This window comes from Vespula vulgaris, chromosome 7 (assembly GCF_905475345.1).
Source record: "Vespula vulgaris chromosome 7, iyVesVulg1.1, whole genome shotgun sequence".
Lineage (NCBI taxonomy): Eukaryota > Metazoa > Arthropoda > Insecta > Hymenoptera > Vespidae > Vespula > Vespula vulgaris.
Genome location: NC_066592.1, coordinates 176420 through 464777, shown reverse-complemented (window position 1 = coordinate 464777; position 288358 = coordinate 176420). Strand labels below are relative to the sequence as shown.

General features: G+C 41.4%; 1 protein-coding gene and 1 long non-coding RNA gene across 3 annotated transcripts; both read left to right on the top strand.

The window, feature by feature from the left end:
* Window positions 1-65716: 65716 nt before the first annotated feature.
* LOC127065330 (MOXD1 homolog 2) lies at window positions 65717-215683 on the top strand. 2 transcript variants are annotated; one of them, XM_050997514.1, is made up of 10 exons: window positions 65717-65871; window positions 66220-66716; window positions 145205-145513; window positions 178267-178416; window positions 202693-202887; window positions 206474-206560; window positions 207940-208119; window positions 208770-209234; window positions 209560-209753; window positions 210541-215683. In XM_050997514.1, exons 3-10 carry the CDS (start codon window positions 145265-145267, stop codon window positions 210971-210973), a joined length of 1953 nt encoding a protein of 650 aa, XP_050853471.1. In that variant the 5' UTR covers window positions 65717-65871; window positions 66220-66716; window positions 145205-145264; the 3' UTR covers window positions 210974-215683. The 2 variants fall into 2 exon arrangements, with proteins under 2 accessions (XP_050853471.1, XP_050853470.1); XM_050997513.1 differs by having other exon boundaries at window positions 66188-66716.
* An 11173-nt stretch (window positions 215684-226856) lies between these two features.
* LOC127065212 (uncharacterized) lies at window positions 226857-238247 on the top strand. Its single transcript, XR_007781969.1, has 3 exons — window positions 226857-226994; window positions 236985-237117; window positions 237463-238247. It is a non-coding gene; the product is annotated as an uncharacterized LOC127065212 (long non-coding RNA).
* The last annotated feature ends 50111 nt before the right edge of the window (window positions 238248-288358 follow it).

The following is a 288358-nucleotide window of genomic DNA, read 5'->3' as shown; positions in this document are numbered from 1 at the left end:
CTCATACAATCGTTATTTCCCGGAGTAACAAGAAGACGGGTTGCCTCTGCGACCACAGCGACGGCGGTAACGGCGGCAGCAATGGCGGCCGAGGCAACTAAAATTTTATTCATGCACAATAATTTGCATTCTCGCTCGTCGGGACAAGAGAAGCTACATTATTAGCAGGTAGAATGGGATTGGCATCGAATTTGGGTAGGGAAAGAAGGAGCTGCCGGCTGGAGTCGATAGCCCAGGACCGCGAGTAAGAAAGGAAGAAAGAAAGGAAAGAAGGAAGGAGAAGGAGGAGAAGAAGAAGGAGAAAAAAGAAGACGCGGCCAAAGAGGAGAAAGAAGAAGAAGAAGAAGAAGAAAGGGACCGTGCAGCCGCTTTGCCTCGGATGATTTCGTAATTAACTTTTTGTTGGCCGAGGCCCTTTCGTGCACTCTTTTCTTTCCTCTGAACGGCCGTTGTGCGTATATATGTCCACTGCAAGAGAGAGGGAGAGGGCGGAGAAATGGCCAAAGAAAGAGAGCGACCAGGTCTTATCGACTCTTTCTCCTCGTCTCTTTCCTCTTTCACGGGGAATTCGTCTTCAGAATTAAACTCCTGGCAACTCGAGTGAAAACTCTCATCGGCGTGTTCATTGGAGAATGGCTCTCGATGTCGACGGATGGTGGAAGACAGGGCCGTACTCTGGCGCAATATCTTTGATGGAGTTTCGAATCCTCCAACGTCCCCGTTGGAGAAGACTTTGGCGTTTATGGTGGATAACGGTTTCGTTTGGATAATTGAAATGATTTCGTTGATTCGCGTTTAACGCGTCGATGGTTGCTCCCTCGGTCGATCTAATCGTTTGTCCTTTGTCCACCCCTAGACTCCGCCCTCGACTCACCTTTCCACTTTGCAACGCGCGTCACGCTGCAAAGATCGCGGAACGACGTTTGCGAGAAGGCAAAGAGTATAGAGGTAGTGTACGCTCGATTTTCGAAGCGGCACGAAGCAAACGTCGTTATCGTTATCCACCGGTGAATTCGCCACGCTGGATGTTCGCGTTACGCCTCATCGTGCGAATCTCTTCTCCCGCTTGTGTCCCTTTATGACCTGTCCGCGTGCTTTTCATTCGTCGATGCTCGCGCGCGTCCCCGTGCGCGTCCTCGCGCGCCTCTCTCTCTCTCTCTCTCTCTCGTTGCGGCCGGAAACGAAATTACTGCTCCCGTTTGGGTCAGCGGAATTACGAGGAATCTAGTTTGCGACGACGTTCCCCCAAACGGTTTGATCCTAATGCTCGTCTCGTTTGTCCTTTTGGAACTTGCAAACTGGTACCTTGTCGAACAAATCATTTTCTACGTACGTACGTACGTGCTTTCTCTCCTCATTTTTAATCGCCAACAGCCGATTTGCGAAAGGCGATGGAACGATTCGATATAATAATAATACTCGGTCGAATTCTATTTTGATCTGTTTCTTTTTTTTTCTCTTTTTATTTTTTTATTTTTTTTTTTTTATAAAACACATCTCTGTCGAACAGTATAAAATATTTTCGAGCGGTTGTTTTCGAGCAGAGCGATCGAACGGGCTCGCTCTTTCGTATCGACTCGTGCGTAACCACGTAGGAAACGTACGCGATAAGAAAAATAAAGGGGAAAAAGTGGAAGAAATTGAATAGGGAAGGGTATGTCGTTATATCTTATCGGAAAGGGTAATTGCATGACGAGGCAGGTAGCTGCACGGGAAACGTGGTTTAGGAGCGGTGAGCATAACCACCGCACCATCGGATACCGCTTTATGGAGCAACATTGTAGGATGCTGTTTGGGAAACAATCGTGTTGTCGGTGCAAGGCCGACACTTCGACCGTCGCAAATACCGTTATCGTTATCGGACTAATTAACTACGCTGCCCGGTTTACCAAAGTGTTACACTCCATCGCTTTGCTCTCTTCTGTCCGTTTATAACTTGTCCGGTTTCCGCCTTTTCGAGCTGTTAGCTCGTAGAATTCGTTTCACGGCGACTCCGTCCTCGCCGCGTTCTTCCTTTCGCCTCTGGATCGACGTCAAATTCGTCTAAACTTATCCGTTAATTACTTCGCTCGTTTCTTTTTCTTGTAATTTTAATTACTTGTCACTCTTTGTATATATCGCGTCGTTCGTAACGGCGATGAAAAGCGTAAGCTTTGATTCATAACGAGTACCAACGTAAAATATTCTTCAAGGAAAATTTACATAAATTTCGTCATCAAATTTTAAGGAAAAATTTAATTGCAATGAGATGAAAACGTAAGGTCGCAAAGTGGTCTTGCTTCCCGCGTATTTGCCTTTCGCATTTTCTTCTCTGCAAATTTTTTATCAGTTCGTGAATATTCATTAGCAAAAAAGTAACGATAGGGGAGCGAAAATGCATATACATATTCATTCTGACGCACGATTTCTCGTTGATCGAATGTTAAAAAAACGTTCCATTTTAATTCTCATTTCTGGAGTCATTAATTTTGCGATGATCGTGATTATTTTTGAATCAATTGAATGAACGAACGAAACTCGTAAACGAAGTAAAATTTCTGTACTCGACCTCCGTATTCCCTACATTTCCGGTCCAATTTCTATGACGAATCCTATTTAAACTTTAGTCGTTGTGCACGGCTTAAAGAGGATGGAAAGCTTTGATTCGTTCGATACGAATTCGTATTTAAAGCTTACATTCGACATTCGCTAATTAGCAATTTTGTTACGAACTCGCAGAAATAATAATTATATATTAAAGCATGCCCGACGTAGCCGTACAACGATATCGATCGATAACATCACGCGGGACGGTGGACTTTTATCACTTTGTCCGCGCGTCTTTCACGTTCGTTTTCACGTTCGACTTGATCCATCCGTGAAACGGCTAAGTACGCTCGAACTCGGCTAAACGTCGATAGACGAAAGGATCGGAAATCGCCGGATCGTACATTATTTTTATACTTCGCTGGAAGCGGCTACTACTTCTTCGTTTTCTCTTTTCTTCGCTACTTGTTGGGACGAGTAGTACATTTATCGTAAAACGCTCGCCAATTCTGGTAATATAAATCCGAATTTATCGTTCCCTGCCGTGTCGTATCAAAGCGAAAGGGCGTTCCGAAAGACTCTTACGAGCTAGTGCTTTTGTCTGGGTAGTATCGTTAATTTCCATTACGCGGAGATTCGAAGAAAAAGGCCAACGGATAAAGTGGATACCGTTTTAGTATCGTCTTTACGTCACTTTTCGTTTCCGTATCGAAATCCAAATTGATTCTATGCTCCGTCGGAAGAAATTCTTCTGTGAAGAATTGGGTCGAGAACGAGGAATATTCCACGTATCTCGGCCGTTGAGAGAAATCAACAGTTTCGAAATATTCGCCGAATATACGCCGATTCGAGTCATGGAATTACAATAGTCTTAGATTTCTCGAATAATTCTGGTATTTATCGTACAAACAGGATTATCCTTTCCAGCAAGTGACCAGCGTGTTATGATAAAGAACTGCTGGCACGAATCCCGCGATAAATCAGAAGCTTTCGAGCTTTATCTGGCCTGCTTTTCTCTCCTTCAGCCGATGCCGGGCTTGCGCACACACGTTTCGTCTTAAAAGCTTCCTCATCGAGGCGAAGCAAGGAAATTATCTCAACTACTATACCGAGATAAACGAGATTATTAAAATTCGTTAATTTAGCTTACGATTGTAGCGACGATTACAGCGGTTAGGGTTACCGTAACCGAGTCCTTGGATAATAGGTACATTACAGGCCGCAGGCTCGCGGCATCCATAGAGCCAGGATGACTGCGCAAAGTTCATCGAAGCAACGGAAAAATCATTCGACTATGTATTAATAATAAGAGCGAGTGCGCATCACGGGGTTGGCTCTGCGGTTACATTCGGTCTCGCGCAACCCCTTTACCAGGGGTAACGTTCTGTTCTGCATGCTCAACGAGTTGGAAGATCCATATCTCACTGGAGGGGTTGCTCTTAGAGAACGCACCGTAGCTCTACGTACGCACCGGTCGCGTGGTATAACGCGTTCGTCTATGTTTGAGTCGCGTACACCATCTTGAAACTAGGGCCGTATACTCTTAACCTTAACAAGAGGCTCCAAGAACATATCGGTGTAGTATCATAAATTCGAAAAATCTATTATATATGGAGGACCTGATATATCACGGCCTCGCGAGGATATATTAAGTCGAACGTGAAATTTGTAGCGTATAGCCGTTCTTTGTCTTCTTCTTCCTCTTTCTTTTCCTCTTCCTCTTCTTCTTCTTCTTCTCCTTCTTCTTCTTCCTCTTTTCTTCGTTGGAATCGCGGAATTTATTCGTCCTTATAACGCCTTCTCGAGCGTTATGGGCTACGAGAGAGATACGCTTCGCGTATGAGATATATCTTGGAAAATTTTCTCGCTGTAGTTTTTAGTTGGCCGACGAAATTGATAGCTAGAGGATTCGTAGAATAAAACTTTTGTCCTTATTTTTCTTTTACGATTAAGAAACGGAAAGATGAAGTGAGCGAGGGGCATCCAGCGTTTCTAGATACGATACTGGCAAAGGTTTGCATGCAGATGCACGTGTAAGACACGCACGACGCAAGTCTGCAACGTGTGTGTCGTTTCTTGCTCGGTTCCTTTCCTTTCTCTTTCTCCCTCTCACACTTTCTCTTTTATGCCGTTCGAGTTCTATTCTCTCATCGTAGGTGGTACGGAGATTGCGCTATTTCTTTATAATGCACACATTCGCCGAAGCTATTGCAATCCCGTTCGGTTTCGTTCTCGAGCGTTATCGGCGAGGTAAAGTATTTTCACGACTCGTGAAACTCTTGGAAAACCGAGAAATGCTCGCAGAAATTTCCCAGCGCGAAAATCACGCGCTGTCGTAAATTCACCGTTACAACAGAATTGTTCCGGAAGCACGTTTTAGTTTCTCCTTTGTCAATGTCTCCGATCTTTTTGCCACTTTTCTTCGGATGCGCCAGATTCATCGACCAGGGTCGAGGCGTGAGGCCCTCCTTTAAGATCGTTCTTGTTCCACGTTAATTGACAATCGAATCGCATACTCGGTCACGCGAAATGTCTACTACTAATTGTAAGCGTTCGTAACCGAAGGTTAGGAGAATTTTTTTATCGAATCGTACTTCGCGTACTTCGCTTTGTTATGACCTAATTTTGGTTGAAGCACCGAGAACGAAGAGGATCGTTATCTCGAAAGGTTGCATGGCAATCGAGGTTCCGTTACATTCGCTCGAAAGATATTGTTAATCATACATGCGGCAAATAACACGAACAAGATCCAGGTGACCGCCGTTCGAGTCGCAGGTGCAGGGAGATGGATGGTACGAAGAGATAGAATCGAGACGACGATTTGACCACAGCCGCAAATTCGAGCGTCGAAACTCGTGGCTTGCACGCGATACACGTACATAAAGGATATCATTTTTCGAGGGAGAAGACAGGAGAGAGAGAGAGAGAGAGAGGGAGAGGGAGAGGGAGAGAACCGCCGCGAGCTACAACAGCCAGGATGTTAACGAAGCGTGAGACTTTTGGCGTTCTTCTGACGATCTCGAAAAACGAGATAGGAAAGCAGGAAGTATGGACCGTTGCGTCGTGAAACGGATCTTTGGGGGTTTATTTCGACTTAAAACGACGAGTACCTTAGGCGACATTATCGTTTCAAATCGCACGAAATAATTTTACTACGCGATTCGACCACTATACGAATAAGCCGATCGCGGAAAAGGAGGAAGACCGATCGATCGGACTTTACATCGTTAATCTTCATTAGCATTCGCGAAATAAAAAACTATTATTATTATGCTCGTACATGGACTTATCGAAGCACGCGAAATGCTTCGGGCAATCTCGCAGCTTCGTTTCGTCTTAACGTGCTGCTCGAATCGAGGTACGCATCGAAAGCAAAAGGGGCTTTTTATAATGCATGATGTTTGGATTTACGCAGCAACGACCAAGTTACGTTACGTTGGTTCGTATCGTCGCGTCGTCGATTCGGCTCGACGTGTTGCGTGTTCCCTCGCCACTTCGCTCGGAATCTCGACGTGTCGGTGAATGGAAATTGCAGCTAACGAGTCCCACGACTCGCAAGGCGAAATGTTAAACCTTGTCGAAGCGGCCTTAAAATTCATTACTCGATTACTTTTGCTCGGGGAATTTAATCGCTTCGTTTATTAACTTTCGTTCATCGATTTTTCGAGCAATCAATGAGATACCTCGTTCGATTCGTTAACTCGATATCGAATTTGCCTTTGGCGATGATAAAAAATCGACGTTTCTGTCGATCGCTTTTGAGTTTGCTGGATACGCTATGACGTAGAATTGATGAATATTTTGACGAATGACGCGTCGAATTGCAAATAAAAATGACAGAATTCTCACAAGAAACCTGCGACACGTGTTTGCATTTTAACGTTACCAAGGTTACAAATTTTCTTGCGGCATTGGCAAAAACGCGCGACAGCAGAAGCACGTTTTTAAGAACCACAAACGCATATTGCTCTCTTTGAGAGTACGATTCTCGTTGATTCTCACAAAGAAACACCGCTCTGAGAAAAAACCGTCGGAATGGCGAGAACCATGGGAGAGCGAGAGAGCGAGCGAGAGGAGACGACGGCGATCGCTTTTCGAGCCGAGCACCATCTTGAGGACACGTGTTCTCCGCTTTAATGATCCAAAGACCTGTCGGATGGAGCAGAAAAGCCGGAGGGCGAACGCACGCACCCTTCCGTACCGTAAGCGAATTCTTAAACGTCATCGGAACCTGGCCGGACTCGCCTTTTAATCGATGCCCTTCATTTTTTCATGCTTTTGTCTAGTTTCGAGATTTATGATCGACTGACAAGAACACCGGAGAGAATGAGAAGGAGATAGAGAAAAAGGAGGGATAGAAAAAAAGCCTTTCGGTCGGTCTCTTTGGATGCGATTCTCAGCAGGGGATCTTTCTAACGAAACCGTTTCTCCTGCCTACCACTACCGCCATTTCTCTTGATCGTTCCTTAAGTCGATCTCTTTTCGTTGTTGCGTTCTACGCAACGACTACATCTCTTATAATTTCGTGTTTCGACCGTCGTCGCAATCCCGTTATCGAAAGAATGCGGTCGCGTGTCGGTTATAAATGGAATACGGTACGGTCCTCTCTACCACCCACGAATTTGAGCTCTACGGGATACTTTGCCAAATTGGATGGAAACGAACGGGATGGTAGATCCTCGTCGTCGTCGAATACGTTCTACGTTGTCTTAATTAAAATCGATACGACGATAATTCCACGTCTTTCTGACGACGAGTAGAAAATAATTAACATATTTATTTATACGAAAATGAAAACATGAAATATTGGTACGAATGGATCGATCGTTAAGGATTAATCGACGTCGCGTTAATATCGGAAACGTCGATTAAGCGAGAAACCAGGAGAATTAAATATCGAATTTGAAAGGTCGAGATATTCTTAGGAAAATTTACCAAGGCGAATAAAAGTGTCTCGTTACCGACGAACTATGGTGGTACTATGTAACAAACAAGTAACAACGGGGCATGTTATAATAAGAAATCCGCCGGGTACACTCTCCGTTTTTCTCATTCTTTTGTGCCATTCTTCTGTGTCGGTATCGTTCTGCTCCAGCTCGTATCCGGTGGATACCCTTCCACCTCGGACTCGACTTTCCGTGTTCACGCTCGGTACGTGTACGTGCGAGAGAGTTCGCGCGAGAGCGATATAAAACGATGTTGCAGCGAAAAGAATGGCTACTCGCCACATCCGCCTAACAATCGAGAGAAAACTTTCAAACCGTACGATATTCCACCTTGCGAAACTTTTTCTTCGAGGCAGACATCGAAGCGGTATTAAATTGATATTGAGGATGCCTCTAAAAAGGCGCCATCATTTTTGAATTTACCTTTTCTTTATCTTTTTCCCCGACGTTCTTTCTTAAATCAGTAATCCATGGGAAAAGAAAAAAATGAAGAAATTCTCTCATCGTTCAAAAATTCTCCATACGGATCCGTTTTAAAAAGAAACATCCTTTCTTACGCCGAGGGAAGTTATGGCAAAAGTTTCTTTAATAGTTCTTTTCGCGGGATAAAAGAAAGATCATTCGCCGTGCGGCTACTTCGACGAAGATACGCGCTGACTTTAAACGCGTTCGACGAGATTTACGAGGGAACATTAAGTGCCGGTGTAAACTTGATGCAATTATGCGTGGAACGTCGAGTCAAGTTCGAAATGTATCTAACGAAACATGTGTCTGAGATAATTCCGAAATACCCGAAGGGCACGTGGCCTTCAACGATCCTAAGAACGCGCGGTCAAATTTATGTCGACGCCGTAAAACTTTTTCAAAGTGTTTCCGAGCGAACAATTTGGTTTCTTTCAAAGGACTCTCCGCGGAACTCGTTCCTGCGACAAGGACCATTGGCACCTTTTCCTATTTCTCCTATTCGTCGTCGTGATAACGACCTCGAAAGCTCTTAGTCGTTTTTAGTCGCGTTAAGATCGAACGAGACGCTGGACGATCTGATCTCGCAATGGACTTGTAACGTAAAACAACGGAATTACGTTGCAGCGTCACCGGCATCGAATATTACGTCACCGATGAAACTTCAATTTCTACTTAATTCGTCGAGGTTTTCGTACGCGAGACCCAATTTATCGTACGATATTCGATTTCTATCTTTGCCTTCGTTACGTTACTCGTGCACGCAATTATGCGTGTTCGCCGTTAGAAGAAAATCGTTTCGAACTTGCAAGACTCCGTTTCATTTGTTTTAAGTAGATTTACGAGACGATGATCGCTGCGATACGAAGCGATTAAACGTACGACCGTGAGCGAGTCGATGGTCTACTGTAAAAGTCAATCGAATTTACTAGCGAACGAAACGCGACATGACGAACGTCTAGATCGCACGATACCACGAGACCGAAGTGAATGTATTTCGAAAAAACCAATATCCTTTATCGTACGCTTTACTCCAGATGCTTCGCAATGTATTATAAGAACGTAAGGACATCGAAAGCTCGTTTATCCGACTTAGTTAATCGGCTTAGTCCAAGTTTCTTATCGTTAACGATTTAGGTCGTGCCCTAAGTGGGTGGTTTAGATCATCGAGGTTTGCTTATTCAAGAGTCTTCGCCAAAGATAATATCGTACGCTTAGTTTCGTTTATATGGAGCACGTTGGCATTAGACAAATTTATTCAACGTAGGTGGGCCCTTTTTCAAGGATCCAAACACTCGAAGATACAATTTCCACTCGAGCGATTCTTCGAGTACGTCTGCCCTGAGTGTCGTCTTCCCTCGGTCTCTAAATTTCATTCGTTTTAGAGTCGACTAGAAAATTCGCCGCGAACGACGAAAGAAGATAAAGGGAACGAATGAAATCGAAACAATTTGATTTAACGAATCGTGATCGTAAATGGCGAGTAAAAAGGATTGTATTTTTGTGTCACGGAAGGGATGCACGCGTGCACGTATCTTCGGAGGGAGGATTTTCGTCGTCGGCTGAAAGAGAGACGGACGCGGAGGGGGTCGCACGTCGAGAATCGTTCCCAAGGGTGCAACGTGGAAACGCTTGAATTATCTCTCTTTTGCGAGAAGCGAGCGTGCAACCTGCCGCAGTGCAGGCACCAACGACTAATCTATTAACCACGGGTCCTAGTCGAGTGCTGCCCTCGTCCAACAAAATTGTCCGATTGAATTTTGCCTGCGTGCGAGTACCATTCCGTTGTATCACCTAGATTATCTTTACAGGATTTCCTATTGATCATAGAGCGGAAATAGGGACGAAGTTTCTTTCTGGAAGAGAGAAGAAGAAAATGTTTCATTTCGTAAAAGGAGCGAACAAAAATGGTCCCATCTAAAAAGTTCCGTTTAATCATGGCGTTCCTCTTGCCTTCCTGCTTCTTTCCTATCTCGATCGTCTCCCGACTAAATATTTCTCGACCCCTGGCTCTTACGGACGACACGGGACGTTCGTCGTTGTTTGCGTGATTAGCTGCTTCATTGGCCTCGTCCCGTCTCTCGAGTTTTCTCGTGCAAGCCAATTTTGGAAGACAGGAGAAACGGCTTCGGTCGTTCGTTCCGACGGCAAATCGACGCTTCCCCTTCCTACCTTTGCCTTTTTACGGGCCACGAGAAGAAAAGAGAGACAGAAAGAGAGATAGAGAAAGGGGTTGGAAGTCTTCTAAGGGAAGGGAAAGACTAGTCGATGGCGAGTGCGAGAAATTAGGACGCTGAAAGTTTCCTTTCCGAGTTTCTTTTCCTCCTGGAACGCGGTACGCTCGCTCTCTACGGACTTTTTCGAGCGTAACGAGTTGTAGGTGCTTAGGTAAACAGTTTGGTCGATCGACCGAGCACGTAATCGGTTGGCTTTTCGATTGTTTATATGTTACCCTACGTGACGGTCCTCTCTTTCTTCGGGGTTTTACAATTTCTACGGTAAACAAAACTATATATCTGTATACCTGTATATTTATTATACCATATCTTTCTTCTTAGTGACATTGCGTTTTAACGTCGTAGTCGTTATTGCCTCTCAGCTTGGCAAAGATCCGATGTCTTCGATCGTCGATTTGTTCGGGCAACATCATTTTCTGTTTTTACGAAGGAACGTAACTCGCGAAGAGAGAGAGAGAGAGAGAGAGAGCAATCGATGGAACGAGTTCCTTCATTCGTTCGTCGTCGAGGAACGTTTTATCCCGTCAGGAAAAAGCTCGTAAAGGATTAACGATCGATGTTAGTCCATGCATTAATATTCCTTCTTACTACAGGTAACGTGTTTCGCGTTTGTCCGACACGAGAAGCGCATCGGAAACTCGCAACTTCCTTTAAACCGGACACGAATTTCGTCGGTTATCCATCACATTTAAGACACTCGCGCCTCGAACATCGATAGGACCATCGCTCTTCCTGTAGTTACACTAGTAACTCATACATATTCATACATGGAAAGTACTTACTTTCGTATTTATTCATGGCGTCCCCTGTTAAACGCTTAATCAGCATAAAGTAAGCTTTTTAACGATGGACGTAATTTCGAAAAAAAATGATAGTCTCCGCGTTGTCTACTCGCGTCCTTTATATTTTTCTCATAAAAATACGTAAATGAGATCCGCCGTGGTTTTAAATTATGTCTTAATTTCAAGCACGGTGCTCGTTCTTAGTCGAATCGCCGTCGTTGTGTCGTACTCGTCGTCGAGACTTTCTCTCAAAGGGTTTCTCTTTTTTCTTGTTTTCTTTCTCCTTTTTTTTTTCTTCGTCGTTCGGCATCGTCGACATTGATGCGACAAGTGTTCACGCCGCGTCGTATTTTATTACATATCATTTCGTTTCGGCGCATTAAAAGTCACCGCGGCGTGTGTCCTACTCCCGGAGAGTTAAAAAAAGAGGTCCTCTCGATGAGAGCGATACGAGTCGTTAAAAGCACACGTTTCACATCCACGCGTTACAGGACAGACTTTCTTTTCTTTTTAAACGTTGAAATTTCACCGTCGGTCCTCTTTCGAATTTCGTTAGCGTTCGTTCTCGTTATTTGCGTTTGAAAATTTTATCGGAAACCCTTGGCTGTTATTTTTAATAACATCGACGTTACGTGGTAGAATACGATCACAGACCGGCTTTATAAACGTTAGGTTTTGGCGTACCAGTCCGATCGCTCGGATAATGAATATTGCTCAAAGCTGGTTCGGAAAGTGAAATTAGTTTAAGAACGTAGTAAGACCGAAATGTAACTATATTAAAGATATAAGAGCTCGTAAAATTTAGATAACCTTTTTTAAGTAATTTAATAGGATCTAAGAAGGACGATGTCGTATCGTTTAATATTAATAATCCAAGTTTTGAATTATATCCGTCGAGTCTCGGGGATACTTTGGAGCGAGACATACGGCTTCTTAAATAAAGTAAGATATAGTAGGTATAAAAGTTGGAGAAGCCTCGCCCTTCTATATCGAAAGGGAAGAGAAAGTACGACGTTTCGGGAGACAGCGACGAGACGATTTGGGTACGACGGGTGTCGAATAATCGAAGATCATCATTTAATTAAACTTTCCGTGAAACTGAAATGCAATCCATTAATCCGTCGAGGAAATTGCGAGGGTTGACAGCCCCTCGAAGAAGCTTTCTTCTTGTTCTTCCACTCGCTCTTCTTCTTCTTCTTCGTCCGCTTCTATCTCCTTAAACCACTCCCTTCGTACATTGTTGCTCATAGTTCAAGGCCGAAATGAAGTTGTCGGAGGAAGTAATTTATGATAATCTCGGTGAAGCGAGGCCGAGCGCTCGCCCCCTCTTCGTTCGCGACTCATTTGAATAATTAATGCAAAATACCGTCTAAATAACGTGCAGAGACCGCCCGTTCTCCGCACCTGTAGGTACACGCCGCGTATATGGAAATGCATCTCCGGCAGCAACACCGAAAATGGCCACCGCGATTCACCCAATTTCGGCTTAGCTACAACCTTCGCATTTGGGGAAAAGTTTATTGAATTATCGCGGTACCGTGTTGCATTTCGTGTTTTGGTTTACACGTTGAAGAGAGCGAGAGAGAGAGAGAGAGAGAGAGAGAGGCGGAGGGAGAAAAAGCGAGGGTATACGCGTCTGCGTACTGATTCATGAATGCACAGCGCCAACACGTTTGGAACAGTTTCTAAACGAGAAATCCGAAATAAACCAACCAAAAATTGGCTTTGCATTATTAACTGTTGACGTTGGAATGCAATATAAAGTGTATTATGAGACGGATAAATATTTGTTTTGTAACTTTTTCCTTTCCAATTTACCGTATTCCGTATCCCGGCTGAATTTGATCCTTTCTACAGCGTTTTTATATTTCGTTCCTTTTTTAACGATCGCCGAGACCGGAGGACGATTTTTCTACTACTTTATCGGTAACTCTTTCCAAGATCCCTCTTTTTCTTTTGTCTTTTTCCAGTTCTCGTCAGAAAGTTAATAGACTCTGAGAGGCTTTTCTCTTGGCTCTTTGCCGAATGGATTCATTAACAGTTACGATTGAAAATACACAAGACGACGTGTACTTCGTCGTCATAAGTGGGAAGCAGTTTTTTATGATAACGTTAAAGGATGGTATCGGCCGAGTTGAAAGAGCAAAAGAAAGAGAGAGGCGTTAAAAGGCTCTTTCCTGTTCTTATTTCTTTCTTCGATGCTTCCCGAGTTATAATGGGCTTTTACTGCATGAATAGAAGAGCCAAGATGGATCCTTCACGGTGCAACTCGCTGTAGGTGTCTGAAGCGAAATTAGTCCGCATTTATATTCCTATTTGCATACAATGGAATCAGATAGCGTAATAATTGTTCTTTTAATTTAAAACTTCTATTAGCGAATTCACGAGAATTTCGGATAGGTATCGTTCAGCGGGTCGCGTTGAAATTATCGGCTTTAATTGCAGGCTCTGCAATTTAATCTCGTTAGCATTGATGGGCTTCTTCGTGCCATTAACGCATGATAAATTAAGATCTGCAGTAGGTAGGTGCGCTCTATAAAAAAAAAGAAAAAAGAAAAAAAAAGAAAGAAAGAAAATGAAACAAGAAATATAAAGGTAGATAGAGAGAAGGGACGGGGGGAGTGGTGGAGAGAGAGAAACGTTCCATCCTTCGCACGTTTTCCCAATTATGAGGATTTTCCGAAAACGTGGAAAAAAGGAAAAGGCAGCGTGGCTTCAGCTGGTAAATCTATCAAGTTCAAAATCCTGACGTGAGCTTAGGGATTCTGCACCCTTCCAGCACGGTGTTCCCTTATTTTCTCGCTCGAAATGTCGGATAAAAAACATCCAACACGTGTTCTTACGCGATACAATACTCGTAGCGCGCTTCGGAAGGAGGATTTCGAAGTCAAATTTTTTTTCGCACGTTCTCCCGTGATCATGGAACCTTGTCTAAAGTATGAAAAGGATGTAAGACGAGTCGAAAGAAATATCTCGATGGAAGCATTTTTGTATAGTCACGTCGAGCATGGATACGTCTGTGTGCATACGTATATTACGTGTATTTAGATATCATTATCGTTTAAATTGACGCGTAAAAGAGAGTCCGGTATCGTTGGCATACAAGCTGTCAATGTTAACATTGCAACAATCAACAAAGCTTTGTTGGCTTTCCTAACGACGAGTTTTAAAGGCCGTCTCAAAGTATTCGCATTCCGACTACCGACCGCAATAGAACGGTCAGACCGAGTACGGATCGAGATAGTGGTAGTAGCGATGGGAATGGGGTGGTGCTGCTTTCTGGATTTGCTTTGAGCACACCGAGTAGACGCTTTGCCCGTTTACCATTACCTCTCCATGCTAATAACTAATATATGGATACGACATGGTTGCGCTTGCATTCGGTTAAATGCGAGCTAGTCGATTTAGGAAAGTTCAACATCGAATTTGATTAATTCTCTGTGTGAATAATATTGAATTACATATGTTTAGAAACACCTACCTACTCGTACTCGTTCGAGTTATTCAGCTATATCGTTTTACGAGGAACGATCATTTTATTACACGTCTCGAACGAGATAAAGAACTTGCGTGAATTGCGTAGGCCCGCTCGTACGTCCGGAAGCGGAGGCCCTTCTTCTTATCTTCCGCACATTAATCACGTCCTCTCTCGGCGTGCCCACCTGCATTTCTTTTCGAGATAGGTGTGTAGCTGTCGGCGTGTCAGACCGTTGAGTGATGTAAAGGTGTATCTCCTTGATATGATGGGGAAGCATTTCCATGTAATTGGACAGCTCCGAAACAAATACGCTATCCTCCGAGAAGATTACCGTATTATGCAAATTGTTCCAAGTGAAACACAATTTTGATGTCGGCAGCCGGCACCACCTCGTGGATTTCCTACTTTTTTCTTTTTTTCTATTCCTCTTTTCTTTTGTTCTTCCTCTTTTCCTTTTAATAAGAACTCTCGCGTCTTTATAAAGTCTCGATGAAGATTTTAATCGTTTCGTATCAAAGAAGAAGAGGCAAAGAATCTCGAAGAAAAATTATTGGAATTATTTCCTTAAGAATTCTTAGCTACGATTAGCTGCTGAAATAGCGAAGTAGGATTCGCCTAATTAAACCGAGCTCTTAGCAAACTCGAACGATCGTGTAACGCCCGCGATTATGATTACATTATCACCCGGTAAACATCGATGGGAGTCGAAGGCTAAAACATTCGCCGCAGTCATTTGGATGTTCGAATTATGCTTGATACGTCTCAGTCTTTAGAAAACAGAGAGAGAGAGAGAGAGAGAGAGAGAGGGCGAGAGGAAGAGAGAGTGACGGCAATGTTCCTTCCGTCGCGCATGAATAGAGAACGATCCTGAAAGCGCCATTGAAATTACGGAGATAACTTCTAACTCAAATAGCTAAAGACTTTAACCAGTTACAATTAGCAGGGACTGCAGCGCACTGTTTGTCGTATAATGGAATTTGCTAATGATAATTCAATATCCACGACGAGCTCCTTTCGGCGGAAGGTAAAGGGTTGAAAGTGCATTTTCCAACCTTCCACAATTCCCTCCTTACGTTTCCTCTCATCTTTCTCTTTTACCTTCGCCAGCTCTCCTTCAAGCATCCAAAGTTTAATAAGGCATGCGTTTTCAAGCTCCTTCGCTCGATTTTCGAGGAAATATTCTATCGTCGTACTTTCGGTGGATAGTGGGCAGATATCTCTCCCTCTCCCTCTCTCTCTCTCTCTCTTTCTACATCTAGAATCGTTGGTACGAGAGGGATTCCGATGGTGGGGATGGTTGGTTGCTGGTTTCTGTTCGTCTCACTGGCGGGGATAATTAATTCAGCACGTGGGTGTTTGCCATCTGTGCTGCTCCAGTCCGAGAGAAAATGGAGATACGAAATCTATTTCGATCTCTCGCCGGACGGATAGATGGATAGGATACTTTGTTTTGGCACCGAACCGCAAAAAAGTCGGCCGCGTGGTGTTATTCCATCGACGGTTTTCGATCGGTGTGGATACGTTTTAGAATTCGTTATAAACTCGGTGTCGATCGAAAAAGAAGAAAAGATAAATAGAAAGTGAACAAGAGGAGGACCCGAGAGATTTAAATATTTTTCTTTTCTTCCCTTTTTTTTTCGTTTTTTTTTTCTTTTCTATAGTCTCGTGGGATGTCTCACACGGTCTCACATTTAAAATTACAAACAAAGCGAGAAGTGTATTTTCGCATTTCGATTTTATCGCAGAGTATGAACCGCGATTTAATTCTTAAATTTCGTAAATATTTAAGAAGAGCTTTTCGCATTCTATCCGGTTTTATCCTACTCAGAAAAAAAGAAGAATACCAGAAGTATCTTCGTAAAATTCTTGGAGGGAAGGAGTGGGTAGGGTAAGCGTGTGGTTCGTTCGATCTTCTCGCGAATCACGAGAAAAGCCCGGTGCTTTCGTAATCCTCTCTTATTTTCCTCCTTTTTCCCTTTTTCTGTAGTTTCTCGCTAGCGAGCATCGCCTCCAGGCATCGTCGTACACAAGCCGACTATGTAATTCCAGAAGACCTTCGTTACAACGTTCGTAGGTGGGAGGAAGACGGGAAGAAATGGAAGCTCGGGTTAAGAGTAAAAAGAAAGAAGAGAAATAGAGATAGAGGTCTTCGGGGAAAAGCGGGTTGAGAGAATCAATGGGTTTCTCTTAGTTAGCCGGCAAATGCTCGGCAAGGACGATTGTATACGCTTTAAGGCAAGGCATCCCTTGGTCGAGGAGTGAATGGAGAACGAGGCCGAGCATCTTCTTCGTGGCTCCGAGCGAGATCTCATCTTGAAAAGGAGAACTGGACTCGACGTGCCTTCTTGCATTACTGCTTCCTTCCTTCCTTCCTTCCTTCCTTCCTTCCTTCCATTCTTCCTTGCTTCCTTACTTTAGCTTCCTTAGTTTCGAGCGTTAGAACTCTTGAAGGTAGGTTGATGTCGAGCGTTAAAATGATATATGTTATTCCCTTAATTAAGCCCTTGTCGAGCGTCCGAGCTTAGTCAGGAAGCAAAGTTTGTTCGTGCTTGTTTCGAGAGTAAGAGAGAATGGAAACGTGAGAGAAAGAGAGAAAGAGAGAGAGAGAGAGAGAGGAGGGGGGAGGTCGTTTCTATGAGCACCGTGGAAGTTGCTAATATTATTTGCTCGTCTGTGGGCTTGCACCGAGCCAAGGTGGTGGCCTTTCAGAAAGCGAGCTTACATTCTCGCGAATGCCTCGCACGTACATATGTACGTACGTGCCAGTGACAGAGGACTGACACCAGCCTGGTCTTTGATTTAAATTTCCCGTCTAACAATCAGCCGCCGCTTGTTATGTCTTTTTTAACGGATGCCTTGCCGTGAATAGGAACATGGTATGAATAGAATTCCGCTGGTAAAACGAGACTGGTATTATATCTAGGAGCGAGCGTTCTTCATGATATTACTTTTCGAATTTAAAATAAACTTTGATAAATCCTTTAATCGTTTGTTTCTTAAAGGTAACATGGAAAAAAGTTCCTATCGCGATTTACTTACTGTTAATTAAGTATACACCGTGGAGGATGGGATAAAGAGGTCAGGAAGGTATCGAGTTGAACAAAGTACAAAACTGTAGCGGATCCTTTACGCGATTATGAGATAACCCCCATAGCGATATTCCTGTCATGTAAGGAACTCGAAGGTAGCAAGGAACGAAGGAGAGCAGTTAAGGTGAACGGCAGACGTTAACGCGATATATGTTATTCGCTTAATTAAGCGCTTGTTCCACCTGGAGGTCCATACGCCGTGCAGATAGCAAACTTTGCGTCGTAAAATCGTGAAAGTCTTGTCTCTTAGCGCGAACAGGTATACGAATGGGTCGCGTAAACGATCGAACTTACCTGCCTTTAGCTTCTGCGCTTTCATCGAGTTTTTTCTTCGATAGCGATCGGCAATGATATTTAAATTTAGAAAATTACCTTTAATATATGGACGAGGATATTTCTATTAGATAGTTGATTAGAACTTTTCGAGAGTAGCTACTTTTCGGATCTTGAGATAAGACCGTTGGAATAACGATCGGAAACTTGCCAAGTTTAGATAAGAGAATTCTAAGGTCGGAGAAAAAGAGAGACGATTTTCAGCGAAAGCAAAAATCACGAAAGAATAACTTTCCCGATAGTTTAAATTACGAGAGGTTTTCTAAAATTCACGCACGTTATAAACGCGGAAAAGTGGAGAGTGCCCGATGACTAAACTGTTCGTTGAAAGGAAAGAGCTAGATCTCTCGTTATCTCTCGCGAACTTGCAGCAATCTTGACTCGAATTTTCTTTCTTCTCTTCTCTCCCTTCTATTCCATTTTCTTCCTTTTTTTTCTTTTACCTCTCTTCGCTCCTATTCTCGTTTTTCTCCGCATCCTTTATTTTTCTTTAGCTCATTCGCGAAAGACAAGAAATTGCAGTTAGCGAGATAGGACGATATATGTTATGCGTTAATTAAGCTCTCAGCCGTTCTTAACGTGCCAAGATTAGCAGAACCGTAAAGTTTGCACGAAACGCGCGAGGACCATTTGCCTTGCACGCGAATGCACGGACGTGTCTCTCTCGTCTTTCTTGTCTTTACATCTCTTCGTGCAAATGCACGATCGGCCAACCTACCCTAAACCTTTACGGTCATTAATCAAAGTTGCAGTGGGATCGGGCAAAATCGACCTTCCGATGAACGATCGTCCGATTCTGTCGTTGCAAGGTGATGCTTCTATCGAAGGATTTATTTTAAACGAATACAACTGCGCTCTCCTTTTTTCCTCTTCAAATCGACACGTTTCTTTCGCGACAAAGATCGAAATACACCGGGAAAGGATCCAACAAAGTACGCGTTCATCGTCAAATTTTGAAACCTCCAATCGATATTACGTTTATAAATATTACATTTTTCCAAACGATTGTTTACTTTCTGCATCTTTCGTTCAACTTAGAATCAAATGCATTTCTCTAGAACGAATGTTCTATGCGAATTAGAAGAGACACATTTAATTACATCGGTTAATTAACTTAGCGTTCGTGGAATCCAAAGCAGTAGCTGAATTTCATTCGGTGTAAACGGGAAAGGGCTCTGAAACCTACACGTAAGTAGCTTTCTGAACGTAGTCACACAAGTCCGAATATGTGTTGAACATTAATACGGTTAGAGTTCCTTTGCGACTATTCACGTACGTAAAGATGGACTCAATCTCGTCGTATAGTCGAAGCTAAAACGAATTCGAGCGGAAAAATAGAAAAGAAGACTAACGGAGGAAAATGTTCAAACTTCAAAATGGCCAAGTCATAGAGTCGCGTCGATACTGTAGCGAATAATAGTGGAGCGTTGACATAATCGAACGAAAAAGGAATTGAATTCTCACGTTGGCATTTCATTACCCGTAGTAGTACCGTTTAAAAGTAAGAATTGTAAATAAAATATAAAATGTAAGCGTTGGTAAATAGAGTACAAATTCTTACCAGGTAGTTGCGTCTAGTCAAGATAGAATCCAGTCTGTCTCCCAACCGAGCTTTAAAACTGAACGGTATAAGAGCTAAGCCATCGATGAATGGAAGTTAATCATGGACATGCGAATCTCATCGTTCTTTCGAAAACGCCGCCGGCTCGGAAAGACATGGAATTACGAGTGCCGGAGAAAAGTAACGTGTTCTCTATCTTTTTTCTCTTTTTCTATTTCGTAATCCCCCAGTGAGAGAGCAGCAACCCTTAAAAAAAGGTGATGCGGATTTATTCTAAAGGGTCGCTTTTGTAAATGATGAGTGTTGTTGCTCGTGCCGGAAAGGCGAAGTGCTCTCGCGAGCGAGCAAACGTGAGACCGAGAGAGAGAGAGAGAGAGAGAGAGAAGGAAGGGCTGCCGTTACCTAGCGACCGGGTAGAGAAAAGCTTTTCTCTTTCCCCCTGAAATCCCTTTTTCGATTCTCACTAATTTCGCGAAGAGGGAGAGAAAATCCGTCATCGACTTTTCGAACGCTACGCGCGAATTTATTTTAAGCGTCTCGTCTCAATGTTTAAATATGTGAACTCTCTCGAAAAATTACATCGCTTTATTTTCTCTCAGTACTTTTCAAAAAATCCAGAATATTTTCCTTCCTCTTCGTTTCTTTTCCGCTAATTTATATTTTTACGTTTTTTCTTTATTTTTCATATTCTTTATGAGGAGTCTGATATCAGAGTGACAGATGAAGATTAGAACAAACGAACGAAGAAAGTCGTTTTCATTTCCATTTATCATGGAATTATTAGTTAAACTCGTTGTCAAAAACGTGACACGTTTCCATTAAGTTTCACGAATTCCAACATCGTATACGAAGGCATGAAATATTAAAAATATTGTTTGACATTAAAGTTTATATTTATAAGGGACGATCGTGAGGATAGTGACGAAACGGGAACGTTACTGTAAAATGGATGTATCGCGGAGTTATGTAGCGTGCACCGCGAGTAGGCGAGAATAAAAATATATCCGAGGCAGGGAATTGCGAATTCCGACGTAGCGGTGCTTCGAAGATCCCGCGTGGAGATTAATAAACTCTCCGGTCGTTGCTTCGATCGTTGAAATCAAAATGGAGGCGGATAATGACGGCGCGATTACAAAGTTGCCACGTAGTCCTCGTAATTATTATGGGCGCGGGGCAACGATCGAGAAGATCGATCTCATCTTCGAGATGGTGGATCTAATAGCTAGAGAAGATACGAAGCCGCGTCGGAGGAGACGCGGTGAACCAACGCGGAATACTAATGCTCTCTGATAACGGCGATTAAGTAGCGACCCGAGGTTAACTTACGGATCCCGAGAAAACGAAATACATTCCAGCGCGATACGTCATTCGATTTGAGTCAGCGGAATGGCGCGAGACATTTTCCAGGTATACTTCGCGTGCGAAAGATAAAAATGGTTTTGACCGATTACGCGCTCTATGAAATGGAAAGATAAGGATAAGCGTTGTAAGAAAATAAGTAACCAGCCCGAGGAGGAAGAACAACGAAAAGAAAATGAGATACGTTCGAAACGATACCACGCTATGACGAATACGGCAAAGTTTGTATATTTTAACTCAAAGGTCACTGTAAATCCGTCGAACGTGCCGGTTGACTTTTCCTCTCGTCATTAAGCTCAACGATCAGCTGTCTTTAAAACACTGCGAGGAAAAGCATGCGTCGTGCGTATAAATAACGCTCATTCTTCTCTATACGTCCATCGAACAGCTGCTGTCGCTTTTTTAAGGCTTTTTCAAAGGTGCCAACAAAATATACACGACACGTGGCACGAAATCCGATTCTAACGACGTCGACTCCTTTGACCTCCGTCAAAAGATTTATGAAAGGTGGCATAGGAAACAGTAAGACGATTTCTTCGCTTCTTTCTTTCTCCCAACTTTTCCTGTATAATGTGAAAATAAGAAGGAGTACTTCCGCTTTCATGGAACAGGAAAATCTCTTTACTTTCTCACGTTTCCAAAGCATATTCTCGCGAAAGATGTATCTCTACGAAGTAAATCTTGATTACGATTGTGATTTTATTTTATCGTAGTGAAGAATAGGAAAGAAAAAACGAAAGAGAGGCCGAAGCTTTTACAAATTAATTCGAATTATCTTGATTGAGTATTTTCGTGAACGAACGACGATAATTTGCTTCGAGTGTCAGTTGGCTGACTCGAAAAATTATCGAGTAATCACAACGTGTAACAGATTTAATGATCCAAAAGCGCTATAGCCTATAGCATTTGGATTCCATCGTTTAGAACGCGCTTCTAGCATATAATTTTATCCGAATATTCGGGACCTTAGAACCACGTAACAGTTCTTGGGATTGATATATGTATGTATAAGAATTCTCTCTTTCTCTCTCTCTCTCTCTCGTAACCTTTCATTTGGGACTGTCAGAAAAAGTATACGTGGCATACGGTTTTACACGACGGAGTAAAGAAATTAAATGAGCAACGGTAGTAAACTATACAATCATGCTGTTATAAAAAACACTATCTTTTACTTGTCTAATAATACGTTTTCGAATAACCGAATGGCTCGCGTAAAACGAAAACGAATATTTCGAAGGATCGTTTAACGTTCGATATTTTGTTTTGCGAACTCAAGAAAGAAGAACATCCCTATGGAAAGAAAGAACAAGTATCACTCGTATTTAAAATTACTAGTTCCCTAATATAGGCATAGATAGAGAATAAAGAATCCATCTCCGTCGATTAGGGACAATTTCGAAGAATCGTCGGACCGTATATAAACGGCCGCATCCAAATATTTTGAAACGACGTGATTCCTCGTTATAACGTGAACAGGAAGGGATCGATCTTTCTCGAGCACGGCAAACCTTAAGAGAGCCACAAAAGAGCAAACTCCAAAGCAGGACGATCTTAAGTGTCCAACGCGTCCCCGAATCGTTTCGAAATAGGACCTCCGTAGTGGGTATCGCATCGTTCCGTCTTTTTCTTCTTTTTCTTCTTCTTTCTCTTTCTTTCTTTTTTTTTGTTTACTTTGTCTTTTTCTTTCTACATCAGGTATACGACACTGGTGTATTGGCAAAGACGCGTTATTTGAACCGTGCCATTGTCGATTTGGTCGAGACAACAATGGGGACAGCTGACAGGAGAGGACCAAAACATTGAGACGTATCCCTTGTTGCTCCTGTCACCGGCGACCCCTCCCTTCCTCTTTACATTATTACAGAAATATTTGAAACTCCTTGTTATTCGCCGTAAGGATATATCCGAGGTAGTACGTATTGTTGGCTAGCGACTAAACCTCGCGTAACTATCGTGACGTTGCTCTTGTCGTTGCTCGTTTCAAGGAATAGGGACCGAAAGGAGCCGAGGATTTTCCAAGATATTTTCGAGGCGAAAGACTCGGTAAAATTTCGACTCACGCGGCAAATGCTTCTCGCCCTTTTCTCCACAAATATTTGGCACACCTGCAACGTTACGTGATACCCCGTGGTGAGATAGTAGCGTGCGCGGATAGAAAATTGAGAACGGACTGTGCTGAAAGAAAAGAGGAAGCTGATCCAAACGTTCCTTCGCGCGTGAACTTCCTAGAAAATTTTCAAGTCAATAAGAAATAATTTCTTCGCTCCTAGTTATATTTTATTTTTATAAATAAGATATCGTCGTTTATTCTTCAAATTCTGCAGAATCATTTCATCGCCGGTATATTTCATACATTTTCGTAACACGTGTTTTTCGAGACGGTCGAAAAATATTTAGCACATCTGGAGCATTACGTGATTCTATCTGGCAATTTCGTGTTGATCATCTAAGTAAATGGAATTATAAGAAAAGGGCAAGATTATATTTCCGTGCGATGCACTTCTACATTGAATTAGCGTTATTGGGTGTGTTCATATTAGTGGTACCACGAGCCAAGCATATAGATGATGCACGCGATGAAACAAATGAAATTTAAAACGATTAACGAGAATTATAATCAACGCGGACATAAATTGAAACGCGAATGAGACGTGCATCGCATCATAAACGTCATAGAATAATAAATATGTACAGGTTGGGTAATACTCGCTGTTTTAATCGACGAAATTATTTTATCGAGTTTACCGACGGATATCTTAAGCTCGAGAAAAATTTCATCGAGTTTTCTTCTTCCACGAATCATTCGCGATGTTTTTTCGTGCAAAAACGATAATGCATTACGATCGGAGGGAAGCGTAAGCGATAAACCAGCCTGCAGTTTCATGCATGCGTCATCAGGAAAAGGGTGCGCGGAGCTGTCGGCGGTAACCGCGTCGACTTCGACGTACGTCAACGTCGGTACGCGTCACCGAAATTCAGGAAAATTCTCTCCTCCGCGCTACGCATTCTATATCGATCCTTCGAGAGAGAGAGAGGAATTGGTGGGAGAAACGGTGGAAACAAAAAGCTCGCCAAGTAAACGACCTCTCTCGGCGTTCGAAGAGTGGAAAAATCGTCGGAAGTCGATCGAAATCGTTGACGCTTCTTTTCTTACGAAAAGTAGAAGAAGTAGAAAAAGGAGATGGAACGGTAAGCTGGAAAACGTATCAATTCTATTTCGAGACAGTCATAGAAATTCACGCTTCGCTTTTCTTCCCACTCGGTGGGGTGGCAAAGATGGCTTTTGTTGCGTTTGAGAAATGAAAAATGACCACGATGCGTAGTCATCGGCTTTTAATGCCCAACCAGTCGGAGTTCTTTCTCTTTTTGTCTACTTTTCTTTCTTCTCGAAGATACTTTTTAGATACACGTTAAATATCCACCACGGCGATAATCGTCAGAATTTCGAGGTCACGATGATTCGGTATTTACGCACAATACCGAAAGAAATTGGCGGAGCCTGTACCACACGTACGCTACTCCGATGCTCCCTAGGAGACCTCTTCCCGAAATTTTTTCAATTTTCCCGATTTTTCTTGGAATAGTCTCGTATCGCACGTAGACACTTACACGTTCTATCTCGTAGAAAATCGTAGCAGAATGTGGAAGGTCTATATCGTTGATAAAAGAGAAAGGAAGAAACGTGCTTTTCGTTTAGTCCTCGCAATTTCCCGTTTCCTTTCCTTTCGCGACCTTGACTAATCGGACGAAAAAAAACTACCTCACGTAGCTCTCGTCGGTATTCCTTTGATCGACGTAATCGTTACTCCATCGATCTCGTTATAACTTTTCTTTCAATTTGTGCGCGTTGACCGGTCTCGATAATTCTCCGTTATACTTCCTCTCCTTCTCTTATTTTTTCTTATCTTTTTCCGTCCGCTACGAAAGTGGTGATAAAATTTAGATGTGCCATTCGAATCTTTTTCTTCTCGTCCCTTTTTTCGTTTCTTCTTCAATTTACGAACGAGCGAGTAAACGAAAAAAAGGCCACATTATCTACGAAGCCAATAAAGGGACGAATTGTCTGGCTCTAATAGAATTCGGTTACATTCGCCGCCTCGTTCTTTATCGTGAAACAGAAGATATTAGTTTACCGAGCGAACACGCCCTATGATCGATATCAAGATCCATGCGGTACATTCGCTAAACGATACGTTGACAAAGTACTCGATATACATCGTCAAAAACGTACGAGACTCGTAAGTAGCTTGGATCGAAGTGAAAAATCTACGCGTTGGACGGGCCTATCGATCGAAGATTGAAAACTTCAAAAACAGCCTCGTAACGGTATATTTATGATCTCGAGGTGACGATCGGTCGATACGTTACGTCGTTCGTGGCTCGAATTTTTGAATTTTTATCGATGATCGGTGGCGCGCGATATCGCGTTGAAAAAAAAATCGAAAGGTAAGATAAATTTGCAAAAAAATAAACGAAATAAACGAGGAAGTCATCTATCGTGGATGACTATGTAAAACAACTTTCGTTCGCAACATTTATTTCTACCTTTGTGCTTATAACGATCGCAGAACCTACATTATTAGTCAATTTTAAGCAATAGTTAATATTCATTCTTCAAACGTTCTATATGTACATTACTTAAGATCCTTTTTGTTTCCGCTTAATTATTGTAATTACTATGCATTGCTTTATTTTCTACTGACAGAGTTTCGCTTCATAGTGCAATAAATATTCCTCCTTCTTCCTCCTTTCTCTTTCTTTCTCGCTGACTCGATTAGTAGGAGGAAGTACGTCGGGCTTGCAAACGATTAATTAAAGCCGCGTATCGCTCGACGTCTCTTGGGAGCCGTTGTACCAGCGATGCGTCGTAATGAAATTGTGCTTCGATGATAAAGCTAGTCGATAGTACTATTATCGTCTGGCTCGCTCGTATCATTCGCTATAGAAACGCTAGTTCGATTTCATCTATTTCTACACGCGAACCTTGTGTCTCGCGTACACACACGCTCGTAGAGATGATTTCGTCATCGTCGTCGTCGTCGTCGTCGTCAAAAAGAAAGCGAGAGCTTAGCTTCCCAGAAAAGCCGAGCTCGTAGGAGGGATTAGCGATGAAACAAGATAATAACGACGATCCCTTTGATCTTTCAATTTGGCAACGCTATATATATCTATATATCTCATCTGCCTTTCGTTATCAGTTATAAGATGAGCCAAATGAACGAGACCACCCTGGGATTACAGGATAGGGGGTCGGATGGAAGCCTTCGAGGCACGAGACTCGAATGCGGATTCCATTGGCGTCTGTTCCTTAAGATTTTGCGGAATTCACGTTGATGATTTATTTGTTAGCAATCTACAAACAACGTGCGATTTTAATTATATCTTTTTTTCTCTTTCAAATATCTATTTAAGATCTTGATACATTAAGAAGCTTTTATTTTTGATAAATCGATACTTTTGACAAAGAGTTATTTTTGATAAATAATTATTTTCGAGCGTATGCCCGTACAAGACACGCAATAAATACATTAAAGGTTTCCCGATAACGTTTCTAAATCGCTAAAAGTTTAATTTATTCATTCTTTAATTTAGATATTTAAATTTAAAGTAGATTTTCGAAACGAATCATTCTAGTCGAATCGTGGTTGGATTGATAGATCAAAGATATTTTGAGTTCTCGAAATCCTTTAGTACTTCAACTAGAATTCGTTATTCCGTTCGTCCTTTTCGGAACTTCGACGTTTTCGTGGAATTTCAGTCAAAGGAAAGCAAAAGCTTTGGCAGAAATAGCTGCTCCTATACTTACAGGCCCCTCGTTTCTGTGATACATATGCGTGGCAAAGAGAAGCTCGAATTATATATATACTTATACATATATACATATACATACATATATACACACACATATATATATATATATTTATAAGTACTCTTGCATGTGTACATGTCGAACGTATTTCTGGCGTAGTGTTTGCATAGGTACACGACGTACCCACATTCGTTCGGTCGAGATGGTGGCAATATTTGCGCGGTTCTGACAGGAAGACAATGAGACTCGACCCGTCGCGCGATATACAACCCTCTCGGAGCATCTCTTTCTCTCTCACACGGCCGCTCATCCTCCATCATTCTCGATCTACCCTTCAAGCGTGGCGCGTACTACACCAATCCGGACGTATCTCAGCCCTTCGTCATCGGAGAGAGGACGATAAGCGAGAGTGGAGCGATGAGAGAAGAGGTTGCACGAAATTTCGAGGGTAAAAGGGAGCTGAAGGAGTGCTCAGGGAAGTGTGTTACCGTCGAGAGAGAAAGAGAGAAAGAGAGAGAGAGAGAGAGAGAGAGAGAAAGAAAGAAAATCGCCTGGATATGTGGCGCTAGTAATCTCGAATTGTAAATTAATCCTCCCGACCTTTCGAGATTAATTTATACTTTGGGATTACACGAGCTCACCCATCGCTAGATGAAAAGAGAGGGAGAGGATATATAGGTGTATATATGTATGTACGTATGTATGTATATACGTATATTCTATATTTACTTTAGTTTAATCTTCCCTTTCATACAGATCACGCTCTAGCCTTGGGTAATCGCCGGTACAAGATTAGACGTCGGCGTTACTCCGCAATAAGTCTCTTTTCGTTTCGCAGGATACCACGTGCGTGAACACACGTGACAGAGTTCTCACGAAATTTGGTCGTGCGCTCTGGCATTAAACGAATACCGCATGCGATTCGTTGCTCGTTCCTTTGGTAGTACGTATTTTCTTATGCGTCCCTCGATCGCCTACACGTTCGACGATCCTCGCGAAAGGTTTCAGTGCATTTTGTCAAACGAGGCGTGCCAAGGGTTTTGCATTTAAACATGTATTCGTACGGAGTTATTTTCAATCTAGGAGATAACAACGAAGGGGTAGAAAATTACTCGGAACGGATAAGTCGCCCGTAACACCCTTGTTTACAGCACTGTACCTTTTACCTGACCGCTATCGTATATACGCGTCGATTGATACACGCTAAGAATATAACGATCGCTGCTCGTCGTTAAATTAATCAATTTTAATCGAGCGATTCCATGCACGTAACGCTGGAAAACACGGGACCGTTATATCGCCGGAAGTGTGTCATATAAATAACGGTGAACGTCGCGTTTGCATTTGCGCGACATAAATCTTCGACGCTCGTACGATATACGAGCATCGCGTTACTTACAATTCTCGTTTAATTCCAGATAAAAGGATTTTTTCGAAGATTAACATGTTCGAGTCTATTCGGAAGATAAATGTTAGCATATTCTCAATATCGTAAGATAGTAGAGTAGTAGAGAACCTTCCTTTGCGTACGATGAATGAAATGAAATATTTAAGAAAGGAAATATTCGTGGAGGTCGAATTTTTAATGTCTAGATCGAGAAGAAACCGAGCAAATTGTTAGAATCTCTCTTTCCTCGTTGAAGAAATGCTCCAGACGTTCGCTGTCTTGAAAAGGGAAAAACGGCAGGAACGCCGTAGAAAATTTCTCCGACAAGCAGTAGGTAACCACCGGGGAAAAGTAGCTGTCGCTTCCGGCGCATCTCTACGGCGTAGGACGTGCTAGGCGCGTATTGCTAGCCGAGTATAACGCACCCCTCGCCTCCCACCCTCCATGCCCAAAGAGAAAACCCACAGCTTTCACGGCTTTCGGACAAATTGTGAAAAGAATGATGTATTGACCCTGTAAACGGTGCGACGCAAAGGAAGAAGAAAACGTCTAGGACGATGGACCTCCCAGAGTTTCTCTCTCTCTCTCTCTCGCTCTCTCTCTTACCCTCGCACACTCGTTCTCGAAAACACCCCGGGAACGAGGCTCCTTATATCCGTTCGGGGACGATGCGACCGAAACGTCTGCCCGCAGCAACCGCCCATTACGTCCATTGTATTCTCGAGGAAACAGTCATTTCTAGAAGGAGACGCGGAAGCCACCCTGGAGTCATCTGTCCCTCCTTCCTCTCCTCCTTCTCCTTCTCCTTCTCCTTCTCCTCATTCCAGCAAGTCTTCTAACGTAGCTACAATTACGTTTTCACGTTCCACAGTTCAAACAAAAGCGGTTCTTCTCGTTGCTTTACATTTCTAGAGAGGGAAAAATTCGAAAACGGGAAAGGATAAAGAGATCTCTCACCGATCGTAAGCCCGATGGTTTTATCTTTCCGTAAATCTTACGGTCGCCGGACGGAAAATATTTTCTAACACGACGCCCGTTGGGTACGAATCGATGAAGTTTCTATTCTAGGCGGAACGACCCACGTATTCGGTTTCACTCTTTTATCTGATCGGACGTGCGTCAAGTTTGGATGATATAATTAGATGTTTGGGTTGGTCGAATGGTTTCCTCGAAAAATCTTCTCCTTTATCGCAAATGGCAAGACGCGTTCTCGAGGAAGTCGTGAGTAAGTGGATAATGCGTTACAGATAGGCGGCATCGGGGCACGAATGGCCCGCGTGTGATTTATATTTTATTGAACGGTATGAAATTTAAAGCAGCTGGAATCGACTGTATTCTCGAAATCGTGGAAAATTTCAACTTTTTATCTCCCACAAATAACCTATCGCTTTTTATCTTTTATCCGATTCCATCGCGTTTCGATCTGACGTAGGATTAATTTGGATGTTCGAACAAGAATTAATTTGGATATTCGATTCTTTCGCGATAACATCTTAGAATCTAAGAATCTTAGGGCTTTGACATTGATATGGGGACGAATACCAATCGAACGCCGTTGACACGCGCTCACGGATCGAATCCGGGAGATATTTTTCCTCGACACTTCGGTTTCACGCGATAATTTGAAGCAGTCGACAGTTCGGAATGTTTATACCCAGATGGATGCTCTACCTGTCCCCGACAAACTGTCGGCCTAAGCTCGTGATATATTTCAACCAGTCGACTAATCCCTCTTACCCTTGCGACCAAGGTGGCTGGAAACGGAACGTAACTGGAACTTTCGGTTTCTCTCTGAAATAAATTTTAGAATACCACGGTGATCATGAATGACCATTCGACGCTTCCACCATGCATATTCAAACGAAAATCACTTGGATCCTCGTAAAGCGTTACCCTTTGGGAGAGCTCATATTTGGGATGAGTTCATTTCGTTCAATAATTTCACCGTAACCTCGGTCCGCCTCGGAGTAATTTCTGGAATTAAATAGATAGAATCTTGAAGCGGAAAGAGGTCGAAGAAAAAGTTTATTTCTTTAACTTATTTTTGTCGTTACCTTTTTAACTTTGTCCTCTTTTTAATTAACCGCGATAGAATATTTCTTTGCTTTCATACTTTTCATGCTGATGACGGTCTCCACTTAAAAATAACATCTTGTCGTTACAAGAAACCGTATTACTGCGAATAAATGATAAAAGTTGGTCTTACTAAACGGTTGAAAAATGCTCAATTAACGTTGATATCAAGAATGAAACAATTAACATAAGTTACCCGTGCAAAGAGAGATATAACAAACATCTCGCTTTCCGCTAAATACATTTGAATATGCACTTTTCCTGACCTTGTTACGCTCTCGAGTGAAACAGAAATGGAGGGAGAGAGAGAACAAAATACAAAAAGGCGACCTTTGTCATTTGAGAGTTTGCGTGTTTAGCACCAAGTGTCGTTGTGTGGTATGCAGAAATACGAATCTGCGAGAGGACTTTTCTAGAGATTTAAGCTCATAGGTAATCTAATTGCGAGTAATCACGGCTTCTCCGTGCTTCAACGTCGGTTCGCTCGTTTCTACGAGTCCGTCAACATCCCAGAGTAAAGCCATTTTACTTACGAAGAAAAGAAGTTTTTTTAACGCTGTACCACTGAGGAAAGCAAATTTAACAAATTAATGAAATATAAGATCGCTGAATGTGTACGTCCGTCCATTAAAGCTTGAAGAAGCGCGTGTTAGAAAAGCTGAATAATTATAATAATAATTATTATTATCATTATTTATTATATAAAACGTTATAGTAAATGTTACCTTAATTCTATCCTCTTTTCATTTTGAATGCCTATTAGGTTCGGCAAAGACGAACGACAACAAGTCGCCAGGTATTTGGTCATGTTTTATAAAGCTATTATTGGACCCTAAGTGAATACATAAGCAGCGGCTATTCATCAAACCATCCTTTGAATTTTCTGTATCCCCTTTGGCCTTGTACGGCATGGCTACACGGTAACATGACTAATAAATAAGATGTACATAATCTTAACGATTTGGAGAGCCAACCATTTGCCGGCAGGTTTTAACATGACGCGTTACATGCTACGCGCATTTTCGTTACAAAACGAGACACTTTGCGAGTGGGGCATGGCATTTGTCGTCGTACGTAAAGTATAAAATCTGTTTGAATTACATGGACCGATCGGTATATTTGTCATTACCGAACGTTTCGCAAATAATTTTAATTTACACGGCTCGTAGTTTGATCAGTCTCGCGACGATTATCGAAATGATAAATATTCGTTATATGTGCCTTACGAAAAATCCATCGCAAGGATAACTCGTCAAAACGATTGTCAAGCGTGCCGAATGACGCGATTTTATTCATCGTCGACGATTTATTTTGGCAGCAGAATGTAATAATCCAATGACGACGTTCGATATACGCATGTTAATATCATCGGAAAGCGGTATTTTGAATTTCGATCGTAATTCCGTATAAACGCATTTAATTCTGTTTTAAAAGGATCAACGAAGCCCGTCAAATATATTTGCGGCAATTCATGGACAGAGAATAAAATCGTCGGAATGAACACGACGATGGTATCGAGGAAAACCGACGTTTAATGTTCCCGTCACACTATATTTGTCAAAGGACCGACTTTGAAATCGAATCGAAAAATGAACGATTAAACGTACGTAGGTATCTGCTTTGGCACATGTGCCGTCTGTATAGGTACGTAGCTATGGGAGTTCCTTATAACCGAGAGGAGAAGGATATCATCGTGAAAATAAGATCGAAAGGATAAAAATAGAGATAGAGGATACAGCCCGGATGCTGCGAGACGGAATCTCTTGCCTCGAGATTCTAGAGCTTAAATCCTGACACGTGCACTAAATCACAACTGCGTTACGGGATCGTCCCGACGGCGGAACACTGAGAAGATGCGAGAAGAGAAACCGGCAGAACGATCGAGAAAGGAAGAAGAAGAAGAAGAAGAAGAAGAGGTAGAAGAAGAACAACACAAGAAGAACGAGAAGAAGAAAAGAAAGAAAAAGAAGAAGTTAGTAGTAGTATCGGTGGATCTCTCCTGAGCGAGAGAGAATGGAGGCACAATAATTTGAACGCCGCTCGTATTTCACGAAGGCGGCCGTGAGTTATGGCAATCGTGGCCGACGCAAATGATTTAGGTTTAATAACGACGGGCCGTCTAACGTGGCGTCCGACGTGCCGTCCGACGGAGCCAGGTCAGCTGGGCATTGTCAGTGAAAGGAGAAGGAGGGAAGGTTCGTCTCTCCTTCCCTTTCTGCGTGTGTCTCTTTGTAAAGAACGACTTTGGGCCTAGCTTCGTGCCCCCTTTTCGAAAAGACACGGAAGGTAGGAGTCTGACGAGAACGAGGAACGGCTTCTTGGAATTCCATCCGTCCAAAGATTTCGATGCTGTAACGAAGTATCGAAGGATCCTTTCTTTTTTTTTCGCGACGTATTTTTACTTTTTCGTATTAGTCAGCAAGGAGAGATTAGATACCAGAAGATATAAACGTAACTCTTCAAAGGATAGAAGCGACGTTAAGGAGAAATCGCCTTTTTATTTCGAAGACGGAACGGTCGTTCTTTCGCAAGAACAAAGTAGTCGAGCTATTCGGAGATGTTTTATGAAAGGCAATGCACGGGCAAGAAGGCGGTTTATTCTTTTTCCTTTTCCGTGGTTTATGCGCCGAGGATAACTCGTTGGATCGCAGCGATGGAACGAACATTCGGTGTCACCCATTCCCACGCACGCGCATATACTTATGCTTATTTATCCGGGAAACAAACACGTACGTGCGAGGTCTATATTCCGATGTGCACACTAGACTAGGATGTTTATGGACACGCTGGAATTTCAGTTAGTCCTACACGGCCGAACAGATAACGTAATTTTCTGTGTCACGCGGTGATCGCACGAGTGCCCGGAGCTTATTCGAACCGCAGTCCCGCGACCCTCGCATAAATATATCGTTCCTAATGTTCGAACGCACTTTCCGACCACTTCCTTTTGCTCTCTATTGCCTCGACTTTGTTCTACACAAACGTGCCAGACGTTCCTTGCATAGGCTTGTCTTGTTAAACGAGTTCCTACTTCGTTTGTTTCTAGATTAGCCCTGCTCATGGCGAGATTAAAATTCATGCTGCCTGTTCGACGAACGTCGTAATTCAGATAGAAATGATCGTACGGTCACGCTACGGGATAAATGAACTTACACGAGACTTTCTACCCGCTCCGAGATATAATTTTTTGTCGAGTTATATCGCTTTGCATACATTTTTCCCTTTTTTTTCTTCCTTTTCTTTCTTTCTTTTTTTTCTTTTTTTTTTTTTACATGCAACCGTTTTGATCGTCGAAGTATTAATTTCCTTGGGAACTTAGCGTCGAACTTTTGAACAGATCTAAATTCGCTAAACTAAGGTATTGGCTTTCTAATGTTCGTAGAAGAGCACACGATCGTCTTTGTTCCTAGCTAGGCAGGAAGTGGCAACTTCCTACACGTTAATCGTTCTCTCACGACTCTTGCTCGAATTGTGAAACAATGCCCCTAAAGTTGGAGGTCTTCGACTAATCGGCGACGTTCAACTTCGACTACTGTGCAGCGCAATTTTGCGAAGATTAGCGAGCAATCAGCTCCTTTCACGATAGATCCTTGCCATTCGAGGCAGCCACCCTTGGAACTACCTTGGTACGAGGCTGTTTCCTTACTTTCTTCGACATTCGATTTAATTACCCTCCGCAACGCACCGCTCGATTCCAGAACTTCGTTTCATCGTAAAACTTTAAGGACGTCAAGTAAGAATTAGTCTTGATCTTTGTTTTTTTTTTTTTTTTTCTTTTTCCTTTAAAACTTGTTGTCTCACGTAATTTAACTTTATTGTCAATCGTTAATCATTCTTTATTCGTGACACGTAACAAATCATTTCGCTTTGAAGTTTCTATCTTTAAAACGTTCTTTCCTCTTCGCTTCTTCCTTTCTCTCTTCGCCTTCGTCTCCTTCGATACCAAGGGAATCGTTCGCATGCTTCTTCCGTCACGCGCGTGCTCGAAAAATCGCATATTCTCGCGGCATAAGGTAAGTGACGGGTAGCAAACTTAAGGATGTCGGTGGATCGACTTGCCTAAACTTTTAAATCCACGTAATTTCTTCGTGGCCGCAAAGTTATCCACCGTAAAGTAGTAAGTTCGGGAATGTTCAACTTTATAATTTGATCGCCGACAGCGGAAGAAGAAATTTGTAAAGAAGCACGCGTGAAAGTTTATCGTATTAATTTGAATTTATACCTATCTTGCCTCACGTCTACGCTTTTCCAACCTCTCCAATTCCCTCATTTCGCTCCTGTTACTCACGATAAAATCGCCGACCGTCCATCCTCTCTTCAATTTTCCACATTTTATATACTTTCCTCGTACATTGTTTTTACTTTTACGTTCTCGTATATCCGAGATGATTTATTACATCTTAGGATACTCGACAATAACAGTGGAGTTTCGACGATCAAAAGCTTCTTTCGCGATAAAGTCTCTATTACAATTATGCTCTCTGCCTGTCTGCTCTCCCTCCCTTCCTTTCTCTCTCCGTCTCTCCTTGTAATCTTTTCGTAAAAAGGAGCTGGGCCGAAATAAACGATTACCATCGCTCTTCCGCACGGAACTTTTCTGATTGTTGTGACTTTGAGGATTTATACTATGGAAATCCATTTCTATCTATACGACTCGGTTATATTCGTTCTTAATACCTCCGAATGATTCAAATTACGAACGATATACACACACAGACACACACGCATGTATATATCGCTGGAGAATTATATTCGTTCGGAGAATAAAGTACGCTCAATGAGTTTACCGTGTACTCTTGAAAAGTATTTCGGAAAAAAATTGAACGAAGTATATTTGGAAAATTTTTAGCATAAATATAATTTCCACGTCGGTGATTTTATTTGCTTTTCTCGTTTATTTGAGACAGTACGTAGTGGATATTTATGTTGAGAGCCTTTATGAATAATATGAATAACGTAATATGATATAATTACATGAAATTTTCGTTTTGCGTAAATTTTAATACATATGCAGTGCTGCGCGAATAAACTACGCCGAACGCAGAAAGCAGAGGTATCGATTTTGTAAAAATTGGAGTGGCAGGGTATCGCATTTGCGCTTAATCATTTCCTAGAAGCTTACTTTACTTTAAGAGTTATATAATCAGACTTATTCCCTTTTAGCGCGACATCTTCCAGAAATGGAAAAGAAACTAATAGAACCTTTACACTCCGCATGTCGGATTGAATCAAATTTTACTCGTTACGCTGTCGATGTTCCTTGCCTTTTCAAAGCGGGAAACCCTCAAAGAACCGACGACTTTTCTCGTAAAGATAATATATCTATAGAAATGGGGCGCGGTACGCTGGCCATGAGAAAGTGCATGTGTTGTTAATAAACGAGTACATCAACGACGATGCCGATAAGAGTCGCGTTCAATAAATTTCATTGCGGTGCGATTAATCGGCGAGCAAATTAAAAATTACGTGTTCCGAGTAATTTCTTTTTACCGATCAACGATCGTTATGAGACCTAATTAATTCTTATTAAGCAGAAAGAGACATGGAATTGCTTCCGACGACAGAAGACGGTTTATTAATCGGAAATTGTTAATTACCGTAACTGTTTCACCCTTAAAGTGCATCCTTCGTCACCAACTACTCTCTTTACTCTTTGAGCGCGCACCTTGGTTTCGCTCGACGTAGTTATTTCCACACCCGGTGTTTATTTCGCGAAGTCGTACATTTAAAGGATCCAACAAGCCATTTAATTTCAAGCATCGCATTAAAACCTTCTACGACGAAACCTCGAAACACGGATCTCGAGGTGGAATTATTTCTTTACGTATACACAGCGATCTTTCTGACGTTTTCAAAATCATCCTCTACGGCTACGGAGATCGGCTGCATCGTATTAATCCAAAAATTCGTAAAACACGATTCGAGACGCGATACGAATTGCCTCGAACTCGAGAAGACTTCGCATTTAACATATGTTTATTATAATATCGAAGAGCAGGGTCTAGCAATAAATTCAGGCGACGCGTGATAACCGTCAAAGAATTTTTTTCTTCAAATGGAATTTGCCGTCAGGAAAGATCCAACAAGTGTAATTTTAAAATAGAGAATATTACTTCCGACTCGCAGAGAAAGGCACGACCGGCATTAAGCTATGATAAATTTGGTCATAATCACGCACTTTACACAAAGCAGAGCACTTTAACGGCAGAGATATAATAAATAGTGCCTGTGAGCTAGACGAGCGACTGTAAAATCTCGACCGGAGGCAAGTTGAAAGGGCATTCGCGAGTTCGTGCTCTCTTTTTTGTTATCGTAATTAATTAATTAACGCACGGATCGCACGAATTCCTAATAAAATTTGTTAGAGTTTCGTCTTCCTTTTCTTTTTCATTCTTTCTTCTTTTATCTTTCCCGGTTCTTTCTCATTTTTTCATTCCACTCTAGTACCTAGCAAGAAATTATTCTTTCTAGCATGGTACGCGATTCTGCATACGAATTTTACATGGAGAGCGAGAGAGGGAGAAAGAAGGTAGTCGAGGAAAGGATAGAAAAGGGGAGAATATTACGTGTCTCGGATAAGCTTGAGAAACGATAAGCGAAATGCGCGAGGTATTTCGATCGGTGGTGACACTTTTATGCGAGCCGCATAAAAAGCTCAGGTAATCAAAAGCTCGTTAAGATGATTTATAATTTGCCACTGCATTAAGCCATCCAATCTCTACGTTTGTGGAACATTTTTTCCACATTCTCTCTCTCTCTCTCTCTCTCTCCCCGCCTCCCTTCTTCTATCTTAGTTTTTTGTTCCTCCACTTTCCTCTTCTTCTTACGTTAACACATACGATAGAGCGCGGTTTTATGCGAAAATGGAACGCTATAGGCAACAAAAGAGATTCGAATCTCTGGACAAATATCATAGCTATTTATTATTCCGTGATATTAGATTACGATAATACGCTAGGAGTGGATGGGAAGAGAGTTGAATCCGCGCGTTTACGCTTATGAAACATAATTTCCTCCGTAAATTAATCGGCTTTGATGCGACAGATTTCCTGTCGCCGCTACGATAATTGTGTAAATGTGAAAATTGATAATCATAGTTGAACAACGGAGAAATCATTCGTGAATATTAATCCCCGCGATGATGGCACCAAAACAGATTTCCTTGCGAAAAGGATGGGAGGAGTATTCTGATAATATTCAAAATTAGTCATTTATATTGATAATACGGCCAATGATAACGGTTCGATGAGTAGAGAAAGAGATTATCGGCTATCTACTCTACGTATTTTCCTTTTTTCTTGAATAATTCGTTAACATCGCTATTGGTGCAATTTCGAGAGTCAGCTTATAACGTTGAATTATTACGTTTATCTACGCTAATTAATGCGCACGAATGCTCGATAAGGGTTGCCCTAATGCAGGAAGTAACGATCAGGAGGCAATTGTGAACAATTCGAATGGATAACATGTGCGAATAAAATGGCAAGTACGGGTATGCTGATCCATTGTACTAAAATTGTCTTGTTGTTAACAAAAATTGTCTTTCCTCGGTAAGTCTTTCCCAAGTAAAAGTAAAGTCGCTGATCGGATCTAGTTCGGCGATATCGACGAATTATATATGGATGGTAAATAAATGGATAAAATTATACTTTGTTCGAATTAAAATTAATCGAAAGAACGAAAACGCTGCGAAGTTAACGTTTGGTGCTTTTGATTCTACGATCGAACGTACGAACGAAGATACAAACGAGGTTCAGGGTTTGCCGCAGCAGCCTTTGAACGGAAGCAAATTTACAATACGAATCGAAATGTTAATTATGCTCTAACGATTTACGGGTGATCTGGGAAAATAACGACTAGCCGGCTGAAATGTTTGTAAAGCGCAAAGTAAACTGTTTCCAATCAGCGTCAAATTAAAAGCAGCATTGGCTCTAAACACACGCGTGTTATTAGTATCAGCCCCTGCGAAATATAGAGACATCAGGCTCGCATAAACTTTTCGACGTACGTACATACGTACGTAGGTATCACCCAGTACGTGTGTCCGACGTTTCAAACGAGTTTAAGCTCGTAGATAAGACCGAAGCGCACTAGTGACAGAATCAATAACATCGGGTATTGATTTATAGAAGATTTCGATAAGAAACTACCTCCGAACCGAGAATACTTGTACCATATCCGTCCGATTCGAGTTCACTTTATCTTCCCTTCCCATCGCTTAATATATCTTTCCACGTGTTGTTTTTAATACCTTGGGGTATGAAAAGAAAGAGTCGCTGTAAAGGAGCACGAGCGGTCTTCGAAACTCGATCGGTACATCATACGGAGAGAAGTTTTGCTAAGAGCAAACATGTCTCGCGAGACAAGCCCTACGATCTTCCGAAAGGACCATCGAGATTTCGACGAGACGCGTACCTGAGGAGGGTAGCCGATTTCTCGATGGAGGAAGCGAGAGAGAAAGATATCGTACGATGGACAAGGACGATTTCATTCTGACGCATGAACGATAAAAAATGACTTTGCTTAAATTCATCGTCGACCCCAAGTGCCAATCCCCCTGTCCACCGCTTAAGAAGTTTTTGGCCGACCATCGCGGTAATAAATAATGTCCCATGCGCTTCGTTTTCACCCCACGAAGCGGAACCATTGCCATCAGCACTGCCACCGATACAACCATAACCACCACCATCGGTGGCGTTAGAGACACGATCGAGCGTGGTGATTCGAGGGAAAGTAATGAGAAGTTCGCAGCAGCAGTAATGGCAGCAGTTACGCCGCTGCTAGAACCACCCCTGCTGAGCCGGTTGCGTTCGTTTCTATCGAGGTGAGTTAATGTACACACCGTCCTGGGACCGTTACGATTATTATTTATCGCGCTTACATAAATTTAATGAGGTCTACGCGCACTTGGACGACGCTCGGTCGTCGCACGTCGCATGTCGCAGGTGTTCGCTGCGAACAACGACTATTGTCGATGACACTCTCGGTAACACGCACGGGGCTCGCACGTACCTATGTAGATTTATTCTTTATATATGTATATATGCACACACGTACGTACGCGCGAATCGAGTATATCGATTTTAGGGCGTCAATTTTTTAATGCTTTTATCGAGCCAACATTCGCTCATGATTTATCGACAGCCGAACCGATTTCGATCTCTTAATCGTTTTTTTCTCGAGACGTAAGGAGACTTTATGGACGGCTCGTAACGTGCTGTTTACGAGATTAATTTTCTTTTTCTTTTTCGGCAGTTGTCGCCAACAGAACTCCTTGAGTGGGAGTAGGAATTGGATACGTCGCGCCGTGTAGTAGGGACAAATTAGAGAAACCGACGTAGGTGAAGAAAGAATTCCGGTCGACCTAAGACAGGGCTTTCAGTTAATTAAGTCCGATAAGTGACTCGACGTGAGATCACCGCTCGTGAATCATCGCCGTACTACCCGGCGAGTCAACTTCACGACAAGAACATTCGAGCACGAACGATATTACCGCCGTAAAAAGTTTAGGCTTAGAACGACTTTTAATTCCCTTATCGATTTTTTGCGAGAATCTCGCCAAACTTTCGATAAACTGTCCACGGTTAATCCCGTCTGGTATATAGAGAACAAAAGGATGCGAAAAAATGCTTATCAGTTTGGCAAGGTTGAAGTTTGTTAGAAAATTGCCTTTATACGTGCTAATAAATTTTACGGGAGGAATAAAACTTTCGTTGCTAATATAATTTTTCTCTTCGCTGAGAAGCAGGGTCCTTTAATGGAATCAATTTAACAAGAATTTGCGAGGTACGATCGATAAAAACGTTGTCGTGGATTTTAAATCTTCCTGGACTTAAAAAATCATAAAATCAATTTAAGAAACTGGTCTCGTATCCTCTCTCTCTCTCTCCCTTTGCAGCTGGAAATATCGTTTCGAAGTTAGAGTTCTAGAAACCAAGGAGCAACGTGTTTCACCTTGATCGTCTTTTTACGAGCTAACCACCCTTTGTTACCGCCACCATTGGTGCCACGGTGGCACCCTTCCGAGAGTAAGAACAACTTCATTTTTCGGCCCTCGCTTTCGAACGCTTTTCCACGACACCGAGACCGAAGGCGTGCTGGGTTCGGTTTTTTACGACTTTGAACATTACCCTACAACCCAATCTCATCCCTTCGACCATCGTCGACGCCATTTTTGGCGCGTATTTCAAAATACCGTTCTAGTTTATCGAGTCCAAAGTTTTTTCTTTACTGCGTCTTCTTATAGTATAAAAGAATCAGCAAAAAAGGAAGATGGTATGCGAGGATCCATAATTCATACATCCTCCAGCGCCCTTAAATGTTATTCGCCCTCTGATTTCCAATGGTATCGCTCTATTATATACTCTTCGTTCTTTCTCTCTTTTTCTGTCTGTCCGTCCGTCTCTCTCTCTCTCCCTCCCTCACCCTCTCCCTCTCTTTCTTTTCTCCGTCCGTGTCCTCAATTCTCGAGCGTGTTGGTGGCGCCGTTTACGCTTGCGTTGCTACCAACGAAGGCGGCGATGCTTCTGCTTTGATATCTATTTTACTAGGACCGCTTGCGTTCCTCTCTCTCTCTCTCTCTCTCTCTCTCTCTCTCTCTCTGTCCGTCTTCCATTCTAACTATCTCGCTCTTCGTCGTGCAAGCAACCCTCTCTCATCCTTCATCTCTCGTTCTCTTTCTCGTAGCCAGCGCAGAGCAGCAAGACTTCCCGCCGAAAAACGGCCCACGGATTAAAGTCAATGCGTCAGCACTTTCCAACTGACAGCGATAATAAGTCGTAGCGATCCGGAACAATATGATTTCCGCGAGATTATATCAAGAACAATGATCGAAGAGAGAAAGGGAGATGTTGGCTAGGGGTTCGAGCGGTTGTTGCTTCTCTTTTGGAAAATTGCCTTGCGTGTTTACCCGCTCTGCCTGGTAAGCTGACGTGACTGTCGCTTTTTAAGGAAGAACGGGAATGGGAAAGGCCGTAGGAAAGACGGAGAAAGAACGTTCTGTTTTGTCGATTCGGCTTTCCCGTCGATGCGTCACAGTTTTTAGATCGTGAATTAGCTAGCTCTGGTAGAACAACCAAGCTTTCATACTCTATCGATTTTCGTAAAGGAAGAAGAACTTTTTTACGACGAAGCGAGAGTCGCTCGCGTTACCTATTAAAAGGTAATATTTCTCACGAGGGTCTATTATTACGAATCATCGTCGAATTATCTAGAGTTTATTTTCAGAGGACGAGGCCAGTTTGGCAAATTGCTTCGCTTTCTCCTTAGGCGGGGTTCTCATTAATCAACGTGACTGTTCGTCTTTCGGTGAAGAAGAAGAAGGAGAGAGAGAGAGAGAGAGAGAGAGAGAGAGAGAGAGAGAAGAAAGCCAACTCTGAAGGATAATTTGCACGATGGGAAAAAATTATTCACCGGTGAAGTCGCGACCGTCTTTACGTCACGATCGAATTTATTCTCGTTATTTGTCGTAGGTCTATAGAAATCGAACGAAAGTCGTACATGACGAGAGAAAATAGAGAAGAAGCGTGGAAATTTTACGGCACTTACGGTACGAGGACTGTACACGAGTCTTCTCCAGAGATTCTATCAGGAACAATGATTGGTTTGCTCCGGCATTTCGGTCTATGGACCAGCCAGTGACTGTTGCTTTTTCTAGGAAAGTGAGTGAACGATTTCTATCTCCTGCTTTCCCTCTTTCCTCCGGCCTTCTCTCTCCTTCTCTCTTCCATTCTTTTCGTTCTCTTTTCAACCATCTTGGCAGTTTGCCTCGAGACTCGGGTACGGCACAGTCAATATTTTCGGCAGGTCCGGTTCTCCGACCTTGTCGTAGGTATTACCGTATCCCTCTACCCTCGTTTGTGTTTCGACCTCTTCGCGGTGGCAGGTAGAAAATCGTAGAAACGCTCGATTGACTCCAGACCTACCCAAGGCTATGGTCCTCTCCCTTCCTTTTCTATTTTCGTCGTTTTCTCGTGCGCTTTCCCTTTCGCCTCTTTCTCTTTTTCTTTCTCTCGTAGATCTCCTCTTTAAAGGGATAATCGTATTTGTCACAAACATGCTAAAGATCTCTTATTATCCTACCGCAACGTAACCGAAACGACTTTACGATCTCGTTGCGATCGTTATCCATAAACTCGAGCAGTTATTTGCTTTAGGGTAAAATTTAATAAGTGATATTTTCTCTAGCGCGTTTATTATCGTTTATTCCGACAAATTTGATCAAACGAAGGACGGTCATTTGCTCGAAGCGAAAATAAAAAATAAATAGATTCCCTTCCAATTGCCTAGAGAAAACCATTTTCGTGATACTCGAGGCGAGAACAGAAACAACGTCGTCGTTGTTCTCTTCGCGTCACGAGAGCAGAAAGCAGCTGCCTTTAGAAAGTCCACGCCGGTACTCGTCCTCCGTGTTTGGATAATACACACGGATAGTCGAATAATTCGCTTGTCTCTCCGCGCCAAAAATGAAATTACGTTGACGGGAGAGCGACGATGATGGCGCTGGGCGATGCCAACTACATAAAAGCGAATCCACGTCGTGCTTTCCGAAAGAGACGAGAAAAAGGGCGGAGGTAAACATCGTGTGTGTATTATTTTATATTTCCCAGAGGGTCAGCCCTTCTACGAGGGGTTTACATCGTGGTAGACGCGTTTCGAACTCGCCCGTTGGAATTTTGCGACGATAAAATAAATATGAGGGCAAAGGAGAGAAGAGGAGGTCGGAAAGAGACGAAGACAGATAGATAGATCAATGGAATATTTCTTCGAGTCTTCGTTCGATGTTACGTAGGTGCACGAACCGTTAAGTTTTTCGTATTTTCTTCTAGTTTCGATTCTTGCCGAAAGAGAGGATGGTATTTGTATAGGGGGCGGACGAAGAATAAATTAGGTAGTCCACCGAAGGGCGGACAGGCTCTTTCGAAAAGGATAGTTTTAAGGAGAACGGACAACCCCCGGGGACATCCCACGAACAAAAATCCGCCTGCCGAAATCACGAGTCTCTCGTACAATAAAAAAGGGAAAAAAAAGGAAATGCGAAAGAACTCTCGCACACCCGTTCACCGATTCGAGCATAGGAGGAGATAATAAATCACTATCGTAGAAGATCTTGAGGGAAATTCTGTGAAATCTCATCCATTAGGATTAAAGAGACAATAGAGTGGAGCAACGACAATGGGAAAAGGGTTTCAAAATTATTCGCTCCACAGGACAGTCTTCTTTAGTCCCAAAATTTTAACCTTCTCTTTTCTCATCGTGACTTTTTATTTTATTTATCAAAAAATCTTTTACTTCGTTCATGGTCACGATACAAAGCGGTTACTTGCAAGCATTAGAGATTACTTCGAATCTATTCGGAAAACTTTTTCAACTGATGCGATACGCAAGTACTCGTGCATTCTAGATAACATTTACAAGTTAAAAGTGTACTTTGCGGAAAGTATATACGTCGTTTTCTTTTTGAGATCTTTCTTTTCCTCTTCGTCATGCGTTCGTTCGCTTGCATATCAGGAAAATGTTTCCAAAACGACGGACACTTTTAGAGAGAGAGAGAGAGAGAGAGAGAGGGAGGGAGAGAGAGAGTTGGTTATGGAAACAATGCTTTGTGGTGGTAGGACGGCCTCTGACAGAACGCGAAACGAATGGCCGAATATTTACTTCGACGGTTCGCGCAGAGTACATCTCGCCATTTTCCGGCGCGAGTACGATAATCCTGGATAGCGATGCGAAGAGCAACCCTCTCTGTTGCTTTCTCCCTCCGTCCTCCCTTTTCTCTCTCTCTCTTTCTCTCTCTTTCTGGTTCTCCACAGCCGCGAGGATAAATCGAGGTATCCACGAAGCCCGATTAAATGATATCCGCTCGCCAGCACTCGAAAACCCATGAAAATTGATAAGTCGTGCCGTGGGTGCACTGGAACGTCGTGAAATTCGCTTGCCGCCGACTGTAAATCGTGAAATTCAACTTCGAACAGAAATATCAGCCGTACGTATCCACGTGTATGTATCTATCTCTACGTATGTGGGTACGTAGGAACTCCCCTTGGTAGAGATATACCAACGCCGACGCATTCTTCTCGCCTAGCCGACCATATTTATTTACTCGGGCTTTGTTTCTCGGAGATTTTTCTCGGAGACTTTAATTTCAACTTTAATAATTTTTCTCGTTAATTAACGTGTATGATTTTCGACTAGGAATAGGTCGTTATATCCAACGGCTACACGCATAAACGTCACGAGTGTTCTATCGAGTATCAACCACATCAGATATAAAAGGACCGCAACACTTGTGCGAACGTACGCTCGTGGGCAACTATTATACGTTGTAAGTTGCAACGTGAGTATCGTATCGATAAATAACTCGTAGCTTCATGAAGCACGAGGTAAAAATACAAATAGGATTTGTATTTTTTTACGAAATGTGTATTGATTTAAAAGGAATCATTTATTTACAGAATTTTATCGTTTCTATCGCACTTTTCCATTTTTCATCGAGATTAATTTTCTTTCGTACTCGATATGCCTCGATCGAGAATTTCATAGTCGTTGTAATTCGCGTAGTATTTCGTATCTATGCTTTGACCATATTTCGAAATCTGTAATGCGTAATTTCGAAACTGTAGCGCGGGATATTCTAGAAATTTCCTGTATATTTCAATTACGCTCGTCGCCGTCGTACGTAAATCCAAATGAAAAAAGATAACTCCTCGCGTATTCACAGCGTATTTTAGCATTAAAACTCTCCTTCCTTTTCGACTAGTTATTCAAAAACAAAACGATCTGAATTGAAATTTTATTCGGCCATTATATTTTGATAATAAATTAAGCGTGCGAAGATAAACGCGAAATTTTTATCGTGAATAAATCACCGCGACGTTGCTCGTTCGACTTCTCTTCGCCATTACGAGTAAGGATCGAATAGGAAATAGGAACGTGATAAACAACGTGAAACAAAATAAAGACAAACAAAGACGGACGTATCGATAAACATCTCGAGGATTAGTATACACGTTGGATCACAACAATACTCTGTACGTCATTTTATCGCGATTCGAAGAAAGACGAAAAAAAAGAATAACAACGTCGATTATACGAATCTCGTATGTTGTTACGTATCGCATGTGTAGGTCGTTTCGAAAAACATTTTTATCCTAAAGGACCGAGAATCGTATGATGTCGATCGTAACACAACATTCAATTTTACAGCCGCGTCGCGTTTCGTATCCACGTAGGAAAGGACATCGAGATCGTCGCGAACGGACGAGCGAACGAACGAGCGAGCGAGCGAGCGAGCGAGCGAGCGGCGAGCGGCGAGCGGCGAGCACGTTAACTTGTTCGACTCTCTCCTGACGCTCGTATTTTCGACAAGATCCGGACACAACGCAACACCATCTACTCTCACTCTGTTAACCTCCGCGCATCGTCGATGATCGCCGCTTACAAGGGTAGTTGGCTGGTGTAAAAGAGAGATAGAGAGAGATAGCAAATAAACGCGCGCACGCACGCGCGCACGATATAACGCGTTAGAAAGAGAGACAGAGAGGTGCAGGTGTGGTCAGTTGCGATCGTGTTTACGCGATGCTTCGTCACCCTGGGCGGCGAGTTTCGAGTCGAGCCAGTGTTGAAATTTTGTTCGATGAACGAAGTACATGCCAGTTTAATTTGCAGTACGAGCGGGTACGCTAAGAGGAGCGAGAGAGATGGAGATAGAAAGAGAGAGACCCAGTTACTACTGGATGGCAGTGGCCATAGGAGGGTGGCAGCGGGACTATGGATGGGGTGGGTAGGTCGGTAGTCAAATTTATTGAAACGCTGCCTGCCATGCAATGCTCTCTCCGCCATCCCTATGGACCGAGAATCCTGTAGCGTACAACGGTTTACATGTTGGAGTCGAATTGCATCGGGCGATGAGGATACAAAGGAAGAGAGAGAGAGAGATGTGTTTTACTATCCAAAGAATATGCCAAGGCACAGTGTTTACGTACGACATAACCCTGGATTATATCATTTTTCATATTTGCTTTGGATAGCAATGAAAGGGGTGAGATGGATCCAGGAAAGAGCATCGCTTTGATTACCTTTGGAAAGATTAATCGTTACGAACGATCGTAGATAATCGATATTAAATTAATGAATATTACAAACGAAGGCATTGTGTGGAAAATACAATAGTTCGCACAGGGGACAAATTTCAACGTCGATTTGTTACACATCTAAAGCCATTTTGGTGGATGACCTTAAATTAAATTTATTAAAAGCTTTTATATTTTCCTCAGGGAAGGGATTGGTTTGGAACCATGAAACGCTGGACGTTCGCCGAGAGAATTTGTCATTTACGCTTCGTAGTATACCGTAAATATACAGATAGGAACCTAAATGCTTGCTAAAGTACATATTTGCTTTGGTTAAACGCATTGCATCGATTGCCACATTACCAGCAATACGCTCAAACAAATGGTGTTACATATTATAAAGAAAAGACACGCGTAAACGTAAAGTTTGATGGTAAAGTAGTAGTTACTCTTTATTAAAGTGTCTCTTTCCCCTTTGGTTCGGTTTATTACCGTAGAAGTTTCAATAACAAAGGAAAATCTCTTGCACGAGGAGAAGCTGAAATCTTTAGTGAAATCGAATCGTCCAAGTTTAGTATAGTAGACTTCGACTCATAGAAAGGATCCTCTTAGAAATAGAATCGCAAGGACAAAGGGGTGCTATAGATGCGATAAAGGAATCCGATGGACGGTGATATCTTTTGGCGTGACGCAGCCCGTGTCATTTGCGCTTGACCCAGATGCTGACTCAAACTGTGCACGAGATAAGGAAAGGTCGCTAAAGGATGTGCTGACGTCGCCAACCGTAAACGATATAGCTCCTTTGCGTTGTTTCACCAAAGCATAACATAAGGTATAATTAATTTGCGTCGCTTAAAATTATGTTTGTCTCTGGTTACATTTACTACGTTTCTTTTTCTTCTCTAAAGCACTCCAATATATAGATAAGAGATCTGAAAAAAGAAGGTAATAAAAGTAAGATCGATAAAATTGTATTCGTTATACATTTATCAGTCTACGATACGATCTTAGATTTTACCGTCATGCAAATACTTAAATCCGTGTACCTAGATATACGCGTTTCTCCTTTCCCAGGTAGAATCGTATTATCGATTCGAGAATGATCTCGATAAATTCTCGAACGTACGGAGAATCCTAGAAGGCTTACTTCGCAATAGGCGAAGTTTCTCGACTTCTCCGCTTTAAGGTCCCTCCTTCTTCCTTTTCTTCTAACTTTCCAAGTTCTTATCTATGCTATACTTAGTTAGGCCGATTTATTAGACGTCCTAGAATAAGAGAAGCGTCCTCATTGTCCGACTTCTTTGGCACCACGTGAAAATATTCAATTCCACGCTTTGGAACGGTTATTTCCTCCGTATCTTCGCATCTCTAAATTCACTTTTACGGTATTCGTCGGTCAGCGATAAACGCCAAAATATTATTAAAACTTATTTGACCGATCTCGTACAGATATGATTTCGCTACGTACCTTACTTATTTACGTAACATTTCTTGTGATCATCCGTGGCGACTCGTTTCTATTTTGGGTAGATATTTCACGATTATGAGGTCTATGCTCAACGAAGAGAAGATTGGTGAGCGTGAGGTTTATCGAAATGTACGCTATGCACTATTCCTCGGGGAAAGCTAGAGAGAGAGAGAGAGAGGAAGAGAGAAAGTGCGAGATTGAGAGCATCCTGTAGCGCACGTTTTACCAGACGGAGTCGAATTGCACCCGATGCTGAATAGGAAGGACTAGGGGAGATGTTAAAGGATGTGCGTCGTCGGCAGGAACGTAGATTTATTTCGAAGAACCCGACGCTAAGCGGAATTTCCTCACCAAAAAAAATTCTCATCTTCGCTCCTCATATTTCTTCCGTCGCTCATCAATGATCTCAATTAAATTTTATTTATCTAATAGTTTATTCGACGTACCTACCTGGAAACCTCATTTTCTTTCCTTCCTTCCTCGTCGTTTCAACGTTTCAATCTTCTCCTTGGGATTTATCGAAACGATTGGAACGCCAGTGTTCCACGCTATTCCCGAGAGACTGTTCCATATTATAAAACGATTTACCGAATAAAATAGGAAGGTACGTGTCGTTCGTCGTAATAGACCTTACTAAAAAGTCTAGTAATTTTTGTCGATACGATAGCAATTCTATTTATAGCAAAATTCTACCGAATTGCTGAAATCCGTGAAATCGCTCGTCGTTCTCTCTCTCTCTCTCTTTCTCAGAACATCGAGCGTTTCGATTTTACCTTTCAAGAATGGAATGCGTGTGAACGGATGATGGAAAGAAAGAAAAAGAAGAGTAAAAAAAAGAAAAGGGAAAACGTAGCGAACCGAGGGTGATTGTAGCGAGCGACGGCCCTGAGCGGAGGATTGAACAAAGAGTACGTTCGTAGCGAGTCGAGACAATCATAACAAGCGGTCTGCTGGAGCGAAAGGCAATGGCAACCGAACGAGAACGGGGATGGATGGAAGACTGCAGGGCTTAAGTTCACCCCCCTCGCGTCAATGAAAGAAAGCTACACGGGGGTTGAAGCCACCACCACCGTCGCTAGTACCATCGCCGTCACCATCCTATCCTACTATCCTCGTTGCTGCCAACGGAATTCGCTACGCCGAGAAAAATCGAGTCGTTGCGAGCCGAGCGGCACGAATCGGCTTCTATAAATTATCCTCGACTAAAACGACCGACAGGGATTTGCAATTATTTAAATGTACCGGATAACCATGCGCCGCAGTAGTACCGTTTTGCGTCTGGAAAAGGAAATGGAAATAAAAAAGAGAAAAAGAAATTTGATAGGGACGAGGGTAGCGATATTTCTTAGGGTGACGATATTTATTTCATGTGACATTTTTTAGAGGGTTGACGCGGGTTTCAAAATAATTCCTCTGTCGTAAGGTACAGGGTCTTTTATTATATATTCAGATTTAGAAAGAATCGAGTAGGTTTGCGACAAGTGTTATCCGGTGGTATATGATACCGATCAAGTTTTTGTAATCCGTTCGGACAGTAACTTCTCCAACGCACGCGGCACTAGCATATTATTTTTGTAAAGAAGGAAGCTCGTAAAACCGTGGAGGGAAGATAAAACACGCCAAGCGGTCGGTGTAAAACCACCGTATTTCACTTTTTCAATTCTGCAAAAAAGGGTTGTTATAAATGGATCGATAAAAAGCGTTACGTTTATATTCATTCCCCTGCAATTGTCCGAAACCATTTTTATTCTAATTAATTCTTCGTTATTTTCCAAGGATTTCACGTACCACCTAATCAATTAAACGACACAATCCGATAAATCTTGTGAAGTGATTCAGACATTCGTTCTACGAGTTAATGGAAAGTCGGGCACCGCTGAAAGGATATCAATACGATAGAACTCAGAATTAGGAGACTATGACTGCTGTTTCTGAAGTACATCTTAACTCTTTCGAGGGGATTTTCAGACTAACGGCTTTCCTGCGAGATACTTTTAGTTTTTCTCTCTCTTGTGTTCTCCTTCTTTGTCTTTTTAGCGGAAGGAGGTGGGGGGGGGGGGGAGAAAGAGAGAGAAGCGAGACATGCTGCCACGGTACACGACGACATTTATCTCGATTCAATTCCCCGGAATAAAAATTATAACAGTATTCGGCCACAGTCGGAGCTTGTGCGCTACTCGTTCGCTGCATTCTCGCGAGATAAGCTAAGAGATTACAGTGAAATTGAAATTTTCTTTTATAGTTTTGCGACGGGTTATTATCGTACTGTAACTTAGGAATAATAGAAATCCTGGATTTCATTCTCGTTCGGACTGACATCTCTACCACGCTTATTCATCGTTAGTGCCAGAGGTTCCTTCTTTTCTATTTTTATTTCTCCATTTGTCTTTTATTTTTTTAACGAGTCTACGAAATTACGCGGTGTTGTATTTTAACGATCCGCCGTAAAATAAGCGCTGAACTGTATTACGAACACTCGCGCTTAGAATCGATCGGTAGTTCGGAAATTTATTATCGTGTTCCTGTTGTTAGCGCGCGGACATTCGGAAACGAATGAAGTCGAAAGTCGCAACGGTGCCACCAATTCTCTTCGGGAAAAAAGCTTCATTAAGGTCCGGTTAATCGATCTCGCGGTGAGTTCAACGCTTTTCGACCTGTCAAATTCATTTATCCCAGCGATGAATCTATGTTGTTAAGTGTACGCATTGATCGATTAAAACCACCCAAAGCTGTAACGTAGCAGATGGGTATACGCTCTTTTATTTCGTGTACTCGTCTCCTGTCATATAATGAGGAATACTCGAAAGGGGCAAATTAACGGCCCGATCATCCATTTTATCGAAGAAGATCGCTCGATACTGAGACGTTTTATATGAAAAAGGAACAAAGATATTAATAACGAATTCTTTCAAGAGAATATAATTTCGGTAGTTTCGTAGATGTATAAACTGTATAAGAAGACGTATAACGCGTACGAAGCTTGGTGCGTGAGTTCGTTCCGTGCTTCGCTGTCACATATAGTTTCTCTTCCGTTTCTTTCATTTTTTCTTCATTAATCTATACGAAGATATGCAGGTAGTGTAGAAAAACACGCACGCGCAACGCTCGTATATTATGGAAATACGAAAGAGATAATGCGACACGCGCGTCAAATCGTGAGAAAGAGAAAGAAAGAAAAATGTCACGCGTATATTCTAATCATGAATTATTGAAAGCTCGCCAAACACCGTTTCCAGTCTATCTCCGAAACTACAGTTTTTACTCGGTCTCTACTTCTTGCTTTTCAAGTCGCTCGACTCGGAATCTCCTCCTCTAAATATTCAATGACCAACGTTACTCGCATTACCCTCGTACCGTCTACCAAAACCACCATCGCCATTATCGTCGTTCCGAGCCAACAGAGAGAGAGGAAGAGAGAGAGAGAGAGAGAGAGAGAGAGAACGAACGACGTTCCAACAGTATTTTTTCCATTCCAGGCTCACTGTCGCTTCGTGACACCTTGTGTCACGCATTTTCCGAGCATCTCTGCTCTTGGTCGGTGATAATTCACTGTCGGCTCGACATTATATCGCTTAAATTCGTGGCAATCGTAAACGCGCGTTATGAAGACACGTATGAGTTAAAGCTACGAAGGTTCCACGTGCTCTTGCGATCTTCTGCTCTGCACTCCGTTGTTTACGATAGAGTAAATTCTGTGAAATTGAAAGTACATCTAGTCGTAAGTCACATTTCTCTTAAGAAATTTTTACAGGGGATGATTCTTCGTATAAAAAAATTTTATGTACAGTAGAGTACGATGAAAAGGACGAGCGAAGAGACGAAAGAGAAATAGAGAGGGAGATGAAAAGTGGGAACGAATATAGCGACATACGTCATATAAGTGATCTTGTCATTCATTTCCTCGGCTTCCACTGATTCTGATTCATACGTTTCAACGTTTCGTATTACTCATGGAGAAAAAATAAATGGCGTTTATCGTTACACAAAGTCGAGACTCACCTGGATTTTACTACTTAAGAGTATACCGTTGCTCTTCGTTCTCACTATCTTATATCTTTTCTTCTAATACTTTAAAACTATTATATACTATTATATAGTATTCTCGAGTCACTTTTGACGCTTTGCCGTCGTCTAACGATTCAGTCCATCAAAATGGGAAAAGATAAACGAGGCTTCATAAAAAGATCGTACCAAGATAAATTGACGCGTGTAAAACGTTATCCGCTTGTTTTTTGCTTTCTTTTTATAATAAATAAGAACTATGTCGATAGTTCGTTGAGAATGTGTAATTCATACTTTGGCCGGATGGAGGGCATCGATAGTGGCGAGGCACGATGATAAATTTTTAATCGTCTCTCTAGTTCGAACAAAGGATGATCGTGGGCGATCGAGCGGTACCGCCTACCAACGGGAGGGGCAGTAACATTAAATATGCAGTAAATTTTCGTCAAAGTAAATAATTCAGAACATTTTGCAAATCCATGGAGTAGGAGGAAAAGCATCAGAGGGGGCGCGGGTAGGGTAGAATTGAGAGATAGTGAGAGAGAGAGAGAGAGAGAGAGAGAGAGAGAGAGAGAGAGAGAAAGGTACTAGAACCGCAATTTCCTGTCACTACATAAACGTCGAAAATTCTGCAAACGATGTTTTAATTAGAGACTTCTCCCGACTAAATACCAGTCGAGTGCCATCCGTCGCGACATCAATTATCATTTAAATGGCCGATGCTAAATCGTACCTACACCTGGACTTATACCGTTCGAGTGTCCACTAATGTATTTTTCTATGTAAATGCAAGTATATGTATGTAACGTATACATTCGTCCGTATATACGTATCTGTACGCGCGTTAATACTCGACCCTATTTTTCATAATTTAGAATTTTTAACGAATATTTATTCCCATGTTGTCGTCCTCGTGGAAAAGAGTAGCTAATTTACTCTCTTATTCATGAAAATTTGAGGGTTATGCACGACACGGAACATCGCCTATCGATAAAAATAGAACGCTCTACGTTCGTTGTTCAGTATGCATTTTTAAGATCGAGATTGAATCAGATACCAGAATAGATTGGCAGGTAGGTATTGGTTCTTTCATCGATTCGATAACCATGCTTTAAAGTTTTTCGAAACAAGAAAAATTTTCCCCTTTCTTGTTAACTAACAATAACTCAGCGAAGCGAAAAAGCAGCCGCAGGCAAATTTTGCGTTTTCGTCGGGATGTTGCTGCTCTTTCTCATCGAAAATTTCTTTGACCGCGTTCGCAGTCGAAAGTTTAATTCGAAAATGAGAAGCTTTCCCCGTACGTATGTACGTGTATGCGTACGTATGTACGTACATTACGTGTGTACACTAGTCTGAAATATATATAAAAGCAGAGTAAAGTTAAACGTCTTTGTTGTTCAAACAGTAACATAAGCTAGTAGAAATATTTAATAGAGCAAGCTGGGGCACGTGGATCGAGAACGGCAGCGAAAGCATCTGTTTTGTGTTTCGTATATACCTATGAAATATCTTATTTCAAAACCGATGCTTATTTATCGACGAAACGAAATTTCGATTAGAGAAAAAATATTTTTTCGTTCTCGTATATACTTTCGGTAGATAATACTTTCTCATAAATTCTTTCGATTTTTCCTTTTTCCTTCGCATCTTCTAATGTACTTCTAAGGTTCAATAAAACGTTAGGGATGCAATACTCTCTCTACGAGTCGGCTGTTACAAAATTTATATCTCGTCTATTTCATTAACATCGTGTTTCTATTCTGAATTGGCTTTGTAATGTTTGAATGTTCACTTCGTAGTCGAGAACTCTTGGTTATTCGTGTATTCTACCAAAGTTTACATAGACACGTACATGCCGGTGTGCTTATGCAGACTCGAAAATCATCGAATGAAGTTTCAGCATGAAGAAAAAGTAAGAGTACGACCTGTATCCACATATCCTCTAACATTAGGAATATTTATTATAACTGACGATTTCTTGATTCCGTTCAACTATATCGGTTATCAACTTCGAAGACCAAGTTGTCTTACAAGCAATTTCGATAACAGAGCGGCGGAATCCTCTCGCTCTGGAGAAATTACGTTTGGAATTCAAATTTAAATCCGTGCTCGAACAAATATGAACGCGATATTATTTATTACGTTTTGATATATTACATAAGCAAATAGGTTTCTGACGTCACACCTTACTTTTTCCCAATTAATTAAAGGATCGTAATAATTCTGAGAGATGATTCGTTCGCCAATGTTCGACAGCGAAGGCCGTAAATTCGATCCAGCTTAATCTACCTCGAGATTAAGTTCGATAGCTAGGAAGATCCTTAAGGAGGAGGATCTTTGCCGCTGGCAAAGGCTTTTCGTACTTCGTCACGGTGATTAATTTGCAAGGGTGGAGAAAGCTGCTGGATGGTAAGCAATTCTGAGGAACCCTATACCATTAATAAACTCCATTTGATTCGCGAGCATGCCAAATCGTAACGTATATCTGAATCATTTTGTACGCTTTGCGAGACTCGTGCAATTTTTCATTAATTATGACGACGATATCGACCGAGGAATTTTCCTTTGGTGATTAGATCGAGAACGAGAAAGGACAAAAAAATAGACAAAGAGAGGGATGAAGAGAGAAAGAGGAGGAGGAAGAAAGAAAAAGTTCGTCACGCTAGCAAAGGCAAAGAAATATGGCGTATCGAAATAATTCGCGATTGGTGGATGATCCGAGGCAACGAAGCATAAGATCGTACTCATTCCGGCGAAAATAAAAATCGATAGCGAGAATGGGAGGAGGGTCCAGCGATTAAAGAGAGCAGGGTAGACGACGACGACGACGACGACGACGGCGACGACGGCGACGACGGCGCTGGCGATGGTGGCAAAGTCCTTGGAAAGAGGCGAAGGGGGTCAGTTTTTGGAGAAAGCATAGCGTGAAAACGGGCGAGGCCACGGCGAATCGTCGTTCCGCGGATAGTCACGCCCAGACACTATATTCCCTTTTGTATTCGATCCCTCCGCGCGCGCCATGCCCTCGGCAATTTCGTTTACGTGGACCAATAGCTCACAATGGGGCTTTTCACAAAGGGACGACCGCTTTGTACAAGTGTGTGTGTGGCTCCGTGCGTGCCCTCAGCAACGCCAATAAAGCAGGGGTTACAGGGGAAATCAGACTCGTGCACTGGATTCTATCGTGAGGATGAGTAGGTCAACCGATAAATGGTACACACATCGATATTTTGGATCGGCCAAGGAGGGAAGTAAGGAGAGAGTTCCAGTCGAAGACTCGGACTTTTCTCCACAAATAAATGTCTATGTAGAAGTCAATAGATAAGCTCGCGCGATCGTCTTACACATACTTAGGTATATACGTATGTGCTCGATATGAGAGTCGTCCAAGAAAATTAATGGCCTCAGACTTCCGGATACTGCAAGTTCTTTGATAAATCAGCAGAGATATATGCAATCTTCTACCTTCCCCGCTAACGTTATGTGTGTGCGCGTGTGTGTGTACGTGTCTATGGGCTGAGCCTCCTGTTATGATATTCTTGGTTATTTCGGGGAGCGATACTTTTTCATTGTCGACTAAACTACGAGCCTGGGATTTATATGGATTTATTAGTAACGAGATATTGGCAATGTAATATCAACAATTTATTATATCTTTATCGTTGATACGATCTACATATTATCGAATACGAGAAAACGTGAAAAACTAATTAATTCGTAATGAAAAATATATTTTTATGAAATCAAAATAATACGTAGAAAATTCATGGGACCGCTGGTTGGCACGCGTCGAGAAGACAAAAAGCTGGTCCATTTGGAGCACGGATGTCCTTACGAATACAGTTAGTAGCAGGTGTCTTCTCAGGTTGCATAGTATTGTTTTTGCGCGTGGTGTCGATGGCGCAGAGAGGCGCAAGAGAGCAAGAGCAGGTTTCTTTTCGCGAATGAGAAGCAAAAGGAGCGATCAGATTACTATCTCTGAAGGTAAATGTTTCCATAACGAAGCGTCGCGTTGACTTGAAACGGGCCGCTTTGTAAAGAGACTCTCTCCTTCGAGATTCCCTTTGCTGCTCTTAAATTTTATCTTATACCTCCTGTCGGTCACTCCAAACATTGATCTTCCTCCTGTTAATCCGATCTTTCTATTTGACTTAATGTAATAGCGATCGTCCTATCCTATACCACGATTTTACTTACATTTGCATTAAAATAAATTTTATTTTTAAGTGTAATACAAACGATTTTATTTCAGTTTTTTTTTTTTTCGATAACATCGTCATATTTCTTTATTAACGTACGCGTTTCAGAGTATATTAATATTCATAGACCGTATTTATAGAACTTTTGTTGGTTCGCATTTCAAGTATGTATATGGTCCTCAATTTAAAAGTTGCAGTAACGAAGTCGTGAGTATGCTTTCTCGTTAATGTTCATAAAGTAGTATGTGAAAAAGAAGAAAAACGTAAAATACAGGATGAGAAAGTAGAAATTTCAAAATTGCGGTTTATATAACAAGATAATATAACGATTTTAAAGTATTTTAGGGAATATAGAGAACTAACTAACGAACGTGTTAAAAGATGGTAAGAGCAACATTGATAATGATATTTTAGCGGCGACGTAATTAGTTAGGAGATGAAACTTAAAGTCTGTTTCGGAAAGAGATAACTTTACAAATTAACAAAAGTATGGTTCAAGTAAATCGAAGATATTATCGCGAAGTCGTGTTAAGGTCCGCGAAGAATGTAGATAGCGAGCTCGCGATATGCCGTATACGGTCCAAATAATATTGTGTGTAGTACGAGTACATGATACACCTATTCGCGTAACACTTGACTAACGACGAGCTCAAGAATAAAACCTCAGACTCGTTACCATGACCTGCTTTCCTTGGGTTTGTTCAGTTTTTGGAGCATAGGTCAGATCGTTGCACTTCTTTTTCTTCCTCAATTTTAAGATAGCAGTCGTGAGAGAGAAAGAGAGAGAGAGAGAGAGAGAGAGAAATCTTTCTTTTCTTTTAGCATTCTTCAAGTTTTGGATTTCTTATCTAAATTTATTTCATTCGTTAAAGTAGAATATATTGGAAGAAAACAACATTTGCTTTTCATCGAGTTAATGAGAATCTTTTTGTAAACAAAACACGTATTCGAAAAACTAGAAATAGTAATAATAACTATAATATATATATATATAGAATATATAGCAACATAGAATGCAGCGAAAGCAAAGTTAATTAACTTCTCGGCCGGGTGAACGCGCTTTCTACAAATACTCTCTCCTCATCTCTTTTCATCGGCATTTCGAGCCAGCATTGTTAAATCGGTAAGAATGCTTCTTCCATCTTCGTGGGCAACAATACGATAAAATTTAATTACGTTCACCATTGTTTTTGGCTAGGTTTTAACTTTCGAAAGTCCTTATTCGAGGAGAGGTCTCGCGTACTTACGAGATTATATGGAAGGACGTTAAAACCATTTTCAGTAGTTTTAATAGGAACAAGGAACATGGCTTGTTCTATCTGCTTTTCTCTTTCTCTCTGTCTCTCTGTTTCTTTTTCCCTCTCTTTCACACTCTTCCAGTATTATCCTTAAAGGTCGTTCCTGCTAGTCCCTTAGATTTTCGAGGACACCCCTAGGGTACTTTTAGGGTTACTCTTGTCGCCTCGTACGAGGAACGAATTCGGCCCTTCGAAAGGACGGGACGTTGCCCCTTCGCCATTACGTGTTTTTACAATGAATCCCTATTTACCGGCCTGTCAATGTGATATTTATGTTGGCAGATATTGCGTTCTAGAGCGAGTAATTGAAATTTTCCTACACTATTATACCTTTCCTATATGATATTCTTTCTCTCTCTCTTTTTTTCTCTTTTTTCATACTTCCATTTATCGAGCTGAGTCAGCCGCGAGATCATTCATCCAATGGTACACGAGTTTTTTCTTCGGTTATCGAAGAAAGGAATTTTATGACGCGAATCGAATTCGTACGGCATAGAATTTAATTTCAAACAAGTTACGAAACGGACTAGCTACGCTAAAAGGGTGTGTTTTCTTTTTTTTATGACGCGACTACCAGTGGAAAATTTTAAACGCCGAATGGTAGGTAATCTCGAAAGGATCTATCCATTTTCTTCTTTTCATGATAAAAGTAACGAAGGCAAGAATATCGATGAAGATTGCTGCGAGTTATATGTATGTGTACGTGTGCTGCATGGAACTTTCCTCAGACAATTTTCGTCCGACGAAAAAGGAAGAGGAATCGTGTGAATGTGTACGTGTTCGCGCGCACGTGTTTGTGATAAGGCTTTATGCCAGATTCCAATCGATGTTTCCTACGATTACTTACTATTACTTCGCCGTGATTAAAGTGGGTAGATATCAGAATGCGTTGAAAGATTTTTGCGATTCGTGCATCGAATGTTTGCGCTTTTCCGGAGGATGAGAGATCGTGAATCGGAACGTTTGGTGAAGTTAAATCGATCGTAAGGGAACGTGCGTAATGTTCGCGATGCGACTAAACAGGGAACCGACTGTGGAATTTACCAAAATTATCTGTCGGATAGCGAAGTTTAACATACGTTCCTGTTTGTTTAACTTCCCTTCTTCTACTATTTTCAAAATGGGATTTCTTTTCTCGAAAGAATATATATTGCTAGGACGACGTTTAATACGTTTCGGTCTTGGCGTCCGTTCGTTTTAATTTTCACTATAATGGAGATATTTTTGGAAAAGAAACATAAATTTTCCGGCAACGTATTTATGAGTTTATTAATGTATTTATGAGCAAGTATCTTGACGAATAGATGAATTAAAATAATATTTCGATCGCAGTTCGAAGCCAAAGTATTTAATGGATCCATTAACATTTTTGTCGGCGAGAAGCCAAATCTTCGAGTATAATTCCATTAATTAAGAGACAGTGTCGTTTCACTGGATCGTGCCTCGTTGCGTCGATGTAAAGGTCGACGTTAATTATCGTAAACACGATTTGGACGCAGTCGTTGTTTTCATCGCGTAGGAATTTCGTATCTTTGAATCATATATATAATAGCAACATCCATTAATGCGTCAATTATGTTAATGAACTTCCCCATCTCTTTTCCTTTTCGAGTAATAGGATTCAATGGTGTGTCATTTCTTTTGCGATTTTATACGTCTATAAACAGATATACGAGCATAGTAGATACTTGTTCGATAGAAAAGTGAAAAATGATTTATATTTAAGATAGTTAAATCGTCAGAGTGTAATATTTTTTCGGGATAAAAGAGAAGTCGAGAAAAGAAAAATAGATGAAAAAGAAACGGAAAGGAGTGATAGGTAAGAGGAAAAATCGTAGGACATGGAATACCTACAATATTCTGGCTTTCGAGGGTGCGCTCGTTCAAGATCGTGTAATGCAATCTGAGTGTAAATCGCGGAAGTGTGCCGCGAAATACGAACGACTATTCGCCGGTGTAGTTCACGTATGTAGACTAAAGTGGCAGCATTCCAAATCTCACGACTCCGTGGGATAAACATTTTCGCTTGAGACAACCGTTTCTCTGCCGTTTTGGATCATCCCTCGAATCGCTTGTGATATTATCGCGTCAACGAGCGGGCGGTTATTGTAATCCCGAGATACAGTGATTTTACGATCAGTAAGATTGCAGTGGAATAATATAAATTTTGTTTTTATAACGTGACCGCTCTCGCGTAAAGTATTTGAAGTATTAATACCACTTTGTTGAGACGATTTCATTTCAAATCTCATTTTACGAACAAAACTTTAATCAGAATGTACGTACAACTCGACGTTTCCGCAAACATTTTACAAAGAGAAACGTGGAAATATTATCAGCAAGTAGGACGTCCAGTCGCCGCGAGCTAAATCTACCAGCGTCTACGATGTGTAATGGTTAATTTAACTTTATAAGACGCGATGTATATTCATTTCTCGATGTTCCTACCATGGAATTGTCATCGACGTTGTTCTTCATTTCATCTTTCGCTTTCTTTCTCTTTCTTTCTCTTTCTCTCTTTTTCTTTCGTTATCCGCGCTCTTCGAGAAAAGGTAAGAACATCTCCTCCTTCGGAAGAAAAGTTCACGAAGGACTAAGTACATCTAACTAAGAAGAAGAAACTCGAGGGTACCAAAAGCTTTTCATGATACTAATCGCGCAAAGTGGATGTAATCGGGAAAGTTTTTGAACGATTCTCGTTTTCCTCTATCTCGCTTTTTCTCTTTCTCTTTTTCGCTATCTCTATCTATCTGTCCTTTCCTCCTTCTCTCGCTCTCTCGCTCTCTCGCTCTCTCGCTCTCTCCTTTCTTTTCTATCCTACTCGACACATCCGCTTATCGAACGTGGGAACGCGAGCCGATGCGAGTAACTAATGGAATTATACGATGGGCTCGACGTTGAAGTACCGGTAGTAGACTTAGTAGTACGGATACAGTATCTACCAGTCGCCAAGTACGATCCGGTCAAAGTTTTCGACATGTCTGATGAAAATGCCGAATCCCTGTCGGATTCGACTCGTCCGTAGGATTTCGAAGCCGTTACATTACCCATGATGACGTTTTCGATAAGCGAACGATTCGATATCATCAAAAGAAAAGGGATGATAGGAAATTGCTCGAGAGAATTCGATCAATTTTAATAAGTCTCCGATATCGTTCGGAAAAATTTTCTAATTATTCCAATTTTCTCATCGGAACGTGCAGTTTTTTGCTCGGGCGTTAATTAAGCATATTGATTAATGCTCTAATAAATCGAACGTTAAAGAATTTGCTGAATGTTTATATGCTATAAAAAATCGTGCGCTCGCTCGCTCGCTCTCCATATGCTTAATCCCACGATTTATGGAATTAATTATGGTTAATTAATGGCAAGATTATTACCAGATATTAAAACGACAAAAGGAAGGATACAAATCGTCGGAGTTGATAAATTTCACGATTATCCGAGGGAAGCATAAATAACGCTACCGACGCTGGAAAGTTCCTTCGAGATATCCGAGTAACGTATCTCGCTATGCAGCGTAGCATCGATACGTTTTTAAGAAGAAGAAAAAGTATCCTAAGGCGGTCGTAATGGGCATCGGTGAGAGTCGAAAATAGAGGGAAACGATGGAAGAAGGTGTCTGCACGCGCGGTCGAGCTGTGGTAGGCCAACGAGACCAAGCACGGACCATCCCGTGTTTCTCACCCTCTCTCTTTCCATTTCTTTCCCTGTCTTTCCTTCTATTGCTTGCTCGAGGTCGAAACGGAGCGAGACGTTGATGAGAAGGACGGGATGAAGCGAGGGAAGGAAAGAAGAAGACGGAAAATACTCTCGAATGAAACGAAGAGAGCATTCGAGCGAGAGAGGGAGAGCGCGATAAGGGAAGGAAACGGAGCAGTCGTAGACAACGACGGACGTGTTCATCTTGCGTTGAGTTACTACCTGCCATAGTAATTACGCTTTCTCGTTTTGCACGAGAAAAGACTCACCCTATACGCTTTACGTTCGACGCTGAGAGATCTTACCAGTTTTAACGTCAACCTGGAATGAGAATGCTTAAAGGAAGAATAAAATTCTTCCGCTTGAGTTACCAACAGCTCCGCGTTAAATGTTAACGTCCAACGAGCCATGGAAGGAGAAAACGCTTTTTGGACTTTCTTTTTTCACTAACGCTCTTCATCCGTTTCTTTCGTCGATAATTTATAGGTATTTTCGAAGGACATTTCCAAACAATAATTACTAGCAATTACCGACCTAATAGTTCCAATGATTTGTGAAGGCGCGTTAGTTATGGTCGTTCACGAGGCTCGCCATTCTTAGGTACTCGAAAGGCAGGATATTTCGAAATGCTTTAGCACGCTTCGACACTCGAACTCGAAATAGGTATAGGTATATTACCTACGTATATATAAAGGACATAATAAGTCAAGGCAGTCTGGTGTATTTACGAATACTCATTGCCGATGATATATATCGTCAATAAAAGAATTCAATGGAATTTATCTTTTACGACGAGTTCAACACAATAGAGGCAAAGTACGGCGAGAAAAATCAGTTGGTGCTGGTGGCCCGTTCCGTCTCTTTCTTTCTCTCTTTCCGTCTTTATACTTGTCCTTGAATCCTACGCAGACGTAAAATCAGTGATCGAGCGATCGTAAAACTTGTACTTATTGCAATTCTCTACTTTCGCTTTTACGGCACGACAGTCGGATTACGGAGGTGCTCTTGGCCGCCGTAAAGCTGGTAATAATCGTAATTTACATCCGTTCCATAACCGATGATTTAGAGGACTTAACATTATCATAAGCCACGAATAAGTGTTACCGGTAAAGAAATAAGCGGACTGATCACAGGTGCCACCTGCTTTCGAGTCGCATCGGGAAAATTACGAATTCGACGTTACGCGTCTGCCTTTCAAATTCTTAAAATCCAATTTCAGCTCCGTCTCGTTCTCGCACGCGGTACAATTTTGGGCCGTGAGCTCTCGTGAAATAATTTCTCGCAGGAAAGGGTGCACGTTTTTATGGAGAGTCTTGATGCTCGATATATAAAAGCTTATATCCTTTCCGCTAAATATTTTGTCGGGCGGTTTTATCCTCTTCGGTGACTCGCTCAGTCACGTTATTAAATATTCTCCGAGATCTTCAGCTTTTTTTATGATCGTCACATTCTCGAACAACTACGTCGAGAGAGCAAAAGTAAAAATTCCACGTCTGATCGTCTCGATCTACCTACGAATATTTGCGTAGGGTGAAGTTTCGAACGTACGGCAGTCGAATGATACTTGATACTACGCGAATGACTGCGAAATTAAATGGAACTTTTTATTCGAGACGAATGGAAAGAGTTAATAACCAAGAACGGACGGAAGGTCGTAGAACGCGAAAATGGACTCACCTGGACGGAGTATTCTATCAATTTGTTACGTTAGTTCCGTCGAATCCCAGGAGTACTGTCACATACTCATCGATCATGCTTATCGATCGTGTCTCTTTGCGGGCGTATAAAAATTAAACAAGAGTCAAATAACTCCGACGCTGTTATCGTGAATATTATTCAGTCGAGGCAACGCGGATAACATCGAAACTTCAATTTTATATCTTCTTTATTTTCTATTCGTTTCCTTTTATCGTTTAACTATCTGACAAGAATTTCCAGGAAAAGAAGGCAGGATATTTACATCATGACAGGAATTAAGGAGTTTATAGAAAGTTCCAAACGCGTTTATGAGTTCTAGTACTTTTTATCTCGTCGTTGAGGTAAAGTTAGAAATGCATCTACTTGCAAACACGTTCGTCTACTCTCCCTTTTCCTACTTACATCTGGAAAAGCTTAGTTCAATTCGTTTCATTCGAGGAATGAAGGAAAAGGAAAGTTTAAATTTCCTTTTTACATTGCCATCGGTTCGAAGAATATAAAATCTTTCGTACAGATGTATACCTACGGAGACTTATCGATCTTTGATTCACAAGACAGTCGGTCGTGGTATGAGAATGAAATCGTTCGATGGTAGAAACAACGATTGGACTGGGATAAAGCCGAAGTCTAGATGGCAGTACAAAGTTCGAAGGTAATTTAGACTTTGTTAGCCAAATAAAGACGCCTATTCCGTACAACTTTGTCTTTAGCAGAAGCAAAATCGTAGTTTGTATTTGTTCGAAAGACTAGGTGAGAAACTCGGGAATCGATGCGTACAAGGATTCTCTGTGTATGGTTGTGTTTGTATCTCTCCCACTCCGTCTCTCTCGTTTCTTCTGTGATCGACCATGAGTCGACGCGAATGGAACGTTCGTTCTAGATTCGAAAACTCCCTTCGAAATAAGTGGATACGCACAGTGGCAGTGTGTCTCGAAGCAGCAAACGGTAGATTTGCATATTCAAGCCGGTTAATTGTCTGGAATCGCGCGATGCGGGTGTGTCACAGCGAAAATTATGGGAATCTCGCGAGAGCTAAGAGAAGGAAAGGAAAAGGGAAAGATAGGGGGAGAGGGAAAGGGGGAAGAGAGCGAGGGAGAGAGAGAGAGAGAGAGTAACTAAAACCGACTTGATTCGCGCATTAAGTTTATCCGTTTCTCCGCGTACGTGTTAGCAGAGAGCTTTCGGGCTTCTTTGAAATAACTACATCTAGATTGCAACATCTATCCAGCTTCGAAGTTCTCTGAAATTCGAGAGACTGTTAGGCAGGATACAGCAACCCTCTGCGAAGAAATATCTTATCCTCCGGGGTACGATATAAGAACTCGAATCGCAAATTCGTTCGTGTAAGATAAGAGCTCGAGCGGATAAACTCGTCTTCCTTATCGATGAATCCTTCTCTTAGATAAACAGATAGAAACGGATAGAAGAAAGAAAGAATCTCCCTTCGTTTAACGAGCATCGATTCAAAATTTATTTTTCCCGGATCCGTCGTGATTCAGAATTGTTCATTTTCGGGAACGGATCAGACAATATCTACGTCTATGCTCGAACGAATTTACCATCCATAATTTCCAACGATAATGATTTTCATAAAGTGTAAAGTACATTAACAAATTTCATTTAATTTTCTGCGACATATTCGCGACATATTCGCGAGAAATTCGCGAGAAATTCGCGAGAAATTTGCGACGCGAATAGCACGGTTGAAAAGGGTAGTCGATAACGGATTGATAGAGTTCGACGAGTATTCTCGTCTTTTAAAAGTCCGAACGCTGAAACGAATGATAAACGTGAGCGTACGGGCCGAATTACAATCAGTATTTATCGAGCAAATAACGAGCAGTAGCGAGCCAATGTAATTCTTGCGTTATAATTAATCTCTAGGAAGGTGGAAATATTTATCATTTCGCAACGCGCGTACGCAGAGAATGCCTCATTAAAGGGGAATATTACTCGCAAACTTTTACGATGATTTCAAACGGGCATCGTATGTATTCGTGGGTAAATACACTCCGATGTGAGACCGAACGCGGGCTAAAAATATACGCTCGGAGATAATACATGTAGAAAAGGTCGAACAGTAGTTACGGTACGTCGCTTTAAAGGGTCAACATGTATCAGCGCAAAAACTCGAGAAACTGGGTCTCACTTAAAGCGAGCAACCCTCGCTCTGTTCGACCGTATCACTGAAAGACCCTCTCTCACTCGTTTCCTCCGTCTCTCCGTGCCGTTTCTACCCTACGATTCAATGAACTCCGGGGATATAATGATAATAAAAAGGCACGTTTCTTCCTTTAATTTCATTTTTTATTCCTCCCTGTCACTCCAACGGATCTTGTATTTCCTTTTATAAATAAGGGTTGTTAGATAAAAGTACGAAAGACGGTGAAATAATTAATACCCGAGGAATATGGAGAAAGATTGAAAGGAAAACTCGTGCGGTAGGAAAAGGTATCGGGTTGGGAGGCAAAGGGTCGAGAAGCGCTTTGATCCAGTGTCGTATGATAAAAAGATTTTCCTTCTCTCTTCCTCTCTCTCTTTGTAACATCAACTTTTCAACGAATCTCACTTCTCAGCTGGAGAAAATCGTAAGAAAACGAAACGAGTCCCTGGATAGCGGTGGCGAATATGTGTGGCTGTGCCAAACGTAGGTGAAAACTCGCCGAGGAGGTGAGCGAGTTTCGGGGAGAGAAGAGAGAGAGAGAGGGGGGGGGGGAGAAGAGAGATCGTTTGAACGGGCATCGAAATATTTCTGAAAGAAGCGCGTGCGGATGGAGATGACGGTGGGTCGGCTGGGAGAGGAAGAAGATCGAGATCCGGAAAGTCCTTGCAAAACCGGGTGTCTCGTGGCATCTCGTGGAGAGGTGGGCACAAAGTTGGAAGAGGAAAGGGAAGATGGGTGTCGAAGAAGCTGGCCGGGTACGCGAAGGGTCGGTGTTAGGCGGTTGGGTACGTGCGGTGCTCTAGAAAAGGATGAAAGATCGTGAAACGGTGTGAGTTGGGAAAAGGGAGGGAGGGAGAGAGAGAGAGAGAAATAGAAATAGAAGGGGAAGGTAGGAAGTATGAAGGGGGATAGAAAAAGAGAGGAGGAAGGGAGTACGGAGTTGGGGGACGAAGTGGAAGGGAGAGGATAGGAGAATCAGTGGACGAGGGGTTGGAGCGCCTAGGGTCGCGCGCTCGCGCGCGCGTGGCGCGTTGGATGGTAGGTCGGAGAGGTGGGGGACCTAGGCAGAAATCAGTCGAGTCCCGGCCTCAGGTCGCGACGGGTGTTCAGTTCACAGGCGAGAGCCGTGGCGCGCGGTTCGCTCGTGTCGTAGTGTCGTCGTCGTCGTCGTCGTTGTTGTCGTCGTTATCCTTCTCGTCCTTGACGTTGTCGCGACGTCGTCTATCGTTGTGTATACTCTCTTTCTCTTTAACTACTTCGTATGATCGCACACGTTATTTTTCTCGGTTCAACGAGCTTCTCTTTTACGATCGTATCTAAAGTCGTATCTACGGGAACGACTCGGACCCTCTACGCGTTACGTCTCCTCCGCTCTTTCCTCATTCTCTCGTTAAATAAGAAAAGAAAAATTCTTTTCTTTCTTAGACGAGAGGAAAGAGAAAGAGAGAGGGAGAGAGAGGGAGGGAGTACGAAGAAGGACCAAAAAGTGATATTTTCCTTTTGAAAAGTTTCCACGTGTGTGATTATTAATCAAAGATTTTGATCAGTGTTTTCTTTTTTTTTTACGTCGGACATAAAGATCAGAGTGCACGGAAACGTGTTAATTTTGTTCGATTCGTGAAGGAGATCGAAAACGATCGAAGGATTGAAACTTCGAACCGAGATAAACGGAAGAGGTTCTCGAGAGAATCTGTGTGCGAAAAAAGTGGCAACTTTGACCGATATCCGTATTCGCGTGGACGCTCTTTCGAACGGGATACGTCCGTATATCGGTTTTCCTTTTGGTGCGTGTTTTTCTCTTTTTTTTTCGTTATTTTTCCTCCTCTCTTTCTCATTTCCTCTTTCGCGTGTGACAGTGACGATACAGTGTGTGCGGCGTAAAGTAGAGAAGCGATAAAAAAGGAAAAGGGAAGAGATCACGAGATAGATAGAACGTGATCGGAGAAACTTTTCAACGGTGGAATTATCCGAGGAAGAAGGCTACGTAAGGAGGAGAAAGAGGAGGGAGAAGGACGAAGGAAGAAGCCGACTGTTAAAAACCGAAAGCAAGAACGCGAAAGCACTTCTTACCAAGTGGTAAGCTGCTTCTTTTTCCTCTATCTCTCTTTCCTCATCCCTTTTTTCCCTCTTTCGAGCTTTATTCTCGCAGCCAAGTTAGTCCTTTTTATTCTTTCTTTACGAACGATCGAGAGCGGAGGGCACTTGCTCCGATCTGGGTCGAACTCTCGCGATCGACCTCTGAAAAGAAAGATAGAATTCACGATGGCGAAGAGTTCGAGAGGTCCGGTCTCGTAATCTCTTTGATAATATCGGACGTCGATCGCTCTCGTGTTCGCTTCTGTCCGATGGAAGCGGATGGTCAAAGAGCCAGGGAATAGGGCGAAGGGTGAAGACTCAGGAACGACGATTGCTCGAAAGAGATGATTGTAAGACTCCATGCTGCTTTACGTTTTATCGTTCGCTTCTTTGAAACTTCTCTCTGTCCTTTACTTTTCTCACGTTTCACCGTAGATCTCTCGATGGACGAATGCGTCTTAGGTGAATAGTTTAACGTGTTCGCTGTTACAGTCAAAGGAGAGTCGATGATAGAAAGAGAGGGCGAGAGAGAGAGAACGTGTTTGCTATCTAGATATCTCGACTCGAGAAATATCGATGTCGGATAGTTCTGTGAACGTTACGTATATACGTTCGCATATCGGCATAAACGGATTTAAGAGTAATCTTGATTTATTGTCAAATAAATTTATACAAAATCGATCGATATAGCTTAAATTACACGGATTATTACACGTAGATAATTGAAGCGAAATGAGAACGAAGAGACGAATGTACGAGATGATATTTGTCTAAGAGAATGATTGATTTTTAAACCAACATCGAAAGTATCGTTTCGAAGGTTTATCGCGTTCAGGATACTTGGTTAAAATAATTTTTCTTGTTAAAAGAGTACACACAGGCAACATTGATGGAACAAGAATCACCTTTCGTCGATCGGTCAAGGCAACTTTTGTACGTGAGTTCGTGCCATGGACCGTCGACGTCCAGTTCGTAAAAGGTAGAGAGAAGAATTTAAGAGCATTGTCGTGTCGTCTCCGCTCCAGCCGGAAATAAGAAAAGTTGAGAACGAAACTCTTTACGCGGCTCTCCGCGACGGCTCACCTTGGCCATTCGTTCCTTCTCTCTTCCTTTCTCTCTCTTTCTCGATGATATTCGAGAGGGTGAGAGTGCAAGGGAGTAAACCTCTGTAAATCTTGGGACGAATTCACGAGCGTATCTCCTTCGAAAGCGTCGCCGAGCGAGCCGCTAAAAAATGTGACGCGGAAATGATGCGCGATAAAGTGCTCGCCGAGATGAATCGTTCGAGGTGTAACTTTTACCACGGAGACGTCTCGCGGAAGCTATATATTCCCGTCTATGTGCGTAAATTTCTCTTATTCCCTCTACCTCATTGCGTGCGTCGGCGAGAGGGGGGACAAAGAAAGAGAGAGAGAGGGAAAGAGAGAAAGACGAAATCGGTTTCTCGCAGAGACAAGTATCCTTCCATCTTTATTGCTAGGAACGAATTCGAGCGTGCTTTTCGACTTTTGCCTGAGAATCGAAATGCATTTTGCTTTATTTTCACTCTCTCTCTCTCTTTTTATTTCTCCTTCTCCATTTCTCTCTTCTTCCTTTTTCTTTCCAAACTTCGAACGAGATATTTCTTCGTCACGCGCCGGAAATGAAACGCGCAGATGAGACTTCCGTGGTTTTCCTCTAGCATCCTCCAACATTTTTGTAAGTCGATGAATATGGTATTTCCCTTCTCAAGAATTTTCTTTTAAAGGATGGAAAGTAAAACGAATATTTTACCTGAAATGCGAAGCGCGCCCACACTATATTTGAAAGGAGATAATTACAATTCGCGTGTTCATGATACTGCGTGTGCGTGACAGTTCGTAATTAAACTTTTACAAATATCGACATTACGATTGACTTGTAGAAGAAGATCAAAGACTATTTTATTTTAATTATTGATTCTCATTCTTTCCCACGAAATCTTTCTATTTTATTCTTTACATTATTTTATCAATCTGTTTGTTTACGGATAGTCTAGACTTTCTCTTCTATCTTTTATTTTCTTCGTGCAATCGTTCTTATCGCTCGTAGTCTGGTCGAATGTTGTACTAAAATTTGCCTAATCATAAACACAAATACGTCCTGTATAAATACCGACGGTTTGTGTGGATGCGTTTGTGCACAGGTTACCGCAGGGACCACTTGCGCGTGCGCTCTCGCTCTCTCTCTCTCCCCCTCTCCCTCTCTCCTCCCATTTCTCTCCCTTTCTTTCCGTTGGGTCATCGAAGGCCAAAAACGTACAATGGCGATATTATCGAGAGCACGATGTAATTTTTACACCGCGTCTCGTTGATTTTAGTCCTACGAGCGATACGGAAAACGTGCTAATAATCAATCATACTACGACAGTAAAGCACTTTGAAACATTTCGCTTGACTTTTAAAACGAGCGGCAACGATCGATCTTCGACGGTATCGATTTTATCGATCGATCTATTTCATCATCGGTTATGTATGAAGTAAAGTAATTAATAACAGATTTTTTGCCTTTAATTACTTTCGTTTTCATAAAATGAACAAATCTCGAAGTTGCTTCTACTTGAAAACGTGTTTGTACGATTCGACGAATAAATTAGACGAAATGTGGAGTAAGAGGGGAGACACTTTCATCTATGAATTCAAGTTAGCGTTCGTAAAATTGGAAGCAAAGTTTGGGAATGTCCGAGTTTGACGAAATTCGAAGGAACGAAGAATTGACGTAGAATTCTCGTCGTTTCAAAGAGAAAAGGCGAAAAGAGAAAACGGCAGATATAAACGGATACAAGACGATCTTTTCGCGAGGCCGTGTATGTCGCATCGATTTCGAAAGTTTTTGACCCGGATGTACCGAATTTCCATAACTTGAGAAATGGTTTCTTTTGTAAAGCGAGAAAAGATCGTTGTCGAGAGGAAAAGAGAGAGAGGGAGATAGGAAGAGAACCAAGAGAGATGGCGAGCGAAGATAAAAAAACGAGGAGGCCAAGCTATACGTTACGCGCTTGTCCTACGGCAAAGATCTTTTACCGACTATCTCCTTTAAGCTTCTCGGAAGCTTTTCTTCTTCGTTTCAGCTTCGTCGTCTGGTCCAAGAAACACACCCTCTTCTTGGTCGCGTTTTCCCTCCACTTTTGTTTCTTTTTCTTTCTTTCACAAACACACCTATACACGCGCCTACACACATTTTCCTTCTCTTCCTCTTCTTCCTTTCTTTTCTTTTATTTTCTTTACATGGAAATCGTACGATGCTCGAACACTTCTCTCTCTCGCTCGCTCGCTCGCTCGCTCGCTCACTGTCTTTCTCTTTTCCAATCCCGGCCGTCTGTTTTCCGCACGAAAACAATCCGTCGACTTTTCCACCCCTTTCTTTTCTTCTCGACTCCTTTCAAATTTTCTAGTCCGACTATTTTATGGATATTTCGACACAACGGGAGCCATTTTCTCGCGCGAGACGTTCCTTTCCTTACCGGTAGTGTTACTCGTTGACGACATTTAGATATATATATATCTCTCTCGCACTCTCTTTCGGCACTGTCTTTTCCCTTCCACTCGTGCTTTTCCTGAATTCTAAACGAACCCCCCTTGAGTGAGTTTGTCTTCAGAATGGCGTGACTCGACTATAGACGAAAACGCGAGGCGCCCTTCGGAAGAAAAGTGTTGCTCGAGAAAAAGTAAGAATGATATACGAGCGAACTTGGCTTCGTTCTTTCGACCGATAACAACTCGACTTTTTACACTAATTTCTCGCGTCAAAAAGTGCTTGTTAATTAAGATAAGTTAACGTACAAGTCAATCGTATTTAAATTAAGACGCGAGCATCGTAGAAATACGTAATTTCTGCTCTCTTCATTTCTTTAATTTTTTGGTAAATTCGATTAAATCAAACTCGATAAAAAAATGTAAGATTTATTCGCGTATACTTTGATCGGAAATTACTGCGTTTTCGATCACGCTGACAGGATTACATAATGGCGATTTTCAAAGGGGCAACGAACAGAGAGCAAGGTCTAAATAATCCAATAGATAAGGCTACAATAAAGGTCGATATCCAATAGCTACACGACCTCTCACGTCGGCGAAGAGTCTACCCACGTGAATACTAGCCGACTTCGCGAGCCACGCGATACCAATCTCTTCGGTATATTCCTCAACGAGCAAAACGCTTGTGCTTTTACGTATGAGAAAAGTCGCACGTACACGTACATAGACAAGGAGACATATCGATCTGATTTATTCGATAGTTTCACGACTTCTCTTCCCGTTCACGTTTTTCGGACCGACGCAAATTCATAATTTATTGCCAACTTTCTTACGGTTCGATCGCATGTCTCGCACGATAAATTCTACGAGTTTCATTCATACACGCTCGTTAGAAGATGAGGTTTTGCCTAATTGCTTGTCAGTGAAAACGTACTTAGCTGCTCGTCACGAAAATTATGCGCTTCGATAGTGATACCGATTCCAAACGCTAGACTTTTCTTGCTCTTCTTTACGAATACGAAATTCGTAAGGAATATTACGGATTTAGCGTTTTTACTTTATAATTAACTCGCTAACGTATCTCTTCTTTTAACACACTTATCATGATTCGTATTTTAGTATTTTATTCCATCTCGTGCTCTCTACGAGAAGCGAAGCATATACCAACGTTGACCGTACGCTTAGAAAGTGTAAACGTCGTGCGCATCTCGATGCACTCCTACCACAAACGAATCACGTATTTCTTAGCGTTTCCGCCCACGATGCCGGTTATATTCGCGAAAGTTTTTCACCTCTGCGGGTATTCGACCCCAATGCGATACGTGCCAAGTACGGAATTCCAGTCAAAATAACGAATGCCCTCGTTCCTTCGTGTTAGAAGTACCAAAAACGGATTACGTAATGAATATACGATAAAACTTGAAAGTTCGATAAACTTTGTTCTAACATTTGATTTTCTCTTCGACCTGTCATCCAGTTGGATTATATTTTTATCTTCGTTTCTCAATATTTTTGTAGGACGATCTTTAAATTTTCTTTTCTTTACGATCTTAACGAGTAACGAAAGAATAAGAGAGACAAAGATGCATGTAACGGGGAAAAAGGATTCTAGATACAAATCCGGATGAAAATGTTTTCACCGCAACAACGACGACCACGAGCTGACCGATGCGTAAATTAATATAATTAGTCAGCTAAAGCCTCGATAATACCAATTAGCAAAATCTAGATCGTTGGTAGAATTAACGGGCCGCTGGGTGTGACAATCCCTCCCTCTCTCTGTCTGTCTCTCTCTCTGCCCCCCCTCTCTCTCTCTCTCTCTCGTTCTAGCTCGTTCCCAAAGCCCAATTATCCTAATCCGGAATAAACTCTGAAACACTTGTTCGCACCCTCGTCGAGACTGTTTAACAGGTTATATACAAATTTTGTTCAAGTATTGTAACTTGGTGGATCTTCTTCTTCGTCTTCGTTTAATATTTTATCCTTATTACGCGAAATATTAATTAGATCAAATGCGGACCAAGGTAATTATCGTGCTTGAATTTGTCGTTTCTCGATCGATCCGTAAAATCGATACGTTATGTATATTTGATTTATTCGAAATAAGAGCAAAGTGATTCGTACGATCGATTTCTCTAATTAACAGGATACAGGAGGCTTACATTTTCGAGTAGATCAAAGGCCTCAGGTTTACTAGAGGTCCTAACAATGATCGTTCGCCGAAAGAGACGCTTGATTAGATGGGCGTTAATACATGTCGATCGTTTGCTACGATTAATTCCTTGTGATTCGGCGAACGGACAATATCGTTAATTATTAAGTGGTTGTGCGCGTTGTTTTAGCCTGTCGGCAACTATCGATATCTAACCCATAACTGCGTGTAAAGGACTCGATTTGTACATATTTGCGATTCAGGAGATTATGGAGAATAATCGGAATATCCTTGGTTTGAAAGCAATCGTTTGAACGATCTTATATCTTTTAATCGATTTTTTTTTTGACTTTGATTTACTGCGTACGTATTAAAAACAAACTTTGAAAGAGGTCAGATTTCGAGTTTAATCCGATTTCGAAAGGACAGATCGTGTGTCGTTTTACGACGTTTTCAACACCTACGGCGAACGTTGATTTTGTCGACGCACTGTGAGAAAAAGGAACGAAAATACCGAACGAATGGAGAAAGAGTGTGTGTGTGTGAGAGAGAGAGAGAGAAAGGGAGAAGAGTACGACGAGAAGTCACGCCCACAGGCCTATGGACTTATCAAGAGACAGCAGAGTCTCGTGACGTTTGTTAATTGCCATCGGATGGCTGAGAATGCCATTCGACTTTTCGTTCTTCGTATAGGAGGGGAGACACCGGTAATGATCATCGAAAAGAATGCTAATCGATAGAGAAAACGTTGCTCGTACAGGCCTCGTGTTCGAAACGATCTATAATTTCGACTCGTAAAAGACCGAGAGAGAGAGAGAGAGGGCGATATATAAATGAGCGAATGATCACTATGGATAAAAAGAGACAAGGAGTACGAATACGTCGTTCTGGGAAGTAGGATGGACAAAGGGTGATTCGTGACGTGTAATAGAAAGGGAAAGAGAGAAAGTGAGATGGAAGAGAGGCGTACTTACAAATTACGACGGGGCAGAGTCGCGAGCAGGCTGGTGGACAAGCCGGCAATTTGGGGAGGACGACGAGATTAAGCTGCTCCCCAAAAACCATCATTTCGACGCGACGTAGGTACGCATTATCCGCGAGAAACGGCGGGAAGAGAGAAAGAGAGAGAGGGAGAGAGAAAGAGAGAGAGAACGTATCCCTCTCTTTGACTTGCTAATTCCGAATTGGCCCCCATGCTGGATGATTCGCTCTGCTCCTTGATGTTTGCTGCCCCTGCTCTCTAAGATTATTATCGACGCCCTCTCGTGCAAATTCCTATCGTTTCTTTCCCTAGTTCTTCTTCTTATCTTCTACTCCGTTTCCGTATAAATTTCAAAACGACTAGAGCTGTGGAACTTAATTTTACTTTTCCGATTGCTTGACCTCTTTTCTCAGTGTTTCTTTTTTGTTTCGCGCGAAGAAAGACGATATTAAAATGTTTATGATAATTTATTCATTTGATATATTATTAGTCAGACCGTAATCGAGTCTTTAATTTGCCTCGCGGTTCCGAAAAGTATACGCGTGTATGTAGATGACGTAGGTATATCGCGACGCTTTTACGGAAAAGAACGAAAATAATTCCCGAGTGTACAGCATTATACCTGTTGTCCGAGGGACGAGCAGAACCGACAAACGACGAAAAAGCATCCTCTTTGACTTGCTAATTTTGAATTGGTCCCGTGGCGGGTCGAATCATCCTCTTTCACACGTACCCACACACACAATCTCACGTACGATTATTATCGATGTGGTTTACGCACGAGGTGAACCAGTGTCGCGTTTCGACTTTCCCGTAGTCTCATAGAAAGAGAAAGAGATAAAAGAGGTAAAGAGGGAGAGACAGGGGGAGAGAAAAAGCGGGCGCGTGGCTTTTGTTGAGAGAAATTTTCGTCGCTGGTAAACGTATTGTGTTCTGCTTCGTTCCATCACGCCTCGCCAGTATCCATCGATTCGAGCTTTTGTCGCATGCTAAAACCCCGCGATATGAATCGAAATGATTAATTGAATATCGGTATCCTACGCCGGGTTGCGAACGAGAGCAATCGATCTCGACATTGATGTAGCTTTTCTGTTAGCTCAGGTGGACGGAATGTAACGTAAAATAAAAATACAAAAAAAGAATACAAAAAAAAAGAAAGAAAGGGTCAGACAAAAAATACATGCTCGTAAATGACTCACCGAAGTACGAAGAAGCAGAGGTTAAAGATAGCGTTGGAAGTAAGGATGCGGAGTGTGAGAGGTCGGTCGGGGGAGAGGGGTAAAAGTTTATGTAATGTTCGTTATTGCATCGCACCCCCGTTCGGAAGCACGTCGAGCCGTCTTGGAATTATAAAGTACCATTAAGGACGAGTTTATCCTTAAATGCGGTGCAAAAGGGCAACACTTCCGCGATTTTACCTCGAAGTTTCCTCGTTAAGTCGCTCTCGATGCTTCGCCGTTGGAACCAACGAAGGAAGCATGGAAGGAAGCAACGAAGCAACGAAGCAACGAAGGAAGGAAGGAAGGAAGGAAGGAAGGAAGGAAGGAAGTTTCGGACTCGAGGAGACGAAGGAAAAACGAAGAAGATCGATTCAACGTCTTTCAGCCATCCTCCGACTTACAATCTCGAGTTAGACGAGTTAGAAGTAAAAGGGAACAAAAAGAACGGATTACTCGAGCAAACTAAAAGAGATCGAAATACGATAAAAGTGTTCCTTTAATTTTTAAAACGACCGAACGAGTAAAATTCTCTTTCTCAAATCTTTCGGCATTGATTTTCATGATCGTTTATAGAACGATCAAATATGTTTCTCATTGGAATAAACGATAAGAGGTTTGCATCGATTTTATTATCGAACAAATTTTTAGTATAACATAGAAAAATTTCTTATTACGATATAATCGTCGTAACATCGTTTAACTGCAATGGAATTAAAGAATACTTTTGAATCAAATTGTACGCGTCGGTAGGCAGCAAAGTTTGCTTTCTGCGAGGTAGGGCTTTAAGAGCCCTACGTAAGCACCTACGAGTGGCCTCGACAATCCGTGAATCAACGTGCATCAGCCACGACAATGGCTGTTCGAGGCCTCCAAGAAGTCGTCGTTGATCGATGTAAATGCACTTTCAGCTACGAACAACGACTAGAGAGTGGTCGGAGCCTCCTCTCTCCCTCTCTCTCTCTCCCTCTCTCTCTCTCTCTCTTTCTCTCTTTCACTCTTTCTCCATCCTAAGTAATTGTGCGACCACGTCGATCCATCGGTATAACGAATCGTACAAACGATTCTTTGTGCCCTGCGAAACGGTCATTTAATGCTCGTAACTTTTCGACCTCTCTCTTCTTCTTTTTTCTCTTTTATTTTATTCTCAAAAGAGAGTCGTTGAGAGTTGACGTCGTGACAGGTGAGATAAGGTCTCTATACATGGACTCGAGATTTAATGAAAGGTCTCTCGTGAATCGATGCAGTCGAGGACCGATTTTGTTTAAAACTCAAAGGCATGTTAAAATATGAATGTAGGCACGTACGCGAGAACGTACAAAATTTTCCCTTAATTTAACGAAAGATAAGTGTCGCTCTTCCTCGATCCTTCGAAAACGTATCTATTTTCCGTTATCTTCCAACATTATATTCAACATCGACTGTAAGGAAGATTGAAAGCGAAAGAAAGAGAAGCAGGATGGATTGATGGAGTGACAAGGCATATCTCCCTGGTTTACGCGTTCACACAAGCCGACCATATCTGTATCTATAAATACGAGCACGAAGGAGAATAATATAATTATCTCCGTGATGTATGGAGGCACTCATCCATTTCTTAGCCGTAACATTCGTCATGCGACGCAGATGACGCCGACCTATTCGTTCGGTCCTCCTCCTCCTCCTATTACTCTTCCTCCGCCGCTTCCTCCTCCGAGTTATTTCGTCTCTCCGACGTCGCCCTTTTCTTTGGCGGCGACTTTCCAAGTACTCTGGAGTTAATAAAAAAATTATTTTTAAAATAGACACCCCCGCAACGGTGGAAGTGACACTCATATCCTCTTAAATTTCCTTTCACTCTTTCGTTTAGTTTAGTCAGAACATCGAACGACATTTTGTTATTTAATTTCGAAAGGTACGAATTGAATGCAATTATTGAAAATTCATTTATATACGTTATTCATTGTATTTATATTACTTTATAATTGTATAGAAATTGGAAACGACTATCGACGCGTGTACGGACATTTTCTATGCAGAGAATACGCACTCGTCCCTGTGTAGTCCCTGCCATTATTTTCTAAACTTGTATCTACGACGATTTAACGAGCGCGCGAACGTGCTTAATCCTTATTTGTCATTTATTGCTTTATCACCTTTGATTGGCGATAAATTTTTGTCAAACGTTTTTTTAAATTTTCATCACATTCGCGCGATAACGTAGTCGTAACAAGTCTTGTTAATTTTTGTCGAAACAATATCAACCGGAAGACTGTCGTTTACCTTTCAGCCTGCAAAATAATAACGCTGTTTACAAAAGTACGAATGTATCGTTGTTGCGAGTATCGGTGATGAAAAACAGTGCCGAGCATGTCCGCGAATCAAAATTTGAGATTTTACTTTGTCATTCGGTATGCTATCAGCAACGACTGGTAAAATGGTAAAAAGCAATGTTTTTCAGATAGTTTTTTTTACAGGCTAAACCATCCGATACAACCGAACGAGTAACGTGTTATTTTTTCTTTTCGACTGTAACGTATATAATTCTAAAATGTATTTTCCCCCTTTAAAATATATATTTATTTTCATTATCGGGAGATTATTTTTCTAATTGTTCAATTCGTTTCGTCTAAAATATCATATCAGTACGACGGGTTTAAACCATAAACACATCTTTTAACAAGTGTATTATCGAATTCGAAGATAAAGTCAAGACTAGGCATGCACAGAAGATGGAAGGGGAGGAAGGATACAGGCCATGGGTCTCTTAAAGAGCAACGCCTTCTCGTACGACATTATACGCTGGAAAAACATTAGGGTCGCATCAAGAGCCTAATGGTAGAGGAAGCATATATCTTTGACGCCTTGTCCCAATATCAAATACGTATATTCGTTCTCTCCTACGATTCGTCGTCTCGATAACTTCTCTCTTTCTCCGTCTTGCTCCTCTCAATTTCCCTTCCTCTCTCTCTACATACGGCAAAAGTTTCAACACCGCACGAGTGACGAATATTAGTGCCAAGAGACGAAGGTAACGTCGTCTAATGAGTAGACCGCGCGAGGGAGGCGTCATCAAGAAGCGTGTATGGAGTTCTCAAGAACGGTGAGAAAGACGAAACGACAAGGAGCTTGGATGGAGATCGTGTACGCGCGCGCGTGGATGTGTGTGTTGTGTGAGAGAGAAAGAGAGAGAGAGAGAGAGACGAGAAGCGCGAAAAGGGGTTTCAGCTTTGCAGCTTGTTAGTCGAAATCGTTCTTCTACCGACAGTCGTTTCCGTGAATGTCGAGTTAACGTCTATTTGCCGGATCAGAATGAAACGGTGTAGGTGGTGGAAGACGACGAGAGGATAGCACTCTAACACCTTTTACCTCTCTTTCCCCCCCGTCCTTCTCTCTCTCTCTCTCTCACTTTCCTTTCTTTTCCTTTTCTCTTCGCTTTCTCCGTTCATCTCTTAGGAACGTTCGAGAGTCGGTAAAATCGGCGTGCAGCCGCTGGAGAATTTATCGTTTGCCTAGGCAAGAGGACGACAATTAGCTCGAAGCACCCTTGGCAGAAACGCTAAGAGATAGAATGAGAGAAAGAAAGAGAGAGAGAGAGAGAGAGAGAGAAGAAAAAGCGTCCTTTTAACCTCGGAGACGTAGCCGTTTACGAGTTCAGAGTTTGGTTCGCTCCGGTTTCATGCTACTCGAAGGAACTAATTAGATAAAGGTTGCTCGTTCTGGTCGTCCTTCCTCCTTTTTCTTTTCCGTTCCCACCTTTCGAAATGTTCTCTTTTTCTTTCCTCTACTCTGTCGTTTCTTGTCTTTATTCTATACTATCTACCATATTGAAATAAAATTTTTACTTTCTAATTCTTGTCTATTCTCGCTTTATCTTGTATCTATATCTGAATCTAGATACAACGTATACCAACCATTTTAATCTAATTTTTCCATTCCGAGTTCTTTGAATTTAATCGAAAGTAATAAAACATGTCCGACCACGCGCATTAACACGTACACAAATCTATAGAGTGAGTCATAACATTCTGAAGGACGAATGACGTATTCGTAGCAGTGGTAGTAATCGTTAGGTAAAGCAAGCTTCTTTGGCCCTATGCTTTTAACTTGTACATTCGCCCTTAAGTACCTTTCGTCGTCGATATAGGATAAGCGTGTAAAAAATAAAAGTAGGAAGAGAGTTGCACTCTCGACAGGGGTGTAAACGCAGGAAAAAAAGAAAGGAATCGAAGGACTATGTTCGAACAGAAGACGTATCTTTAGTTAGACCGGCTTAACGTTTTATACGTTCGACGTCGTAGAAACGTATTTATGGTCATACGTTATTGATCTTAACGAGTCAACGTAGAAAACTGACATCTCTCTCTGTTACGGTCGTATCGCGCTAGTAGATTTGTGACAGGATCACGAAATAGTGTAAATTTTTCAACGAACGACTCACCGACATCGTAATACCATAATTTTTCTTGACATTTTCGTTACCAATTTCATTTTACTTCAATGATATCAGATGTTTTCACATTTTCAGATAGATACGCACTACTTAAATTTATCAATAAACGACGTAAAAAGCGGATGGTTATCTCGAAAATATTTCGTCTCGGAAGCTAATGGCTCGTCGAGAAGCGCGTTACGCGCGTTATATAGCGAATTCGAAAAGCAGATTTAGCTTCGGGCCATAGCTCGCACCAATATGAAAGGAGCCGTGTTAAGCCGCTGTCTTTCAAGCATCAGCTTCGTGTCCAACTTGGTTGCTGTAATATCCCTATCCTGTTGCGATTATGGTACCACTTAACTGCTCGCTTTAACGAGGGCACTGATCTCTTTCTTTCTCTTTCCTATCTCTCTCTCCCTCTCTTTCCCTCTCTCCCTCTCTTCATCTCTCCCTCTTTCGTCCGTTAACATTGACCGGTACCGAAAGCGAATTTATAGAATGGTTTTCGTCTCGTTGCCTTTCGCTTTGCTCTCGCAGGCCAGGTTCGCACGTTCCTCCCACTTTCCTTTTTCCTTTCTCACTTTTTATAAAGCTACCGATCTTTTCTTTATCGGCCGTAAGAACGATCGGAATTTCGTATCTCAAAACATCGCCTTTATATACATAATTCAAACGTCTTAAAAGCGATTTAATTCGAGAGCCTGAGAGAACAAAGTCAATTAAAAAGACGAGTATTTCTATTACTTGAGAACTATTCATTAAAATAGAAAGGATTCGAGCGGAGAATTATTCGATCTATCCATATTTCGACATAATTGCGACATAATCGTGTTCGTTACTTTACTAATGACCAAATCATAAAAATAAAAAAAAAGTATTTCGTAGAAATTTTACGAAATCCATAATCTACTTGAAGAAGAATCGAACGAACGATCGATCGATAGATAGATCGTTTCATTTCGAATGTAGGTCGCCATTTCCTTTCTCTCTCTTGTAATTCGAATCCGATGACATTGAATCAGAGGAGCCAGAGAAATGCTTTTCATCGACTCCATTCGCTTTCTGCTCGCGTGCAACTCGCACCTTCGATCTCGCCTCATTTCCTCTTTCCCTCCTCTCTCTCTCTCTCTCTCTCTCTCTCTCTCTCTCTCTCCGTATTTCTCTCTCAGTCCTTTCGATGGTTGGTCGCTGATACCGAGGCTCGCTACTGGATAGACTAGCAAAGCTCGAATCTCACCGAACGAGGTAGGAACTCTCGATGTTCGATGAGTTTCGTGCTCTCGTCGCAAAAGCAGACGATTCGTCTCACCTACTCCCAGCATCGAACCCACCTCTCTGGCTAACGCGATTTCTCTCCATTCCAGACGCAAACCGCCGTAAGGGTCGTGCTAAGGCTCGTAAGTGCTTCGCCTCGAGCTTACCGTTCGTTCGATCTCGTGAGATGTACGGCGCGAACATTCTCTCTCTCTCTCTCTCTCTCTCTTTCATCTCGTCTCATCTCATCTCCTTCAGGAGAATTAGGTTCTTCGGTATATTACGCGTACGAACGTGCATAAGTCGCAGCGAGTGATAACTCATCGACACTCGTGCTCCTCCTATCTCTTTATTACCCGAAAGGATAAGTCGAGCCTTTTACTTTGATTTACCGAGAACGACGCGTGGAATTTTCGACATGTTTGTCTATGTCATTTAATTACACGATTTTTATTTCTTCGAGAAATATTCTTCGTCGATTACTTTTTTTTCTCGTACTTTAGTTTCATGTAACTATGGAACTTATCTGATTATTACTATTATGAAGAATGAATGAAGAGAGAGAGAGAGAGAGAAGAATCTCCATGCGATAAGCAATTGCAAACGAGCAAGATCTTGAGAAACAAGCTTCGAGATAGGTGCAATCTCTGAATTCGAATTCCAAACGATCGCGGCGGTGGCGATGATGACGGTCGGTGGTTATGAGGCCACACGCGTTTCCTATCCGATCTCGTGTCTTGTCCAATGCGGGCAGAAGCCGCGGAAGAAAATGGAGGACATGTATAGGGGAACACGAGGGAGGGAGTGAAGAGGCAGAGAGACAAAGAGGATATATGTAGACACGCTGCTCCAGCAAGCTGGTCGACTCCATCTTGTGTTAACGTTTCTTCTTCCTTTTCTTTCGATTCATTTTCTTTCTTTTCTACATCGTCGTACGTTGTCGCTCTTTGCGTCGGCATTTCTTCGCCCACGCATACGAGAATCCAGTCAGCTGGGAAGAGAGCAGCCTCCTCTTCTTTCTCTTTTCTTCGCTCCTCTACTTGGAGAATAACACGTGCAGGATATATCGCGTGCCAGTCTTGTCCAGCCTACGTATTTATGGTATCCGTGCGTAGCGAGAACGGAGGCACTCACTTTTCTCATCCTCTCGTATACACATAAATTATTATTATTGTTATCATTATAAAAAGCTACTTCATTTTCTTCCTCCTTACTTTTTATTTCTCGCTCGGTGAAATAGAATTCCGTGTAGTTTTAAGTATAGACTGGGGGCCAAGTATTTACATACGTCGACGATAGGAATAATCTTCGATCTTACGCAGGTATTTGCCGGCGTAACAAAGAAAACAATTAGTTTCTCACGAGAGCGCGGGCTCTCGTGACCTTCGCGACGATAGTGTCGCTGTAATTAGGGAAATTCATTCGTCGGTGCGTGCCGCGTTCCTTTTGATCGAACGATAATTAAAAGGCCGGACTGCCGCGGAAGGAAGAGTTTCTAACAAGAGGTGATCGATCTGGTGAAAAGACGTTAATGAACGAGTAGTCGGTCTCATAGTACGAGGAGGAAGTCGTTAACTCGTCGTGCATCTTTTCGTTTGCGTGAAATTCGCTTCGGAAATCAGTCCGACTTTACATCCAACTTTTCTCCTTTTCGTATTTTTTCATCGTTAAAAGACACTTTTTCTAAGCTGTCTTAGAAAATCGATGAGAGACGAAAATGGAAAAGGATTTTTCTTCGAGAGCCAGATGGAACTTGTCTAGCGTTTGCGAAAATTCGTATTTATGTTGGTAAGGAAAGAAAGCTTCTTCGCCCACGTTTCTTGTTTCAGTCCTCCTCCTTCTCGGATTTTCAGCGATGCGTTTGACGCGTCAAGGATGACGCGAAGTCGATGGTAGTTCGTGCTCTTCTTCGAAAATACGTGAACTACGTTTCAGTCGTTCTCCCTCCCTTTCACACTCTTTCTCTTCATCGAACGGAAAGAAAGAGGAAAGAAGAAAAAACAGAGTTACTACAGCTGTCTGAGTATCCTTCTTCCTTGTGCATTCCCTTCGATGGCGCCTTGGAAATTCGAGTTTACACTGCAAACTCGACAACGCCTCGTCTCACGTAGGCCGATTCCACGTATAAACCGGGAGCCGATATTTGACCGTTTCCCTTTCCTTGTGAATGTGGCACGGTTCTCTCGCTTGATCGATGCCGTGTTTTCTAATCTCCGTTACTGCTATTTATAATGTTGACAAAGAAGGAGCGAGTTCATCGATGCAGCTGTCGCGAAGCTATTAGTACTGTCGGCCGACCAAGAAATAAATTACTTTGTTCTATCTACAAAAATAAATCTCTCTCTAAAGTTCTGATAAGCAAACTCGTTGGTTATCTAAATAGAAAAAGACGCGGATAGTTTCTTTTTCGAGATCATTTCGCATAGAGTTCCACGAGTTTACTTGAGTGTTCATTGAACGTAAGTCTTCTTTAATTTTCGTCTTTTTTTTTGCATTTTCTTTTGTTTACACAAAAGGCAGCTAGATTTTTCAGGCAGGACGTATCCTTACAAGCGTCCTCTTGAAAGGGAGAAAGAGCGAGAAACCATAGAACCGTCGAGTTTCGCGACGGAACGCGGAAATTCGAACGCTTATACTTCTCTGCCGAAGGAGCACTATGACGGGGAATGCACGATGGCCGACCACTCTCTGTCGCATACATGGCTTTTCAACATCCACCAGCGTGAGAACGAACGCTATAGCGATTTAGTTGCCACAGTATATCGCGTCGACAGGATTGCGAAAAAAAAACTGCGTCTCTATCGCTAATGAATGCCGCACTTTTTTTTCTTACTTCCTTTTCCTCCCTCTCTTTCTCTCTTTCTTCTCCTTTCATCTTTCTTTTTCCCCTTTATCGTTTCGTCGTTTTTTAATTAGATGACTTGCAACTCGATACCGCCAAGACGAAGAATGCAAGTACTAACAATAAGCAAACAAATAAGCGGAGAGAAGGATAGAGATATACGCGTAAAGTATCCGATCAGACACGTACGCGTTTAATAACGCGCGTGTAATATATATATATACGCGTATGTTCCCGTCAGTGGTAAATAAAAGGTAAAGATGAATGTTCGAAGAACGAATATTTTACCGGCAGATAAGTTGATAACTCGTAATTATCGATCGTTATTGTTTAATTTAAATAACAAAGAAGAGACTTTACGAACGTTCTCGACTTTACGCGTTTTATGTATCATCTTATTCCGTCGTCGTTACCCGAGATAAAAGTTAATACTCGATCTTTCCACTTCACACGACATTTTCGAGCATTCCTCGTTCTTCTCGAACGATATCAATCAAGTTCTCGTTATTCCAAATTAATTTCTCATTATTCCCGTTCGGATCGAACGAGCGAACGATCTTATGGAGGAACTTTTACCCGTCCTAGCGGTTTTCCTTGACCATCTGATCATTTCCTGTATTCAATTTTACGATCGTCCTGCCCCTTTTCGATCTCTTTGAAATCACCTTTTACGTCGTCGATCTAATGCCAGTCTCGCGTTACGAACAATATACGGCGTTGCTCCTTTACTCGCAACCGGTCGTTACATAATTATCGTCATTAGGTAGTTTACTTCCCTAACACGCAGCCGATACACTTTTAATTAACGACTATGTGAATTTGAGGCGACGCCTTATGCTTCCTTCGAGTCCGTTCGCCCGTACGTACGTACGTACATACCTACCTAAAGAATCCAATCTAATCGCTGAAGTAGGTCAGATCGTAAAGAAAATGACAGCCAAGCGGATTTACAAATTAGCGAGGCGCTCTCTGTTGGTGAATATAAGGAAGGAAGGAAGGAAGAAAAGAAAGAATCGTTACTCCGTTGCGATTAAGCAACCTTCCGTACGTACGTTAATAAATACCAAATTCCACCAATTATTTCTCATATACAATGACACTAATGAGAAGATAAATCGAATCAGAAAATTATCGCGATATAATTTTCGAGGAAATTCTAATAGAATTTCGATAGGATAAGCACGAAGGATTTCATCGTCCCAATGCGATTGAAATTAATTCGGAAGATGGAGAAAAGGACGTTCCTTTCGGTCGGGCACAATCGAATGACCCGATTCGATATAATAAAGTGATTTGGCCGGAGAAAGAAGGACGATGAAATTGATTTACAAATTAGGTATGACGGCTCATGTGTAATCGATAAAAGGAAAAATCGTGGTAAGTGGAGCAGAAGGCTGGGTTCTCTCTACTACGCTAGCGTAGTATCGAGCGATTTGCGGTAGGAAGAAGGAAGGATCGCGCGACGGTGGGCTGGTGGAGGGACGAGGAGGAAGGTTAAGGAGGGAGTGCTGGGAGGAGGATGTGGGAGAAGGAGTTACGGTAAATTGATGGTCGTGTCACGGTGTTTAATACGCTCGAACGGTTTATATGCGCTGTGCGTGCAATTTTCCATAGGAAAAAGCACTTGGGGCGACCTCATCCTTTTAATCGATCACGTCGTCGATCACGATGACGAAAGAAAACGAAGATAGAGTTCATATGCCGATTTATAAGCTGATATATAGTAACGATTCGTTAAGTATCATCGCACTACATATTAGGTAGGTACACGTTGAATATTTATGAGAAGACGTACCGTATATAAATTTTTTTATAATAAACATTTGCCCATACGCAGCGACGTATGTACTACGTGCAAACAGAAATTTCACTGTTTCGTTGACTTATAGTATACGTTGTTAAATGGGACTGGGAGAGAAGCGAGCAAAAAAATTTACTTTTGAGCTAACAACGAACGGAAAGCAAAGTAATCATATCTGCTCGGTGAAAGTTGGTTAGAGAATTACACGGCGGACGATTTGGTCTAAGAAGGGAACGACGAACGAGGAGAGAAAGAGACGAAGAGAGGGAGATATAGAGAGGAGAGAGAGAGAGAGAGAGAGGAAGGAGACGAGCTTTCTTCGTAGTAAAGCAGCGAGAAGGCGACACAATTCGGACAACCGGTTCGTTGAAACAGCATCGTGGTTTGAGAGATTTCTTAAGAACCTTTCTTTTTCCCCTTTCCTCCCTTCTGTCCTCTCCTCCTTTTTTCTCTAATCTTTTTAGCATCTAGCATGCCATCGTGCATGTACTTCCGCTTTCCTCTTTTCGAGTCGTTTAAATCGTAAGCTCGCTTTCTTTTTCGCGAATAATCTTTCCGTAATGATTCATACGCACAAAAGTCGCAACCTTTGCATTATACAAATTTTATGTCCTTTCTTTCTTTTCATCGTACGAATTTAACTTTCGTCTAGTTACATTTGAAACTTATTTTTCTCATTCTCGTCCAGACTCTTTTCTTCGAAAGGATTATAGTATTTATTGTTTTTAAATTCGACGATCGTTAAACGGCGTCTCTTCGATCGAGTTTCGAGAATATTGCCATTATGTTATTAACGCTTCCACATTTATTACTCGCATAGGAAGAAAACTTGTCGCGTACTAGCATAAATAAATGCATTCGCGCGTACTCAAGTTCCGTCTATTTGCCCGGTTGTTACGAGTCGTGCCCGTAATACATGCACCTTCCTCGTTTTCAGTTCTTACTCCAGTTACTAATGTTGTTATACTTCCATTTGTTCGGTTCTCTTAAGGGATCTCCGTTCTCTATTCCCTTCCTCTTTCTCTCTCTCTCTCCCTCTGCCATCCTCTCTCTCTTGTCCTCGTTCTCGTACTCAGTTGCAGCGACGAGCAAAAGGCTCGTTTCGCTTCTCCCTCGACGATACATCCCTTTCTCTCTTTCTCTCACCCTCTTTTTCTCTTCCCTTTTGCCAACGTGTAATTTTAATAGTCTCGGCATCGTCGCCGACGCCACCATTCAACGTCAAAAAATAAATATTACATCTAGACGTACGTATGTCTGTATAGCAAATAATATCCATTAAAAGACGTAGAACGGAGAACGAAGGATCGAGTAATTAAATGCAACGCTTTGATCTTTCGGCGAAGATGAGAATACGATACTTGACTGAAAAAACGTCGCTTCTTGTTATCTATCTCTCTAATGCACGATTTGCTTAACACATCTGCTAGCATTGTAACGTTAGAATTCCAAATTATAATTCAATTCCGTAGAAAAAAATTTTCATTCAGAAACATCGTATTTATATTTAAAATTCGTTGATTAATTTTTCAATCTTGGGTTACGAAAATGGCGCGTTTCATTTTGAGAGGCTCGCTTCTTTCAGATCGTAAATTCTTTCTCTCCTCGTGCTCGTGACTCCTACCGTCTCTTTGCCGAGCATCCGTTTTTCTTTTCTCTCTCTCTCTCTCTCTTCGCTTTCCCCCTTGATCCTGCGAGCGCGGAAAAGAGGAGGAGGACGACGAGGATGACGACGAGGTCGACGACGAGAACGCCGTTGAGAAGGGGAAAAAACGACGGTTAACCGCGCGCGGTCGTCCGACGTTGACGCCGAGCGTCGTTAAAACGTTCCACCCTCGACAACCGACGTCCTTCCCTCTTTCTCTTTCCTACTCGTTCTATTCGTAGTCGCGTGGACCGTGTGCTTTAAATTGAAATAATCCCGATGGAACGCTCTCAAAACGTTGTCCTTTTTCCCCAAAATTATATATATATTTTTTTATTTTTCTTTTCTTTTTTTCTTTTTTTATTTTTCATCAAACTTTGTGCGATCTCGACTAATACGATTATCGCTTATTTATTATTCCATTTGCGGGAGTGTCCCGAAAAATTAGTCGCAGATGGATTTCAATTCTTTCCTTTCGATTTTATATCAAAAAGAATTTTAAATAACACCGTTCCATTTTGGCGCATGTGTATCGTTTTAAAGTAGGATCTCCCTGTGAAATTAAATGATACTAATATCACTGAACATTAGCATGACTTTAGCGGGAAAAGCATCAACGTAATTTTCAAGTTCTATTCGCGAAAATCTTCCGTTTCACCTTTCTCGACGCGTTTCTACTTATTTCCACTTTGCGCTTGCCTGTCTCTCTCCCTCTCTCTCTCTCTCTATTCCTTCCCTTTGGTGCACCCGAGGAAAGCGAGTCGTGTTTTCATTCGTCGTCTTTCTCCATCTTAAAATAAAGCTATATTCCGCACAGTCGCGTTGTTAATAAACACAGTAAACGCGCGACTTATCATCTCGCTTTCTCACCTTCGCACTCATTTTCCTTATTGCATTCTTTTTTCCATCGCTAAAGGTAAAGAAGGAAGGAGAAAAAGAAAGCGATAGTTAACCACAAACCGTCGTAGGGTGACTCTCGTTGCATCGTTAGAGCATTCATTCTACAGTAGATTCGGTTTCAAAAGTGAAAAAGCAAGATAGAGAAAGAGAGAGAGAGAGAGAAGGAGAGAGAAGAGAACACGATTTAAATTTAAATAAGCGCGACGAAGCTGCAATAAAATATAATTAAGTTCACCCCACGGAGCCGGCGGACGGGGCACTGAAGTGGCGCGGAAAGGACACGCCGAGTGGGAGAGTAAAAGTGCTCGGAAAACAGACAGACAGAGAGAGAGAGAGAGAGAGAGAGAGAGAGAGAAAAGAGCGCGAGAGTCGAGAGAGGCCGAGGCCAGAGATTCTGAAAGTGGAAGAACGAGACGAGAAGCTCTCTTCTGGTCCTTACTCCTTCTTTCTTTTCTTACCTCATACACGGGGTGTCCGTCGACGTTTTCGTTTCGCCGAGCATCACGAGAGTATTACTCTCCTGGGATAATTAATCGTCGTTTCTTGTCTCGCCTAGAGAAAGAAAGAAACGAGTAGACTTTACGAGAAATACACGTATCGAATAAAAGAATTCGATACGTACTATGATAGAGGCAACGTCGAACGACGTGTTGTTAATCGATTCGTTCAACGATATTTACTCGATCGGATTTAATTCCATTGCAAATCGAAGAGAGATTTAGTTTTTGCATTAGCACGATCGATCGTTCCTCGTGTCATTTTCTCATTACTATTGGACAAATATTACTATGTACGCTTAAATGCCAAATACTTTCGCGCGTGATATCCAGTCGACGCGTCCGCGTCGATACGCGCTCGAACGACGTCCAGTCGACGTGAATCGTTGCGTTTGGGCCAGCTTATAATGTAATTTGTCGACGCGGTACGGTCGATATGCTTCGACGTCATTTTGCGGCGCGTTTTCCTCCTTTTTGGAGGATGCCTATTTTATCGAAAAAAAGAATCGGACAATCGAGTTTCGAGTCCCGCACGATTCGAAAACGAATTCGCTAGATATCGTGAAATTTTTGCTTTTTTTCTTTTTTGTTTCTCCCTTTTTCTGTTTTCAGCGAATAAAAAAAAAATGAAAAATCGCGGGACGTTGTAATAGTTAGACATCGAAAAGGATTCGTTTCACAAGAGAAATAGAGGCAGAGATTCCATTTGAGCCAGTGGTGTTCCGTATTTTATGCGAAAATATTCGAAGCCACGCGGAAGCTAACTGCTCGCGGTAGTGGTAATAGAGGCTAAAAAAGACGCGATATTTTGGAGGCACCCCGTATATTCACCGCGTATATCAGTGTAAAGAGCAGGGGTCCAGGGTATCACGTCGCTACTTAACTTGACGGACTTAATGGCCGGGCGTAATGGGCGTAGCCGCGAGAAAAAAAAGACGTAATTAAGAGTAGAAGGGAGATTCCGGGGTTGCGAGCTCGAGATTTATGTTGCGCTGTAATTTTTACAAAATCCGGCCAACGCCACCACCATCGCCAACATCCAGCAGCGGCACCACCATCACGCTCGTTCCGTTGCCGATGGGGTGTGACGAGAGGAAAAGCGTCGAGAGAAAGAGAGAGACGAGGAATTTCCATAAAAACGGCTGGTGAAAAGGGCGAGGAAAAATAAAGTACCGAGCGCTTATTTCTTTTAAAGCGTTAATGAGGCGATGCCGATATCGGCTCACGCTCGTTCGAGCAAGCAAGTTGTTTGCTCGAAGCGAAAGAAATTGAAAACACCCGGATGAGAGGTGCCGGCATCACCTCTTCGATATTTTTTCTTCTTATCCTACGACGCGATCGTTAAGAACGATTAAAAAACGATACGCTTTCGTAACGAATTATACCCGATATCTCGTTAGAATGAATTTTTGGAATTTTCTATCGGCTTTGTAACCGCGGTGCAAGGAACCACTCTTTGAAAGTAATTCTTCCTTCTTTTCAAACATATTTACCCGCGTACCACCGTATATATTTTCAACGTTTCTCAACCGACATTTTAATCCATCGAGTCTTGAGGAAAACGAATATTCGATGAAAGTTTTTCGTATCGACGTCGACTCGTAGAGAAGCTTTATAGATACCCGTGATAAGCGAGAAAAGGGGCACCGGGTACGTTTGTCGAAAGTCCGCGAGTTTTCTTTGTCCGACATCTAGCGTTTCGTTCCGATTTTTCCACGTTTACGCGCAGAGTACACTGACCGCTGGACGGATCCGTGATTTATCGTTCTTGATGTGGGTGAAATTGTAAAACCATTCCGAGGATATAAAGATTTACAGACATCGCACTAACCCCTGTTTTACGCTTTATATCGCCTCTCTCTCTCTCTCTCTCTCTCCCTCTTTCGCGACGATCCATCTCTTTTAGCGCGTCGACTACATATTTTGCCAAGACAACGATAATAACCTGTACGTGATTTAAACAAAATCTTTCGTAAACTTATCTTGAATTGAATATTTTTGGACTCTATCTTCGCTCGAGATTAAAACTGTTCGTAACTCAAAGTACTATTTTACGATGTTCGCGTAAATTCGATAACGAAGTAATGAAAAAAGTTTTGTTCAAAGGACATTCGATCGTTCGCAGCGAGAAATTTATTCGATTTGAATCTTGAAAAGTGTAATCGTACAACGATAAGATTTCGCGCGTAAGTAGGATGATCGATCGGAATTTGGCATTAAACTCGATAACTTTGGATGCCTGGCTAAAGAGCAACCTGGCTCAAAACCGGTCGCGTTCGAGTAATCGTGTTTCAATATCGGTCCCCCTGCGGCGCCTAAAATCTACCTCGCCTATCTCTTCCAGAAACTAATTACCTGCACGAAGAAATTCCACTCCGTTTATCGGCCTCGTCCACGCGTCTCGTTAAGCGAAGTAGAGAAGAAGAAGAAAGTCCCTACACACTTCTGTTTCGTCACTCCTTTTGTATTTTCTACCTTTTGTATTTTGATTCGAGTCGAGACAGCAGACATCGACGGTAACTTTGGCCGATACTTCGCTAGGCACGTTATAATAGCTCCGACTTTCCTACCAACTTCCTTCTCCCAACGATACTTCTTTGATCTTCGCGAAGAAAGGCAAACTTTAGTCGAGAAAATGTTTTTATGGACGTGGAGAACATCGACGAGCCTTCGAGTTCTTTCTTAAAAGTAACGAGAGAATAAGAGATAGGTAAAAACAAGCACCGAACTCTCTATCTTCGTTATTGCAAATGTCTACCCGAACAGACTCGCCAACGTTTGGTCGACGTTTCAATGCTCTTGATAAAGTTCAAAGAACGTTGAGTCTTTTTTGCGCTTCGATACTTATGAAAATCGAAACTTTCGAATTTGATACGATATGGGACAAACTTTCTTCCTACTTGTCAGGGACTCGAATTAATTATTTCCGAGTCTCGAAGAATCGTTAAAGTTTAAAGACAAAAGTCTGTCGCGTAGGTTGACAGGAAAAGGACGATGATAGATTCGTTTCGATTCGTTAAGCCATCAAATTATCGTTTTAATCCATTCGCCGTCCAAGGATTAAGTATCATAATAGAAGAGTTCCTTTCGAGACTGGCTCAATTCCATCGACGTTTACATACACCGCACGTTCACGCATTTACACGTTTACACGGGGTACGTTCGTTCCTATCACGATCGTTTGCATTTCCGTAAAGGGCCCAGAGGATATTTCTATGGCGTTACGTCGAATGGGCCCATTAGCATCGGACGTTCTATTACATTCTGTCGTAAGTGAAACCGTACCGTGCAACTCGTTTTCTTCTTTTATTAATCGTACCGCCGAGAGTTTGCGTGAGAGCATCGTGTTTGAATAAGTACGAGTGTAGTACTGATTGGATAATTTCAGTTTGAAAAATGGGAAGATCGAGAAAGAAACAGAGAGAGAGAGAGAGAGAGAGAGAGAGAGAAAGAGGTACGTTGTTCGTCGTATCATTTTTCATCCTCTGTTTTTCTTACTTAGTGTTTACACGGAATACACTGTTTTAACTTAACTTCATCTCGTCGTAAATGTAACGTCGATATTGCGATGTAATTTAAAAGCAGTTTCTACTTCTATGGATCTTACAGAAACGATCTTTAATTTTTTCGACGAAAACATAAACTGGCGTTACTAAAACACTCGTTACGTTCTGGTCGAGGATAAAGGTATTTCAAATCAGTTCGCTCTTCTTCGAATTCCCGCATCCTTCAAAATATTTATAAAATCATCGTGACGAACGCGGTAAAGCGTCTACCTAAATTTGAGAGCGAGACGTTTGAAAAGCCCTACGTTGGCCGTGCCGACGAATTATTCGACGGTACACACGTAAGTACGTACGTACTAAGCTCACATAGAAATAGATTCGAACATAGACATGTACGCGCACATAGAACGGGAATGCAGACACATGGACGCAGCAAGCGAGCAAAGTAAAGGAAAGCGAATACGCGAACTCGGGCGCGTTTACCTCGGGAAATGCCCCAGTTACCCCGTCATATAGTACATCGTAAAAGTTGTCTGCAACGTGGAACGTCACGAAGTTTAGTTCTTTTTTTCTTCTTCTGCTCGGCTCTGTTGTCTCTTCCGTCCTCTTTCTCTTTCTCCATTCCGGTTTTTCCTCATTCGTGCTTCCGTACGAAAAGTAAAAATGGTGGTACACCGACGGCCATTAATAGGAGTAGGTTATTATCACACCTATCTTATATTTTCTCCTCAATATTTTCGAGTCCCTCGTTTTTCGATATTTTACTCTACAAATTATTTGATTGAACAAATATTTCTACCTATCCAATTTAATACGTACGGAGAAATTTTACATTTTAAACCTTCTTTATTTTAAACAAGTAAAGTTTAATTTACCCTCTTAGTTTTATTGCGATAAATTGTCTAATTGCGTGGAAAATGTTCGGAAAAGTTCGTCGAATATGTTTATATACTTATGTCTACAACGTATCGGTGATATCGATTTTATTATATCGATAGTATCAAAGGTTATAGTTAAAAAGAGAGCATTTTTTCCTTTAAAACGACGTTTGTTTCAATCTTCTACGACTTTTATTTCCAAAGATATCGCCTTCGAAATATTGCCATTCATAATTCTTCGATAGTATATATGATCGTAGTAGCAAAAAAGTATTTACGTCGATCAGCTGAGAGGCTCGCGTAAATTCTTGGAATTTATCTAGGTTATGTAGGTTATGTATTTCTTTAATGAATTTATATGGGTCAGTGTGTCCACAAAAAGATCTGTTCTTTATATTAAAGTATCTCCGGAACTAAAAATCGTAGAGATTTGAAATAAAAATAATATTAAAGCGTTTATTTACCTCTATTCTTTTATCATATCGTTAATAACAATTCACGATTTGTTATAAATAATTTGTTACAAAAAGATTTCATAATCGATTTTTTATCGACCAACGCTAGATAATACATGGATATATACGTTTAACAATTTTTTACAAATAATTTGTTATATAAATAATTTTTATAAATAACTTTTCTTAAAGTAATACTACCGTATCTGCGCTTTATCACGCAAAAGAAAAAGCACAGATAGACATTTGAAACGTGATAACAAATTGAAAAAATTAATAAAAATTTCATTTCGAAGCGTATTCACGTATTCCCGTAAAATATTGAATGATATAGCGTAATGTACGAAGCGATATATAAACATTTTTCACCGAGTTTAATTATTTTCTTTGAATTATTACTATCGTGTACATCGATTATAAATACACGACGAAGATTTAAAGGTAAGCAAGTCGAGTATGCATTTATCGCGAATCTTCATCTCGAGCATATGTAAATTATCGTATCGAAGAAGCTGTGTCCTCTTCGACATCATTATAAATTCCACCTATGGACTCCACCCTCTTTTTCTCTTCCTTTCTCTGAATTTTTTTCTCTCCGTTGTTTTTTACTCGCCTCTTCTTCATCCTGGTAATTTTACACCATCGGCCGATAGAGTCTTCTGCGACTCGAAGAGTAATTACGAGCGATGCACCTAAACACCACCCACGATCGCCCACGTTCCGCTTCTCTCTTTCTCTCTCATGTTTTCTTTACCCTGAGAACGCCTTACGTGCGAAAGCAGAAAAGGAAAAAGGAAAATAAAAAAAAAGAAGAGAAAGAAGAAGAAGAAGGAGTCTGAGAGCGTGTCCTCTTAGACGTGTATGCGTACATGTGACACGCGTGAGCAGCCCGCCTACGCTTCGTACCTCGATCATCCATGTATACACTTAGGAACAAAAGTTTCGAGACTATTTCGAGAAAGGATGTAGCATGTAAATTTTATGTCGATGGTAGAAAGGTTAGGAGCGAACATTGAAAGGAAATTTGATCCGTTTCTCGATAGCTCTACGACAAATTTTGTCCTTATTTTTTTCATTCATTAATGCGTCTATAAAATCTCTACGATAAAAACATCAAGGTCTAATGCGATTTATTTTTATTCAAATATATATATATATATATTTTTCTTTGCATAAATTATGTCTATATATACATCAAAGGTTTTCGATGGAAATATGGATCTATGCGAAATGAAATAATAACAGTAGACGAAACGTACCTGCTCGGGAATTTCAGCATCGGTAATCATTGTAAATTCAAATATTAATCAATGTAGCATTCATCATTCTGTAAATGTGCGATCAACAAATTCAATATATATATATATATATATATATATATATATATATATATATAAACAAATCGAATATTTACTTATACATCCACGAGATGATATCCTAACTTTTGCCTAGCAATGTACCATGTCCATGCCTATTTGCGCATACGCACACATACATAACGTGTACAACACGCAGGCGTATTTTGCATATTTACACATACCGGATATACCGTAGCCTCGTAAAGACAGAACTTCGTGCGTATTTTACGCTCGCACGCAGATTCGCTCGATGCTGCAAACTTTCGAGAGGGTAGAAATTTTACGCCCGTCTCGATGAAACGCCTCGCATAATGCTCGGCACTCGCGAGCACGACAGAATTATCGTGCGGCTAAAGATTTATCTCTTATTATAAATATACGTTGTGTATGTGCACATACACAAAATATAAAAAGACGAAAGAGAGAGAGAGAGAGAGAGAAGGAATGCAGAAAGTTATGCGAAGCATCGAGGCGTCGAGTAATTCAAGGATTCAAGATTTTCAGGTAACCACGGTGACGAACGTGTATCGTTTTTTTTCTATGCTTGCATACTGTCGAAGAGAAAAGAGGAAAGGTACACTCAACGTTTACGATCGCTCATAAAGATGACACTGCGAAGTATGCTTTTATACGACGATCTTTTATCGACCAAGATGTGATCTCGTATCCGTATTTTAGTAATTAATCGAATATTTGAATTCAAAGAAGACAAAAGAAGTTTTGTCAAAATTGAGAAAAAAGAAATAGAGACAAGAGAAAGAGAGAGAGAGAGACGATCAACTTTGAACGTCAGAAAGTTTCCGAGTTTCGTTGAGAATTTCCAAGGGCCGATTCCGTTCGTAGTACGGTGGCGAAGAAGGCGAAGATGAGGATGATAAAAAAAAATCTCACGTCGTCGATGGGTCCAGCGTTAAGCCTCTTAAGTCGCTTTCTTTTTCTATCCTTCTTTTTACACGCGTTCTTCTCGGACTTCTCGTCATCCTCGAAAGGGGATTTGATCAAGCACCGGTTCTTGAGCACGTCGAAAGATTATATATCGGAGTGACGCGCTTCCTCGTACGCGCGATCCGAATGCATCTTAATAAGAATCATAAGAATTATAGAGAAGAGAAAATTTCTCTATGTAATCGTGACACGTAAAATAACGAAAAACGAAAGAAGAGAGCGAAGGAAAATGAAATTCCGTTGTATCCTATTGACGAAAGAAGTACACTCGTACTTTTATTTATTTTTTCTTTTCATAATTTATACGTTCACTAATTCCCTTTGATTTCATGAATTATTTTCTTTGATAATTAACGTCTTTGCGCGTTAAATTCGAGAACTCTTTCTCTTTTCGGGGCGATCCCATTAAAATTACCTGAAAATTCATTTTCTTTGACTCGTATACTTGTCAAAATTCGGAGAGTAAAAAGTTATTTCAGTCACATCGAAGAATATCCAAGGGACGAAGTTTCAAACGTGGGTGTATCTTTGAACGAGAGCTTTCCATTTAGAACGAATGAATGCGTAATAGTAACGATCAAGAATCACCGATTAGAAGCCATTACCATACGAATGGGAAATAATTTTTTATTCTTCGAAATCAGATACGTTACGACGTCATTGAAATGTTAATGTAATATCTTCGCCGCTAACCCCATAATATTCTAATACATAATTAACTCGATAGTAATAGAAAGGTATACAGAGAAGAGAAGAAAGCATGAATAAGAATGAAGAAAATAAAGAAACGGGAGTATTAAAGGAACGGCAAGCGTGGCGTATCGCTCGGCATCTTTGCGAGATTTATACGTTACTCCGCTACTCGGCTGCCATCATAAACGTCCGCACAAAGGAATTATCTTGCATGTTAACGTAATGCTCTTAATTAAGAATCTCGATGGTGGTTACCAGGACTGCCGTAGAAAAACTTAACCAGTGATGTTACCTTCATCCCTGCGGGAGTGAGAGAAAAGAGGAAAGTAAGATCCTCGTGTAATTATAATTAACTATAATAAAGTTCTTCGAGACTCTTCTTTTCTTTCTTTCTCTCTCTCTCTCTCTCTCTCTCTCTCTCTCTCTCTCTCTCTCTCTCTCTCTCTCTCTCTATCTCTCTCTCTCCTTTCGTATTCTCGCGTTTACGAGTATCTCATAAATAGGTTTGTAAACGCGAGGAAATATTTTTTAGAATAGTCATCGTAAAACTTTTTTCATATCGCTAATTTATCCCACGACTGAGTATAAATTACACTGTCGTTGGTGTTTTCAAGTGTTCAGAAAACATAGAGTTATGTTTTCGTATGCCGTATAGCGTATAAATATGGCTCTACTTCCTTTCGTCGAACGTTTCGTTATTTTACTAGTTCGTTCGGGGAAATCAAAAGCAAAATGTTCGAGAATAAATTCAAAGTGGTCGCGATTGCATAATAGAAACTAAACGGACATCGGAGAAACGTCGTTTAACGTGTTATAGAGGAAAGACGGTTCTAGAGAGGGAATGAGGAGGAAAAGAAGAGAACCATAGTAAATGGCACATTTCTCCATTTTCCTGGATTATTTGGGCTTTCGACTCTTCTTCGGTGTTTCAATTTGTTTGTCGTCTGAATTACACCCCCGTCGATATTACGAACCCGACGAAAGTCTTTTCACTCCGAATGGAAGCTCTGACCGTCTTAGCTCGTTGAATGCCATCGAATCGGTTTTGCGACGTTCATCAAAAACGTTCGCAAACACTCGACGGTGAAGCGAGGGTCGATTTTCTTCCCGCTACTTTCTTTTCACAGAGTACTTTATCCCGATGCTCTTGAACTAATAATTAACGCTGCCTATCGGTACACTTTGTAAAATAATCATCTTGAAAAATGAGTTTCATCCTCGTCGTTATCGAGAACGAGTCACGAGGAAAAAATAAATTAACGAATAATACGGAAGGACGGGAAAAGAGAAACGAGGAGACGAGAGTAACGACGAAAGAACGTATACGTTTATTTTTTGTATACGTTTAACGATACAGATCAATGATATTATAGATAGAGGTTGCTTCGAGTATAAGTAACCCATTGAACCGTTCGATCTATTCACCGTAATTCCCAAGCACGGCTTGCCTCTCATAATACCATTCAGTGCGCACCACATAACAGCATTATCCACTCGCGCCATGGACCCGATAATGTGCATCGGATTTGAGTTATACGAAGCTCGGCGAGTTATCGCAACGATAAGTGGGAGGAGAGAAGATACAAGAAGAAAAGCCGAAGGAAAATCTTTCGTCGGGAGTCACGAGAAAGGATACTCCGTGTCTCGGCAGATTCAGAGACGCCATTGTTGTGGTTATGCTTTACGACGTTGACCTCGCACATGACTCTATCCCTCCACCTATTCTTCTTCCTCTTATTCTTTCCGCTCTCTCTCTCCTTCTCTTTTTCTCTTTTCCTCTTGTATGCCGCTCGGTAAGTAATTTGCCGGAGGCCCATTACTCCAAGGTTTTGTTCCTACGATTATAGACAAAGTCTAATAACGACAATTATGTCATTTCTCGGGAATTCGAACGCTCGCGGGCGAAATAGGACAATGCCTTCGTTATCCGTGAAAGTGAGAGAGAAGGGTGAGAAAACGAGATGGAGAGATAGAAAGAGAGAGAGGGAGAGAGAGAGAGAAAACGCGACCTCGTTCCTATCAGATTTCCCGAGAATTCGACGCTGCTGGACCATCAGCATCCCTGTCTCCTCGTCTTCTCCTCCCTCCTTCTCTTCCTTCCTCCTCCACGTTCTTCTTCCGGTTAACGGAAAATCTGGAACGAGAGCGCGTGGTTCGATGAATATCTTCGTCTGCTTTTATTTTATACCTCGAATCGGGGACATAGGTTCGTTTCGTTTATTCATTTCTCACTTGGTCGTTAAGACGATTTCAAAAGGAACGCATTTTTGGCTGACGACGAGGATCCGTCGGAGATTGAAATAACGTAATTAACGTGCGAAAATACGTGGCTAACAAGCCGTTATTCGTAATTAATCCTTTCGATTCCCACGTCGACAATTTTTTTTTCTCTTTTCCCTTTCTTTATTATCGTCATTGAACATCTTGTATAAAAACGCATCTTTCTCGGTAATTTAAATGAATTGAATAACGAGGCTGAAGAATTAAAGGGTTAACTTAAAATTGTTATAATCCATGGTATTCGCGATCGTTCTTCTTGACATTTAAAATATTGATATTTAATTACCACGTGTGAACAGAACACTTCATCACTGGTAGACAAAAATAAATGAGTTTTCCTTCTCGAAATAAAGAGCAGAATATTTTCGAACGATATTCGAACGGGGTAATAACGTTATTCGACATCTGCATGCACGAATAGCGATTTAAAAGCATTTATTTCGTGCGATGGCTTCCAACAAGTATCGTTCTATATAAAAAAGAAGAAAAAAAAGATCGTGGATGGAAGAGAAAATAGGATAAGTCAGAATCGTGCATTCGAATTTGATTTCATTAGAATAATTTCAGTGCTATCGATTTCGCAATTAATTTCTCGTCGGCGAAACGCAAGCGAACGACGAATCGGATTCTCGTATAGTCCTTTCCTATTATATTTTATCTCAAATGAGACTCAAATTTTTTATCTTACGAGAACAGTCTAGCGACTTATTCATTTTTGATCGTCTCTCGAATCTCGAATTGATTGCAACGTTGATATCTAGTAAGCTCTCTCCTCCTCTCTTTCAAATGACAGATTTATATGCGCTTCGAGGATGCCCGTAAATCGATTAAAAAGCGAAGCGGAATAACGAAATATAAAGTTGGAAAATCGCGGTGGCGATGGAAGAAGGATTTTTATGATATCGCACGGTCGAACATGGCGATGTGCGAGCGTTAAATATTGCGCGCTATATATTATATATATGCATATATATACATATATATGCGTGTATATGTATATCAATATATGTATATACACGCACACATATGTATATACATCAAAGAGGAGTCATAGTTCAGGATTTATCGTCGCGTGCGACGCGACGATCCAAACAGAGACAATCGAACGAGCCATGCGTCACGTCGACGACGAGCCGACATTGACAAATCCGGCTATTCGAAAAATCGTGCTACGGATAGACGAAGCGATGGAGTCTTCAAGTACGGAGTATCGGGAGAAGAGAGGAGGTAAGAGATAAGGCCGTTATATGCGACTAAATAAAAACTTTTTCCTATTCCCATTTCCTTTTTCCTTCTTCCGATTCGTCCGAGAACAAATTTTTTCGACTCTGCTCTCTCGTTACTTCGTATCGATTCACGATTCTAATTAAAGGAATCAAATGTGATAGCTTCGTCGCACTTAATAAATTCGTATTTCTGCTGAGCAATTATCGCGGATTAATCGGTTCGAATTTAAAGACTCGAGGGTGACGTTTGATGCCCGATAGGAGACGAGGAAACCGGAGGAAAGCAGTTATTTACGAAGTAACATCAGCATCCGCCTTTTCTCTCGTCTCCTTCGCTCCTACTCCCGACCTCAGACTTTTCCTTTTTCCGTCCTACTCTCTCGTAAAGTTTTTTCTGTTTAACTTGACAACGGCGCGTCGGGAGCCTGCAATCGGCCCGGGTATGTACGGTTGGCCACATCAAACAGACGAGTGCTCTTTGAAGATGAAAAGCTCACCGTTGCACAACAATTTAATCTTCACGGTAATAGCGAGCGGACCGGGTCGTAGTTTACGAGGAAGGCCTCTGGAGGTTCCTTCTCTTTCTCTCTCCCCTCTCCTTCCTGTGAAAAAAGATAGAAGATGTTTGGACGTGTGGATAGTCGAGAAAGGCAGATGGAAAAGGAAGAAAAACCCAGAAAAAGAGAGAGAAAGAGGGAGAGAAGTCCATTCGACGTAGGACGCTAGAAGCAACGAGCCAGAGGACAAACGAGCAAACGAACACATCGTATCACATAATTAGGCACGCTCACTGCCGTTATAACGAAGTTCGACGAGCGACAACGTACTTCCTCCTCGTTTACTCTCCCGATATATACTCTTAACTTTATTTCGCTTTCTAGAAACAAGAGAGAGAGAGATATATAAAGTTTTTGAATTCCTTTCTTTCATGGAGTTATTTTCCTTTCATCGACTTTCAGAGTATTCAATTAATCAGAAAACGTTGCTTTAATTTCATATATTTTCGTGGTAACACAATATACCTATGTTAAAATTATTAAAGCGACCCATCTCATTTTCTGATATCGCGGTAACTTCGTTAAGATCTCATTAGGGAAACACGGTATCCTTTACACGAGTTTATAGCATGCCTACTACTATTCTTTTCCCTTTACGCTCAAAAATATTCGTCCGAATATCGAAGAAGATAGTATTCTATTCCGTAGTTAATTGGTGAAACGTATAGTTTTACGTTCGACTCCAAGGAGGGAGATAACGAATGTGGTAATGACTTTCTTTTTTCTCTTTCTCGCTTTCTCTCTATCTCACATACGCGCTAACCACAGACACATATACTCTTACCCATTGGCTTTGAATCCTGAAACGTCCTATCGTGGTATCCGCAGCGTACACTTAAGCACGAACGATCGATGGCGGTCGCCCGTCTCGAAATGGAGAGACACATCCGCAGGAACGTATCATTCGTGACCCGATCGTCCTCGTCCTCAGCCTCGTCGTTGTCGCTTTGCCGAAGGACCCAGAACGACTGCGAGAGCGTGGCTTGGCTCGTCGCCTACGGTCTTTCTATCTGCCTTTGGAGATCTACGATCTTCTTTTTTTCTTTCCTTCTAACGTCTCTCGGAAATGTTATTTCACTCGCAACGAAAAAAATCGTCCTGCATTTTACGTCAGTTCATCGAAATTTTCATCAAAACGTTCGTCGAAACGAACGACGAAGTAGTTTGTACTTGCTTCTTCGATTCGAACGGACGTGTATTTTAAAACTTTTTCATCGCTCGATCGATCAGATCTTCGTTTCTTCGTTACCTTACTTCATTATCTTACATTTTTATATTTCCGATAGATGTTCCAACGGTAATCATATTTCTTTTCGATTTTATTTCCGACAAATAGCCGTTAAGGATAATCGTCGTCCAATAACGTTCCATATAATGCAGCGCCGTTGATCGTACCAAAAGTTAGGAAATTGTACGCTTGTGATTTCGAATTGGAGGAAGAAGACGTCGAGAACAAAGACGACGTCTATGGGGATTGCGTCTCATTGTCAGCGAACGTTCATCTCAACGGACAGCAGTCATCGGACACTACAAAGGAAAGCTCGAAATGTGAGAAAGAGACAGAAGCTTCGTTGCATACATGCGCTCTTGTTGACTAATTAAACCTCTTAGCGTCGTCGTTAGCTACGCGTCAGGCACGATGCGTTCCGCGTCAACGCGCGCGCACGTTCATACAGAGAGAGAGAGAGAGAGAGAGAGAGAGAGAGAGAGAGATAAATTCAAGAGGACTCCGCTCGTGATGCTACGGATTAATTTGAGGAAATCTCTGCTTTTCATCGCCTTTTCCATTTTTCTCCCTTTCGTTTTATTCGTTTCTTTTCTCTCTTTGCTAATGCAAGCAGCTTTCAGCAAACTATCAAGAATAAGAATTCAAAAAGAAAAGAAAAATGGATGGAGAAGACAACAGCGTCTATTCTTCTTCTTTTATTTCTTTTCCATTTTCCGAAGAATAATGACAACGGCGTCGATTTATTTTCGAAATCTGTATGTTTTCTCGGATAAACCTTGTGTTCAACCACAACGATGAACGAAGTAACGAAGGGAGAGGGAGAGGGAGAGGGTGAGAGGGAGGGAAGGGGTGCAAATAGTGGAAAAGAAAAAGGAAAGGGTTGATGATCGCTCGCTTTGATCGCCGATGAAAATTGGCCGCCAGTGGGAGGAAGATTCCCTTCGTGGATCGTGGCGTGGTCGTAAATTCTTCGACCTCGTTTGATATATATCTACGTGGGTTGAAGTCTGAAAGGAATTTTTGTAAAGGAGCGCTCGGCTTAGGTATTTCGACTTTCAAGTTCTTATTGGGTAATCGAAATAAAAAGAACCGTTTCGATACTATGGAAAAACTTAGGTTCCAGCGAGATCAGGAGTCTTGCCGTTTTATAGAAATTGATTAACATTTAGCGTCTATCGAGAGAATTTATGAGAATGAAATTATTTACTACCTGGGAGTCGATATAATTTATTTCGTCTTTAAAAATAGTCGCTTTTTTCGCATTTGCGATACGCGATCGATTAATTTTTGAAACAAGTCACATCTCGTACCGAACATCGACGACATATTTTAAAGGTACAAGTCCGAGGCAAAAAAAAGAAGCGTTTATTCTCTACGAGAATGTAGCTCATTAGATCCATTTTTTAATCTCTTTTCTCATTTTTCAGGCGGTTTAAAATGATTCAAATAGAGGACGTTCACATCGTAGGTATAAAATTAACGATGCGTTTCGTGGTTCACACCGTGAAAATCGTTTACGACGGTCTACGAAAATATGTTTAGAAAAATATTCGGGCGGAAGATTTGAGTATTCTGATATCCGGATTAGAGGAGAAAGGAAAAAGGATCGATTGTAGGAATTTAGCTTTGTACGAATCGGAAAAGTGTCCGTTCGAGTGGATATACTCTCGAGTATACCTCTTTAAACTGAAAGAGAAAAGAAATAAGGAAAAGAAGGAAAAGAAGCCAAAGAAAAGAGGAGAAGATTGGGAGAAATACGTTCGGAGTAAAGGAAACAAAGTGTATCGCTTCCGCACGCTCGCTTAGCTTCGCGATTTAAAGTCATCCGTTTAAAGCCGATGACCTAAGAGAGGCACGTTGCTTCTACTCTTCTGCGAAAAGCCGAGACACGAACATATTATTTGGCAAATTTCAAAGGAATTCGTTAACTTTAATGAAAATATCGATTGTACATGAGTTTCGTATCGTAAGCTTGTTTCGAATTTGACGTCATCGAGGGAAGTCTTAACAATAATCCATGTGTGAAGTCGGCTTAACGTTCTAGCTCGTGACGGCCGGTTTTCACGAGTCAAACGAGCCTCCGTTTTACAGTACAGTTATTACCTTCTCCTGCTTCGCCTCTCTTCTCCGCTTCGTGTCGTCGACGCGGTCGTCGTACCCGTACTCGTCGTTGATCTCTGCCATTAGCGGAAGCCGTACCAAGTGCCGAAGGGAAAGAGGAACGAGTGGAAGAAGGAAAAAAAGAAGAGGAGGAGGAGGACTACAGCGGATCCAAGCGTGAACAGGACGATTCTCGAAGCGACAGCGAACATGGCACTGCTCGCATTCTCTTTCTCTTCTCTTTCTTCTTCGACTCCTTCGCAGCGTCTTAATGACACTCCGCCATTTACGGACATCCTTCTACCAGCTCGATCTCTCTCTTCCTTTTCCTCTTGTAGCTTCTTTAGGAGGCTTTTGAAATTCTCGCCTACTGGTAATTCGCCTTGACAGAAGCACTCCTTCGCGCGTCCTTTTCGTTTCTAATTTTCCCTTTTTCTTATCTGCTTTCTCTCTCTCTCTCTCTCTCTCTCTCTCTCTTTCATTTTCTTTTATCTACTTAGCAACATAGCTACATTTCTAGATTCTCCTTCTCTCTTCTCCATTTTTCTCCACGGCTCTTTCGAGTAGGAGGCAGCTTATTCTCGAAGTGCTGCGTTTACGATCGGCACAAAAGGCTTTTCTCTCTCTTTCTTTTCCAAGAGTTTTACGGTCATGTGAAATTCACATCGTATGTGTAATTAGAAACGAACTATGCTCATTCGGTAAACGCATTATTATTCTTAAAAGTATCGGGAAAGAGCAAAATCATCGGCGAAATGGAATGTCGTTTTCCAAAGAGAGAGAAAGAGATGGAAAGCCGACTACGTTTTATTATCGTCGAATTGTTCACCTCGAAGATTGCGCTTGATTTTCCATCTTTTTCAGGACATTTCGATCGCACAAACGTGTCGTGCGTGTATGGAACTAGAGCGTATATTACACATATGGTAATTTCACTCTTTAAAATTACTTTTTGACGGAAATAAAGAGGAAAAACGTTTGCGACATTTTCGTTTCTTTCGTTCGGTTCGGAGATTCGATGTCTCGCGAACACCGTTTATTAATTCTCGGACGATTCGTTATCGACCGATTCGTAAAAAGAATTTATTAATGCCGATAAATCGATGACACGTTTCATCAGAAAAATATATCCACGATAATGCATCTAATCTCCTAAACGTTCTAAACTCTATCTATGAAGATCGAGCAAATAAGAAAAGTTTCAAATAGAAAGCTCGAAAGATAAAGTTCGGACTATCAGGAATGATTGAGCGTAACACTGCTTGAAACTGGTAACGATGGTAGTCGTTTGCATAAAAGAGAAAGAGAACGTGTCGTTCGTGCTGACAAGATCGAGCAAGATACGCGAACATATTGGCAATGAATTAGAATCACACATTGACTCGTTTCTGGAGATTGAATATTGATAGAATCGTAAATAGCACTTTTTTGTAAATTGACGCTTATACGAGACGAACGTGCGCGCACGTTACCGACGACTCTCTCTCTCTCTCTCGTTCTCTTTATCTATCTATCCATCTTTCTCTCTCTCTATCTCTATATGTCTATTCATCTCTCTCGGCTTATTGCGTGCTTCATCGCATACGGTACTCCGTGCGAAGAGGTCACGTGTGCGGACACGGAGGTCGGCAATACTGATTCTGCTTCTCGACACTATTCCCTTATGAACGTCGACTCGTCCTTCATGTTCTCTTCCTCCTCTTCCTCTTGCTCAATTCCAACCTCCAGCAACCTTCTCGTCGTTCCTGGTTGTCCGTCGTTTCTAGCGTTCCACGGGGCGACGAACGGACAAAGTGCGTTTACGATGCAATTAAAATTCTTCCTCGCTTCGACGTAATAGACCGAAATATACGTCTAGCGTTTATTACTTTGTAATTGATATATGAACTTCCTAGTTCGAAAGGAGGAAAAAGATAAGTAATAATTAATTCGATCAACTAAATCGATCAAAAGACCTTTCGCTTTTCTCGAGGATTCTTTGACTTCTTTTTTTTTTTCTTTTTCATCGTTCTTCGCTTCCTTAAGCGCGACACGTTTCGATGTAATAACTCACGAAACGATTTCGCCATTATAAAAATGAATCCCTTGGGATCGTGAGGCGCACGGCATACGAATTTCATGTAGGAAGGACACGTTCCGAAGGACCGTCGAATATCGATAGGATCGGCCGCGCGTGTACCTCGCTGGAATGATCGAATAATGATAGGGTGATACAGGGTAATATTTTTCGTTTATACGATGGAAGGTACGATCGTTCGACTTTTCTTGATATTTTATCGTTATCGTATATGGAATCGCAATGAAAATTGATTTGTATAAATTAAAACGCTATGATCTTATCGTAAAATCGAAGAGAACCCAAGAGAGTGCATAGCCTCCGGAATGTATTTAATTCGTAATTATCAAAAAGATTAAAGAATTTAAATTGAATTTTTCCAAGAAGCATTCGTTTACCACGCGTCATCGTAAAACAAAAAAAAACGGAGAAAAAATTACACGAAAAAAGAGCGAGGCGAGACCTGGGTGACCTCGAAGAAAATTCCACGAGGGCATAGCGAGGCGTTCTGTCTGTCTTCCGTTCACAGGATCGCGAAAGACCGACGTGACGATTTGAAAAGTTGAGCGTTAAAATACACGCGAAGGAAGGTGTGCGCGAATAGATGGAGGAAGCTGAGCCGAAGGAGGATGAGGTGACCGAGGAAGCGTACTGGTCGCGAGGTCTCGTCTCCGTCGAGGTCGCGCATTTACACAGGCAGGGTCATCCATGGTCTCCGTAGTACCGTTACGGTGCATGGAACATACATATTCTTGGAGCGGCTATCCCACAGGTCTTTTCTCCTTCTCACTCATTGCATATTTTCGTGCATCTCTCGTGTGTGCACACGCGTATGTACGTGCAAGCAACACGTGTAAATACGAAGGGCCCAGGATATCGTCGGTCACGTACGCTTCTTCGCATGCCCGTTGGCTCTTGGGGAAAGCATGAATAAGTCAAGAATGCTCCGTGCACTCCTCTTCCTCCTCCTCTCTCTCTCTCTCTCTCTCTCTCTTCCTCTCTGTCTCTTCTTCGTGCCGCTGCCGGTACCTCCGTTTGCTTCTGTTTCTGATAATTCGACTTCCCTGCTAGCGGTCCGTTTATTTCGTTTCTGCACCAGGTGGTTATCTTTGTGTATGTATGATCTATACATATTTGTAATGCGTTAGCGAACCAGTTTGCGGACGTATTCCTTCTCGTCTTTGGAGAAAATTTTCTGACGTTCCGTTCGGTTGTTATTTGGTTAAATTTCGACTCTCCGATATTACATTCGTTCCGATATATAACAAGGATATTGTGATACGAACAGGATCGAAGAATCGTATTCGAATCCTAGTTTACGAGATGATAAAATGTCTCAGGTGTTGTTCCATTATCCTTGTTCACATTATTCTTGTTTTTCACAAAGTTGAGAATAGTAGAGGACGACGAGCCTTTCCGAGGAGAGGCACTCACGAAATCGATCATATCCGTCGTCTTCGAAGCAATTTACTTCGTTTCGGCTCGCGAAGCATCCGTTCTTTACGAGTTCCAAGAGAACAACTCGCGTTCCACGTAAAATTATTGACGATTATTGTCGGACCAATTTTATCCTCTTTTTTTTTTTTTAAATCGCCATTGCCAAAATGGGATTTCGATTGAAATTCCTCATGATTAGATTTTTTATTATTTCTTTTTTCTCTTTGATGACGTAAAATCGTAAAATCGACGATGTCGATATAAATTAAGCAATAATATTTGAACAAATATTGAATGTTGCTAAAATTCAAGGGGGTCACGATAAAATGCATTCGCTTCCCGATATGCTCAATAAAAGTATTCGAAAAAATCAACGATATTCTATAAAAAGCATTTTATTCTCGTTCGATTTTTTTCATCGTATTTCAACGTAAATGTTAAAAAATATCGGAAATATTTTCGAAAAGTTTTGTCGCATTCGCGGTTCCGAGAATCGATATGGAAGCAAATACTTTCGAAATTTCAATCGACTTTTAATATTGTGAATTTTACGATATAAATATATATCTCTGTGTGTGTATCGTTCGACCGCGGTTTGCCGCGAATCAAGAGCGATTTTTCGACATTAACTTGGTTGCTTGTTAAATTCGACTAAAAGAGCTGTTGATAAATATTGAGTTATAGCCGATTTTCGGCCGAGTCGACTTATTAGTAGAAGTTAAACCAAATCGAGAATAATACAAAGAGAGAAAGGAAGACAGAGAGAAAACAATGGTTGGGTATACGCAAACGAGAAGATTATTACTACAACACCGGCAGTCGGCTTAAGGTTTAATCGTCTGTCTCGATCGCGTGCTTCTAATTTCACGCTCGCGATCTTCCTAACGCCAAGTAATTGTATCTTTCGCAACCGAGTAATCATCGTTGAAGGATCTTGAATCCTCCTCTTAACTTCCTCCGACATACTGACCTAAATTCGATTATCCCGCATTATCCTCGAATCGATAATGAATCCTATTCTACTTTAACGAATATTTCGTCGCTGCGTTTGAAAAATATTTAACGTATCTCGACAAGTTCGTCATATGTAAAGGAAAATTTGTTTATACATTTATCGCTTTATAGTTATGTACGTATAAACTTTGTACAAATATATCCGTACTTTTCTTCGAAATTTCATTAGTTTCAAACGAACATGTAAGACACGTCTGTTGTGGAGCATTTTCTTGGCGCATAACACGAGCAGATAAATTATTAGAAAAAAAATCATATCATTCAAGGCACAACGGAGCTTTAACATTAATCAAATATCGTCAGAAATTCGAATCACTGTCGCGTGCTCTTCGAATGCGCCGATCCACGTTCTTTTTCTCTCCCTTTTTAATTGTTTACATGATCTTCTCTCTCTCTCTCTCTCTCTCTCATTTTCCTTTGACGAGAATATATTGCCATAGCATATTTATGTCGTTTGTTCTAGCACTCGAGTGCATATAGCGGTTGGAAAATTAGGGACAAATTTACGGCTTGTAAGCAACAACAGCTACAGCAACGGCCCTGTCGACGCTATTCGGACGAGAAATACGAGTACGTTGCTCGACGATTCATCCATCTTCTCTCTGGCGCGCGTGTCCTCACGAAGAATTACTGATAACGATGCGCGAAAATCGATCCTCTTCCCTCTCTCCTCTTTCTTCGTCTCGCTCACTCGCTCACTCGCTCATTCTTCCCTTTCTTTCTCGTTTCGATCTTACATGCTTACATTTTATATCGCTTATGTATTGAAGCACAAGTCGCAAGAAAGGACGATGCGAAGTAAAAGAGAAAGAGAGTAAGTGGAAGTCGGAAAGCAAGAGAGAAAAAGAGAGAGATGGAATGGCAACTGATCGATTCTCGAGACAGGAAGAGAAGAGATATTACGAGCACGTAGATATTACGCCGTCCGATCTATTGTGAATGATCGAATGGCTCTTGAGACGGTGGAACCACATGTACATAAAACGCTCCGTTTCGTTTCGTATCAACCGTGGACACTACACTTTGACCTCTCGCGAAAACAGTGTCACCTTTCATCGAGATGTTCCGTATACTTTTTCCTCCCTTCTCTCTCTCTCTCTCTCTCTCTCTCTCGCGCGCGCACGCGCGCGTCTGTTTCTCTTGTTCTTTCATGAAAATAAAGGGAAGAGAGCGGAGTGAATAAAAAGGAGTGAATTTTCCAATCATTGTAACGAGTACCAGGAGCAGTAAATCTACTTATAAGTTTTCCTTTATTCGTTATGCTTTTCTCGCTAGGCTCCCTATTTATCTTTCCCTGTTTTTCCCGTTTTTTCTATGAATAAATAAATATTTACTCGTTGCAATGACGACAGATATTCCAATGGCGTAGTTGGCAAAGAATATTTTACATTCTCTCACACGTTTGCTCTGTCGATCTGTACAAATATATTCTAATCTAATCGGATTTACATATGTGAGCGTTTGTATATAAAAAATAGTTTCTGCAATATTTTACTTTTTCCCATCGGCGTCGTCCATGGCAAAAATTTCAGTCTGTTTCAGAGTCATAAATTCCTTTCGTCGAGCGTTTTGCAACGTACAAGGAAAACGGGTCGTAGAAAAATTGCCTTCTTTTGCGTTTGAATGAGAAGTCCCACTCTTCTTTTGTTCTCTCTTTTCCCCCAAGAACACTTTTCTTCTAGAATTCTACTGCCGAACTGCGAACTACTGCGTAAAACACAAACCCTTACCCTTTTCTCTTTCTTCTCTCTCTCTCTCTCTCTGTTTTCTGTCTCTGTCTGTTTCTGTCCTCTCTCCTTGTGTAGGCAGCTTGTGTGTTATATTCAAGAAACTAGGTTCCCATGTGGCGCGATTTTCTTCTCGCATGAAGGATACATTGTATTCGTAACCGGGGAATTCCATTGTCTTCTTTCATTCTGAAATAATATCCCGCGCTATCGTGTTCGCTTCTTTTACCTCGTGTATTGTTAAAATTCCCGCTGTCCCTTCTGCGACCATCCTCGACCATTGGTATGACAAAGAGAGAGAAAGAGATATATACACGCGACCAGAAAGTCCCTTTTTAACCGTACTTATTTCGCTCGTCAGCCTGAAATTTACATCGTCGTGAAGAAGTAATCGCTCCTCGTTCTTTCTAATTGATCGATTACGATTGAAGAACAGCGTACTGCGTTTGTGCTTTTTCCTCCTTGGCTAATTCGAAATTCATTTTACACATTATGCATTAGGTACGTAATTGTAACGTTTCATTCAAATAATACAATAACGTCAAAATAATACAACGCCGTCAAAATAATACAATATCGCAATTTATAATTAACATTTTGCTTAACCAACGCATTATCGATTAGGAGGATCCATTAGTAGGTTCATTAATTTTTCACTAAAATTGAATTTCATTTTACCTTGTAATTGTTTCAAACGAGAACCTTATTAAAATAATATTTCATGAATGTTTGAAAGTAAGCCGATCGAGAGTTAGCATCTTTTAGATTCCATTAATAAATAATTTTTCTACGCAGAGCGAAAATGGGAAGCGTTAATTTTAAATTTGACGACCCTACCGATCTCGTTCAAATAAGCGTTCCGGTTAAACAACCCGATTCTTTCCTTGGAAAGGCTCTCCGATCTTCGGTACGGCGAGAAAGGGTCGTCCAAGCCTTTTTACCTTTTAAAGCGCAGTCAGCTTTTGTGTTTCGGTCCCGATCGGCAATGGTACGTAGAGTAGTTATGACCAATTATGGAAAGCCGTTCTCGGTAGTTTTGCAAGTCGTTCCATATTACCCTATTATGTTTCTTCCACAAGTCCTGCGAGGAAGCAGATGCCTCGCACGTAAGATAATTTCATGAAATGCCACTTATTGTCTCCTCCGAGTTTACCTTGCCTGTTTCTCTCCCATCCTTTTCTTTATCGCATGCATTTACACGATTACTTGATTTAACAAAGAAATATTAACATCTATCTTCGTGTCAAACTCTTCTATCCACAAAGTAGTCGTAATATCTTTAATCACATGGGAAGAATTTAAAAGTAGAAATGGAATAATTGTAGAAAATTTTGTAGAGCAATTCCTTTGGTAATTTCGCTAGCAACGAGTCACGAAAAAAGAAATAACCGTAGGATTTAATTCGAGTAGAGTTTGAACAGATGCCTCTCGGCATAAAATCTGGAGATTTGAACCAACTGAATTTCTGCGATACTGCACGGTAACTTAGTCTACGTTCGCGGATCGTAACGGGGATGTATACGTTCATTGTCGCGAAAGTGAAAACCCAAGCGTGGGAAACACAGGCGAGTTTCTCGCTTGGATATTAACTTTGTCCAATCATGCAGTCGAGTAGTTTCGCTGCTTCGAAATTATCACGTATCGTTGCGAAATTCAAACGGTTCTTCGATATCGCCAACTACTTCATCGCGATCTCGATGATTCGTTAATCGAAAAACAAAATAAAATGAAATAAAGATACTTGTAGATTTTACGTTGCAACGATACCAAGGGAAGTCTACGCAAAAGTGGCATCTTTTTATTCGATCGTAATCATGATACGCTTCTGTAATGGAATCGATAAAATCGACCTACCGACAATTTATTTTATCGAGGCAGCACAAGCGAAAAGTCGCATAACTTTATCGGTGCTGTTCCATCATAAAACTACATATTTGCATCGACGAAAGCTGCCTTTTTTCAAGCACGGACCAACTCTTTGTATTCTCTTTCTCTCTTCTATCTGTCTTTTGTACGAAGTAAACTCATTTCCGCGAATATTCTGGTAAATACGGCAGAGAAAATTCAAGACGATTGTGACTTTTCGTTGGAGAAGAAAGAAGGATAAAAGGGAAGAGTATGAAACGTCGAATCATTTTTCTGAAGTTCTTTTTTCTCGTTCCGACGAGTAAACAAATCATTAACGTTACTTTCAAAATTTTTTCAAACTTCATAAAAAAATTGGCGAGCAGCATTTCACTGTATTATCATGCATGCGCAATACAATATGCGATTTTATTCGTTCGTTAAAATGTATTTTTTTTGTGTGTTACAGGTAAGCTTCGAGATAATATCCTCCTACCGTATTAAGGAGTATTTACTACACAGTATGTAAGTTTGTTCCGAATTATTTATACGCGTAAAGATACGTCTGGAAAGATCGAATGAAGCAAATGAAAAACTTCTTACCTTTCGAACGATTATACTTATCTCGTTATCAATGGCAATTCTCAAGAGTATTCTCCTTCCTAAGATAGAATTTAAGATCTTTTACTAGTTTTGCTATTAAAAGTTCGAGTTGATAGAAAACCAGTGATCATTGACATTCGGTACGTCAGAGACAGGAGTCTGGCATTCGTTCAACTTTAAGGACAAGAAATAAGGGTAAGCGAAGGGATAAGAAGAACGACCACAAATTCCCGAGAGTTAAGCAGTTTCATTCTCGGAGATCTAATTTCCTTCCATCAAGATGCGTCGTACCAAGGATACGTTTCTCTCTATATATTCCCTATACGTATATTCCTTTCTCTTTAGAATACGGCTCGTTTCGCTGTTGTAAACTCGTCAACCGAAATTGCGTCCCCACTGTAAATCTCTTTGCATTCTTGCGCACTCGCACATGCTAGTCTTCCCTTTTCCCATCTCGTAAGCACATGCACCACGCCCGAACAATTTAGAGCTCGGTTACTCGACTCGACTTCGTGGTCGTGAAAACGAACTGCTAATATTTCAATCCGCTACACGCAGATGATTTCGAATCTGCCGAGATGAAAGGTACCTATCCAAAATTACATTCATTTTTATTTTCTTCGAGTAAGTTTCTCTTTCTTCTTTTTTTTTTGGTACTATTATTTTAATTTAATCGTTGAAAATGATTTTTTGTTCATTAATAAAGGATTGGTTAAATTTGTTACTCAAATCGACCTGTCCGTTCGTAACGATAATATTTATGAATACGACTCATCAAAAATAAACGATTAAACGATACCGAAGATAATGAGCAGGTAATTTAAGCAAAAATAAAGAAATAAGTGAAACGGGGCGTAATTGAAGTCGGTACATATAATGCTTAATTGATACATAGTTATCCAGAAAAGTAAAGAGAACATTTCTGTATACGTAGTTGAACTGTATGTACTTACATATGTATGTACATAAGTTGGTATTGAAAACGCACGTATAATATTATAGTTATTTCCACGCTCTGTATTTCGCTGAGGCGGATATATGCATGTATACGCGCGCGCACACACACACAGAGTAATTTCAGGTTTCGACCGCATGGAATATCCTACTGAAGCTGCACGCTATCTGCTTTCGTTGTGCTTTCAAACGAGCTAATAAAAATGATAACTCAAGGAAATCGTATATTCCGTAAGATCGGAGACTCGGTTAAAAACAAAACGATTAGATGCATGGAAAAGTTCCGCAAGGAAAAAAAGGAAAGTATAGAGGGAAAAAACCTTTGTTTAATAAATTATAAAAATAAGTAGAATAGGATAAGTAGAATAGAATATAGGAATACAAAAATAAGACACTTAATGAGATAGTTAAGAATTATTACTTATATAATTACAGGAACATATATATATATATATATATATATATATATATATATTAGGTTATATATACAAGAAAGAGAACTCGTTTAGAAAACACTTTATAGTCATTGAACTTTACATCAGCTAAGAGAAAAGAAGAAGGATTTCGGAAATAAATTCTTCGCGAGGACGAGGACTCTAAATCTCTCTCTCTTTCCTTCTCCTTTTCTCCTTCTCTCCTTCTCTTTGTCAGTGTAATCGCTGAGCCCCAATTATGCGAATTCTACGTTATTTTACTCGGCGTCTTGCAGGTACCACAGCTCGAGAACGATGGCCGTGACATTAATGTGCCTTTAATAGAGGGATATTTTCGTGTGAATTATACTCACGTATCTCTTATCTCTTCGTGGCTTCGAGATACGCAGTACGGATTTTCTCTTCTTTATTTCAAAGAAACGCGTTTCCAGCTCGGCGTCTTTTACGAAAGGTCTTCTTCTTCTTTTTCTCTTTCTTTTCTTATAGCCCTTGTTTACGCAATTCTTTCTCATCTACTTTTCTTGTAGGTTCCTCCTCGCGAGAAAACTAGTTACGTTCATTACTAATTGTCTTAACGAGTCTCCTCTTACCAAGCACCATCGAAAGACTTTCCTTCCTATTTCCAGTTAGACCAAAGCGATATGATTTTTCGTCGTTTCTTAACGTCGTTTTATCCTCTAGACGTGAATTACACGGATAGAGAAGATTTCTTCGAGGCTTTTCTTCCCTCCCTCTTCCCTCTCTCTCTCTCTCTCTCTTACCTCACTTTTCTTCGTTTTCTCTTTCCAAAAGGAACGCTTGAAAAATAATCGCGACGAGATTCGCATGAAATACAATTTCCGGTAGAGATCAAACGGACAGAATGAGAAAAAGAGCGTGGGAGTGCAAGGACGTTTCAAAGATAATTCGGCGTGTCTTCGTGAGGCCAAACGCGAAAAGATTTGCCGTGAGAATAAATGAAGAACCGTTTTTCAATTTTCATCGCACTTCCTGCTCTTCTTTCCTGTCTTTTGCATCCTGCATCGTCTCACAAGTACACGTATATCCACACACAAAAACACGTAAGAAGCAGAACCATCGAATCGAGGTTACGCTATTATAGCAAACGTAATCTCTTGGAAGCTGGGCCATAGGGCTTCTCCTTCGTTTTACGTATTCCTTCTCTCTTTTTTATATATTTTTTTTCTTCTTCTTCTCATTCATAGGCCCGTTCAAAATCTTTTTCTCGGCGACAACGTTCTGGCGTTTCCACTTTTGGTTTCGCAGGGGAAGAAGGGGATTAACACTCCGTCCGTAGTGTCGAAGTTAAGCCTCTCTCCTTCCTCTGTATTTTTCTTTCTCTTTTTTTTCCATTTCAATCTCTTTCTCTCTTTCTTTCGGTGGTCATGATACCGGATTATATGCACGCTTGAAATATCGCTCCAGCTCCGAGACTTTATCCGTTCGTTCATCCGTCTACGTCCATTCGTCGCTCACTTTCCAAAGGGCTTTTCTATTTCCCGCCGCAGTTTTTTCCACGGCCAAATAAAACCTTCGTATCTTCGTAGATCATTGTTTCAGTCTGTACTCAATGATATATATATATATATATGTATGTATGTATATATAATCATTGATTGCACACACACATATATATATATAATATCTATCCAAATTTTTTTATGAGAAGAAAATGTTTTCTTTGACAATGATCGTAACACGTTCGTAAGTAAATTCGAGGATACATTGAGAGCTCTTTATAAGTTGAAAACGCGATACCATTGATATAGTATCGAAGCATCACGATGTCCAGTATCATATTGTGATCACGATACTACGGTATAACAGTTACTACAACATGATACCTATTAGTGCAAGTATCGTAGTATCGTGTCGTACCTACTAGTTGAACAACGAATGGGGGGAACTATGCGAGAGAGGGTGAGAGAAGGGTAGATACAACAAACGGTTATATAAGCCGACGTATTGGTACTACAGCGAGGAAAGTGGAATCAGATTACCTGTCTTGGAACGACTGAATCGGATCCGTTTTGATAGGAGTGTTGCTAAAATATCGGACGATATCTTTCTATACTTTTCTGTTTGTTTGTCAAACTTTTATCGCTGATATGCGAAATACATTTTTTTTTCAACGAGCCATTTCAAGTACTTAATTTTTAATCGTTAAAAACATTCCTTTAATTTCTATCCAGAGGATAGGAAAAATTCTCAATTTTTTTTTCTATCCAACGGATGATAGATTTTTTGTTTAAAAAGAAAATTGATTAAAAAAGATTAGAAAAAATCGATAATGATCAATAATCTTTGATCGTTCGATCGACCGGAAGCATTAGTTGGAGTTACGAAAGAAAGATAAAAGTTACACTTACCCTCGATTTCTGGTCGTTGCATTTCCAGTTTCCGAGTAGTCGCGTGCGTTTAATATCAACACCTTATTGTGCGAACGCATCTCGTTGCTCGAATACCGGGTATCTCTTCTCTCTCTCTCTCTCTCGCTCTCTCTCTTTGGAATGGGCGAGAAGAACCCCTGGTTGGATACTAGTCCCCACAAAGGCATCGTCTATCCAGACAGCATCGGCATTGTATTGTATATACAGGATGTCTTTGCCGGCTTATACTTATGTAACGCGAGCCCACCGACACACCGAAAGGAACGTCATACTTATCCGTGGTACCAGCATCAGCATCGTTGTGGCATCGTCGAACCCCATTCTCATAGTCTGAGCTTTAAAGCAACGATGGATGCGAGGGAGATGAAGGTGAGGGACGTGTATGGAGAAAGACACCAGCTGGCATTCAACGAGCCAGGGATGATAGAGAGAAATGAGTATGTGTCTGTATATATGAGAAAGAGAAAGAGAAAGAAAGAGAGAGGGGAAGAAACGCGTGCAAGGTTTCTCAGGACCCTGCCTGACATAATCCAACGTTCGACGAATAGCATGGACATCGTGGTGTCGTCTTCGTTTCAAATTGTCAGTCTTTTGATCCAAAAGAATGTTCAGTATTTTCTCTGCCTTTTCTTCTTCTTCTTCCTCCTCTTCTTTCTCTTTTTGTACCTTCTGTAACAGTAATATTCAATACGATTCGAATAGCGGTGCTTCGTTGGAAAGTACGTTCAGAGAATTTAGCATCTACGGAAGCGTTTGCTATATTCCGATCAAAAATTTCTCTTTTTCAAACTTGTGTTCGACGTAATTAAATTATATATTTCGTTTTCATATGATATAATCGTGATTGACGTTTCCAAGGTATAGGACCGACAGCGATCAATTTCTAATTAATTTATTAATTTTTGACTATTTTTAACTAACTAGATATTAAGGTGAATTTGGGGTCAACGCGTAACGACCTTTCTATCCTCGGACCGGGGTAATGTAGCTCGCGCGATGAATAACAAAATAAGGTAGAGAGCGCGCCCGTGGACGAAATTAACTCTTTCTCTTTGCGTTTAAATCAAGCGAGCTCGTAGTTAATTTTACGTACGTTTCTCTTCTTCTCGTGTACCGACGTGTGTCACTATGAGGAAGAAAGAGATAGAACGAGAGTGTACGAGCGTTTGTTAAAGAGACTCCGACGTAATTGCGACGGCAAGAATAAATAAAAGCGTAGACTCGAATTTCGTGTTTTGTCGTTGACTCGTCGTTGCGAATGTTCTTTCTCCTGCAGAATTATTTTTTGGTATCCTTAATGCGATCCGCGATATACAAACGAAATTTCAAAAGAAATGCTATCTCTGGTCTATGGTTATCGTAGTTTCGAGAATACGCATTGTTTTCTATCCAAGAACCCGTTTGTAAAGTTGCTAACGACTGAAAATTCTCGAATTAAGGACTTAAGTGGTTCTCTAAGCCCAAAATGAGTTTATGTTAATACGTTAGAGAGAAAGTTCGCTAGCGTACAAAAACTTGGCGCATTTCCTTTTAAACTCGGCGTGAAAGCGAATTTAAGTATTTATGGCGAAAGCTTCGCGAGAGGAGCTCACGAGCTTAAACGCTAGCCGCAAGCACCGTGAGAAGGAGGAAACGAGAGAAAGAGGAAGGGCCATATAAACATCGAGAGTGAGATCCACATAAAGAGAAATAGAAAGAGAAATAGAAAGAGAGAGAGAGAGAGAGAGAACTGTCGAGATATGAGTTGGAATAAAAAGCGTTAATGCTTCTCGGAAATTGTCCATGGCTTTTTCGTTTCCTTTTTCTTTTCTTCCGAGTTGCAAATAGGAAAGCTTTTTTTAACGATTTTCCACTCGATTCTCCAACCTCCAACGTTCTGGAAAATGATTAGAAGCGATCGACGACCTCGATACGCTTTTGAGTCTCTGTTTCGGAAGGGAAAACCCTTTGAATCTTAACCGAACGTATCCGTGCTCGTGTTAAATAAAAAAAGAAAAAAAAAGCAAAGAACCGGAAACAACGATCGTTACAAAATTTCTATTCGTCGTCAATTATTATTTGTGTGTGTGTGTGTGCGCGCGCGCTCGCAGATATGCGCGTGTTACATCTTTTTATTTCTTATCTCAATAGTTAAATCGATTTGTCATTTTATTCTCGCCAGTTCCCTATTTATGCTTAACAATGAAACACAAGCGACGCAACTAAAACATGGAATGCATTTGGAATTCCTTCGTATGCAAACATGCGCCGCTACAAAATTAGCCGTTTACATAGAACCTAATTAATTATCTCCGACAACGCGCGCATAGCTTTCGTAGCCAATATATGTATAGCGAACAAATATCGATCAATTTTGAAAATATAAAAATTCATTGTGCTTATATAAGCTCGAGATCATTCCTTCTTTCGAACGTATCTAATATCCTTCGATAATTTCGTTGAAATATTTCAAAAGAATACGTATGGTAATACTCATTTCGATATTTATATTCGCTGGATAAAATCGGGAATTAAAAGGATCTATTAAATTCTCCAATAATTTTTTCCTTACGCGTAAAGCGCGATATCTTATCGGAATAATCGCTAGTGCATTAAATGCCACTGTCCGTTCTCATTAACTCGAACTAATTCGAAATAACAATTTACTTATCGTGGCTTCGTTTCGTTAGTCCTCTCCTCCTCCACTCGTTATACCATGCATTTACGTTTCTTCTCATTTTCTCTTCTTCGTCGAGCACCACCCTCGCAGCTCAACCCCTCGTGCGCTCAACCCTTGCCGTTCTTTAACTATTCGACTTTGCGTCGCAACCGGTAATTTGCTTTTTATCGCGAGTCTACCATCGAGGAGAAGGTAGAGAGGAAAAGTTTTCGTCGCTCGCAGGCTCGTGTTCATGAATTTTATTAAGATCGCCGATAAAAAAAGCCACCGGTATCTACTTCCTTCTCTTTCTTCTCATCTCCGAACAGATACTATCACGAGTCTACGAGCTGACGTGTCTTTGAAATTCTTGACACATTTCTTACATTTTATTCGAATCGAGGAACATGAAATAAAGAGGACAGGCAGAAAGAGAAAGAAAGAGAGAAGGGAAGAGAGAGATTTAATGAATAAAATTTTAATCAATTTCATCTGATTACAATTTCGCATTATCGAGAATAAATGACACGTGGGAATATAACGATGCGTTTCGAGAAAAAAAATTTAACAGACGTATATGAATAAAAGGAACTAGGATTTACGAAAACTATATCCAGGACGATAAACATCGTCGAATGAAAAAGGTTTTAAGAGGAGATTGCTAAAGGACGTAAGCATGCTAAGTACAGAGCCATATATAAAACTCAAATTACACATCGTAAAAATCACATGCTTCGTGACTCTAACGATCGTCATACTTCTTCAAGCATTCATTAGCTCATTAAGTGTACTTTTACTCAACGGAAGACGATGTTTTCTGGCCATCTTTCTTTCTCACACTTTTACCAAGACTGAAATCTCTTTCCCATTCTATTTCTTACGGAAATTTAGCATACCATTGGTCATAAAATGTTATGGAGAAGGACGAAGGAAGTGGAAGAGAGGGAAGGAAGGAAGGAAGGAAGGAAGGTAGATAGGAAGAAACGATTAATATTACATAGCCGGTGTATATGAAAGCGTTCTTGCACTAGTTCAAATTCCGAAGCTTGCTTCGAAGCAAGGCGCGTGTCTTTGAACAAGAGACTCGAACGATTTTCTCTCTCCCTCTCTTCTCTCCCCTCGCTCTCTCTCTCTCTCTCTCTCTCTCTCTCTCTCTCTCTCTCGCTCGTGCAAAGGCGTTACGAAGAGGACGCAAGCGCGTATCTGCAGATTTATAACCAGGCGACCGAGCAAAAGGTGTCGCCTGGGAATGAGTAATGATATATTTGCCCGCATGCGAGGCGTTTCGAGATCGTCGGATACGTTTCGAACGTTCTTACCGGAGAGAGAAAGAGAGAGAGAGAGAGAGAGAGAGAGGGAGAGAGAAGCTAAATACGTGTGGGCGAGGAAGGAGCACTGTAGTGTTGTATGAAAACGACGTTGCACACGGATACCGAGTCAAGTACCTTCCTATCTTCGATCGTCATCCCTCCTTCCGCGCTACCAACCCTGTTTCTCTCTTTCTCTACCGCACGTCGTTATTACCGGAATTCGTCTAGCTTCCGAGCTCTTTTGCGATAAAGACTGCCACCGAGCAAACAGATCTCACAATCAGTCGAGGGAGTGAACATTTTCGGAGATACTTTTAATAGGCTCGTTAACACCTTCCGCTTAATTATGTGCTTAGTTTTGACAAATTTATTATACGAGTCACAATAATATGTTCATTTTTCTATACACGAGTTAAATTCCTTCGCAGTCATTCAAAATCTTTTTAAACCTTACTTCAATCTACAACGTAGATAATTTCAAAACAAGTGCCATTTGCAAAATATGTTCGAAAAAGTTCATCGCCGAACCCATTTACTCTTATCTCTCATTTTTTTCAGAGAGATTTCGCTAAATTTTCAGATTAAATGTTTTGCAAGGTAAAAAAAAAAAGACAAGTTCGGATTCTCTCGCGTTGCTACCTCACGAAAACAGGTATCACCGTTACTTGTATTCGCGTTGTACCAGCGGAATGAGTAATGATAATGTTCCTCTGAATATGAGATGTCTTAAGATCAAGAATCATGCTTCTTCCACCTCTGAGATTCTCGAGGCTACGCTGCACCTTGCTTTTATGACATTTTTCTATGAAAACAAATGCGTCTTCTATCTACCTTCCTTTTCTTGTGCGTGCGAATATTCATGGTACTCACCTACTCTTCTTTCCCTCTCTCTCTCTCTTTTCCTCTCATTCAAATCGTCATCCCTTTGAGCATGTAAAAAGAGGAAGAGCATAGAGGAAGAAAAAGAGAAACGCGTCTTTTACAGAATATTAATGCCGGCTCTTTTCCATCTACCCGAGTACAGACGACCTTCCACCTGGTGCTCCAGTTTAAGAATCGTGACCAGTGCGAAGAAAAAGAAGAGAACTCGAGCAAGAGCGCGATATATCCGCGGGCGAAAGTATAGAAAGGGTCTCCCTGCGTACTGCTTTCTTTCCAATCAAGCTGAACCTTTTTCTATCCTTTTCTCTCTTTGTCTCTCTCTCTCTCTCTCTCTCTCTCTCTCTCTCTCTCTGTCCCTCTACCTTTCTAATTTTAAATAAAAGAGAAAAAGAGCCTCGACGTGCTTCATTTTACTAACAAAAATGGTCCTTCGAGACTACGACGAGAACTTTTCCTCTCGCGCGAAATGCACTCTTCTTCGTGAGTAGATACTCGAAATAAGTTTTTCTCCGAGCACGGTCTTCATTTTGAACTCTCCGATTTTCCTGGCAACGAGGAGTTACACAAGATTAATTCAATTTTTAGATTTTTCTTTTTTTATCTTCGGATTTGAAATTTATCCAGAAATCTTATACTCGATGTTAATTCGAGGCAAGAAGCTAGGCATTATCTGCCATGTTGAAACCTTAAGTAAAACTAGGTCGACTTCTTATCGCACGAAATAACAAAAGCCAGGCCCTCCGGTAATTAATTTTCCTCGACTTTCCGAGCCTTCTCCGGCGTCATCGAATCTTTACCGCGTTCCTCTCTTTTCCTTTCTTTCGCACGCTAACAGTATTTCGTCTTAGGAAGGAAGAAAAGAAAGGATAAGGAAAAAGAAGAGAAAGAATCGAGGCGGACGAATGCTACCCTCGAAGAGCAGATGTCCGACGATTTTTTCCGTAAAAGAGAGACCGACAAAACTCTTGCTCCGCTCGTGAATCTCGAAAAACGAAGTAAACACGTGTTTACTCGCGCAGAAAAATTCTAAAAGGGGACGAACGAGCCTCGATGGTAGAGCGTCCAGCGTGAAAGGAGCTCGGAGTAAATACGTGCGATTGTTCCCTCGTCAAACCACATGAATAAATAATAAACTTGGTACAATCGCTTCGAGGGATGTATCGTTCATCCCCTCTTACTCTCTCTCTCTCTCTCCCTCTCCCACTCTTTGTTGCACGAACGAGGAAAGGAGAGGAAGAAAAGGACAGAGACTCGAGTCTCTTTCCGTTGTGCATCGCCAAGGAAAATATAAATATTTCTATATTAAATCCTCCTTAAAACGATCCCTTACAGTCGGTTCGGAGTACGGTCTCCCTACGCTTTTCAATGGGCCGAGGGTCAATAACGAGTGAGAGAAAAAGAGAGTACACAGACTGTACCTGCACTTCTCTTCTTCCGACATTATTCATAGAGATTCATCGGATGATGTTAGGACGGAAGAAAGGCTTTAGGTTGGTACCTTTAAACGGCGACACTCTATGCTAACCTTTTCCCTAAGAAAGATGCTGAAAGGTAAAGGAGGTGGATCGTAGAAAGTGGAATATCGCGACGACGACGACGACGACGACGATCAAGAGAGAACATTGAGAAAGGGTTGACCCTAGTAAGTAGTCTTGATTGGCGGAAGAGAGGAGGAGGAAGAAGGCGAGACGTGCCGGGCACAATAAACGCCTCGTCGAGCAGGCTCACCTATTACCAGCTCGATGGATGAACCCCTCTCGTTTAATGCACTTTCGTCGAGCGTGGAATCTCCTTTGGACGTTGCCTTCGATATTTTAAGATAAATTGCGGTTTCAGGATGGTCGATCGTAGACTCGAAGTCGACAAGTTATATCGACTGATATTGCTCTTTCTATCTTCTTTCCGAGGATATATGTGTTTCGGAACTTCACAATATATTTTTATTAAATTTTTATTGACAAAGGATCTTCGAATATAAGCCGAATCGTTTCTATAGCTTTATTTTGTTTACGCAGGTACACCAGTATGACCCTGAAATTCTCGATGGTCATAGGAGAGAAACGACATGCGAAATAATACAAAACAGCTTCATCCATCTCTTTCAAATAATCTAGATTTAATGTACTTCCGCCGACAGTGGGATCTCTCTACTCGGCTATTTGTATGCAGCCGATTTTCTGATCCACCTCTTCTATAGCCAAACCTTCGTTCAACCCTTCGAACGCTCTCTTTGACAGAAACGATTTCTCCTTTCGATTTCTTCCTTCTTCTTCTCTTCTTCTTCTTCTTCTTCTTCTTTTTCTTCCACCTCGATCTTTCGTACTCGTTTTCTCCTCACTTCTTTTCTGCGTATCTCGGCTCGTTCCTCCCTCCTGTACGGCCTCTTTGAGAATCTTTCGCGTCTTTTGCCATCCCATAAGAGAGTTTATATTTCAAGGGTCCTCCTTTCGCTGAAAAATCGCTTTTTAAAGTCGTCGACCAGGCCGATCTACGTTATTCACCTCGGAGATGCTCGCCACGTGCCTTCGATCCTCACTCCGACGCCGCTTCCTATCCTTCGATTATCGATTTGGATTATCTTCTTCTCGAAGGCACATCTCATTCGCCTTTTATTGCGTTACTTTGCTGATCGTCGCGAAATTCGAAGCCAGCTAGATGACGTTGACTGATAATCCTCGTATCGCGATCTAACGTTTATAAAGAAAAAATCTCTAAATTTAAGTAAAATTCGTAGCGTATATCTCATTCGCTACTCAATTTTTTTTAATTATACTCGACTTTTCTTTCAACTTTCTCTCTATCCGGAGGAATATTTCGAATTTTTTTTTTCTCATCGTTACATGGGTAAATATGTTATCGTATCACGTTTGTCGGTAGGAAGAAATTTTTCTTTTTGTACAACCATATCGTACGTTTGACATACATATGTGAAACGTCTACTCTGTATAAAACGACGGAGAGATCGCATCTTTAAACTTACACACATGCTTTTCTTTGAAGAAAGACCTGATGCATCATAATGCGATACCTATACGTATCCGTATATACCATATTTCTAAATTTGTATGCTTCATATTTTACAGAGAAATATCGGAATCGGTTCTTTGCTACCTGTTCTCGTCCTATATGTCAGAAATCATCGTTCCTCTTTAAAAAAAAGTAGAAAATGTTCTTCTATCTTTTGCGATATCAAGGAAAATTTTTTATACGACTTTCGTCGTTCCAAAAATTTAACTAAGTCCATAAAGATAGGAATGGCCCGCCAAAGAAATATTTCCCCGTCTTCCGAGAGTTAATCAATATAGCGGTTTACGCCGATCATTTATCATTTCTACAACGGTTCCACTTTTATTCCGTCAGTTTCATATCCTAGGTTCGAACGACGTCGTACGTCACAGTCTTGAATTTTCACGAGAGCTCGTTGGATCCCTTCTCGTCGTTTAAAAAAAAGAGCCTTCGTTTCTACGAGTACAAACTCGATCTATCCCATTCGATCTTCCTACCTCATTCTAATCCAAACTCGTCGAATAGATAGAACGGCCTATTTGTTACGCTAGAAAAATAATTTTTAAGTTGATCGAAAAGTACAAAAAATATATCCCGTATCTATTACTCGTCATTTATTTTTATTACATTTATTATCGTCGCGTTACATCACGAACGAGGTAAGTTTCAGAGAAACAAGAAACGATTCCAGAAACTGATGGCACATCCTCCGACAATGGCTCTCGATCTTCAAACTCACCCTTCTTAGAACCATCCCCCGTCACAAAGACCCCTTTAACCAGGGAAGCGCAAGACTCGACCTTTTTCCCAACCTCCTTCCATCCTTCTCTCTTTCTCTCCAACACATCCATCTCTAGCGAAGCCCGTTTTACAGGTCAGCTACTTTCGGTTCTAGGGCCGAACAGCAACTCGCTCTTTCTCTATCTTTTTCTATACACTCGCAGCCCTTCTTCCAGGTTTTCTCGATCCGTGTGATCGATCTGACCGAGAAGAAGAAGATATATAGACGGACGGAGAAAGAAAGCAACGGAATCGCACGCTTCAATTATCAGGATATCTAACGATAGTACGGTCGAAGTTATAGTCGGAAGATTAACGCGAGTAACGTTAGTACACCAGCTAGCTCTCTTTTCTATTTCTTCTAGAGCCTCTTGCATACACTCTCTCTCTCCCTCCGTTTACCGAGCTCACGCGCACTCGGCTTCGGGCGAGCGTAGAATTTCTCATCGGCGTCCTCCTTCTCTTTTTCTTCCTAGTTGGCCCCCAGGGCGTGCGTAAAGAGTCGCGGCTACGTTTGAACGATAGGGTTGCTTGTCTATTGGTGAGTCACGTGAAACGCGGTTACACGCTCGAAATCTGATTTCTCTAGTGACTTCGAATGAAAATATTACGTCCGACCAATCGAGTAAACATTCTCGTCGTTCGCTCGAAAGATTCGAGTAGCAAGAAAGAAAGATGTGAAAATAACTTTTCCAAAAGTTACGTCAAGTCGGAGTTGACGTTGTTATATCTTGACGAATTAATACGACTTTAGTTGTATCGAAGCGAGGAGGGAAACGTTTACCCGATTCGCTCTGTATTCGAGGAAATGGTAGATGCACGCGCATATAGGTAAAAGCGCATGCGAGAAATTACACGAACGCGAAGTACACATTCACGTAGGTGCACGCGATGGAATCCCTGTGGCAGGGTATCTCTCTCGTTCGATGTCTGTGCCTTTAAAATAATATTTTACCGGGATTATTGTCGATGGGAAATGGTAAAACAGCTTACGCTTTGCGCTCGAACGGGCAGAGGCATTATGCAAAACAGTTCACCCCTCGTCGTCTCGCTCCACCCCTCCCACTATTTTCTTCGCTTCTCATTCTCTCTCATTTCTCGCTCATCCCTCGAATCACCAACGCAATCGTGCTCGCGTTACCGCCCTTGCTCTACCTTCGTACCACCCTCTACCACCCTCCCTGGGACTCTTCGCACCCTATCTCAACCTTCCATCTATCCCTTCCACCGAGAGACACGAAGCTCGCAGTAGATCCTTCCGTTCGCATCCTTCGAGCTATCTCGTCATTGGTTTCCTCATTAGGGGAAGAAGCCAAGCGTCGTGGAAGAGCGTTCTCTCTCCTATCCTTCTATACTTCTTTTATATACATTCCACGGACGCGATAGGCATCCCTTTTATTCCGTGCCTTTCTTTTACCTTAGAGGCTTAAACTTGCAAATTATTTTAACGCGTCGCCGAACGAATATTAGGACGGGGAAATTATTTTTCTACGAGATCGTTGGATCTCTTGGTCGGAAGAGAGAACCGAAGACGGCGAGCCAAATTCTTATTTAGTAGAGAGATACGATCGATTTTTCTGCGATAATTAAATCTCGCTCATCCTCCGGACGCGGATTGTCATTCCCTTTACTTCTTTTACGACTGTACGTCCAAGTTCGTCCTTTACATTTTTCCCGTTTTCTTTGATGAAATACGACGAATGTCCTCTTCGTCGAGTCGAAAGAACTTTCCCGGTATTTCCGGGAGCAACTTCCCCAAATGCTCGAATCGCTTTTGTTCTCCTTTAAATCATCGGCGTTTCCAGAGGTGCGCTCTCGCATCGCCCGCCGGCTTTTTCCTTCCGATTTTCCCGAGCCACCTTCGCAAATAAATTCTACGTTTTCTCGCCCTTCGGGACTACTGGGAGTTACGAAGCAGCGAAGGCGACGAGTTTCCTCGTTAGGAAAAGACGCTAACCGTCGTCTCGTGGCATTTGCCGAGGACGAATCGCCGTTGTCATGGTTACCCGTGCCCTTTGGCCTCGGTGGCAGGTGCTTCTCCAACTTATGATTCGACGTGTTACCACGCGATATATGTACCTATACGGACGAACTCGCGCGACCGTGTGATCCCGTACGTGTGTAATACGCGTCTACATACCATACTCTCGTCTAAAAAGGTCTTACATATACGCGTACATCGGCGACTCAACGACGATTCCGTCGCAGATGTCACCTCGTAAAATGAATTATGCGTCCCAGTTTTCCACGAGAAATCGTGCAACGTTGGTTTGTATCTCGTCGCAAGATTAATTCTCTTGGGACGTCCTTAGCTCAATGCAGAAGCAATCCGCAAGATCCATCTTCTTCTCGGTCGTTTCTTCCTGGCTCATTTTTCTTTTTCTTCCTCCTTCGCAAGCTGATCACGCGTAAACAGAACGATTATCTCGTTCCACTCGGAACGATATCGATGGAACTTTCGATCGGAATAACAGAAGCGAAGGAAGCGACGACGAAGACGTTTCGTCGCGACGAGACCGGCGCCCGATCACGGTACTAAATATCAGAGCTACATAATTGAAATTGTCAAGAATGCGGGAAAGCGCGTTATTCGCATAGTCACGGAAAATCGCGCGGAGCGGGAGCTTTTCTCTCTTTGTCCGAGTATCGTACCGACCGTCGAATTCCGTCGGCGAAATCTTTCCTTTCGTTTCCTTCGTTCTCCCGGATATTTAACATATTTATTAATTTGCTCGAAACTCATTCCCCGAGAATTTTGATTAATGGTTCGGTCAATCTCTTACGTGGAAAATACTTCAATGTTCGCTCGTAAGCAAAAGAAGAGAAAAGCATCGCAAAGGTAGAAAAATAATCTTTTCGATAACGCGATTATCATTGCAGATAAACTCGAAGCCGCATAAATATTTAGATACATACCCGCATACCTATTATCAAAACAGTAGCACGATAAACACGCAGCGAACAGTCTGCGAAACGACAACAGTTTCGTAAAAGATCTAAGAGGTCTCGGCATTCGTATTAAAATTTATTGCGCTCGAGCTCGATCGAATCTCCGAAGAAATTCTTTCTCTCTTCCTTTCGTTCTCGCTTTCTTTTCTCTTCAAATAGAAGAAGACACACGTGAGAATTCTCGACTCTTACCTCGCTTGCTTTTAAGCCTCGCCAACTACTCGGCGTCGTCCATATTTACATAATTCCGCTCAAATATTGATTTTTCCTTTCGAATGGTACAATGATTTGTCGCCTTGCGTGTACGGCACGTTCTCTTTGGACCAAACGAGATTCACGATTCACAAGACGAACCGAACGTTTCAAGGTTTCGGTCAAAAGCTTCTCGCCGCGTGACATCGTATGTAAAGGTCTTTGTACATTTTAACCTTCGTGCTAGACCACCCTGAGTCCTCTCTTCTTTTTCTCTCAGTGTTTGCTCGAACCGACCGCAGAAACTTTCCGTGTATTTTGTAAAGAAATATCGTCGAGCGGAAACGTATAGGAAGGTTCGTCCTAACGTTCCACGTTTTTCTTTCCCTTCCCTCTCTCTCTCGCTCGACAAACGAAAAGATCGCAAGAGAAGGTTCCGTCTCTATACCGCAAAAGCATGTTTCCGAGTCTCTCGCGTCTTTAATTTTGCCTAAATCTTATTTTACGCGACCCTTCGATGAATTTTCCTTACAAAGGAAAGAAAGGAGGGACGGTCGATCTTTTCGTTGTCACTTACAAATCGACTTTTCACTTAGGTATATCTATTTACATTTGTAGCGTGTTATTTAAGCAGCATTAAGAAATGTTTTTCTTCGATCCCTATTCTCTCTTTGTTATTCGTTTCTTTCTTCTTTCGCCTCTACGTTCGTCAAGGATCAAGACAAGAGTTTCTCGGAGCCCGCGATTTGCATAGGAAAGTTTTCGTGCTAGATATCGTAACGTCGTTGGTAAACGTAATAAAAAACCACGCACGCGGTCTTCTTCTTCGAACGAAAGAAAGAAAGGAGAGATGAAAAGAAAGACAGAGTTTTTATTGCGACGATTTTTCATGAAAACGTTATGGTTTCCCCCAATGGACGGACAATTTTTTCAAATTTACTATTTCCTAGAGCAGCTAGAAATGAATTTTAAGCTGGTAATATTTCAATATCGGGTCACGCGAAAAGCGTTGTTTCGTGCAAAGCGCCGAGCTGTTCTTTCCGAGCGAACAGCTCGGCCACGAAAATTTCCGTGAGAACTTCTCTGTGCCGGAGTTGGCCCGCAAAACAGATTACCATTTATCACTGTCGTTGTTCTCTACAAACACATAGTTTTGAGATCGGTGAAAAGGGGAGAGAGAGAGAGAGAGAGAGAGAGAGAGAGAGGTGTACCATTTTCTAGAGTCCGTCTATCGTCTCGCCTTGTTTCGTCTTCGAATGCTAAATATTTCGACTTGAACGATCGGTTTCGCAGATCTCCCTTTTCGTTCGCGTGTCGTTCGCATGCTGCGCGTTTTGTCTACCCTTCAAAACGGTAAGAAACCTTTATGACGCACCGAGTAGAATCGAATATTTTCCTAGCGAATAGTTCATTTACTTTTTTCGAACGATAGCTATAGCCGAACGACATCAAAGATGTATGGAAAGATTTCAACGTTCTTAAACGGTAAACACCCGAAGGAAGAATAATACATGGGCTAGTATTGCAACAGTCTCCGAATGTCAATCTTCTCCTCGGTTCTTGACGTTAAATGGAAACTCGGTTAAGCCTGGGAGCGAGGCTTACACCTTGTCACTAAAATTTCCAGGAGTTTCCTCGTGAAAGCGAGCAAACGGAGAAGTAGGAGTAGCAGTGACGATCCCAATGACGTCAGGTAACACTATCAAAACCTTTGTTGGTGTTGGTAGTAGGTAACGATCGTGTACACGCGTAGAAGGTTATATCAACTACGTACTCTAGCAATATCTCGTCTAATTAAATGTGACTATACAAAAGCGAGGGAATACGAGATATAGACGGAGAAACGAAAGAGAGGGGGGAGAAAGAGAAGTAGTAGCACGGCTCGGAGCAAAACACGAGTATCAGAAGCAGAATCGAGAAGTGCCACGACGTTGAGTGCTATCTCGAAGGAGAAATTCCAAGCAGTTTGCGTATTACGTTCATCGAGTTCCTCAGTGGGTCAAGCACCCAATGCCGACCAATCATCTTTGGACTCGAACTTTGACCTAAAGGATCCTTTTAAGTGGCTTTCCATCTGTTCGGAATTTCCATCTAACATATACGATTCATTAAACACCTTCATAAGTATGCGAACGTCATACTCAAAAGAGATGAAGCTTTACAGTTCTGTAAAAACAATTTTTTCATCGTTCTTTCGCGATAATGTACGCATTCGTTATATTATTTCCATGACAGTACCACGTTTATTCATATTCGTTTAATTAAATTCATAAAGGATTTTAAAGGTAGTTTCGAATCGGCGTTATCCATCGTTTCGTGGTATGTTTCGACGAAATTAAAATACAAAAAAGGAATAGCTAGAATACTCCGGTAAAACAACAGGATATCTACAAATGTTTTGCCTCGAAAGTATATTTTAATCGCCCCTTCATTGTACCTTTATCCTCTTTTACGCGACTAGTTAACGGAAAACTGTCCGTTTCAATGGAGTGGCGCGAATTTTTAATGCGTGTTCGGGCGCGCACACACCCTTAAATTCATAGGACGAAGCGGATAACTTCTGTTCGATACACATTCGATAGTTCGTTCCCTCTACACATCGATATTTTATTATTTAAAATAAAAATTCCCAGAGTACGCTTTTCCCTCCATTTAATCATATTTTTAAACGAAATATGAAAAACATGTAATTCCCACTCGTTGATTTCAAATCGAATTTATGGTATTCGTGAAATACTATAGATAGAATTTGTTTATGAAATGTAATCACAAGCATGCATCAGCATCCAAATAGAATCAATAGCTAAATCAATGTTTAACAAACGTTTTTGCATCGATCATTTTCTACGTCGGTCGTACCGACGCATCAAATTTAACAACTCAATGTAACTGCAATTATCATTTCGTCATCGTCCTGTATAATTTATTTTCGATATGCCATGTACGTAATCTTCTGGAATATAATTATCGCGCGAATCTAGACAAATTTTGAATTAAAACGGATACGTCACGAAAACTATAAATCGATTCGTAACTGCAAGGCGTTCGTACTCGTTTCGTTTTCATCTAGAAAATTAAATACTACTCTCTTTCTTTCCTAGTAGCGCCAAATTTCGCACAAGCTACTCGATATTTTACGTGGACGGTGATAATGGCTGGTAGACAGTAAGGGGAGAGATCGGAACGTATGAAATTGCCATCGTTGCCTCGAGCTATACCATCGTTTTTTCCCCTCTTTCATCTCCCTTCTCTCTCCTTCCATCCTCTCCCTTTTCTCTCTCTCTCTCTCTCTCTCTCTCTATCGATCGATCGATCTATCATCTATCTCTCCATCTTTCTCATTTGAGTTTCATTCTTTTTTCTAGGATATGCCAAATAGGAAATATCGTAAACCGGTAGTTCGCGAATTTTCGTGACGTAGGGTAAACGCGGCTCCAGGGATTAACGGCGTTAGACGATCCTCGCTTTTTCGAATACTCAAGCTACCATCGCCCAGTGAGAAATTCCGTTTTGCAATCTTTAAATTCATCTCTCGTTTCACGATCTTCTTTCCTTTTTACTTGCTTCAAAAATCGCTCTACATTTTATACGTTTCACTGTACGCTTTTAAACTCACTGGAGGAAAGACTATTGTGTGCCTCTGGATGGAATGGTAAAGAGAGAAGAGAGAAGGGAGAAAAAAGCTAGAACATAGACAAAGAGAAGAAAAAAGGACAAGCAAAGCCCAGTTTGATTATGCTCACGCGGTATACTTTTTCATGCAGCGTGACCTTGTACGTAAGTATCCACTTAGACGTGCGTATACGTATGTACGTATGTACTCGGTGGTGGAAAACTTTAATTTTCACGACCTCGATAGGCAGGGTCGAGTTTTTCGCGCAATAAAGCGGCACTTGTTTCTACTTGTCGAACATCTTTCATTTGCGAATACTCGTTAGCACGCATTCACTTCGTACTTGCGTACCAACGCGTTCGTGTTTTTCCTTCTTCTTTTCCTTCGCTCTACTCTCTCTCTCTCTCTCTCTCTCTCTCTATGTATCTCACCCCTTGAATTCGAAAAGAACGAGACGCGAGGTACAAGAAGCAGAAATAAATTTACTCGGCCATAAAATGTCGCTGGAAATTTCAACCTTCCGTTCCAGAAAATGCTTTAGTTCTCCGTTTTCGAGTGAAAAAGAGAAAGAAAGACCGAGAGGAAGGGAAAGAAGCACAAAGCTTTACTACTTTAAGAGGTTGCAGGAAAATCGTCTATAAATTTATAAATATTAGAAACGACGATTTCTTTTCGCGTTTTATTTCAACAAAATTACCGTCCACGAAAAGCCATAAAGCTTCTTGCGCGTACGCGGACTTTTGCTAACCGAGCGAGTGAATCTAATTTGCCACTCGTTACCGAGCTACCTGATGAAAAATTCATCGAAGACGACACACCTTCGCTTAAAGTCGTTAGAGGAAGAAAGGAAAGAGAGAGAGAGAGAGAGAGAGAGAGCGGGTGGATTATTTTCCTAGGTCATCTTTTTTCCCTCTTGACTGTCTCTTGTAAAACTAAACGTCGGGGTTCTTTGCAAATACAGCCTACTCTTTCCATTTTTTAAACAATTACCTTGCACCCATCTATTTGTAATTTACATATACAATAAACAATGTTGCATTCGTTGGTTTTAATCAAACGATTTTAATCGGATGATTTTAATAAAATTCCATCGATTTTTTCTTTTTGAGTTTTTAAGAGAAAACGTTATTAAGAGTTTTTTCTGTATTGCGTTTATTAGCTAGATTATAATTCATCGTTAAAATTATGATCGTTTTTCTAGAAATATACTGCAATTCTCAGAAACGAGGAAACGGAACAAGGGAAGGTAGAGAATTCATCCGAAGGAGGATGAATACATATGCAGATCTGTTTGTCACACTCTCTGTGATTTACACAATTATGCGGAATAGTGTTTGCGAACATCACGTATAAACCGGCTCTGTCGAGTTTGCTTGCTCGAAGAGAACCAGAGAGTAAGAGAGCGTGAGGAAGGGTGAGAGAGAGAAGAGCAAGCATGGTCGCGTAGGTGGAAACGATGTTGCTTGTGTTAGACGAAGGGAACGGAAGTAAGAGAGAGGAAGAGAAAGAGAGAAGGTGTAGTTCGAGCTCGTCATTCCTCCCTTGTTTTGTCGGCTGACCAAATTTCTACGCGATATCGTGCCATCCTATTGTAGCTGGACGAACGCTAGCAGCAACAGTAACGTTTCCTACGCAGCAATTAAATTAATGTCGCCTTTGGCGGCTACTGGTTACTCCACTTCTCTGTGTCTCTTTATTCCCATTGTGTCCTTTTTACATCTCCCTCGCTCTCTTTCACCCTTTCCGTTCTCTTTTAGACTTTCTCAAATAACGTGTGTTTATTGCAAACGGCGACGGCGAGTCTGCGGCAAAGTTTCAATATCATCTATTTGAAATAATTACGGTAGCTTTAGCCGCGGGTGTTGCACTAATTGTAACTCTTTCTTGGACGATCTACTTCCCTTATTCTCGTTCTTTGGCCCTTAAGGGGATTCGTGTCGTTACTTTACACGAGGGTATTTGTACATACATTTTCAGTCTCCTGCGATCGCCCGAAGCGAGGCAAACGATTTTAAAATCGATTTTCGTATTAGACCGACGAGAAGTGTTCCACTTTTAATTTAGATATACTTGATAATCGATTTTTTCGTCGTTTCTATACGCTCTTTTTCATTTATTTAAGAATTTTTTACCTGCTTCTTCAAAAGTTGAATAATAAAATAGATTGTCGTCTAACGATTCCATCGTTCACCGAAAGACTCGTATAATTGGTAATTCTCGATTGTTTGAAATGTCGTTATTAGAATTTGGTTTATTAAAGAACGTTCGAGATTTCAAGTAGTTCCATATTTCTTTTTCTATCTTTCTATCTTGTCCACAACACGCTCGTTTTTTTTTTAATCAAAGTCGCAGATCGATCGATTAATTTAAATTTATTATAGGTACACGTATACAGATTCCAATTAGTATCTCTATAACGTCGACGCGTTTCTTCTTTTATCTTTAATAAGGAAAAAAAGCCTCGAGCTTAAAGAAATTCAAACTCGTTCTTGAATGGTTCATAAGGTAGAGAGAGAATATTCTCGGGATAATCATCGTAGCGTCCATGTTTCACTCGGAATGTATGAAACGAAGAGAAAAAAAGAGAAGGAGTTGCGACTACGTCCATGAGATTTTTATTCTCGTAAGGTAGTAGAAGTAAAATGATACGGAATCGTTCTTTCGTTAATCCGCGTCGTGGTAAAGAGTGTCTGTGGTTTGTCCCTCATTACGTATGATTCGTTTGTAAAACGGAAAATTCTTATTTTATTGGATCTTTCTCTCTCTCTCTCTCTCTCTCTCTCTCTCTCTCTCTCTCTCTCTCCTTCTCTTTTCGCTTTCTTTAGCCCTCGAGATCGTCAAGCTCGCTTTCAACTGCCCCTGATGCTGCTGTAGCATCTATTCATCGATTTACAATTCATCTCGAAGAACGCGATATAACAAACCTTGCAATAAAAGAATATAATAGCTGCGAGTTGACGATTATTGGCCAGCTCTCTGTGCGTTTATACAGAGTGTTTATACTATTTTGTTAGTAATGTTCTGAAGATTTAGGAAAGACGAATATTTTTCGTAAGACCATCGAAGGTTTGTTTTTTTAATGGACAAACTCTTAGAAAAGAGAAAAAAATAATTCTAAAAAAGTATAGAGAACGTAAAGAAACTGAAGTTGAATTCGAAATAGTAAAGCAATCGAAATATTTCTTGCTGTTAGAATCGAGTTTACCATTCGAGTTTACCAGATACGGACGGACACATGCAGTAATAACTGTGTTATCTCTGTATTCTATGATATTATCGCTTTACCATATTGAATATACCGGAACACCATGAATATCGTGCGAATGCGAATCCCTCTCGTCGCGCAAATCGCGTTAAATCGTTTCGAAATCGCATTATAGAGAGTTTGTAGAAGGGAAAGCATAGGAGTTGTGCAATGATTAAACGATAAGGAACGATGGCGATAGGTATTTATCGGCTTGAGAAACTGGTTTGATAACGAGTCGAGTAGAAAAAAATGAGGGGATAAAAGGAAAAGCAGGAGGAAGAAAGAAACGAAAAGGGAAGGTGTGAGAGAGAGAGAGAGAGAGGGTTTTTCAAAATCCTCGTCGTTCTCACTAGCGGTTTCTCCCTCGGTGATACATTGCCTTAATGAAATTATCGACTAGACACCGAAGACCGATTACGAAGCCGCATTTAACGATTCAACGATCGTCCGATTGGAAGCCGATGATGAGAATCCAGGATGTTAGAAGGAGAAAGGGGAGTTGAAAAGCAGAGGGTAGAAGAAGTCCGCAAAACGAATCGCTACAATTAAGCGCGCGATTATCCGCCACAAAATCGTCCTCTTTCTTTTCACCCTTCTCCGTACCCTTCAGCTATTTCTCCTTAATTTAATTTTCCCCACGGTGTCGGTCGAAAGAAGGAAAAGAAAGTACGGCTCTCTAGGAGATTCATTCTTAAAAGTATATCTTCGTCTTCGAATTCGACGAATGTGTTCCGTGAAACGGCGGAAAGAATAAAGGTTTTTTCAATGACTTTTACCACTCTACATTTATTTACATTCATTTTGCGAGACTCATTGTTCGATCTGCATATCGTTAATCAACATATGTACTCGCTCGTATCAGAATACACAAGATAACGAGTGCTCCTCGTTACGGATGGTAAAAAGGTACACTCACGAGATACAGGATCTCCGGCGTTTGAACTTTGCGAGACCGTCGGAAAGAGGAGAATCGGACTCGAAGTCGACCGACAAAAGAATAGCATATTTCTTGTCCATTGTCTCGGAGAAGTCGTCCTACCAGGCGGCCTCTCTTTCTCTCACAGTTTTAACGTCCTACGTACGAGTCTATCGGCGACACATCGCGAGCGATAAATCGTATGCGATATGTTCTCCCTCTTCTTTCTCCCCCCCCTCTCTCTCTCTCTCTCTCCTGTTTCTCTCCTGCACTCGTTCTTGGCAAAGTCGCAAGGGAGAGCTCGTTGTCAACGGTAGGGACTCGTGTGACTTTACGAAAGAACTTCCGTTCTCGCAGGTGCAGGAAAGACGCACCGTTGCTCGTATAAAAAAGAAAAGTAAGAACGAGGTAGAGAGAAAGAGAAAGAGAGAGAGATCATTGCTACGTTCGGTAGACAAAGGATCGAGCATGAAACACGTAAGACGTTACGCACGATGCTCGAGTCGTTCGACCAATCGAGAGACCTCTACCATGCCATCCATTTCTTTCAAACTCGATAAAGTGAGAGAAAGGGCGTGGTTCTTGCAAATTATTTCATCGAGGCGTAACCGAACCGGGTAATATCACTGGGAACGAACGAAGAAACGCGTTTAAAAGAGCGAAGCCACTTTTTCATCGTAAAGTAAATTATTAGATAATTTGTATTTCAGAATCGACATATATTATATTTGAGCATACTCCCGGGTTATTCGAGATCGATAGGCGAGTACGTAAAGTCGAGAGAAATCTCGAGGATGCATTGAAACGGGTCGCGTCGTCGTCAGCATCGTCACCCACTCGTCTTACACTAGCATGTAACTATCCGTCCTCAGCATCCGAGCGTTCGCCTTAAGGGGATAACGCGTTCGGAGACTTATCTCATAATATATTTACGGTTACGTTACGACGGTCATATATTATCCCCAGACATACGGCGAACCTTCTTATCCTGCCACCGGTTTCTTCTCCACCCCCTTATACACACTGCCTCACCCCCGAATGTATTATGCATTCCATACGCGCTATATTCTTGCATGCTCACACGTTATGTGCCTCATATATTTTTGACCTCGATCTATCGGCTTCATTTCGTAGCTGTTCCAGCTCTTACGTATTATTTCTCCCATTTTTTTCTCAAACTTTTCTCTTCTCATACGAGTGAATACAAGAAAGGAATGGACAAGAGCAAAATGCTATTGCGAACGACGATATCTCTTTTCTTTCTTTCTTCGAGTCCTTCCCATAAGTGCTCCTTTTCGAATCGCGTCGACTGGCAGATCTTCGATTATTACTTCCTCATTTGTGCACCGGGTTCATAGAAATATAATTAAATTTCCAAGCGTACGCGACGCGAGAGAGTACTACGGTACTGTGGTAGACGATTATGGGAATTGAAAAGGCGTGGAGGAGGGTAGAAAAGCTTTTGAAAAGCGGCGTTAATTAGAGCCAGTCAGGATCGATGGCCCTATCACTTTCTTCCTTCTCGCGCTTTTTTCTTTCTCTTCGACTAATTGGGCAAGTGCTGCAATTAAGGAAAAGAAAGGGTGAGAAGTTGCGTGCCACGTGTATCTTTGAGGGATAAGGTTCGAAGGGAGCTTTCATGGATTTGAGAAAATAATGCGGAGGGTTCGAGCGGAAATTTGCTACTGCAAAGTTCTATCGGGGATCGATCGTCCGAATTAGCTGGATGCATTCTCTTTTCTCTTTCTCCCCGATTTCTTAGTTCGGTGGCAATGCTTCGAGCATTGCATCGATTCGTAAGAAAAGTCATTTAATATCGACTTTTAAAATTCATTTTTATCGACGCTTGATAGCATCCTCGGAATTACGCAACGCGATACACGCTATTTAACATCAACTCAAGGCGATATTTTATCCTCGAAGGATCCTAGGGCAATGTAAGTTTTTCGTTCCTTTCTTTTTCCTCTCGCCCCATCTCGCTCTTGTTCTCCACCCACGAGCAACAATCTTCCGCTCCGCCTAAGCTACTTTTAACTTCGGAAGTTTGTCCGTTCGCGCGAGAAACAGTGGCACTTGTCTCTCTTCTTCCCCTTCCTCCTTGTTCTTCTAGCATCTTTTGTCGGCAACTTTACACTCACTGCATTATGAATACCAGGATTCTGCGAAGAACTTATTCGGCTCGGTCATTTTTAAAATGGAAAACCACAGAAGCAAAGTGGGTCATACGCTTAGGTTCGCTGCTTCGTAACGCTTCGCTCGTTGCTTGTTAATCATCTTATCGGCTTCTTCCTCCATCGTCTACTCTTCTTCTTCTTCTCTTCTTCTTCTTCTCCTTCTTCTTCTCTTTCTTCTTCTTCTTCTTCTTTTTCTTGTCTTCTTTGCACTTCATTCTAGAAAATACTAATGCTTTCTCGCTCAAAGGGTGCCACTCCACGCTTCTTTTCTCGTCGACCACGTAAACGAAGTTGCATCTCCGTTAAGCTCTTGAATGTTAAATTGAGAAAAGATTGAAGTGAAACAAATTTTTAGTTAGCTTCAGATATAACCTCATCAATTAATTACCATCGTTATTAAAGAAAAGAAAGGAAAGTTTAATAAAACGTTCTGTGGAACGTTGCATTTTCTTCGCGTTTCATTGTATTATTCTCTTTCTGCCGTCGTTTTTGCTATTTACTTCTCTTTCATAGAATTTTTTTCTCACAGATATACGTACGCTATTATTCTATCAAGATCGAGCAAACACATAATAGCACCTATGAATAATATCAGCATTTAATCCAGATAGTATTTCTTTCCCGATTAAGTCGTCGCTCGTTAGCTCGGACTCGTGACGTTAACAACAAATACAGGAGAGAGAGAGAGAGAGGGAGAGATTCACAGAAAGAGGAAAAAATGAAAATAATATATTCATAGAGAGGGTATCGTGAAAGGCACGGGTCATAGCCCCAGTTCTCGTTTGATAGTGAGTGCCGTGTGCCATAGCAATTAGCTTCCCTGTAGTGTACTAAATTGTCGTGACAATCGTAGCGGTATTATCTCTCTTATTTGTAGTTTCTACTAGTGCTATTATTACTACTACCAACGCACTGGTCTAACGATCACTGAAACACCTTTGCGTTTAACTCTTTTTGTCTATCTCCGCATGATACGTATTTAAGAACACGATGTCAATTATTATTAAAATGTATGAATTATATCATGCATTATAGGAGAATTATTTAAGACATCTTATCGCGTCGAAACGATCATAATTTGCTGTGGTTGAAACGACGTAACTATGTTCGCAAAGAATAACGATGTTCCGTGTATAAAAAATAATTGATTAGTTTTACTGTAACGCTCGTGATGTAATCGAATAATCCATGAAAATTTCAACTAGATCGCGAATATTTTACTGGGATTTTTTGACGTGATTTTCACGAGTACCTTCGTCCAAAAAAGAAAAAAAAAACAGATAAAATCGGAGAAGAAACGGAAGAATGTAAATCACGCTCGATTTACGGAACGCATGGGTGATCTTTTTTATGTTTTATTCAATAGGCGAACGGGAGCATTAATTGCGAACCGTGCCATATTTCTTCCTCTATTTTTTTATCTTTTCTTTCTTTTTTCCCGCATTTTAACTCTTCGAACGAATCGTCGTAAACACCGATATGGCTCGTTCGCAAATTTTTGGTTTCGATTTTTCAGTTGGAAGTTGATGTAACGTCCAATACCAGGAAGTTTAAAGAGACTGGAATAGCACAAATCGCTCTCTCCAACTCCGATGCAGGAGACACGTATTTACAGATATGTACGTAGGTACGACCGAACCTTCTCGTTCGTTTGTTCGTTGCTTTCCTCGTATTTCGTATTTGAACGTACTGCGCGGCTCGGTGTATAATTTATTGTACTAACGACGTTGGTCGTTCTAATTCGAAACTCGTAACGATATGCAGCACGAGAGAGAAAGAACGAGAGAGTAGGAGCTAAGTCCAAGAACGTAAGACGATTTTGCGAACGTTCGACGAGATAGCAATTTATCTCTCTTTAAATATATGCTTCCGTTTTTTTTTTCATAGATTCCTACGAAGATAGAAATTTCCGATTAATGTAGGGAAAGAATCGACGTTCTCTCGACGTAATTCACGATATCACGAAGCTTTCGAATTATATGAGAATAAAAAGTCAACAAGCACGAGAAACGAACGAAATTCGTTCGTTCATTCGATGGAAATAATTATAATCTTAGTCAAAAGCGAATGGGTCGCGTATGTCAAGCCTTTAAAACTATTAATTTTCCCTAGGATCATAGGTTTCGTTTACCTTAACAACGTTGACACGCCTCGAAACGTTTAGAAGCTTGACTCTCGGTGGGATAGTAACCTAATTTCGGTGGAGTTTCGAATCGTTCTCGCACGATATTCGACGATTTTACGGAACGCTAATTGATGTGGCCGAGGACGAGGCCACGGATTATCCTCGTTGCAGATTACCTCCTTTATTTTTTTTTCTCTTTCTCCCTTTTGCGTCGTTTTTCTCTTTGCTGTTTTCTTTGACGAAGTAAGAAGACCTTCGTCGGGTGTCACGATGATGGATGAACCAGGTAGGAGAACCTCGATAAGTGTCCTCGTAATATTATAGTTCGTTGAACCGTTCTTTCGATACTTTCGAACAAACCGATGTAGTTTAACTTTATCGATTTTTATCTCGTTACGGTAAAACGATATACGATATTATATGCAACATGATATTCGCATTCATACAACGATATTTCCTTTCAAACGTTTCATTGATTAATAATCGTGAAACGTTATAATTGACTTGCATTAAAGAAACGAATTAAATATCAGAATTTAAAAGTTACGGGGCCTTGCTTTGTAATGGCCGACGTTATCTCCGATGTCATCCACAGAGATTACATTTCAACCTTATCCCTTTTTTCCTCCTTCAGCACTCTTTTGTTCCCTCTTTTTCTCTTCTTTTTCAAGGGAGCCGCGCGCGCGTTGAGATCCGTCGAAAGCTACGTGTTAGACACGGCTCTTCGTCTCCTACACATCGGTGACACATAAGCTTCGCGTGCTTAATTAGTTAACCGTTTCAACGAGATCGCAATCGCGATACATACAAAGCCGAGAGATCGTCGTCGGTGTAATCGTGGCAGGAATACGATTTTAATTACGGAAGCCTCCAGTAAGAATCGAAGTTGAGTTAATTGGAAATCTTTCTGGTCATTGGAGATTTAGCGGAAGAGGGACGGATGATTGAAAATATGTATATTTTTAATAATAATGCTCGATCGTTCGCTATGATCTCGTGAATCTAATTATAATTAGAACCTGAAGGAGAAACGTTTTTAATTGAATTTGAACTCCCTATGAAATTAATGAATTAATGGATATGCAGTTGAAAAATTAAAAATCATCCGCGTATCTCTAATCGAGAAACGCTGAGAAATTGTAGCAAAGACAAGCTGAACAAATATAATGAGAGTAAGAGCGAAAGCAGAAAAGATTTTTCCGCACTTTTCCGTTGGAATTTTGATGGGCGAAAAAACGACAACGGTCGGAAGTAGAGGAAGGAAATCAAAAGGGGGCGAGGGAGGATCCACGAGTATGGAAATTTATGTGAAATTCCCATGGTCGGGTTGACTCGCAACCGTACATACGGTATCGCATCATGCGCGGGCGAATCCAAATTTTGCTTTTGACATTCGTCGCTGCTTTCGCAACCGTGCTGTTTATTTAGTTTACGTTTTTAATTACTTTTAACGTCGACGTTTCCACGTCCTCGAAAGGTATAAGAAAAAAATTAATTCTCTAAACGAAGACGCAACGTCGGACAATCGGGACTCTCGCGCGAGTCGTATCGAACAATTCGGAGGGTAAAATGAATTTCGCTTTTCAACGTGGGAGGCTGGTTTACGATAACGTTCGAATTACTATTTAGAGGACGTTTATAACCGCATTGCGTCTATATCGCGCATGGAACGCAACGCAAACGATCTAATCGCTCGTCGCGAATGCATTCCAGGGCGGCTAACAAATATCAAATGCCATAGAAATACCAAATGGGCGCGATAAGTTACGCGTACGCGATAGTGCCAATGACAGCGTCTCGGAAGAGCAGGTAGTTCTCGCTGGGATTATGCCGACTAATCGTTCGATAGTCGGCGCGTAAAAACTCATCTCTGACGGCCATCTAAGCGAGCGTTTCATAAAAGTGTATTTTTCGAAATTGTTAAACGATAGTATCATCAAAAGTTCGTTTCTTCGGTAATCTATATTTGAAAATGTCCGATAGGTAGCCGTCGGAAGCATTCGTAGCGGAGAATATGAAATGAGAGAAGGGAAAAAAAAGTAAAGAAAGAGAGGAAAGAAATGATCGATCGTAACTCGTCGAGTAAACGAATTTGCGCTCGAGTTGCCAAAATATCTATGCATCGGATACAAAAGGAAAGTGCTCGAACAACTCGACTAATCACCGTTCACCTCTCACTCCGTGTACGGAAAGCTCCGTTGCAGCGAACGTCGCCTCCCCCTTCGAACAGCAGGCGAGCGTGAAACTACGAAAACGCATATACCATTTCGAATTCGGACGTTTTACCGAACGCTCGTCGATTTATTTAACCCGGCAAGCACTAGAGGCTTTGTACGAGCGAGAGCGAGATGAGCGAGAACGAGTGGAAAGAGGAGAAACGGAGGGAAGGGCGATTGTGGAAAAGCGAGAGGACAGGTGAGGCGTCGGGTTTGGTACAAAAGGGACCGGAAAATCGAGAGAACGAGAGAGACAGATTGACGGCGATAGAACGAGGCTATGCGATAGGCGTAAAGGGAAAGAGAGAAAAAAAATGGGGAGGGAGTCTCTAACCGCTCGCGCAGAGTGTCTACGTGAGTGTCGCGAGAGGGTTGACGAGGGATGGAGCTTGGGTGGGAGTTTTGGCGGCGAGGGGGCATCGAGGGGGTTGTTGGACGTTTCGGGTTGATGCCACACCGGTACTGGACGCAATTTGAGAGCAATCGACTGAACGACACGCCGCAAATCAAAGCCGCTGCTGCAGCTTCGAAGCTCCGCCACCTCCGTAACCACCTTCGCCATCTACTTTCTCTTTCTCCTTTCCATCCATCTCGCCTAACTACTCCGTCTGCGCTGTATCCTCTCAATTTCAGTCGACGCTTCCACCCTACGCACGAGCGGTTTTGAGTCGAGTTGCCGCGACAGCTGCTACTGTCGATGCATCGCCATTTCCTAGCAGAAATAACAATGGCACCGGCATCCGGGGGCACATTACACCCCCGGTTACCGTTAATCGAATCGATCCCCTTCGGACGGACGTTAGCCGCGCGGAAAGTGTGTCCACGGATCGACCGAAATCCTACCGCGTGTCGCACGAGAGTGAGTCCAGCGACGAATCGTAGAGATATTGTTTCGCTCAAATATTTCTTTTGCAGCTATCAAAATACCACGCGTTGGTCCGAAATTGCGTTTACCACGTTTGCTTCTCTGCATCGATCAAAAGACAAATATAATAATTGAATCGCGGATACGAATGATACTTCCCACGATAGAGCTGTCCAAACGATTCGAAACGAATGCCTTAAACGACGAAATTGCTCGAAAAATCGACGTATCCGCGTTCACCGAGGGTGGCTTATTTCTCGTTCGTCCGTCCATACCCTCTCGCGATCTCGATCGAAACATCCGCGAGAATAGGTATAATTACTCGATTTCAATCGGACCCAGCTAGGCAAAAGTTAATCGCGTACCGATCGATAGCGGCTTCGAATTGATCTGTTTACGATAACAGCGACTATACTCTGGAATAGATTTGACTAGGCAACCCAGCGCCCATACGAAATTCTCCAAACTTGTAGCTACTCGTGATTTTGAAGAGGGTCCTCCCTTTCGGACGAGCGAACGCGCGAGAGAGCGCGTTTGGACTTCGTGCAAACGCTTTTAACGCGCGTCCAACACTTCTCCACTCCCCGATATACTCTCAATTTGTACTCGATTCGACTCGTTAAACGTTTATAACGCTTCGTGTCGCCATAGTCCGGCCAAAAAGCTAAGATTTAATCTATTTTATTTGTTAAATCATTTCTTTTTGTTTCTTTCGTGTTTTTATCGAGAGAAAAAAAAGAAAACAAAAAAAAAGGGAGAGAAAAAAGTAAAAAGAGGCAAGCTGTGGAAGGGTTGAAAAAGCGTAGCAATTTAGCGAATACCAAGAGAGGTAGCGTGTTTGCTTATCAAAGCGCGAGGTATTCGAAAAAAATATAATCGAATTATAAGAATAAAATACGAGAGGGCGCTGTTGGGCTGCACTACCGCTGTCATCCACAAAACGTTGACACAGCCAATTTTCCCCTCAGAAAAAGTGATCAGCGTTGAGCGATCGATCGCTACACAATTTTTTTTCCTCTCCATAAAAGTCATACTATATCTTTTGTTTAACTCTCTAAGCTATTTTCTCGCTTTTTTTTCTCTCTTCCTTTTTTTTATATAAAATGAAAATTGTAAAAAAAATTGTTATTTTTCGTAAACCTTTTTTATTCCTTTTTGTCTTCGTCCGTTTCTTTTGTTGCTTTCAAGAAAGGGAACAGGTTAACTGGAACGCATTTAATGACTTCGTTTAAGTCTGGCTAAACGCTTGTTGACCCTGTTTAACGATACTCTCTGCCGTCATCTCGACCGATTGGTGAAAATGCAAATTACACGTTTTATCGTCGCCTGGCAACGCTCCTTATTCTGTCTCCTTCTTTTATTCCTTTATTATAAAATTACAACCTTTCTTCACAGGTCTCGCGCAATGCACGTCGACGAAGAAGCAAACCTTTTCCTTTTGAACATCCAGTCGGTTGGAAACTCCATTTTCTACAGTTTTCCGTCGAACCGATTCTTTGCGTACCTCCCTTTCTTCCTCCTCTTTTATCATTTTCCTCCCTAACTTCTATCCTTTTTATTTTCATCCTTTGTTCCCACTTACACCTCCACGTAACTTTATAATTCTCGACGGAAACAAAGTCAACGTTTCTCTCTCCCTCTCTCTCTCTCTCTCTTTCTCATTTCATTTAATCTTCACAATAAACGGAGAAAAAGGTCAATATGACTTCATAAAGAAATGAGGAGAATGACTGGATAAATAACGCTACGTATGTACGTATATATGTAAGTACATACATACGCGCAGCAAATCTATTATCAAGCAGCTTTTTCACTCGGATCGTAAGTGTAATTTTTTTTTTACAACGACGAGTAGTAGTAGACGTTCACAAGACACAAGTGCACCTTTATGAAAAATATTTGTACATTTGGCTATCTTTAGTTCGATCGGATGGTCGGTGAATTGATTTAAAGTGATTCGTTTCTTCGTGCGCCTTTTGTACGTACGTATCTGGATCGAGGGATATTCGCGGAGACGATGAAATGCATAGCAAGAGCTGAAATATTAAAAGAAAATGTTGTTCTCTTTGCGCGATCGTGTTAAAAAGTTTTAAGTAGCATGAACCGGGGTTACCGGTAGAGTGACTCTCGAATATCGTTTTAAACTGTAACACGATATGTCATACCCGAAAGTAAATATCCGGGGATAGTTCCAAAACAAAAGTTTTATCTTCTACTAACGTGAAACTGTTATTGTTACGTATAATAAAAATTTCAATTCTTGATACGTAGTACCTATACATGGAAATGATTTTGTATTCGTACGAGTAGAAATTTTCGGCGATAATATAAATCGTTGCTCGACCGAGATCTAACTGCTACGAGCAAAAGAATATCAATAACGGTGAAAGTTTGGCGAATGCGGCAAACACGACGAAGACGGGCGTGAAGCTGCGACATCTCATCATCTCGCCTAAAAACACGCCGGTCGTTTTTCTTATTGGGTGGAGATGCGATCGAAACAACGTGCGTGTCCGTGCGAATCGGCAAATACAAAACGAGTCCCGAGATGGGTAGTTTCTAAGGTGTTAAGTCTTGAACCGCGATATAAGGATACGGAGGATAGCAATGTCCTTTCGTAAGACTATTTTCGAGCATCTTTTAATTAATTTCAATTCGACGTTCTAAAGGGTACATTATCTCTTTTTACAGATGCACTGAAGCAGATCGTCGTTTCGTAAAAGAGAGAGAGGAAAAAAAGAAGAAGAAACAATGAAATTTTTGGCGTTATCGTTCCTTCTTTTCCTCCTTAACAACGTTTTCTGCGTCGAGTGGAAACACAGCGCGATCTTGGACAATAATTTTCTCGTTCTCTGGACGCCAGGCGACAAGGAAGTAACTTTTGAGATTCAAGTGAAGACACTCGGTTATGTCGGGCTCGGTTTCAAGAAGGAGGACGGTCGAGAGGGAGCCGACATGGTCATCGGTTGGGTGGACAACAACGGTCAGGTTCATCTGCAGGTAAGTGCTTTCGATCAATTTTCAGTAGTAAAATACCTAAACGTTGATTTCGTTTATAGAAATTTAATTCAATAGTTTGTTTTTCATCGACGATCGTATTTCACGTTGGAGCCGGGATTAAATCGATTGATATCGTCGGTACGATAGGCCAGATCGGAGCAATTATTCTCGACTAGATAGAAAATGTTCATAGGTATCTATTTTCCGAACGCTAATGTCGCTAACGATACGCTACAATTTTGCCTCCTTCGTTCCGACAAATAAAACAGCAAACGATCGAAACTCGGACGATTATTACCATCCGAGATTACGCATCCTCGCTCGATTACCGCCGTCGTGCCGAGAATATAATCGTATAATTATTTCCAAGCTACCGATCCGATACGTACCAACATCCGCAGACACGTCTGATCGCACGCACGCCTTTACGTCGTAATACGATTGTACGCGTAGTCAAGTCTTTGCGGAATATCAATTACGCGGGGGCGAAAGAGAAAGAGAGAACGGTAATAGAGACTCGGATAATCATGGTCGTTCCATAGTTAAGTAACGGTTCTCTCTCGTTCGATCGGATCTCGTATCGATAATTATGGATCTCGGCAACGAAAGCGGCGAGCCTTTATTAAATCTCGATTCCTCCTCAATTTCGATCCTATTCGCGGCGACATACCTTCTCGATGCCTTCTCGATACTTTCTCGAAGGAGCGCGTAGGAGCTTCGCGAAAAGTTATTGTCGATAATCGGTCATCGTTTTCGCACCGAGGCCTGTTCCTCCTTCGAATCGAGTACTCATGAATTATTCAAACTCTTCTCTCTTTCTCCCCGTCTTTATCTTTCTACGACCGTGCTCGTTATCGCAACGCAAGAATAAAATTTCAAAGCACTCGCTGTCCTCGATGAATATCGATTGTCTCGATCGTTCGATCATTAGCCGTGAAATCATGCTAATTCCTTTTGGAGAATCAATGTTCGATATATTAGGCTTTATCTCGATAGAATACCACTTTTATCTCGAATCTCCGAAGCTTCGTTAACGTGCGAGTTATTCGACCGAAAGAAGGCCGATATCAAAGAGAAATAGAAAACTTCCTCTAAAAAGCTCTTGAAAACGATTAAGCGTTCCGCGATTCATCCCTGTGTCGTGTTTCACGTCCACTATATGACTCGTCCTATGTTAAATCATTGACAGAGAAAACAGGAGGGAGAGATGGGTTCTCGGCCTCCGACGAAAGAAAAAAGTAACGGAGTTTAGTCTCTCCATTTTTTTGTCTTTTTTCTTTCCTTTTTTTTCCAACTCGCACGATGCCACCTAAGCCAGCTTCTTCTTCGAGATCGTGCCAAGTATACGAGACACGTGATATGTTTTCTCTTCTTCTCCCCCTTCTTCTTTTTCTTCTCGGACATCTCATAGTTCCATTAATGGGAACCCGTAAAAGTTTAGCTGTCAGCCACACCATACAGCCGAATATATTTTTTAACCCCAGCCGCGCGAGAAGTTCCTTCTATTCTTCGAGCAAGCGTTTTTTCTTCTTTGGATCGTTCGCCGCACAATTTTTTGCTACACTTCGTTCTTGCCAGCTTTTACGAGTCCCGTGAGCCTTTCTCATCTTCGGCTTTCACGAACGCTCGAGAATAGCCCGCGCGATTGCGAATAAAAAACGAAAACGGAAACATCAATCTAGGTACTCGTTATATTTTATCATTTAATGGCGTTGTTCTTTGCTGGAAATCAAGCAATGCGAATTCTTCGCGATCTTAATATTTTCTACGTGATCGGAGGACGTAACTCATTAATCGAGCTTTTTCTTTCGCGGTACTTTTCTAGATCGCAAGAAACTCGGGATCGGATTCGTAACATCCACGAAACAAGTAAAAAACACCCACGCAAACCTTACAGCTCCCTCAATGATACGTCTCCACCGAACTGTCAAATCGCACGACACGACTACTTATTCCTACGGTTGGGATTGGTTCAGAAAACTGCAACGAACGTCTTCGTATTTCTTCTTTCCTCGTTCCTCCTCCTTGCGTACCCATACGCTTCTTTTTCTAATTTCTTATAAAATGGAAAACAGTCATTCGAGTGCCGACGAAAGAGAAAAGGAGATAGATAGGACTCGATGCGATATAGGAAAGCAATCTTCTCGTCTGGCGACTCCTTCCTAGAGGGTTGACCAAGAAGAGAGCAAACTGCTTCCATGTATCTATCTATCTATCTATCTATATATACTTATATACACGCACACACATACGTACGTGTGTTCACGTATCCCCGTAGAACGCGTGTCTCTTTCTCTCTCTCTATCTATCTGTCTCTCTCCATTACCTTCGAGATCTCCTAGGTAGGTAGATATCGCGCGGTGGTAAGGTAGGTAGATAGGTGGATAGCTAGCTAGTCAAGCTGCAGATCGCGTCCGTCTCGCGTGTCCGCAATTTTTCCGCTAGAATCGTTGCCGCTCGTTCCATAATGCATGCCGTACCGCGCAATGCTGTATGCGATGCAGCCATTGCCGGACGTTCTCATACACATAGAAAGAGAAAGAAGCTGGAGCTAAGAGAGAGGGAGAGAGAAGAAGCAGGAATGGGAGCGAGAAGCTTTTTCGTTATGATCGTAATCTTAGAACCAGACCAGCCGCGGGCATTCAGACTGGCCAGGCGACCAAGCCCCTGATACTTCTAGCTCTCGTTTTCTTGTCCTCCGTCTTCTTCCTTCTCCTCCTTCTCCTCCTCCTTCTCTTTCTCCTCCTTTTTCTTTTCCTTCGAACTTGTACTAGAAACGAAGACGTGCCTTTACGCTGTCCTTCCTGTTTTCGGACAAAGTGACGCGACTCCTCCTTTTCCTTCTTAGACTCGTCGATTCGTTTACTCGCATTTTTCTGCCTCGCTTGCCACCTAGTCGTTCGAATGCTCCAAATTGTTCTGGATATCGTCCAAGATGGAGCCGACAATCTAAAGCCTTTCGTCATTCTCCAGTGTTCGCGACTAGCCGATGCTGATTATAATGATTGGTTCAAGGGTTCGATTAAAGGGACGATAATACGCGGCGACGAGAGGACGGGGAATAAGAATGTGTTTTCGATCGCTATACGTAAAACAAGTAGATACGCTAATTACAACGAATTCTCGCACGTTTCGCTTACTCCTACGATTAGCATGCATTTATCCGCATCTAATCGAGACCTCGTTATCCGCTCGAAAAATGGTTCCACCATAATCACGCTAATTCTATTATACGTCGTATAATGGCGAACGCGTAGGAGATAGATAGGATAAGTACATAGGTATACATATTTTGCGTATCCTCGCAAACAAATTTACTCGTTATCAAATCCGATGATCGAAATCCGAGCACGATTATTCTCGACTTTAAATACCGATTATTAGCCATCAATTTAACGAGAACGCCAACGATTGAAATTATTCCCATCGCTATTCGTTGCTATCCGTAGCTCTCCGCTCGCGTCCGTTCGTTCTTCATTCTATAAATTCTCATCGTTAAAGTCACTTTATGACGTTTCTCGGATCGATTCGAACGATCGCGACCATTGGGCCATCGTATATGCGACTATTAGAAGTATCCTCTTCTTTCTCGACTTGCCACATGGAAAAGAGTTGGGCGGGTCGAGTAAATCTCTTCCAAGAAAAAGGATAAAATGTTTAGTGCGACTTATTTCCTAGAATCAAGACGTGTTATTATGGAATTATAGAGTACGAGTGCTATCGCCGATCTAGGCGGTAGATCGTATTTACTGTCTTTAGACTTTCCTACATGCCGGTCTTTACACTGTCTCTTATCGAACGAAGAGAGAGAGAGAGAGAGAGAGAGAGAGAGAGAGGGAGCGAGAAAGGAGAATTGGTAACGCCGAAGAGAAGGATAGAGAGGTCTAGGGAGATGAGAGAAAAGAGCAGGAAGGTAATACCTCGCGCAGAATGAAATTCTTATTCCGCATTCTGCGTCGGCAGTTTGCCACTGCAGTCGAGTAAAGTGGTGGAAAAGTGTGGTACGGATAAAAATGTGGAGGTTGCCGGTATGCTTCGTTTCTTTCCCTTTCTCTCTTTTTGAGCCTGAAATTCAAATCCGTCGAACGAGATAAAAAGCGCGAGAGAAAGTCGAAAACTTTTTTCTTTCTTTGTCTCGATCCCTCTTTTGCTTTTGCTTTGTTCCCGTTTTCTATAAATTCTGTTATTGATGTTTTATTGTAAAATAACGCAATGGATTATTTAATACGATTAAGTTCCATGATATTCTTTCTTCTTTTTCCTTCCTACGCTTTACTCTCGTTCTGCAAATTTGCGTATGCGAAGCAAGCAGGATATAGGAAATATGAAATATAATCAAGTAATCATTGAATTAACGAAGAATTATGAAAGACCAGGGAGATTAACTCATTGTCAGGAAATAAAACGCGCGGTACACTTATCACGTCGGAAAGCTATCTTTCGGATTTTCGATTTTTATCCCGTACTTTTTTCCTTGTTTTCTTTTTTGTTCTCTTCCTATCGAGAGGTAGATATCCATATTCCAGCAGTCGTTTCGTTCATTCAATTAAAATTTACCGTATCGTGAAATTAATCGAAATTAATCACCGTCTATGAGCATAAATATCATCACGGGCGAACATTCAGAAAATCCTCCGCTCGCGCATTAAATTCTCGTCTCGACGCGCGTATCGTATTTATTAATCAACCGTGTCGAGAATTTAATTTCAATCGCGCTCACGTATCTCTTACCGCGAGGAATAAATTCTACTCGGTTGTTTTCACGAAAAACATATCCACCTACTAACGCGTCCACGTTTAGGTTACAATGCGGTCCATTTTGCAAGAATTCGAGAATTAGACCTTTGATCCTTTCGACGAAATATATCATTACATTCTGTTCTTGCGATACGCTCCAATTCCAGGTCGAGCTTCGCTCTTTATCCAATATCATCCCCCCTTTATCAAGATCAAAACATTCTCGTTTCGCGCAAAAGGCTCTGTATTACTAGCAGTTTGCGATTAAATCATCGATAAGCTTTGAAATCGAAATCTGAAAAGGGGGGCACGGACAAAGAGGAAAGGGAACCGTCCGAAATGAAAGAAAAAAGAACTTTTCGATGGTAGGAAGGAGAAAAAAGAAGAGAGAGAGAGAAACAATAGAGTTTAATAAAAATGCGTCTACCGTGCTAGCTTCGCAGTCGTGCACACGTCCCAGCGTGTGCGACTAGCTTTCGAAAAGGGTAGCCATAGAGAGAAAGGGAGTGAGGAGTTTAAGCTCGACCCAAAGCCTAGGAAGAGGGGAGAGAATAACCGTGCAGAGGCTATTCCCAAGGTACTCCTGCCATGGGATCCCTCCAATGCGATTTTACCCGGCGTAAATAGGATTCAGCGTAAATGCAGTTACGTGCGCGTACATACTCGTACTTATATACGTCTATCCATCCCTGTGCCCTACTTACCGTATGCGTGTGCGTTAGTGAGACAGTGCAAATACGTACGCACGACAGATTTGCGTTTAATGTAGCACGAGGAAAATCATTTCTCTTTCTCTCTCTCTTCCTTACGCGCGTAGCGTATGTTTTATCTTTATCTCTTTCATTGTTTCTTTCTGCTTTAGCATAAGTTACGTACATGTTCTTTCGTTCTCGTTGCAATTCCGATAGAATTTCGCAGCAATTTCGACAGAAATTTGTAATAAAGTTGGTCTAACAAGGATGCTATCTATTCTTTTTCCTTTTCTTTCTCGTTTTCAGCTTAGGAGAAGTAACGTTAATTCCAGCCATACCTATTTTCACGTTGTTGAATCGAGTCGGAACGAGAAGTCCTGGTATGGCATTCAAAATGAACTCTACCCATCTCTCTCTTTCTATCGTTTTCTCTTTCGGCGGTCTTGATAGGGGCGCGAAGTGGTCGCACGAGTGCTTGATGCGAGTAGCTGAGAAGATTTCAACCTCGCATGCTGATTCCACCTTTGAGAGCGTCTTCGGTTTTCTGCCGTTCCTTTTTTTCCTAGAGTCTGTTTCGGTTGCTTGGAGAATCTCTTGAAAGGCTCGCTCAAGTGCCCAAAGACGACTTTGATCCTTGAGCGTTGAGTTTCGCGAAGAGACTAGATTTTCTTCTTCCTTTTCTTTTTCCACATTTTCTTCGTCTTCCTCCTCCTTTACATAAATACGTATTTGATATTCCAAAAATTCTTCTCGTGGTCGACATCGCAAAAGACTTTTGCCAAATTATAAATTTTTACTTCATGTATTATCTCTTAAACGCGTTTTAACTTTCAAGGCGTTACACGTCGGAAAACGTAAGAGAGATAACGATGTTTAATGTAGAATCGAAGCACGGTTACCTAATCGGATAGCGCATTGCGATATCGCTTTGGCATAGAGGCATTACGTGTTATTTGCGAACGTAATACCAACGGCAATACACTTTTCTCTTATGATTTAACTGTCTCTTTCCCTCTCTTTCTCTTCTTTCGTACGAATAGATTTACTTTATAGCTTTTACCGGGTTAGTTTTGTTATACGTCGGCTAAACGTTCGCGCCATATAAACTACATTTACGTGATCGTTAAGAGCTTATTTAAAAGGAACGAAGGAGAATTTCCTGCATTCTCTTTTCCTCCTCGTATCGCATCTTCTTCTTATTTCCACGTATGCGATATCGTTTCTCCTCCTTTTACTTGCCTCTCCTCCTCTTCTACTTCTTTCCTATGCCCTCTTTTCCTCCGCCTTAGGAATGACTTTTATATCCTCCCGTAAAGCCTCGCGCCGATACATTTTTCTTTCCTCGTTGCACACGATGTATCGTAACATACATATGCGTGCGCACATAACCTACGTAAATACGTTTGTGATACACATAGCCCAAGGATATTCGTGCTTAGGTACATATGTACATATACTATCCACTCGGATATTTTTCCTTTTCCCGCACGAAACAATAGCGAACCGTATAAGCGGTCAGAAAATATTCGTGCTTATCGATAGCTCCTTACAATTCTTTTTCTTTTCCTTCCTTCTCTTTTTTCTTCTTCTTTTTTCTTTCCTTCTTTTTTCTTTTTTCTTTTATCGAGATCACCGGTAAGAACCGGAGAGAGGAGCACAGCACTTGGACCCTCTTTGATATTCTTACGGAATTCGTACTCCTCTCTTATCGGGAAAGTAGAAAAGAAATAATATATGTCTACGCATGTAGTAGAAAACAAAAGGAAGTTTGAATCCTAAATATCAGAACGTATGGAAGCGGAGTAGACATGTCTTTGAAATTAGGTAAAAAGGCTTTTACCCTCTCCCTCCCTCTCTATCTATCACGAGTGAAACAATAAGAGCGAAGGAAAAGGAAAGGACAGAAATAAAGGAAACAAAGCGTTTCACTTGCATCCGTCTTGGAATGATGGATCGTAGCTCGTTTGGTGAATATAGATCGGCATTATAATGCATCGGTACGCTTCGAGTTCTTCTCTCTCAAATCGGGCCACTCGCTTCGACGAAGCACCGCTACTTTCTCGATAGGGAGTCGCGATCGCTCGAGTCGATACTGTCAAAACTCTCGTACATGGGGCGTGAACGAGTACTCTGCCGGGACCACCGGAATTATTATCTTTTGATTTCCCTCGTGTGCATCGGGTGGTCAAGAATTTTCAACGAGACCCATTTCTTTCGCTTTCTCTTTTTCTCTTTTTTCTCTTCGCCTATTTCTCTCTCTCTCTCTCTCTCTCTCTCTCTCTCTCTCTCTCTGTCACTTTTTTAACTTCAAAACTCTCGTCGGTTATCGTAGTACCGCGATCCACCGATACTCCATATCGGTTTATCAATCGTGCGAGGAATTATAATGGAGTGCGACGCGTAAACTCGTGCTAGGATCTGTCGTTAATTTCAATTGATATTTTTCAAAAGTCGTTTCTTATCGATCGTATTAAAAAGAGAGAGAGAGAGAGAGAGAGGAACAGGGTAATCGTCAGTCGAGACAAGAACATCACTTTCATTTCTCGCGCGTGCATTAATCGAGCGATTAAGCGATTAAGCGATTAAGCGATTAAGCGATTAAGCGATTGATGTTCCCCGGGTAGATGAAATGAAAAATCGAAGTTCGAAAAAGCTGTCGCAACGATGTGACGATCGAAAAATAAAACGGTAGACGATATAAAATAACAATTATACGCGTCGGGGAAACGATTAAAGAGATACATTTTTCCGGTCAGCAAGCGAATGATCGCAACTGTCACGAATTCTACTGTTCTCTCCCTCTCTCTCACTCTCATAAATATGCTCAGCTCTCTGTTATCAGAAACTGATATGTCTCTGACAACTGATCTGATACGAATGCAAATTCGTAGGCACGTAGACACATAGTTATTGAGCCGTGAAATACGATCTGTCAATAAATAATGGTAATCCGAGGCTAGAGATCGTATGGGAATTCTGATTTCACCGTTTTGGAGATACTAGCCGAGATGTAAATCGTAATTGATGCTTATTTTTCACTTGCCCGTCCCATCCTTGTTACCATAAATCCTTCCTTCTTTCGCTGCACTCACGATCTTCCGACAGATAACTACGACAGTACGTTCGGCCCTTCGAATCGAATCTAAAATGCATGTATATACGGAGAAAACAATTCCGTTTGTTTTAATGAAGCTCGCAAGAATATAAATCGATTTTATCGTCCAACCAATATACCATCTCCCTTTCTCCCTGTCACATTCGTTTTCGATAACAAACGTTTCTCTTTGTAATAACTTCGTCGCATTTTCTCTTTTCTCTTTGTACTACGCGTCTTAAACGTCTTACGGAAAAAGATACAATCTTTTCTATCGTCTTATTAAAAAGTTTCTTTATTATAAAGTTATGTGTCCTAACTTTAATGAATGTCAAACAGTTCGAATCTCCTCTCCCGAGAAATACCCTCGACGAACCCCGAAGGAATCCCACCTCCCTCCTCGACGTTTTAATTATTTCATTAGGCAACATTGACTCTCATCGGTATCTAATTACGCGGAATTAGATGTTCTCTCCGTGTAATAAGTTGAAACAAAACGAAAGTAAAAGGGGATTTCGAACGACGAAGGTAGAGCCAAAGCGTAACATGCCCGGGAAGAAAGTTAGAAGCGTCCTGTTAAATTGGGTTCAACTTCTATTGGCTTTCTGGGACGATGGTATACAATTCATCGATCGTGTTGGAGGCTAAGCCAATTACCGATACAGGCTTTGTCTTTTTGTTTCCGTAAGGTACTCCGTTTCTTTCTTTCTTTCTCTCAACCTTTCGCTTTCGCTTTCGCTCTAATAGCCGATTCTTTTACGACGAGAGAGGTTTACGAGCGTCGTTCGTGACTAACGTTCTTCTCGTTCCAAATATTTACAAAGGATTTCTAACAATTGTAATTTTTGTCAAGGATCGACGTGCGACGTGCGACGCGGGACAGTGAAAAATCGATCGTTGACGTTAAACGTTACATTATACATTGCGATCATCGAAGATAATACGTATTTCAGAAAATATACTTACACGTCGTACGTAACGCAAGGCAATTTCCGATAAAGTTCATTCTTTCTCTCTCAGCCTCGACGCTTTTCGTTTCAACTTCCGACGTTGGAAGTTCGTGTCGCGTACGGCTTAATACAACTACCGACGTTCTAGCGCATTCAATTTCAAAGCTTACATCGAAAAGGCATAACGGAAGAAATGGAAGTTTCTTTAACAGAAAAATCCATACGACAACGATACACCGCCGCCGTGCCTTTCGATTTCCAACTTCCCTCGCCACAAGTGGAGAACCAACGTTTCGCTTTTTTACTCTTTATATTTCCGCGATATTTACAGCTGCTCTGGATATTTGATTTCCTTTTTCGTGCGGTAGAAAGGAGGTATACCTCCTTCATTCCCATCGACGCGTTACGTATCTATAGATGTACGCGCTAACCTACCTATCTACTCTCGTGCGCGTATACGCCAACACTTTGATTTTTGATCTCGATTTTCGTCATTTCAAAATACGTCACGGTCTGCCGTTTCACGTACACAGATATTGCCATCGATCGATCCAATTTATCCACGAGGAAGGAAAAGATGAATCGAACTTTTCCCGATTGACAAAAAAGTCTCTGATCTTGTTTGCGATAGGTAGAATATCAAAGAAAAAAAGTGGAGAAGTTTGACGATATTTTATATCCATTTCAAGTGGACATTTGTCCGTATCCTTTTGGAATGGACGAGCACGGAGGAAGAATCGCTTTAAATACCGGTGGCTGTCCGACGAATTGTCGCTCGAACGAACGGACGCTATCGTATCCGAGCAGTGGCAGAGGATAAGAGAAAAAAAAAGGGAAGGCGTTATAAGCGTCGACATGACTGTGAAACGAAAGAAAAAGAAAGAGAGAGGGACAGAGAGGAAGAGTGTGTGTGTGTGTGTGTGTGTGTAAATGTTCAGAAGCGACGTTTATCGAGAAGCCACTGTCACGATCCTATCGTTACGGACCCTTACTCTTATTTTGACAAGTTATTCCGGTGCACGCGTTCGCCCTAATATCACCGAGGCCCACTTTGCATCGTGCCGGTTGAACGATCATCGATGGAACGGAGAATGGATTGACTCGATCCGCATGTCGACCGACATTTTTTGAGATAAGCGAACGGGGGGTGATTGGAATGTCTTTCGAAGGATCTCGATCGCAACATTTACTTTGAAGGATTAGTCTTCGCTTTCGCGTTTCTTATTATCACCATTGACGCGAATCGTTGATAATTTGAAACGATTGCAATTATCGAACGACGATAAATCGTGCTCCTTACGAATCGATCCAATAATTAATCGAATCCACGTTGGATTTTAATATTCATATAATATTCATAAGTATTCCGAGTGAAAAATGAAGGGTTCGCCGAAATATTCGTAATATTGCGAATCGCCATTTCGATTACAAAAGATTCGCATCTGTCTCGTGCGAGGATATAACCGGACGACCGACCATCCTTTTCATAATCGACTTTTATCGATTATCCACTCACCGACCGGAATAAACGCGCGGTTATGCGGGAGAAGAGAATTTTTCCATCGATTACTCCTTACACGCCTCTGCCTTTCTTCCGTGCAAGTAATTTCTTCTTTGACGACGATTTCCATCTCCTTTTTTCGTATAAGAATTACCACCTCGGATGTACCAACCACCGAACGAACGCGACCTTTCGAGACAAAATTCATAAAAAGATGCTGAAAGAGAAATAAATGGACGAAGGGAGAGACCATCGAAACGAATAGAAACCCATTGACTTAAATGGATAAGTACCAAACCGAATAACTGGATAGAAAAAAGAGCTCAAAGTTTTCTCGCATCGAAATAAAAAGCAATTCCAAAAACTTTACCGACACGACGAGATACAACTTCCTGTTCCTCTAAGTCGCACGTTTGTAAGAAGTAATTAAACAAAAAGGCTCTCATCTCTCTTTCTCCCGTCTTTTTATCACTTTTTACCACTATTCCATCTCTCCTATCAAGACGATCCATAATATCTGGCGGGCTTAATCCACCGACAAAGAAAGTCTACCGTACACCAAGACACTTATTTATTACCCTCCGTTTGCGAACGACTACGCGAAACCAGCCCTTTTTCCGAGCCAAAACGAAACGAAGCTAGGATAACGATACGGATGAAAACGCTCGTTGCGACATTGGAACGAGAAACTACACCGTGAAAGTGGAAAGAAAAAGACGGAAAATGGAAAATCCTTAATAATTGTTTCCGTTATTTTCGTTTTCCGTAAAAACCTCGAGAAAGTCTAAAAGCTCGAAAAGAGAAGTCGACTTTTTCAGTCCAACCAATACCCTCTCGTCCTTTCTCCTTTTACACGCGTAAAGCAGGATACCGAGGGACGGTTTAGGTGGCAGAACGATACAAAGGATCAAATCTGGCAGCTCTTAACGACCACGGCTTAGAATAGAATCCTCGGGACAAAACTGGCTTACACGAGGTACCTCGACGTGTCTCGTGGAAGAAGAGAAGGGTTGTTCGTTCGGTGAAGATCGGAGGGTGATTTCGAAACGGGTCATTTTCGGTGGTGATTGTAGCGGACGTCGGATCGCGCTTGGAAACAGATAGAAACTTAGTTTTAGTCGACAGATAGTGGAGAATTATCCTCGAACGTCGCAACCACCTTTCCTTCCTCCTTTTTTTCTCCGTTCTTCGTCCTTTTTCGTTCCTCCCCATGGTGTGCCTCTACGGGGCCTGTAACAAGCGCGACGGTGTAAGGTCGACTTTGCCGAGTCAGCCTCTCCGACTCGTACAACGCTTCCATCCTCCTGCCCATTCCTTCGCTATCGTTCTCTTTCTCCACGCTATCCTTCTTCCTCCTTTCTCGTATCGAAATTCCCGAGAGCTTTTCTCCTCGAGACGAAACAAAAATGCTCGTGTCTCCTCAAAGACATCGCCAACGAGGGTAGTTCGCCTCTTCTTTTTCTCCGTCTTCTTCTCGTTGCGAGGGATATAGGAGGAAATTGAGACGCTGCGAAAGCAAAAGCAAAAATTTGCGAAAGCACGCGAAAGGATTATATTAACGTCTGTTCTTAACTTCCTTGACTTAGAATGCCAGGGGATTCTTTAAGACTTTAAATATCGGATGTATGCTAATTGATGAATTGGAAATAATTTCCTTTATTGCCAACAAAAAGAGGTTCATTATCCTACATCGTTCTTTGGCTTTCATTAGACATTCTTTCGACCGTTTGATGAATTCAATTTTATCTCGTAGAAGAAATGGAATTACTAATTATAAATGCGCTCACGTAAGATGCACGTTGTTAAATTCCCAAGACTTGGGCGTACATAATGGAATTAATTTTTCGCAGCGCGTTCTCACGATCGAATTAGAGATGAATTTTTTTCGTTCGTTACACGGTTGAAAACCAAGTAATCTCGTTTTCCCGTTCAAGAAGATAAGCAAGCAGCTGCAACAGTCACGTGTAATACATTATCTCATCTTGGAATAATTACTTGAACGGATTAGAAAGGCCTTGCCGAAAACGGCGTATCTCGAACGTAATCGTACCGCTCGATGGACAGGTTTTAACAATAAAGGGATATCTTCACGTCATCTTAACATTTTTGTTTTCGGTATGTAGACGCGACGCGCTTGTAACGAAGGACGAGGAGGAGCTGGAAAGGATGCCGGTAAGCGGGCATCAAGATTTCAAAAACCGGCTACCGCTTTTCACTCCGCCTCTTCCTTCTCTTCGCGTGGGAGATACCAACGCGATATTGCAGGAAGCACGTGCGTGACACGCTTTTATAAGGCTTATTATGATCGGAGTAACAGCGAGGTCTCTCATTTCTTAAGATTCAGGTTGACGCTCGAGCGTATTCACGTGATCGTCGTGAATTCAATGAACTTTGAAACGATCGTCGAGTGATAAAGCGGTAGAAAGAACGCGGATGTGGAAGAGAGAGAGAGAAAGAGACAAGAATTCATAGATGTCGTAGATTTCGATTTAAAAATTATTTTCTTAGTATGTCGCGCGCGTATCGAAAATCATCGTCAAAGTTATCGCCCTTCAATTACCGTCTTTTGTTTTCTCTTCTACTTTTTCCTGCTTCATTTTCTTTTCTTTTTCCTCTCATCCTCGCGATACTCTTTATGATTTCAATCTTCCAGGCTTTGTCTCTTGGCTTTATGAGATCAACGGGCAAGAGATACCGACCTTCCAGACCGATTTTTACTAGCTCGTAGAAAGAGAAAGAGAAAAAGAGAAAGAGATACTGGTTGCAGCCTCTTAGGAATCGCCGAGATCCGACTTGATTACTTTGCAGCGATAAGGTCTTAGGTCGAGGACGAGTATGATGGGAGATGAGATCGCCGTGGGTAAATTAATTTCACTCTAGATCGTCTCTTTAAAACCGTCTCTCAACGTAATTGTTATAACGATTTCGACGGCAACGAGTAGAAATTCATTGCTCATGACTCAAAGAATAATTCGAAGTAATTAAGAACTTGTCCGATGCCAATTCGTTTTCATTTGGCGAAACGTGAAATTTTATCGAAGATTTAATGCCTTGGTATGCGTCTTTCTCGCACGGTCAAATCGATATTACCATAAATTTTCGACAAATTTCAACACGCGACTTTGACGGAAGATTACACGTGCGCCCACACGCTCGCGCGCGTACTTGAAAGATCGTACTCTGATAGGACGCTATCTCGCGGAACGAAGATTCGTCGTCCATTTCTCTCTCTCTCTCTCTTTCTTACACGCACGCGCGCGCACACACTTCTGTCTCGTCTTATAAAGCGGACGTCCATATCTCTGGGTCCAGCTGCCGCCGCTGCTGTAGTTACTCCCGGAGAGCAAAGATTTCTTCCTTTTCTTTCTCTCTTCCTCCGACCTCTTCGTCCTCGAACGAAAGACTCTCTGAACTCCTTCGTATGTGAATGTGTATCAGGAATGATGCATAGAGGCCGAAGGATGAGAGAGAATGAAAGAAAGAGAGAGAAAAAGAGAAGAAAAAGGATAGAGAAAGAGGAGGACGGAGATAGGCCTAAGGAAAGACCGAGGACTAAGAGGTGGAACTAGTTATGGTAATGAGGAGATGCAATGATAGCCTCTCGTCCGCTCCAGCTTCTCTCTCTCTCTCTCTCTCTCTCTCTTGACTTCTTTAGCCTCATCCCGTTCTCGTATGGCAATGATCTTCTTGGACCGCTTACACCTTTTATTCCTTATTGTCCGGTACGGCTGTTATCCGTGTGAGCCGTAATCTGTAGTATCTTCTATCCTCGTCGTACTCCTTTCTACAATCGTATACGCGCGAGCGAGCACGCTCCAAAGGTAGATATAACCTACGTACGCCTTCTTCTTCCTCCTTTGTGTGCGTGGCCAACGTCGTATAATGGGACGGCTGCTCACTTTAAACACGGTAAATAACTCGCAGTGGCGCCGCATTATCTGGAACGCGGACGAGCGCCTTCGTGATTCTTTTTCGTATTCTTCGTATCCTCTATCTCTTTTTTGTCTTCCTTTCTTTCTCTTTCTCGTCTACGTCCTCAATGATGCTTTTCCTCCTCCTTTCCTTCGATTTATCTTTGCTCTTGCCCTTTTCATTTTTGCTCTTTTTTCCCTTTCCTTTCTCTCCTCCCCCCCCCCCCCCCTCTCTCTCTTATCCTCTCTCCGAACGCTTCGTTCTCCCAATTGCGATAACTTTCCGCGAGTATCGCGAACCGACTACGCGAACTTAATTTCCGCTCGTCGTTTGCTTTTAATCCTCGATATTTATAAGCTTTCCTAACTCTCGTGCACGATACTCGTCGATTGTTCGGCAGGTATTCATCGACGAACGATGGAAAGTTCTCGTTGTTTTGTAATTTTAGAGTTACTCTACCAATCTACGCGCGTGTCCATATATAATGTATATGTATAAGGGGAACGATTATGGCGACGTGGGAGGAAACTAAGAGACGCGATATTGCGCGACACACAGGACGATTACTCGAAGTAACCACGAGGATCGTCGTTCTCCGAACGACGAGTAAAGTATACCCTACACGTCTCCGTATAATTCGTATCATAACGCGTACCTGTATCATTCTCAGGACACACCTTGTACGTGTCGCACGTTGGAAATTGCGGTAAGAGAGAGCAGGGATTATGTAGATATATGTAGAATTATGTAGATTCGAACACTTACAACGATGTAATCTATTTGTTGACCGTGAGATAGAGAGCAAAGCAAACAGAGAGAAAGAGAGAAGTATCATAGTTACGTGGGAAGAAAACACGCGCGCAAGAAGTTTTCGTCGCGTTGGTGGAAGGTAGTACAGGCAAAAGGAAACTTCGTTTCGGATGTAGTCGCTTTTGCTCCGCGAGAAAGCACGTCGAAGTTAAAACTTTTCGGTTGGGAGCCTTTGAACCAACGAGGACGAGGACGAGGACGAGAACGACGAGGAGCGTCTAAATTTATTTCGCAACGTGAAAGAACTCTCCTTCTTCTCTTCGTCGTTATGAACCCACCTCCTGGAGTAACAAGTTACAAGAGAATTTTCTTCTTGGCCAACGGGAACGGCTCGGCGTGCAAAGTGCACGAGATAATTGATTATCTTTCGCGCGCGAAGAGAGCGAAGCGAGCGAAGATATAAAAAGAGAAAGAGATGGAGAGAGAGAGTCTCTTGTGTGCGCCGAGTTTCGAGGTAGATTAAAGAGAGAGATTAAAAAATTAAGAAGGATGCGAGATTGGATCTCTGTACTTCGCGATCGCCAATTTATTTCTTAATTAAATCCCACTCCTCTCAGGCGTAGATAATTAAATTAAATCATGCGCGTTCGTCCTCGTGCGTAACTTTTAATTTCCCTTTAGGATATTTTAACGTATCGAACTGTAACATAAATCATTCGACTTTTTATCCGGATTTAATTGAGATCTCCTCGTACGATCGAGGATCGAAGATAATATTCTTTTTCTTTCTCCCTACGTTCCTTGGACGATAGCGTAAACACGCTTCGGTCTTTCTCCTTTTCGTCGAGTCCGAGTCAGGTATGGAGAGAAATCGATTAAAAAGAAAAAAAAAGAAGACGACGAATCGGTGTGTGGCAAGCGATAAGATCCGAGGAATTTTTGAAATTCCTTTCGCCAGCGGCGCGATGCGAAACGGAATTATCTGTAAATTCGACAAATTATCGAACGTGTATCGTTCGTCGTACGCATAGGTACGTAAGGTCGCCACGGAAAAAGGAGAAGATACTCGCGCCTTGTTAAGATCATCGAGTCGAGAAACGGCACGGCCCACTGCTCTTCGTCGTCGTCGTCGTCGTCGGAAGATAAATTCGAGCTATTTGGCTACTTAACTCGCATTAGAGCTAATTGGTATAACGGGGTGTATCCCGTTTAATGATTCCCCACTTTAAAGTCCGACGCGGTTAATTTTCGAATTCGAGCTGTTCTTCGTACGCAGTACTTACGTACGCTCTCCTTCTATCCTTCACTCCTCTCTACGCGACTAACACGTAGCTGTAATTAGTATCGACACCGACGGAACAAGATATCGACGTCGATCGATCCAACATTAACCAACTTCTCGTACCAATTAGCGTTCTTGTCGACTAGTCCGACTTATTTTTCCCGTTTTATTGGAAAACGTCGATATCGAGGTAACGTAAAAAAATGAATTTTAGTACCAACGGTTCCGGTATATCAAAGTCAATATTTCCAACGTTATCTGCATTTGATCCGACGAAAAACCGAGCGATATCTCACCGAAAGAATTAAAGTTTTAGGGAGTTGATCGTTGGAAGACGATTTACGATATATCATTAGAATTCCGTTATTGAAAAATCGATCTATTCGCGATATATCGGAATATCGAATGCTCGATTGAAATAGTTTACAACGATTTTACTCGATTACATACTGTCTGCGTAGATAAACGCATAGAATCGGCGATACGCCACGAATCGTTTCTATAAACGATTTCGATCGAGCGAGAGAGCCGGCTCGCGATCGGGATCATTTCGTTCTGTCCCTCGTTGCAAGCGGATAATGTATCGCGGCCACGACGTGGTTGCGGTCAACCGAGACGCGCGGCTCGTTCGACCGGAATACCAACGGAGGAGACGGCCATGGTAAAGGGAGATGACGAGGGGGATGGGAAGTAAGGAGGCTCTCTTTCGAAAGGCAAAAGAGAGAATCCTTCGATCGTACGTACGCACGTAGGTTCTTACGTTTCGCGTATTGTAACGAGCGGCAATAAGATGGCCGAAAAAAAACTTCTTTCGCGAAGAAAGAAAAGACGAGTGGAGTATTTTACCGAGTTAAGAGCAAAAGACTAAACAAGAAACCGACGAAAAGAGACGTCGAACTCCTGACGTGAGAGGAAGCATAGCGTGATACCGGAGTACTCGCTCATATATCATTCTCTCTCTCTTTCTCGCGCGCGCGCACACACGCGCGCAGCTTCTCTTCTATATCTCTTTTTATTTGTAGAAAAAGGAAAGACAAAGACGGAGATGCTTTATTTTCGTCCGAAGAAAATGGCAATGTTTTTCTTTCGTGTTACTGACAGTTGCTACCCTCCGCGCTTGCGTTCGAATAATCCTCTCTCTTTTTCTCTCTCACGAGTCGAAAAGGGGAAGACATTGACGTGCCGTCTTTGATATCCACTTTCGAGCAAATGAAAGGTACGGAGAGCGTGGAAATGGTCGAGCTCGTTCGACGAGCTCCGACTGGCCTTTTGTGCAACGAGAACCTTGCACGCTGTGGCCCCTTTATGTCCTGTGCCTTGCGTTTCAAAAGTCTGCCTGCGTGCATCGCAACCCGGCCGATGTGATTGAACCGGCCCGATGATGGGGGTGTTAAATACGTTGCTTTCGAGCGTCGATTTTTGTTTCGCTGCTATGGAAAATTCTTTACCATTTCGCTCCAGTAGGCGTGCTGATGCGTAAGTAATTAGACGCGTAATATCCTAGAGATCCTACTCGAGATCATAAAACGTTACGTATATCTAACGGGAATTGATAAATGATAGAACGGAACGAGCTTAAATTCATTTTGTATATTATATTCGAGGGTAAGGGAAGTTTTATGTCGGGGTGTAGAACGGCCTCGAAAGTGGAAGCATTTCCCAGGAGAGAGATGAGAAAGAAACTAGCGGTGGAAAGAAAGACGGATAAATTAATGTCAGCCGCACACTCGTTGTCTGGAAAAAGCAGGTAAATAAGTTATCAAGGAATCTGCCGCAGCGTCTTTTCCACCCTTCCCTCTCCGCTCCTCCTCCTCCTATCCTTTCCTTCTTCGTATTCTTCCTCTCGTTCATCATCCCTCGCTCATCTTTCAAGACATTCGACGAGAAATTAACGAAACGCCGTGCGATTTATCCTACAGCTGATATTTCATCCCCGAAATGATCTCAGCATATACACTCGCACGATTGCTTGTCAAGTAAAATGGTTTTTCGCACAAAGTCGTTACCCAAGGTAAACGAAACAAGACGGACCAAATTACGATCTTCTTCGTTCTTTTCGCCTCTCTTGGCTTACTTTTATTTGTTTCGTTTTATTACTAAAAACGACGTAACTGTCCTTATTTAACAGCAACTCGTTTCGTTAACCGACTGGCAAAGAAGATTTTATTCCGGCGCTTTGGTGGGTCCACTTGCAAATTTTACCCCGTGAAACGCGTATGAGATGAAACAGCGAATTAAAAAGGGTACGCAAAACCGCCCACTTTTTTCACGAAGGAAAATAAGAGAGAGAGAGAGAGAAAATAAAAATATGTCAAATCGTTTTAGGGAATGAGCCTTAATGGAATCGTCCTGGAACGTAGAACGAAATCCACGTTACGACATATAGCCATGGAATTCGCTCGCTCTTATCACGGTAATTTCACAAAGGACGAAGGATTTTCGGCTGCTTGGCATTCCCCACATCCTGTGTACGTCCTCTCGAAGCCGTAGATGGTTGCCTCCATGGCTGACGGTTTCGCCTTCCGACAGAAATGCCGAGCGTTCGTTCGTCTATGATCTCTCTGTCGTCAATGAGAAAGAGAGAGAGAGGGCGAGAGAGAGAGAGAGAGAAGAGTACTCTACACTAGAGCCACGGAGATAGAGAGAAGCTGCAAATATTCTATTTGATCGCGAACACTTTCAAAGCTTAGTAGAATTAGAGCTTTTAGCAGAACGTAGCGGGGCGATAGTTCGATCGATTAGATTTTCAGCGAGGCGTAATGAAAGAGTACGGTGCAACAGGATCGGAGATATAAGTCACGTGATATCGCGTTTTTAACGATACACGCGATTCCTTCTTTATGACAAATTAAATATGTACGAGTCTCGTTTTCTGGCTTGACAGATATTAAACATGGAAAATAATAGTCGGTCGAATCGATTAATCTCTCGAAATAGAAGCGTTTTATTGGCCATCGCTCAAACCATTACGATCAATGACAGCGTTTCGTTTACTTTTAATCAATATCAATTAATGTTTATTATCAACCATTAGAACGGAGTCTTCTATCGCTTTCTTCCTGTCTCTCGCTTTTTGCCCCGATTCATCTCTTCTCTCTCGTCCTACAAAGCACTGTACAATGCTTTCTCCACCACCGTATTCGATCTAAAATATGATAGTCCCCGATAAAAGATGTCAATTCCAGGCCAACTGGACGTTCGTTAAGAACGCTTTATACCGGGTGTTTTCATTCGGCTTTCTGCTAAAATGACAAACGATGGCGTACTCGTGCAACCGTGTATACGAATTTTCGAGAGCTTCCCCTGTAAAAAAAGAAGTTATATTCGATACGAAAGATATCTAATCTCATTACTTTGTCTCCGCATGCAATCTCGAGTAGATAGCTTTCATAATTAATCAGTTGTTCTTTCGTCTGATCGTTATATTATTTAAGTTAAACGCAATTAACGAATCGAAAACGGAATATCTATCGATCGAAGATCGAAGATAACAATTTCAGAATAATCGACTTACGTTCCTTATAATTTTGTCTACGATTTAGTCCGATTCGTTTCGAAACCCCAAATGCGAAAGAATATGCATATACACTCGTCTGGATCGGTGAAAACGAAAAATGTTAGGGAGCGAGAGAGGGAAAGGAGGAGAGAGAGGGGGAGAGAGAGAAAGTGAGAAAAATGGGTACGGAAGGAAGGAGGGGAAACTCACGGAACGTAGGTATAGAAACGTATAGTGGAATCACGGAATATTCTGCGGCTTGGCAAATCGTTTTTCAATAATTGCTCGGCATCGCGTACCACCGGCTACGAATCGCGTCGCAGGAGGCGATGGAGATGGGAAAAACGATCGGTGGTACGTAACGCGACTGAGAGAAAAGAGAATTTTCTCTCGAACCCGCTCGGTTTCTTCCACTCTTTTCCATCGTTCCAAACTCGCGCACTTTCGTGAATACCCCGAATGCCGGAGAAGATTCAAACAAACTAATTGTGGGGCGAAACGCTCTTTGATTTTCGCTTTCGTACGATTTTCTTCTTAACTTAGTGGAAATTCTAGGTCACTTTATACACGACCACCTCCACTAATGGCGATTATCCTTATTCTTTTTCTGCTAAAAAACCGACCTCAAAATCAATCGAACGATTGTTAATCACGTACATTCCGGTTCATTTTTTTATTTGGGAAGGATTAAGAAAAACAGATACTTTCTCTCCTTCTTTGAAATAAGAGACGATTCATCATAGGATAGCGAAGATTACCATAATGTTTTGTTGCGGAGAAACCTCGAATTTACAGTGAGCATCGCCTCGAAAGACACTTTGTAGGTTCCTCGTGGGAATGAAGGCTTGTTTGCCATGGCAAAGGGTATCGAGTTTCATGAAAACAACGTCGTGTTGCGTATACCTGAGTCGATGGGTAGCCATTCCAAAGGTCTTCCCCTTTCTCTCCCTCTCTCTCTCTCTCTCCCTCCCTTTCGCTTTCTGTTACTCCATTTCTCTCCCGAGAATTTGTATGGGCCATCGTAATAATCAATATTCTCGCGTAAACTTTGATTCAAATTTATTAATATCATTTTATTTATCTTAGTCCATTTGTTTATTACGCAACAAGACACGATATACGATGGAAATAGAACAATGTTGTCAACGTTGAAAATAAAATTGATTAAGATCTGAATTACTCGCAAATGACTAATTAACGAAAGAAAATGATTTATATTCGGAGAGATGATACGAGTTCGTTTGACAAACAGCGCGATATCGTTAAGAGCACTTTGTTGTTAGCATCGCATTAAATCGTGGATGTCGCATGAAAATTCAATAAATCTCACCGACAAAGGATTCTCAGCGAGACGTCGGCAATGAGAACGGACTCTCGACATCGAGACGGATTTTTTACGTTTCGCATCATTAGCGACTCGCTCGAGCGTTTTATCGCTTTTTCACGCGCGCCGACTCGTTGACATGCCAGACTTTGCGCGAACGTATTCGCGTTACGTTTAATGAGCTTAATGAGCTGTATCTTTCCTATCGAAATAATTGTGCTTTCGGAGAAATTTTGAATTTCCAAGTCGATGGATATAAAACGATGCGATGCGTTGTTAACGACTAGAACGTTGATTGAAATTAACAAGTTCTTTCATCGACGTCGTCTTTTATTTTCGAAAAGAGAAAACGTTCGAAAGAATCTTGCGGAAAAATATCAGAATGCGCGAGTAAGAAGAAAGAAAGAAAGAAAGGAAAAGAGAAGATAGAAAATGAAGAAACTCGGAATGCGGTTCGATATCTTTTTTCAACGCGAGCCTACCAATCGGACTGACAACGAGAAAGAACAATGTCGCTATTTTTCCATCTGGAATATCCTCGAAACAATTTCGTTCGAGAGAGAACAATGGAAGAAATGTAAAATAATCGTACGACATCGTTGTCCCATTAACTTTCTTACGTTGTTCGACATTGAAAATCGAAGGAAGCATCAAGTCAGCAGAGAAAAGGAACAGTCTGTTTATCGATATATATATATATAGACGAAAGAAAGAAAAGTACGAGGCAAACCGCGAGGAAGGATACCTTTCGCTAATAACGTTTTATCGTTTTTTCATTGAATCTTTCCGAACCCGTGACCTAGGATTACTTTGTTAATTCTAGAGAAAAAAATAAAAATAAAATTATATCCTCTTCTTTATCGAAGCATCGAGATTAAAGAGAAACGTAAATTTCATGAAGAAGGGAAAGAAAGAAAGAACAGAAAATTTCCGGTTAGCAGTAACAACCCCCAATTTGTAATTACAAACTCTAGTTTTATGATGAAAGCTAAGTTTTCTAGGATGAAAGAGAGGTAGCCGAGTCGTCGCGTCGTCTTTTTTCCTCGGAATGAAAAGATCGACCTCGGTGGGTCGACTTTCAAAGCTATCTTCTTCGTGCTTCCGATGGAAGCTCATTGTCGAATCGTCAGTGAAGAATCACCGAGCGTCTTGATGGATGACGAACGATCTCTAATAGTCACCGAAGCGAGCGATAGGCATCGCTGGAAGGATAGAAAGCTTGTCAACCCTCGCGTCATCCCTTTTATCTCTCAACCCTTTTTGCTTCTTAGTATCGAATCTCGTAGGACGAGAAACTTCTCGTGCGCGAGTAATTAGAAATTGTTTCCTCTTTCCGGTCACGTCAACGATCGCATTTCTTCCTTCTTCTCTCTTCCGTCTCTGTGAAGAATACGCGCGCTATTCCAAAGAGATTCGCTCGCTTTTTTACATCGATTTTTCTCCGTTTCCCTTTTTTTTCGGTTTGTCGAATTATTCGTTTCAGGACGCGTCGATGATACGCCGTGTCGCTTTGAATTCGATTATTCGGCGAGGCGAGGTGAACGATGGTCGGAGTGCATTTCTAGCTTCCTGTTTGATGTTTCCTGCGGTCGGCGTTATTTCTGATCGAATAAATTTCGGGAATGGCGATAGAAAGGTGGAACGAGTCAAAAATTATTTGTAATTAATTTTATGATATTTCATGATGTCGACGATCCTTCTTCCTTCGTCAACATCGTTTATTAAATTTACTTCATAATATAACATTTATTTTATTTTCCTATATTTCTAGATATCTCTTCGTTACTCTCATTACGTAGGGATTACCGTAAAGATAACTAAAAAGATATCTACGCATGTTTCGATCGATCGTGTATTTCTTCTAATCCGTTTCTGATCGCGACAACGTTTCATCGTTTACGAACTATGTACAAGACCGAAACAGAACGAATCTTGACGGTAAAGGAGAAGCTTCGAAAATATTTTAAGTTGGTTCCTCGTCTCGTTTATTTCAAGTTTTACAGCCACAGAGAGGATGGTAAGCTTGCTCGATGGTAGAAAATGTCGAAAGTTTTACATCGTACAAGTTGGAACGTTACAAAGACGACAGATGCTCGTAAATACCTTTCTAGGCGTCGCGTCAACTGCTACGAAAGAAAGAAAATGATGGAAGAACCTTAACCCGATAAAAATATGTCATTTGCGGTGGGTAAGAAAAAAAAATCGTGTCTCGATATAACAAAAGGAGGATAAGAGCATTAGTACTCCTTCGGGAACTGTCAGAGCAAAAAATCTTTGGCTTCGATCGAACGACACTACTTTCGATATTAAATTGCAAAAGTAGCGACGCGTCCTTATCGAAATTGGTCTAGACCAGCCGAAAATAGAAAGGATTCCAAGCTCCTCGACAGAACTACAAAGTTAGACGAGCCAATAACAAAGTTCTTTTACGTTTCGTTTTATCGTAAGATTCGACCTGTTTCGATTCTATTGCGGCTTCAATATGGACTGCTATCAATTTCTCGACATAGAGTATATATTTTTGGGTGCGGCATTTTATTATTTACCACCTTCCAGGTACTTCGAAATGAGATTTCAGAGATTTAGAATACTTCTTTAAATATTTATATTTACCAAGAGAAATACTCGCGGATATTAATTCTTAAGGAGAATTAAATTTCCAATTGACAAAAATGATCCAAATAACAAAATGGAGGAGAACGCATCTTTAGATGCGAATTTATTTCAACGTCATGGCCGTCTCGAGAACGATCTGAACGCACGCTCTACGAAAACAGCATATTCGAGACTCGAAATGAAAGTAGCGCGAAGAAGGGGAGAGAGAGAGGCAGTGTCCAGCGCGTCAACCTTTCCTTTCCAATCGTCGCCTCGTTCCATCATTTTCCTTCCTCTCGATGGTCCCTCCGTAAGAATCTCGAATGCGTGCGACTACTCTTCTCCATACCAACCTCAACCCCACCTCGCTCCTCCTCCTCGTCCCTTCGTATAGTTTCACGAGCGACTGAACAGAATCTCGTGAAACCTGCTACTAATATTTATCCTCAAAGTGACACCGAAGACTGCGCGTCCTTCGACGGGAAGGAAAGCGGAGGAGTGGAAGGACGAGATGAAAAGAAAAAAGTCTATTCGATATCTACGATGCTCGTCCGCGAAAAAAGACCAGACCTTTTAACTCGTCGTCGTGAAACACGTGTTAAGTATATTATATGGAAAAGTACATCTTCCATGCTTCTAAAATAATTAACGAGATGAGATCTCGAAGGAACCGTTCGTACTCGAGAAACGACCCGATAAATTTCCCCGTTCTCTCTTTCTCGATGCTCGACGATAAGAGGATCGATGTCGTGTGAAAATTAACCGAATAGCGAGAAACGAACTTATTTTCCCTTTCTCAAAGATTTATACCGTTGTCACCGATCGAGGAGATAGGACGGAATCTCGTCTCCCAGAAAGTCCAGCGATTTAATTCACTCAAGGGAGGATGGACCGTGGAAGAAAAAGAGGGAGGAGTAAAGAAAGATAGATGAAAAGTAAGGGCAGATGTTCAGGTGCGAAATGTTTCAATTTGATTTGCCGCTCGGTCGTTTTCGTGCGTATACAAGGACTTTGCTATCGCGAAGTTCGATCTTTCCCGGAGTAGACTCGTAATCCTTTGGAAGCTTCTCAGATTACTCTTTCTCCATCTTTTTCTCTTATTTACGAGTGCCGTACTCTTTTGACACCCTCCTCGTTTCGCGAGCCCCAAAGGGCTCTCTCCGTTCTCGATGCGTGTCGTACCTGCTTGAAAGAAGACGTTATTGACGTCTCGAAGGTGTTAGAGATCGAGCCAAGTGTTTCTCTATTTCTTCTCACTTTTTTCTTCTTTCCTCTCTCGAAACGAAAGAAACGCGCCGACTCGACCATTTTACAAGTCCACGCCAAAGATCAAAGTAACAGGAAACGACGTGGGCTCTTTGAATTCTCCTTACTGGAGAGTTTCTAGTGAAATTGGAGGCGCGATAAAACGATCTTTCCACGATCTTGAATGTCGTCTTTTCCTTTTTATTACTTGTCTCGTTCCAAGTGATCAAGGCATTCAATCAATTTCAATACTTTTTTCTTAGATCCTTTTACTTACGATTGGTTTGACTTTTGTTATTAGTTTCGGTTTAAAAGAATTTCGCTCATCTGCAAATAAATGCCACGAGAATTACGATAAAGTGAGACGGAAGAAACTTGTGCGACGTCGCGGTAACACACATCTCTCGTTCTTTTTTTTCCCCTATTTCTCGTCCTTTCTAACTTTTTCGAAGACGGCGTATACCTACGTACGTCTCTCGTCACGATAGGATCGCGTTTTATTCCGACACGATTAACGTCGTTGACGTTCTCCAAGCACGCTCGGAGAGGACCCTTTACCGAGCCCTTTCGAATCCTTCGAACGATTTAAGAAGCCCGTGTCGACGGAGTACGAAGTAGACAATCGGAGAATGGGATCGCGAGTCGAGTTTGGTCTTACAAAACGATCGCGAGATGGGACGACGGATTTAACGGGCTCTTGGTCGAGCTGCCTGGGAAAAGGTCCAAAGAGAGTCGAAGAAGGGAGAAAGAGAGAGAGACAGAGACAGAAAGAAATAAAAAAGGCAGAGTCTGAAAGGCTAGAAAATTATATTTCATCTCGTAATTTATATGGCCCTTCGTGATTACATATATATATAAGAAATAGTTCGGTTGTTAAAAATTGAAGGAATAAAGAACTTCTTTCTCTTTCTCTCTCTCTTTCTCTCTAACGATTCGATAGACGTGAAGATAAGAAAGAAAGAAAAAGAGAGATGAGTAGAAGGTTGGTTCAGTGAGAAAGCAAGAACGAAAAGGACCCGTTATGGAGATGGGTTCCAACAACGGACAATGGGTTTGTCGAGGGTCTGAATTCATAATCTTCCGACCTAACGGAGGCCGCACGAATCCCGAGCCACGATGATCCAAATATGTTTTCTGTATAACAAAACGCTTTTATAAATGTTTATCATCAATTTAAATATTATCTGATGCGGGTGGCATTCAAGGGGTTAGGGAGTCGTCGTCGAACGCCGCGGTAGCCTCGGTATTAGTGGTCCAGAATCTTTCTTCCTTTCTATCGAGTTGAAAAAAGAAAGACGAGAAAGAGAATGAAAGAGTGAGGGGAGAGAGAGAGAGAGAGAGAAGATGAAGAATGGCTCAGAGATTTTTCACTGCCTACCGCAGAGCGTCTTTACGTCTTTCGGCCTTCCTTTCTTCGTCGGCAAGTCTCATTCTTTCACACACACGCACGCTTCTTCTTTTTCTATCTCTCTTTTCGTCTTTTATGCTCCTCGGATGTAGAAGTTACGAATGAATTAGACCAAGGAAGAGCAAACTCTGCGAGCTCTCGTCTCTTTTCCCTTTCGTCGTCGTCGTCGTCGTTCGGCTTGCTCGATGAACGGTGACTTTTTTACCACGGCTATATCCGAACGTCAATTTTCTTTTGTAAGAACTCTCTCTCTCTCTCTCTCTCTCTCTCTCCCCTCTCTCTCGTATTAATCTTCGCCATTTCTTCCACCAGACTTTGGCGGCACGATCAAGAGTCCTCCGTGGATCTACCGATCGTTCTTTTGACTTCTTTTTTTCAAGCGATGGAGAAAGAAAGTAAAAATGGAGGATGGTTGTTAACTATCGATTATTGCTTCGTTAACTACAAGTGTGTACGAAATCTCGTGAAAGTAAATCAAGCCCACGTTTTTTCGTAAGAATTATTTCGTTTCGTTCGTTGAACACGACTGTGTTCTAAAAAATGACTAAAGCGTGACGTAGCTTTTCCTAAAATTTATTTCGCACATTCTACGAATACAAATCAACGCGAATTGCAAGTAGATTGTTCTTTCTTACGAGAAACGATACCGCGTACGAAGTCACACGGTGAAGAGATAAAACGAAATTTATCCTACGATTCGCTCGGAAGTTGTAACTCCGTCATTTACGAGCTAATGGTTTATTACGAGATCGGTAATCGAGAAAACGCAACATCGTTCATTTTACAATCGAACGAATGCCTTTTTTCTTTGCGTAATGTTTTTTTTTTTTTTTTTTTTTGGTACGACGGCGACGTTTACATTTCTATTCATTTATTTATCTCTTACTTCAAAATGAAATAAGAGAAAATGGAAGAAAAGGGTCAGAGTAGCGCGCTTCCAAGCGCGCGAGTCAGCATCGAGCGATATTAAATACGACGAGGATGATTTACGAGCGCGATGAATCGCTTTCTGGAATCTTTCTCCTTTTAGAAGCAAGATACGTATCCAGGGACGAAGCAACGAGAACATACGGACGCTAGTATTTAGATTTTTCGAATATAGAGAGGAGATAGAGGATGAGTGAAATAAATGGAGACTGGTAACAAAGTGGAATAATAGATAATCTCATGAAATTTTATCGCATATATAGCACCCTTTAACTATAAATTATTATTAATTCGGAATCGCTAGCATCGCTACGAAATGAGAAGGCAAACTTTCTTATTGCGATTCGATGTAACGATAACTTTATGTAATTTATCGAACGACGTAAAAGACGTAAAACGTTTTTAGTAGGTACCACGATTAACGTCAAGATGAATCGTGTCTCGAATAATTCTAACCGAGCGTAGTTTTTTACGTGCAAGCTCCTTTCTTTTTTTTTTTATCTCCGTTTATTACGGTCACCCTACATTCCCTTTATCTGTAGCGCTTCCTTTACGTACTTTTTCTCGTTGTCCGCCAAAGAGGCGAGCGAAAGAAAAAGCGAAACGGCGACGGCATCCGTAAAAAGCGGTGATTTTGTAAAATCCAGCCTTTCGATTATCTCGAACCGTCGTGGTCTGAATCGAAACGAGGCTGCGAGAGAATAGGGGAAGAGAAACGCCATTCCACCACGTGCATGGATGACACTCGACCACGTTCCATATGATCCATTAACCTTTAACGTCCGGACCGCTGTACCATACCAATTAGCGATCTCGACTTATTACTCGCGGTTCTCTAATCCCCTGAATAGGCATACCATCCTTCGTAAAATCTATTTTCTTTCTCGAAAGTATACGTAATGATACTTCGTACGAAGACCTTCGTAAAAGATATCGTCGTCGGTATTCTCGATGCTGGTCAGTCGTACGCGGTTCAGGCGAGTCCATCGAGCGTGACGTTTCTAAACAAGTAACCGGAGTATCGATTTAATCGTTCTCGAGCGCGTAACAACGCCCTTCTCTGAAAAGGATATAAAAAAGACTGTCCATACATTTCCTAGAGCGCAATTTCTTCACAGCGAATTGGCAGATTCTCCTAATTCCACGAATAAATGTAAAACGTCCTTTCACGCTCGATCGCAACTTCTCGTTAAACAATTAACACCATTCGCATATCGTTTCATCGGCAGAGGGTTGAGTGACCTTAGTTATAACAATTTCGTGGGATATCGGAAGATTAAAAAATGACATTTCCCCGTTCCCGTGTATCCGCTCGCACGCTCGCTCGCGTGCATCTACCACTACTATTGTTCGTTTTAAAGCGCATATAACGAGAAAGTAAAGCCGTACTCGCTCTTATCGGATTCGCCAGATCTAGGAAACGAACGCTGTGTAGGAATGGTTATCTCGTAGCGACGATTTCCATGCTCCGTGTTGCCTTCATGCAATTTTTTTCGATCGCGTGTCGATACAAACAATAGCTTTCTCTCTCTCTCTCTCTCTCTCTCTCTCTTTCTCTCTCTTTCTTTCTTTCGCTCTTTTCCGCTCTTCTCGTGTACCATGCTTCTCGTTGCTCGACGCGTTATCAATTTCATTATTTCAGTAGAATGCGTTGGGATAGCCGTCGTGCGTTTCACGCTCGAGAAAAGTGAGTAAACGTGCTCTTCCTACCAGATATACACACGCAACACTCATGCGAATTCTCTTACTTGTTTGTTTTCTTTTGCGTGTGTATATCTCTCTCTCTCTCTCTCTCTCTTTCTCTCTCTTTGTCTCTGTTTTTGTTTCTGTGTCTGCTCCGTCTCTCTCCCTCCCTACCTCTCTCCCTCTTTCGACGTTTTTCAACCTTCACGGATGTAATCAAGGATGAAAAACGCGACGATTACGCGAAGAGCGGCAGACCTTTCTCGTCCTTGTCGAAGAATCAAGATGAGAGGGACAGAGTAAATATCATTCTCGTTCGTTGGATCGTCAACGAGGCGAGTTTTACTGCTTTGGAGTAAATTGTCGTTTGTGCCTGACGAGATAATATCGCTAAATATCTTTGACGTTTCCCCGCGAGCTTGCATGCTTTCGAGAGCTCTCCCGGTCGACAAAGATCTCGATTTTACGCTTTCCCGGGTGCTTTCAATATGATCACGTCTTTTATCGTACGAAAAGATGATTGAAACACGAAGGAGAGTTCTCGAAAAGAATTTCTTTCTTTCACGAGAGTTCTTTCGTGCTTCGCTGACTTTTATTTTTCTTATCGATTTCACGAGTTTTCCTCGTGTTCGAAAAACACTAGAAGCTTTATCTCGGACGATCGACGGCTTCGCGCTGTTGTATGATTTACATGAACTAGACTAATATACGATTGGACGACTTTATAAAATAGCGCATACGTCCGTACTATTTACTCTTAACTGCAACGAGAGTCGAGACACTCGTAAAGTTCCATAAAGGATCAAGGGTATCGTACGAGTACGTTTATTTACCGAATTTTATACAGTGGAAAATCGCGAGAGTATCGATCGATCGTAACGTCGAATGAAATCGTCCAGAGTTCGTGTCAGTTATTCCTCGATTTGGACTCATTCGGCTTAGCGTCGCATCGTGCCGAATCGACCTTTTACGTTCCTTTGCTGTAAACCCCCCTTCACGGGGTCGAACGCTCATAAAATTAATCGTCGTCAATTGATTCGTCATTAGCCTTGTTCCTTACAATTCCCAATTGTAATTCTCTCTAATAACAGCGTTACAATAATCGTTTGAAAGACGTCTTCCGTCTTCGAGGAAATCGAAAATTTTTCTACAAATGCCTTGTTAACGAACAGTTCCGCCGGACGAAAATGAACAGGTTGATAGTAATTGGTACGACTGCTTGGACCGTGAAATCGGTTCGGTATGGAATCTACTCGAATGCGTACCCCGTCCACGGAAACACGATTTTCCACGTGTGTACCTATATATTTAATGGACGTATGTACATACGCGCTCACATACACGTCATACGGATACGATGAACTCACGTGCGCTAGCGGCAAATGCATGGCGATAAACGTGACGTACGGCGAACAATCGGACGAAAAGAGAATTATACTTCTATGCGTACGCGTACGAAGCTCGCGACCGTCCACCTTTCATCGTTTATAACTTTATATCGTTGCTTTATAAAGCCGGTCTTTTCTCTTCGGGCCCGCAAACGTTGTAAATCGCGCATTGAAAGTCGAAGAGAATAGAAGAATATTTTTACCATAAAAGTGTAAATTAAACGATTAACTTCAATAAACGATGATTATTGGAGCATGTCATCGTTATCGAATGGGTACGAGGTATCTGTTAAATAAAAGTATGTAACGAAAGAACACATCCTCGAATACTCGCAAAAGCGAGCGACGCATTTCTGTACGCATAGCATTGAACGTCCCGTAATATTCTCGTACTTAATCGTACCCCATCGACGTCGACGAGCACGTGCTTTGATCTCGTCTAGATACGGGCAATTAAACCGCGGCCATTGGCCGGTTATAGCCTGGACCGAAGCGTCGGCCGGACCAGAGCCGACAACGGCACGAGCTGAGCGCTCCTATACCGTCGCGCCCCGTCTATGACAACGCACGAGCTGACGGAGTATTGTGCGAGCGGTGAATTGGTCCGACATAATTGCTATAATTGCTCGTTATGTTGAATCCCCTAGCGTCGCGACGTGCCTCCGCATACCTCCTGGTTTTGCTGGCTCTTTTCTGATGGAACATGAAAAGAGTCAAGGAATAGAGAGTATGCCGACAAAAAAGAATCTTTTTTATTCTTTCTTTTCAATTTTCATCCAAAATGTATTCCTTTTTCATTAAACTTGAACAAAAAAAGAAGGATTTGCTTCGAAAGTTTTCGACGAACTAATCACCGTGCGACAAAGTTAGCGAAGAATGGAAAGGAAAAAGGAAAAATAACGGAGAACGAGAGAACAAAAAAGGGAGTGAAATTGCCATATAAAAGCGAGCGAACCGAGTCGTTCTACGATAACGCGCGTGACTTCGACGACGCACGGGATCGGCCTTTGCGGCTAAATTCAATTTTAATAAAGCCTGTTCTGGAAAGTGGATAGGGTAAAAGAAGGTGGAAGGTCTGATAGAGAGAGAACGAAAGAGAGAAAGTCGACGTAGAAGTTAAAAAGAGAAAGAGGAAACCATCTGGCGGAGAAAAGAAAAGGGATCCTTTACGAGCGAACAATGGCATCGAATCGTTTCGAAAGGCGTCGTCCTATCGTCTACCTCGTGTCGGTCCTTTTCGAAGCGTGCAAGCAGAAGCCGAAGAGCCGCGGCACCTCCGCCACGAGATAATTATATCGAGGCGGCAGTGCGGAATCCGCCAGAAAAACTTGTCCTCGAACCTATCGGAGAAGGTTTCGAGCTCGCTCGACGGCTAACTAACTTCGTCTCGTTCGTCCGATCACTTCGACGCTTCTCTTTAACCATGAGTGTCTTTCATGACTCTCTCTCTCTCTCTCTCTCTCTTTCTCTACTCCATTGTTCTCCTCTTCTTTCTCTATTTCTTAGCCTCGGACGTCCCTCGTGTCCTCGTCGATGACCGAAGCAAGACATTTTTGAAATTATTTATCTTTGATTTTTTATGTCATCGCGTTTTAATATTTAATTCGATTTTTGCGTTGAAATTCGCTGTGAAATTTTCTAGGAATTTTACATTTCTCCAATTTCGGTTTTCTACGTTTTTGTGTAACGCTTCGACGGAACTAAATTGCGGTTTCGAACGGTGTAATTGGCAGAGAAACTCACCATTGTGGTACCCTCGTTTGTTACAGGATCGACATATGAAGGATGTGAGCAAGGATCCAGAGGTGGATTCGAGCCAAGATTATCGTCTCCTATTGGGTTACGAGAACAAGACGCACACCGTGTTACGTTTCAGCAGAAGATACGACACATGCGACTCCAGGGATCTCAAGATCACGGTAAGTGAAATGATTTGCGAGCGATGCTGAAGCTGACAAACCCTTGGCCGGTGATACGACGCGTTCAGGACTTGTCATTCCAGCGAATTTCAGTTATTATTATTTCGATAATTGTCACTTTCCAGTAATTAATCAATTTTATGCCACAATTATTTCGTACACGGTACCCGTCGAAAATTTAATCGATAATTCGTTGTAGAGATAACTGACGAAGCATTCTGCCACGATTTAGGGACGAAGGAATAGATTTACGTCGAGCACAAAGCGTAAATTACTACTCGATCAAATTAGGATGAGATTATACATAGGAACGATCCTCGAGCGGAGTCGAAAAGTATCTAAAGTCGAAAAGTCGTGTTATCGCAACTTTTCTTACCTCGGGATTCTACTTTGATAACAGAGTAGGATGCCCTACTTCTTTATTTCACCGGTAATTAACTCAGAAATAGATTGCACGATAGAGCCACCCACTCGCCGTTGGTGTTCGGTTCAGGCTTTACTCGAAGAAAAGAGATTACGAGCGTGTTACGATTTGCTTTAAGCCGTACAGCCTGGAATTTATGGCGGGCCACGATAGGACACGAGAATTCTCAAGGCTGCTGTGCTTCGATAATGCTCGGATCGATGCACATCCCGATTCGCTTCGTTTCCTCTTTCTCTCTCTCTCTTTTTTTTTTTTCGATTAGCCGATTTTTCATCGAATCGAAAGTTTAGACGAGAAGAAAGAAGAATTTATATCGGACGGATAGAAAAAGAAAAAGAGGAAACGATAGTTAAAGAGAGTGGAAAAAGCGTTAAGTATTGGACAAGATCGTAATTAGCGAGGTAACATCCGGTGTCACCATGGCAAAAGTCTTTCCGACGTTCCAGCCGAAGGTTATCGTTCTGCCTCGGAGTTTCTCCTCGATGCTAATCACCGCTCGTACCGACCTAATGATCCGCTAATACGCGCTTATTACTTCGGCAGCAAGCCGAAGACGTGGCTCGAAACTGCGTTGTTAACATTTTCCGCGTCTACGCGGCAGGAAGTCGCGCGGAACACGTTCTCGACGTAATAGTTTCTCTTCGCATCTCTATATCCAAATATAAAGTCCCTACATAATACGTATTTATGTATACGTATACAATATATACACGTAAAGGAAGTCTCGTCAAATTTCCGAGAACCTTATCTTTTATTTATTTATTTTTTGTTATTAACGAAACGCGTTCGTTTACATGTTATGAAACCAAAATATCTGCATGACCGAATCGAGTTACCCTGTACACGCGCGAATGCCTCGTAGGCGATACGCTTTACGTAAATATTCGGTATACATATGCCGAGGCTCAAATATTGGCAGCTGATTACGAAAGCCATCGATGCTGACGCTGTCAATTTTCTCGTTTCGACGTAGATCGTCTTCTTACATGGAAAAGAAAAATCGTCGTCAAAATTTTTACGAATCATCTCTCTTTTCTTAACGATAAGCTCGTATGCTTTGTCGAGGTAGAAGATAAAGGAAGAAGAAAAAAAGAAATATCTAATCGCGAAACAAAACGTGACGTCGATCCCGATAGAGAATCCGTGACAAAGAAACTGCATGCCGTGCATGTACCATGATTTCTCTCTCTCTCTCTCTCTCCCTCTCTCTCTCTCCTTTCGTCCATTTTGCTACAGGAATGTCCATCTAACCGTTGAGTCATCGAAATACTTTCCAGCAAAAATAGAACGAGTCGGAGGATATTCTATTGAGAGAGGACAAACGAACGAGTCAGCCCTGTTCCTTTTCTTTCTCTCTTTTTCTTGCTTCGAGTTTTTTCTTTACCCGTTTCTTTTTTCTCCCCTTCTAACGTACCAGTCTCGTTGATGTATCGTTGTGCTACGTGTACGTCATATTTTCGCGTGTCGTATCTTCTTCGTGTTCCTCGAGAAGGATCTGAGATTGGTTCGAAAGATTGAGAGCCGTCTTCTCTTACCTCTCTTTTCTTTCGAATGTTAATTAATATCTCATAATTTTCAACGATCGACTCGTTTTCAAACGAAAATACTCCATATATATCTCATGAACAGTCATAATTTTTTTATCCAAAACAAAGCTCGAGAACAAAGTTCGAGAAAGTTTCTCAAACGCTCTTGTCGCAAATTCGCGAATTCATTGGAATATCTGTTGGTAGACAGAACGTGCGCGTTGGGAATCGACGACGCTTACACTATCATACGTTCCTCGAATCCATTGTTATTCGTACCGTCGGTCGTGGTGAATTAATTGAATGAACATCAAATTAAGCAACGTTCTGTCGTAACCGGCTTACGTTAGTGTTGAGGGGAGGTAGCGCGGTGAAGGTGAATGGGGGTGCAACGTTTCGATCGGGTATTAATATTACTCGGCTTCCTCCGGCCTGTCTCTTTGTTTTAGTATGCAGACAGTTTCATCAGTGTGACGTGAAATTAAGCTTAGCTGTGCCGTAGATGACACGAGTGCTACGTCGTCTTGCGAAACGTTGGTATTTCTCCAACTGTTTCCGTCTCTCTTTCTGTCTCTTTCTACACACATACACGCGTAATACTCCTTCGCTCCTTACCACAACTGACGTTCTCTTTTTCTTTCCGCGTATTTCCTTCGTCTCTGAGATGTTAATTGGTGCGATAACCGCGTCAAAGTCGAAGCGCATAAAGGCAATCGTCTTAAGATTTTCCAAAGAACAAGCTATTTTCTTGTCACTTTGTACGAAACGGAAGATTCGGATGTGTTTTCTATCGGGAAATTAAAATCGATAAAAATTGGGAGAACGATTTAAAAGTATCCCAGCGAGAGATTATGAACGCCTCACGTTGGAATATCAAATGAAGATTGGAAAGGGAAAAACACGGAGGGAAAAAAGTCGTACGTAAAAAAGGGGGAAAACGCAGGTGGATCGTGTCGGTGGCACGCTCATCACGTGTGCAGTTTCTCACCGAGGGAAAAAAGTTGCGGGATACTCGGAAACGATGGTAAAATACTTCCGCTCGTGCGAATCAAAAGATATCCAGTGTCTTTTAGGTCGATCGATAGATCCTACGAATAATTAATTATAATTAAATGAAAACGTTCGATCTGTTCTCGTTGAAATATCGAAAATCTGAATAAAGAGGAATTGCGAGAGAGGAAGGAACGATCCAACGGTTCGTCGACACCGATGAAAAATCCCGATGAAATTCTGTCAAGGATCCGATGTAGAACGAGAACGAGAACGAGGTAATGCGAACGGAACGGACTACCGATTCTTATAGAAGTCAGAAAAGTTCCAAGGGGACACGTTGCGTTTGATGGATTTCCCTTGCGAGATACTAGCGTTTCTCGGCAACTGGACACGAACGAAAAATTTTTCGGTAAGGATATAACCAGCCTTTCCTTCTCCCACCCTTTTCGCCCACTCGTAGAATCTTCCAAAGAATGTCCATTTCGAAAGATTCTCGAGAATAGCCGTTTATTACCAGGTGCCCGTTGGAGTTCCTCTTTCGCTCTGAATCCTCTTGAGTGCAGTGTCGATGAGGCAGGTGAGGAAGAGGCGGTAGGAGCTTGGTTGAGAGGATCGTAAGCTTCCATGCATCGAAGAGGACGATGTCTCTGGAAAAAGGGACGGCTCCAATGGAAGTGGGACTGAAAGCGGCTCTGTGAAAGGAGCGAAAGAGAGGGATAGAGGGAAAGAGAAAGAGGATGAGGGCAATATATAGGAAGGTTCTGCTAGGTAGATCGCTTCTACCTTGCGAACGGAATTGGCTAGCTGACCCGCTTCCGCGCTTCTATTCCACCTTCTATTCGCGGCCGTATCTAGTTTACCACTTTGGACAGTCGGAAGGTCTCTCTTTCTCCCCCCCCTCTCTCTCTCCCTCTCTTTTTAACCTTCTCTCTATTCCGGATAGCGGAACCGATCACTATTCCAAATAGACGCTTGGATGTAAAAGGAAAATCGAATTTGACCGATGCTGGTCGGAAGAGAGAAAGAGAAAAGTACCGTGTATGTGAGAGAAAAACGAGAGAGAGAGAGAGAGAGAGAAAGGGCGATGGCCAGCAGGTGCAGCGTTCGATCGTGAACGCTCAAACACGTATATGACTTTAGAGAGGTGGAGTAGGGTGAAGGGTGAACTTGGAGGAAGCTATCGAACGCGACGGGAAATCGAATCAAGGAGAAAGAAGATTTTCGTGCGAGACCTCTGCTTGGGATGACGAACGTTTGAAGAGAATTATACCGCTGATTGAATCTCCGATCGTTTCGGATCTATTCGATTAGTTAATGGATCAGGATGGAAGGTAGGAGAAGAGAAAATTCGGCGATTGATTTGGTTCTTACCGTTGACGGATGGAAAAGCAAAGTTTGCAGACCTAATGATTTCTCGACACAACAGTTGTTCGATTCTATCAGAAAGATTTTAATATTTATATCCGCTAGAGTAATTTATGTGTAAGGAAATACGATGTACCTATCGGATAAAACGATCGAGGCGATGAAAACTATTATAAATTCTTCGAGTTAATTTACGCGTTTTTTCGTTCGGAGACCCGATTCATCTCGAGAATATGTGTCCCTGGATAAAATATAACTCGGTTGTGTATCTTTCGAGCGAAATAAAAATAAAAATAAAAAAAAAAGAAATAAAAAAGGAGAGAAGAAAAGACTAAACACGAGTAGGACGGAGTTGCTACGCGTTCCCCGGAGACGACCTTTCTTCCTTCGCGATCAGTCCCGGAGGCGAAAAAGACGTGGAAGAAGAATGTGATCTCGGATCGTAGGCGCCAGTTGCGTCCATTTATTGAATTTCTATCTCCCACGTGAACTCGTTAAAGAATGAAGAAATCGTAAAAGAGAGTGATCCTTTCCCAACAACATTTTCCAAGAAATATTCTCGGCGGTCTTTTTAAAACATAACTATCTTCCTCTCAGTATCCAAATTCCGTCGCCGAATATCCAGAGTAAAGAGTAACTTATTATCAAACTAATTAAAGCTACCTTTTAATTTAATAACCTCCGTCCTCGTTTTATTTAATTTCAAGGCAAAACTTTCGCGAAGCGATTCCGCGAATTTCCTCTTCTCTCAGAATTATAATAAACTTATTAACTTGTCATTTAACAATGCGTCTACAGTGTATGAAGAAGTTATACCGAAAGCGCCTGACGTTATATACACGATATACTTACATAGGTATATACATAATTACGAGTAAAGTGTTCGTTTGCTAGAATTTCCACAAAGGAATAAAAGAGACAACTAAGTTAAACCACCACGTGTGTTCTTCCGTTTGGTAGATATTTTTTTTGCCTTCTTCGAAACAATCTACTTTCTTACATCTTTCTCTCTTGTTTCTTTAATATGTTTGTTATAAAGAGTAAGAAGGAGAAGATGGATCGAAATCGATTGCTTAGCGACTAGTCGATACTACCGACACGAACGCTCTTCGGTAACTAATGACAGTTCGCAAAACTTTTACGACCTTTTCTAAGTTTTCCAATCGGCCAAAAACTCACAGACTGACATTTACCTAAGAGAATTTACTCTGCGATATAACGTTATCTCTCTTTTCGCTTTTGCTCTCTTTCTCTCTCTCTCTCTCTCTCTCTCTTCCTACCTCCCTCTCCCTCCCACTCTTTCATCCTTCCCCTGTCTTTCCATTGAAATCTTTGCTTTCAATGGAACACTTCGCCTTTCCAATCATCATCGATGTCTCTCGATTCTCATTCTCTTCTTGTTTCTTATCTGATGGCTCGTTCGAAACTCGCTGTGAGCGAAATTGACAAGGGGAGAAAAGAAGAAGAGGGGGAGGAAGAAGAAGAAGAAGAAGAAGAAGAAGCTGAAAGTTCCGGAGAAACGATCGGAAGAGAAGTAATCAAAAAACAATCGAGGGTAATCGAGCAGACCGTTTCGCCGACGGCGTAAATAACTCTTCCTTAAAGACATCTCGAAAATATTTCGAGACTCGTTTTATAAGCTTTGATACTTGCGAAAAGCTTAGACGAAAAAACTAAATTACGATTATGAGCTCGTAACGCTAAATTTATATCTTCAACGTTTCTCTCGAGCAACCGTGCGTCACGTTCCATTTGATTCGTAATTATACACGAAACTGGGCATTAAATCCGTGCGTCGGATTACGTTTAATTCCTTGTTGGAAACCTAATACCGGGAACCTGAAGAAGGTAAGGATTAGTTAAAGATTAAGCTTTGTTAGAGTAAGTGTTAGATGGATATTTGTGACTCGGTAGTAGTGCCTCGTTTAATAGTCAAATTCTATTGTGACTCGCAAATGAATATTTTCTATTCATTTTTTCAATGTCGTTATTTCTCATGATTTTCCAATTTTAACGAAAGTTTGTTTTGGAAAAAGGTCTCGCATAAGTTACGTACTCGAATTCGATGCGGTATAGGAAATCCTTAATAATGTCTGTAAAATTCAGCTACGCCAAATCGCAAATGTATAGGCTAGGAAAGCGAGCAGGGAGCTTAACTGCTTACACCGAAGCTTAAATTAAGGGTGGCGCTCGCTCGCAAGCTTGGAACAGCGTTAACCAATTTTATCGTGACCGTTGGACATGTAAATTAGCTGCATACAAAATAAGCTAATGTAAAGCGGAAGCTATCGTATTTATAGGCTCCACTATGGCTGGACAGAACGTTCGACGCGAGTAGAGCTTTAAAGGGTACCGGAGAACGATCATGCAATTTTAATCTGCATTCTGACTTAACGGCTCTTGTTTCCTCGCCGTTGTCGTCGTTAGAAAATATGTCCTTGCTCGCCGAAAACATCATTTTCATGCCATCTCGAATAATTATTATTACGACTTTTACGGTGTAAATTTGATGTCGACGTTAAATCGTTTGTGACATCTATCGAGGCGTAATATTCCATTAAAATTATTTTATCTAACGAAGACCGTACCGTTTCTAAGAAAGGTTACGTCGAATCGATAAAAGTATTCTTCGCGAATCGAAACATTGGATTTACCACTCCGTATACTTTTCTTCCCGCGATGGAATTTTAACGATTGCATAGGCCGCCAAGGCGAAACGATCTGCATGCTGATTAATCTCCGCTATAAATGCAAAATGTAATGGCGAGGCGGAGATAAAAATGCGAGGAGAGAAATCTACAAACGTCACGCGATCGAGCGTAGACATTAATCTTTTCGAAGGCGACAAGGTCGTTATGATCTCGGACTAATCGCGATTAGAAAGGATTAGAAATTTCATTAAACAAATATCGTTATTAGCTACGCCCGTTGTGTTAAGGGAAGGCGAATGAACGTGCTCGTACGTTCTCGTAAAATTAATCGTACGAGTTTCTTCTTTCTTTCTTCTCTTTTTTTTAAATAAAGACACTATCGTTAGGATCAATCTAAGAACAATTACGAACCGGTTAAAGTTATTTCGAGAATGTAAGAAAGAATAGAACAAGATTATGCGCGTAATTTATTAAAACCAGATGTTCGTCACGCTCGTATCGGTTCGACTACAGAATGGCGTGCTCCTTTTTTCCACCGGAAAGAAAAAAGAATGTCTGCCACGAGAAGCGTAGCGAAAACGAGAAGGAACGCTTTTAGGAACGTCCAAGACCACCCACACTTTCGCTCAGCCTCCGCCACTCTCCAGCAATTCATCCTCTTTCCCTCTCTCTCTCTCTCTCTCTCTCTCTGTCTATCTCGCTTGTACTCTATTTAATCCACTAAAACGAGCACATTAATTAGATTGTAATATTCATGGTTAACTTCATTAATGTCCATAGCCGAGAGAGACGATATAAATCGAAAGGATATAGAATGCTTTTTACGCGAACTTTTTGTTGGAGCAATTATTATCGTAGTGATTTCGTTTAATGTACAATTTTTAAAGCAATTATTTTCCTTCCTTTGATCCAAAACATTTTTAAGTCATCGAGCTTGATTTAACTCTTTTTCGATAGACTCGTCCGAAAAGAAACTTTGTTAGATATAATTGATTAGCAACGAGTATTAAAGAGGTATAAGTAACGAAGCAGGGAATTTGCTTTTCGAGAAGGGAGGCTTCTAAGGCATTAATAACTTTCGGATAGGAATCGATTGAGTGCTAAGCGAAGCGTTTAAACTGCCCGATCATGTCTTAAATGCCAGATAGGAAATACCCTCTGGCAGCGATAATGCAACTATTATGTCTGCGGTTATCCTTTAAATCGAAACTGGCGCAGTTAATAGCTGTGAGAAACCGTTGAGTTGATTTTGTATTCTCTACATGGATACGTAACCTGCGTTTACAGACGTTCGATAGAAAAGAGGCTATGCAACGTTGAACGTATTAGAATTTTCATGATTAAATCGTTGCAATTAATAACGCTTTGGAATCAACGAGATCATTTTTTAATATAAGTAACGAATTACCTCCTTTGAGTTTTACTCTTCGCTATTTCGTCGCTTGGAGTATTATTAATATTGCAATATTCTCAATAGGTTTTATTTAGTTAAAATTACGAATAAAAATTGGTGGCTAAGTAAATCGAGTATTGGTTGAATGAAGTTTGATACAAATAATGGTTACCTCATTTTTCTCAGCATTTTTCCATTAAAGTTATCATAACCGGCACATGCGGCGGTACCAGCGAGTAGAAAGCGGCCAGCTCGGAGGAAAAAAATCGGTTTAAAGGTTCTGTTAGGAAGGCTAGATCCATTCCAAGACTTTTATACTTTTTAATGAAACCGCGTTCGTTATCATCGGCGAGAGCAATGACTATTGTTTGAGTTTTACCGAGTATACTCCCGGGGATTTTATCGCAACAGAAGGTACCTCGGTAATTTCGTAGCTTCTTTCTCCGCCAGATCTAATATCGAATTCGAGAAATTTATTTCTCCGTGGATTTCTATACCACGTTTCGATTCGCAAGACATCGATCGTTTCTAATTAAGACAAACGATTTTATCTAAAACCACGAGATTCATTACTTAGCTATTATTCGACGAAACTTTGCAAAGTAAAAAGGAAACAAACTTAACCATGAATTTACCCCACATCTACGTGCGCGACCAACGTGTAGAGCTTTCACACACGTACGCGCGTTTATGCGCGAAGATGGAAGACATACGCGTAGAGAGGAAGCTCTCCTCTTTGGCAAACCACCCCCGAACAGGCGGAAGTTAAACGAAGAGGTAATCCCAAGCAAATATCTCGGAATCAGCGATAGTTCGACTAACTTACGGCCGAACAACTCTTTCCCGTTTCCGCACTCCCGGGTTATCGCGCATAATATATCGTTCTCCTACTGGAGTATTTCCTCTCTCTCTCTCTCTCTCTCTCTCTCTTTTTCTATCTCTTTATCTCCTCCTCGTTCTCTAAAACGCGTTTCGTGCCGTGGGAATTCACACGTAGGTGCCCTGAAAAGCGTAAGCGTTCGACGAACTCTTTTTCCCTTCTCTAAGCTCGTTTAAGCCGGCTTTAAGATTTTAAAAGGACTGGCACAAAGCGCAAGGATTCATACTTTTAATTTTAAGTAATTTTGTGGTCGTAAATACATGGTTCAGTCCTCTTTTCTTTTTAAACGATCAGACGCGTTAATTTCCTCTCGATTACGATTTTTCCGAGAAGAGTTAAATATAGAAACACGATAGAATTCCGCTCGCCCATACCGTCCGACAAGTATCGACCTGTACTACTTTGTTCCACTCCGATATATCGTCGTATATGGTTATAATAATGTAAGAGGCGCAGCTATAGTGCGTTTCTATGTTTTAAAAGTTTCTACGATACCGAAAACGCCAATATACTATTTACGTCGTAGTGTTAGAAACTCTATAGAATTGAATTTAACCGCCTATGAGAAATGCTTGATCTGTATTATTGAAAAGAGTTCGAGCCATTCACAGAGACGATGAGAACATTCGAAAACGAAATGAAATCGACGAGAAAAACTTGCACGCGACAGGCAACATTTATTAAACGGAGACGAAAAAGTTTTTCCTGCGAAAAATCCAAGACAAGAATGTAGGACATCGATTTGACTTTATTCCACGAAGGAAACCACAATGAGATGAGAGGAGAGAAAGCAAAAACGGAGAAGCCAAGTTGCATATTGCCGCAATCTCGGGTATTCGATACGAGCGAACATGTATATATTTATGTAGATACGTATATCTGAAAAATATGCGAGTGCATTGTGTACTAGTAGTAATACCGTACGCGGAGTCAGAAGAGCTATCGACTTACGGACGTAAAAGAAGATACTTTGTAAGAAAAAATAACCTCGTTTATTTTGCAGCGCAAGCTCGCTTCCGAAAGTATTCGATTATCAATAGGAAGGATCTTTGGCTGTCTTGCGAAAATTTCTACAGTTAATTAATACGTCGTTCGAAGGAACTCGAGTAATCGTCTTTTCTTTTAACCCTTTTTTATCGGCTACTCGCGAAGCTCGCGTCACTCACAAGTCAAGAGATATCATCAATGAAAAGTCTTCTTTATTGATGGCGTCAAATCTAATCCTTTTTCCGTTCTATATATATCTTCTATATATACGATCGCTCTGTCTCTCTCTCTCTCTCTCTCTCTCTCTCCCTCTCTATCCCTTTCTCCAATATTTTATTAAAGAAGAAAACAGTGATTAGATCGTTAAAGATATTTATAATCAAGTCGATTCGATCAAAATCTTTTCCAAGTAATCCGAAAACTCGATGCACAGATGAGAAGACGTAATTCGAAGAGGAAGAGATTGGAGTTTACGTAATACCGGGGGGATGTTAGTTACCTTTACTTAGGAGAGGAAGCTGCGTTAAAATCTTGGAGAACGCTTTCGAAAATTGTAGTCTGTGTTCAATGGCGTGGTTAGAAACGAAGTTAAAGTCCATTGGGTTCCTCCAGCCAGGAACACGTGTCCACGAATCGTGGTAACGATTACGGTTTCAATCGGAGTTCTTCGAACTGAATCGTTTCGGTGGCATCGCCTTTTGGATTATTAACCTTTAACCGTTCTCGGTTCACGAAACTTCCGACTCTTCTGTACATTCCTCTCTCTCTCTCTCTCTCTCTCTCGCGCGCGCGTGGGCGCGTGCTCGCGAGTGTACTTTTGACGCATTATGGATTTTATGTAAAGCGCATTCGCACCCCTGGGTGAAACTTGAAATTCTATTAAGTAGAAGCACCGCTTTGTGCGACGCGGTAAAACAGTTATCGTTTTCTTGAAGGACATTAGTAAATAAAATACAAAGTGCGTGACTCTTGATTCAGAGAGAAATGAAAATTACGTGTACGAATATATAAATCGTGTGTGTTTAGGGTTATTACGTATTTGTTTTGTGCCATTTCGAGTAGAGAAAGGTACCGTGGGTCGGTATTGGGATTTGAGGAGTAAGTTCATGCGAAAGATTAAATTTTATTCAGAATGTATGCAAGTGCGATAAATTTCACAAAGCACGTCATTCTTTGAACGTTATATCGGGTAAATAATATTACGAGTATCAATAAGAGAAGCTAATAAACGTATAACGCTTTCTTTCTTGCATTATTTCGACGTGTCGAGCGATGCGATGCGATATCGATCGATGGCTATCAGTGAAAGAAATAAGTAGAGAAAGAGATATAGAGAAGGAAAAAGCGCCATAATCTAACACACACTTTTCTTCTTTAGAACAGTTCTTATCAACGGAAATATAAAGTTCCATACCGTGGTACTCTTATCTTTCCCCTGCCATTAGCGAAACGAAGCTTAATGCTAAGTGCAAAAGACAATGATTACCCGCGAAAGCTTCTTCTTCTCTGTCTCTTTCTTTTTCTTTACCTCCATTCCCCCACTCTTTTTTCCCTTTTTTTCTCTTCTTTCCATCTTCGTCTTTTTCTCTCGTCGGTTAATGCGACCGCTTCGTCGTGACTGTCGTTGACAGGCCTCCTCTTGGATATAAATTACGAACGCTTCTTTTCAGGCATTCTATCGCTATCAAAGCTCGAACGACAAGGACGAGCAATGTTCAGGCCGCGCGATCTGTTTACCATAGGCAAAATGCGGAAATACATAACATACATCGGCCTTTTGTCGATTACCTTGCGTCTCGTCGCGACTCGAAAATAACGTCGACCGGAACGAGAACCGATGACGGCCGCACAAAAGCGAACTACGATGACGAACGCTTGTTCTGTTTTCGACGGAGATAGACTATATTCGTGCGGGCTCGAGTATGTGTGTCTTTATACGTTTGACGAAATTTTCGATTTATGCATTCTACTGTAAAGAGATACCATTGGGAGAGAAACGGGAGAAAAACAGAGAGAAAGAGTCTTCGTGAATAATACATTTTTTAATGAATAACGAGGCTAGATTGAATGAATAAAATGTGAGCCACAGAAATTTATGTTTTTTCTTTTCCTTTTTTTATTTCCTATTCCAAAGAGAGAAAAAAGATCGTCGAATTGTAAACGACGACGTCGACGACGACGACGACGACGACCGGAAGTCCTTACGAATCAATTCCAAACTTTTCGCGTGCTCGATTTTCTCTAGCAACTCTTTGTGTGTCTCCTCCTCTCTTGAAAGCAAAAGACGAAAATTGTGGGTGAATTTTCCTAACGTTTTGTTCGACGCAACCCAGGACATTTCATTCCGGTGGATTTCTAAGTAGGTCAAAATGTCGAAGTAAGCATTTTCGTTGCTGGAATTTCTATGCAGTAAACCGAGCGTATACCGATTCTTTCGTTTTCCCTGCACATTTTCAGTCCTTTATCACCTTCCTCTCTCAATCACTTCTCTCGTCTTATATTCTCGTCGTTTCTCCTTTCCTACGATTTAATCTAGATACAGAAGGAGATTATTACAAAAATTCGATTTTAACGAGGAAATTAGTCAGATCGAGGTTACAAAAACCAGTGTTAAATTTTTATACCAGCTCGACACGTGTTTCTATTTTCACATAAAAAGAAAATGTATGCACACACAGATGCACACACAATTTTTCGTATAGGCACGAACGAGGGAGTTACATCCTCCTATTTTCCTCCGTATACTTGGAAGATATAGCCCGAGTGAATACACTCGTTTGCACTACCGAGTAGCAAGTACTTTTCCGGTATTCGCCACTCGATCTCCAATTTCGTCCTCCATATACAAAATCCACGCTACAGTTCCACGCCTCGATTTTCCATATACCTTTCTAAAGTCCTTCCTTTTTCGCTCACCTTCTCTCTCTCTCTCTCTCTCTCTCTTTCTCTTCATTCCGCAACCCGATGCGATCGCATCCTCATTCTTACTCCTCTCTTCTTATTTCGAGAAGGATATGTGGGAATTCGCCATTCGTAAATCATGTTTATTGAAATGCAGAGGCCGTTTATCTCGTCGAGAAGGATAGAAAATGTTACAGGTAAATTTGCGATAAGAAAGTCCTATTTCGTTCTTTCGCTTAAACTTGCTTCCGCGACGTGTCTTTCCATTCGCGCGTTAGAAAACGGAAACGAACGCGCAAAAAGATTTACTTCGAGCGAGCAGAAAACAGATGTTTCATTTCTCTGTTAAAGAGAAAGACAAACGGAAAACGATCGGTGGCTATTAGCTCTCAAGGAAACGAAGATAAAAAAAGAAGAAATTGGTCAGGGTAATCTCGAAGTAGTAATTGAGCCACGCTCGTCCAATCAGCGATACTCCGTTAATACATATCCACCCTCGATCCACCCCTTTCTCATTTAAACTCGGGCCAGACTAATTACCGATCGGGATAAGACGGGTGGTACTTGCGATGTACAACCCTTCGCCCCTCACCCTTTTCCCTCGTTCCCGAGATTCAACATGGAGAAATAGAGCGGGCGTATACATTGTTAGCGCACGTAGAGGGTAAAAGGAGAAGGATGTGGGGGCGAAGGTGCCGTTCCTGTCCGACCGACGAACGCACAAGACGGAAAGCAGAAATGAAAGGAAAGAAGGAAGAAAAGCGAGGTTGGTACGTAGGTGGTGGTAGAAGAGGCAAGGGTGATTTCCAAGCCGTGATAACGACTGGAATCGCCGATGCGCGTGTGTTCGTGCGCGCACGAGCTTAATGCGCGTGGAAAAGTAGAAAGAGGAGGTGGTTACTCCTGGCGAAAGGGCTTGCCAGTGAGAATTGCGCTCGCTCTTGAGGGTGGAGATGTACTATACGTCAAGACAATAAGTACCATTAAGATAACGGCCACGAGGTGGTGGGGATGGGTGGTTAGGGAACCAGATAACCCCCGCATGAACTCCGAGGATCCGCTAATGGAGGATTCCATTTTATACCGACGTTATTTTTATACGTAGCATTCTCGATCTTCCTCTACGTGCTTTGCCAGTTTGATGTCCCTTTAGTTTTCGGCTAACGATCCAATCTTTCGCTACGTTCGAAGAAGGGACCACTTTGCGATTCAGATGGGAAGAGGTCGATTGCTTCATGATAATCTCGCTGGGTTTTAAGGGAGGCCCTTGTCTTTTGTTAGAACAGAGGGACGATTGAAAATCGTCCGAGAGAGAGAGAGAGAGAGAGAGAGAGAGAGGGTTCGCTCGATGATTGGCTTCTAGAACCATCGGTACTCTCCTTCTTCCTCGGCACGATATTGCGTCAATGACTTCCATTGTCTCGGATTTTCTTGTTTTCCGTACTACGCCGTTTAATCCTTGGCAAAGGTCCAATCTTTGCGCTCGCTGAATACGAAACGAAGTCTCTCTTGGACGATTGAAATTGATGAAGATTCCTTAATCGACGAACGCGACTGTTTCCATTCAAAGACGATCTTGATATCGGACGAGTTGTATTAAAATGATTAATACCGATATCCCTCCCCCTCTCTCTCTCTCTCTCTGTCTCTCTCTCTCTATTTACTTACATTAAAATCGATGATGGGCTTTTCGTAAGAGACACGCTAAGATAAACTCGTATAATACGTAGCAATACTTGGCGAGATCCCGAGGGAATTCTCGGTTCGTCGACGCGACAGTCAACGTCAAAAGTTCGGTTATCTCGATGTCCTCGAGACGCGACGCGTTCTCAACGATTTCGGCAAGCTCAGCACGAACGATGCTAGCACGACGAGTCCGTGGAACGGTAAAACTTACGTAGCTCGTTTATTCGTTCCAACTCGTTTCCAAGTTCCCTTTCGCAAAATTACCGAGTGTCAGGACGTTCGAAACGCCATACGAACGACGACTTCCAACGTCTACGATTGCTATACGAGATAAAAGGATAATGATAATCGTCGATATAAAGAGTCAACATATTTACGAGTAAATTATATCGCTTTTAAAATTCATTAAATGATTTTGATTAAACGTCGATGTCGATTATCTTCTCGTAGGATTAACGAGAACGAGAGCAATAACCATAATGCTCCGTCATTCGATGATAACGGCAAAGCGTAAGTCGAGGTAGTAGTGAACTCCGCCTATTCGCCGAGAACTCGATCGATATTTAAACAATTACGAAGAAAAGAGTGAGCGACCCAAGCATGGAATAATTCAGTACTCTCGGTATAAATGGTGTATTGGCTTTTGGACGAGAAACAGAGAGACAGGGAGAGGGAGAGAGAGAGGGAGGGTGAAACTACGCGCGTGATTCCAACTACGTGTGCGTCTCTTTTGAAGAGAGGAAACACGAAGAAAAGAAGGGCGCATGGCGGAGGAGAAAAGAGGGTCTTCTACGTCATTAATTATGCAAGTACTGTACGTACTTATTCGCAGGCTTGCTGACGCGGATATCCCAAGCGTGCACGCTGTAGGAGGAAGAGATGGATGGAATATTGTTACAGGCGGGGGCGATAAACCTCATTCAAAAGTCTCTTGCAACGATCGTTTTTAATTCCGGTTATCGATCGACCGTGTATATTAAGATTCTCGGTGCATTGCTCGTTCTAAGAGCTTTCGCAAAGAGCTAGATGGTTGTTAAGATCGAAATTATTCGTGTCCAGTACATTAGCGGCTAGAAAATGTTCGTTGGTCGTTACGTACTCGCCGATGAAAAACATACCTGATACTAATTATACGAGTTTAATCCGAGCGAATATCGATACCGGATGAAGGATACTTGGAGTATCCTTAAATCGAAAGTACTTACTTCCGACAGGATATCGATGCCAAAGTGAGTCCAAGATAATGGAGTTTCCCAGAATAGATCCTTTCGGGTCTACCACCTCTGCGGGCGGAGCGGGGCAAATAACGCTGCAGAAACTCGTAATCGAATGTGGACAAGGTTCAATATTTGATCGAACGGTTTCCTTCCATCTAGGCAAAGAAGGTAAGGTATCTACCGCAATTCCGGACACGATCTTAGCAAGTTTCTCTGGTTACGTATCATGATTTCTCCATTGCTCAGAATCGAGCTCCTTCTTCGATCGACCCTTTGACAAGGAAATAACGATGATTAACTGGGATCCTCCTTTATTTTCATTCTTACGTACAAATCGACAAACCCGATCGACTATTTCGATCTGTTCAATAACAAAGATGATAAATCACTATTCCCTCCGATGGAAACGACGGACGGCCGTCGAAAGATTCGACGAAACGTTCGTTCGGCCTATCGGAAGCTCGTCCTTTACCCAAATCCTGTGGAATAACGTCTAGCTAGTTACGATTCGTATCCCGCTGGCAGCGTTCTCTGATCCGGTTCAGATTTGGTCGATGCTTAGTTACGTAGGACGCCACCCTTCGAAAGCATCGTGGAGGAAAGAGGGGATTCGAAGGTGAAACGAGCGATAGGCAATGGCGCTGGTGTTGGTGTAGCGGTAGCGGTAGTGGTGGCGATGGTGGTGTACTTGACGGTGCTCGGCAGAAGTTTCAAGCGAGTTTACTCGTTAATGACTGAGTACATAGCGGTGCTACGTGCTCAGGTATGCCGGTGGCCACGTATTCGCCGATGTTGGTTTATCGGGCTTCACGTTGATGAACAGAACACCGGAAGCATCGTCGATACACCGAACAAAACGATACGATTCTTGTTAAACTACTTCCCTACGTTCCGTTCCTTTTTTTCTAGTTTTATGACGGTTCGATTTTTTAAGGTCCTAACGAGTGATACGAATTGAATTTTACGGTTCGTAGCAAAAGGACAAAATAAGAGATAACGAGAGAAAACGCAACATCGGACGAAGAATCGATCATAAAATAAATGCGTGAAACGCAAAAGTGACTTTTCGCGACCGACGTTTGCCGCGTATTAAAGGTCGGCACGGTCGTTGATGGACAAGCTTGCGTCTCTTCGCCGAGCGCCGATCGTTACGAAGTAACGACAAGAAAAAAAAAATATAACGAGATAGACGTACGCCCTCGTGTGTCCCCCGACGGTGTAAAAAAAAAGAAGTTGGACCGACATAAAATCCGAATTTTAGAGCGAAAATTGAAACTACGAATCGGCCTTGTTTGTCCATCTCGATCGCAAAGTGCTTTTCTCTCCCTCGTAATATCCTGGCAATGGAACGGGATATTTTTGTTGGCTTCGAATATCGCGCGAAGCACGAAGTAGAAGAGGAAAAAAAGATCAGAGAAAAGTATCGACGGGCGTAAGCGAAAAATGTAGCCGAATTCGCGATGAAACTGACCTTTACAAACGATTTGTTATGGAGTCGGTGTTAGGACGCGTTGGAAAAGCGATAGGGAAAGGAAAAAAGTGCTTGGTGGTTGCTGCGCCAATAGTTTGTATACCTTCGCTTAACGCGCACGCTTTAAAGTCATTATTCACTGAGCAAGCCGTAATCTGCGAACTCTAATCACGCGATTCTAAAATTATCGCGTGGGTGGTTTTCCCTGGCCTTGCGAAGGTTACGCTCCAGGATCGTTCCTCTTCGTTTAATCGAAAAAAATTTGACTATAAATAAAATATCGAATTATAAGACGAATCGATCGATCTCGCTATTGCTTGGCCATAATTTCTTTGGAATCGCCTTTAATTACTTTCCGTTTTTCTTTTTCTAACGCAAGTTGAAACGGATTATCCAAGTCCAAGGACGAGACGGCCGACAAAAGGACGCGCATCGAGCGACTTTGAAAAAATTCACGGGTTCCCGAACAAAATATTCTCATCGCGTATTTCGTGGCGCGCGCGAGACAGCTCTCGGTACGAATTTGAATCTAATCGGCGTAGACGTGCGTGCTCGTAGCCGAGGTCGCGACAGTTTCAATGGGAGCCGCGTTACGGATGAGTGCGCTCACCACCTACATGCTATGCATACCCCGTTCGCAACCTTTATCTCTCTCTCTCTCTCTCTCCTTCAAGTAGATATATGAACTCGAGAAATCTCGAAACAACGCTAACTGAAACGAGAACCCAGAGATTTACGAGCGGTACGTTCGAGCGTTTTTGAGTAGTCTTAAAGATACCAATGTTACTCGAGGAATCTCTTACGTCCTAATTAAGAACGAAGAATTTTTGTTCGTTAAAAATTTGCAACCACGGAACCGATGTCATCGCTGGATCTATGTCCAGAAAACTAGCGGAACTCGATTAATCACTCCGATGTTGTCGCCTGCTGTGACCGAGTTACAACGTTCGAAAGCCGAGCATAAATTTTATTACCAAAGCGGGACAGAAGTTTGTAGCAACTCGGACAGAATCGTCGTCGGTGTAGTTCGACGCATGCACGAGATACGCTACTCGGCCAAGTACTTTCATCGAACTTAAAAGGAAATAAGTTAAGTTTCTGGTTCGAGGGAAGTCGTCGTTATCGATTTGGAAGGAATTATGAAATCTTCCTTCTCAACTTGTTTTTTTTTCTGCGTGCAATTCGTGTAAGTAGGTGAAAGATCAAGGAAAGAAGTATAGTAGATGGAAAGAGGGATGGTTCGAAGGCGGACACACGGATATGCACACGGACGCAAAACGGACCGAGCAAGCACGCGCATAGAAGGGTTGATAGGGTCGAGTAGGAAGAATGGCGGAGTTGTAGCGAGAGAAGTGAGCGTCCAGAGTTTGAAGCTCTTAATTGCTTTTTAAAACTTTCAAGTTCGACTCCCCCACTCTATCGCAGCCACCCTCATCTCACTTCTCTCCCTTTTTCTTCCTTCTTTCTACGTCGGAAAGCTCGGTCTTACCCTTTGCATTCTACTTAGGAATGTTCAATATTAGTTTTCCCTATCGGAGTTGCGAACACGTTCGGCGCGTCGAGGGGGTACAGGTTGGAGCAGAAATGGCAAGACGGACTAGTAAGGAAAAGGATGGAGCGATTATGAACGAACAAGTGTGAGAAAAAGGGAGAGAGAGAGAGAGAGAAGAAGGAGATGGATAGGAAGGAAGAGCTCGAAACCGTCGATAACTGGCTACCTTGGTTTTTGTACTCGAAGCAATTAACGTTGCCGCGAAAAGGAAGCTACTTGGAGCACTTTCAGCTCGTTTCCTATTGGTTTGTCTATCCCTTGGGCGTTCGGACTTACTTTTCTTTCCAGGGGAAAACTGGAAGCCTCCGGTGTAAGGCGGCTTCTAACTTTCGTTGCGTTGTTTCTGTCTTTTCAACTCCTTTTCTTCTTTTTTCTCAATTTGTCTCTCTCTCCCTTTCTCTCTCTCTCTCTTATTTCGTTCGTATGCTGGCAAGGAAGAAGAGATGTAGCCTCTCCGATACTTTTATTGCTTCCTCAAGTTTCATCCTTACCCTCCAGTGACGATTCTTGATATATTTACCGGAAAAACCTCTGGCTTGTCATGAAAATTAATTAACGCGTGTTACTTTCGTGTCTATTACTTCGACGAAATTTCAACGGTAAAAACGGTTTATCTTTGATAGGAACGCTCTCCGAAAAGACACTCGATTATTTTATTCGATCTAAAATACTTTTACCGATAAACCGTTTAAATCGAATAATATACTCTTTTCGAGAATTTACCATGTATCCCTTCGGTTTTATCCTATTTTACTCTCCAGTCGATCAAACGTCGTTACCTAAAGAACGCTTTTTTCTTACTTTCCATTTTCTACTCTATCCTTTCACAGTGAATGATTATTTTCTAGGAAGAAAGGGAGAGAGAGAGAGAGAGAAAGAGAGAGAAAAGAGAGTCATTTGAAAGCATAGCTTTGCCTTTCGAAATTGGAACTCGCCCTTCTGTTTTTTCTCCCGCCGGTAGAAAGTTTCATTCGCGAGTAACAAGTTCTGCCGAGGGATAAGGCGAAGGGAAATTAGAAAGAAAAAGAAAAAGAGAGTAGGGTGGGACAAAGTGAAGGTTGGTCATGGACGAGTTTATAACTCCGGGTTCACAGGTCAAGAGCCTTTCCAGAATGTTAAACGTTCAATTCTCGATATTTTAACTTTCGGATATTTTTGAGAATCAAAACGATTTTACGATTTCTTCTTTAATCCTTCGTCAAAAGGAAGTCTCTTTAGAAAATATCATAAAAATTAGCCTTATATTTTTACTTAGCGCGAATAAGAAAAAGCTTATCGGATCTCTCCGACTCTCTTTTTATACCAATTCACCCTCGGCAAACGTAGAATCCTGACTTTACGATCGGAACTTTCCAACGCCATGGATCTTCCCACCCTTCGGGAACTCTTCGAGAACCGAAAAGATTTTCCCGAGCGATCGCACCCGAAGAAAAGAGAAGTATTAATCTAATTCACCCTACTCCCTCCGGCAGCCATAATTTTTACTTGTTCCTGAACATCGATGAAAAGATTTCGTCTTTTCTCTCTCTCTCTCTCTCTCTCTCTCCCCCTCGCTCTCTTTCTTTATTTCTTTCGTACCTTATCGTCAAACTTCAAAATCCTCGAATATCTAGAAACGCGAGGAGTCCCTTTACAACTCCGTAGCTTCTCCAAAAGTCGTTCGTTCGGATCGCGTTTTCGACGTCACCAACTTCGAAGAAGTCGGCCTTAATATTCGTCCTTTATTCCAATAGAAGATAGTTTCTCTCTCTTTCCAGTAAAATACGAGCCGTACCTTTGGAAAAGTACAGTTTTTAAGAAAAATAAGTAGAAAAGAAAGAATGAGAAAGGGGATCGAAAGAAGGGGGTAAAGGTCTTGGCGTAGCATAGAAAGAAGGACCAAGTCCTAAGAATCGCGTGATTCCTATTCTCCTTCTCACGCGATGCCCGTTCCCTACTATCGACCTTTCATCTTGGCCGGAGGAAAGGCTTTCCGCCCAAAAGACCTACCACGACCTCCAGCAGCACCAACTCGACTGCTGGCTGGCTCACCCTTGGAATCTTTCGATCTAGGTCGAGCCTTGATATCTATCCTAAACTATCCAATTCAGGTAAACGGGCGCCCAATTGTCTCGACCGACTGAAATAAACGTTGGATATACGAGGTGGCCCGAAGGTGAGGAAGCATAGAGCGAAAGATTTCGAGGAAAGGAGGCCGAGGGGAGTGGATGGAAGAACCTTCTCGAAAGATTGCGCTAGTCCGTGTGTAACTCTGTCTTGTCCGTGAGAGCTTTCGGATTTCAAGGGTTTGGCGATTATCGAAAAACGTAAATGGCCGACGCGTGAGTGGCCTGCGAATCTACGGTTCTTCTCGATCGAACTCGACTACGTAATTCGTTCGAGCTACCTTTGCCATTGCCACTAATGCTCTTGCAGTTCTTCGATTCTAATTCGTTACAATCGAGCTTTTCTACCCTTCTATATTTCTCCCTTTCTTTCTCTCAAACTCTGGCAGATCGGATCCACGAAGGCTTCTCCGTCGATTATTCTTCGGTATCGGCGAACGATTCGTTACACCTCGCGCGTGTTTCCTTCGAAGAGCTCGTTCATTGAGCCTCTCGATCACGAAGCCAGAACGAGGATGGATCGTGGTATAGGGCTGTGCCACTTGGCGTGAATACGTTCGGGGAGAATGGTATACTGGTAACTTCCCTTCGATACCGTGGATATTATCCGACTGGAAATTGGATTCGAAGGAAATTACTTTTGGATGTTAAAACTTATTGCATGATTTAGAAAGGATCATCAGATTTTGTTTCATGAAATAACAAAGAAAAGAGAACGAGGGACAACGTTTCTTCTTACCGTTCTCGATCGGCAAAGATCTCGAAATGCGATACCATTCGAGTGATACGAGCGACGAATTATCTTCTAACGAGTACCGCGATAACGAGCTTCCGCGTAAGCAAGATTTTTGATAAGATCAAAGATTCGAAATTATTTCATCGTACCCCATACCGAGCGGATAACGATCGACCAAGATCGGAGATCTTAGCAGCGTCTGCCGCTCGAGTAGAAAACGAGGCGACATCGTGGATTGCATCTGGCCAATGCTCCAATCAAATACAATCGTTCCCAATTGTAAGTGGTCCATAGAAACCATCCTCTTAACGTCCTTTCCGACCCTCTAGAATTTGGCACGTTGCAAGGAGATCGATATATGTATCTACGTGTTTCGAGGCCAATACTTACTCCAAATACTCTAGTCGTTGCTATAATTGGATATCGACGTAACGACGACTATGCCTGTATCTAATTATACGCGATCATTATGCAAATATTACCGTGAACTCACTTTAATCATTAAGCGGCCCTGCGCGATTGTGTACGTTCGTGCGCGAATGAATGTAGTATTCAGTCAACTGAAACTCGACTCTCACCCTCAGGGCCTGGGGGCCCTTTTCTTCCAATCCTTTGGAGAGAGAGAAAGCTATGCGCGTGGCTCCCCCCTCGGCGACCTAAACGGAGATTATTATTATTGTTCTTCCTGCCGCCGCCGCCGCCGCTGCTGCTGCTGCTGCTGCTGCTGCTGCTGCCACCGCTCCTGCCGTTGCTTCCTGCCGTTGCTCTTGCCGCTGTTATGCGTAAAATGGAATTGATCCCTGAGGCGCGTATCATAAATCTTTGTCTCGAAATAAAAGTGTACTGGATTGATTGTACGTTGGAGACACGTGGACCACCTTTTGGCGTTGGAAATATAAAATAAACGGAATCGCGGAGAAAACCCGTTTTAATTGGAAAATAGAAAATATCTTAGCTTCGATTTTGCTCTCTTTGGGAAAATGAAAAATGCTATCATTCGTGTGTAATCCAGGGCCAGAAGATTATCGACGCAGCATTAGAACAAAGGATTCATTAGGTATGGTCATTAATCACCCACGGGGACGATTTAATCGCTTCGCTCTCGATCGATCGACATTGCGCTCTCGAAGCGTAACACCTGATACCGAATTATTATTGGAATTGACTTTTCATGTTTTTTCATATCATCGAAACCAAAAATTCAGAAATTTTATTATCGTTCGTTTTCCGTGGTCTAGATCGGAAATTTATTTAAAAAATGGAACTCTTTGATCGAAACTACTCCGATAGTTTTAGACGAAGCCAGGTTTAATTATCGAATGTATAGCGGAGAAGCGCGCGTGCAGACGAGAGAGAGAGAGAGAGAGAGAGAGAGAGATTTCGTTAATTGATCGAATGTATGAAGACGAAACGTTGCATGGTATCGTCGTGGTTGGAAGGTTGCCAAGGATAAAGTAAAGACGCATTTCATGCTAGCGCAATACTAACTGCCTTCCTATAAGATGAATTGTAGATGAATTCGACTGTTTCCACGGTGAGAAGCTTCATTCAACATTGGATTATTGGAGACACTGACGAGCTTCGACCTCGTTTGCGAGTTCTTTTCAAAAATTCTCGCATTTCAATTTTCTTTCATAAAAAATCCAAGGTCTTGGAAATTTCGTGAAACCATTGATAAACCCAAGTCTTATTTAATTTTTATACTAAGATATACGGATACTGCATTTTTATCTCGTTTCGAAAACCCAATGAGGAGAATTCAATCGTGATAAATCTTTCGCGAGGAATCAAGAAAGAAATGTTATTGCGAAAGGCGTGCTCTCTGTCTCTCTCCTTCCCCCCCCCCCTCTCTCTCTCTCCGAGAGCTTCGAATACGATTTATTTGATTCTGTGCCAATCGGTACTCCGTTGCGGATACTAATCGACTTAACGTCCATTTCACTTTACCTCGAATGCGTAGCCCATTCCCAAGAGCTTTTTTCTTCTTTATCGGGATGCGTAGAGCTTTTCAAACAATTCGATTTATTAACTTTATGTAACTTGGCTGTATTTAATCCGTAACGAGGGAGTACAAAGGATTGGAAATTTTGTACATTCGTAAAGATTATTGCTTATGTAAACGGAAAATGTTCTAGCAGTTTAAATTTGCGTTTGTTATTATTTCGATCAGTCAACAATTATTTTATATAAGTATCTACATTGAAATTCTCCGATTTCGAAAGAAAATAAAGAAAATTTGTTAATGACGTTACGATATTAATTATACTAATAATTATATATCTTAAGTTATATTAAAAAGTAAACGAGCTACATTATACAATATGTATAATGAAATTAAAACAAATTGACGTAATGTACTAATATCGATGATATGTTTTTAACCTTTCAGAATGATACGATGCAAGTGGTTTGGCAGTATCACGCGAAGGAACCCGCTTCGGTGGCTGGTGTTCTGCCTGGTCATGGTGCGGTAAGAGGATCTAGACCGTTGTATCTAGTTCAGAGAGATACGCAACCGAAACGCTCGTCTCACAATCAGGAGAGCGAGCCCGTTCTGAAGACCTGGGACGTATTGAATCAGCAGGTGAGCTTCATTCATTTATACAAGAGACTCGTATATGAGACATCGAAAGTAATGCATTTATCGATCGATGCGATTCCTACGGTCACTCAATTTCATTCAATAATTTAATACGTTCTACGTGGTATCACTGAACGGTATTAAAAACGTACGCACGAATACGTAATGAAGAGGACATTTTTTTACGAAATAACGAGAAAAAAGGAAGAAGAAACGAAGAAAAAAATTCGAGAGGGAACGTTCTCATACAAATTCATCGACTAAATTTCGCGAAAGGGCAAAAGAAAGACGGCTAAGGAGTTTTAATTGGAGTTTGGCGAAGTGGATCGCGTTAAAATGGCGTATCAGTTCAGAGAGATATTATACCGTATAAGGTCGATTTTCGTTACGTAGTCGCGACCACCGCCATCACCTTTCGATCACCTATACGACAAAGTTCGCACTTATAAAAACGATTTAAAGGCGGATTTAGTCCAAACTCGAGTTCCTCCGTATTTTTCTTTCCATCTTAACCGTTCGTCGGCGCGATACAACTTTAGCCACGATTGATATTAAATGACACAGTACTCGAATGCTTGTTTTTAAATGAAACTTCTTACGGTTCAGGCTTGAATAAAGAGAAATAGTAAGGAGAGGTAGGTTCGAAATCGAATAGGTAAGACTCTTGAGATTCGAAATGAAAATTCAAACTCTTAAAAAACGAAAGAGTACTCGAACTTTTTCATTTAAACGTTCGTGCGAGCTTGTATGTAAGTCCGACTACTTTGTACGTCTATTTCACAGCAGTGAAAATAATCCTACGACTTTAAGCAATTTTATTGTTTTATTATTTTTGCGAAATTTTACTTCTATTCGTTATTTCGTTTATTCCTTCTTTCTATTACGATTTCGGTTCCAGATTTTCTATAGCTTCGTATTTAACCCTATTTCTTTCAACAAAACTTTTATTTTATTATCATAAAACTTCGAAACTAAAAGATCCATCCATTTCCCTTTCTTCTTTACAACATTCACATTTTACGAGTGTCATATACGAAAGTTTGTTATACTTGCAATTTTATTCGCACAAACCCGAGTCCATGAAGATCTCAGTAGCTCCTTGAAGAAGTATTTAAAAAACTAATTTCCAGGACGACTCGACGTAAAGTTTTGCTAATAAAAAATAACCGACGAATACAATACGGTACTTTCTATTTTTAATTCTTTTCCATATAAATAGTTCGTACACGAGTCCTAGTGAGAAAGGGAAAATACAGATGTAAGGATCGTGCAAAGAACGATCAGTTTTCTTTCGATCTTTGTTGCTTTTTTCCTTCTTCGATATCGTTCTGTTTTTGTCACGTGCCCTAGAGGTTGCATCGAGACGCATGCTGCACACACGACTGCATTTTCTACTGTATCCACGAACACATGGATGTTCTCTCTCTCTCGCTCTCGCTCTCCCTCCAATGTGTGTGTATGTGTGTGAGAAAGAGAGAGAGAGAGAGAAAGAAAGAAAAATCTCTCGTAGCGATGTGGAAGCAGCGGTCGCACGTGAGATGAATGTTCGAACGCGTTTAACGTTCCGAGTATACGAGTGGATTTTTATCCGATGCAAGCCACGAAGCATTGTGCGGCACGAATTTATGACGACATAAATCTTAACCGGGTCACATCCGGCAAAAACTATTCGTTCATTAGCGTCGTCGGGTCATAGATTATCGGAAGGAACGAGAGAGAGAGAGAGAGAGAGAGAGAGAGAGAGAGAGAGAGAGAGAAGAGGAGAGCTATCGTTGAAATCGGACAATGCTAATTCCGCTTAGCGATGCCATCGAAAGGCCGTTTATAGTTTATATCGAATCGAATTTAGGCCAACCGAGTGTGTTACTCCAAACGGCTAATTCACCAGCGAGATAATCGCCAATTCATCGGTAACTCGTGTTTCATCGAATAGAATGAAAATATTCACGGATGAATGAAAGTTCTAATAGCGAAAATAAATTTCCAATTGGACTGATTTGAATTTATTTAAGAAATCTAGAATCTCGAGATTTTAAAAGGCGAATTTCTATCTTTACGTTTTTTGTAAAATCGTGAAATATTAAATCACAGAAATTTTTTTCTAATTATCTATGTACGTACCGAACTTGCGCGTTTTATTCGAGGGAAAGATAAAAAGGGACTACTTTTCATAGGCGAATCGTTTCGGCTTATCTTCGAAAGAAACTTTCCGAGGTCAGAGTGAGAAGCGTTCGTGCTATCAGATAACTCGATGCGGCGCGTTTCGCAAACGCATTTCCACGCTGAAAACTCTCGAGCGTTGCGGTTTTAATTGTCTCGACGGAGCCATCTCTTCGAGCCAGCCGGATGACGGGGAAAGATAAAGTTGCCGGGAAGTTTATCTTCTCTTCTTCTTTCTTACGCGAATGCTTCTTGTTTCTTCTTTTATTCGCCTTCTTCTTCTTCTTCATTCAATACCAACTGCCCTCGTCTTTCTCGCTCTCATAAAAGGAAGTAGCCGACCGGTCAGATAACTTTCGTATCGTGCCGCAATGAATATGTATTTCGAGTGTACAGAGGATGACGAAGAGAACGAGAACCAGAACGACATTCCGTTTTCTTATACAGTTTTTAACTCGGTTCCGACATTTCTCTTCCCTTTTTTTCCAGTCAATATCCAATTATGATAATTCATATTTATCCAATCCACGCGCGATGCAATGAATATCCGTTCATCGATCGATATAACACGTTTCTAAAAGTAGCAACGTCGTTGAAAACAAATATATTATATATTTTTATAAATCCTTACAATTTGTAAATTTGTCACGGTAAAAGGCTGATACAAAGAAGATCAAGAAGAAAGTTTCGAATATGTTCGTTTCGTTTCCTGAAAGAAAGGACGATCGAAGCTCCTTTTCTCGGTAATCTTGACATCGATAATTTGACAGAGACGCGTGGGAAAATCCCGCGTTGGCGTGTCTAAGCTTAGGGCGAAGAATTGCGCGGATGTTACAAAAAATCGCAATTTTCTTCGTTGCGGAGACGTCGCCTCCGCGTTTGCCCTGCGGCTTGTTCCGTCGCAGTATCTTCGACCGACCGAAAGAGAGAGAATCCTTGCTTTCTTATTTTTATCTCACATTTCGCTCGATACCGAATTTTCTCGCTTCGTGACCTCGTATAGATACTATTTTAAAATAAAAATCTTTTCAAGTCGTTGGGATTTAACGGAAAACAATTAGCTTCGAATTAATGTCGAATGGAAGAAAATATCGGATACCGATTGCAATCAATTATTCCGCGATAATCTTGTTTGTTTCTCAACTGGAATCTCTCAAAAGTGAACAAGATGTTTCGTGGGAAATAGATGCGGCATCGCTATTTCAGTGGATTAGACGTGAAAGAGAATTGTTATCCAACGCGTTTGAAACATTCGACACGACTCTGAAATCGTCAGTTTACTGGCTTCGACAACTTTTTTACTTTAGCAAGAGGCCTTCCGAAGAATTCTCACGCGTTCTCACATAGATTAATGCTTATCATATCGCATGCATTGCACGTTTAACAATTATCTTTTAATTAACGATTGCTTCACGATTTTTTGTTTCAGGTCATACTGCCAAGAGACAAGGATTCGTTACTTTGGTGTCGAGTAATAAAAATGCCAAACATCAATCGCAAGCATCACGTTGTCAAGGTAACTCTTCTGACTTCTCTCTCTCTCTCTCTCTCTCTCTCTCTCTCTTTCTCTATCTATCTACTTTAACACATTTATGATGCCTTACGGGCGTTTCATAGAGAAGTAAAGTACGTTAACCGAATATGAAATAGTTGAGAGGAACGGCGTAGAAACTACAGCATCGAGTTGTCTCTCTTTTGCACACTTCCTGCAGAGAGTCTCCACGGAAACATAAAGCTCGTACCGAGCGTGTATTGTCGTTGCGAACCTCTTTGTACATTTGTGACAATCTTTACAAGTCAGAAGAGCGTTCTTGTTTACTCTCGAAGGATAAATAAAAGAACGAAGATTCGCGATGAATTTTCAACGGGAAAGATGACCTTTATTTTGGTTCGATGAGATAAGGGAAGAGAAGCGTAACAAGTTCTACGAAATAAAATCGCCTTTAACTTATGATTCGCATCGAGAAGATTTATTTATCGACGAAAAAACGCGACGAAAAATTAATTTAATAGTTTTGCTTTATCGCATTGAACCGGTCGAAGGACGTTTTTAAAGCAGGCAATGCGAGCGAATGATCGTAATAAACGCGGCAATAATAAGGGGAATGATCGTAAAGCTCATAATACGCTTACCGAGCGCTTTATAACGTCCCCGGTGATCTCTCTTGCGTTACCGAAATCATTAATTTCTAACTATATCGCCATTTGACGTTTTCCAAATGAACGGCCAAAATTTACCACTCGTAAATGTCGTTTCTCCCTTCTCTTAAATTATGTGTTCGCATCGTGATTCGTGGCCGAGTGATTCGAAGATCTTTGGAGATCGTCGCTCTTTCTTTTGGAAAAAAAAGGAAGTTACAAAAGAGACAAGTTACATCGAAGTACTCGTAAGTTCGTTTTCGAATTTTTATCGATTAACCGCGAGAGAGAGAGAGAGAGAGAGAGAGAGAGAGAGAGAGAGAGAGAAAATATCGATCGAGAGTCGATAATCGTAAAGGCGTCGTTATATTTATTTTGATATCTTTCCTTTCACGACTGGCGATACCTCGAACAGATTCCCACGAGTTTCTAGGGAATAGAGCGTGGTGCAGCAATATACTCGTAGTTGACCTAACGCCAGTCAGCTAGGGTAGCACCTGAATCTCGAACTCGATCGAACGTGACCCAACTATGCGATGCGATTGCATTGTGTTCCATCCTGACAGAGAAACGAGGAGAGACGATTAGCGTTAAGTCTGGCGATAACTCTACTATTTAAAGTAGAACTACTTACTTACTATTCGCGAAAAAGGCGTATTAATTTAAACCGTATAAATCAATTACTCGGAGTAATATACTTCTTTAATCGTCGTGGTATCGTCGAATCATAATTTTGAACACATTTTTTAATTGTAGTACGAGCCGGTCATCGAACCCGGGAAAAACACGTACTTGCACCACATGACTCTGTACGAGTGTCCTATTAATAATCTTCAGCTTGAAGAAGCTTCGAAAACAACTGGCAGTATTTGTTACAAAGACGACAACGCAACGCAATGTAACACGATTGCTGCTACATGGAGCTTGGGATCCGAGGTACGTTAAAACTTTATTAAAACCACATAGAAATGATCTTAGATTATGAATCGTTTGCAAGATTTGAGAATGGTCTAAAGATAGTCTAAAGATCTTTTGAAAGAACGAAATTGCGTTATACGAGGAGTTGATAAAGGAACGGTACGGCGTCGAACGTTGTAGCGCGCAATCGAGAGCACAGCGCGTATATCGATTTTCATCGATAGTCCACCGCAAAACCACTTCTCGTGGTCGTGCGAGAATGGTAACGCGAGTATCCTGCGAAGACGCAACAAATAGCGAAAATCTCACGCTGGACGTCGAACAAACGAAATTTCTCGACTTTGACGATCTGTCGTTATCGACGCTCGTTCTTCTCGCGGTACCGCGTTTTCGATCTTTCGTCGAAGTTACGATCATTCGAGCACGCTCGATGTTGCATCGTTTTAAAAGTTCAAGCCTTTCGTATTTTTCCGAAACAGATGGGTATTTTATAATAGACTCTACAGTTAAAGTAGGCGTTATCTCCGCTCAGACCAATAAGATTAAGATCGTTTATGATCCGCGAAAATCGAGTAACAGAAAACTATGAAAATATTTCAAAGGGGCACGTGAGTCGCCCATTAAAATTCATAGTCTTCATAATTGCTCTCTACTCTTTCCGTTGGCAGGGCTTTAATTATCCGCCCGAGGCTGGCTATGCTTTGGATCCTGACAACGGTTCGCGTTACTACATGCTCGAGACTCAATACATCAATCCTCAGCAATTAGTAAACGACAACTTGGTAGTCAGTGACAGCTCGGGATTGAGATTGTATTACACCGATCAACTGAGACTTCACGACGCCGGAATTTTGAGCATAGGTATTGATCCTAATTGGAGGCACATTATACCACCCGGACAGCCCGAAGTCGTCTCCGAAGGTCACTGCATAGCCGAGTGTACCGGACAAACTATACCTAATAGCGGGATAAACATGTTCGCGGTGATTATGCATACCCATCAGCTAGGAAGGAAGATCAGATTCAGACAGATTCGTGCTGGAGAGGAACTTCCTCCGATCGCATCGGACACCAACTACGACCCTACTTATCAAGAGTATCGCAAGCTCCAACGTCCCGTTAAAGTTTATCCGGTAAGTATGCGCGATGATTCGATAAATTTTTCTCTATTCCATTGTCGCGCATATTTCGTTATCACGAGGGCTTATAATTTTGTCTTTCCATTATTCTCAACGAAGACACCACGATCTTGTAATTTGATACCTTTACACGAACGAGCGACCACCTGTAGAAGCGAGGATAAAAAGAAAGTTAGGCCGAAGGATAAAAGTTAAAAAGAACCAGAGTTTCTCGTTGAGAAAAATGGAAGAGTATGAAAAAGTAGTTGCGGTTGGATCGACAGCTGGAAAACGTTCTCGGTAGGAAGCTGCTTAGATATATCGTTTGATCGTTTTACAGGGCGACCACTTAGTCGCGGAATGCACGTACTCGTCCGAGTCCCGTTCGACTATTACGCTCGGAGGTTTGATGACGAGACAAGAAACTTGCCTGGTATCCGCTCTTTATTATCCTCGGATCGAACTATCGATCTGCTACTCTTTGCCATCTTTGCCGACCGTCCTGCAAAGTCTCGGCGTCCAGAAAGTCATTCAGTAAGTTCATTGCGATATCATTTTTCTGCCTTTTCTCTTTTTACGTTATCCGGACGACGTTACTCCTTTCATCTCGTAATCGTCGCTTTGGAAGGTACGAACCGACATGGTGAAAATAATTGTCGTTCGAGTTCGCTCGAAGAACGAATTCGTAGTTCGATGATCTCACGAGCTCGTTCAAAATCGGTAGAATCGTCGAATTGGCCGAAACTGCTTGATGATAAATTGGCGCGACACACACTAGTCAGCGCTATTACGAGAGGTTTGTACGGGTCCTATGTAAACGGACGAGACGATTGCCAGCTTTTACTATCTCCCTCCTTCCCTCTCCCTTCCTCTTTGATCGGTTTAAATTGGTCATTAGGGAGCAACGCGTCCCTTAAACGCACGCGAAGAACGCACGAGCACGCTTTAGTTTCAATCGGGTTACGTAACGTTCCGAACGTGCTTACGGACGATATCTTTCCGAACGACGTTGAATCGTTTCGCGTATATACGTACTAGTGGTACGTATCGCGCGTTGATAAAATTTCATCCATGGTCGAATATCGCATTGGCGGACGTTGGCGGTTGCGTCCAGGAAAGGAGAACGAATCGTTATTAACGAGAGCATACTTTGTTAGAATCGAATCGCGATCCTGAAGTATGCCTCTGTTATACTACAATATTACTCGAGTCTCCCGAATCGCATTAAGATCTTCCTTCTTTCCGAATCGAGAGCCGTCGCGCAAGGAAAACGCATAGACGCCGAATAACGCGACGAAACTTTCCTTTAATTTTTTTTCAGAGACTCGACTTTAGTGAAAATCCAGGAACCTAAGAGCCTTTCCGGGATGACCTTGGAAGACCGTCTTATAAGCTACGACTGGGAGACGAGCTTCCAAAGCTTCCAAGAAGCTACCAGAGTCGGTACGTTCATGCCGCTATGTTGGACCAGCAAGGGTGTCCTACAGGGGACGGAGTCGCTGGTAGCGCACTACCCGCGAATTCTCTACTCCTACGAAGAGTCCAATTTAGCTTGCTCGGACATGGGCTACCCGATGGACGCTGAGAGCGACGAAGCAAACGCGGTCGAACGTGGACAGTTGGTACGAAGCAAGGTATCGAGAAGTAGCGAAGGACCAACCGCTGCAAGTTCCCCTTCGATTTCTGGCCCGTACTCCTTGCCACTGATCCTCGGCACGACCCTCTTGGTAGGACTCGCGGTTGGACTTAGGTGAACTATCCTGATCGGAATTCGCGCGATCGTCCCAAATTCGAAGAGGCACTTTCGAGGATCCGCGGTGTGAGAAATAAATAAAGGCGAAAGAAGGGGTAGACGCGAGCCAAGGCGAAGCTGGAGAGGAAAGATGAGAAGAAGGAGAGGCTTCTTCCGCCTTTGTCACTCGCTCTTGGATCTTCGATCGGGCTCTCTCAGAGACGGGATTCGGTTCTGCTCCGTTCGATACCGTTTCCGTATCCCTCTCTCCCTATCTCTTGTGGATCGAGCTAGCGCGGATCATCGCGGATGCGTGAGATCGCGTGCACCGTGAGTACATGCCACGGGTCGTCCTGGCACTTGTCGCTTAAGTTTAAGACGCGTTAAGAACACGTTTCTTCTCGACGTTTATCCTTTGCGATGAGAAACGGCTCGAGCTTTTACATCTTTCGGGGAATAATTTGTCAAACTATCTTTCTTTTCGAACTTCTTTATTCGTCGCGAAGAAAGTGCCCATGATTTTCCTTCTTTCTGTTTACTGGCTCAAAGTTTCCCACGAATCGAAGCTCGAGTCGATAAAAAAGATTTTAATATCGCACGGATCTCGTTACGATCGCGTTCTTTTAACCGTTGACGGACTTGCGCTCCTGCGATATTATCGCGTGGAATTTTTCGCAAAAGAATCGAATACCTTTCGGTCGTGAGAGAGCGATGTCGGAAAACCAAGAAAAATTCTCCATGAATATCCGATATTTTCAAAGGGCTTTAGTTTTCTATTCCGAGGAGACGAGATAAACGTCGATAAAATTCAAGAATTTCTTATTGAAGAAGACCCTAAGAAATGGAGAAAAAGAAAAATTTGTAAAACGCAACATTTATTTTCCCCGTTTTTACGACGTAAAACGCGCCGAGAATAGAGAGAAAAGAAAAGACCGAGACGAAGCTTTCACCCTTTTATTTTATTCCGCTCAAGGAAATTTCTGAGATAGTTACTTTGCAGCTCGTTCATGAGGATGATTGCATAACGCATGCAGAAACAACGTGCAACGTACAGGTACTCCCTTATTTCAGAGCCAAGCCAACTTTCGATCCTTCTTCTACGTGGTACCTTGCGTAATGTCCCGATCGAAGAAAATCACCGACGAGCTAGCATACGTAAAAACGCGCCGATGTATTTTCCGATTCCTCCTAGACGAGCAAGAAAACTCGTAGAGAAATACCTCGAATCGAATCGAGTTTTCTTAAAAAAGCTCTCTCACACAAACACAAACTTTTTTATTTCCCTTCCCTATGAAATATCTACCTCTCCCTCTTGCTAGCTTTTTGAGCGCGAATTTTTTTAATTGGAATTCATCGACGACGCAAAAAGTTTCCTCGAAACGTCCCGTAAGCGGCGACGATGACAAATTTTCAACGTAAAAGCTTCGACATTCGATACGACCACGACGACGCGATTTCGTTCGATCTCGATCGAAAAGACCAAAAGGTATTCTAAGCGTAAAGAGATCCGCCGTAGTCTCCCTTAAATTCGTTTCCTTTTTATAGCTTCTTTGAAAGAAGTATCGAGATAAAGATTATTGTTGATTGTTTATTTACCGATTCGGAAGTCGAACAAAATATCTCTCTAATCTCTTCACCATATGAGAACGCAGCTTTTCATTCGGTAGATCTACTTCTCGTAACGTTGCGATTCTCTCGCCACTTACGTTTCTCGCCTCGATTCGTTCGACTTCCGACTCACGATTGTATATTTTGTTAATTAGGCTACGTTGGCAAATGAGTTTTTATAAGATCGTATAAACATTGGTTGATTTACACGCACGATCACACAAGTACACTCGCGTAAACACATAGACACACGACGCAGGGCGATGTTTTCTACTTTGTAAGCTCTTTCGTGTACCTCGTTATACGTTATTTTTTGTTAACTCTCGTGTTACTTAACCAACGTTTATATACGGACATATACACGAATGATGTATGCATATAAATATATATATATATATATATATATATATATATATATATATATATATACAAATAAGAAGTGAAAGACGATTATCTATTCGACGACTCTGTGTAACATTCTGTACAGTTTATTAATTATATGTAATATTGTTAAATGCGCTTTCCACGTGTTCGACGTGTCGGACGTACGAATTATTATTTATTTCTTATTTAATTGTAAAAAGTAAAGAAAAGAAGGGGAAGAAGAGGTTATCACGGATTTGCGATGTTTGACAATTATTGAATAGCCACTGAAAACACATAACACGCGTCGACACAATCCACAAATACTCTTCGCGAATTTATTCGTATCTAGGGAAGAAAGCGTGTACCTTTTCCATCCGTTTACCATCCCTTATGTCTTTCAATGATCGTTCATTCGAATTTATAGCTCACGCTTATCCGATGTATGCGAGTTCCTGACGCATATTTGAAAATTAATTTTTAGCATATTTCATGCGTCAACTATTCGTCCACCCGACGTATTTCGATCTATTAAATTAGACAAAGTAAAAGAATCTCCTTACTCGTTCGTCGGTAGGATTTAATATCAATAGGATGAGATTAAGTGGAAGTAATAACGAGTATGATTATTGCAATCGTTTTTCAAGGAAAATATTTTCTTGCGTTTTGAAAAGAGTTGTCCGGAATCAGTTTTAATCTTTTGGATAGAATGTAATCGTTCTAAATAGTAATAATTACAAATAAATCCATGAGAAAGACTAACTTTCGAAATTGCCAAGAGATATCCTAAAGCACGAAAATCGAACAAAGATTTTAAGAGGAGAAGATTTTATACGGATTCATTGATACTAGGTGGACATGAATCGAAGCAAGCGATCGAGCTCGAATTAGCGAAAACGGAAAAAATAAAAAAGTAATCACATTGATTTATTCTCCTTGCTTTCAATCCTTGCTCATGCACTTTAAAAAAAAATTAGGATTCTAATTAATCGAACTAGATCAATATGATACACGTAGCGAGACGTTTTGCAATTTAATACCACGATTATTCGTAAATGTTATAGGAAAATCTATGTATGTAGTAGAGGTACTACTTTTAGGGCAATCATGTGAGTGTCTCTCTCTCTCTCTCTCTGTCTCTCTATCTCTATCTCTATCTTTTCTCACCATCTTTCCATTGCGATCGAGACGTTGCTGGAGGAAAAACTGCCAATTTTTTTTTTTTTTAACAACTACAAATATTAATTATCAACGACGCAAATATTTTTGTTATAAATGACAATGGGATAAAGAAGACCGATCTATATCTATAAATCGATCGAATCTATTCTATGTTTTTGGATTCTCTTCTCCTATTACTTCAATTACTAATCTGTGTACGGCACGAAGGAAAGTCGATAAAGAAATTCGCATAGGGCGAATTTTTCGAGCACCAGCTCGTTCGAATTTAGTGCTACGATCTTTTAGAAAAGAAAGGATTGCGTTTAGATGATTCCTCGGCTCGAGGAGATAAGCATTGCGATAAGCTGCCGGTGATATGATCAGAACAATCAAGAAAAGTTTAAGCTGGAAATAAATGCGATAATTAGGCGAATCTCTAGAGAAGAATATTTACGTATTTATACTCGAATCATCCTTGCATCGTGTGTATGTTTAGCTCGTTCTTCGTCACGATTTCCGCCATTTATCGCGATCTCGCAAAAAACGTTCGTGATTACGAGGACACTGGATTCGGAGAACGATAAGCTCGTAAGCAAAAATTTCAATACAGTGTCTATAAGAAGAAATTAATCGTTGAGCTTTGAAATCCAGAAGATGAATATCGGTTGATGGAAGCGACTATGAGAGAGCCGATTGGTACTCTTAAATTCAATATTCCTTCGTTCGGATCGAAAAATGAATGATCGAAGAATGCATGCTGGAATCCATCTACCAGGTGTTTCAGCGAGAACGCGATGAACGAAAGAAATCTTCAAAAATTGTATGTACTGTATGTAGAACGATGTAGCTCTTATCACACAGAATGCTACCGACGCCTATTAGTGTGTTATGGATAATAAAATATATGCAAAAAAATAAAATAAAATAAAAAAATAAAAATAAAAAGAAACGAAGAAACTGATGTATCTCGAACGAGGAAACATTTCACTTGTGCGCGAACGACGTCAAGTAAGGATAACGGAGCGAATAGCATGTGCGCGTGTATATAGGTACCCTGTATATAGTTTTAGACTTAAATAATAACGTCCGAAAATTCCAAAATAGGCGAGTCCCCTATCCTTTACACACGTAACACAGCCGCATACATAAACACATTGATACACACTCGACTCTAATTCCGATTGAATAGCTAAATATAGATATCTTGTATCTTTATAATTTACGTTAGTATATACCGATATATAGGTAAATACATATATATATATATATAGGTACATAAGTGTGCGCTCGCGTGGATGTGTGTACACTGTACATATATGTATAGGTATACGTACGCCTTCGTACGTTTAATATACCTATGTACGTATTTGACACACTGATCACGGATACACTCACGCATACACTCATACAATCTCGAGAGAACCCAATCTTCTCCTTATATTGCTCTTACAATTAGATTTATACCTTACCCATAATAAACACACGATATTGACGACATCTAAAACGCTACACTATCATCTACTCTGTAACACACAAATTGTATTATATTTTATATATATATATATATATATAAATATGTAAATGTTTTTCTATAACAATAGCCTTCCGATTTTTATTTTTTTCCTTTGTTGCGAAAGAACAAACTCTCGTAATCTTACTCCTCTTGATAGCTGCGCGCTTATTTATACGATAGAATTGTTGAGAGGTACATTACTCTTCTCTCGAAAATTTTAGCAGGTAAGTGGTATTTTTAAATTTTGTATCGTCCATCTTGAAAAAGGTTTTCCAAAGTACAAACTACAAGCGTAAAACATATTGTAAATCTTCTTCGCGTATTAAATATGAAAATCATAAATGACGGCGCCTTTGATGAACACTTTCGGATATGCATCGCGGGTTTTACGATGCAGAGTAATACGCATTTGCATATACATTGCTTACCGTAACCGTGCATATATTTTTCTCGCTCCCTTCAAAGAACCGAACGCCCGACAACCCGATTGTTTTTCTTCAGTTGTTTAACAAAAACGCGACGGCGAATTTTAAGGCTACTTTTTTCTTTTTCAATATGCGCTGCTCGGATAGATCGCTATAACTAGACAATTATAAATTTATGTAATTAACACGAAAGACGAGGTTATTCATCGAAAGTGCATTTTCGAAGGTGATACAACTAATCACACACGTGTATGGATTAAACTGCAAGAGCTTAAAACAGTGGGTTCAGCTGTTGCTGACAGTTTGAATTACCGCACATTCTAGCCGTTAGATTATATCATGGATTTAACAGAACATCTAAGTTCAAGTCCATTAACGGCCAAGTTTTCAGTGAGTTCGCTAATACCATGTGTGTATCTATAAACTGTCTAATCAAACTTTCATGCTAATATCAACGATAGTAAGGTGTTCATTACTCCATCGACCCCTATTAAAATCGTTTCGAAAGAATTCCTTTCGAATGTAGAAATTTTAAAAGGGGGTCATCGAAATTTTATTAAAAAGTGTTTGAAATATTTGAATCCTCGACTCGGGCCATACGCAAAAATGTCGCTCGATGAAAGTGCTCCTGGTAGCACGTTCTCTCTTTCCGTATCTCTCGTTCGGGGAGATGCACGCGGACCATTTGCGTAGCAGCAATTCCCAAGCGCGGAGGTGCAACTAATCAGACCACCTTCGCGTCCAGGTAGCAATAAATATCTGCAGGGCGAAACGGTCGGAACGCCTTCAATGAGAACGCGATTGTATTTCAGGCTCCACTCGGCGGCGGACCGTTGATTGAAATTTATGTTCGATGGGACCGCGCCAATTCTAGCTCTCTCTTTCTCTCTCTCTCTCTCTCTCACTCGAGTTCGCTCCTCTGCATCGCGATACCCGTCGTTACTCGCCCGTAGATTTCGGTTGTTCCTCCAATACACCCACGAGATCGTGGCTACTAAACTTCCTGGGGTTCAACGTCGATATACCCGTCGAGGTACCGTGACGTTCGCCAGGCACGAACTCCCCTGCGAGGGAGAGAGAGAGAGAGAGAAAGTCAGCCTTTCTACCAGTTTGTGTGTTTGTACGCGGTTATTGTGTACGTGTGTGTAATCGTGTCTACAGCGTGGGTGTATGAGTAGTCGACGATTCGATCTCCAAACTCGAAATAATTTCGTCGGCTCGTTACCGTCCTGTCCTCCAACTCCATTCTCCCTCTTTCTCTCTCTCTCTCTCCCTCCTTCCCTTTTCCCCTCTTCGTACAGTGTAAATAAATTTGCAAAGAGAATTCTTGAGAAGCGGGATGTAAATTTTGAGGACGCTCGAGGCTGCAAGATTATCGCGGGACTTGATTTTGAGCATGATACACGACGATTTCTTTATCCCTTTACTTCTTTATACGCATCGAACGAATTATGAAGAATCGTGTGAAATCGTTGCTTATTCGATTTACTACCTCCGCTTTTGCTACTGATTTAAGTCCCAATTTTCTTTCTTTTTTATTCTTCCATAGAATCTCCTCGACTACATTTCTCGATTTGTTTTCTCGTACTGGTAATTTTTTCATGTTAACGACTTTCTATTCCACAACGAAGAAGCGAAAGAACAAATCTGCACTACGGTTTTATGACGCTCTGGAGAATAGCCAGAGGATTAGAGATAAAAGAAAGACAAAAGATAAAACGTGCAAAGAGATAAAGAAAAAGAGAGAAAGAGGAAGAAAGAAATATCAAAAGTGAGAAGGAGATAAAGCGATAGGTAAAGGCAAATATTTCGATTGTCTGTAATAAGGATTAAAAAAAAAAAAAAGATTCGTCAAATGCATTCGATTTTTGCGATAGTCGAAATATCAAATCAATGTCTATCGCATATAAATATACGCGGAATTTGTGCATTCACGTATCAGATACATTCCGAATTAAAATCCTCTTCGATTTATACGTTTTTCTGGGTATTTCGAAAAAATACTTTGACCTATTAATTAAAAAGATAATAGTCATAGTTCGCTCATAGTTAAATTGTCCTTTCTTTTCACGTAACACGTTAATACAATTTTTTCATATTTAAATTTTCCTCTTCCATTCTCATACGATAGCAGAACTTGTTTCTTTTCTCATCGAAACAGGACGACGATTCGAAGAAAGGGAAAAAGAAAAGCGTAGATGCGGAGAGAGAGAGAGAGAGAGAGAGAGAGAGCAACGAAGAGAGAAAAGAGGCAAAAGTCTCTTTCGAATTGCGATAAATCGTCCGTTGACCCGGAATGTTGCGTTCGGTCGCGTGAAAAAAGCATCGTGAAAAGCGAGGACTTACGACGAGCTCACATAATTCCATTCGCGAATAAAAATCGCGTTCAAAGCTCGGGCACGCTGGACGGCATAGAGAACGTTTGACGTTTTTAGAAATGAAATATGAAAGAGGGAGAGAGAGAGAGAGAGAGAGAGAGAGAGAGAGAGAGAGAGAACATTGATTACAAACCATGAAAATTTATTAGCGCCGAATGTATTCAGCAGCGTCATGTTACTGTAAATTAACAACAAATAGAGAAACGAAATGACCAACTTTTAACTCTTTGGGTCTCTCTTCCTCTTTTGCAGCTAGGTATACACGTAATGTATACGTATAAAAAGTTTCGTCCCATTTCTCTCGCACTCACGGCAGTTTTTGTTTCGCCGTATCTGCCTATTCGGCTATGAATTAAAACATAAATTTCAATCAACCAGAGCGAAGGCATTTACGTGCTTTAGCTCGTTCACCCGGACTCGAACCGAAGCTCTCGTTTTTTCCCGCTCGCGTATAACCACATGGACGCGTTGCCGCTCGCACCTAAGTTTGTGTACGTTCGTGCGATGGCAATCGTTTAAAGAGCGAACTGGCCGATCAACGGAAATTGCTACATTTTAGACAGACTTTTTATAACAATTACTTCCCGATCGTAAAGTCGTCAATTTTCGCTCTTCTTGTTCCGCCACTTGCGACGAGGATATTTCAGTCTCGTACTTATTTTTCTGCAACGTGCATCATATAAAGAAAGAAACGTTTATAAGAACGAATTGATACATATTTTTTCCTTTTCGATTCTATAAAGATAGCGACGATTTTAATTAATAGAAAAAGACACGCGCAAAGAGAAATAATAATTCTTTCACGCTCTTCCTCTCTTTCATCATCGACGATCGTTCGCTAATTATTTCGCAGCGCGCGTCGAGTTGGTTCTCGATGTCTCGCTCGCTGATTATCTTTAATCAATAGCTAGTTCACGATCACTTGTAATAAGCTGATTATTCTCTCTCCTGTAACAGAAAACCATTAGCGATTAACGGCTCCTCTTCAACGTTTGTTCCAACGTGTCGATCCAGTATCCTCGATCGGCACTATCCGCTTCTTCTTCTCCACCCTTCGCACGAGCGAAGAATGCTCCGAAAAGCATCCGTTTGTCTTGATCGCAAACGCTATTAGTGGTAGACTTTACGTGCTGCATAGATTTAATATAGATCATTGATAATAATAGCTTCGACGGTGATTAATGGGTCAAGATAATTGTCATAAAACAACGAAATTTCGAATACGATTCAATTTGGGTAATTCCAAACGTTCTCACCTCGTCGTAAAGCTAATCGCAGCACATACTTTAAACGTGCGTAACGCAACGATTTCAGAACTTGATCGATTCTGACCTTTTTTATTATCTCGAGTAATAAGACCGTTCGATCGAGAATTTGCTCGAAAGAAAAACGAACCTTCTTCTTCCTCGCCTTCGGTAAACCGCATGCCTTCCGCTTTCGAAATCGGATATAAGCTCTTTCCCTTATAGAATAATAATCTTCTTCCCTTTCTTCAAATCTAAAAATAGATTCGTAGTGAAATAAAACTCGCTCGTCGCAAATTCATTTTCACAACGGTTCTCTGTGAACGAGGTTAGTGCTCGGGGCTAACGTTAACGCGAGAAGAAACATTCAACCGGTGAAATAAAGAATACGAAGGAAAGAGAATATAGTTGAGCGTAGCTAGAACGGTGTGAATTTTAAAAGAAGAGCTTTTAAGAGCTAGCGACTTTTACCCGTTTTAGTTTCGGTCGAACTTTTCTTACGTAGACGAGCCATCTTTCACAGTTTTCTGTGCTAATAATAAGTAAGCGGAATTTATTTTCGTTTGCTTACGCGATTAGGGCGTTAAAGTGATTTTTTCCCAAAAGATCTGGTAGCTTGCTCGTTTATCCGGCTTTCTATTATGCTTCTTCGTGTACACATATCGCAGAAAAACGAAAAAATAAAGGACAGTGGCACGTACGCTCGCGTGTAGATACGCTGAGACACGCAGAAAACGTTCCCCTTTCATCAAGGTCCAGAATCAAAGCGAACTTTGTTCTGCAAGTTTCATGGTGTGCGATATCGTAAGCTGCACGAAAACGTAACGTTACCTGGCCGTAATTCGAGCTCTGGCTGGACGAAAAAGTAAAGCGCAGGTAACGGAGGCTACGGAGTCGATTCAATCAACTTTCATTGTTTAAAAGTGCTGTTCGCAACAGCAACGATTCTGTCATGGTAATCCGATGGCAATCTGGAGTCATCTAAAGCGGAGAAAATTCAAAGTCGACAGAAATATCAAACATAGTCACGAGCCAAAGTATTCGAGCGACTCTTTCGAGATGAAATTTTTTGAACAAACTTCATAAGAGCACAAATCAAATTTATATGAAAGGAATTTATATGAAAGAATTAATACAGGTATATTATTTTACAGAAAATTTTTACCTCTATAACATTCGAGATCTCCGAAAGAAAAATTTGTATGAACGACATAGATATGGTACGCGCGTATGCGCGTATAATGATACAAGTTTTGCATAAGAGTGCCCTTTACGAATACAGCTCGGCGTTAAGGGAGAACGTAAAGAGGTCTCTTTCCTATACCAGCATCGGAGAACTAGCACCATCGGTGAATCTTCCGTGCAAGGCCGACGCTCGACTTGATCGCACACTGTTCTTTCGACGTGAGTTACATTGACTGCGCCGCACATTAATTACCATTAGAGAGGATTGCTCTAATTCCACTTCACTCTTCCCACCGTACCTATCCCTGTCTCCTTCTACCATCCTTCCCTTTCTAGCCCTCTTTACCAACCTGTCCTACTTCCTCTCGCTTGTGCGTACGACCTCTCTCACCATCTCTCTTCTCTTTCTCTTCCTCTCGATCTTTCTTCCCTTCCATGAGAGAACCGGTGCTCCACGCTCTCTGGGAAAATTGCCACAGGAGGAAACTGTGCGGGATCGAGCTTGGCCCTGAGTAAATTTATTACGGTCACTTTGTTCGCTGACTTTCGGAGTTACTTTTTTCTCTTTTTCTTCTCCCCTTTTCCTCCTCCTCCTCCTCCTCCTCCTCCTCTTCTTCTTCTTCTTTGTCTTTCTTTTCGTCTTCGTGTTTTCGCATTTCTTCTTTCGTGAGGAAGCTGTTATGATCTACATCGAATTTTTGGTAGCAAAAGTGTGTCACGGTGATTCGTCCTCTTTAACGAGATTTATATCGAAAGGATGAAAAACTTTTTTATTCTATCTTACGACCCATACGTAAGTATATCGAACAATGTAAGGATTAAATTTTTACGAAAAGAAAACGTTCCATTTTAATTTTCTTTTCGACAAACGGTTCTGATCGTTTGCTAGCTGCTCGCTAAATTTCATCCCCGACCTTACGAAAATAACGCAAGTGGAAACGGAAAAGAGAAAGAGAAAGATAAGGAGAGGGAGACAGAGAGAGAGAGAAAAGAACGGGGAACGATCTCTTCAAAACTTCACTCTTAAAACATCTTTTCTCTCCACCGAAGAAAAGCCGTTCTAACCTCGGTTTTAGAATTTCTCACCCCATTCTCGATTCCCCTGGAAGAAAGGAAAAAAGGAAAAAGAGAAAGAGCGAAAGCAGTGGCGTATTTCCTGAAAGCACCTCGACTTGAATCACTGTTCTCGAAGGCAAAACTTAGGTTTAATGAAATGGTACGAGAGCGCTATTGCTTTCCAAACGATTTTCTATTACGGAACTCGTTCGTAATAATTTTTTCTTACCCATAAAAGTCTTTCTTCCATTCTCCCATCTTCTGTTTTTCCTTATCAGTAGAAAACGATTTTTTTCCTGAATTTCAAGTACGTTTCGAGTTTCGCATCATCGCAAACGCGTAATCTACTCGCATAGTCATCTTAGCCTTTCGGAGCGAGAGACAAGAGGGGTAAGTAAACCGCGTGTTCGTTCTCATCGCACAACGACGTCGGCTCCAAGTTGGAATATACCGAGGCGTTATTAAATGTATGAACCTTGGTAAACCCTCTTTGGCGAGACAAAGAGCCAAGCAGATGGTATGTAGTAAGTACAGATATAACCTTTGGTAATTATCGTTGGAACGACAGGCAAAGTGATCTCGTACGTGTATTCTCATATATGGTATATCTAGTATATGTATGTGTGCGCGCTTGGACAAAGAATCGAGAATAGTTCAACTATTCGCCTATCGAAAGACGTTATAATTTCTTTTTTTATTTCGATATTAAATCAAACGCTCCAATTTTCAAGATGATTGTATCATCAGCTTTTTTCTTTGATCTTTTCGCTCCCGTGCAAAAGGACGCTGGAGAAAGGAGGAAATAAGGATGATGCAGGAAAGAAAGAAAAAAGTTTCGACTTTTGGACTCGGAAAGTTTCTAACTTACTATCCGAAGGTACGTTACGCTAACGTAGCCAGACTACGAGTCTGAAAGATCCAAGATCCCGTGGCTCGCAATCATTTTCTAAAAAAAGATAATATTCTTATCTGGAGTACGACTGATTGCGAGTAAACAGCCGACTGCAATTCGTCACTGCCGAAGTGCTCAACTTTTACCTGGAACCATTTCTGTCTCACGTTTCTACTAATTTATATGTACAGTTTCGAAAATATCGAGAAACGCTATCGGAAAAAGTTGCGTTTCGAAAGAAGATTTAACTTCGTTTAAACGAAATACCAACTCGTGTTCCTAAAACATTAATGGATTATGATATTTTTAAATTTCTTTCAGTTTTAACGTTTTATGTACGATCTTGCGACGAGATTTGATTTATTAAAATTGAAAGTAACGTTACGTTGCTTTCACGTTTGTGAAACGAATTCTATCGTTAGAAATAAATTTTTTCTAGACTAATATAAAAGTAATCTCGATCATCGACGTATCAATTTATTGGGATATAGAATGCAGACTGAAACGATATTCAAATTCCGGATTACGGTTTAGAAAAGGAACATTTTTGAGCTGACCCGAGCTCATACATAATTCCTTCATAAAATGAGATTATTCGGATGGCAAATTTCTCTTCTCCCTTTTTCCCACCAACGTTCTCAATTCCTTGATCGTTACCCTCAAAGACAAAGACACGACAGCCGGTATTAATCGTCGTTCTTCCGGCTGCGAGCAAATTGCAGTAATTTTCGCAATATTCCAGTATTTTCACCGAGTTGCGAATATTATTCGAGATGAGTTTTGACGTATTGTCAGAGACTGTAACGGATGCTCCTGTCGCAACGACAAATTTACAACTATCAACGACGTAATCACGAGCGACGACGTAGATGTCAAAGCGTTTGCGAAATGTTGCGTTTCTCCAACGATCGATGAATGAATCGACGATCCTTGCTGTTTTCTTCATACCTTATAAAATATTTCAGGCATCTAGACAGGTGTTTATAGTAGTGGCTCGTGCAAAGGATCAAAAATATTTCTTTTCTATCTCTTCCATCAGACTAACATCTATCTCTTCTAACAATGGTTTAAAACAATGGTGATGATCAGAGAAGAAAATGAAGTAGCAGGAGTCGACGAATGTCAGACCAGTAGCTCGTCTCCATATAAGTCAGTCAAAGAAGCTTTTGTTTAAGTAGCGCATGTCGACATTATGTCCGTCTTAAATCAAGTTTCGAGTCTAATCCCATCGACCTACGTTTTCGTAGACTTCTAGAGCGCTCGATCTCGGATTTCGAGCAATTCGTTAACAACGACGAAATCATAATCGTTGCCGATTGCGGAACGAGTGGGTTCGCGCTTATGGTACGACCGGACTAAGAGTGTGTGTAAGGGAGAGAGAGAGAGCAAACGACTGCGCGCGGAAGTGACCTCGGTGAATGGGTTGTTAGTGGCAGATTACCCCCAACGCCTTACAATCACGGCGCCTCTTTGAAACGTACGCTCAAGCCTAGCCTATAAGCTATCGACTTGCATGCCAACTAGTAAACTAGTTATCTTCACTTCAGATATTACGGCCAACGCCATGATTAATAGCCGATTCAGCGATCTCAAAATCCATTTCCTACCGAGCAATACCGACTCGTTTCGCTTTTCGACGTAATAGGTCGAACGTAAAACCAGTGAAAAGGATCTTATTAATCATTTTTCTAGAGGTATTATAAACGATAGATATATGTATACTATACTTATATACTTTGCTTCAGGAAAATCGGGTATAATCTTACCATTTCGATTACGAGACTTTATATGCCATAAAGTAGAAATAATGATCGTGAGTAGAGGGGGAGAGAGAAAGAGATAGGAGTCAATTTTAATGATAAAATCGATCGATTTAAATGAAGACGATACCGTAGATTAAGATAAATTCTTTTCATGAAAGCAATACGATCTTACATTTATCTAATCTATCGGTGGAGTAGAGTGAGTCAAGAAGAAAGCTAGATTCACGTGAATGATGAGCCGAATTAAAAAGACTTGAATGGGATACGTTCGAAATGATTAAGCTTGGAAGACAGCATGTGGACACTTGAAAGGATCGGATAAGATTATACCTTCTTTAAAGGATATAACTTCTTTCCTTTCCCTGTGCTACCTCTTGTACTCTCTTCTTCTTCTTCTTCTTCTTCTTCTTCTTCTTCTTCTACTTCCTCCTCCTCTTCTTCCTCTTCTTTTCCTTCTCTTATTCTCTCTTTTTTCGTTTTTATTCTTGGACCATTACGTCACGTCTATATGCTCGTTTTCTCTATATAACAAGTAATATCCCCTCACGACTATATGCCATTTTTACGTAACCATAAAAATAAATCCAATCCGAAGAAAGCGATCTTATTTTTAAGCCGGCACTTTGAGCTCGCATCATGCTTGTTTCTTCCTTCTTTTATTTGTTAAAGTAAACTCGACGGATTTAAATCGGAAAATTTTTTTAAAATTCATAATATTTAAAAATTAACTCGATCTGTTTGTTTCTTTCTGAAACAAAAAAAGTATAAAAGGTACTGCAAAATATAGAGTTTCCATGTAAATGAAAAGTTTTCTTTAAAGATTGACTTTTAAAGAGTTACGGTAATATGAATCGTCGACGAAGAGTCGTCGTTATCGTCGACGTCATTGTCGTTGTACGTTGCCACGTCGTTGACGCGTCGAACGAATAGAAGAAACGAAAGACTAGTGGAGTTTCAACGAATACGCTGATCGATACTTTTTAAGGATGCGATAGGATGCCTCTTCAACTTTTTATTAAATCCAGCGAGGTTAACAAGGGTGTCTATTGCGCGAGTGTGAACCACGTGGCTTGCTTAAGTTAGACAAGAGAAGAAAAAAAAGAAGGAGGGAGAGACAGGAGAGGGTTGAAGTACGATGAAAGATGAGGAGGACGAGGATAAGGATTTAGATGAGAGCATGAGGACGTCGAGTGAGAGAGAGAAAGAGACGAAGAGAGAGAGCAAAGTGAAGTGCAGGGTGATTTGCAAATTCCATCATCCCTCGTCGCATTAGCTCCTACCTTACCAAGAGAGATATATATGTATATACACATATACATATATGTGTGTGTACGCACATATATATGTGTACATATATATATGTATATATATACTTGTATATATATGTATGTGTGTATATATATATATATATATATATATATATATATATATTATATATTCAGTCACCATCTCGGCGTGATTGCACGCGACAAAAAGACGATTTGCGGCTTTTCCTCTATCGTGAGCCTTGAGAAGGAATCTTCTTCCTCTCTATCTCTCTCTCTTTCTCTAGCTCGAACTCTTCCTCTCCTTTCTATATATAGCACTCCATTCAGATAAATCCGCTTTTGATGCTAGTACCGTAGCAAAGATAATTTTCCCTTTATACCAAGAATGGAACCATAAAGCGACGTCGACGAGGATGACGACGAGAACGGCGACGACGAAGGCTTCACGGTTCTCTGAACCTAACCGAGATACGAAATTATCCGTAATACGTTTACGATTATCTCTAGCCGACGGTTATTGACAATAAATATCTTATCGGTTCATATACTATTCTGCCAGGTTGTTGAATCGCTTTCCTCGAGCATATCGATTAGATGCATTAAGTTATAGTGGAATGCATTAAGAGTCGGTTATAGCTCGTACTTTGTCCCTTGTTTCCTTTCGATAAAGACAAATTCGAAGATCGTTGAAATGGATATGAATTTTTATATAATGATAATACTAAATATAATGTCCGATTCTCTGTCTCTCTCTTTCTTCTCTTATTTTTTCGTAGATTTTATTCTGCTCGTTAGTCTCTGTCCCTCTTGATTTTGATTCCTTTTTGATTTTGACCGAATCTCTTACTCGTACGTACGAATTTTCTACAAGCTTGACCCAATTCCAAAGACCATGATAAAACGAATCCGTACGGTGTTACGACGTTATTGTCGCTCTGACGTACTTTCGCTTTGACGATCGAGTTAAAGCAAATAGATGTGGCGGTTAACGACTTAAACGGTACTTACCGAGCTTCCTATATAAACGCTCGATTTAGAAGACCCCTAGAACGAGTTCCAACGAGATCAAGTACCTTGTATATTAAGAAAAATTCGATGGACAGACATTCGAATGTATATTTTCTCTAAACAAAATTTACTTACTAGATGAAAAGGGAAGAGGAACAAAGCTAACGTGAATTATACGCGTAAGTGTTAATAACGATCAAGCTCCTATTTCATAATCACGGCTAAATAAACTGGCGGACTCGGAACGTAAAACGACCAAGCTTTCGTTGACTTTAGGTCTTCCGTTCTCTCCGTCTCACTCTCTCTCTCTCTCTCTCTCGCTCTCTTTCCCTCTCTTTCTCTCTCTAGACTCTTTGAAATAATTACGACTGCAGCAGCAGTAACAGCAGGAGGAGCAGTGCTTGCAGTAGCACGCAAAATGGAAGTGAATTCAAACGTGCGAGAGCCCGCGCACGAAAATACAAAAGTGCAAAACGAGGAGAGCCAAGACCGCAGGGTAAGTGCCGTCACTAACGGTGGATTGTGCCGGCTGTACACGGTTGCACTCGTTGCACCGTAACCACCCTACCTACTTACCGCATTGCACACTGCATCTCCTGGCACTAGAGAATGCAAGAGAAAAAAGAAAGAAAGGAAGAAAGGGAGAGAGAGAGAGAGAGAGAGAGAGAGAAGGTAAAGGACCATGGCAGCGTCCAACAACTTCCGCTATTTCGTTCTCGACGAACCGTGCTTCGCTTTAACTCCCCGCCCACTTTTTCCTTTCTGTTTCCTTCTTTTTCTCTTTACACTTTTCTCCACTTTCCTTATCACGTCAGTGAATCTCTAATGACTCGGCTTGCTTCCTTCTTGTTACCATTAGTTTTTTATCAGTTTCCATTGACCACTTACTATTTTATTCGTGCGATCGAGTAGTAAAGGAAGTAGGAAATGCCGAGTGAGACGTGGTATTTAACGAGGAATTCACGACGAGTTGCCAGCTCAGAACCCGCCTCTATGTAGCTTTCGCCCTCATTCCAAGCATAGTGGGAGCCCTTCTCTCTCCCTTTCTCTCTCGTCATAAAGTCGGTGTACTGTATATTTCGTACTCTTGTACGAGCACGAGTGCATTATACGAATTTGCTTGGAACGATGACGTTAGCGCTATTAGCTTGTTAGTTTTAAGAAAAAACGTGAATTCGTACTTACAAGCTTGTACTTAGTTACACTAGATCGATATCGTATAACGGAGAAATTGTATAATTTATATGTCGAACGTTTCTTGAAGTATCCAGTCGATTAGGTAATTCGTTTTACAAAAGTACTATAAATAGTTAAAAATGTGACGGTAAGAGTAAGCAAGAAAAAACGTAAATCAACTCAAAATCTAGGATGTATTCTTCGACGAAACGAAAAAGACGAGAATTAATATAACGATGTAAAGGAAAAGCTTTTTGCAGAAAGAACGAATTTCTCGAAGGTCTCTATATTGACAGTTTAGAGTAGACGACGAAAGATTTTAATTCGACGTTCCATCTTTTTGCCAACAGGTAAAACGTGAGAAAATCGCAAAAGTTGCACAGAACTCGAAGTAAAATTTGTTAAGGACTTATAACGCTTTATGGTACAATAAAAAGAAAAAGGGCATCGCTAGTGAACCGTTCGACCGAATTCTTTCTTTCCCTCATCGTGCTCGACGATATTAAATTGTTTGGAATTTCAATCGACTCTTTATTTCATAGAAAAAGAGATAAGATATAAAGGAACAAGAGAAAGGACAAAAGATAATCCTGCGAAACGTATTACATTATTATCCGTATAGAGAACGAGCTATCGATTTTATTGACAATAATATATATTTATAACTCTACCGATGATTGTCCGTATAGCAATAGCAATGGCGCCAATACGATTTCATTAATTGCCGGGACAAATTGATAGCTAACGAGCAGGGCGAAATGTAATGCACTCTAATAACTACGAAGAGGGGAATTGTCGTCGTACACGACAACGCATCTAAATGTTTTCATTTCTGTCTCTCTCTTTCTATATCGATTTTTTTTTCTCCTCTTACTATGTTACCCTTCTTCGACTCTCTCTTGCTTTCGCTTTAAGTACAGAGAATTCATTAACGTTGAAATACATGTCATTAATGGCAAGGCTCTTTTTTCTAATTCTTCTCATTAAGATCAGAGGAAAGGTAGTAAAGTGTAGCTCTTGCTTTTACCAAGAACCTGGTCTATTAATGATCCTCTGTCGAGTCGTAACGTTGTAAACGAACAGGTCGATTAATGAGATTTTCGAATAGGTAAAGCGGAAAATTTTCTTGGCCGCTTTTAGAGAAAAGAAAAAAGAGAGAACAAGAGGAAGCGATAACGAGAAATAAAGCGAAGTTACGAGAACGTTTGGAGAGTCTAATGATAACTTACTGCACGTTTCTATCGCTCGTTTCTACTTTCATATCTATCTCACGACATTCGTTTTGTCTGGAACAAATGAGTGACATTTGTCTGGTGAGATCAGAGATTTCAATGGTCGCGAATCTCTTATAATACGGCGGTCATTCTCGGTTCGGATCGACGAAGTAAAACAAATCAAAATTTGGATCACGAACTAAAACACGCTATACGTGTATATATATAAATGCACCCCTTTTTTGGAATTAATAAGAATTAAGAGAGAGAGAGAGAGAGCACTGTGTAACAGAATGTATTAATTATATTACAATTAACGTAGGTATATAGACTCGTGGTGTAACGAGTACGTGTGCGAGCAACTTTTAAAGCAGGAGATTGAGATTCATGAATATCAACAGGTAACTAGTGCCGAAAATAAAACGAAGTAGGCACGAAGAAATTCGCTTTGGCGTAAAGTTCCATGATAATTTACTTTTCATTCGAGAAATTGAGTACTTCTATATTTCACTCTGTAAAATATAAATATCCTAAGCTTCTGATATATGTACACACACACACACACACACACACATGTATATATATCACGTCATGTCTACGTCACATGCGATCAATATGCATACGAACTTTATTGAATTTGATCGTTGAATTCGCTCCCTTGTTCACAGGTTTCGGTTAATAACATTGATAAATAATCAATTCATTTACGGTTGATCTTTTCTTCTCTCTTTCTCTCTATTTCTCTTTTATTCTCTCTAGTGTATCTAATTTTTACCGTTCTCGACGAGATAACTCGGTGAGAGCTTCCGCAATTTAAAATACGAATGTACTCAGGACGTATAATTCCATGCTAGTCACCGTGATTTTAAGCTTCATTAAATGAGAAATAGTTTCTACCGCTTTTGGTAGGAAGGAACTCTCGCGAGAGCTTTTTTTCGGATACGTCAGTTCGCCGTTAACAAGGCAAGGCGAAGCAATTATTTCTTAATTGGACAGATTGATAGTAAATTCCAAACGAAGAGGAGAATGGAAAAGCTTTGATGATAGGCCAATTGTACTATAATGTAGGAAAAACGTTTTGACGTACATAAATGTTAACAGTTTTATTGACCGTTGACTAATTGCTTGTTATGGCGCCTAACGTGACCCGGTCTTTGTACGCCGATCCCTTCTCTCACGGGCTATTGTAAATTCTATAATATTACAGTCGGTGTAATGTTCGTTAAACTAAATTTATATAAATTGATCGATTGTGCTTACCACGATTATAGAATCGTTCCAAACAAACAAAGAATTACTTCTGTAGTACTTAAATATTTAACAGAGACTTAATCAGTACCCAATTGTAAACATATAACAACAGGAAATTCAAAAGTTATCGAACAATTCTTAATATTTCAAAATCGTAAAATGTTTGAATACCTCGTATTCGCAGTCGAACCTCTTATCGGTTCTTTCGTTTCGGTAAGTATTCTTTTCGAAAAGAGAAGATTAAAGAAAAACGGACAAACGAGGGTGAAAGGAAGAAAATATACCAAGAGAAAAGGAAAAAGGGAAAAAGAAAATCTAGAGTCACAAGGCAAACAGAGAAGTTTAAAAGACCGACGCTGTGAAAGCGAAGTTTTAGGCGACTCGACGTTTCATATTGATTTTAGTTCATGACATACGTTTTTCGCTCTTTCTTTCAAATTTTTCAAAAAAGCTTCATTTGATTAAAATTGACAATATTGCTTGTAAAACGTTTCCCTATCGATATAAAAACGGATTTTGTAAATTAAATATCACGCTTAGTTTGCTCGTTTCGCCATTTCGAAAAGATTCCTCTTTTTTATACTAGATATTTTTCTATTTTTACATGGAACATCGATATTTTACTACTATTTATATTAATTATTTCAAAAAACTCTTTTGAACGAATATCGTTTCAAACATCGGTAAATATTTAACAGACCGCTTCTATTCAGAGCGAGCCATAAAAGGATACATCTGGATCTTTTCGATATTCACTTATTCAGAATCGAGTTGAGCATGTATGTGTGTATATATATATATATATATACATACATATATACATATATATATATATATACATACACATACATATGTACACATACACGCGTATGATCTATATACATGTATGTATGTATATCGATAGTAGCTAGATTTGACTTATCCTTAACGTACTTTGAAGTGTAATATGTAAAGCAGTGTATCTTACCCATAAAAGCTTCCATTACCATAGCGAAAAGTAAAGTTCGACTATGAAACAAAATCCATCACGAAGTAATATCAATGCAAAATATTCGAAACTCCTCTAGTTAGTCGATCGTATTTTTTTCTCGGAGTATTCGCCATCACAATGGAATCGCTTTTTTCTTTTATAACAATCTATCCTTTCAAATTCAAACTTTAACGTCGGAAATTGTCTTTATCGGTCCGCTTGATTTTTACATTTTACAAATAAGATATTTAAGAAAATCGTTAATTTTTGCATTCAAATACTCGAAAAGAGTGAGAGCGAGAAACCGAGAAAAATGAAGCGAGACGAAGTTGTAGCACGCATTCGAAAGTTAAGACTTATAATTTTCGACGGGATACGAATCCTCGAATATCAATACCGATTCTTGCCAGCTTTATCCGCCTCTACCGAGCTACTTTTCAATAGCCTGGATCACTCCTTTGAGACTTTAGCGTCGATTCAACTCCTCCAACGTTTCTCTTTTCCTCTTTCGCTTCTCTTTATCCTTTTCTTAGCAGAGTTTTACGTACTGTCGTCGACTAGTGCTTTTCCCGTACCTTCTCTCTCTCTCTCTCTCTCTCTCTTTCTCTCACTTACTTACTCTCTACCTCGTCGAGAAAGCGAACGGAGGAATCGTTTGTTTCCCGCAATCTGCAGTACGGTAAATTCCGAGCGAGTGGCGTGCATGGCACGGTGTGCTGCGAGATGGGAACGGTTCTTGGCTCGAATGTGTTGGAGGGTCGAAGAACTCGCTCGGTAGGGAAGGAAGATAGAGATAGAGTTGGATAGACAGTTAGAAATAGAGAGAGAGAGAGAGAGAGAGGCTATAAGGGTGGAACTATTCGAAGGGACTAAGAGTAGCCTCGTTCGAAGGGAAAAGGGTCTGGAAACCTCCCGGGGAATCAGCTGATCTTCCATGGACGGCTCCCTGCGGTTCCTGATGTACAATCGCTAGCAACACGCTATCGGATTCCAAGGATAGGATGCGTTCTGTGTGGACGTTACGTTACCACCACTCTACTTCCATCCTCCTTTCTACTCCTGTCGGCTTAGAGAAATCTGACGTTTACTTTGCCTTCCTTCCTACCTATCTACACTCTCCTCTCTCTCTTCTCTTCTCCCGTGCCACCCTTTCTCTCTCGTAATCCTCTTGAGCGTGGTAATTAGACTAAGATCGCGATTAGGAGTTCGCCTAAACGTCGGCCCGACGATAATAATGTCAGAGCTCTTGGTTCAATCGATGTTCGAGAGAAACCGAGGGCACAGAAGAACAGACAACATTATGTTGTTCCACGTATCAGAACGATGCAGATTCCTTTTTTGTTTTTCACATGGAAGTTTTGTACTTATGGACGGCGGGAGAAGGTATCTCAAATCCGTCTGCTTGGTAAACTTCAAAGGTTTTAAAGTTCTCATGGATAATAAATAATTAAATGTGCGAGTTCTGCATCGAAAGAGATCTTCTTGAAATATGTAAGCATTCGGGTAGATCCTTTCCCTTCGTACTACCTGCAAAAATGAGGGCAGAAGGTAGAAAGAAAAAGAGAGAGACAGGTAGCAAGCGTGATATTCTCGCAAGAGTACCAACGTCACTCGGTGAAAAAAAAACTGAGGAAAAAACTGATGAAATAAAAGAATAGAAACAGAGAAAAAATAGAAAGAGAAATACTGCAGCGAAATTTAAAATAAACTCAGAAACAAAATAATTATTGTCATCAAGAATGCAAGAACCGACGATAAGAGCTTTCTTCTTAGCAACATTAGCGACATTATCGTATTAGCTGCCGTATTAGCCGGTTCCTGTCGTATATAATCTTGCGATACTTTGCCGTACTTTTTTCTCGTGTATCTTCGTCGTTTTTCTTCTTATTAAAATAAACCAAAAAAAAAAAATAGATAAAAAAAATCTCTTAATATTTGATTAAGACTATTTCAGGTAACGCGTTTTGAATTATTCATGACTTGACCGATCGGCCTCGTCATATAAAGGAAATTTAATTGTCTTTTTCGAAATACGTTTTTGCTTTTAATTAACACGTTCGCTATGATGCTGTTGAAAAGAGATTCCAACCACAGCTCTGTACTTATTTTTCAAACTTTTGCAAAATATACTGCAGAATTTTATTCGGATAATATTCAAATCTAGTAAAGAAGCATACAGTTTTCCACTGTGTCACAAATATGTGGAACTGGGTCATATACATAATTTTGCTCGTACGTGCAGAAAAAACATAAAAATTGATGGCCGTCGCACACGTGTGAGGCTGGACCTTCAATAGAAATCGGTATGTCACAGATATGTTGGTAACGACCACGTTAAGAAAAATACAAGAATTTATAGAAGAAAACTACTTGTTTCTTTATATAAATGGACTGTCATGGAACGAAACGAGAGTCATATATATTGTCCGATTATAAATCTTTTCTATCGAGATAAGTATTAATACATAAGAATTTTGTCAAATTTTATCCATCATTGACGACGACGAGCTTTTCTTCTCCGATATATCTGTTTACTAACGCAATATTTTTCTTAAAAGGATGAACTTTGTTCAAGCTTAAGACGCAACGAATAAAACAACGAAAGAAAAGTACGACGCAAAGTAATCACGTTTGTCGGCCGCCAAGATAATAAAAAGAGTCGGAGAGCCTGTCGATAAATCGCTCGTGAAAAGGCCATCGCGTGTCTTTGTCATGTACAAATTAATTAAAAAGTTTCGTACAAGCGTAGAATAAATGACAGTGAGAGAAAGAGAGAGGAAGAGGGAGGGAGGGAGAGAGAGAGAGAGAGAGAGGAAAGGTTGCTCGAACAAGAAGTTGTTTTCGAGATTTTTGATACCACAACGATGACGTCAATTCCACTTTCACAATTACAGAAAAGAGAGAGTGGGCGAGAAAAAAGACAAAGTAAAAAAAAATGCTTTGACCGTTCAATCGTGTTTTTTAATCTCGATGTAACATCTATAGTCTTTTGTTCCAATTATTTCGGACATGATGCTCTCGCTAAATGAAAATTATCATTTCAACGACAACGAAGATTACTTTCCGCGAAGCTTTGCTCACCGTAACGTGCGCTAACGCATTTTCGAAATATTACAAAAGGCGTGTATATATATATATATATCGTTGGATATTTTACGTTGGGAGTATTAGTAGCGTTAAGATTTGATTTTCCTAAGAAATAACTCGTCAAAAAATCTCATTTTCTACGATCGATGAAAGTTTAATTTTCATGAAATATTTAGGAAATGGAATAATAACGAGATAATAATCTAAACGCTGTTTCGGAGCCAAACGCAATTCGTATTAAAAATAGCGATTTTGCAAGGCAAATACACGGCTTCGATCATAAATGTAATTATATTCGATGATCATGAGAATCGTTTAGAAAACGTTTTCTTCGTGAAACGATCGGAAAGAAGATACGCGCCTGTTTCTCTTGGTTTATTTCGATCGGATACTTTGATCGACCTTACGATCAATTTTAAGTCAATATCTCAGTTTAGCCGTTTCTCCGTCGAATCGTCGTAAGTCCTTTGACCAACCGTTGCCTCCTTTATATATCGTGAACAATGATACAGAAGAAGAAGAAGAAGAAAAATAAAGAGATAAGGAGATTCGACTAGCGTTCACCGTTTTCCCGATCTCTATCGGTGCACTCTCGAGAACGGGAAAAGGATCAAAGAGAAGCGAAACAGGATGGAAGATCTTAAAGGGCTGAAAGACAGCGAGTCACGAGTCCATCGCGAAGACAAAAGTTCGGCTGGATCAAAGGGCCGCTTAGACGATTTTTTTGCGAAAGCAACCACCTTCCGAAGATTGGAAGGGAAAGGCGGTTACGGGCTCGATCTCCTTCTAGCTGGTAACGTATCCGCCTGATCCAACGCTGAGTTCGACTACTGCGCTTTACTATCCAACAGACGTATTCCACTCTCCCGACATGGCACGCCGCAAATCCGTAAAGCTTAAATCCTACCGAGTCTCTGTGGATTTGTCGAGAGGGCTGCCTCGTGAACGCTGGGCTAGAAGAGCCTGAATGGGAAAAGGATAGGTCTGGACGAAAAGGAAAGGGAACAGAAGGACGATGCGAAGCCGTGGAGAAGAAGGTTGGAAGAAGGAAATAGAAAAAGCAAGCGGCTCAGACGCCGCAATTGGAACTACAATTCGGAAGCCCTTCTCCGAAAGGAATTTGCACCCTTCTTTTCCCTCTCCTCCTTCTTCTTTTTTTCCTTCTTCTTCTTATTTTCCTATTTTTTCTCTGCCTCCTACATCTTCCTGATCGATCCTATGAATATTCGATATCGTCCTCGCGTACAAAGTGTCTCTCGTAGAAAACAATTTTCTTCTCTCTCTCTCTCTCTCTCTCTCTCTCTCTCTCTCTCTCTCTCTCTCTCTTTCCTTCACAATCCCGAGATATTCCGGAGATAAATTTAACTAACAATAAACGAAGTAAAACGTACGCGTACGCGCGATTAAAATAAATCGTGTTTCTCGTGCGAACCTTCGTTCGTCCTTTCTTTTTTCGTACGTAAAAGTTACAACAAAATGTCACAGTAACTTTCATTTGATGGTATAAAAAGTATCAGTATTCTAATCGCGAGGTCGTTCGTTTTATGATGTAAAAAGAGCGACCGCGTTAATAGACGCGATGACGGTTAAATTTATAGTTGTACCGCACAAAGAGAATAAATTGATGGAAAAGTAGGAGAGAGAGAAAAAAGTGAAATAAAAATAAAGAGATACATAGCCAGGAGATGGATCGACGATACATTTTTCCCGAAGCACTTTTTTCGAGTCTTTGACGAGCTCTCGCGAATCGTCAGTACGAAGCGACGAGTTCGGAGCTTACCGTATCGAAACGAAAAACTCGTTCTCTGCTCGTTCGGCCGATTCGTTCTGAAAAATCCTTTCGGGAAAAATCGGCGCGTCAATTTAAATTTTCCATCGCTTGCTCACCACTCTCGAACCTAATCCTCCTCCCCTTTCCTCTTTGCCATCTCCACCATCTCCATCACCTCCATCCGGTTCTCTCGTAATCGAGTAAACCGCTCTATTTCGAGAGCCGAACGACAAAAGCCGACGGCGAGACACGCTCGAGGAATCTTTCCTTCCTTCCTTCCTGTACTTGCGAGCTTCCGAATGAAGCGTTCTGAAAATGCAAAATTATGCATAACGTTAGGTTCCGGTCGACACTTTGCGAGTCAATCTTCCAACGAGGAAAACACATCGCTGCTGCTCGGGTAAGCTTCAAATTCTCTTCCCGGAGTTACGCCTTCTTTTTCCTTTTCCCTTTTCAAAAGCGAACGCACTCCGCCGTTATTTTATTTTATATTCGGATCGAAATAATGATATCCGTGGAAAAAGAACTTTGAATTAGATCGGATAGAATCAATTGAGCGACGCAGTTCTTTTCAGATTCCCTGCGGATATCTGAAATTTTTAATGCAATTCCTTTTTTGTTTTATAAAATTCGAGTTATACGATACATTTGAAGCGACAGGGGAAGAGTTATAACGGATTAACAAGGTAATTCTTTATAGGAGACTCTTCGGGAGAGATAGTACGGCTGCAGTCGGGAGAATCGTACTTTTTTAGCAAAAATCCGAACAGACAGTATTTTGCTTAATTTCTCGTAAGGAGACTTCTACGAGAGAAACGTGGTCACATGTTTAAGTAAGTTTGTAAGTCATGGCACGCTTTGGTAATCACCGAAACTAGTCCCAGGAGCTTTCGTAACCTCGTAACTCCATCTCGCTCCATCGCGTTAGTTTAATATTACTCAGGTAAGTTCGAAGAAAGGAGCGAGAGTACGAAGATTCCTTGGTGTGGTTCAACCCGCTTTTACACACGGACACGCTTACAAAGATATGAGGTACAAGCAAACGTAGAGAGACATGTACGCGCGTATATATACGTAGATTGCAAGATGTATGATGGTAGGATGGTAGGTAATATATATGTATATACTGAAATAGTACGTACCTAAAGGATAACACAGGTACGTATCCTCCTATGCAGACTCCTTGGAATTCTCTCACGAAGTAATCCCGAGTACGTCGCACGATAAGGCCGAGCGGAAGAATATACGATGGCATAAAGTAAGCGAGACCGGCCAAAGCCTCGCGCGGAAGATTCATTTAAGGCTTATGAAGAAGAGGAAAAGGAAGAAAGGAAGAAGAGAGAGAGAGAGAAGTCGTCCTCCTCGAAAAGAGAAGATTCACCATGCCTTCTATAGTCTAGTCTTCTCTTTCCTCTTCTTTACTATCGTTCTCATCCGCTCTTCTGAACACGCCACGCCTCGGATAATGGAGAACCCATCGTGAAAAAAGTAAGAGAGAGAGAGAGGGGGGGGGGGAGAGGGAGAAAGGGAGGGAGGAAGAGGCCAAAACGTGGAAAGATAGAAGGAGAAGAAAGTTCGGTGGCGAAAACTTTGGATATTTTATTCGGTGCTGAAATAACTTTTAATATTCCCCTCCCATCCTACTCCTTTCCTACAGGTTTATATCAAGAAAAGATTCCAGTCGCCTCTTTTTTCCTTGAACCTCGCGGCGGGCACGACTCAACGCGACTTTTTTTAACCACAGTCTAACATCGCGCTTCGCTGAGCTTTGTGGAGTTTTTAATGAAGAGTTCGAGCTCTCCCGCTTATTGGTTTTCTGCTCTGAAGGAGAAATATTCGACTTCGATTTACCGCGTGGCTCTCTGTATGCGTTTGCGTTCGTTCAACGCCTCCGCATGTGATTTTTATATGGATTTCAAAGGAAAGACCTTTTGGGGTTTTATTAAACGAACCACCCAGATTCGCTTTCCCACGTACGAAAACTAAATGTTAAGGAATCGAAAGCACATCGATAGTCTCGAGTCCTTCAACTTGTTTGGTTATACTTTCGACCCATCGCGACATACTTTGATCGTTTCTTTTAAAAAATGTAACGTAACGATATGTAGCATGAAATTAACGAAAAAATCGAATCAAAGTCGGACGCAAAAGAGTCATCGACGGTAACAGAGAGCAACGAGATTCTCATCAAAGTTCCTACTCAGTCTCTTTAAAGACGTAGCTTAACAAATTTAGGATGTAATCATACTCCAAGTTCGATGCGCAGACTCTTTAGCCGCTGCCTTAGTTACGTAGTCCGCCGGCGTTTCTCGCCAAGTTCGCGTTCGTTCGCTCTCTTGCTCGCGAGAAGAGAGTGGAAAGGTGGTAGATAGGTGGAGAGGAAGGAGGAGAATCGGGGGTGAGAAAGAGAAGACTAAGTTTCTAATCCGCAAATCGGTGCCTAATATACACGCAACAGCTCGGGTGATGCATGTTTAAGCCAGAGACGGTTTATGTCGTAAAGTTCGTATTGTAATTCTAAGACCAGAATACTTGAGGGGGTGGCATATGGCTGTACAATTACGCGGTTGGCTCTTACACATCGTCACAAGTTTATCGATAATTTAAGTTTTAGCTCGCAGGACACATAGACGTACGCGCGATATCGAGCAGCGGAGCGTTACTTTGTCCTCGCGTTTTCGATAGAATAGCAATGTGTATCTATGTCCCCTGAAAAGCCTTCTATGTCTCTATGGACATTGTACGCGCTATCGTCAAAGTACGTACAAACTTGGAATCGATCGAAATGTTTCAAGATCTGAAACGATGCAACGTCGATAATAATCGATAAACAAGGTTGAAACTACACACACGTCGAACGGGTATACGGTCCGCAAATATACGCGAGACGCGCTAAATAGGAGAGTAGGGATATAATGACAGCCTCCTCGATGTACGAAAGTAGGTATGGATCTCGATCGCTTTCCTCTGTTTCGCGAATTATGAAGGTAAGTAATAAGATTAAGGATGATAAGATTAACGTTTACAGGGCGAAAGAGAGGGAGAGAGAGAGAGAGAGAGGAACAGCGACGTATTATTTTTTCTTTTTATCTCAATCCTCGTCTCTTCCCGACTCCTTTTTGTATCAACACACTTTTGTAAGGTCAAACCTGGCAAGAGGAGAAATTGCACACGATGTAATTCTATTGTTCTTCGGCTAAAAAGGAAAGAGGTGCAACGAAGACAAAGCGAGAAGCAAGGTTTCCGACGTACCGCTTTCTCGCCAGTCGCCTCCTTTAAGGACAAAACTATTTGCATAAGCGTGAAACGCGGCGAATCGGAATTGCGAGCGACGAATTCATTCTGAATGCGCATTTAAGTTGGACGCCTTGAAACATAACGTAGAGTCAGAGACCTATCATTACGCAAATTTAAAGCCGGACTAAACAGACTGCCGCGCCGGGACGAATTTTACGCTCTTTCTACTTGCTAGACGGTTCCTATAAAAGAAAAAGCTCGATGTGGTGAAAGGAAGAACGGGAACGAGAACGAGAGAGAGAGAGAGAGAGAGAGAGAGAGAGAAACAGTATTACAGACATTAAGTCCACCTGCTAGCGGTACTCGGCCAGCGCGCTCGTATCTATGTACAATGTTTTACTACTCATGCCAAAAATTTAATAAGCTCATGGAAATCAGGCCCTTATGTAAATTAGGAAAATTTCACGGTTTGCCGAGGTCAATGGATCACGAGAGAGGTATCCCTTATTACTATAATATAACAAATGCCTCTTCTTTGACGAAAATTTAGCATGTGGCTCTCGATGAACTACTCTCACGAACGCGATCTATCTTTTATCCCATCCTTCCAAGCAACAGCAGCGGTATACCATGCTCCCGATTTCCGCGAAGTCTACAACGAAAATCCATTCGAAGCAGCAGGAAGAGAGATGAATAGATTTGTATTATCCCAACGATTGATTGGTACATGCGGCACCACCGGTAAACTCTTTTGAAACTTTTTGACTTTGATTTCTCTCCACTACCGACAGAGTCACTCGATCTGCTTTCCACTGTCTCGTGATAACTTTGTGATAGCTCGGGGTAAGGATTTTCCGCGGAGATACGTTGAAAGCAAAAGGCAAACAGAGAGAGGGAGAGAAAAGACGAGAGAGTTGGGCTTAAATCCTCTGATGGAGAAGATCTGAAGAGAAAAGGGAGAGGGAGAGAGAGAGAGAGAATGTGAAAACTTTGTTTCGAGGGAAACTCTACATTCGCGAAGGTGTTAGGAAAGTCGTATATCCACGAAATGATCCCTTCCGCGATACTTTCCTCTGCCTCTTGTTACTTCAACGACGAAACAATGCACCTTTCCGTTTATAGACTTTACGATATGGCGAAAGAGCCGTTTCGTCGCAACATGTGTTTTCTCTCTCTTTCTCCATCCATCCATCTATATCTCTTACTGGCTTATGCTCGCAAGATCTTGTATTACCGATCGTGGCAACGAGATGTACACGATTTTTGCATGACACTCTTGGAACATGGAAACGAGCTTCCTCGTAGTAGACGTACTTCCCGAGAGTCCTCGTAAGTTGTCTTTTAACGCTTCCTTGTAAATTGCCTCCGTACAGCGATGGTATCTGAAAGTAGATAATAAAACATAGTCACGCGACTCGCCTTTCATGTTTTTTCGATACCTCGACTTGATCTGAAATCGTTGAGTCGACGTTATTTTAATCCGTCGATAAACTTTATGTCGAAGAGCAATTCTGATAAAAAGTATACGAGATTCTTTCATTTGCTTTCCTTTTTTTTTTTTTTAATTTTTTCGCTTCACGAAATAATTTCACGGTAAAACTGCATCTGGCTTTTCTTCGGCGTTATACTTCAAGTTTCTTGAAAACGTCGACGGATATGATACGGACGTCGTCGGTAGGTTAAGATTTTCATGAATATTCTTTGGCTTACAATAATGCACTTTATAAATATGTATTAAATTCGTGGATTTTACTGTCTCCCGACAAATTAAGCTTTCCAGCTGCCTTAACCCTTTCACTGTTCGTATCTTGCAATAACGTTACCGTTGGAAATACTCTATTGGAATAGTAATTTACCTTTGCGATCTGCATCGGTCCAAGCTACCGTGAGACATTAAATACTCCTTCGAGCGGATTTTAATTTTCTTGTATTTTTTCTCGAAAGAAGATCTTGGATAAACTTGGAAAAGCGAGTAAACACGGTCATATTCGAGAAGATATTTCAATATTTAAAAATTAATAATCCATCGACGTTAATAATCCATCGAATACTTAGGTTTATATATTTACAAGGAGTTTACGAAATGTCACAAATCGATCGTATTAAAGTTGTAAATAATTTTTTACAAACTATTTTATTTACAAATAATTATTTGTACGTACTAACATCGTATAATGCATATCCTATCTTGCGAGAGCAAATATAATTGCTATTTAAGCGGCTGTGTTCGAGAATAATTTGATTTACAACGACAAAGGATCTGAAAATTATCATTTTACGACATGATAATTATTAACGTAATATCGTAGATTCAAAACGGTAACTGCCAGAATCCGCTTTAATCGTTATGTTCAATTTGACGAAATATTTGGCAAAATGGGATAATATATATTAACGTTTTAATTGTTCGCTGATTAATAGCATCTAATTATAATCGAATTTAATGAATCGTAATTAGATATAGTAGTAGGCTATTCAAATTTCATTATAGTAAAAATTCTAAAATTATCGATGGTACCATCCTAACGTTTGACATTTAAATTCATTTTTTCGCGTAATATATAAAACATTTAAATATAAATTACTTAATTCTACTAGATTCAAATTTGAAATAGAGTTATACGTCTTATCACATAAATATATCAACGTTGAATCAATACTGTCGCATTTTGTTAGGTATAGGTAGATACCTATTTCATGTTCTTAATTAAAATTTCATATTCTCTCTCTCCCTCTGCTTTTCTCTCTTTCTTCGATCATACATTAACTCGTTCTGGAACAAGAAAAAGATATTATGCAAGTATCGAATCTATATCTCTTTTGTAATTCACTGATTAGACGAATGAAATCTGTGCTTCCTAATAAAATCGCTCTATGCTTCCTGACGAAATTCTGCGTCTCATCTTTGTATGAAATATTAGAAGAGCGGAACAGGTTGATCGGTGTAACTCATTGTCGGACGAAGGTTGATCGATACGTTCGATTGCAGTTAATGGCACCTCAAGGCGCGTTATCGATTTTCAACCATCCAACGCGTAATATCGATAGTAACGAACGTACTTTCCGACACGCAACGTGCCGATCGCGTACATCCAAGAGAAATACCAAATCGAAAGCAAGAAAAATGTATAAAATAGTATTTTGCGATAACGCAGTCGAATGAAAGGAATAGTGACTCGGCGAATAGCCGGGACGTCGGTACCAGTCCGTAGCGGATCCGTCCGAAATACCAATCGGCGATAGCTATAACGAAAGTTCACTAAGAAAAAGTTTGCGCGAGGTTTCGTCTTTAAAAGCAATTAAGCCAATATAAACTTGGAAACTACCAACGTACTTACAGAGCCACGGATAGAAGTCCGGTCCGTTCGAAGTAACCGGCCAAGTAGTCGCAGGAAGCTGGATACAGAGCAAAGTAACTTTATAAATCAAATAAAATGGCCCGTGCCACCGAACGAATCAAGCAACTTTTTATATGCTTAACTCCACATTGTTCCTCCTCCTCGTTCTCCTTATCGAAGAACAATCCGTATCGAAGCTTTGTAAACGTCGCGACGATTTCCAAACTTTGACTTCGTTGACATCTCCAGGAAGAGTTTCGTTTATTTCCAAGATATTTATTATTCGAATAATATCAAACGCGATGAACGACGGCTGTAACCTAATCTCTTGGGAAGAAGTAATTTATTAAGAAAATGTCGGATAAAAATGTAATCAGAAGCGAAACGAGTGCCAAAGGACGTAAAGATTTTCATTAAATCGCGAGGCTATTCTTCGTTATTAACGCATTATCGTTCGAGCGCTTTACCAACGGGAGAGGATTATCTCCATAACGCGTTTCGCGCCTGACTCTCACCCAAGTAACGTAATTCCACTGTGAGCTCTATCCACGAACGCGAAAATTCTCAGATGCATCGCTATCATCAATTATTAGGAGGCAATGGCGCTTCCCTTGGAATCTATTATTCCAAGCGTACACTTTAAAAAGCTGGCGACGCCTTTCCGAACTAAATGAGTCAACAAAGACGTCACATTACCACGTTAATTATTGAGGCCTATCTTCTATACCCGAGACAAGGCTTCCTCCGGAACAGAAACGTAAAGGGTGATCGCGGTCAAGGATCGAGCTTTAACCGGTGACCGAAACTCCTCGGCAGCAGCTCGAGGTCCCCTGTCGGTAAAGGGCTCGAGCCAAAAACAATTTATATCTCGCACCGCGAGAGATCCGCTAAGGTCTCTCAATCTCTGGGCACGGTTTGTTGGATTACAAATCGTTTTGGCTGGCGATGCAGGCAACCGGTCGTTGGCGTCGCTTCTACAACGCTCGCTCGTACCACGGAGTACGAGAGAGGGTGGCGAGGAGGTGGAAGAAGCAAGGAGGACCATGAGTAGCAAGATGGCGTCAGATGGATGCCCCCATTAATTAGCAGTCCCTAGCTCGCGCAGCTTGCTCGCGCAGCTTGCTCGCGCAGTTCTATCATTCATTCGAGTCACTCTACCTTCTCGTGACTTATGGTTCTTTCGCTCATCGAATTGCATCCTATGGTAAAATAAATCCGCGATGCCGGAAAGAAAACGTCGGAAACGGGAAGAAAATACTTGACGTTTCTTCTCTTCGCTCCTTTTTTCCTGCTCTTTCAAAAATAGGTATCATCGTATCTTATCGTGTAAATCTCTAAGCGGTATAGATCTACTTCGTTTCTTTCTAATCATTTTTACACTGAGAAAAAATTCTTCTTCGATCGTAATCGCGCGTCGGCTAATTCCGTTCGATTAATTCCATTCTATGAGGTAACTCAATAATACGTTTTTCCGAAAGTACATGAATTAGCATAAAATTTCTGACCCATCCTTCTCCCTTCCTCTTTTATCCTCTTTCATCGTGACTCCTCTTTCCTTTCCTATGACGATCTTATCGCTCTTCATAGAAAAATTGTATTTCAGGAGAGTTTAATGAGTTTATTTTGAAAAATTTCCATAGCTATCGCATTTTGCACAAGGACCGTCGGCCATATGCTACTAACAGCGTTATTACGAAGAGATGCTCCCGGCGGTATCTCGAACGACTTAGAAACCCCTTTCAGGGAGAAAGAACGAATTTTAATTGAGCATTGGCGTAAGCCGGAACGAAGGGAAACGTGCATTAAAATTCGAACGATGCGTCGAATCGATGAGTCTTCGTCCGATACCAGCTGCTACTTCGTTACGTCACGTTATAATAAAAACTAACGACGGCGGGAAAAACAAACGCGGATATCGACTAGCTTCAATAATGTTGGGATTAAGGCGAGCAATGATGATTTTCAATCGTCAGTGAATCGTAATTAAAATCGAATCGCCGCGGCCACCAAGTGCAATATTTATTATCTACACGTACAATGAATATTTCATTTCGTTCGTATGCCCAATTTCAACGTTTCTGCAGAATTTCCTGGATGTCATTTTAAGCTTCTGCGCGGTCGCGCACACAACGAGAGTGTTTAATTACTGACATGGATCGTGCCGATGAAATTTTATACTCTCTGTGTATCTCTTTCTCTCCCATTCTCGTTCTCGTTCTCGTCCTCGATCTCGATCTCGATCTCGATCTTTCTTTTTCGACCCAACCGGTCACGTATCGAATTATAGTTTTATTCTCCTCGAGTCATCGCCGACATTGCTTTCGAAACGTGCACCATACGTTCGTTTTTACAGAAATATCAATGACGTTATCAGATGGAATATTTTTCTCCGTTCGAAGATAGGAAAAGCAGAAACGAGAGAACTGATGGAACGGAGAGAGAGAAAGAGAATGCCGATCGAATAACATCCAAGAGTAGTTTCCCGCCCCTTTTTTTACAGATTTCAATACCTCCTCGTATTGAAATTGAGCGAAGATCGAAGAGAAGTCGGTCGTATGTCGAAACTGAGGAATATCGAAATGTTTCCGCGACCATTTAATGTCTCTAGCTATATCGTTCAAACTCGACTACTCGAATAATAATCTTAACTTTACTTTCCGTTGTTTTACGTCGTTCTAAAGCGAGGAATGAAATCGATATTTTCAATAAATCATCGACATATCGCGTACTCGTGTCATTTCGAGTGAGAAACCTAATGAAAAAAAAAAAATAAGAAAAAGAAAAAAAGAAGACGTATAACGATATAACGACGCGCTTCACTGACCCAGTTGCATCGATTGATCCGTATCACGTTGGCTTTCACGTTTCGAGAACTATCACAAAGCGGTGCCGCCTATCAGCAATTATCCGGACCCGAAGATATCGGAATTCCTGTGGTCGGTCGCTTCGATAAAATTAATACTGCCATCGAACGTAATGTAATTAAAATGTAAATTCAAGCGTGAATGACCGTTTCCACTCTAATGCCGGACGACCAAACAATTATCGCCTATTAAAACGCATGGTGTCGTTCGTAAAAGTCAAAGGCTTATGAAAAAAAAGAAAAATAGAAATAAGATTGCAAATACTCCAACGAATTAATTCACTCATTTTCTTTTTTAATAAAAAGACATAATCCGACTAAATACTAGATCCGCATTAGCTTCGATACGCCGACTGTTTCGTCCCCTTTGATCGTCCGTTCTCGTGTACGACATGACACTTTACCAATACAAGCATGACGTACAAGCACTGGTCACCGTGTTAAGCGAAGCTACGTCGTCATTAGCTGAATGAAAACACGCTTCTAAGCCGACTATTTACTAACCGGCTTTTATGTGCTACGCTCCAACGCGTTATCCACTTGACAGGACCATCGTCGTATGATACCAACGAGGGTAGGAGAATTTTGAAAATTTTACAAAGTCGACTACTTTCTCTCTCTCTCTCCCTCTTTCTCTGTTCTTTCTTTCTAGCGTATATAAAGCGTATATAAAAGCATATAAAAAAGAAAAAATCTCCGATATCGAGAGAGCGACGAGAAGCCGTAGGATCATTTAACATTCTGTCTGTAACACGAACGATAAATGCTATATAATAATTGCATTTGCGGTATATTCATGTCGCATAGCACCGATAAGGTGTTCCTGACAGGGTGATAATTACAAATTAACCGCGAGTAAAAATATGAAATATATTCGATCGTGCGTAAAACGAAGGATAGTCGGTCTTTTGGTCCTTACCGAGGTGGTATCGATGACGAGAGTTTTGACAAAAGACAAAGCAACGGACGGTGAGTAGATGATAGTTAAAAAGGAAGGAACGATCATCGTTAGAAAATAGTCTTGATCTCGTTAACGGTACGAAATAAGAGTACGTTAAAGTGGATACAAACTCGGCAGGTAACTGACAGTCGGTCCACTTTATCGTAGATTCCTACCCATCGACCTTTCAGAACGTAGACCTTTGCGTGCAACGATAATTAAAGGTACTGTCGGCGCCGCAAAATGTTGAAATCGAGTCGATCCAGCTGGCGACCGGAAATACATGCTTAACGGGCATGTATAATGGATGCGCTACGATTACGTGTGCTTCGTGTAAAGGAGATTGATTGCCCTTAACAAGGTCGATCCTTATCGTTCTTCTATTATTTCGTGAAAGTCTCAGACGATAATGCGATCGATTTCTAAGTACGTAAGCATACGTACATACACATATGCATAGATAGATTTTAACCCGATTGTATCTACCTGCGAATTAAGCGAATAATACAATAAGAAGTAGCTATCTTTGAGACTCGGCGCATAATTACTATTAAACGATAATCATTTTTAATTGCACTGGTCCTATTGTCGTCACAATCTCTTCCATAAAATAATGTTTTCGTCAAATCTCTTCGCTACTCCGATTCTAGATATACCTTATCGAATCTCTCAATTAATTGATATTCAATGAAACGTTTATCATCGATAAACGCGGTGATACGCGATCTGGGGTGTGGTGCACTAGAAACACGCATTGTCTACGTCATCGATCAGCTTCACGTCGGACGTTTCGTGGATATGTATATCCATCTCTACCGATGTTTCCATTAGAGTTAGGAAATGAGATTAGCGCAGCTTCGATGAATCCTATCTGCTCCCTGGGAACTCGTGAAGGTATCGTCAACTAGATCAATACATATACACACACACACATATATATATATGCTTGTGCCCTAATTTTCTCTCGTAATAATCTCTTTTAATTTTTTCTTTGCCACGTATAGAAAGAAACCTAGCAAATTTTCTTTTATATGTCATTATAGAAACGCATAATTAGATGACTTAAACGAATAAAGTTGTCGAAAAATCGAATGCCAGTAAATCTAATCTTGCATATCTAAGTTTAAATAGTAGTCATTTCGTTTCACAGGTACTGTGATTGATTAATTAAACGTTATAAATTCGATGGAAATGTCAAATATAGAATCACCGTCCATCGTTAATACATATATATATATATATATATAGATGCGTTCATACTGAGAACGCTGCGTCTAGATTTGTCACCGAGTTACCGGTTAGTATATAGGTACCTACATATTGTACATACGTTACCAACCGCGGTATAATGCAACCCAACTACCTGTGCAAACACTTAACGCGATCCCAAAGCGAGCGTTTGTTTAGTTACATCCCCCTCTTGTACCGTACTCCTAGAGTATCGTCATACGCAGAGCGACGATGTTTCTACCTAAAATACATATGTATACTCGATACCGCTATTAAACGTACACTTCTCTATTTGAAATAGACAGAGTTTTGTTATTTACGGAGAATCGAATTAACAACTTACCGTTAATATAGTTTGGAATTATCTTATATGCTTAACATACCTAAGTAAAACTTTTGTAGACCGTCCGAAGATCCGACCAATTATATCGTTGCCCCTTCGAATTAGCTATGTATTAGCTCTGTCCTGTAGCGATAAAAGCAGGGGGATGATATCCAATTCATAGGGAAAATATGAGATACAAGAGTATTACGAGAGAACAGTTGCAGCCGCTATCGTGCTACTCCAGCCTAACGGAACGTCGCAGACATTTCTAATCCGGTAGAATCATGGAGTACAAGTTTCAAAGCTTTGCATCTGCGAAGGACGCCATGTCCAAGCCAGTTATCATACTTCAGGGACAGTCATAATCTGCTACCCGCAAGATTGCTACACTCTATGTATGTACTGTCAGTCTAGTGATGCTGCTTCAGGGTAAAAGTTTTAGGACGTTGTGCTGACTTCTCTCAACGATTGGCCCCTGTCGATCTTCATAAATTCTCTTGGAAAACTTGCGTCGTGATCCATTTAAAGCACGCCGAATAAATATCGAGTCTAATACGGACATTGAATTTAATTTCCATTATGTTTAGCGCAATGAATTTATACCGAAGTATAATCAAATATCGTCGTTTAAATACGTCGTAGATACCAGTCGTACGCGTACGTACGTGCGTACTTGCTAACGCAAAGTCTGAAACTGAAGACGTTAGAAAATAAACACGGAAAGGTCGTACAGAGTGTACATAGATGTATGTACGTGCGTCGTAAATAAACGCCGTTGAATGTTTTCTTTCGCCGGTAGCAATTCCACATGCTCTGTCAGAATCGTATATGTAGATCCAACGACCTACATACATACATCGGACAAACAACAAACGATTATATATTTTACACTATCAATCATTTTTTCGCAACGTCACGTAGCCCCCGATATCGTTTCATCAAGAATTAGCTCTTTGAGGCTGTTCATCATCCCTACTTTTATAACGGTTTACACCAACAACGAGTACAGGCGTAATTTTTGACGAAATTGGATGAACACAAGATCTCGTTTCAAAAATGAAGGCTTATGCGAGGGCATGGGTTTTTCGAATTTTCGAAAGAGCTTTATTTTCTTCGAAAAAAGTGTCAAGGAATGATGTTTTCTTTTCGAGAACAGTTTATGCATAAAAATAAAGTTTAATTATTATACGTATATTCGCTTTAACAATGTAAAGTCTTTCATACGTGAACAGTTGAATAGATTAAATATAGTAAATTTCCAAAATAATTTCTTTGAGAAACGCATTGGAAAAATCTAGTATCTTTATTATTATTATTAATTTTCATTTATTCTTATTTATTTTTATTTACGCTTTTTAGATTATTTCCTATTCTACTTGTTTTTATCATCGTATCCATGTATTTCAGAATTCAAAATATGCGTCAGTGATTTTTTTTCTACCGTTGTTGCTATTACTTTTTATACGTTATATTTTATTTTTTACATATTTCATCGCAAGTAATATCGAGTTAATTTTTTATTGAACTTTTTATATGAATTTAATTAGAATCAAAAAATATAAAATTTGTACAATTAACAAACACATTTCAATTAATCTATCTTTCGAGAAATATGATCGGTCAATATAATTTGTCGAAGTATAATCTGAAATATAATTTTTATTGCAATATAAACATTTTTCTCATACACCGACTCGATTGTTTGATTGCGTTCGGAAAGGATATAAATGGCACGTTTATACAACGGCGATACAATAGGCGCATAGTCGCGACAGTGCTTTCCTATTGCGTTCGTAATTTATACTTTGTCCATACCCGTCACTGAAATCACGAAAGATAATGAACGACCTTATTTTATTATATTATTGTTTTTCGCCAGAATCCTTTACGAGCTTCAATCGCATTCAAACGATATGAGTCGTCCGATAAAAGCAAATTATACTACCATCTTTCTCAAAATACCTTCGACATCGGTCGTCTCTTTATCGACGATCGCAGATATATAATTATTGCACCAAGAAACTTCCCTAGATCGATCGTATCCCGATGAAAACCGGAGCTCGTAAGTACTTAACGTTTCTCTTTCGATTCAAACCAAAGAAATATTTATTCGATGTATTGTACTTTCGAAAAGAATTCCTCAAATAAACATACATCTTTCATCGAGAATTCCATTGATATTTGAACGTTATCACGTAACTACGACAGGAACGGTACGTAGATAATATTATATCAAATCGAAGAAGAAATATATTCTCTTACAACAACAACAACAAAATTATAGAATATGAAAAATCATTCTTTTCCATTTGCATCGTATAAAAGTGTAACGTAACGTATCGGGAAAACTCGAACACGGTATTTATTTACATACCACATTAAAAAGTTCGGTTATTTTTGCTGCAAAAAGATTCAAGCTAAAAAAAGTCCGGTACAGTGAGAAATGTGAGAAGTAACCTAGGAAATCACATTGCATAAATAGCAGCGTATTCTAAAAATTCCAAGATGAACGAGCAAGAAGAATGCGGCGGTGCAATTGCTAAAACCGAAACAAAATTATCATATTCAGAAGTAACCGAGCTTTTGCAATGATGGAATGAAAAATCAAACTTCGATGAGTTTAAATCGAACTTGAAAAATTGAGTTGGGTACGTACGTCGACGAAATTTTTGTTGGTCGTTCACAGATGCCGAAGTACATCGAAGTAAATTGAGTTTCTATCGAAACGTTTATGCAACGTACTTATATTTTTCATACATAATACGCGTACTCCGATATTAGAGAATTTGACCGATCGATCGTAATACAGATCAAGGTCAAAGGTCCGAATGGACAAAACTTTATCAGAAAATCGAAGCGATCCGTCTCGGTTGCGTCCAGAGCATAGGTGGGCGTCTTGAGTCTCGCACTCTTCGGCACGTTGGGCGTGGGACGTCCTGGGCATGGAATAGCTACGCTGTAGGTCGAGAAGAGCTTGCGAAGAGGAGACTCGTGGTAGGAGAGCGTAAGAGGAGGGACAGCGAGTTGCATTTGGTAGGCAAATGCTCGGAAACTCTGCCGTCAAATATTGAGACACGTACGCGTTGCTACCTGCGTGCACGGCCGACGTTGAATGTTACGCGCGGAATCTCCACCAGTGCAAGCTATTTATGTAAACGACAGTTCCCAGGAGCGTTACCGCTGCGCGTTTGCTTATATTTCCGGCATTTTGTGAACATTACCGTGGTATTCACGTGACATATTCCTTCTTCTCCCTTCTCTTCGGCTTTCGTATTTTCCCGTGACTGAACGACCTTCCACCTCCATCCTCGCGTCATCCCTTTCGAATAGCGACCCTACGTCTCACCACGGTATTTCCCTCTGTTCGTCTCGCGTTCGTCACCGCCGACGTGAAACGTTGCGCAACGTAGTCCACGATTTTTCGCTCTCAAGGTCTTTTCATTTATTTTTTACTCTTACCCTCGTTTTAACCACGGATCGGTTCGGTTTCGCTTCTATCACTTTGCTCGATATGTTCGATCAATCTTTCGATTAGACTTCGAAAGGGAGGGGGACCTCCTCTTTAGGAAATTTGTCTAGCTTGTTGGCCAAAGTATTTATCATCGTTTTCAAACTATGTCTTTATCTCAACCAAGTGGAACACGGGGGAGCGACAGAGAGAGAGAGAGAGAGAGAGAAAGAGAGAGAGAAAGGTTTAATAAATTTATAATCAACGACTCGGAGCACGACATATACCTCATACACGCGATAACACCGTACATTTACATATTGCGCCGCACAATTGCACGCGTGCCGTGACGCACATAACTATGGGAGTACATAAATATCCCGAACGAGGCAAGCTCATAAAGCATCGTCGAGTGGTCCTACATGAAAAACGTCTCTTTATTCCATACGCTTCGAGTTGCTCTCTCGCACCGATGCTAGCAATGAGACACGTCATTTGCAATGCTATTACTTCGGTCTTCGGTATAACAATGGGTAATTTGAATGTATTAATTCCACGTTGACACGGTAACGCTCATTGTTCGGTTTAGACACCGAATAAAGGGAGAAGGAAGGCAGGATATACATACCTATCTTGGGTAGATAGGTATATAGCGAGAGAGGGACGGAGAGGACCTACTCCGAAGTAACCACGAATATTCTGACGAGACCGAATATAAACGCAGCGAGTGTGCCGGCCAGTAAATGCATGTATATTGCTTCATGAATGCACTCGGCGATGAGCTTGCAGTTAGCCTTGGTGGCATCGTTATTAGCACGGACCATAGCTTATGCGTTCTCTCGCGAGTGCTAGAATCCATCCTGACAAATAACTTCCGTCCTGTCGTTGGAAATATATCTCTTATAATTTTCGTATCGCGATCAATCTCTAACTTTCTGACTGCAGCGTTCCGAAAACTTGAAAAAAAAGAGACAAAGAAACCGTTTCTGACCTTGCATTTCGAAGCGAATCGATGAAAAACTCGATTAAATTCACGAATGCCGTTGTCTCATAGTATTTGCTTTATACGAAATCTTAATAATGATCATTCGTGTGTACGTGCACGGCGGTTTACCGTCTTATATCTCCACAGTCGTTTCGTTAAAGGGATCCAGGACCCTTATACCTCGTCTAATAACGTTCCTGCCCGAGGCAAGGATAGCCGGGTAAAAGACAACCGAAGAGACTGTGTAATCACCGGATCGACGGTGTGTTGGAGGAAGACGCGCGGAAAATGTGCGCGTTGAATTCGTGTAATTTCGTGGCGATCGATCGATTGAAGCCTGCGCGACGGACAGATCTTTCTGCGAATCTCTATCGAGATCGTTTTATAAATTCGACGTCGAAAGGAAGCTTCCTCGTAATAAGAAGCCGATTAGATTCTACACACGGAAATAAAGCGCGTCGTATGAATTTCTAATTAAGTTATCGGCTCGAAGCATTCGTCCAAAATTTATTTCGCTTTTAACGCGTTCTTCGTTTTTCGTAATTCGAGATTTCATTTAACGAAACGAACAAAGTATTATTAAAAGTCCATAATCCTCGAACGAAGAAATAAATAAGAGACTTTGGACAAGAGCAAGGTCGCAGGGGATGATCTCCTCGGTTGAACGGATGAAATCAGTACCGGTACTTACTCAACGGAGAAAAAAAAAGGAAAGGAAAAAGAAAAGTTTCAGAATTACGTCCCGAGAAATAATATTCTTTATCGCATTCTACCGCGATCCGATCATTGTCAGCCGATACATGGAAAGAGCTTTACTCTCGATCCCCTTTCAATCTTCCGATGGGACAATTTCCTTCGAAACGGCGAATGATCAGCCAATATCTATTTCTCTACCTTTTTCAGAAGAGCACCCTCCGCGTCTCCTGGACCTATTTCTATTAGCCATTTATGGTCGATGAGTTGCTTTATGTAGTTACAATGATCTCTTCGGCCATTGGGATTCCCTTTCGATATCAGAGAGTCGGAGTAAATCGTTCGAGCTAGTTGTTATCTCGAAACTGTGTTAGAGCAATTCGATCGGCTGATAAGTCCCGACAGACTCTGGTCTAAAGAGAGAAAGAGAAAATAAGATTTCGCTAAACGAAGTCGAAGAAAGACGAATCTTGGAATCGTCGAATCTTGGAATACTCGAAAATCCGACGATCTCGAAAACGATCGCAACTTTTCTTTCTATTTTAATTAACGAAAATTGGAACGCGCGGCGTATCTACCCACATGCGTTATATTCGCAGAGATACTCTACGTATATTCGCGAAACGAAAGCCTTAACGCACAAACGCGCTTTTTCCTACAAATATTATTCCGAATTACTCGGCAAACACGCTTTGTTCAATTTTATGCTGCTCTCGGTATTTAAAATTCAGCAAATAATATTCGCCGCCACGAGGAGACGAAGGTGGTGCTGGTGGTAGCGGTGGTGGTGGTGGTGGAAAATGAGGTGGATGGAGGAGATTCGATTATAATATCCCAGAACACGTAATACAGCCCGATCCCGAAGTCACGTTCGGCCAGTGAAATTATCCCCCATTGCAATTTGCATCAACAACATACGTACGCATTATAATGCGCGATACGATGTCGCGGTCAGGATCTTTTCCAAAGGGTAACGTGAGACGAGCTCGTTATTTTTACACCGCGAATTTGCGGGGAAACTTCATTGCGACAAAGCTGCGTACGACGTGGGAAACGAGGCAGATGTAATTCCTTCTCTGTTTGCCTCCCTCGGAGGAGCAAGACGTAACCCACCCAACTACATTCTCTCGTTCTTGCTTTCCTCTTTCTCTGTCTTTGTCTCTGTCTCTCTCTCTCTCTCTCTCTCTCTCTCTCTCTCTCTCTCTCCCCGGCTACATTCGCATGACGTTCGTAAGACCTGTTATTTAATAATAACAATGATGTAGAATCACGGCTTTGCATCATTCGAGCTTGCATGCAGTAAGTACGGAACGGCAACCGAGTTTGTGTAGGATAATTGCAGCGTGGAACATCGATTATCTTAATTGAAAAGAGCTGAGCATATTTAAAAAGAAGTTGAAAACAGGGAACGTTAATTAATTAAATACTTTAATGTTCCAAGTTTTATCCACGATGTCTAGACATGAAATATGAAATAAAGTCTCCTGAACATAAATCGTCTTGATTAAAAGAACATTATTTCTGATTTAGAAAAGCTATTCTCTAAAAACAGAATAGTTTTCGAGCGCGTTAGAATCGATTTGTCGGTCGAACACATATCGAGTCACGAGACTAAGACATCCCAGCGGAATTAAAACTTGCGAGAGTTTCTTGCCGTCGAGAAGGAAGAAGCGATAAACAAAAGATTAAACGTAATCCAGCAGCGTCTTGAACTTCCTTTCTTGCGGATTAGAGCGGATATATCGGCAAGTATTCGATAAAACTTTCTAGGAAACTCGATAGCCCGCCCCCCCCCCATCTCTCTCTCTTTCTCTCTCTATCCAGGAGTTCAGATAATATCGAGTTTTCGTAAAATGACGCGAATTTTAACAAGATTCTCATCTAAGTGGCGAGCTACGATGTTACGGATGCATTAGAGCTCATGCATATAGATACACGCTGCGATCCCGTATCGATTGCTAATTATACGAGAGTTAAATCCATAAGGAGCTGCGACATTAATTTATACATGGACCACCATAACACCACCTTCTCTCTCAACGTTTGCCGATCCAGTATTATCTTAAGCAACTCCACTGGGTCCCATAGACACTCGGTTCTTTATTCGAACCGCATCGATCAGCTAACTTAACGTTTCGTATCCCTTAAATTTACATTCGTTGCTAGCCTCTCTCTCTCTCTCTCCCTCTCTTTCTCTTTGAAACATATAGAGTAACTTGGATAAATGGAAGGAAGAATTTAAAAGAGAAAAATGACGAGATAAGTTGGGGAGACCTTTTTGAATTCGCTACTCGGTCACTCGATTCTTCAGTTTTTACTGTCGTTTTCAATTGCTGTTATCGTTTTCAGGACTAACCGAACGAATGTTTCGGAAAACGCTATAGTAGGTTTCCGTACTATACGCCGGCCGTCTCCCATTAATGGCGACGACGACGAAAACGAGAAGGCTGGAATATTTTTAATTGGACTGCAAGCTCGGGCGAGTCCGGCGGAGAGACCCTTGCTACGAATTTTGTTGGAAAACCTACGTACGGAATTCGCACAGAAGGCGATACACGCTTTAGTTCTGTAGCTACGGCAGCACCATCATCGCTATTACAACCACCACTATTAATACCATTCCCATCAGAGGGAAACCCGAGCTATTCCGTGCTTTTTGACTCGTTCTTCTTTCCTTCTTTTTCTTTCTTTTTTGTTTCTTTTTTATCTCATGAGAGGAACAACGAGAGCGAGGAATCTTGCCGAGTACATCGCTTGGCCGGGCATAAAATTCTCGGGGATGTGCCTTCCGTACCACTACGTACATATCCTACGTAGCGTGTGTATCTCTTTATACGTGCATAGCTTGATATGGTGAATGCGTAGTACGTCGTGTCGTATGGCCGGTACGTTATGCTCGGGTACGATGTCCTATAACCGCGAAAGAATAGGACGTTCCGTTCGACGAGCGCGCTCGTAAAATACGTTCAAAGATGCTGCCAGTCTTGTGTAGATGCGCAACTTTGAGAATATATGTACCGTGCACATTTCAGATTCGAGATTCGGTATCGCATGTGTGTATGTATATAGATTGCTAGGTAGGTACGTAGGTAGGTAAGTAGGTAGGTAGGTAGGTAGGTACCGGTATGACGATGAAGGACACGATAGATGCCGTTTTAAACGTCGCTTTGATCTCCGCGATATTGCACAAACAAAAGACCCATTCTGTTTGATGCTAAGGTAGAATATATAGCGTGAACGCTAGGAATATTTTTGCTATGTTTCCTGAATTTCTCTCTCACCGTGAATCGTTCTATCGTTTTGCCGCATGTACAAAGTGCTTAAAAATGATTTGCTTCTTCTTTGAGAAAATAGAAACGAAGCGAAGTAAACAAAAATCGTATTTTCCTGTGTTGTTTTTGACTTGTGTCGTAACTTGTCATTGTTATCTCGGAAATAAATATCTTGAAACAAAACTCGAACGTAACTCGAGCTTTCAAATACGAAAAGCAATAATTTATACCGTAAGCGATATCGTTTCATTTACGTGGTTTGCTAAAAGCTGCAAGTCCAAGTTTTCCTATTATAGTAATTAAACATCGTACTTTCGACTTTGATGATATTAACAAACGTTAGTATACGCAAAGCAAGGTAAAAGCCTTTTGCGACACGAGATTTGGGAATCATTCGCTTGACCAAAGCACTCTGCGGTTCAATAGTTAATTGTCTCTAACACCGTCCCTAATCATTCGTCCCGTGTTCCACTGAAAAGGTGATACAATGCCGATTGAACTCGTAATCGGATTATCGAAGGATGCGTTCGAAATACTACGAGTTCCTTCTTGCTTTCGTACATATGTAAAGTTAAATAAATTTTTATCTTATATCCTTAAGGAATAATAAAAAATGCGTATGAGCCATTTTAAGTCGAGTAGAAGTCGAGGGGATATTACGAATAATTTCAATAAATGCCTGCCTGTGCGTCTCGTTTAAAAAGTCGTCTAAACTAGTGCGGTATTTATAATGAAACGCGTATAATAACGTAAACGCGTTAGAACGGTATATGTAAGTTCGCGAAAGTGCCACCGGTTTATTATCCTTTAAGGCACACGCACATTCGTGCAGAGGACGGGCGCGATAACGTGCGCATGGAATTTCCTGAAAGGTTCTCCCTTCCCCACCTTCCATACGTGCATGCTCTCTCCCTCGTTCTCTCTCTCTCTCTCTCTCTCTCTCTTCATCCTTCTCTGCTTCTCATTCCGTGCCGACGGTACTCGTTCCAGCAAATTGAATGCCAGTGCGGGCGTATTCACGCACGCGAAAGAGCCAGGTAACGCTTTATTTGTTTTCTTTGCGTTAAAAAGAAAAAAGAGGAAAGAACAAACAAGTGAGAGAGAAAGAGAAGGAGAGGGAGAGGAAGAGGGATATACGTCAGCGCGTATCTATTGAGACTTCGATCAATGCAAAAAGTACGGCGCGCCTCGACTCGGTTTCATTAAAGCTTCATTAACTAAAACGATCGCGGCGCATCACTGGCCGTTCTCTTTTCGAGTTTGGCCTTCGAATCATAGCGATTTTCCATGCACGATTGAAACGTTATCTTCACCGAGTCCAAGAACGCGTCTATGCTTTGAAACGTGAGGTAAGAACGATCGCATTGACAAGCTCCGTTTTTCCATGCGATCTCGATACTTTGGCATTTACAAAATTTCAAAAGCACTCGTTGTTTCCAGTGGACAGAAGCATACGCAATCGTCTACACGTTTCACTCGAACGCTGCTTTCTCATTAGTAGATGTACGTCTTTTAAGAGTCACTTTGAATTTTATAATTATCGAGATCGCTTTCCATTTCAAGATCTTTTCGCTTTTCATGTCCGCGTCCGTGTAAAATTCAACGACATATTTACGTCTTTGTGCGAACAGTAGGTCAGTTTTTCAGAAGATCTAAACCTAACTCTCATATCTCGCGAGGTCGTCCGCGCACTGCTAATTCGTAGAAATTCCTCGGATGTAAAATTATGCAATAAGTGCTACGAAATGGAGCCGCGTTGAGGTGAGTCCGGCTCGCGACTGTGGCTGGAGAACAACATATTGCCTGTGTTGGACACGACGCGACCGCGTCCCTTTGTCCTGTGGTACGTCCGAGGTTTCACACAGCAATTGAATAAATATTCATTAGTGTAATTAGCATGCACGTATGGAGCACTAACCACCGGACTGTCGCTACGTCTTTAATTGCGTCGCTGTTTTCTCTCTCTCTCTCTCTCTCACTCTCCCGTTGCGTCATACTTCTTTCTTCTACCCATTTTTGAGTGACTGTCCCGGATACGAATCGTTATAATAACAGTACGGCATTAATTCGAAACTCACGTGTACAGTAACGGGCTTGAGAGCGTATCGTCGATTGATATTACGCGTAAAATCTAGAAAAAGGAAAAATATTTTCCAAGAATTAATATTTAAGGTATGTATCTATCTATAATAAGTTTTATCTCTATAAGTAATGTCGAAGTAAGTACGATAATAATCTATGACCGAGAGCGACGCCAAAAATTCAACTCGTCACATATATTAATTCCGCGCGCTTTCTTTTCGATCGTCGTTAAAAGAAAGACTCGAGTCTTTCAGGATTTTACAACTTTTTTCGAGCACGAGAATACAACGTCGTACATTTTTATGCCGGTCACGTTAATTGTGTAAACTCATCATACGCTCAAGCAGAACATCAATCATAAGTCCGATAACTTCTGTGCTTTTTGAACGTGAAACGTGAGAGAGCGAGGAAATGAGAGAAGCGGGAAGGTCGATAAGAGGCGAAGTGAAAGAGAGAGGGAAAGAGAAAGAAAGATGTTCCGACAGCGAAGAATTTCATAACCTCTTAATTGCACATACCATGAAAGCACCACTCATTTACATTTATATATCGCATTCCAATAGCATAGCGAGACGGAATAGTTTACTCCTTTTTTTTCTTATCAAACCTGTCTAAAAGACGTAGACACGCACGCATATGCGCACGAATGAAGACAAATTTTCGTAGCTTTTGCAGAAAAATGGATTTTGTTATTTCGTTTCTTCGTCTTTCGCATCTAGATAAAATGATCCGTTACGGATTAAACGCTCGAGCATAAATGTCAACCATGGCGACAACGGCGTTAAGAAAAAGAAAGATATCTAGCTAGCCTATTTGCTGGTGTTACCGTCCGCGGTGTACCGATGCAGATAACTGACGGCAGCACGATTTTTACGAAACGACTTTACACGGGCCGACCGACCTACGAGAAAAGGTTAATGACTCTTGCTGACATTTTTGTCGAGCAGTTTAACTCAAAAGCAGTAAGAGCAGTAAACTCAAAAGTTTAACGTTTATAATTCGAAATATAACGCTGCAGAAGCGTTAACGTAAAAAGCAAGTTTCCTGATCCGTAAAACGTTTTCATCCGCACCGCTCGTTCTACGGTTTCGTTCTCCCAATAGTTCTTTTGTAAAATGGAACTTTATTAACGGTAGCTCGATCGATGATATTTCCTTGCAATTGCACGGAAGAGAGATTTCGCGGATGATTCGACGTCAAAATTTCTCTGCCTTCCATATATTCTTAAAATCCATTAGCGATTAAAAAAAGTGCTATGAGACGGAATATTTTACATACCGGTGAAGCTGATTCTTCGAACGTGGAAACAGATCGATTGACTGTGCCTGCAGCAAATCAACGAAAGCTCCTACGATTCTACCACGGTCTCTTCCATAGCCATCGCACTATCTGGGTGCGCCTCTTTCCACTTACGAAGGCAAATACGTGCTTATGACTTGCATCTACATGAATATATGTATCTTTTCTTTAGCCGAGTTCGTACATATGTAACTACCTGCGCTTTTACTTGCAGACTCACGATCGATCTAAAATAAAGCTTACCTCAAGGACAGTAGGTAATATCGGTTTAACGTATTTTTAGGTCCGGCAAACCGACTCAGATTTTCCCGTTTCCCGTAAATTTAAGATACAAGATTACGCGTAACGTACGTTGCAAAAACGATACGTCGCTACTTTCCGACGAGATGACCTCGGAATACACAGCTCGCTCGTGCGAGTCTTGTCGATTATGACGTTCTAATGCGACGAAAATAATGAATTATCCGCGTTAACGAAGCTCCGCAAGGAGAAGATAGGGATGAAAAGAAGAAGCTCTTTAAGTTAAATAAGGATTAAATAAAGATATTCGCCGTTGGAAAAGGAAAAAAAAGAAGAAGAAGAAGAGAGTCCTCTTGAGATAAATTAAAAAGCCGCGCGGCTCATCTTTTCATTAAATATGCGAACAAAGTTCCCCTCCGTCTGGCTTCTATAATAAAACATCCTTTAATCGTAGAAACTAAGAGTTCGAAAATATGACAATTCTAATTATTAATTACCAGTAGGAATACGCATTAACAAAGGATATCTTTGTTGGGATTTATTTTTTCGTAAAATACAAGTAACTCGTTAATGGGCCAAAGCATTTCGTAATAATAAAATAAAACAAAGAGAACGTTGCTTTAGACATTCGCTTGCGAGTAAAGAGCATCGAGTAGTCGACTATTGACCTGCTGACCTCCGAGAGTACATGTTTTTACGATTTTATCGATTCGACTCCCATTCGAAATATTTTCTAGCGATTGCACTTTAAAGAGTTTGGATAACTAACGGACGGGGTTGGTAGATGCAACGTTCGAGTATAACATAACTTTAACGGTAACAGTGAGCTCCGAACGTTCGAAACTCCATGAATAATAATCAAATTTCAACGAGAAGGCGTTATGCGAAACGAGATTAACGTATCATTAAATGAGGATTTCGATTTAGGCACGAAATCAATCGTAAATTCCATTCCACGCTTTAGTATCGGAGTTTCTATATAACGATAATCCGATCTATTTTTAATTCGACGATAAGAGGAAATATGAAAGAGAGAGAGAGAGAGAGGGAGGGAGGGAGGAGAGCTTCGCATCCACCATCTTTCGTCCCCTATTTTCATTTTAGCTGGTAAAAGGGATATGTACAATAACGCCGGCGTGTAAAAAGTACGCGTAATGCTTTCAAAGAGGAACGTCACGAGAATCTTCACAAGGTAAATGAAAGTAAAGATGAGAAATGGCGATGATAATGGGTTAAGCGTAACATTGTATTAAAATTGTATAATGCAATAAAAACGGAGGAAAAGACGAAAGAAAAAGAGAGAGGAAGGGAAAGAAATATAGGATAACTGTCAGACGATAAATGCACAATGTAAATGTGACTTTAAGAACACGTACGATGCAGGTGCGTCGCCGGTAAGCTGTGTTCTAGTCTTCATGTTGAATTCATGCATCGCATCGTCCCGTTTCGAACAAGATACACGTACGAAAACTCCAACGAACGAACGCGCTGTAAACACGTGCTAAAAGTCCATCCATATTGGTTCGCATGGTGCATAACGGCCATCCCTTTTTTCTCCGTCGTTCAATTAAAAACTCTTTTCGTACGCCGCGCCGTATCGGAGGATGACCAAAAGGCAACATTTAGAGACTGAAAATGTAGAGAGATAGCTCGACGTTTTCTCTTCTGCTAGCGTAAAGAATTTCTATTGAAGTGTCGTGCGACATTGAAAGAATCTCTTTCGTGATTCTCGCGTATATCCATTCTCGATACGTGCCAATATCGTTACTATGGCCCGGAATACCAAAGAGACGTATCAATTTTTCCGAGAAATTGATAACCATCCTGGTACAGTCGGTTGCGTCTACTATAAAGAGTAAAAGTACATTTGGCATGAATGTTCTTTGAGAAAGTATTGCGTAGCTACGTGCGAAGTGCCTCGCGAGGCCAAACTCAAGATTCTTTACGAAGGCATTTGATATGCAGAACGTCGAGTCTGCCTCTAGGTTCGTACAATCCTTCCTTGCTTTACTTCGTCGACGAGTGGGTGTTGCGTAATGGGAGGTGGAAAAGAATCCCTTGAAAGGATGGAAAAATAAGAGAGAAGGCCCATGACGATAACTACAGAAACAGACGCAACAACGACAACCTGGAGGAAAAGCAGATTCGCGAGGACAGGAGAGGAAAAAAACGAGAAAAGGAGGTAATGCTATTGCTGCTTTATTGCAGGCAGCTTGTTTAAAAACTTGGAAAGCAGCGCGAAAGGGATGTAACCGAGACAGCTACGGACTCGCTGGAGAGAATAATAGAAAAGTTAGGCGCTAGCGCGCATCACTGCTCTCATCCTCCCCCCTCTCTCCCTCTTTCTTTTTTATCTACAAAAGTATGCTCGCCTACGTATGTACGTATATGTACGAGATTGCCCAATAGAAGAGAAGAGAAAGTTTCTTTCTTGTCTAACTTTATCTATGAATAATTTCTAGTTAGTTTACGATTTACAACGTGTTCGAGTGTTCCTCGATCGAATTCATTTATTACGAATTCTCAAATCTTTGTAATCGAGAAACGAACATTAAATGCAAGCATGAAACGCGTCTTGACTTTCGCGAAGAATCAATTTTGTCGAATTATTGTCATTCCACTCTTACACGTACGTGCGATGAGAGTAAATGTGTACAGGGAACCCGCTCGTTTCTACATAATTCACCTACGGAACAAAATTCATTCCTCAACCGCTTTACGATACACTTCCGTTGAAAGAGGGTGGCAGAGAGAGAGAGAGAGAAATACTCTCCGCGGCAATTAGGCCGTTTTTCAGTCGCTTGCTGCCAAGCAACGTATGTACTCCGATTTTTGCTTCCAAGCATGAAACTCGAGCGAAACAATGACTGGAAAAATGCGCTCGAAAGACAAATTACGTTCGTATGCTAATCTCGGTACGAGATTCGCATTATTATTTCGAGTTCACTTTGTTGATCCTGACGACGTTAACGTTTTTCCCGTATATCGCTTTAATAATATCAACGAAACGACGTGTACAGTAGTAGGAAAATATGACAAAAAATTTTTAACGTTTTATTAGTCATCGAGGTTCTCTGCTCGCTTCGAAATATTCTATGATTTGATTGATTTTGATTTTTCGCTGAAAACAGCAAAGGACACGTACATATGCAAACCGCAGTTAATCATCGATGTTCGATCGACGAGATACTCGATCGTCGAGTTCCTAACTATTCATACTGTGTATAGGGCATGAATATTGCGTGACTCGATCGTACGTAAGCGGTTCAACATCAGTCTCCCAATTTCCTCCGAGTGATTACCTTAATACGTTGCAATATTTCCGTTCGGATAAACCAACGTGATCGGTGGTGCTTGTATATAGATAGATAGACAGAGAGAGAGAGATATGACAGAGAGAAGGAAGGGCGGCTATGTCGATGCATCCGTCTTCTCGCCGGAATATTAAGAGCCTCTGCATGAATACTTTGATCTAACGAGGATGCCTGAGTATTGATCGTGCTCAACTGTGACGCAATCCGTGAAGTTTATGTCAAGTGGGGTGATAGTACAGGGTGATAGATTTCGTTGCCGTTTCATACGAAACATTAACTCTTGAAACGCAGATTTATTTTATCGTTCTTGCTCAGAGAAGCCTGAATTGATTTATCGTACGCGTTACGTTTGTCTTTCGAAATAAAATTGCGCGTGCGTTGCTAATATTTTAACTCAACCATATTCTCCACGTACTCTTTATATCTTTCTGCTCTCGTTATTCGGAGAACTGGACAACGCTTAAACTTTTACTATATAACAACGATTTTACAACACGATGTTAATAAAGACGATTCTACAGTTAATCCAAAAGTTTTCTATGCAATATCTTTGGATAATGTTTTTCATTAATCTAAATTCGATCGAAGGCACTGCTACGTCCGTCTACTTCGTTGGAAGCACGAGCACTGACTTGGCAAATTTGTTTATCAAAGGAAAAAAAATCGTCTCTCGTGCGAGCTTAACCACTATGTAAACAAATATAAAGCGACAAGCACTTTCGTCGTAGCGTCCCAACCTTCATCGACGAATCTTTCGAATCTATTTACGTACATGCGTGGAATTGTTTATTTTCTTTTCTCCCGTACAAATATATCGATTATATCTATCTATATGCGTGTGTCAGATTGGAGTTATAAATGTACCCAACCGTATCGATTGGGTGTAAAGTGGCGATAACGTGCGTGAAAAAGTAAAACTTTCCGACGAAAGAATGAAGCGGAAAAAGCAAAGGGTAGTAGATCGAGCGTTAGTATCGGGATTCTTCCAAGTAACCGAAGGCGAAAACGTTCCGCGTCGTCGCGCCTTATCGCGAAGGTTTGCCACGACATGCGATAATTCGTACGTGTGCCGCTCGAAAATTTCCGGATTAATGGTTAAAAAAATGCGATTCCATCTCCGGACATATGTACATATCGTATACGTATATACAAGACGATAATGCAAATATTTGAGTCATCGGATCGATAAAGTTTTTTCTCAAATTACCTATAACGAACGATAAAGTATCTAATCGAAAATTTATACTTCCTTTGATGTCAGAAACCAATCTAAATTTTCGTCATTCATCGTGCTCGACAAAATATTGGTTTTATTTCATTTAAAAGATAAACGAGAGGATAAACCGACGCTGTTGAAAAATAGGTAAATGCTTGGAGAAAGGGTAAAGCCAACCGGTCGTATCGACATAAATTATTTCAACTTTATACAAACAAGCTAAAAGGTTCGGGCAATACGGCCGAACGTTACAGATCGCCGTTGGTAAGTGCTTCCCGAAAGTGTACTTAACGTACAAATATTTAAGCATCATTGCCCTCTTTTAATCTTTCCATGAAAGAAACGTTAGGAATCATGGTTTTGCGATCATTTTGCTCTAGTCGGTGAACGATTAACGAGAATATTATTATCCATTTCGTTAAAAATTTTACAATTTTTATCAAGAGTTAGTGCACGTAGGTACGCTTTGATATTGTCCACCTTTTCCATTTCAGTTTCGTTTCTAAATTAAAAAATTGATTCGTCAACGAGTAAATCCGATGGGACTAATTTAGAACACTAGACGAAAGCACTGTGGCGTTCGTGAACTTAAACCTTCTTTTCTCTCTCTCTCTCTCTCTTTCTCTCTTTACGATCGTTTTTCTTGGCCTTTCTTTTATCGTAATTCTTTCTGGCAGAACTCGTGACATATCCTTTCTCTTTACTCTCTTCGTTCTTATTTCCTTTTCTTCGTTCCATCCTTTAACGCTGGCAGACCGTCAAACTTGTGTAAGTTAATTCAACGTCGTAAATTAATTGTTGCCTTCAATTAACTCTTCGCTCCCGCTTGTCCTCGTAGCGAAAGGCAGTCAGTCCCTTGGTGAGTACTTAAGTAAACACCATAATTATTTAAGGTCCTCGCGAGTCTGCTCTCGCTTGCTCTCTCTCTCCCTCTCTCCTTCTTCTCTCCCTTGTACCTTTCTCACTACTTCAGAGAAAGTAGATGAGAGGACCAGGACAGAAAAGAGGGCATTGTTACGTTAATCGCTATGTCAAGGTTTATTCGCGACTGCCAACGACAGAGATCGTAGTCGGCTATTGTACATTGTCGCAAAAGCGGATTACGTTTCCCGTTCCTGACGACGTTGCTTCTCGCCGAAGCATCGCCTTTAAAGAAGGTAACGAGTCTTATTGTGTTGAAACTTAAACATAATCTTGGTAGTATCGTTCAAAGAAACGACTAAGTAAATTGTAATTGACAATTAATCTTCAGTTCTTTCTATTTCTCTTTCAAAGTACCATTGGATGTAACAAATATCTAATCCAAACGAAACATCCGTCGTACATATTGTATATGCGTCGTATATGCGTGTTGATAAATAAGATCCAATCTCAAAGTTAGATAGAAGAAAATAAAGAATAAAGAATAGATAAAAGTTGACAAGTATTTATACTTGACCTACTTCAACGAATGAACGATGAAAAATTTAATCTGGAAGAGCCTATCCATCGTGGACGATGACCGAACGAAAGGGAGCGAGGGGATAGCCAGAATGAAAGATCAGTCATGATCGTACGAGTATATCAATGAGCCGAGAAAAGGGCTGATTATCGACGAAGGAGAAGAAGAAGAAGAAGTAGAAGGAGAAAGGAGGAAGAAGGAAGAGCGGGAACGGCTCTGATCGTCCAAGGACGACGTTAAGCAAGTCACGCACGCGCAATCTCCATACATCACCGTCCGAGCGTGTAAACTTTCCAACTCCCCTTTCGCATATCCGCCTACTACACGAAAAGCCCTTTTTCCTCTCTTTCACGGTGAAATTTTCTTTCTTTTTACTTGTCCACGTTCGAGGTACTAACATCGCTAGTTCTCTTCCAAACCTTTTCCCATCAGTTCGAATCGATCTTGCGAATACATCCCGCTATCCGTCTCTTTCTTTCCTGAACGCATTGGCGCAGGGCCACAAATTATTGAAGCTCAATTGGAGCGAGTTTCGAAGGGCTCGACCTAGCGGACGCATCCTCCTGCTCTCTTTTGTTCGGATCTCTCTTTTGTATTAACCGATCCTTCGACGATTCTCTTTCATTCGTTTCTCTCCTCTCTCTCTCTCTCTCTCTCTCTCTCGCGCGCACCCCTCCCCTCATTCTATTTTCTCTCTTTCTCACCATCCGAGATCCGGATATACGGCCCGTTCCATTCTCCGGCGTTGCTGTTCTTTAGCTTTCTTCTTCTCCACCTCCTCTTCGGTTCCATCGCTGCAAACCTTTCCTGGTACCAGGATTATTCTAACTCTCACGAGACAGAAAGAGAAACGTCGTGGGAGCTCGGCGATTGCCCCGGGACTGTCCGGGGGCACCTCGTATCGCGCAATTATTTGAAATTTCCCTTCGATATCCCTCGAAACAAGCGAAAACTTTGTTTAACCGCGATTAGTCCGAACCGAATGGAGAAACAAAAGCATCTTGAAATTCAACGTAATCTCGGATTTCGCGTTGTGCTCGTGCACATATAATCAACGTTCCATCTGTGAACTTTGAGCCGACACTAATTTCAACGATCGCGGTTTCTTCGAGTTCATAATCTTTCGCGACTAATCCTCGGCACAGGAGATTCCTCGAACTAGCTAGAAATACGACGAACGTAAATATCGTTAAAAAGTAACAATCCACGAGCATTCCATCATCGGCTTTAGCGAAATTAGGACGCTGAGAGTCCCTAGTTTCCCTAGTCGAACACGGATCGAGCGAATCGACGATAGAAAGTAGGCTTTAGTTAAGGTTTCGGTAATCCGTATCCACTCGTCGTCGTGAGTACCTCGATCGATTCGACGTGACGCCATCTAAGTAAATCCATGAACGAGGTTTAGGTCTAAAAACAATCGGCAAGCTAAGCCAAGGTCCGCGCGAGCTAGGAGAGTACTCGTCGAAAGTCAAAGTATCCGCATCTAAAAGCAATTCCCAAAAGGGGTGTGGGTCTCTATTGCTCTAGGATTATGGCACGACGTATAAACCAACACGTAGAGAGGCAGACACGTGGACGTTCCGTAGCGAGACAATTCTCGAGGGTAAGCCTTCCCTCGCAAGACAGACTTAATCCTTTCCCGATCTGCGTATTCCATAATACCTCATTTCCCCTTGTTAGCTAGGTCGCTTGAACTTTGTTTCCGGCGGAAAGTGTTATCGATCTCTGCCGCGCTTAGTCCACCGGAGTTGGTTCGTGGGTTCACGTGCGATGCACCCTCTCCACCTTTTCTCTCTCCTGGTGCCCGAGGTAGGTAGGTACCTAATACGACTTAGAAACAAAAGCTTCCTATCTCTCCGTACAAATTGCTTCTTTTTCAATTTGCGAATACCCTCTTTTATCTCTCTTTCTTTCTCTCCCCCCTCCCCCCCGCCCCGCTTTCTCTTTTACTCGTACGTCACGCACTCCGAGGACATGTGTTTAAATTTACTTAAACGAATGGTATCGTTCGAGTTCGACGTAAATATGCAAAGATCGACTCGACGCTTAATAGCAGCGTGTCTTGTTAAGTCGCTACACTTTGGTATCGTCGCAAGAGTAAATTGCTTGTACGCATACATTCTGCTCGCCTGCTTTTACACGAACGTCTTACCATCGAGTCCTGCAATATATGCATGTACTATGTATATGTGTACACATATACATTTACCGGCAGGATACTAAAATTGCAAATGCGAGAAGCATCCCCTCGGCCAAGTTCAACAGCGAGTAACAAAGTTAAAATCCTCTCCGTTTCCTTTCCTAAATTTACGTTGAATATACCAAGATTATAAATATGGAAGTCGTGGAAATTGAAATTGCTCGAATTATAAAAAATGAAAAACGTCGAAAGAGAGATCCTCTTTTCTCAGTTGTGGAAGATTCGAATGAAGGCGTGAGAAAGTAGATCGAGCGAAAATCTCTTTCGAAAGGATCTACGACTATTCGTAAGAGACTGCGAACGATCGAAGAAACGAGGTGTAACTGCGAAAAGGCGTCAGGATCGATTATGACGATGATCTTAGAAAACGATTGCTACAGGAAATGCTCGCAATAATGCGTATCCATAAAGGACGGAAGACCCATGTCAAAATATTAAACCCTTCCCTTTCCAGATCGTGTTTCGAATAGTTTCACGTCATAACAAATCCTATCCTCTTTGCTCCTCCCTATGTCGTGCTGAAAGTGAGAGAACGAGAACAGCAACGGCAGCGAGCGTCAAGGGTTCAACCGGGTGGTATCACCTTACAACAGCTTTCCACGCGTTGTCCCCCTTCGCGCGCAGGGACGACTCCATATTTCCATTTATTTTTGTTCCATCTTTGAAATCATACACCTTTTATTACTGGACCGTAGTGATGCGGTTCGTCTGCTCCAGTACAGGTACCTGCAAAACTCTCGACCCACCATGCGCGTCTTTATTCATTCCCGGCAATAAAAAGAGAATGAACGAATAAAAGAAAAAAAAAGAAAGAAAAGAAAAATCGATCGAGTTTCGACATCGTCAATCGGCATTCCTTTTAATTGCTTTTAAAAGATCACCGTTCGCGTTCGTAAGTGCGTGGAGATTGTATCGAATAAAAACGGCAAGAAATTACTTTCGGAAGATTTTTGAGGTTTAGCGTAAGCGACGGAAGAAATGTATAAAATTAAACGACTCAAGACGCGTCGTTATCGAAGAATCGCACTCGGACGGATTTAACTCGTCCATCGTTTGTCAAAGATTATCCAAATCCGTTTCGAGCAATCTGTAATTCGCTGCGAGGATACATATTTTTACGGTTCCTATAGCGGAAAAAATTGTTTATAAACGTCCAATCCCTTTCCGAAATCATTGTCCTCGAGTTATTCTCGCGACAGTTATTGTTTTCTCTAAACGTAACGAAACAAATAATCGCGTGCGAATTCGTTTCAATTAGTAAGTTGAACAATGACGATCAAATCGGCGTTTACTACTTTTATCCAATATTCTCGGCGGTCTTTTCCGCGTGTCATTTCTCTTTTACTATTTAAGCATATCCCCGAAAATGTCTTATTTCAAGCGCCCACTACGCCAGACATTATTATTCTAGCCCGGAGCAACGAATAAAATAGCGATTCTTCTACAACGTCGCATAATAGCTACGGAAATAGAAAAATAACGAGGCAAAACTGGCGGACAGATGCCATTTCGCCAATTCGCTATGTATTAATCGACAATTTTAAGCTTTTTCGTACGTCATACTAGCTAACTTTGATTCATTTCGTTGGCTAGCATTCAACGCACAGTCTGACGATTGATAATTCAGAATCGCGATAATTGGCACTAAAATTCGCTCCGTCAAAATGCATATACTTCTAATCGAGTGTACGTCGAGTGGATCTCCAGGTTGAATTTTCCGAGCGAAACAAAAGTGACGATCTTTCTTCGATCGTAGACAGGCAAGTATTAATCTTTCTACCTGGTCCAGTGATTACATATACGTATGGATAATAATAAATTTTTGCTTGTTCTTAAATGAAAAAAAAAAAAAAATGAAAAGGAAATGAATGTATCGATGTTCGACAAGCATAACGTAGTGATCACGTTGCCATTATGTCGTTAAAAGTCGTCTCGAATTTAATTCGCAAGTTCGTACGGATGTACATCTTCGCCCTTGTATATTTCCAAACGAAACTACTTTCGTTATATATTTCCTCGAGTTTCGCATTCCTAGCAGAAAGAAAAACGAAAAAACGGAAAAAAGGAAAGAAGGATCGTGAAATTCTTTCTGAAAGCGTGAACCAACGGTACGTTCGAAGATAGCGCGTTCGTTTATTGGCGTTGCAAGAGATCCGACTTAAAACTTTTAATTTTCCTAATTTTTCAGATCTTTAGGTGAATCGGAAGGTAAAAATTATATTTCATTTTTAACGGCTAAAGAAAAAAGGACGAAATGTGGTACGAAGCACGCAACGGTATTACTGTCTCGGCATTGTTTAGCTTTTGGAACAATGCAGCGTACCAGGTTCGCAGAGTCCGTAAAGTTTCGCGCTACCACTGCCATCTGCACTAATCGCGAATCTGTACGGTGCTGTCTAATTCAATGTAACAAAGTTCCACGGTGGTCCGCTATAAGTTCGGCTCACCCACCGGCTAGAACGATCGTTATGCATGCGAATGTTATAACTTCCGACTGGGAATGAAATTTCAGGTTAAAAAGTAATCACTAGAGACGAAACGAGAGATGCATATTTATATTCATCGCCTTAAGACAGTAAGGGCGCTAGAAATACGTCATCCTCTCTATTCCGATTTAATCCTTCGCGGTTCCCATCGTTTTCAATATCTCCTTCCGAATAATCCGCATTATTTCGCTGTTAATTATTTTGTAGCGACGTTTCTCGCAAAATTATTTTTGATTGAATACGTCGGATATAAAAGAACTTATGTCTAAATAATCTTATTAAATCCATATTTTACGAAAATGCAGATTGTCTGATGTAAAGCTTTTCTACTTTGATCAGGATAGAAGTATAGAGATATTACCTATGCTTCGATATGTATCGAGAGAGAGGGGAAGAGAGAGAGAGACGATCCTTGTTTTGCTTCCTTAAAACGCCAACCAATTCGCAATTCCATTTCCCGAGAGGGCAAGCTCGTACATCGAAAACTCATATTGACTTACAAGTGACCGTTTCCATGCATACGTAAATGCCACGTACGTATGTACGAGGCGGTTACACGGAACGAATTTAGCTCGGAGTAACGCGAGGAATTCGTGCCAGCCTAAGGTATTGCGCCTACGGCCATCCCTCTCGCTCTCTTCGCGTGCTATATTCTCCGATATACGCGTATGAATCGTGCGAATGGATATGTATGACGCGTTATCGTTTGAGTAGCTGCATTTCAAAATTCGTCGACACGGTCGTCGAGAGATGCTCGATCTTTCGAAGCATCCCATCGCTTTTTCTTCGGAATAACTTTATTAATCGGTACGAAAATCGTACAACGGTTCGTGTTCGTCGTAACGACGAGATGCGCGACGATAAAAACGATTCGAGCAAACGACGATAATGAAAAAATTCGGCAGAATTGAAATACTCGTGTTTCATACGTACGTAGCGTACCCTGTACATCCGACAGTATAGCCTATATAATTTCAGCGAATTCGCGGAGTACGTCGATGGTCCTAGCGAACGGACAAACTTTTCAATTTTCTATCACCGATGTTTAACGATTTTTGATAGTCATTATGCGTTCAAGTGGGACAGGACGATAGACGCAAAGTATTGGTTCGAAATCGTTGACAAATCGCTTTCAGCGTCGCCTATACGTCGATCGAGCCATCTCTTTCTCGTTCTCTGGACCCTTCGTATCTCGTTAAATCAATATTGAATATTATTCTCTGGCTATACGTTAACGGAACTAGGAGGGTTGCAAGTACTTTAAAGTAAACATACCACTCGACGAATCATTATCCAGCCGCCACGACTGCGTCCAGCTACGTCGATGTAAGGTAGGAACGTATCTGTCATTCGATACGTCGAGATATTGATGTTTTCCAAGTGGTGCGCTCTACTTTCGTACCTACTTTCGAGTTGGCAACGATACTCGTTTGAGAACGCTCGAAAATTTATGATCATGCACCGATGGCAGTTGCATCTTGGGCTCTTACTGCTTCCTCTTCCTCCTCCTCTTCCACAACGTCTTCTTCTTATTCCGCGTTCGAGTATCTACTCCTTCAAAGCAGAACTTTTCATCGTGGAAAAAGCAAAAATAATGTTACGTACGGCTCGTCGAAATTCGCGCTGGTATCGCGATGATAAAAATGTACGTCCCCGACAGGTTGCTCCTTTCGGTGGAAAGTGCGGACTATTTTTCGACGAATTCCGAGACACCGTCATCCGTATATGTACGTAGGTTGGTGAATACGTACGTATCGATATCTCAACGGGACGAAATCCTTCCATGTTACTCGTACGCGACATCGGCCGGACAACGTCAGCCTTATTGCCGTGTTACGTTCTCGAGTAACGAGTTAGACGCTAGTCGAACAAGACCGAGCGACGACCGTTCGATCGTTTGACCACAGCCGGTTCTCTTAAGAAACAATTAAGAAGGGATCGTGGGCTTGAAAGTCGAATTCTCTTTGCGAACTACCTCGCGTCAAAGTTTTCTCTTCCTCTCTCTCTCTCTCTCTCTCTCTCTCTCTGCTCTCGGAAGAAACGCAACGCAGCGCGTTCACGGATAACGCAAGAGCAATGGAAAGGACTAATTTCTCTTGCAAGATCCGCACGGATAAAGCGCTCGAGACGAGTTTTCTCGTTTATCCTAATACCTTCAACCCCGCAGACATTGGCGGTTTAAGGGCGAAGCAGCATCGAAGAGAGTAACAGTTCCAACCTCGAGTTTATAATTACGGCGAGCCCCTCCGGTTAATTTTGAATGCGAAATTAAAGCGCAGCAGCGAAGCAGCGATCACGACGGTAGCGTCGCGTTTAGAGAAAGAGCCAAAGTCGTGCTGGCGGCTCGACCGTGTGTATGTACAAGGAGCGTCCTTCGTTCTTGGTCGCTTAAAAGAGGAACGAGCGAGAAAGAACGAGGGAGAAAAGCACCACCACCGGCGTCAGCCGAGTCGCTCGGTCAGCGCCAGCTCTTATTCAAATAATACGAATACATTAGCATGGCCGTAGTTGGCTCATGAATACCTGGAAGAGAGTGTTTGACGTAGTTATTTTTGCACCGCGGCGTCCTCGCGAACGTATATATCGTAAATGGCTTTATAATGACGGCTTACGCACCAACGTGGCCCCGAGCGATTTTATTTCCTCGTCATTCTCTTCTTTCATCTCTTTCCTCGTTGTTCCCTCTTCGTCGTCCTTCTTTTCCTTTTATTCCCTTTAACATTTTTTCGTAATTTCGCAAGTTAATAGACTGCTTCTGCGAAATACGTGAGTTATCTGCCGAGCGTATCGTCCACGTTGCGCGCATGCAAATTGCCAAAGAAGAGTAGTGCCATCCGCGGAACGAAACTGCACTCGTATCGAGCACCGAGTTCTCCGCGTGAAAGTGCCATTTACGATGCCTCTTTCTCCCGCAATTATTTATATTCGTCGCACGACGATTTGTCGTTCTGCTATTTTTAAACGATATCGAACCGTACGTCAATCTTTTTAAATAGCTTCTCAGATGATACAAGAAAACGCTTTTCTCAATTTTCCTTGAAATTCATTTAAATGGAGCTCAAACCGAATATATACGGAATAAATTTATCTTCCACTATGTTATCTCGAATATTATCAATTATCCAACTAGTGATATCTCTCGGAAATTATCGATTCGACGCAATGGAGTTACTAAAAAAGGAAAACCGATAATAGAGCGAAAATGTAAGTTGACAATACGATTTTGTCCATCGGAAGTGCTCACGCGTTCGAGCTTTTCCCAGCTGAGAATCCTCGAGTTCGATCCGATCGAAAGATTATAAAAAAAAAAACGGTCCGTTCGAGTTAGCGAACTTTTCTTATCTTCTCGCGAGATAATGTTAAAAGCATCCGAGCGTCTTTTTCCGCGTAAACCTCGACAAACCTCTAAAATTTGATTACCACAACTGGAACCACCTGGTGGAATAATCATGATAATAATGGTACTTCGACTAATGAAAAAGAGAAGAATCGCGAAGAGGGGTCGACGGCTGGTGGGGTGAATGGAAAAGTGGATGGTACGTACGATTCGTCGTCAAGGGAGTCGTACGTTCAACCCCTTTGCGTCTCTATCCGCGAACGATGCGCGAGCCCTCGACTTTATCTCCCTCTCCCGAGCAACGAGAACACCGGTGCACAAATTTAATCGCCTACGCAATAAACTTCCACCGGCAGACTCATTTACACGTCCCGTAATTACATTTTGATACGGTCGCAACGCGATGCACTTTTTTCCAATTATGAGAAGAAGCGAGACGAAGAGAGAGCGGGCTCGACGTATGCCACCCGTTTGTGCTTACCCGAAGAAAAGAATATATATAAAGGAACGTATGTGTGTGTACTTACGCCTACATACTATATATATATATATATATATATATATATATATACATATATTGTATATACATTCTTATAGGTCATGTCGCAAGCACGCATACGCTCATACGCATACGACCGTGAATACGATGTTAATGCGACCATTACAATTTCTCCGCTAGCATCCGATACACGGAAATTGCATTTCCGGAATTATCGCAAATTTTAATCGGCAATCGACTTGCGAATTTTCACCAAAATTTAAGCGCTTTTAACCGCACGCATCGCTTATTTTCTATATTCGATATATTATGGTATACCAGGACATATACTCGACTATGCCAACTTCCGGTGAAGTTACCCGTTAGTTTCCAGTACAGATATCATTCGATTGTTCGAACCAGTCTCGCTTATTGACCATCCATTTCCTGCCGTTTCTGACCTGATCTGCTCTGTTCCGTGATAACTGTTAAGCGTTAACAATAACATTATGTATCAAGAGAGAACGTCGAACGAGATATGTCACGAGCGTAATATGGAAATCAGAGCAGCGGTTCGAAGTAATATTATTGTTGCGGCTTCGATGCGTCAAATCCCGGATTTCCCATATAAGCAAACGAGAAAGTCGGCTACTAAATCGGCTAAAGGTAGAAAGCTCCAACCGTGCTTACTTTAATCTCATCCGATAATTCGAGCATTAATGATAATAAATGTTTCCGAGAAACTTTCTAATTGCTAAGCGGCAAAGGGAAAGGGACTTTCTATAAAAACATTGGCTGATACTCGACGTTTCGTTTCTTCTCTTTCTCAAATTTTCCGATTTTTGTCGGATCAGTTGTCACTGATCGCTTCTCAAAGTACCGCCTGTCGTAGAAAAAAGACGGAGAAAACATAGGAGAAAGGAAAAGTAAGTACGCGGTGGAACAAGGAAAGTGAGAAAGACGCGAGAGGTCGCTTAAAGCAAAAACGCGAGCGAGTGAGCGAGCGAGGGAGGGGAGAGAAAGATAGGTTGGATCTAAAAGAGAGACCGGCCAAGTGCACCGGCTGATTCCCTTGCGACTATATATATGTATACGGAGGCAAAGAGAAAAGAGAAGAAGGAAAAAGCAAAAGAAAAAGGAGAAATAGAGTCCCCTTTTCGCGAAAGCCGTTACTCTTGAATTTGCACCGGTATGAATGTTTAATTTTCCTGTACTTTACGACGGGCCATTAAAAGTACACAGAGTAAGATGGCGGAAGAGGGTAAGGTAGGGTTGCGTCTGGGGTTTGAACGAAACGCGAAAGCCTCGCTTATCCGGAAGTGCGGAAGAAAGCGAATGTATATCCTATGGAGCAGGGCCCCAGGGAATCTCCGATGAGCTTGTATTTTCTCCTAGCGTACCTCTGACTAGGCACTACGATTGCCTTGAAATATGCTATCTCACGAATTTATTGGTGTATAATACCTTCCGGGGAAATCGACCCAATGTGCTGTTTATCCCAGCCCTACAAATAGGAAATCGATACGCGTCCTTTAAATATCCCATCGTGTCCCTTTTACGTGTTCGGTCCGTCCTTTGCGATCCGAAATATCTAAAACTCGCTAGTACAGCCTGAAAATTCTTTAATTCGCGTATCTCCTATGTCTCTCCTATCGAGAATATTCCCTACCTACGAATAAGATCTATTCGATTCAACGTTTTCAACCACGGATAAGATGTCTAACCGCGGTGACGGATGTTGGGTTACCGAGCGCGTGTATTCGCTTCGTCGACTTTGAATAATCCGCGGGGTCAAAGTTATAATAAGCGTAATTAATGGCTGAAAGGTAAACACGCGCTACGTTATACTTTTGTAAATATTTCTTTTACGATTATTCGCATTCGAGAAGAAAGAAAATCGTAAAAGTAACCGAAGTTAATGCACGAGTTGCGCGTTAGATATGAAAAATACGATCAAATATTCGTGCGACTGGAAATTATAGCGAAGCATTGTTTCGAAGATAATAGCATATGTAGGTATACGCTTGTAATGAAAAATTACTGCGGCCAACTTTTCGATCCGTTTTATTCGAAATGCCGTGTCCGCGTATATGTATAAGTACCTATGCGTATGCTTCCCATTTCGAAACGATCAAACGTTTTGATATTTACGATCCGTTGATGCGATAAAGTGTGACTTTTCTGGTATTCTCGTGCGTCACAATTTTTCAATAATAAAACGACACGTTTCGATACGGACAAGCAGTAGAATGCTTAACTCGCTAATTATTACGCGATACGTCCAACGTGATTAAAATATGTTAATCGATTTAATGAAAGATTACCGACGAATCTCGATCAGATGTATTAAATATAATAATAATACGTATTCTTTATAAATGTAATTATATGCATTATTTCAATGGCACGAAAAGGACTGGTATGATTATTTTACCTGATACTCGTATATTTTTTCAAACATTAATGTAGATATCGATCGAACGCGTGTTATCAAACAAACTATATACGATTTGTGCGAGTAACGAGTTAGCTAGATATATTAAGATATCGGTTACATATTCAACCGCTCTGACGCAAAAGCATGAAAATTTAATGGTTGAGAAACACAGATACAAAATCATATCGGACGATGCACCATGGAAGAACTAGGACACAGAGAGAGAGAGAGAGAGAGAGAGAGAGAGAAGGAGAGCGGAGCACGGAAGATGGTTGGTATTAGGTGCAGAAACCGACTGAGTTACGAGGAGTTATAAATTTCGAATATTGGACTTCTGCCCTGCCTTCTCGCGGGTCCCATCCCCGATTCCTTCTGTGCCGTACAATAGAAGGAATCTTCTATTCGCTTTACGCATCTTGACCTATTATTATAATATCGGATCGTTAAAAGAATACAATTTTTATTCGACTGCTTGTAGACGCTTCAGAGTCTAGAATGACATCTACGAAAACGCTCTCGAAAATAAAACAACTCTCTGCGAAATGTTTCCCATTGTTAAATATAACGGCCGACTTCTCTCGTTTCGGTCGTTTAATGTTCGACCGGGCGTATGCGTCCTTGGAGCATTTGAATGATCCATGGCGTTACAAAGTAACATGGAAAATTTAATTAACGAGTTTTATACTTTGTACGAGCGAGCATCTCGGTGCTTAACCGAGGGGGTTTCATATTTCCGTGGTAGTAACGTTAAAGTAGGTAAGACTGTCATTACGATGTCTAGCGGATAGTGCTCACCTACTTCACTCTAAAACAAATGAGCATGAAATTCCTAGAGAATACTACACTCCGGTGCAGACTACATTTGGGGAAATTGGAATTTAAATTTATTGCGGTGTGTTTATGTCTGCTGTGGTAGACCGCCACCAAGGAGCATTTGCCTTATGACAGTAATCTCAGGAGATTTGAGTAGGATTACGGGACGAAGTAATAACAATGCGTATCAAGAAACAAGAGTATCAAGGAGCGGCAAGAAAAACTGGTAACGGAACCTGGAGCGCGTTAAAAGCTCACTTAGCATTCGATCGGACTATGTTACAGAAATGTGTTACAGAAAGAAAGGAAAAGACTCATCGAAGAAGAAAGGGAAAACCTATTCCAAGAAGTAGAGTTCTCGTACGGTAGCCAGCAGTAGTCTGGAAAAAGGAAAGTTTCTTTCATTTGTCGTGTCGCCCTTTTAAGATCAAAGAATGAGACTCTAATTAGTCAAAGAAGAATGCTACCCTGGTATGAGCTACACAAAGTAGCGAGCTTACACAAAGCTTCGAGAAGAAAAAGTAGCGCACTCGGTCGAACTTTTAAGATACCGAAGATAACGAGGTACCCCTATGATGTTTTAACGATCCTCCTTTCAACTTCTCAAAGAGACGAGATAAACTCTGACAAAGACTCTAATCTACCACTGTCTCGTCCCGTTCCTATCGGGCCGATAAGAATGTGTTTCTTACTCGTATTATACGATCGAGACTTTTCCAAAGACTACTCCCGTAAACTCGGAAACGAAAAGAAGTTTAACTCGATGTCCATTTATACGATAATGTGGAGATTATTACTCGTAATCTTTATTAAATCTATCTTACGAGAGAGAACTCGAATCGTCATTAAAACTATTTCTTCGTATCGGAGGATCTTACGAAACTATCGAATTAACGAATTTCTTTCTCCGAGTCGAGTTTGAAAGAAGGCTGGCGAAATAACGTGATCGAGCACTCGACGAGTTCTCGCAAGTAGGATCGTACCTTCGAACGATGTTCGTTTCTACCTAAACCGAATGTTTCAGGGAACCGTTCTCTTCCCGTTCGTCCGACGATCTTGCGTAACGATCAAACTTTTTCAGAAAAGAAGTCTTTGGCATTACGCTCGCGATTCGGATCCTTTTATATCGACGCCCTTTATAAAGTAACAAAAGTAATAACGACTCATTAAGCTTTCCCGTACGACTCGATCGTCAGGATAGGGATCTGCCATTAGAGATATTTTTTATCGTCTTTCGTTTCGGGAGAGGAAGAAAGAAAGAGACGTTTATCTTCTTTTCTCGTTTACGCTCCCATTTATGTACACACGCGAGTACGTATATCGCGGACGATATTATAGTTAAAAGTCGAAAAAAAACCCAATTTCCAAAATATTTCAAAGTCGACGAAATTTCTTTCTGCTTCGGTATTCGATGATATTTAGAAATCTCGTTAATAGAATTGGAATCCTTCTTCGGACGATGCAACGCCTCGCACATAACTTCGAACGGGTGATCGGACGTATGTACATTGAGGATATACGTCGGAGATACGAATCACCTGGGCATGCTTTCTGACGCGGAACCAATAGAGGCGCAACAAGGTAAACGGTAGCGAAGGTTTCCCTGATTGCAACGAATTAGACTGTTCTATCCAAGCAGGCTGCTTCCGCGAATGATCAGACAACGGTCTGCATGAGCTTCTGCCAATCTAGGAGAACCTGCACAGGGATTAACGTCGTTTTATCTGCGTTACTACGAGACATCGCTACGGCAAACTCGCTACCTTCGCTTCGCATGCGCACATGCTATCCAATTTTCAAGCCGGCACGATCCCTAACATGTATCAATCGATAAGAACGCATCGGTCGTAATACTTTGTTCGTATTACAGTTGACGACAATCCTTGATATCACGCATTTGATATTCTTTCCTTTGGAAACAACAACTTTTGATAACAATAACATACCGTTTAGTCGTAGAGAAGATAATCGTTGGACGGTTCGTCTCTTTGATATCGTATCTAGTTCTCTACCCTGTATATCGCTCATATCAAGGTGTAATCCAAACTTTTACGTTAAAGCTCTCTGTAGAACGTGCGATGCACCATCGTATTCGCTATTAACAAATTACACGCGTGTGACATAAGTGCGAAATCGAAATTAAACGAGAACAATTTTAAGTGATTCGCCAAGAAAAACTTTGGAAAAGACGCGCGATTCCTTTTACTCGCCGAGGGTTAGCCCTGCAAAGCATCGCGATATACTACGTTAATTGGATTGGAGTTTACACTAGAGAAATGCATTATAATTACCGGTGTATTCCTTCTCTCTCTTCCTCTCTCTCTCTCTCCCTCTCATCCGCTCTCTTTCGCGCTAAGCTAACACCCCCATACACCGGTTGTTATCTGAGTAGAAACAACAAGCCACACATTTGGGTCTCCGAGTAATCAGACTAACATGAGATGCGGACTCCGCTACTAACTAAACTCTAAAGTCTGCCGCAAGTTAGCCCGATGTGGTGTCAGTGAGCACAGAAGGAGTCTCTGGTAAGTACGTACCTAAGGCGGCTGGTATACCTGTCAATTGTAAGCGTGTAGGTGAGTAGAAATGCCTTTGGATCCCGTGAGGTTAACCGCGACGCTAAGATAACATTCAGTGCTAACTCAGGGGCTCTTATTTTAATTACCTCGACCAGTTACACGAGGCTACGTCATCGAGGAAAACGTGGAACGTCTGCGGTATCTATTTTTCTTTTCGCCAATTTTCTTCATACGCCTCTACGTAACACCGTTTATATATTTACAATTAACTTTTTTTCAAGATTTTAATAATCTCGAAAATTCCTAAGGAGAAACTTTTTACTGCTTTGCTTGAAGGTAGGTATGCGTAGCTCGCGCTCCTAACTTTCTACTTGCATTCTTCTTTCGATACATTCTGTTAAAACCGCATAATTTATAACGAGCGAATACATCTTTCGATGGAATCTTGATGCTGGCTTCATGTACGTAATGAGAATTTTCGACCGAGTAAATATTTCGAGAACATCCCGGGCTCGTTAAGAATTTCATTAGATACCTATTCGTCTAATATTTTATTCGTCGCTCTGGCATCGCACGAACTACATCGGCTCGTTACGACGGCCAACAATCGATTTACCAAATACTTGATTTACATCTAATTATAGCCTGTAAAACCGATAATACGTTCACGGAGCATCAAAACTTTGAAGGGCTATCAATTAATATGGAAAGGATCAAACTTTCCTGGAAATTAATCTATAGATTTACTCGTCAAGGTTGCGTCAAACTCCTAACTTAGCAACGAATCGCGAATATCTCAACCGATAAACCTCTATCGACGAATTCGATCAGAACCGATTACTTTTGATTTCCGATCGAATTTTTACTCCTCAAACGAGCATACGCGATGAAGACGGCGGAAAGGATATCGACACTTTTACTACTACGTACTAATTAACGTTGATTAAATCGCTAGTGATATAATAGTCGTAAGTTCGATTCGAGTCCCAGGTGAACACAAGGTATGAGAAGGAAATTGTTGCAGGATTGCGTAAGATTTCAATCGCGAACGCCCGGTGCTAGCAAATCTTGCCGAAGTACGCGTTTTATGGGTCTCTCCTCTGCCATTAATTTTCATGATACTACCAATTAGACCAAGTTCGTAAATTCCAAAATTAAATCGAATTTAAATTACGTACGGAGAAAGGAAAGAAAACCGAAAGTTGGGTAACTTTCGTCTTAAAATTAATGCTACTAATTAATACGTTACGATATACCTAATTAATAGTAAAAGTTACAATGCCTATAGGTACACGAATTTTTATCTGTCATATTCTCCGCCACATTAGACGTAAGCGCGGTAACAAAAAAAGAGTACGATAAAGAATTCAAACAATGGTGTCGTCCTCGTACTAAAGCGTAATACGAAGCACTTGATTTTTTTCAAATATTCGAACATATAAGTAGTAAATATCCGAGCGCGTTTATATCGAAAAGAACGATATCCCGAGGCAAAAGCGAAACCCGAAATTGTATCGTTATATACAGATATTTGGAAGAACGATCCTCATCGCGCTATCCTTTACTCCTTCTATTTCTCGGTCATGTGCATGCGCGCGGGCGCATTCGCGAGTGCTGTATTATCACCGAAGGAACGAACGAAAGCAGCTTCTACCCTTCCCTCCCGGTACCTCTGTCTCACCCACTCCCTTGTAATTGCACCGTTCTCTAACGTTCTTTCTCATCGGCAATTCCTCCATTCCACCGTTCAGCGTCTCTCTCTCTCTCTCTATGAAACGAGCTTAGCTGTGTCAGATAACGTTCATATTCTTACAGAGGGATCGAGATGGGCAATGGCTAGAGGGCTCGCCTCGAGGATCGGCTGAGTTTGTCTATGTGCAAAAGCCGAAGAGAAGTGTGTTCGATCGACGAATTAATTCAACGTTTTAATTTAGGTATCTCGTAGTTTAGTAAAGCCCCGTCCAAAGTGGTTTACTCTGTTCGATGTTCTATTGATCTGTTCGTTTGTATATCCGTGTAAGGGATTAATTCTCTGCTCGATTCGGCGAGAGGGTGAAATAATCTTTGGCCCGAAATAACCGAGTTCAAGTAAGACGCTTCTTTGTCCTTAACATCGTCGGTGATCACAATATTTCGGATATTCGCGATTATTTGCGTTTCGGTACGATTATTTTCTTTCCCTTATCTCATAAATACTATCAATAAAAATAATATCAATTAATTGGACCATAATCGTCAAGAACTAAAAGAGGAATGTCTGCCCTTTGAATAATAAGTCGAACGATTGAAATTTGATATCACTTTTGGAAAAGCAGATCGAATTCGATTACAAGACTTTCTCATTCGCATAGCTCCGGCGAAGGTATAACGGGATATATTATATCGAGTAGACTAGAAACGGAGAATGGATAGAGCATAGATATACATAGGGTAGATATAGCATAGATATACAATAGTCGCTGTAGTATCTTTGTTGAAACGTTCTGATTGGGCTGTTAGAGAGTCTGCTTATGTTAGTTAGGTCGATGCATTCGGCCAACAGGCAGAACTGCTTTGTTGGCATTGGTATATCATCGTGTAACGAGCCTCCGTATTGACGTTCCATTCTCCTGCTCCCTCTGACCGTGAATCTGCTGTTTCCGTGTTTCGAACAGCTACAATTGCCGTCTATCCTTTTGCACCGAATATGCTCCGTCGACATCAAAAGACTTTTACGATCTTTGAAATTTACCCTCTCTTTCCTGCCCATCACGTTCTTTTTCCCTTTTCTTCCTTTTTTTTTCTTTTACTCTGATTTCGGATCAACCATACGTTTTCTCCACCACAGTGCAAAAAATTCTTTCCTCTTTAATCTCCGCGGAGGAACGTCGGAATAACGTTGAATGAATAAATGTTGAAATATCAGGAAAAATAAACTATAGAGCGGGAGTTTATACGAATATAGATACGATCGGCACTCGAAGCTACGCCCGTTGTTGGTATCGATACTACTTGTATCGCGATTCGAACCATTTTAATCGAGCTTCTACGTTCACATCCTACGTCGCATTTCCAAAGAATTATTTAACGTCGTTGGATCGCCGTCGTTTAACGTTCGACGGTTAAACCGTTTGAAAAATGAAGAAAGTATCTAGAGAAGAAAACGAGTTCATTGAAATTCTTGGTACAGCCACGGTATTTCCGATTATGACGAGCGGAGAGTGGAGAATATCCGGGAAGGTGGAGAGTAGATAGTTCCATGTCGGTACGGGATTTGGAACGAGCGAAGAGGGTTGCAACAGGATGTCCACCGCAGCGCAAGGCTGAGCTTGAATCATTATCATGCAACTCGGTGAACGGGTAACAGCGAGCTGCCGTGCAGACGCATCCATCTTAGCCCGATCCACGGCAGGAGACGAGAAATCAGTTTTATTGTATCTCTGTACTTGCTCACTCGCGTCGCGTATGGATGCAAATTTGCTTCATTAAGGTATCGAGGATACGACGTGGCTCGAATACGCCTCGTCTCGTGAGGATACCCACGAAGCAGAGTTCGGATACGTACCTACCTATATATATATATATATATATATATATATATACTTGCACATGTGCGCGTGTGAGTATTCAAAAAGAGAAAAAAGAGGGACCGCAAGAACGGAAGGTCTTGGTAGAGAAAAAGGAACGCTGCGATTAAGACGAAACGGAGGCTATCGCCTGTCTGATACATAAAGGAAGAACTAGCAGCCTATTCCTTATTTATCTCCCTTCTTTTTTTTTATTCCAAAGCGATCGACGTTACCACATCTCGCCGTGGATCGAATTTCTCTTAGCAAAAAAAGGAGATCCTTCGCTCGAACAGAATCGGGAGTTCAAAATCTAGGGGAAAGCCCCTAGATTGCGATAAATTTGACTTTGACCAAGGTGCTTAAGCGTAAAATAACTGTGCGAGACGTTTCGTGCACGCGTACCTTTTAAAGGCAGCTTTTTAAAAGCAAACGATACGTCGAGCTTCGCACCCGAACGTATTCGTTCATTCCTCGAGTGAGGATATCGTTGAGACGTCAAGACTCCTTACGCTAGATCGATCGTCTAATCGTTTCCTTCCTATTTCCTAAGTAATTAATGCTTAAGGAGAGATTAAGCTTCGGTTTATGGACAAAGCTATTAGAATTCTGAGTGTGATCGAATCACGGGTCGACAAGGAAACACAATGTTTACGCGAAACGGCGTCGATCGCTTTAGAAACAGTCGCGAAGCTGCCTTGCATCGGGCGAACAGCATTAACTTACTTGAGACGTAACAAGAGCACTATATTCCCCTAAACTACGGGAGTTAGTAGATACGCATTACGCCAGACGTGCACAGTCTTCGTAATCGCGCATAATTTAGTACCATGGCTGGCTTAGTAATTACAAAATCTTCATCAAACTCGCCATAAACTATCGACGAACGTATACAGCCCTTCCTACATATGTATCAGCTGTCCAAGTTTATAGGATCTGTGAAAGTAATAGTTTCCAAGCCGGTTACCATATCATTCGAAAGGTCCGATCGTTCGAAAATTAGAACTTTACTCGAATTGTATCGTGTCTCGATCTTGACATCATAATCCAATAAAAAGATTTGAAAGAGGAAAACTGTAAGGCTACGTAGAAAATCACGGGTATAAACAAGTTGATTGCTCGCAAAGGTCTTACGTTCGTCCCTAACTAGTCACAGTGATCTCTACTTGCTATCCACGTTTCGCTGTACGAAAGGTGAGAATGGGTCGAGAGGAGTGCTTCTAGGAAGAGCCTGGTACGGAGAGAGAAAGGGATAGATAGATAGATAGATAGGGGAGAGAGAGAGAGAGAGAGAGAGAGAACCATCTGTGTGCACTAAGATTATATTTGGTCTGGTGCATGCAAATTCATGAGTACCGCGACGGTCTGACATTGGCTAGTTTGACTTGGATAGATCCAAAACCGTTGCGCCTAACGAGTTCACCGACTTTGACTATTTCGACATTGGTAAATTCGTTTATCAAGAGAATATTCGTTGTCGTCGATTTGAAAACTCCTTTCTCTCGTTACTCTCGTACAGAAAAAAAGAACCATTCGAAAGGAACAGAGTAAACGTAAATTCGTGGTTTTCTCCCGTCGCACTCCTACCATAGCGTGTCTGTGTGCGTTTCGATTTTGAAAGATTGAATTTTAATTGATAATTACAATTCAAATCGATCGAATAAAACGAATTATCGATGCGGATAATACTTCACATATCGGCCGTTATAAATTCGTCGAAACGCGATATAATACATAGAGAATGGATAAGAGAGAATCGTCGATTCAGGAGCACGAGAATTCCAGTTTTATTATAATGTATATTCAGTGTCTCGGCAGCATGTAATAAGGTGGTGAGATTAGTTCTTCTCAGAAGTTACCCTCTCGTCGTTGGGAAGTTGTGTTTATCTTACGATAGTCCGCGCGGCATAAATATTAACTGCAAGTATCTCCGGTATATATGTATCTATGCACCCAGTTACGAAATACGTCACGACTCTTACCTATTTTATGCTGATCCTAATCCCATTAAGAAATACGAGGGAAAGTTATACGACTCGTTTCGCGGATCCCTCGGAGAACACGACTATCGTATCGTCCCCGTAACCATAACGATCAAGAAAAATATTCTTCACAATTTTACGTCGAAATAAACCGCGACGTTACCGACTTATTCTTTTTTACGAATGGTCTACTCGATCTTCTTTATTTCCTTACAAAAACGTTTACAAAACTTTAAATTCGATCGACGAGTAACTTTCCAAGGATTAAAAACTTTGAATCATTTACTATCGAAATTATATAAAGAAGAAAAAAGGAAATAAAAAATGTGCGGAAACATTCTTTTTAAAATAATAAAAGAAACAGAAAAAAAGTTTACGAAAAAGTCGGCGATTCGAAGGGAAGAGCGGGATAAGAAGGGTTGAGGAACTCTACTTTCGAGCCTTTCCGAAGCGCGGTTTTACACAAAGATAGCGTTACGTCGTCATTAAGCCGCTCCGAATGTTTGCATTATAATAGGAAGGACCGTGAGTAGAAGAGAGCGTGATTCATTCGGTTCGTCTCGTTCCGTTATTAATGGCTCTTGGTTTCACGAGTATCGCCACGAGCAGCATTGTGTGTCACTCTCTCTCTCTCTCTCTCTCTCTCTCTCTCTCAGCCGCGTTCCACACTTCGCATTAACATAAGCACCGTATCTCTCGCACGGTGTCATTCGAAGACAGGAGACACCGTGGGCTCTCACGGAAAGATAAAATCTCCCTCTCTCTCGACCCTCTGTCTCTCTTTCTCTCTCTCTGTCTTCTTCTCCTCTTCTCTTAATGATGACGTCGACCGAGCCGTTGCATTCTAAACGCCGACACGCCTCTAAATTAGTGTCTTCGCTCTCGAGGGATGTACCCAACGTACGCCAACTGTAGCGACATGCAAAGATGGCTACGATCCTCTCTTCTTTTCTTCTTTTCTATCCTTTTCTACTCTTATTTATATCTCTTTCGCTCGCTCTCTTTTTCTCTCTCTTTCTCTCCAAGTTCACCGAATCTAAATATAAAGGTTCTGCAAAGAAAACGGTGAGGTCTCGCGTGGTTTACGTCTCCTCGGTGGACTCTGTACTATGATATCTTCCACCTTACAGACTTCCGAGCCTCGTCACGCGACTTCTCAGAGTCTCTTCGTTGTGCATTATCTTGCAAGAGAGAATCTCTCTCTCTCTCTCTCTCTCTCTCTCTCTCTCTCTTTCCATAGAGAGAGACATAGAGAGAATCTCTCGGGGATGATCCCTTATCTTCTTGATTGTGGCTACAAACTTTCTACGTGATATCTAGCTACCTGACATTCAAGTTGTCAAGGAAGGGAAGTTTATTCAGCAAAACTCAATTGTTTCGCTAAGACACTATAAGTTAATTAGAAATCGATAGGCTAAATGAACAAATATTTGACTACAATTCCATTTTATTGGCCAAGCGCAAAAATCCTTTTACAGTTGCTGACAACGACGAGAGAAAATAATCCTTGGTTATTTATTTCGATGGATTTTATTTTGTTGTTAAGTTGGCACTTAAAAAAGAGTGGGTAAGCGGAAAGAGTTCGAGTTAACGTGATCGGGAGCACTAACAAGCTCGAACGAAAGCCACGTGTATAAGAGAACTTGAACGAGATGTCTAAGAAGAAGAACTCATTATCGTGAATGTCTCCTTGTAACGGACAGAAGGAATTCGATGGAGGGACATTAACGTTGCGCACGTTCTATCTCTAAATTAAAGTCATACCTTTTTACCCCTCCTACCTGCTCGTTTCGAGTCTCGCACGAGAGCTCGCGTCAGCCTTTGGGTAAAACGTACAAAAAGTGCAACGATTGGCTCCATCCTTTGCTTTCGCCTCGAAAGAGTATAAGAGATTCTGGGTAGAACGAAAGAGACGGAGAGAGAGAGAGAGAGAAAGAGAGAAGCTGAGCTCGCGTGCTTGATGCCTTCTCATTGAGCGCCTTTCCGTGTTACTTATACGAAAACCGGCTCCGTCTCATCTCCGGTCTCGTTGAATTCTGCAAAATAAGCCGATGGAATGTTCGATAAAAAAACTGGTGTGAAAGTAATTCAGTGCTCCCTAGTCCTGAGAGGCGAGAAGCAGAGGCGTAGGTTCTTTAAAATTTTTCTTTTCTACGAATTAGAAAAATCTTGTCCTCGATGAAAATTTCGAGATAAAAATAAAAGATGTTTAGACTTTTTTATTGGACTGGTTAATTGGCTTTATCATATAGAACCGAGATCGTCGATAGAGAAACGTTTGTAAGAAGTAGTCTAAAAGTAAAAGAAGGAACAGCGTGGTTTTGCGAATCGAAATGCATCGTATAGGTTCGTAA

Excerpts from the sequence above, each read along its gene's own strand:
- LOC127065330 (XM_050997514.1), top strand. The coding sequence starts at position 145,265 with ATGAAATTTTTGGCGTTATCGTTCCTTCTTTTCCTCCTTAACAACGTT. Across the intron at positions 178,417-202,692 it reads CCAGGGATCTCAAGATCACG|AATGATACGATGCAAGTGGT; the intron begins GTAAGTGAAATG and ends TTAACCTTTCAG. Across the intron at positions 206,561-207,939 it reads GCAAGCATCACGTTGTCAAG|TACGAGCCGGTCATCGAACC; the intron begins GTAACTCTTCTG and ends TTTTAATTGTAG.